At 40.5% G+C, this 288,358-nt stretch overlaps 1 protein-coding gene across 9 annotated transcripts; it reads right to left on the bottom strand.

Moving 5' to 3' along the window:
• Window positions 1-72,179: 72,179 nt before the first annotated feature.
• Window positions 72,180-229,444, bottom strand: RB1CC1 (RB1 inducible coiled-coil 1). 9 transcript variants are annotated; one of them, XM_037892625.2, is made up of 24 exons: window positions 229,101-229,444; window positions 214,604-214,721; window positions 209,347-209,476; window positions 203,255-203,381; window positions 202,732-202,902; window positions 172,594-172,796; window positions 171,822-172,257; window positions 166,132-166,302; window positions 152,511-152,695; window positions 151,392-151,578; window positions 151,215-151,296; window positions 149,738-149,799; window positions 148,344-148,447; window positions 145,665-145,791; window positions 132,881-134,781; window positions 115,517-115,676; window positions 112,829-112,937; window positions 112,440-112,680; window positions 105,484-105,538; window positions 102,880-102,927; window positions 83,317-83,375; window positions 79,970-80,106; window positions 74,111-74,181; window positions 72,180-73,163 (listed from the first exon to the last, which is right to left on the bottom strand). In XM_037892625.2, the coding sequence occupies exons 3-24, from the start codon at window positions 209,415-209,417 to the stop codon at window positions 73,086-73,088; spliced, it is 4,785 nt and encodes a 1,594-aa protein (XP_037748553.1). In that variant the 5' UTR covers window positions 209,418-209,476; window positions 214,604-214,721; window positions 229,101-229,444; the 3' UTR covers window positions 72,180-73,085. The 9 variants fall into 9 exon arrangements, 7 of the variants coding, with proteins under 7 accessions (XP_037748553.1, XP_037748555.1, XP_037748554.1 ...); XM_037892627.2 differs by having other exon boundaries at window positions 79,979-80,106; XM_037892626.2 differs by lacking the exon at window positions 229,101-229,444 and adding an exon at window positions 216,920-217,053.
• Between the last annotated feature and the right edge of the window lie 58,914 nt (window positions 229,445-288,358).

Below are 288,358 nucleotides of genomic sequence, written 5' to 3'. Positions count from 1 at the left end.
GAACCCCTTTCAGGTAGTTGAAAGCAGCTATCAAATCCCCCCTCATTCTTCTCTTCTGCAGACTAATCACAGTTCCCTCAGCCTCTCCTCATAAGTCATGTGCTCCAGCCCCCTAATCATTTTTGTTGTCTGCCGCTGGATTCTTTCCAATTTTTCTACATCCTTCTTGTAGTGTGGGGCCCAAAACTGGACACAGTACTCCAGATGAGGCCTCACCAATGCTGAATGTCCTTCGATCTGCTGGCAATGCTCCTACTTATACAGCCCAAATGCCATTAGCCTTCTTGGCAACAAGGGCAACAAGGGCACAATGTTGACTCATATCCAGCTTCTCGTCCACTGTAGCCCCTAGGTTCTTTTCTGCAGAACTGCTGCCTAGCCACTCGGTCCCTAGTCTGTAGCAGTGTATGGGATTCTTCCGTCCTAAGTGCAGGACTCTGCGCTTGTCCTTGTTGAACCTCATCAGATTTCTTTTGGCCCAATCCTCTAATTTGTCTAGGTCCCTCTGTATCCTATCCCTACCCTCCAGCATATCTACCACTCCTCCCAGTTTAGTGTCATCTGCAAACTTGCTGAGGGTGCAGTCCACGCCATCCCCGAGATCATTAATGAAGATATTGAACAAAACCGGCCCCAGGACTGATCCTTGGGGCACTCTGCTTGATACCCGGCTGCCAACTAGACATGGAGCCATTGATCGCTACCTGTTGAGCCTTATGATCTAGCCAGCTTTCTATCCACCTTATAGTCCATTCATCCAGCCCATACTTCTTTAACTTCAGTGCATGAAGCAAGGTGTAAATATATAAATGTCAAATCTGGAATGGATCCCTTAATATTTATTGGTTTTACAGGCAAAACTGATATTACCAAAATTTCTGCCCAAAGATTCAGCACATTATAAGATTTTGGTCAAAGCATAAATTTTTACTCCTTTTCATGCAGGGGGCTGTTTCATTTTACTGCTAGAGATTCTGCCTTCTGTTTCTAACTAGTATATTCAATTAAAGAGACTTACTCAGCAGCGCTTGACATTACAACTAAGATTGCAGCATGAGTTGTAATGGAACACTTAAATATGACAGCCAGAAGGTTGTAACCCAGTTATCGAAAATTCAGTTGTATTGCATAAAAGCAGATTTGATTGGCGGTGACTCATTTTAATAATTCCATCAAAGATAAACTCACTTGGTTCTGTCAGCAACATGCGGATACGGTGTCAAAGTTATACATAGAATCAAATAATGTAAACCAAATTATATTAAAAATATATTTTAAAAAATTGAAAGTATTAACATTGATGTCAATTACATAAAAGCAGTCTTATTTATGATGTTCCTCTTTTCTCTTGGTATATTGTCCAGGACAGACTGGCTGTTCACATGTTAGGTGGTGCTTCACACAGTGAGCTCATCACACCCTTGCTTTGCTACCTATCTGTTGATTCCTGGATGCAGTTTATTGTGCTAAAAGATTTAGGTCACAGCAGCTTAGCTACTGCATCACTCTGCATGTGGTTTCACAACAGTCCAGAACAGCTAAGGTGATCAAGCCAACATGACCTTGATTGAAATAGCGAATAGCTGAGTGAAGAGTTTAACTATGTCCTCCTCCTCATCTCCATTTGGATAGGAGCAGGAGGAATCTTCATCTGATTGGGTACCACTCCATTCCCAGCTCAAAATTACCTTTTGAAGCTGTTGTCCTTAAAGCGTATGTCTATGCTGCAATAAAAAAGACTCGCAGTACTGAGTCTCAAAGCCGGGGTCAATTGACTCAGGTTCATAGGGCTTGGGCTACAAGATTCAGGCTGGAGCCCAGGCTCTGAGACCCACCCATCCCACGGGGCTTCAGAGCCGAAACTCCAGCCTGAACCTGAATGTCTACCCAGCAATTTTTAGCCTCAGAGCCCAAGCCACACAAGCATGAGTCAGCTGATCTGAACTAGTTGCGGCTGTGCCACAAGTCCTTTACTGGAGTGTAGACATACTCATACTTAGTCTTCCTGGAATGGATAGAGCTATGGTATCCCAGTCTCCTCAGGGACCAAAAACCCAAGCCCAGTACATGTTATAATATCTGGGCATGTATGTGTGAACTACTATCTTACTGGGTAGAATATTTCAGTTCTATACTAGTGTATTGGTTTGTAGCTGACTGACCTGAAAAGAGAACATACACCCTTTCATCATAGTAATTACATCTAGCAGAGATTCTCTCTGCACTCAAGGAGAAAAGTCCTGATTTCTGGTGCATAAGGTCTTCAGAATTATTCCCTACTCCACATATATGTAGTTACTTGGCAATTTTGCTGTCTGTGTATAGGTACATCCATAACTAATGATCATTTTTATGCTTCACAAATACAACCACCATTCCCAGTCACAGGTGTACATCATTTAGGTCATCATCACTAAACCAGAAAGGATGGAAATGCTCCCAAAACAAAGTCCTAGATCTGAATGGCTTCAAATTTCAGGGTGTTCAGAATTGCAACAAGACCAAATTTAGCAGCACAGGTCCTCTATAGTAAGCAACATCTTTGTTGGTATATTCTGAAAGGAGTGTTAAATAATCAAGGGAAAATGTCCATATATTTTTCTGTTCTCACAGAGAAATATAACTATTGTGCTTATGATTCTAATCTAGTTTCTATGGTACTGTGAGGGTTTAAGCAAATAAAATATAAAACATTTATTATCCAGATTAAAAACACTTACTATAAAAAAGTGGATATAACAGAATAGAGAGATAAAAGTGTTTACTGATGGCTATCATCAGAAGATTTTACATGACATTGTGATCAGCCGTAGAGTTCATAAATTTGTATAGTGTGAAATGTTCTCATTGTTAAGATCCATTAAATTAAATAAGCAGCCTATTCTAATTCTAATAAAGACACATCTTTATATTCTCCTGTCATATTATTTTATCCCCCATTATCTGATGAGGAAATTGTTCATACCAAAGCAGGTTTCTGGTAAAATAATTGACCATTTAAATCTTCCTGTTTCCTTCATGCTGAATATTTTTACAGTGTGTTTTAACTGCACATTTGGGGCTAACTTCTTCTCCTTAGATTTCTATCCGCTTTCCTATCTCAAAGACAAGAGTTGGAAGAGCAGCATAAGAACTGAAGGAAAAGCTCTTCAGAGAATATACCAGAAACATTCTCAGACTAACTGCATGCAAAATGGCTTATCACAAAGAAATATAGGACACATTAGATCAAAAGAAATGCTAGATTTTCAATAGAGGAGGAATCACTTTGATATGAAATTAATTCCAGGTCTGATTTGGGGAAATAACAGAAGATAGAAAATAAAAACAAAACAAACGAGAATTGCTCTAGAAGTCAGCAGGAGCTGCAGATCTCTACGGTGCCAAACAAAATGGGTCCTAAGCTAGATGAGACCTCTAGTATAAATAATAAAAATAAGCCTTTCTATCTCTCAAGATGCCCAGGTGTCTTTGCCAAATTTTACCTCACTCACATTTGAAAACATGGGTCTATGAGTCCAGTGGGTTTAAGTGTTCCACTTCCAGTGCCTGGCTCACAGGTGCCACATTGAACTAGACACTTTTCCACAAAATGAGACAAAATAGACACCTGATTTTAGTTGTTTTGTATCCTTAGCTGTGCTACACTAGAGAAAAGAAAAAGAGCTGGCCTATCAACATTCTACTTTTTGACAGACATAAAAACATAAGAATGACCACACTCACTCCGACCAATGGTCCGTCTAGCCCAGTATCCTGTATTCCAATCATGGCCAGTGCCAGATGCTTCAGAAGGTGTGGCGGTTCAATGATGAGACAGAACACAGATTTATTCAAGCAAGCAAGCTGGTCAGCTGAAATGGGCTGCTGCCTGTCAGCTTTCCACCTTCCCTTTTATTATATTTCTCCCCCCTGCGCATTACCTACTTCCACCGCAAAGAGACACAACAAAGGAATGCATGACTTTGATTAATATTCTTATTTTTCAGCCTCTATCTACTACAATCCTAATTCTCAGGCCTTGAGGCCAGGCCAAGGAAGCTTCCCACGATTACTGTCCTTTAATTAACTTCCCAGGGTTCATATCTGGTCCTCGTCCTTGGACGGAGCAATGTGTTGCTCCTACACAACGGTCAGGGTGTGCCCTGACTGTTTCCAGGTGGATGGACTAAACATGAGCCCTTCAAGAAGGAATGAACAGAACAGAGCAATTTTGAGACATCCATCCTGTCACCCAGTCCCAGCTTCTGGCACTCCAAAGTTTAGGAAAACCCATAGCAAGTGGTTGCATCCTGATCATCTTTGCTAATAGCCATTGACAAACCTATCTTGCATGAACTTATCTAATTATTTTTTGAACACAGTTATACTTTTGGCCTTCACAACATCCCCTGGCAATGATTTCCACAGGTTGACTGTGTGAAGAAGTACTTTCTTATGTTGTTTTAAACCTACTGCCTAATAATTTCACAGGGTTACCCCGGTTCTTCTTTTATTGGAAAATATAAGTAACACTTCCTTATTCACTTTCTCCACACCATTCCTGATTTTATAGACCTCTATCATATTCCGCTTAGTCATCTCTTTTCTCAGATGAATAGCCCTAGGCTTTTAAACCTCTCCTCATATGGCAGTTGTTCCCATACCCCTAATAAATTTTGTTGCCCTTCTCTATACCTTTTCCAATTCCAGTACATCTTTTTCTGAGATGGGATAACCAGAACTGCATGCAGTAGTCAAGGTGTGGGCATACCATGGATTTATATACTGGCATTATGATATTTATTCTCTTATTATCTATCCCTTCTCTAATGGTTCCTAACATAGTTAGCTTTTTTGACTGCCACAGTATATTAAGCAGACATTTTCAGAGAACTATCCACAATGGCTCCAAGATCTCTTTCTTGAGTAGTAACAGTATAGTTGTAGCTGTGTCGGTCCCAAGATACTGGAAAGACAAGGTGGGTGAGGTACCATCTTTTATTTGACCAACCTCTGTTGGTGAGAGAGACAAGCTTTCAAGCCTCTCTTACCAACAGAAATTGATTCAATAAAAGATATTACCCCACCTACCTTGAGTGGTAACCACTAATTAGACCCCATAATTTTGTACATATAGTTGTGATTATGGTTTCCAACATGCATTACTTTGCTTTATCAACATTGAATTTCATCTGCCATTTTGTTGCCCAGTCTCCCAGTTTTGAGAAATCCCTTCATAACTCTTTTGCAGTCAGCTTTGGTCTTAACTTCTTGAGTAATTTTGTATCTGAAAAATTTGCCACCTCATTGTTTATCCTCTTTTCCAGATCATTTATGAATATGTTGAACAGCACTTGTCCCAGTACAGATCCTTCGGGGACCCACTATTTATGTCTCTCCACTGAGAAAACTGACCATTTATTCCTATCCTTGGTTTTCAATCTTTTCACCAGGTTAGTGATCCATGAGAGGACCTTCCCTCTTATTCCATGATGGCTTACTCTGCTTAAGAGCCTTTTTGGGGGATCTTATTAAAGGCTTTCTGAAAGACTTACTATTAACTAACAGATCTGTGCATTTGTGCACTACAGGCGTTGTTTTTGGAACCCTTGTGGCTATTGTATTAGGGCATGACATTTTCCAACAGGGTAAATTTTAGTTCCTGTGAAGAGTGCCATACTAAGAGCATTACTGCTCTGAAGACTGCGGGACAGACCCCATACTCAGCTTGTCAACATGAATATGAATTTGGCCACTCATATTACTAGTGGCTGGTCGAGTTATACACCAGTCTCCAGTCCATATGTGCTATTGCACACAGCTCCACCAGACCTTCAATGAGATGTCATTACTGATAAGTCTGCCTGGAGAGCTGTGCCAAATTAAACCAACCTATTATATCATTGGTTGACTGAAGCCCCATTCTCAGACAGGAAACAACATGTAGTGCTAACTCAAAGGTCTGGTCATATGCAGAGAGGAAACCCACTTCTGCAGACCAAGGTGTGACCTTTTGACCACTATAACCGCTCACACACTCTTGGACAAGAGCATGACTGACCCTTTACCATACACTGATGATCAGCGTGGACAGAGCTACTCTATGGCTCATCCAGATTTGCCTCAACTATGCACTATCTTAGCCTGGTTTCTTTCCCATGTTGTGATCGTAGAAAAGCATTTCAGACAATAACCTGCAGTGGACAGTGACCAACATGACACAACTCATAGCGTCCCTTGACACAGAGGCCATCCTCTGCTTATGGAACCTGGGCATTGACATTTGTTGTCCGTGTACAAATAAGGAGAAAAGGAACTGGAAAAAATGCCCTCCTTTTAAATCAATGAATAAAGAATGAGTTGCAGCAGTACACTATTCCTCACACTGTCTCACCACTGGAGGGACCACCTTTGAAAGCCACAAAGTAATATTCATTCTCCATTCATTTCTTGGCCTCTGTGTTGAGAGTTTTTGTTTGCCAATTGATAGTAGTTGTGAAGATGATTTTTATAGTATAGAGCCTGGCCACGGAGAACTATACTGAAATCACTGATTAGGTGACTAGAACCTGGCGGGGGGAGATGTCTGTGGTCCTGATGCTATCACATCACCACTGAAGGCTTAGGCTGAGCTCCCATGGAAGGACCCTGTGAGGCTGGGCCTGGCAGGAAGTACTACCCAGCAGGGCCTGAATGTGGTGGCTTCTTGCAGACCACTCATTGGCTGGTACCAGTGCTTAAACCAGGAAGCCGTGATGAGAAGCTGTCTGAGCAACAATGCAGATTGCCTGCCTGCCTGTCTTTGCTCCATACCCTGCTTGTGAAAATCCCTAGAATCTGGCTTCTGACCCTGATTTGTCCTTGGCTTTGCTCTTCAATTGCTGTAACCTGGTGCCTGACCCTGATCTCCTGGTAACCTGACCCTGCCTACCTCTTGATGCCTGAACCTTGGTACCTGTCTGAGACTGTGACCTCCTGATACCTGACTTGGCCTGGCTCCCAACTCCAGCTCTGGCCGCTAAGTCTGACTTGCCTTGTCCCGTTTGTGACAGTGGTTTTCATTACTACCTACCTGGGCTGAATTTAAATGAGAAACCCAAAGATGAAAGACTCTGTATTGAATTAACAATCCTCTCCCTGAGTTATTTTAATAGGTGTGGACAGAAAATAAAAGCTTGCAGTCATCACATAAGGATTAGTTAACTGCTATAAATTCATTAGGAACACTGGCCATGCAGATTGCCTTTTTCAGGTATGAATCACAAAGTGACTAAAATTTGATTATACTCTTGCTGTGAGTCAAGGACTTCTAGGAACCAAGTGAATCTCTGCAAAAGTATTTTCATGATTGATCTTAAAACAGATTACCACTAGTCTCTCTTACCAGGCAATTTACTGGCAGACTGGAGGCTCTGGGTGTTACTTGCCCATATTAACATTCCATGATAAAATGCAATTGTGGCCTATTCTGAGATACCCATAGATCAGTGGTCCCCAAACTTGTTCCGCCACTTGTGCAGGGAAAGCCTGTGGCGGGCCGGGCCGGTTTGTTTACCTGCCGCGTCCGCAGGTTCGGCTGATCGCAGCTCCCAGTGGCTGCGGTTTGCAGCTCCAGGCCAATGGGAGCTGCTGGAAGCGGCAGCCAGCACATCCCTCGGCCTGCGCCACTTCCAGCAGCTCCCTTTGGCTTGGAGCAGCGAACCGCGGACAGTGGGAGCCACGATCGGCCAAACCTGCAGACGCGGCAGGTAAACAAACTGGCCCGGCCCGGGAGGGGCTTTCCCTGCACAAGCGGCGGAACAAGTTTGGGAACCACTGCCATAGATTATCAGTTGCATCATTACATACATGTGATGTTTAATGACGTCTAAATACAAACTCATTTGTTGTCATCACACATTAGAAAAATCTACATGATGTCACCATGTATGAAAGCTCAGACAACTTTTCCTCTATAGTTTTTGTGTCAACTCATCACCACATCACACTCATCACAATTCCTAGCAAGTAATTTGTTGCACCAATACACAGCACCCCAAAGCCCTAAGACACCCTAATCCAGTGGTGTCTTAAAGAGCAGGCCATACCAAACCAGGCAATGCACCAAAAGGTCTGTAACTTTTCAGTAAGAGGCACCAAAAGATGTGCCCAGCTAATCACAGGCCGGTTGAGCTTCTTCAGAGTTCCCCATCTGGCGTGCCCCACTTCTCTTCAGGATGGGTGGCAATCTACATTCACAGAAAAACCTTTAGGAGGCAGGACAGGCAACAACAACCTACTCAAACCCAATTTTGCAACATGAAACTCAAAGTACTCTACTGGGTGATCCTACTACTATCACATTAAAACATTATATCAGTTCGGGGACTCATTTTGCTGGATGTGAAAGATCACTAGGAGTATTTTTTTAATGAAGAATGGTATATTCTTGGACTTTGTATGTCTTTGTATGTTTGTATGTTTAAATACCCTCAAATAGCAGCTGGGTAGTTTTAATATAAATGCCCTCATATAAATGATAGTAAAGACTTTAAAAATAAAGAACTGTGTAAGTTCCTGGCTACTATCTATCTATCTCAGCAGACGTTCAGACCCTGATCTTTACTGTGGAAGTTGAGATGACCCCCAACTTTTCAGCTTTTTGACGGACTCTGTGTGTTTCCTTTTGTTTAAAATAAAATTATTATTGGGTTGGGGTTCTGAATGGTGTCATTTAATGTTCACAGTTTTAGCCATCATTGGTGTACTGTGGGCAATATATAATGAACTTGAACATTTTAGCTACTTTGCCTTTGTCATCAAAAATCACTGTCATGTAATGTGATGTTATGTTTCCATCTGCATCAATACATTGCTTGCCAACTAGATTCATTTAAAAAGTAAATCCATGAAATTCCAGAGAATGGAGACCAGTTAATCATTATCTGCCTCCCAGGGAACAATTGATGATGCCTGAATGACCCAGATATGCTAACTACTCTGCTATCAGGCAACATTTTGGAAACAAGGTGGGGGTTGGGTGGAAGGGATGTACATGCAGTGTCAAAATAGGGAAAGAAGAATAAAGACTCAAAAAAACTACATTTTTGTCACTTTGCTAGCCAATTTCTTCCTTAGACCTGTACCTAGGGCAGATTTTTTTTTTTTGGTTTGGTGGCTTTGAACCAAAACTATTTTTTTGTGTTTTTTCTCACCAAAACAACCCAACTCCCCCCCCCCCCCCCCCAATGTGTTCAGGTCACACACAATGTTTTGAATGTCACTTTGAAATGACATTTCAATACAAAATGAAATGTTGATTCAAAGCACCATGTCAAAATGAAATGATTCATTGCTAAACAAAATGCAGAAATGGTATATCTCCAAAAGGTTGGGGGGGAGTTTAAACTTTAAAAAAAAAATCCTTATTTTTTTTATTTGGCCAAAACTGCATTTTCCAGTGAATGTGCTACTTGACTGAAAAAGTTTGTCCACTCTACCCATAACATTTTTTAAGGTTAGGTACATTTACCTTATGGGTTTGTGCCAGCACAACATTTAGGCCCTGATCTGCAAAGCACTTAAGCTTATGCTTAACTTGAAGCACATGAGCGGTCTCATTGACTTTAATGAACTACGCCCAGGCTTACAGTTAAGCACATTTTAAAGTCTTTTACCACAGCGGGTCTTCAAAAACAAAATATTTGTTTAGTCAAAAAAAGTTCTGAGAAAAAAAGACTACATTTTTTTAATCAAGATAGCTTTTTGATTTTTTAAGTGACATCAACTGTACACAGTTCAGCACTGAGTTAATATAAGCTTAAAAAATAAGAAATGAGTTCCAGACCAGGGGTTCAAATTCAGCCAGATCAGTATTGATCAAAACCCATTATGATCTGAGAAATGATGATGCCTGTTTGGTAACTTAATGGAATGTCAAATGACTTGGTGGTCTCACACCATTCCAAGAGACACATCCGAGAAAATGGGACAACAATTGGCACTAACTGTAGTCTCAGAGAGGCTCAGCAGGACATGTAGACTCCACATGGGTCTCTTCCCTAGAGCTCATAGCTCTAGGATAGGCTTGAGGCATATCACTGGTTGTGTGGGAGAGTTGTGCAATATTTCTGCCTGTGTTATACTTGTTCTGTGGATAAACAGAAGATTCTAGTCTTCAGGGCTGCCAAGTTGTTATCTTCATTAGCTCTAAAAATTCATTTAAAAAAACAAAATAGTAATCAGCTGACCCATTTTGGAAGTATTTAGATACAGGTGGACATAGGACTGATTTGGAGGCATGTGAGTAGGTCAGGCATTTTGTCACCTTCTGCCCTATCTACAGCTGTTAAGAAAAGATCAGATACTTCTAGACAGTTTCTCAGCACACGTCAGTTAAGGGATCCTACTCGTCGGTCTGCTGGCAGTCAGGTCAGGTATTGGGAGTATCTGCCCAAATCAACTCTGGAAGAACTTAACATGAGAGTTTGACTATGAATACTTCTCATTTTCCCACTGCACACATTCTTTGAACTCTATGTATCTCCCTCTGAATTGCAACCTCTAAACACAGTCATTCCCAAGCCAATTACATCATCGTGGATATTCTTTAAAAAATAACAATTGACTTTTTAAAAGTAAAATAAAGGGGTTACTGTTATTTCCCCAGCCAAAATAATTCCTTGATAAAGTGGCAAATACAGAAATTTGACAGAAAATTCAGTGTTTTCTAACAATATTATAAGTCATGACTCAGATGTTGTCAAGGTTCCTTCCCCATTCTGAACGCTAGGGTACAGAAGTGGGGACCTGCATGAAAACCTCCTAAGCTTATTTTTACCAGCTTAGGTTAAAACTTCCCCAAGGTACAAACTATTTTCCTTTTTCCCTTGGACTTTATCGCTGCCACCACCAAATGTCTAACAGATATATAAACGGCAAAGAGCCCGCTTGGAAACGTCTTTCCCCACAAAATCTTCCCAAACCCTACACCCCCTTTTCTGGGAAAAGTTTGATAAAAATCCTCACTAATTTGCATAGGTGAACACAGACCCCTTGGATCTTAAGAACAATGAAGAAGCAATCAGGTTCTTAAAAGAAGAATTTTAATAGAAGAAAAAGTAAAAGAATCACCTCTGTAAAATCAGGATGGTAAATACCTTACAGAGTAATTAGATTCAAAACATAGAGAATCCCGCTAGGCAAAACCTTAAGTTACAAAAAGACACAAAAACAGGAATATCCATTCCATTCAGCACAGCTTATTTTCTCAGCCATTTAAACAAACAGAATCTAACGCATATCTAGCTAGATAACTAACTAAGTTCTAAGACTCCATTCCTTTCTGTTCCCGACAAAAGCATCACACAGACGGACACAGACCCTTTGTTTTTCTCCCTCCTGCCAGCTTTTGAAAGTATCTTGTTTCCTCATTGGTCATTTTGGTCAGGTGCCAGCGAGGTTATCCTAGTTCTTAACCCTTTAGAGGTGAAAGGGTTTTTCCTCTGGCCAGGAGGGATTTTAAAGGTGTTTACCCTTCCCTTTATATTTATGATAGATGTATACCATAAACAGACTTCAGCAGTTTCCAGTCTAATTGCATTAAAAGCATAGAAATACAATTAAAGATTCCACCTCTTTCTTTTTAAATTGATACGGCAGAAATTGACTCTGTAACAGAAATACATGGTTTACTTTCCACACCTCTTACCACTTCACTTATTCCAGCACTCCAAATAAAGGTGTCAGAAGGATCTAATTGTGAGATACTCTGATAATAAATGATTTAATATCTCCTGTTCAGGGACCTGAGGTTAATTACTTTCTACATGTGGATTTAATCAATTCATCAACAAACCACAATTGTTGCAATTAACAGAGCACTGTACACTCATGGTAATTACAAGTTCTATACAAGAGTCTGATCCCAGGCAGAAGCATGAAATGAAATAAGTCCTACTTAGTTTGTTATGACCTACAAAGGAAATAAGGGAATTGAAATGTTGAAGTTTCTCCTGAAAAAAGAAGACCTCCTGATTAGGATATAAATGTGGTGTACAGAAATCTGCTAGAATCACTCCTACTAATTCTCTTTATCCACTCATTCTCTTTAAAAACATCGTGTGTGTATGGGATGATTTGCTGTTTATAAACTCCTTTCTGCTGGTTGCTTTGAAATAAAAGTAGAGCAGATACTTATGTCTTACAAGAACGCCATGTAATTGATCAGTGTTATGAAACTTTAAAATAAAGCTGATAAGAAAACACACATCTCTAAAAGTGACAGAGATCAAAAAAGAAACCCAGAAATCTGTAATAGTAAGTAGTCTCATGAAGGGAACTCATATTACACTAAAATATCCATATAACCCTAATGCCAATCAATTAATCAGTTCTCAAAATGTGTTTAAATAACTAATATATCACAACACAATAGTGGAAATGCTAGCATTATTTCAAAATGTGGGAAAGGACAGATCAAGTTTATTATCAGTAAAAATTAATCTCAGATCAGAATATATTAGTGAAACAAACAAAGAAAATATATAAACAAATAAAGAATATTTGTATATCTGGATATCTTTTAAATCTAATGCCTGATATTGCATACAATTTCACTTATTCCCTTGGAAATTTTATACTAGCAATAATTTTTATTGACTCCCAAGCTTTTATTGGCAACAAAGAGAGAAGCACAAGTGAATTTTAACTTGATCACTCTACCACTATTAAAACTGAAGAGTATCTCAATCTTGTCTAGCAATATAATTTACCACATGTATGTATGCATATTTAAAATCATTGTCTATACAAAGTTAAATGATACACAGGAAAGCTTCCTAAATACCAGTTGGGAAGCTCTTAAAATAGTAATTAAATTCAGTACACTTGTAAAACATGAGGCCCAACAAACAGAACCTACTAGATCAATGAAACAGCTTAAACAGACTCCGGCAGAACACAACATCACCACGTGCACATAGGTAACCAATAAATGATAGATGGAAATTAAACACCTAATTAATAGAATGCATCATGGGCTAAGAATAATTAGACACATTTTTTTGTGAGAAAGTAGACAGCAAAGCAGACAAGGTTGTTGGAGCCTATTAATTCTTTTCTAAAATTGACTCCAGGCAATAGGTTTCCGATACTGTGACCATAGTACGAGAGACTGAGAGTTTCTATAAAAATCTATACAGCTTCCAAGGCATTGATGACCTCCAATCCACAAACAATCCCCTAACAAATGTGGAGCTTTTATACTGTGTGTAAATGAGCCTACAAAATCTAGACAGGATTTGAAATGCATCTCTCTAATTAATCCCCAGGTCCAGATGGAGTCTCTGTAGAATTTCACAAAACCAAAACTAACTTACCAAACATTTGCCTAAAGCTTAAAATTATATCAATTGACCACCTAAATGCTTGAAACCCAAATTACAGTATTATTTAACTAACCAGCCCCCAAGTAATTTTGCAGTTTACAGACCTGCAGGACTACTGAATAGGGTGAGCAACATTATAGTTTAAATGTTAACCCACAGGTTTGAGGAACATTTCCATGTAATAGTTAAGGACTAGATTATTCCTGTTTGCCCCAGGCTCCTAAATAGGGTTGACAACCCTCCAGGATTGGCCTGGAGTCTCCAGGAATTAAAGATTAATTTTTAATTAAAGATGTCATGTGATTAAATCTCCAGGAATACATCCAACCAAAATTGGCAACCTTACTCCTAAAATGACCCATGTTAAACCAAATACGAACATGAATATTAGTAGGCAGGCAAAATAACTAAGTTCAGATTGGTTTAGTTGAGGTTAATTAAATTTGTTCCATGATTTAAATAGGACAGTTGGGAAGTTTTGACACACAGAAGAGGAATTTCTGCACAAAGATTCATGTTTTAGTGGCAGATCCTGTTTTAAAATTCTATAAGCCAAATAAAGCCTGCAGGAGAGAAAGATAGAACTCATAAAACTTTGTTAGGATTTCTTGCAGGTTTTTTTTTTTCCCCTGCCACAAGTTCCACCCATGTTAGTCTCACATGGTGGACAAGGGTCCTTCAGAACTCAAGTTTCTGGAGTAAAAGTGAACTGCAACCCTGCAAACCCCTAGGGCCTCCTCTCAGATGGATTTACCCTTTGAAGCTGATACCTACTCTGCCCCTCCTCCCAGCATCATGCTTCCTTCAGCTGCCAGGCTGCTGTCAGGTCCTTCAGTGACACCTATGCCTTAACTTCTCCTGCACTGCTGTCACTGAGCCCCACTTAATGATTCTCTCAACAGCATTAACTCTTATTGGCTTTTCAGGCAAAGATACCCCCTACGTATGAAGGGAGAATACCATGTGGAGTAGCTGCTCCTTAGCTCCATGCCTTCATGGCCAAATAAATTTCCTCCTATGTATCACTCTGAATCAGGAAGCCACAAGTGAGTGGTGAATTACTAATAGTATACAGTGAATAGCCAAAGCAAACAGTTTGCAAACATCCCAGAATCTAAATTCTGTTCAGATAATCTATCATTCGGGAAATACATTCACAGACATCAGAATAACATTTTCAAATGATTCACAGAGAGAAAAAGTCCTTTGTTAGATGATTTATTTGTAAAGAATAACACCTCAATGTAGTATATTTATAATGTATAGGTCTTTGTAAGGTATTTAAAAGGCACCTTTGTATAACAAGGATCAGAGTCTTGGTTGGGATATATGAAAGTGATTTCAAAGAGTTTTCATGTTAGAACTAAAAGCCTTACCTCAATAAGATGTTCTGCCTGATACGTGCAGTTCTTTTAATATATCGTTACATTTCCTTGCACACCTGAGCCTTCAGGGCAGTTTCTCTAATTACAGGAAGTCAAGAACCATCAGCTGTCTTTGAAGATTCTGGCAGAATTGTCAGTGCAACAGGAATTCATGGTTCCATCCGTCAAGGTTCTGAGAGAACCCCCAACTTCCACCAACCTCAGTGGGAGCGGTGGGGAGCTCAGCCCTGCACAGAAGCATCCGGTGCCTTGCAGGCTCACAAACCCAGTGTTCCTTTTAAAGAAAACCTTCAACATTGTGCTGTATGTTATACTGCTGCTCAGACTGCCCCAAGACTGCCCGTAAAGTGTAATATGTGGCAGCGATACATGCAGCTTATCCCCTGGAAACCGTAGATCTCACACCAAGATAATTTGAAAACCTCATGAATAGCAGCCGCTCAGAATAGGTCAAATGTTTGGAGTAGATTTAGTTTAAAGCAAATTAGTTTGTTCTTTTTTTTAAAGGGACATCAAAGAAAAAAATCATTTTAATCTTTGATGTGCTCTAGATGGTATTTGTTCCTCAGAGTTTCCTAATGTGTGACTGGGTGCCTGAGAAATAATAAAGAAGAATAGTAATAGCAATTCCTTTTAATTGCCAACTGCTGTCTCTATCATTTTAAAATGCTCAGACTTGAAAGCCATTTCAGACCCCAGAGATTTATTAAAGGTGCTGCTTTCTCATCAAAGGGCTAGGTTTCTCTTCCAGTAGCCTTGAGGAGGGTCTCAATAGTAGCACAACAAGAAGTAAGGTGCTGTATTCTTACAGGGATTTAGGTCTTGATGCACATGATCATTCCACCACAGTTTTCAAAGAGAAATTGCAGGGTGTCTATTTTGTTTTTTTGTTCTTTTACTTCCTGCAGTTGGAAAATCTGCCCCAGGGACCCATTTGGACCAGGATATTTAAAGAAGGCTGTTTGTATTAAAAGAACAGTTTAAAACAGTAGGAATAGCTAATCTTAAATCTTCTATTTAAGGCAGTAAAGAAGGACTAGCAATGGAAACTTTCTATTATCCACACACAAAACCTAAATTCATATGTTTTAAGGCCACATGAGACAATTATGATAATTAAGTCTCACTTCCTGCATAATCACAAGCCAAAGACCCCCACCCAGCCATTTCTGCATCAAGCCCAAAATATGTCTGAGCTATAACATGCCTTAAAGATCGCAAGTGATGGTGAGTGAGTCCACCACATTCCTCGGTAAGTTGTCTTATTGCCTGATTACCCTGCTGCACATTTAAATTCACAAAAATCTCAGGAAGTGCAAGTTAAAAATCTATACACCATGAACAAAGGCTGTTTAGATGCTTGGATATGTCATGAACATTATGCATTGTGTGACAAAGCTCCTGCTCTACCTTGGTGAGTCTTGTGCTTATTGGTGGATTTGCTCGCCTTGGAGCTTCACGGCAGCCCTCAGCTTGGCCTTTTTTCTAAACCCACAGTCCAGGTCGACTCCTCCTGTGTCTGACCAGGAGTTGGGAGGATTTGGGGGAACCCGGGCCCACCCTCTACTCCGGGTTCCAGCCCAGGGTCCTGTGGAATGCAGCTGTCTAGGGTGCCTCCTGGAACAGCTGTGCGACAGCTACAACTCCCTGGGCTACTTCCCCATGGCCTCCTCCCAACGCCTTCTTTATCCCCACCACAGGACCTTCCTCCTGGTGTCTGATAATGCTTGTACACCTCAGTCCTCCAACAGTCCGCATTCTCACTCTCAGCTCCTAGTGCCTCTTGCTCCCAGCTCCTTACACGCACCACAAACCGAAGTGAGCTCCTTTTTAAAACCCAGGTGCCCTGATTAGCCTGCCTTAATTAATTCTAGCAGCTTCTTGATTGGCTGAAGGTGTTCTAATCAGCCTGTCTTAATTGTCTCCAGAAGGTTCCTGATTGTTCTGGAACCTTCCCTGTTACCTTACCCAGGGAAAAGGGACCTACTTCGACTGGGGCTAATATATCTGCCTTCTATTACTCTCCTATAGTCATCTGGCCCGACCCTGTCACAATTGTCATAGACTTTCCAATGCCACCTACCTTCACACCTTCATACAAAAAAACCTAATACTATAGCTACATTCACCGCCCATACAAAGTCACCAGCAGAGTTGGCAATTTAGGAAAACAATGCAGAAGGACCTCATTTACCCAAAAGCAAGCAGGCCAGCCATCCTGATTTTAGCCCACAAGCAAGATTCAATGAGGCCAGCCATTTAACAGAAAACAGTGGTAGATATAATCCAGGACTTCAAGACAAACATTTATGCACTCTCGTCTGGCCGATACATAAAAGCAAATAGGCAATGAGGATGGGACATTAATTCAGATTCCTGATGAGAGGTCTAATATGTCTACACTTGTTTTTGTCGCATCCCTAAAACTGTCAATGGTGGTAGATGAAACAAAGAAGGAGAGTGTGGTGACAGTGATTATTTTGTTGCCAGAAAGCGCTGGTGGTGTTGGGCAGATTATAGAATTTTAGTACTGATGACCTTGTGGAGCTTCAATTTTGTAAAAGTGACCAGAGCATATTGGCTTTATTGTTTGATTGTAAACCAAACTCAAACTGAAGTGTGTGGATATACACATCACTTTGTTTTACAGCTGAAAAAGCTTGCTCTGATGCATACCCCCCAACAACTATGACCTTGTGCTTCTCAGGCTTATATCTCTAAATTTCAACAATTTAGATTTCTACATTTGCAACTGAAATCTAAGACATCATGTTCTTATGAACCCAAACAACCCCAGGACTGTTCCTTGTGATGTTCCAGACACCCTTGACCTCTTGATGCTTCCATTTAGTTACTGTTTACTGTTTGAGGCAGTTTTTCATCCAACGAGCTCTTCCATATACCACTCAGTACCCTAGTCAATGACGGTAGTATCTGATGTGAAACTTTGGAAATTGCTTACTGATACTCCAGATGTATTTTGTCTATTTATGGTTTCATTAACAGCAAGTTAAGGAAGTATGATCTCCCACTCATATCACCATGCTGACTGTTTCTAATCAAGTTATGCTTTTCTAATGTTCAGATTTGTGAAGCCCATACTGTGCTTTACTAATAATTTTCCTACAACTGATGTTAATGTAGCGGTTCAATTGCTATCTAACACTGTACATCTCATGGGCATTTTCAGAAATGACGTTCTGTTTCCCACTTTGAAATTCCTTGGAATCTGGATGGAAAGCAGGAAAATTTATAAAGATGTCAGCTGCTTCTTCTGTCACTTGCAAAGGAATACAAGAACCAGGCTTTCGCTGGTGGGATCCATGCAAAGACATTTACAGTTAAGGCCCAGATGGAAATTAGATTCAGAATAATCTCTAGATCAAAAATAAATCATTAATAAGAACACTTCTTGACTTCTCCTTACTGATTGAATGTGTATCTATAGTCAAAAAAGCTAACAAGATCTTAGGATGCATAAGGAACAGGATGGTGAATAACGCAAAAATATTATAATATCTTTATACAGATCAATGGTGTGGCATCATCTGTAATACTGTGTGCAGTCCTGGTCACCCCCTCTCAAAAAGTACACTGCAGAATTAGGGGGGTGGGGGGGGTCTGAAGTGCAGTGAAAATGACCAAGGGCATGGAAAAATTCTCATAGGAAGAGAGATTGAAAAGATTGGGATTGTTTTTATTAGAAAGGAGATGAATAAGAGGGGACATGCCAAAAAACTCAGTAACTTCTTCTCTTGTGGTCTGATAATACCAGCACATGGAAGCAATTCCATGAAATTAAAAGGTGGGAATTCAAAACTGATAAAAGGGAATATGCTTTCATACAACATGTAATTAAATGCGGAAAACTCATTGCCACAGGAAGTCACTAAGGACAAGATATTAACAAGATTCTAAAAGGGATTGGACATTTAGATGGATATCAAGAATATCCAGATTTGTCATAATGAACTGTAAATTTAGCATGAGGGATATTAACACTCATGCTGTAGGGCAGAGGTAGTCAATAAGCAGAACACGGACCAAATATGGACTTCTAGATGCTTTTGCTCAGACCCTGAAATCTTTTTATTTACTTTTAATTATTGTTATTAGTTTTTGATTTTTTGCTCTAAAGTCTGGACCTTGAGCATACCTTGACCAAGAAATTTGGATCTTGACAAAAAAAATAATTAAATAATATACTAGGGCTGTCAATTAATTGCAGTTAACTCAATCAATTGATGCAAAACAAATTAACTTGATTTAAAAAATTAGTTGTGATTAATCGCAGTTTTATAAACACAGTTAAACAATAATAGAATATCAATTTAACTGTATTATAAATATTTTGGATGTTTTTCTACATTTTCAAACTATTGATTTAAAGAAGAGAATACAAAGTGTACAGTGCTCACTTTATATTATTTTTATTACAAATATTTGCACTGTAAAAAGATAAAAGAAATAGTAGTTTTCAATTCACCTCAGACGAGTATGTAGTGCAATCTCTTAATCGTGAAAGTGCAACTTAAAAATGTAGAATTATATTTTTTTTTACATAACTGCCTCAAAAATAAAACAATGTAAAACTTTAGAACCTACATATCCACTCACTCCTACTTCTTATTCAGCCAATTGCTAAGACAAACAAGTTTGTTTACATTTACGGGAGATAATGCTGCCGGCTTCTTATTTACAGTGTGACCTGAAAGTGAGAAAAGGCATTCACGCAGCACTTTTGTAGCCAGCACTGCAAGTTATTTACATGCCAAATATCCTAAATATTTGTCTGCCCCTTCATACTTCAGCCACCATTCCAGAGGACATGCTTCCAAGCTGATGACACTCATTAAAAATATAATGCATTCATTAAGTTTGATTAACTCCTTGGGGAGAATGCTATGTCTCCTGCTCCGTGGTTTTACCCACATTACACCATATATTTCGTGTTTAGGCAGTCTCTGAAGACGAATCAGCATATGTTGATCGATTTAAGAACACTTTCATTACAGATTGAGATTTCTAAAGATAGCTACGACAGTCCACCCGTTTAAGAATCTGAAGTGACTTCCAAAATCTGAGAGGGACGAGGTGTGGAACATGCTTTCAGAAGTCTTAAAAGAGCAACCCTCCAATTTGGAAACTACGGAACCCAAACTTCCAAAAAAGAAAATCAACCTTTTGTTGGTGGCATCTGACTCAAATGTTGAAAATCAGTGTGCATTGGTCAACACTGCTTTGGATTGTTATTGAGCAGAACCTGTGATCAACATTGAAGCATGTCTTCTGGAATGGTGGTGGAAGCATGAAAAGGCATACAGATGTTTGTCATATCTGGCAGATAAATACTTTTCAACACTGGCTACAACAGTACCACGTGAACACATGTTCTCACTTTCAGGTGACACTGTAAGTAGGAAGTGGGAGCTCCAGCATGGACCAAAAGGGAGACACTGGATCTGATTGCTGTATGGGGTTAAGAATCTGTGCAGGCTGAACTCCAATCAAAAAGAAGACATGCTAATATATATGCCAAAATCGCACAGGGCATGGTGGAGAGAGGATACAACAGGGACACACTGCAGTGTCGCATGAAAGTTAAGGAGCTCAGGGAAGCCTACCAAAAGACAAAGGAGGCTAATGGTCACTCCAGGTCACAGCCCCATACATGCCACTTCTATGATCAGCTGCATGGCATTCTAGGGGGGGACCCTACCACTACCCCAACCCTGTCCGTGGACACCTGCAAGGGGGGGAGTCTCTCGCAACAGGGAGGAGGATTTTGTGGATGTGGAAGAGGAGGAGGAGAATGTGTAGCATGCAAGCGGTGAACCCGTTCTCCCTGGCAACCAGGACCTTTTCATCATCCAGGAGCCAATACCCTCTGAAGGCAGGATCCCCGACCCTGAAGCCGGAGAAGGCAGCTCTGGTGAGTGCACATTTGTAACTACAGTACAGGGTTTAAAAGCAATAGTGTTAAATGTTTGATTTGCCCTGAAGACTTGGGATGCCTTCGCGGCCAGTACAGCTACTGTAAAAGTCTGTTAAGGTGTCTGGGGATGAAGCGGGAATCCTCCAGGGACATCCCCATGAAGCTCTCCTGGAGGTACTCTGAAAGCCTTTGCAGGTTTCTGGGGAGGGCTGCCTTATTTTGTCCTCCATGGTAGGACACTTTACCATGCCAAGCCAGTTGCAAGTAGTCTGGAACCATTGCAGCACAAAGCATGGCAGTGAATGGTCCTGGGTTTTGGTCGCATTCAAGCAACACTTGGTCTTTATCTTTCTGTGTTAGCTTCAGGAAAGTGATATCATTCATGGTCACCAGATTGAAATACGGGAATTTTTGTAAGGGAACAATAAAATGACCCCGTTCGTGCTGGGTTGTTTGCGCTTGGCTAAAAGGGATCATCCCGGAGAATAGCCATGTGGCGGGTGGAGGGGTGAAGGGATCATGCCAGAGAATAGCCATGTGGTGGGGTGGGAGGAGGTATGTGCTGGCCATCCACCCGAAAATCAGAATCCCTCCTTTTAAATATGAAATCCAACCAGCATTGCTTGCTCTGGGAAAGGATGGCGCTGCAGTTTGAAACCATTCCCACATGTTATGAAGGCAACAGAAGCCAACCCTGTGTACCAAAAGGCTTACCATGGTTGCCTGGAAACCAAATTCTGTTGCCCCGCTGTGTATGATGTGTCACCATACCAGCAGGTGCTCAATATAAAAGGCAAAATGCAACCTTGTACTTAAAGCATGTGCTGTCTGCTGTGAATTGCTTGATTCACTGTGAAAGAGTCTCCCTTTTGTTCTCAGAAATGTATCATTTTAAATTTTATTCTCTCTTTTTATCTCCCCCCAGGTGCAAATGTTTCTACGCTCCCCATATCATCTCCATCCCTGAGGTTATCGCAGATTAGAAGGCCAAAAAAACACACTCGTGATGACGTGTTTTCCGAGCTCATGCAGTTGTCCCACACTGATAGGGCACAACTTAATGCATGGAGTCATTCAGTGGCAGAGGCCAGGAAAGCATTAAGTGAGCACGAAGAGCAGAGGCAGGAGGCGATGCTGAGGCTCATGGGGGAGCAAACGGACATGATGAAGCATCTGGTGGAGTTGCAGGAAAGCCAACAAGAGCACAGACCCCCGCTGCATCCATTGTATAACCACATGCCCTCCTCTCCAAGTTCCATATCCTCCTCACCCAAATGCCCAAGAATGCAGTGGAGGGGAGGCTCCGGGCACCCAGCAACTCCACTCCAGAGGACAGCCGAAGCAACAGAAGGCTGTCGTTCAAACAGTTTTGATTTGTAGTGTGGCTACAATAAGCAATTTGGCCTTGTCCTTCCTTCCTCCCACACCCCATCCCACCCGGGCTACCTTGTCAGTTATCTCACTTTTTTTTTTATTTAATAAAAAAAGAATGCATGGTTTCAAAACAATAGTTATTTTATTTCCTTTGCCAGCTGTGATCGAAGGGTGGAGGGTGGTTCGTTTACAGGGAATTAAAATCAACAAAGGGTGCAGGTTTGCAGCAAGGAGAAACACACACAACTGTCACACCGTAGCCTGGCCAGTCATGAAACTGGTTTTCAAAGCCTCTCTGATGCGCAGCATGCCTAGCTGTGCTCTTCTAATCACCCTGGTGTCTGGCTGCTCAAAATCGGCCACCAGGTGATTTGCCTCAACCTCCCACCCTGCCATAAATGTCTCCCCCTTACTCTCACAGATATTATGGAGCACACAGCAAGCAGCAATAACAATGGGAATGTTGGTTGCTCTGATGTCTGACCTAGTCAGCAAACAGCTCCAGCGAGCTTTTAAACGTCCAAAGGCACATTCTACCACCATTCTGCACTTGCTCAGCCTATAGGTGAACTGCTCCTTACTACTGTCCAGGCTGCCTGTGTATGGCTTCATAAACCATGGCATTAAGGGGTAGGCTGGGTCCCCAAGGATAACTATTGGCATTTCAACAGCCCCAACGGTAATTTTCGGGAAATAAGTCCCTTCTTGCAACTGCTCAAACAGCTGAGTTCCTAAAGATGCAAGCGTCATGCACCTTTCCCGGCCATCCCATGTTGATGTCGGTGAAATGTCTCTTGTGATCCACCAGTGCTTGCAGGACCGTTGAGAAGTACCCCTTGTGGTTTATATACTGGTTGGCAAGGTGGTCCGGTGCCAAGATAGGGATATGTGTTCTATCTATCACCTCACCTCAGTTAGGGAACCCCATTGCATCAAAGCCATCCAGTATGACCTGCACATTTCCCAGTCACTACCCTTGACAGCAGAACATCAGTGATTGCATTGGCTACTTCGATCACAGCAGTCCGCAATGTAGGCTTGTCCACTCCAAATTGATTCCTGACTGATTGGTAGCAGTCAGGTGATGCAAGCTTCCACAGGGCTATCGCCACTCGCTTCTCAACTGTCAGGGCAGCTCTCATCTTGGTATTCCTGCATTTCAGGGTGGGGGAAAGCAACTCACAAAGTTCAAGGAAAGTGGCCTTACGCATGCAAAAGTTTCGCAGCCACTGTGAATCATCCCATATCTGCAACACTGTGCGGTCCCACCAGTCTGTGCTTGTTTGCCAGGCCCAGAATTGGCATTCCACTGTATCAACCAGCCCCACTGCCTCCATGATGTCCCAATTGCCACAGCCCGTAGTTTCAAGAATGTCTGTGTCCATGTCCTCATCACAATCATCCTCGTGCTGGCATCTCTTAGCCTGGTTCTGCACATACTCCAGGATAATGCATGAGGTGTTTACAATGCTCACAACAGCAGTGGTGAGCTGAGTGGGCTCCATGCTTGCAGTGCTATGGCGTATGCAAGGGTAACCCAGGAAAAAAGGCGTGAAATGATTGTCTGCCATTGTTTACATGCAGGAAGGGAGGGGCAACTGACGACAGGTACCCAAAACTACCCTTGACAATGTTTTTGCCCCATCAGGCATTGGGAGCTTAACCCAGAATTCCAATGGGCAGCAGAGACTGCAGGAACTGTGGGATAGCTACCCTCAGTGCATTGTTCTGTAAGTCAATGCTAGCTACGGTATTGAGGACACACTCCACCGACTTAATGCGCTTAGTGGGGACAAACACAATGGACTGTATAAAATTGATTTCTAAAAATCGGCTTCTATAAATTCGACCTAATTTCATAGTGTAGACATACCCTTAGTGACTGGCTGAACAAGAAGACTGAGTGGACTTGTAAGCTCTGAACTTTGACATTGTTTTATTTTTGAGTGAAGCTATGTAAAAAAAAATATAATTCTACATTTGTAAATTGCACTTTCTCAGTTAAGAGATTGCACTACAGTACTTGTCTGAGGTGAACTGAAAACTACTATTTCGTTTGTTTCTTTTTTACAGGGCAAATATTTGTAATAAAAAATAATATAAAGTGAGCACTTTGTATTTTGTGTTGCAACTGAAATCAATATATTTTAAAATGTAGAAAACATTCAAAAATATTTAAATCAATGGTATTCAATTATTAACAGTGCGATTAAAACTGTGATTAATTGTGATTAATTTTTTTAATCATTTGACAGTCCTAGTTTAAACCAATTTCTAATAACTAGAGATCAGAATGACACCTAATATTTGAAGCAGATTATATCATAGCTACCTATTTTGGGGTATTTGCTCTTTCCTCCGAATCATCTGATATTGGCCACTCTCAGAGACAAGATAATGTATTAGATGGACTTTGGGTCTCATCCAGTATGACAATGACTGTGTTCCTGTCCTGTTCTAGCCGCAGCCTGTAGGATCCTCTTCCAACTCACCATAAATAAAGCAAATGGCATGTGCTGCCATCATCACATTTTCAACAGAACGCCCACCAGCTGTGCATCTTTGGCACACAAATGTTCTCCATTCTCTCCCTGCATCTGTCTTAATTTGCAAATCATTTACATCCATGGTTACAAGTTACACAAATAATCCTTCTTCATAAAAGAGTCAGGGAATGAGCTTTTCCCCTTAAGTATAAAAACATTAGCCAAAGATCCCTATTTTCTATGATCCTGACAAGAACTAAGGAATGGACAAGCTGGTGCAGGAAAAATATAGAACTGAGTCAAACTTTTTTAAGAATTCAAAAATGAACGGTTTTGTCTCCCTGTTTGACATTGCAAAAAGAAAAGGAGTACACGGCTGTTACTCTGAAACCTGTTTGACATTGTTTCTCAACTCTGCTTTTTCCATTTCTATGCTGGGCTCAGAGTGAAAGTGCAAAAACACTTTAGAAATGCTGCTCTTTGTGAGATTTCTAGCCAAGTTCTGCAAACACAAGAGCTTGGATTTTTCATATCATTTTTGATATTATGAAATTCACCAGCCTGTGAGGAACTAGTGAGATACCCAGTACTGGCAAACCCAAGCATTCAAACATCATGAATCAGCCCACCCCACTTGCCCCTCAAAATCATGACTTAAAAACGGGAGTATTTTTTTTAAATAATACATTTTAAGGTTGTGGTTTTTTTTTGCTGGAGGTGGGGGTCTTATGGTACATGACCCTTATGATTTATGTGGGTATACTCAGGCCACATTTTTCAAACTTTGCCCCACCCCCAACCATGAGAGCTAGACACTTTAAATATAAATAAATATATAAATAAAGAAAGTTGAGGTTTTTATGAGAACATATTAATTCTAGTTACTGGGGTTTAAGCAAAATACCAAAGAGCATGAGATTTGCCACAGAATGATGAGAATTTGCAACACTGGCCATCAATGACACTATCTGAACACCCAGAAGTGCCTATTTTTCTCCTCATTCTATTCTTTGCTGATCAAACTCTAAAAAGATCAAGACCCAGAGGAAAATCCTGGCCTCATTGAAGTCAGTGGCAAAACTCTCATTGGCGTCAATGAGATCAGGATTTTCATCCTGTGTTGTCATAAGATGATCAAGAATTACACCCCAAACCTATACAACCTTCAACCAAACCAGCACCCTGCCTGATGACAAGCTCAAGAGCCTCGATTTGGATAAGCAGGCAAAAGTCTGAAAAGACTCCTTGGAAATGAAAAGGTCACCAGCTCCATTATAAAGGATGAATGCAAAGAAGCTGAACTATCCTAGTTTTTCAAGTTGTGAACAGATTCACAGAACACTTCAATTTCCCCTTGCAGGGATATTACTTGATTTTGCTGAATAAAAAAATTTGCATGCTCTGTCTTCTCTCCTTTTTCCCTGGCCCTATCCTACAAGCACATATTGTATCAACCTCTAGTGCATGGGTAAGATGAGTAAAAGTCTGGGAGGGTTTGGACTGTTCCAGTTTTCTGGAGTATTCAGATTGATTATACTGAAACTGGCATTTTGTTCCAGCTTCAGTGTCTAATCATCTTCCCAGCCTAATCTCAATTCTCCTACTCAGCCTCTTCAATACAAGCTACCCATTGCCCTCTCCCTGGTGATAATATCAAGTGACACCAATTTTTAAAAGACCGCTCATGAGCACACATGCCCTGAAAAGCCAGGCTTTTTTGCTTTGCCTGTAAAAGACTTGTCAATACTAGTCTACGCTATTCTTGGTACTTGGAGAGAGAAGTCAGCAAGGTTAGATACATGGCCTCCAAAGAGACTGGAGACAAACTCCCAAGGATCATTCCAAAAAGACAGGAGGAAAAGGAATAATCCATTTCATTGGCTCCTTCCATTCCCCCTGCTATCTTGGTCACTGCTGAAGCCGCTCTGCATTTTTGTGATTTCTTGATTACTAGGGGACCTCACTCCTTTGCCTTTCTAGAGGCATCATGGGGAACAGCTGTTGTCATTTAACTAAAACGGTGGGCTCAGCGCTCCAAACCAGAACGTGTTTATGTTTGGGACAGAAAAAAGATAAAAGGTGGAGAACATTAACTAGAGTGTTGTTCCTTTTGTCAACAGATGTTTAAACTATATGTATTACTTTCTGTGTTTGCTATATATATACTTGCGGCTCATGAAGCAGGATGCATTTGTGTGGATCTGGACTGTAAACACTGACTAAGGTAGAAAGGGCACCTTTTTGGGTGGTGCATGCAATGGAGCTGTGGTTTAGGATTCCCAGTGATCATTTACCTTTACCCAGATGGCTGGTTGAGACTTAGGAATCCCCCCTGCCTGGGTTTGGGACATGCCATTAATACAAGTCACATAACTAGACTTGTACACTCTTTTATGTCCTGTTTTTAATTTGCATCTTGTTACTCACTAATATGTGCCACAACTTTGTGACAACATATTTCTAGGAGAACACAGAGATGGGTTATTTAACCAAGTTAGTGCTGTATCCAGCAGATGTATCTGGAGAGAACACACGTGCTGTGCTGCCACATGGGAATGTAACACATACGGCCTAACGTTCCATTCATTGAACAGGAATGTTAATGGACAATGGTAACTCTGTAGGTGCAATGGAGAACCACTAGCAAAAGGGTAATTTTGTGTGTGTGTGTGTGTGTGTGTGCGCGCATGCGCACGTAAATGTGTGGGTATGCTGTATAATTTTAATTAGAATTGGTGCTTTCTTTTATTGTCTTTCAGGAGATTTAATTTACCTGGCTGCTTTCATGTAAACACGGTATGTTAAATGGTCATGTTTCTCTTCCCCGAAGCCAATACAATTCAACCCTTTTCTTTTTACTTCATTTAACCCCATTTAGTAGCCTGTGCCCCTCTTACATAGCTTAGATAGCACTGGGCTGAAAAGGAGAGTTCTTAAGTTCGAGTTAATTGGCCGAGCTAAAATAGGATCTGACACAGGAACATAGGAATTGCCATACAGGATCAGACATGAGATACATCTAGTTTAATATCCCGTCTCTGATAGCTGCCGTTATCAGATGCTTCAGAGGAAAATGTAAGAAGCCCACAGCAGGCAGAAATGGGGTGATCTGCCCCCTACATTAGGTCTCATCCTGTTCTACAATAGCTAGCGATTGGTTCACGATTTGAAGCACAAGATTTAATACACCTTTAGGCAGGGAAGGAATGCCTGGCAGACGTATCGCCCCGAGCTCGCTGACATTTATATGGAGGGAGTGATCCTCCTGGGACCAGAGGCCCAGCATACTGAGGTTGCCAAGGTGGGCTCCCTACCCCAGTTCTAAGGTATTGGAGACCAGCATCACCAATGGGAGCGGGGCCACGAAGGGAACACCTGCCAACACCGATCGCAGATCTGTCCACCAAGTCAGGGAGAACAGCACGTTTAACAGAACCCTGACCTCTAAGTCCAACTGGTGTCTGCCAGGAGCGTAGACCATCACTGACCACATCTTCTGGGGTCTGAGGCACAGCCATGTATACCAGACTATGTAAGTGACCTAGAAGCCTGAGGCATACCCGGAGTGGGGTGGGGCAAGGATGAGCAGTTGAGCTCTGACATGTGCAATGTGCTCCAACATAGCTCGGAATCAGGTCTCTGCTAGGTAGAACTCGCTTGAGGAGTTCCTGGTGGGCCCTAAAATCGTCCCTAAAATCGGTGGCAGCAGGTTGGAAGGTCCCTCAAATACCTCATTGGAGGAAGACGAGGAGGAGGCTATCACTGCTGGTGTGGCTCGCTCTTATTCCACTGCTGATGTTGATTGTGCCAGAACTGCCAGAATTTTGGTACTGGGGCCTGGTTCTGAGTCAGTCTCCGGTGCTGATCATGTCAAAGGCCCATCCTTCAGAAATTACTGAGGATGCCTGCTGGGAATATGTTCCCAGGATGGGAGGGAACCCCCAAGCAATCCAATAAGGCCATTGGGCCAGCCATTGAGCTGGTGACAGATCTGCAGCAAAATCGGCCCATAAGATTCATGTCAGTGCTGTCTCGGAGGAGGACTGGGTTCACTCTCGGACTCTGAGGAGGACACCTCCCTCGGAAACCAAGGGGGAGCTGTCTCTGCCCTGGTGAGCAAGACAGTAGTGCCACACTGGGAAGCGGTGATGTGGGACTGGTGACCAGTGCCTCGATGTTGGAGACATGCAAGGCGGTGCTGGAGATCAGTGCCAGGCAAATGACGCAGTGGTAACGGGGAACATCGAGTGGGTAAGTCAAAACAGCAATCCACGCCACATCAAAGGACAACGAGGTGGCCTCATAGGTTTCCCCCTCGAGGGACCTGCCTTTGAGGACTCCCCCCAGAGCCAGGCCCAGGTCTCAAGGCGTGGGCTGCACTGAGAGAGACATCAGGTCCCTTGCCGCCTGAAAGCCCTCCACTGTCAAGACAGCTGGTAGATACAACAGGCCCTGACCACTCCTGGGAGTCGGTGGCAGGTCCCAAACCAAGTTCAGTGCCCTAGGTGTCATCACCACTGCCAATCACAGTTCTGGGACAGATGAGTGTCCTGGCATGGGTCTCAGCTCGTTTGGAGACTCCCACATGGCTCTCCACAGTACTAGAGAGCATCCCATGTCAGTCCGTAGCATCTTGTGCCTCTTCTTGTGCACAGGTGAAGGGAAGTGGTGCTGGGAAGGGCTTGGTGGAGCACTCTTCACTGAGGCAGTCATGCTCTGTGACAACTTGGAGTGGCACCGGTTCCTAAGCTGGGCTGAGGGCGGCTTCCATCAACAGGGCTTTCAGCCAAAGTCCCTGTCCTTGAGAGGGCATGTCCTTAAGCCCGTGCAGATGTTGCACTTCTCTTTAACATGTGCCTTCCCAGGGCACTTAGGCAGCTCGTGTGCTGGTCACTCATGGGCATAAGTTGTGACAGGCAGCACATGGCTTAACACTCAGGGACAGGGGCATGCCCCGTCCCTGGGACAATGTCCCAGATAGGACTCTTAACTATTTACAAGGGAAAGTCTAAAACAGTCGAAGAACTAAAGGTGAACCACTAGGGAACTTGCAATTGCAAGGACCATTCCTGCAACCATCACAGGTGATAAGAAGGAACTGAGAAGGTGCAGGGCCGGTGGCACCCCATATACCACCACATAAGCAAGGGGCTCCAGGGGAGCCACAACTGGTCCTAAGGATACCCCTGAGGGAAAAATGTCTGGAGAGCCATGCATGTGGGCACGCAACTCACCTAACATGGAATCGACATGAGCAAGCTCTCGAAGAACAAGACATAGTTCTCGATGCACGAAAGGACATGTAAGGTGGATGCCAAGGTTCGGTGAGTATAGTGACCAAGGAGGGAAGTAGAAAAATGGTCAACCTTAATTCTGGCATAACTCAACTTGGTTTTGATTGCTTGATTTTGCAAAACCTTAATATTTTTAGTTCAGGTTTGGGGTATGGATTGTTTATATAATGCCATAAAGTTACACAGCATTTTACAAAATTACATATGTTCACTTATCAGAACTAAAAATATATATTCTATGAAAGAAATTAATTTAAACCATAATTTGTTTTTAATAGCTGTTAAATAATTTCAATTTCTCTTTCACTGCACAACCATGTTAAAATTACACACGTACACTAATACTACAGTATAATATAGACAATTAGTGGGGCTGGTAATGTAATTATTTTTTTCCTCTTGTCTGTTTGCAAACGGCCCAGGAAGAGACTGTATTCATTGTTTACAATTATATACTGAATAATGTAGGCTGCAGCATGATCATGAGTGGTTCATTGCAAATATTTGAAATTTGAGCAGTTTGGATTAAGCATGTGCAGTAAGTATGTTTTTCTTCCCCTACTAGAGCAATATGGCTCAGGGTTTGCTTGTTCCTGGGGATTTGGGGGTTGTGTGTGCGTGCTTATTACAAAATTCACTTTTTTCAAATATTCACTTAAAATGTGCTGTTTCAGCAAACATTCCTGACTGTAAACTTGTTAGGTTAAGCATGAAAAATGACCACCAGGAGGCCATAGCCCAAATGAATTCATTACATAAAAAAGCAAATAGCTGTGGAAATTTATTGGAAGTGGTCAGCCAGCTATACTACCGCAATACTCTGCCAGAATAACAGAAGGTCTATGATTTAAGGAGTGCTGAGGGAACAAGCTTTGAGGAAAAGTTGGAAACCTATTTCTCTCAGTTATGTATATGGCCCCACTACTGTAGTATCTGAGCACCTCACAATCTTCCACGTATTTAGCCTTTCAACAAAGTAGGGAAGTTCTGGTATCCCCATTTTATAGATGGGGAACAGAGATAAAAAACAGGCTAAATGACTTGTCCAAGGTCACATAGAAAGTCTGTGGCAGAGCAGAGATTTCAGCATCAGGTCTCCCAAGTCCTACGCTGCCTCCCAAGCACTGGACCTTCCTTCCTCTCAGAAGGAAATCTACTGATAGATACATTGTCATTTGCTGATCGGTTATAATAAAATATGGGTTCTTTTCTCAGGCACAGTTCTTTGCCGAGGAAGAAGGCCAAAGGGGAGGGGAGGTTAAGAAAAGTAGTGGACAGATTTTGAAGGGTAGAATGCATTGGCCATGCAGGTGTTGAACATAGGCATTAGTCACTCCCATAGTAACAACTTGATACCTATCCTTACGGGGCACCAGGTGAGGAGAATGGATCCAATCGCAGGGGAGAAAAGCAGGTTAAGAGAAGAAGACATGCTTTTCTTAAGAGAGTGAATGATCTCAATAAAGTCCAGAGAGGAGGAGAAGGAAAGAATAAAGGTGGACAGAAGAGGAAGACATTGGGAGCAGCAGAATTGTCATCATGAATTAGGGCACCCTTAGACAAAAAAAGTGTCAAAGGGGTAGATAAAGCCAGAACAGCTTTCTTACTGAGGTGAGTAACAGGAGCCACTGGAGAGTGAGCCCTGGTATGTGACAGGAGATAAACTTGTCAAGTCACAGAGCCAGGAAATAAAGAGCAGTTGTTTACCAGCATGTCTGTGACCCACATCTTCATTGCAGGTAGGAAAGAAAGGAATGGCAAGTGGCCAGGAAAGTGTTTCAGAACGGGGAGCATTGCAGTAGAAGGAGTGTTTGGGGGAAGTGTGAATAAGATCTGATTTTGTTTCACTGAAATCAGTGAGAGTTTTGCCTTTGACTCCACTGGGTGCAGGATCAGGCCTCAAATGAAGAAGTCGTTTCCACATTCCCTGTATCGATATACCTCATTAGACATGGAGCTTGCTTCCTAAATCATATAAAATGCCAGATTTACCAATCCCAAAGGGCTCAAAGTAGATGCATGCCTAATTTGCTGGGCAGTACTTTGAAAATGTGCCCCAAAATATATGAAGTCAGAGGGATGCAATATTGCACTTCTTACCACAGTTATAGATTCAATGCAAAATATTGCCCTCAATTCACACAGCTAACTCCCACTGACATCAGTGGAAGTTATGAGCCTGACTTGAGTGCAGTATAAAGGTTGCAGTATAGTAAGCAATGCTCAGACTAAGCCTGTTTAATATGGGTATGAACACACAGCAGTTACGCAGTTGTCTCTAACATGACGAAAGTATCAAAGGTGAAAGGTTTTTTGTAGACATAGTTTATATTTTGTGACATACGCACGCTGACATTTTCCTGAATCTTAAGCATAACAGCTCTTTATTTGTGGGTTTAGAGCTCTCCTCTGTGAATGGAAACATTAGCTACTGGTAAAAATATTCATGTGCTCTTTGTCATGCTGTTTTTATGGATGGAAATTCCATCTATATCTTGATCATGAACTAACGAGTAAAATAATCTTTGGTCTTGTGTGTTAGTCACATTTTCCCTGACGCCTTTCACAGAACTAGTGGCATACATGTATTCGATTCTCTGTAAATGTTCTACTGTACCTTTATCAGATGCTATTATCTGGAGCAACCATAGGTGCTTATAACTTTTTAACGATGGGGCTAAAATTTCTCAGGCTTACTACATATGTACAATATGACTTTAATCAGAGCTTGTTTTAGGTATATTCACCTTAATGCTGATTTGAGCATAACTGTGACATTATCCATGGTACAATCTAGACTGATGGACAGCTGTGTTCTCTCAATTCACCAACCTGGGATGCCTTTTACTCTGCTTCTCTGTGAGAACAACCACTCGTGGCCTGATCACACACAGCCTCCAGCATGTAAATCACTCCCAGCTATACTGTATGAGTGCTATTGCTGGCCACTCATGAATTACACTGCAGGGCAATACCAGCAACTCCCAGTTCTAGACTTTCCCCCAGAAATGTGCGTCTTGTACTGCCCAGCACCCTCCTGGACAACACAAGCTCATATAAAGTCCATCATTTCATTAATAGACAATGATATGCGCAAATCCTCTAATCTCAAATGAAGTTTCCCAAGCACTTCAATCCAAACACACAGGTTTAGATAAAACAATAAAACAAGTTTATTAATTACAGAAAGATTTTAAGTGATTACAAGGAATGAGGCATAGAAGTCAGAATTGGTTGCACAGAAATAAAAGGCAAAATGCAACTAATACCTAACTTAACAAGCTAAGTGAATTCAAAGCAAAGGTCTCTCTCACCACAAGTTCCAACAGTCTTACTGGCTGAATCCTTCCATCAGGATCTCCCACCACTCCAATACTGCTTCTTCCTTCTTCAAGTGTTGTTAATGCTGTTGGTAGAGAGAAAGGGAGAGAAGATTTGGGGCCTTTGTTCTGTCCTTTTATAGCCTTTTCTCTTACCAAGAATCATCTCCAGTTGATGTTCAGGAGACAAAGTCTGTGTTTGGACAGCAACGTTAAGCTACTTCTTTGTCAAAACGTAGATTTTTTTGCTCACATCCTCTCTCCTGAGGATGAATGGTCACTTAATCAAGTGATTTGATCTTATTGACACCTGGCTGAGGCATTGTCTTTGGGGAACTAGTTTGTGACTGCCCTCCAGAACATGTTGGAGCATAGCCCAGTAATGTCATACAATAGAATCTTATAACTTTATATATAATGTTGCCACACATATTTTACCAGTACAATAATGATAAGCAATATTCATAAGTAATGATCATGAATACTCAAATGATACATATTTTGTACAAAATTTATTGTAATTCTATGAACATAAGAACAGCCATCCTGGATCAGGCCAATGGTCCATCTAGCCCAGTATTCTGTCTTCTGACAATGGCCATTGGCAGGTGCTTCAGAAGGAAGGAACAGAATAGGTAATTATCAAGTGATTATGAAAGGGGTGAATGTAGGAGTACAGACTGTCACAATAACAAATACACAGTTTGGATATGCTTTTAAGAAACAAACCTATAAAAATTAGGCTTTCCATTTTTAATTATTAAGTTACTGCATGAATATGTTTATTGCTTTGTGTGCCGATATTGTCTAATTTTCCTCCAATTAATGTTATTAGTGAAGTACAAATATTGCTCAGAGAAAAATTAAAGGAGATGATATATCTGATGCATTGAAATCACCAATGTGCATGCTTTTTTTCCTGTAAGACAATAAATGGTTGCTACTGTACATATTTATCACTTATGTATATTAGTTCTTCAAGGTTTTCAGACCACCTTTATGTGACATACAACAAAGCAATGATGTATATCAAAGCACTAAATCTGAATGGTTTAACATTTAGGGCTTGTCTACAGTATCCGCCGGATTGGCAGGCAGTGATCGATCCAGAGGTAGACGCAATAAATCGAACGCTGAGCGCTCTCCCGTTGACTCCGGTACGCCACCAGAATGCGAAGCGTTAGCGGAGTCGACAGGAGAGTGTCAGCTGTCGACTTACCACAGTGAAGACACCATGGTAAGTAGATCTAAGTACCTTGACTTCAGCTACGCTATTCACGTAGCTGAAGTTGCGTATCTTCGATCGACCTTGCGCTGTAGTGTAGATAAGACCTTACATAGTTTTACAGGATATTACAGTAACTATCTTATTAATTTTATGGAGAGTATCTATCGGTTAACAAGAATTGGAGGTGGTATATGTAGCTTTCCAAGATGATTGGTTGTTGTCACTCACTGAAGCCCTTTTAAAGTTTCCACATTTGTTTTTGTCCTTCTCTGCATTACAAAAACAATGTACCCACCACAGTCTTCATGCAACGGGGTCTTTTGTCCAGCTACCTAGAAGAAAAGCAGCATTGCCCCTTTAAGAGCTCCTTTTGGCGGCTATCAAGTGCAGGTACTCTGTGTGGAAAGGTGACAGTTATCAGATAAAATAAATTGGAAAAGGCTTTGAAAGAAAGCATCCTTAAAGGAGCTGAGGGAGGGGGATGGGGGCTCCTAGGACTTGTACAGCATGAAGCCCAGGGCTTGCCTTTTCCTAGCCATTTTCAAGGGAGTTGAGGAAGGGGGTTTAGGGCTCCTACATCTGGAACAATGGGGAGCTGCCCTCCTCCTTTTATAGTCCCCTTTCACCTCATGCAAGCTGGGCCCTGATTGGGGATTATTTGGAAATGATTAAGGAATGGATGATGACCTGCGCTATACTATTGGTTGCTGGGTACTCCCAGATATTTTAAGTGAATAAAGTTTCAGCCTAATTAAATCACATCCATTGCTTCCTGTCTTTCTTGTGGCATGGCCAGACAATATCAGTGAGGGCAATTCAGATATTCTTACCTGGAAAGACACGTTCAAATGTCACTCTATAAACCTTTCAGTTACCATTGAAGGTATTACATCATTCCGCTATTACATCACAATAGGTGTTCACACTGTCATTAAAGCTGATGATGTCTGAGTTCACTTTTCAACCTGGTATTATTCACATTGTAGAATTTCAGAAAATTCATCTCAGGTTTGTTCTGTTGAGATGGTATGGTTGGAATTACAGTTGAATGGGGGAGGGGAAAGAATGCTTATTTAAGCTGCACGATCTTTCTTCTAGGTGTTTTTATACCAGTGAAATTTGCTGTTAGATTCACCGGTGAGCCATTCAGTTTGGTAAAGTGTGGGTTCAGGCATTCCAGAGGTATGCTGGTAGGCAGTAGATGTCACTGATTACTACCCATTGTACCAATATGCCTTTATCAAGTGGAAAGGATTTTTCACTTGTTTTAATTCACTACAATACTGCTATTTCTCTCTTTCTCTCTCCCCTCTCTCTCTCTCACACACGTACACACAGGCTGGAATGTTTTGTCCGACTTTTTTATTAGTTATTACCCCGTACGTCTGTAATGCAGTTCTTCAAACAGTTTGTATTAGCTACAGCACTCTCATCTGTCTCTGTGGCAAATTCCATAATGTCTGGGACGTTTAGGAAAAAAGGGAAGTTTATACTTTGCTAAATAATGTCTCTGTTTTTTTTTTAAACACACGTTTATTAGCGTTTATGCACCTTGGGGAACATTTGGAGGTTAGCCTGTAAAGCAGAACCGTACTGGAAGCGTAACACCTACCACTGGGCTCGCTTCTAAGAGGATGTAAACCTAAACTGCATGCAAGTCTCATCACATCTGGCATTTGATTAATTAGTGCTGGTGCACACATGAAAGTAGTACAGTAGAGTAGACTTAATGGCATCATCCCAGTTGTTGGTCTTTCATCCTGTTTTAGCCAAATGTTTAAGATGAAATCCTGACCCCATTAAAGTTAATGGGAGCTTTGCCATTGACTTCATTAGGGCCAGGCTTTCACCTTTGGTTAGCAAAGGATGTCATTTGTACCTGAAATAACCTCTATAAGTCGGTGCATGTTTCCCATCAAACCTCTTGCCTCACCATACTGTTCACAATCACTGAAAAAAGGTTAAAAGTGATTTCCTCCCGCCCAGTTGAGCTGACATGCATTTGAAACACACAGGCCACCACGGCTCAAGAAGACATGTAATATTGTCAGCCTGAAGAGAGTTAAGGCTAAATAATATTTGACAGGTTCTGGAAGGAGGACACAAAAGACATTTTGGTTTGCTGAGCCAGCATTAGTAGATGCCTTTTAACAAGCATTAAAACACCAGAAATTGCAGCATATATACTTAAATGAGCACAAACAAATATCCCAATCAAAGAGCAGAACTTGCATTAATTTTAATGTAGTTTCCTGGTACATTATTCTTCTTATTAAGATACCGAAAGCTTACTTTATTTTAAAGTTGACTGTAGTCTGCAACTCCCTGTCGTACAGAGCCCTATCTTCCAAAATGGAGTCTGACCATTGATATCCATGGCCATGCCCATCATTCTTACTTAACAGGAGCTGCTATGACACTCAACCCTATTAAGTAGATTTCTCTGGCCCACGTAAGTCAGGGATGGGCCAGAATTGTGCTGTAAAGTAGTGCATTGTATATCTCATTAGGCACTTTTCAAAAAGAATAAGCAGAAGTTACAAAAATGATTTATTTACTGGAACACAAAAGCCTGAATTTGTCGAGCAATTTTGCAGTTTAAGTGTGTGCACATTTTTGCATAAAAATCCCCTCAAGTGCAGATCACAATTGCACTTTTGCACAGATTTATACATTCAGGTCCGGTTCATGCAAGTGTGCCTGCTCTTTGGTGAACATCTGGTGGGTACTTTGGACCAAAATGAAGTTGTGATAAGAATTATTGCACTGTGTTTTCTGTACATGAACAAGGGTGCCATAATTAATCACCCAAAATAAATAGCTAGGCTATTCCTACCGGCCATCTTAGAGCTTGAGACTAGAGCTAGGTGAAATTTTTTTTGGATTAAGCTATTTTTCACAGAAAAATGCAGATTCAGGTCACCCAGAACACTGAATGAATTTGTGTCAATTTCTGCAAATTGTTTCAGTCAAAACAAAAAAAGAAAAAACAAACAAATGTTGTCACACTTTGTTTTGACATTATCAAAATGAGACATTTTGATTTTGCAAGCTAGATTCGCAAGGGAATTTAGGCACCGTTCACAAAACCAGAAAGGAGGGGGGAGCACCTTTTTTCCCCATAATTAGGGCGCTCATCTGGGATGTTAGAAATCCAGCTTTGAATCCCTTCTCAGGTGGGATTAAACCTTTTAATTCAGAAATAATTAAAAATCTTTTAAAATGCCATACAGGGCTCCTTGTATTTCAAATTATCAGAGGGAAAATTTCAAGAACCATTTTTTTTCCCTTTCCAAAATTACCAACAGCCTCCTCACCATAGGTTAGCTAACTATGAGCCTGGAAATGTGTGCCATTTCTGTGGCAAGGTCTGCAGATGAGAGGAAAGATTGCAACCTCCTACCCAGATGCAGATGGGCCTTGGCTGCTTCTGCTCTCTGGACTGCCCTTCTCTGGAAATCAATTGATCCTTTCTTTCTGTGTGGCCTGTATAACATGAGAATCACATCCAAATTATAACAGCTGACTCCTGGTGACCTGAACTGAAACGTTTCAGATACTCATCGGTCACTTCTTCTGCTCTATAAGTTCTTGATCACCATAAGCAATATTTCTCCTTAGTTGAGTCACTCTGAAGAGTTTTGTAATGTCTGAGAATGCCAATCCCACATCACAGCCCTTCATAAAATCTTTGGGTGCAATCCTGACTCCTTTGACCTCAGAGGTAAAATTCCTACTGATGTTAATGGGACCAGAATTCCCCCCTTTATCTTCATAAAAATGATGGTTGCTGCCACATAACTTGAACTTTATAATGCCAAACATGACATGATTTTTGTTTCATGTTTACTTGATGTAAGCAGCCTATTTTGTGTTTATTTTTCATTGATCTTCTTAGTATGGGGTGCTTGCCAATGCAGTGTTAGCTCAGATGTCATGCTTCCAGTGTCCCTGCTTGTGAGGACTTTGAGAAAAAGGTCCAGTCATTGGCAGAACCAGGAGAAAATCCCCCTTTCATAGTGTTATGGATATGTGGGATGTTTTTGCTTGTTCAAATCAAAATTTTTGCTTTTTTCTTCTTCTTGGAACTGAGGGAAAACTGGGAAAAACTATCAGGATTCAGCTCCTGCCTGTTTCCCTGAAAAGAAAGAGACACTTTTTGGATTTTTGGGGGGTGGGGGCGGGGGGAAGGCCCCCCATGGACCATTACTTTCCTATCTTGGGAGCCAAAAGAGATGGGGAAAGAAGGAGACAGTGGAAGAGGGGAGACAAAAGTGAAATGTCATTGTTTACAGGTATGGAAAGTAGTCATATGGGCATGGTACCCAAAGGCCCTGGTGTGCATGTACTGCATAACCACTGGAAGACATAGTTCTTGCCTTGAGGATCTTATGGTCTAATTAAAGACAAAGAGTGAGAAGTAACTGTGACTAAGAATGGCTAGGGAGGAGCAGGGCATCATTGACAAGTTCATAAAGTTACATAGGGAAGCTGAGATTGAAAGACTCCCATTGACTTCAATGGTTTTTGCATCAGGTCCTAAGGGCATGACTTCATGTCTCCAAGGTGTTTTGATGGAGGTATTATTTCCCCCCCACATCTATCCATTTCAGTTTATATTTGTGTAGGTGTCACAGTAGAAATGGGCTACAGGAGGAACCTTTCTGTGGTTGGGTGTGACAGCACTGAGTACCTCTCTACAGGTTGGTGAAAGGCTATTATAGCTCCTAGATGGACCCTAAGAGAGCTTACAGATAATCCTGAGTTCTTAAGGTTCAAAGCATAGTCTATGTGGGAGAGTTGCGGATGTTGGGGAGATTTGTTGGGACGTGCACCAGATCTGAAACCTGTACCATTTCTGCAGTAGGTCCGTAGTGTGGCGGCCTTTCTATGTGTAATAGAACCTCTTGTACCTCCCTTGAAAAGGAGCTTTCTAGAGGTTGGAAGTAAGCAGGATCCATGCCTGGAAATGGAGAATCCTCAAGTTGAGATGTAGGATACTTCCTGTGTTCTGTGAAAGGAGGTGCGGAACGGTCAGGAGATGAGATCAGTGGGGACATTGCGAGCTGTGACAAGTAAGGTACCACATCTGTCTCAGTGAGGTAGGAGCACTCAGAAAGATGTGGGCTCCATCCCTCTTTATTTTTAGCAGGATCTTCAACAAAAGGGGAAACTGAGGGAAGGTGTAGAGAAGGTCCTTGTACCATGGGAGGTGGAGAGCATCGTCCACCGAGTGCTGTCCAATCCCTGCTATGGAGCGTTTCTTGTTTAGGTAAGTAGTGAACAAGTCTGTGGATGGTGTTCCCTATTGTATGAATAGGTTGTGAAGTACTGACAGGTGTATCTCCCACTCATGGTGGTGTGGTAATTTGAGACTAAGATGTTCACTATTGAGTTTTGTTTACTCAGGAGATAAGCCATGGGCAGTGTAACGTTGTGGGAGATGCACTAATTCCATAACCTCATCACCTCCGCACATAGGGAGAGTGACCTGCCTCCTCCCTGCTGATTGATGTAGTACATACAGGCTATGTTGTCTGTTAGGACCTTTGTGTGTGATGCTGTGATCAGAGGGAGGAAAAGGATGCAGGTTTTCCTAACAACTCCCAGATCAAGGAGATTGATATAAAGGGATATCTCCGCGGACAACCATTTGCCTTGCATCGTGAAGCCATTTAGATGCTCACCTCACCACATGAGTGGGGCATCGGTGGTGAGGAGCAACAACAGTGATGTTTGCAAGAAGGATATCCGTTTGCAAACATTGGTTGGGTTCTTCCACCAGTCTAAGGAGTTTTTGATCCTGGTGGGTAGTGATAGGTTTGTCCAACCTGTCCTTGTTTGGTCTGTAAATGGATCTCAACTACATATGGAGGCATTGTATGTGAAGTCTGGTATCATAGCCGTGCCCACTGCCATATGTCCCAAGAGTTGGAGGCAAAGCCCGGAAGGTATTTGTGGCCTGCTTTGAATGGTGTCTATGAGTGTGATTAAGGATAGGAACCTGTGTTGAGGTAGGAGCTTGCTGGCCTGTAGCGAGTCGAGATCGGCCCATATGTGTTCTGTGCTGGAAATGGGGATTAAATCAACTGGTGTAAAGATACCCAGTGACTGGAGGGTAGCTCTGGAGTCCTTCAAGGTGTGAAGGGAGGGATCAGTCGAGGGATCGGCAAAGAGCTTCATGCCCCTCAAAGAGAAGGTCCTCAACTGTGGACTGCATCTCTTTTGAGAATTCTGACAAATGAAGTCATGATGCTCGTCACATCACCACAGCCGTGGAGATGGATGTAGCTGCCATGTCAGGCACATCAAGGGCAGATTACAGCAATGTCTTTGCCACTAATTGGCTCTCCTGGATAATGGCCTTAAAGGAGTCACGATGTGCCTCGGGCAATTTTTCAATAAAGTCATTCAGTTTACAGTAATTTATATAGTGGCATTTCGCCATGAGGACCGGGTGGTTGGCGATACAGAATGGTAGAGTGGCCAAGGAGTATGCTTTTCTTCTGAAAAGATCAAGACGCTTCCAATCCCTGTCATAGGGAGTAGCCCTTGACTGGTGTTGTCGGCTTTGAGAGTTGACGGCATCCACCATGATGGAATTGGGTGGCAGCTGGGAAAAAAGGAATTCAGATTCCTTGGCAGGGACGCAGTATTTTTTGTCCACTCACTTGCAGATTGGCACCACTGATAGTGGGGTTTGCCACACAGTCTTTGCCGGGTCTAAAACATCCTCATTAATTGAAGTACAGATCTTTGAGAACAATGAGTGGAGGATATCAAAGAGCTGCTAGAGAGTGTCCTTGACATCCTCCAATGATATCTGGAGGATGTCTGCCACCCTTTTCACCAGTTCTAGGAAAACACAAAAGTTTCTGCCAAAGATGGCGGGGAGGCATGATGGCTTCATCCGGAGGAGGAGGAGGAGATGGTCCTCGGCGTCACTTCCTCCTCAGTACCAACTTCCTGTTCCTTTATGTCTTGAGGCAGTTCCAAAGCCCTGGATGCTGCTGCCAAGGGGATGTGTCTGGAGGATTCTCGAGCAAAGCTCCAAGCTCAAGAGGTATGTTGTCAGTGTGTGTCCCAAGGGTCCCTATATGGCCAGTGGTGTGACATATAGCCCATTGGTGGCACCGATGGGTAACCATACCAAGATGGTGGTAGTGGAGGGGCCATGTGTGGGTACATCCTTGGGTCCTGCTGGTAGTGAGAACCATATGGAGCTTGGGAGGAGTACTATGACTCTATTTCCTCTGGCTCACTGTCTGAATCCTTGCTAGAGAATGGAGGGGCATGGCATGGCAGCGGGGACACTTCTCGTGCTTGGAACAGAGGTCTTGATACCAAGAGGCAGGAACTCAGGTGCATCTGGCATGCAGAGGTCTCTGGAATGGCAGTATTCTGCTGGTACCAATCGTCCTGGCATTGGTAGCTGTGCCAGTGGGGACAGAGACTTTGTTCACACTGGTCTTTCAGGTACCGGGCAGAGTGTCGCTGGTGGTAAAAAAGTGGACTCATGTACCGAGAGCATCTTTTCAGAGTGTTTACTCTTGTCCTTCAGTACAGATGACTTGGTGCCCGTGCCCATTGAATCTGTGGGCCTGTCAGCGGTACCTATAGCGATTAGTCTTCATGAGGTACGGGTGCCAGACTGAGGTGATCTCAGTGCTGGCGGTGCTGGAGATACTGAGTGAGATGGTGATTGCTTATGGGTATCTCAGGGCTCACTAAGAGGACTCTCCACTCTCTTCTTAGATGATTTGTGAGAAGGATCTTCAGCCTTTTTCCTCAACCCACATCCCTTATATGTAGAAGACTCATGTCTACTAGACGACTGGAGCCGGAGAGCTGCCTCCATGAAGATGATCTTCTGGCAGAGCTCTCTGTCTTTGAGAATTTTGGCTGGAGTTGTTGGCAAAGACCACACTTCTGCTGGATGTGACCTTCCCCGAAGCAGCAAATGCACTGAGAGTGCATACCGCAACTGGGATCGACTCTTTACAGGTGCGGCATTTCTTGAAGGCCTCTGAACCAGGCATACCCTGTTGAGGATAAGGATTCTTGGTGGGGGGGGGGCAAGGGTGGGAAGAATATAAAGTATCTTTCTCTTTTTTTTTTCTTTTAAAGGTAAAATAAGAAAGGAGGTTTTAGAAACACATGAGATGAACACATAACAATAAAAATGCATCTGGCCTCAGTGTGCTTCTCATCATCAACTCTCAAGTATATTACTTAATGCAGTGGCCCTCAATGTTTCCAGACTACTGTACCCCTTTCAGGAGCCTGATTTCTCTTGTGTATCCCCAAGTTTCACCTCACTTAAAAACTACTTGCTTACAAAATCAGACATAAAAATACAAAGTGTCACAGCACACTGTTACTGAAAAATGGCTTACTTTCTCGTTTTACCATATAATTATAAAATAAATCAATTGGAATATATATATATATTATCCTTACATTTCAGTGTGTAGTATACTGAGCAGTATAAACAAGTGTGTAGTATACAGAGCAATATAAACAAGACATTGTCTGTATACAATTTTAGTTTGTACTGACTTTGCTAGTGCTTTTTATGTAGCCTGTTGTAAAACTAAGCAAATATCTAGATAAGTTGATGTACCCCCGGAAGACCTCTGTGTACCCCTGGGGATACGTGTACCCCTGGTCGAGAACCACTGACTCAGTGGGACTTATCTACCTCCTTGTTTTTCCAGGACTTTGTATATGATGGGGAGTAATTTTAAACATATGCTGTGTAAACCCATACTTACAAACATCTTGGACCAGATTATCCAGTGTTAGAAGGTAGCTTGTATCACTCAACCAATGTAAAGCTGACCTAAAGTTATCTTAGGGTGACACAGTTGGGACCTTCTCATGGTGAAGAGCTGGGTCAATGGAGGATTGCAACACCGCATTGCACATACATCTTGGAGCACATACCCTGTGCTACTCAGCTAGAGACGAGTATTAGGGCTATATTATTAAGCATTATTAATAGGTTTTTCCCAGCTTACCTTTGATTTAGGAATTAGCAGGAGTGATCTTCAGATCCACACTTTCGCAGGTAGTGGCACTAATAATTTCAGTGTCTTTCATGTGATCTGTTGCTGAAGATTCTCAACATGAAACAACTAACTAACCCATTTTGATTTTAAAGTGCCTGATTCTGCAAGCTTTACTCACATAAATAACTCTTATTCATGAGTGTTCCCCATTAACTACACTGGGGTTGCTTGCATCAGTAAGGGTTACAAGGTCAGCCCCTAAATATTGAGCTTTTGGGTGTTATATTGTAGCAATTATTTATTCATACTGAGTGCCTGGCATTTTACAGGCAATAGAGGTAATTACATTGTAATGAGCTGGATTGGAAATGGAGGATTGATATTGCCTACATAAGAGAATTAAGAAGAAAGTGTTGGTGCATTTCAACTGCTTGTGGAGGTATCTGGATGGCAAAGGTGTTTTGAGGGGTGGAGCTCTTGGGATGAGTGTGATGTGAGGTCAGGCGCATGATCAGATGTAGCTAATGAAGAAATTGTATGAATTTAAAATGGAGGTAGAGTACTGGGAGCTTCTTGCATAGTCACCTCCATGATTTCTTCTATTCAGCCCCCACAACGTATGGTCCAGCCTCCCTTAGGTCATCTGTAAGGCCCCTAGCTGTCCACATTTCTGTCCCTCTTTAAGACTCACTTCTGATGAGCTGCTTACAGTGAATCAAGCTGACTTGTATGTGAGTTGCCTATTATTATTACATTTCTCTTAACTGCTGTCTGTCCTCAGATGCCCTTTGAAGTAGGGACCATCCTTTCTTGAGTGTTCAGGAGGCATGTAGCAGATCATGGGCACTACCATAAATAAATAATGTGATTGTTTCTGAAGAAACCCAGAAGGGGGATAAATCTGCAGCTGAGATTAAAAAGTCTGGCAGCAGAGGGGCAAAGGAGCTAATTATCCCGGTTCAATGGGTAGTGATAATTCCAACTTTATAGGTCAACCAGTTTCTAGTCTGTAACAACTCTAGTAATATCAATAACTGACTGACTCTTGAATGGGCAATCAGTTTTTCAACATACCAATACTGGAATACTATGTCCAGGTCTGATGTTCACATTTTTAAAAGGATATTGGGGGAAAATGGAGAGAAGAGCTACAAAAATGATTCAACGGAGGACTGAAGAAAATGCCTTAAAGACATCTATCTGTTCAGCTTATCCCAAAGAAGACTGAGAGCTGAAGTGATTACAGTGTGTAATTAACTTCAGAGGGAGAAAACTCTAGATACTAAAGGGCTTTGTAATCTAGTGGAGAAAGATACAACAAGAACCAAAGGCTAGTAGCTGAAGCCAAACAAATTTAAATGAGGAATTAGGCACTTTTTGTTTTAACATTGAGAGTGATTAACCACTGGAACAAGTGGACAAGGGAGGGGTTGATTTTCCATCTCCTGATGTTTTCAATTGTCTTTCTGGAGGCTATGCTTTAGCCAAACACAAATTATCGGGTCCAATAAAGGGCTAACTGGGTGAAATATAACTGCCTGGGAAATACAGGAGGTTAGGCTGAATCATCTAATTGCCCCTTCTGGTCTTAAATTCTATGAAGAAATAAAAGCATGGAGAAAAATGTCAGTGTCCCCTTGGATACAAAGGTATCATTTTCAGAAAAAAATTCAAGGGTAGGAAGGAGGAGGCAAACTCGTGTCAGCATACAGAACAGTATATGTGATTATATTATAACCTGATAAATTGGGGGTGGAGACAAAAAGTGGAAGACAAACCTATGAAAAAGTCAGGAAGGGCGGGGGAGGCAAACCAAGGTTGGGGGTGAGGGATGGGGACCTGCCCTCCTTGCCTCAGAGCAAATGAGACCCCTGCTTGAGTAGCAGATTGAAAAACAGCTTCACTTATTGTAAAACTGTTACCCTATATCCTAAATAGCAGCTCAGGCAAAGATTAAATAAAACCTAAATAATTATATATTTCAATATAGAATGCTCACTGAATTATGTGAAACAAATCACTCCTCAATTCAGGTTAAGAGTAGTCCTTTTTCCATCACATGAATTCCAGCGATAATTCACTTCGGCCTTTAAATTCAGAGCTATTTGGGTCAGTGACTATTTCTGCAAAGTGCTGTAGATGAGCTAACCTTGTAGGAGAACACTCTTGCAAAGGACCAGATCCTGCCATCCTTACTTGAACTCAAAACTCCTACTGATTTCAGTACTCATTGCGCTTGAAGAAGATCTGCAGGATTTAGCCCCCTTTAAATAAAGTAATGTGTGTGCGCTTGGCCTCTGAGTACAATAACTGTAGGCTTTAAAGGTAAATAATTAATCCTCCCTGGGTAAAATAAAGCCAATTTCTGATGTGTTTTTAATTTTTACATTTCTTTTAGATTTGACTGGCTTTTTTTAGAACAAAAGCAGCCTTCTACAGACATCACAGACTTCAGCCGATTTTTAACGATACTTGGCATGAATGTAATCACCAAAGAATTATATTGAGTTTAGATTAGATTTCCTTTCCTTTTAGAAAGCAAGCCACGCAGTTGCAGAGATTGGTTATTGAAGGATTTTGTTTATAAAAGATAGATAAGAAAAGCAATCCTTCAATTTATTTTCATTGGACTCTTTGGAATTCCATGGATTCCATTTGCATTCCATATAAATGAATACTTGTCCATCAAAATTATATGTCTAAAATAAAATACCTGAAGACAGACTGCTCACTATGTACCATCGTATTTTGACTGGAAGAGTCAAAAGTTATTTCATTTACTTGTCTTCTTTTGGTTTGTGCCCTCTGCCATAGGTCATTTTCTAATTCAAGGAAAGGAGCTATTTTAAGACAATGGCGCAGAAATGTTTGTGATTCGCCTGGCTATCCCTTAGGCTTTTTCCTAGTATCCTAGCTACTGGAAAAGGAAAGAAGCACTTTACCTTTACTCTGGTAAGTGCAGTAGCCACTGGTTCATTTCTTTTTCTTTCAAAAACATTGTCTGTAGCCTATCTCCGTTCTCTCATTGTTCAGAGTTTCAGCACTGTGTACGGTATTGGGTATTCTCCAGCAGGAAGATGAACAAGCACTCTTTAAGAAAGAGGCATGCTGAGGACACTCTTTCCAGGGTATTGTTGCCACTTGAGCCTATGCACAAAGCTAAAGTGTGGAGCCTTGCAGGGTTCTTTCTGTTTGGATGAGAAATCAGCGAGAGGAGTCAGCTGTATTTTTGGCATAGTCTTTTTTATGCACAAAAAATGTGCACAGAGTCTGACTCCTGTTTCCCTGAACACAGTGGAAATAAACAACAGCAGGCAGTTTCCTTGCTTAGAAATCCCCTAGTCTGCTACTCTGGCTAGCTCTGTGCTCAAGGAGCTCTGTCTCATATCACATACACACCTTTACCAAGTAGGCCCACCTTTTAGTGTAGGTACACCTCACCTCACATACTGACTGCACCTGAAGTGCATGCAAATAATTGGTTACTGCCAGCTCCAAAAAAAAAAAAAGATAGAAGGTGGTACGGGCAACCTTTTTTCCCCATGTTTTTCCTTCAATAGTGTTAGATGGAATTCTGTGGGTGAGGTGAAGTGGGCTGTAAAAGTTGGTGAAGAGCTTATAAATGTCAGCAACCATGAAGCTGGCAGAGTAAAGGTGTGTCCGTTAACAGGGCATATTGGGGTATTGCTGAAAGAAGGTACAGTTAAGGTTGTATGGGCAATCTTAACTGTGCATTGCTTGGTTTTCAAAAGTAAGTTTGCTTTGCAACATACCACCGAGCAACCCGAACTCTGCATTAATGTCATTTTTTTCTCCTTGAATTTCCTAGTTTTTTTTAACAGGAAATGATATGTTGTTGATAAGAGTTATTTAGGCAGTTGCACATGTGTCCTGCAATTTGCATATCAAGCCAGTCAGTCCCCATCCCCATCCCTATCAGCTTGGCCCCATTAGCCCTGCTTCAGTACACTTCCCCAGCCACACCCCGGCTCCTTCACTGCATTCCCCTCTTTAATATGTCCTCCCTTCCCCCCGCTGAAAGCACAGAACAGGTCTCCCTGAATTTTTCACTCCCTGCTATAGTAATGTTTCTATTGCCATTAATTCCCCTACACTCTGCCCTGAATAATCTGACTCACATGCAGTACCTGGAGCATAGGACAATTGTGTAACAGTGGAATTGTGTTCCTGATCATGTTTCAGAATGGTTCTAGGGAGGCGTTTCTGGCAAGGCCAGCGAGAGAAATCACAGACAGTGTCTCTGTTCCTAAATACTGAGAGTTTTCTTTGAGAAAAAGATCCTCTGATCCTTGTCCAACAGATGTACCCCCTCTCCGAGAAACGGTGAGAGTTAGATCTTGTAATGTTTCTATCTATGCCATACAGTACCCATTTTCTGGTCAGCCACAAACCCTCCAATTTACTACTGATGTTCTTCCAACACTTACTAATAGCTTCCATATTGTCTCAATTGTAGCAATTTTCAGACGCTTAGCCAAATCAGGGGAAACTATCACAGCTCCTGGACACAAATCTCTGATGCAGGCCAAATCTGCTCTCATACACTGTATGAGGCATACACCAGGAATAAGGCCCAGATCATGTCCACCCAGCTGAATCACCACAATGTCTGCATAGCCTTGAATAGATTTGAGAGGGGGCAAAATTACACTAGTCACAAGTAACAGGTTCATCACTAAGGCTAAGATTATGTCACGGAGGTCACGGAATCTGTGACTTCCAGTGACCTTCATGACAGTGGGGGCCCAGCAGCTGATCAGCCACCGCAAGCACCCCCCCCCCCCCCCCCCGCACCCTGCAGCTCCCAGCCAGCGGTTGCAGAGGAAACCTGGAGCTGCTCCGTGCTGGCCGGGGGCCTCCTGCAGCTCCCAGCCCCTCAGGGCGGTGGGGGGACCTTCCCAGCTGTAGCCCTGCAGGGCGGCAGAGGGACCCCTCCTAGCCCCTGGACAACGGGGTCCCTGAGCTTCCAGCCACTGCAGGGGGGGGCAGGGTGCTGGACCCTCCTCCCTCCCCATTTTGTCAGGGATGTTTTTAGTGAAAGTCAGGGACAGGTCATGGTTTCCGTGATTTTTTGTTTATTGCCCGTGACCTGTCCAGACTTTTACTAAAAATATCCATGACAAAATCATAGCCTTATTCATCACTCAAACTGGCTACTTTAGAAATGTATTCAGGTTCAGTTTGAGATTGGTTAGACACACAGAGAGATCTAAACATCTTAATCAAGAGCCAATGCCATCCATAAATGAAAATTATCGAGCAATAAGTGGATATAAAGTACACTGCAATTCACAAAGTTGACATTTTTCCAACATCATGGACGGTTGAAAACAGAGATAGAACAGATCAGTCAGTGGAGGTCACTGTAATTGGTGATGATGGTTTTGGCTGTCACCTACTATGTCATTCCAATATTCCAACTGTAAACATGGATGTGCCCGTTTTTATAACTCTTTGTTTATACATTAACGTATCCGCAGCCATATTTTATTAAGTCTCTCCACATGTGGCTTTCCAGGTAACCGTAATTGAGTTTTCGATTGCTGACATAGCTACTTGCAAAGGAATCCGACTAAGCATGTCGATTTTAGAGGACTTAGAACAGTCAACGTTTAAACAGAAGTCATAATGCAACCTTAACTATAGTGGTGCTACAGTGCCACTGTAACAGAGACTGTCCCTGCCTCAAAGAGCTCACAGCCTAAGTGGATTGCGGGAAGGTGTGCGCATGGGTTGGGGTGCATTGGCAGAGCTGTGGGGTGCGGGAAGATTGGGGGCCCTTGGCAGCACAGGGAGTGCAGGGGGCTGTTGTGCACTGACAAAACTGTTGAGTGCAATAAAGTTGGGGTGTACTGGCAGACTTGTGGGATGTTAGAAGATTGGGGTGCATTGGCAGACCTGTGAGGGGAAGAGAAGTTGGGGTGCATTGGCAGAGCAGGTGGGTGCCAGTCTTTCCACACCTGAGCACCCAAACTCTCTCCCCTCCCCTACCACCCATCTCCATTTATCCCGCTCCCCTTTCTAGAGCCTTAAATCCCTCTCCCCACCATTCCCCAACTCCTCCACCCCCTAATACCTCCTCCTCTCCCAGGAAGCATTCACATGCTTAATTTCCCACCCCCAACCAGACACTTGCATTATATTGACCTCAATATAAAACTGCCACCCATGACTTCAAACTATAGAAACCTCCAGCCACTCAGTCCAAAACTTCTTTTGTCTTAGATGGGCATTTGTGATTAACTTATCCTTAGTAACATTAATTGAAGAGTGAACTCTCAACCATAAATCTCATTTTACTCTGTGATTCATCCAGTCATTAATACCTCTCAGAGTAGGTCTACACCGCAAAGGAAACAAACAAAAAAAAAACTTGGCTGGCCCATGCCAATCGACGGGGACTTGCAGGGCTGAGGCAACGGGGCGGTTTCATTGCTGTGTCGACTTCCAGGCTTAGGCTGGAACCCAAGCTCTGGGACCCTCCCACTCCGCAGGGTCCTAGAGTCAAGGCTCCAGCCTGAGCCTGGAATTCTACACAGCAATGAAACCATCCCGCAGCCCAAGGCATGAGTCAGCTGCGGGGGTCTAGCTGCTGTGCAGGCATATCTTCAGTTTAACAGTACAAGGCACTGGAAGGAAAGGGGTTGGGGAGGAGAGCCTGGAACTCAGGAACCCCTTGGTCAAATGACCCTGAATTCAGATCACTACATCTATCCTGCGGCCCCCAGGAGGCACGCCACATTTCAAAACACAACAAATAATGGGACTGTAGAAGATTTACAAGAGTCATGCTTTAAATCATATGAAGTGGTGAGAATGTAAACCATCTAAAAATGTACATTTCCTTAACTATCATTCTCAGTCTGGGTTCTGCAAAGATTTAGTGGGTGACATGCACTGCTTTAGATAAAACGTGACAGACTGAGACCATTTTGACCCACATCCCATCAATAGTTTGATCTCTAGCCTGTTTGAACTCAGATCTTCTATCACTGCAACCCCAAGCTCAAGTAATCCCAAATCTGGATCACTATCCCTACCCTGCACTCTACTGAATCACACCAAATTTCAACAGGCTCTGACTAAGCATGTCTACTTTAGAGCAGTGGTTCTCAAAGCCAGTCCGCCGCTTGTTCAGAGAAAGCCCCCAGTGGGCCAGACCGGTTTATTTACCTGCCGCGTCCGCAGGTTCGGCTGATCACAGCTCCCACTGGCCGTGGTTCGCCGCTCCAGGCTTTCCCTGAACAAGCAGAGGACCGGCTTTGAGAACCACTGCTTTAGAGGACTTAGAAAGGTTGACCTTTAAACAAAAGCCATGGTACACTCATAACTATCAGTGAGGCTGCCACGCCACTATAGTAAAGGGGAAAGCTTCCATCCACAGACGGAAATTAGAACTCTACACTGCTAGTATTAAAAAGCTATCCTATATATGTTTCAGAGTAACAGCCGTGTTAGTCTGTATTCGTAAAAAGAAAAGGAGTACTTGTGGCACCTTAGAGACTAACCAGTTTATTTGAGCATGAGCTTTCGTGAGCTACAGCTCACTTCATCGGATGCATAGCACCGTTCACAGAAATACTTGGGGGTGACATCGAAGAACAAACACCTGAAAAAGCAAAACCAAGGAGAAACCTGGTCCCCTACCACTGCTTTGTCCATCCCTTCTTCCAAATAAAACATAAAATAAAATACTTTATCATCTTTTACTCTGAAAAAAACACAACACACCAACTTTTTCACAACTCTACTGTAACAACAGAGAGGATCTATGGTGAGGCCTAAAAACAACAAGAAAAGTGTACTAAACCCCTGATCCTGCAACTAGGTCCACACTGACAAACCCTTAGCCATGCACAAAGTCCCACTGCAATCAGTGGGATTCCACATAGACACAAAGCCCTGGTCTACACTAGGAGTTGAGGTCAAATTTAGCAGCGTTAAATCGATTTAACCCTGCACCAGTTCACACAACGAAGCCCTTTTTTCGACTTAAAGGGCTCTTAAAATCAATTTCCTTACTCCCGACAAGGGGATTAGTGCTAAAATTGGCCTTGCTGGGTCGAATTTGGGGTACTGTGGATGCAATTGAATGGTATTGGCCTCCAGGAGCTATCCCAGAGTGCTCCATTGTGACTGCTCTGGACAGCACTCTCAACTCAGATGCACTGGCCAGGTAGACAGGAAAAGGCCTGCGAACTTTTGAATTTCAATTTCCTGTTTGGCCAGCGTGGCAAACTGCAGGTGACCATGCAGAGCTCATCAGCAGAGGTGACCATGATGGAGTCCCAGAATCGCAAAAAAGCTCCAGCATAAACCGAACAGGAGGTACGGGATCTAATCGCTATATGGGGAGAGGAATCCGTGCTATCAGAACTCAATTCCCGTTTTTGAAATGCCAAAACATTTGTCAAAATCTCCCAGGGCATGAAGGACAGAGGCCATAACAGGGACCCGAAGCAGTGCCGCATGAAACTTAAGGAGCTGAGGCAAGCCTACCTGAAAACCAGAGTGGTGAACGGCCGCTCCGGGTCCAAGCCCCAAACATGCCACTTCTATGATGAGCTTCATGCCATTTTAGGGGGTTCAGCCACCACTACCCCAGCATATTGTTTGACTCCTTCAATGGAGATGGAGGCAACACAGAAGCAGGTTTTGGGGATGATGATGATAATGAGGTTGTAGATAGCTCACAGCAAGCAAGCAGAGAAACCTGTTTTCCCAACAGCCAGGAACGGTTTCTCACCCTGGACCTGGAGCCAGTACCCCCCGAACTCACCCAAGGCTGCCTCCCGGACCTGCCAGGCGGAGAAGGGACCTCTGGTGAGTGTACCTTTTAAAATACTATACATGGTTTAAAAGCAAGCATGTTTAATGATTAATTTGCCCTGGGATTCGTGGGCTCTCCTGGATATACTCCCAAAGCCTTTGCAAAAGGTTTCTGGGGAGGGCAGCCTTATTCCATCCACCACGGTAGGACACTTTACCACTCCAGGCCAGTAGCACGTACTCGGGAATCATTGTAGAACAAAGCATTGCAGTGTATGTTTGCTGGCGTTCAAACAACATCAGTTCTTTATCTCTCTGTGTTATCCTCAGGAGAGTGATATCATTCATGGTCACCTGGTTGAAATAGGGTGCTTTTCTTAAGGGGACATTCAGAGGTGCCCATTCCTGCTGGGCTGTTTGCCTGTGGCTGAACAGAAATGTTCCCCGCTGTTAGCCACTGGGAGGGGGGAGGGGCTAGCCACACGCTGGGGGGAGGCAAAATGCGACCTTGTAACGAAAGCACGTGTGCTATGTATGTAATGTTAACAGCAAGGTTTACCGTGAAAGAGTGTACCCATTGTTCTATAAAATGTGTCTTTTTAAATACCACTGTCCCTTTTTTTTTTCTCCATCAGCTGCATGTGTTTCAAGGATCACAGGATCTTCTCCTTCCCAGAGGCTAGCGAAGATTAGGAGGCGAAAAAAACGCACTTGTGATTAAATGTTCTCTGCGCTCATGCTGTCCTCCCACACTGACAGAGCACACATGAATGCATGGAGGCAGACAATGTCAGAGTGCAGGAAAGCACAAAATGATCGGGAGGAGAGGTGGCGGGCTGAAGAGAGGGCTGAAGCTGAAAGGTGGTGGCAGCGTGATGAGAGGAGGCAGGATTCAATGCTGAGGCTGCTGGAGGATCAAACCAATATGCTCCAGCGTATGGTTGAGCTGTAGGAAAGGCAGCAGGAGCACAGACTGCCGCTACAGCCCCTGTGTAACCAACCACCCTCCTCCCCAAGTTCCATAGCCTCCTCACCCAGATGCCCAAGAATGCGGTGGGGCATCTCCAGCCACCCAGCCACTCCACCCCAGAGGATTGCCCAAGCCACAGAAGGCTGGCATTCAACAAGTTTTAAAGTTTTAAAGTGCTGTGTGGCCTTGTCCTTCCCTCCTCCACCACCCCTCCTGGTGCTTCTCTCCTCCACCACCCCTCCTGGGCTACCTTGGTAGTTATCCCCCTATTTGTGTGATGAATTAATAAAGAATGCATGAATGTGAAGCAACAATGACTCTATTGCCTCTGCATGTGGTGATCGAAGGGAAGTGGGGAGGGTAGTTAGCTTACAGGGAAGTAGAGTGAACCAAGGGGCGGGGGGTTTCACCAAGGAGAAACAAACATAACTTTCACACCGTAGCCTGGCCAGTCATGAAACTGGTTTTCAAAGCTTCTCTGATGCGCACCATGCCCTCCTGTGCTCTTCTAACCGCCCTGGTGTCTGGCTGTACATAACCAGCAGCCAGGCGATTTGCCTCAACCTCCCACCCTGCCATAAACGTCTCCCCCTTACTCTCACAGATATTGTGGAGCACGCAGTAATAACAGTGGGAATATTGGTTTCACTGAGGTCTAACCGAGTCAGTAAACTGCGCCAGCGCGCTTTTAAACATCCAAATGCACATTCTACCACCATTCAGCCCCTGCTCAGCCTGTAGTTGAACAGCTCCTGACTACTGTCCAGAGTGCCTGTGTATGGCTTCATGAGCCATGGCATTAAGGGGTAGGCTGGGTCCCCAAGGACAGCTATAGGCATTTCAACATCCCCAACGGTTATTTTCTGGTCTGGGAATAAAGTCCCTTCCTGCAGCTGTTGAAACAGACCAGAGTTCCTGAAGATGCGAGCTTCATGTACCTTTCCTGGCCACCCCACATTGATGTTGGTGAAACGTCCCTTGTGATCCACCAGTGCTTGCAGCACCATTGAAAAGTACCCCTTGCGGTTTATGTACTCGCCAGCTTGGTGCTCCGGTGCCAAGATAGGGATATGGGTTCCGTCTATGGCCCCACCACAGTTAGGGAATCCCATTGCAGCAAAGCCATCCACTATGACCTGCACATTTCCCAGGGCCACTACCCTTGATATCAGCAGATCTATGATTGTGTCGGCCACTTGCATCACAGCAGCCCCCACAGTAGATTTGCCCACTCCAAATTGATTCCCGACTGACCAGTAAGCTGTCTGGTGTTGCAAGCTTCCACAGGGCTATTGCCACTTGCTTCTCAACCGTGAGGGCTGCTCTCATCTTGGTAGTCTTGTGCCTCAGGGCAGGGAAAAGCAAGTCACAAAGTTCCATGAAAGTGCCCTTACGCATGCGAAAGTTTCGCAGCCACTGGGAATCGTCCCAGACCTGCAACACTATGCGGTCCCACCAGTCTGTGCTTGTTTCCCGAGCCCAGAATCGGCATTCCACCCCATGAACCTGCCCCATTAGCACCATGATGACCCCATTGCCAGGGCCCGTGCTTTGAGAGAAGTCTGTGTCCATGTCCTCATCCCTCACGTCACCGCGCTGATGTCGCCTACTCGCCCGGTATCGCTTTGCCAGGTTCTGGTGCTGCATATACTGCCGGATAATGCGTGTGGTGTTTAATGTGCTCCTAATTGCCAAAGTGATCTGAGCGGACTCCATGCTTGCCGTGGTATGGCGTCTGCACAGAAAAAAGGCGCGGAATGATTGTCTGCCGTTGCCCGGACGGAGGAAGGGGCGACTGATGACATGGCTTACAGGGTTGGCTTACAGGGAATTAAAATCAACAAAGGGGGTGGCTTTGCAAGAAACTGAATGGCCCCCTCAAGGATAGAACTCAAAACTGGGTTTAGCAGGCTGTTGATTTCACAGAGAGAGGGAGGGAGGAGAAAATGAATATAAAACAAATCTGGTCTATTTCTTGTTTTGAGCCACTTCATCTATCTTTATACACCTTGCTGGCAACAGACTGTGCAGTACGACCGCTAGCCATCATCATCTCCTGGGTGCTCGGCAGAAGACGGTGCAGTATGACAACTAGCCATCATCTTCTGCTAGCTGCAGGTTAAAAGACAGTGCACTGCCGGTAGGACTCAATCGCCACGAGATGAAACAAGGGAAATGACCTGGCTGAGTCACTCCCATGTTTGCCCAGGAGCCCGGTTAAAAGAGCACCCAAGACTACGTCGATGACGGCTACCAGTCATACTGCACTGTCTGCTGCCAAAAAGCAATAAACTGCTTATGTGTAGCAATGCAGTACCACTTCTGCCAACACCCAGGAGACATATTGTGACGGTTAGCTGAGCGGGCTCCATGCTTGCCGTGGTATGGCGTCTGCACAGGTATCTCAAGAAAAAAGGCGCAAAACGATGGTCTGCCCTTGCTTTCGTGGAGGGAGGGAGGGAACGGAGGCCTGACGATATGTACCCAGAACCACCTGGGACAATGTTTTAGCCCCATCAGGCACTGGGATTTCTACCCAGATTCAAATGGGCAGCGGAGACTGTTGGAATTGTGGGATAGCCACCCACAGTGCAACGCTCCGGAAGTCGACGGTTGCCTCGGTACTGTGGACACACTCCGCCGACTACATGCACTTAGAGCATTTGTGTAAGGACACACACAATCAACTGTATAAAAAGGCTTTCTACAAAACCGACTTCTATAAATTCGACCTAATTTCATAGTGTAGACATACCTAAAGATTCCAAACACACTAATTCATTTGCAGAAGGAGGGTCTTAGGAAATGAGCTAATCAATATAAATCTAACATCCTAAAAATCCTAATACTAACCCTATTGCAGGGGATGGATTAAGTTTTGCATCCACTCATGTCAGTGGAAAAAGAGGCCGTGACGGACATCTTTCCAGGGGTGCTGGAACTAGGGATGCTGGGGGGTGCTGCAGCACCCCCTGGCTTGAAATGGTTTCCATCATATACAGGGTTTACAGTTTGGTTCAATGGCTTTCAGCACCCCCACTCTAAAAATTGTTCCAACACCACTGCATTTGCTTAATCTGTTTCCCATTGTAGGAAGTACTTATACCATCTTGGATGTGATGTCACTTCTAACACCATGTAATGGTTAATAAGCTCTCAGGGGGCAGTTTGGCTAAGGAGAAGGCTCATGCAACTCATTAATTGCAGGAGTACTTAGATCAGACTGAGTCTGCTCAGGCTTCTGGAACCATATAATTTACATTAGGCATGCTCAAAAACATCACATATTCATTACTATAGTTATCTGCATATTAATGTTACACTGTCTGATTTGCCTAGTGACTCCCATACCATAACCTATATAACAAATGCATATACATAGCTGCACTGTGCCACACTTCTGAAATATATATTCTAATGCTGTCGCAGGTTTACCATCATTCAGTTATGATCATTTAGTTGTAGATTATAATGTGGCAAGAGATTCAGATGATTTACTGTAGGTTTTAGTTACTAGTATTTTGTTCTTCATCCACTTTTCTAAAACTTATGTCTGTATCTATTTTCATAATTCAGATGTAGTCTAATAATCCTCCACAAGAGTTATCATCAGCTGTGAAAAAAACACCTAAACCAATTGGCTTCTAATAGGACTTACTCTATAATTATACAATACATATCAAAACCCAACAGCCCAATTGGAGAAGGAAGCTCCTGTCCTTTAGAATATAAAACCACTAAACATAGTGAAAGGTGTTGCATATAAAAACAAACATTTATGTAATTAATACTGTAGTTTTGTTCTTTTCAGTAAAATAAGCAAAGAAATTCCTTTGGGATGTTATAAAAGATTCCTTCCAGGCGCTTTACATTTTTTAGCTGTTAAACTACTGAAGGAGCAGCTTATAAACAGCCATATAATTTATATAGTTCCTTTGCAACTCGAGTAATAACCCTCCTTTGGATCAGAGTTTCAGCACATTATTTTCACATATATTTGAGTTGTCTTATAGGAAATATGGACATGCAGCCAAATGTGTCAACTAAAAAAACCCCAAAACAAAAACATAAAACTGACATGAGGTTTCTGTAATATGTCAAATTAAACAAGCAAAAACAAATGTGCCGCTATTGTTTTTCCATGTGCCAGATACCTGTTGTCGGGGATTTAGGAAAATGTTTTCACATTAGCACCCAAAGGTTAGTATGTGGTGGTGATGGCTGAGATTGGCTCAGACTATTCATGTGTTTACAGTTTAAGGCTAACAATAAAATGGAAGACTAATTTTTTTTGGGGGGGGGAGGGAGGCATAATATACTGGTTGTATTAAAGACAAGAGTTATACATGTGAAGTTTGAATTGCTTGGGAAAGGGGACAGTGGGAAGTGATGGAGTAATAGGTTAGATTTAGCTCTTTGTGTGTGTGTGTACATAAGTATGTCACATTACATTCAATAATCTCTGTCAGTTGTTACTGGGTGTTCCTTATGCAACATAAGGACTATAGCCTTGACAGCAACACACCCTGTGGGAGAGACACCGTTCTCATGTAATGCTTGGATTTTAATTTCTCCAGGAATGGTAGGTGCGCAACTCTTGCAACAACTACTCTGTGCACTGTTGGTCTCTGCCTCAAGCATTGTTCAGGTACCGCACAGCACCATCCACAACCTCAGTACAGGGCCACTTTTCAAAAGCTCCAGTAGAAGCTTTTTTTCATGATGCTGAGCAAGGAGCAAAAGCTGAGCGTTCAGCCTGGCCTCCATTTTTAGAAAGGATTTGGAAATAGCACCTGTTTCTGGGGACTTACGGACTTAAGTGTTCCAGAGAGTTATGGCTACTCCCAGAAGGACTTTCTACATAACCCACAAGCCATTGCTTCTAGAAGCTGTGCCAGGAACTGTGGGATAGACACCCAGACATCAGTGCAACAGGGCAGTTCAGTGCAAACATGGGCATGGAGCAAAACGACATCCAAAGTACTTACATCACTACGGTCCCAGCTGTTGCTTCAGCACAGATTCAGCTCTCCAGCACAGACATAGCCCTACTGCACTTCATCACACTCCTTTTCACTGTGTAATTGAAACCCTAAAAATCATCCAATATCCAGTGCTCACAACACACAGAGACCAACTGAATGCCAGGGGAAGTGAGGAAGCAGCAGCTGCCCTGCCCATTTTAGGAGTGGGCTCTTACTGGTGAAGGACCGTATGGGGAATGATGCAGTTGGGTAGATAATTATTTTAGTGTGTAACAGAAAACCTCAATGTGCTACTAATGATCAGCAGTCAAAACATCTCACACAAATCACCAAAGCTGCAGAGCTCTGGCCATACAATGTGTGCGTGCGCATCGCTGTTATGGAATGTATGCCACTGACAAAACACGGACAATCACAGAACACTCTGTAACCCAGTCTGGAGCAGAAAGAACGTTGTGATTATTACGCTAATGCTTCTGTTACAATTCTGGGCCCAAACTAATGTGTTTGGTCTCTAGCTGAAGAGTGCTAACAGCTGATTTTGACACAAGTAATTTCAGCAATGTGCTGGCAAGAATCAACTGTATTTTAAAGGGGCTTTGCCATTGAAGTCTAGTGAACTTTGCCATTCAGATCAGCAGAAACAGGATCGCCCCCCCCCCCCCAAATATAATAGTCTGATTTGCATTTTGCAGCAACCAGCTAACTAATGGAAGCTGCACACAAATGCTATTTTCTTATTTTGACAACTTTGGGGTATAAAAAACAAAAAACTTTTACAGTATTTAATACTAATGCAGACAGTTGCTGTAGAAAAACAGAAGAACAAATATAATGTCCTTTTTAATACCTATCTCCTTTCAATTGCCCAGTAGTGCAACGATAAGAATGTGTTTAAAATTCTGTTTTACAACTCTAACCCACTGGTCAGTATGTATTGTGTCCCTCTCTGCCAGCTCCTTAAAGGATGAGGCTCTATTAGCTCTCAAGCAACAAGTCTAGTTCTTTAGCATAAAGTGTAAAGATTCATGCTTTTAATTCTGGAGGTCTTCAGTTCAATCCCTCATGTTGGCCAAAATGGCAAGCATCACATCTGATCCCAGAACATTAAAGGGCTTTCTACTATGCTGGTCGATATAATCAGACTCATAGGAACACAGCTAACGAAGCATAGTGGACCAATCTATTATCCTGTTGCTGATAGTGGCCAGTAATGCATGTCTTCCAAGGCAGATGCAAGAGCCCCAAATGGGCATTTGTGGAATAGCTTGGCCATAGTGGAAGTTTTTCCTTACCCCACTGAATTACAGATTCGTTTTTGCCCTAAACCATAATAGTTTCTCTCTCTTACAAACCTTTAATTTTTTAAAAAATAATCTTATCTAATGTAACTCTGGATGTTCTCATTATCCATATACATATTGTTTTATTGAAAGTTCAAGGCTGTAGGAAAGGGAAAATTGTAAGCGAACATTTATGTCTATAGGTTTTAGATCTAAAATTTAACCTCCTATACCATCGAAAGGAGTTGAGAGCACTCAGAGATTTGCTAGAATGGGCTCTAAAAGTGCAATTTAATAGGGAACATCCTACACACATCCACGATTATAAAAGCTGCGTTTTCTGCTCCCCTTACCCTCTGCCTATTTAGCTATGCAGCAGCCGTGACGTGACAAGCAGCATCTCCTAGAGTTACGCTGACATTAGATGACATCACTCCAAGATGTTTCTCCAGGATAAAATGTTATGTAAGTTTGTTGTTTAACAATAACAGCCATGTTAGTTTCAGCACTATGTAAAAAAAAAAAAAAAAAAAAAGTTAGTTTTTGCCAGATGGAAAAACACAAAATGAGTAAATGGGGAAAAGTTTCAAACTATTGAATACATCAGTTTCCTCACTGTTAAACATTTGAACCTTATTTCTAGTTTGAATTTGTCAAGCTTCAACTTCCAGCCATTGACTCTTGTCTGCCAGATCAGAGATTTATCAGAAATCTTCTCCCCATGTAGTTACTTAAAGACCATGATTGAATAACTGGCATTTTGGGGACCATCCAGACCAGAAAGGGGCTCTGTCACTGCCTGCCCTGTAACCTTGGATGCCCGGGTGCTGTGCAGCTGTGGGTCAGACCGACATGAGTAGCCTGCCCACAAGCATAAAGTCTCACCCTGACTCTCACCAGCCTACTTACTCCTTTCAGGGTGACACCAACACATTTTCAGTCCCGGGCCTTCCCAAATCCATCCTTCCCGAGTTCTTAACTACCTGACACTCGTACAAATCCGCTCTGGTTTGTCACCCCCTGAAGGCATGAACTCCGCGCCCCAGACACCAGCTTACTTTGGCACACCCACTCCACACAGTTTGCCCAACAGACACCTGCTTGGGATAAAAATAATCTAAAAAAATTATTTAATAGAAAAACCACAGATCCAAAGATGAAATAGCAAGGGAGAGCAAACACATGCAAGTTACACAGAAAAGAAACATAAATACACAACCTCAGCCTTTACACTTCTATATTAGATAAAATTGCTTTTCTAATTCCAGTTACATATTGCCTTTGAACAGTTTCCCAGTGTACTTGCCAGCTATGTGAGGGACCCAGCGTTCACGGACAGCTTGCTACCTAGAGGCTGTCCCTCAGTTTCTGCCTCTGTTCCAAGCCTCTTTTAAAAGTGTAGCAAAGATAATTGCATTATGCTTGTGAGACTCAGGCTCTCTCTTTAACACTGCAGCATTTCTAGTATTTTAATATATAATTAAATATGATTCATATTTAATTTTAAATATAATTTTTTAACGTAATTGGAATTTAACATATACCCACTGAAGTACTGTTTCTAGTTTGTAAAGGGCCTGGGACGTCTACATTAAAGTCACTATTTAAATGTACAATATACATTTTACTTAATTTGGAAAGCTTTAGAAGCTTGCTGGCTATTATTTGTCAAAGCTCAGTGGAAAAATATTCAATGCATGCATCATATTTCTCGTAAATCTTCAAGTGTGAGGACAAGAGGTTACTCAGAGATAACAGTAAACGTAAGAATTAGTAATACAATGAAAATTTAAAGAACTGACATTAAACAAAAGTATTTTAGTGCTTAAGCATTATGTTGATTGATTGCCTTTACAGCTGCATACTGTTCTCATTCACAAACTCTAATTCACTCTGTATAAAGGATGTTGGACAAAAACTAATTAACTAAACCGAATCCAAAATATAAAAGGCTGATGTGTGCTCTGAAGGATAGACTGTCAACCTGGAATCTCATTAAAATATATAGAACTGATTCTGTATTTCAGTGAAGTTTGTTCTGATTTACACTAATACTTTATTGTCTGTTGAGTTTTGAGTAGAATGCATATACTGTCTATACAAGATAATCCTCTTCTTGAATCTTTGAAAAAAACTTTGATAAATTATTAGTTTTCTAAAAAAGTATCAGGAAGTTTTTCTTGTGCAATTTGAAAGCAAATAAGCTTATAAGGGGAACAAAATCCACTTATGTTCTGAACATGAATTCCATCCACGTGCAAGAGATGTGGCATTCATAAAGAATATCACAGTAATCTGCATACCGGTGTTTGGCATAACTAAACACTATTTCCTAATTACGGTTTCAACAGGATTTTTGTTGACAAAATGTTTTTAAAACAGAAAATGCCAATTTGTCAGAAAGATCTCTTAGATCTAGAATGGAATTACTGGTCAAAATCACAGAAAGTCCAGAATAGCTCAGGGGCTAGGGAACTCACATGGGATGAGGGAGATCCAGGTTTAAGTCCCTACTTTGAATTTGATAGACTAGGGACTTGAAACCCAGGTTTCCCATATCCCAGATGAGTGCTCCAACCACTGGATTACTGGCTATTCTGGAGTGTGTCTTTTTTTCCACAAAAAAATCCAGAGGGTCTCCTTCCAATGTGGAATGGAAACAAATTCCAAAACCTCAAGATATTTTTGTGAAATTAAATTCTTGTATTCTGTTCAGCCACACTTCTGAATATATTAAATCCTTCTAATAATAGCCACAGAACACACTTCAATTTTTCTAATTAATTTTGGGATAGAAGTGGCATGAGAAACAGATATTCAACCATAGATTATTCACTTCCATTTAATGCTAACTGTCCTTTATAGTTAGTAAACTCTGATCTTTAATTTTTATGAGAAATGTAAATATTACATATAAATAAGACTTTCTAAACACTGATTTTTTAATTATTTCTTACTTGTTTGAGGTCTTTGATGCAGTGGATATTGCATTGGAGAGCTCAATAAAGTTTTGCTGTGTACAGAAATCCTTTGGTTACTGAAGTACGTGGATTGTGGTTCAATAGGTGATTTCCAGTTCAGGGAAATGACTTTATTTTCTTAATAGTCTTGCCCTAGCTCTTCCTAGGCTCATCTTTTGAAAGTATTGTGCAGGTTTCCTTTTAGGATGAGGACTGATAGGTCAGACAGACTGATTGCTTTGTGAAAAATGTTCACCCACAGGTGATAGGATGTTTTTGTCTTTTATCATTTTCCTGTGTGAATTCATTTCAGAGCATAGTGGATGCCTGGTTTCATCCATATCATTGTTTTTGGGGCATTTGTGTACTGGATAACCTACACCACACCACATGTTGTGATAGGCATGGCTAGTATCCGTAGAGCTTGAAAAGTGTGTTCTGGGGGTGTTGATCATTGTAGCAGTGGAGATCTGTCTGCAGGTTTTGCATCTGTTATTCTGGCAGGGTCTGGTGCCACTTTGAGTTGGTGTGTCCTGGTCTGTGGGGAGCTTGCTTCTGATGATGAGCGTAGATTCTCAAGTGGTCGTTCCTTTCATATGGAGACTGTGATAAGTCTAAAATACTTCAACTCTGTCCTCGGGGTCTGTTTATGTTGGCCACAGTCTCACCTCTCAGTTCTTGGATGGTCACTCTCTCCTGCCAGGTCAGGGCTGTTATTTTAAACAGTTCAAAGTCCTTTGTCTGCTAAGGACTTTGACCAATGTCAAATCAGTCAAACCAAAATTAATTTTTTTAATTTGGCTAATGAAAAAAAAAAATTTTTTTTGAGTCAAACTAAATACTTTGTTTAGTTTCCAAGGCTTAAAAAAACCCCTATTTCCCCCTCCCCCTCCTATAAAACTGAGATAAATTCCAAAATGAAACCTCTTTCCAAAATGAAAATTCAAAACATTTCATTTCAAAAATACCAAAACAAACCACTTAGACATTTAAGAACTTCCCCCCCCCTTACCAGAACAAGTCACTGAAGTCAACCTGAATTCATGAATTGTTTCAGTCAACCTGAATCTGTATTTTTTTTGATGAATAAATCATTTGCACACAAAAATTTGCCTTTGGTGGCTCTTTGTTATCTATGGCAGTGGTGGGCAAACTGCGGCCCATCAGGGTAATCTGCTGGCGGACCATGAGACGGTGTTTACATTCGCTGTCAGAAGGCAGGGTCCCCCGGAGCTCCCAGTAGCTGCGATTCGCCGTTCCCAGCCAATGGGAGCTGTGGGAAGCAGCATGAGCCGCAGGCTGCAGGTTGCCCACCACTGATGGATGGGTTTCAAACAGAGCAGTTTACTATGGGCAGTGTTCTTTTCATACTTTAATTTATATAACTTTAATCATGACACTATTTTGATGTATATATGAAAAATTAAAGCAATTAATATTAATTTTTGACCAATATCTACAAAACAGAACATTCCCACTCTGTCCTCACTGACAAATGCCCATCCAACTACTGACCCAAATCAACAAACCAGATTAAACAACCTGAATCTGAACATTCAGTGTGGAGGAACAGCTGACACAAGGATTTTCCCCAAAATAAATGAACAGAGACTATAAATTGATCCCAGGTGCGCACGCCAGATCCCACAGATGAGTCAACAACTTCAAAAGCAATGAAAGGGTTTATAAAATCAGCATGAACCTTACTTCTACAATTCCTCAAAAGGGGCTCATCAAATAAACAAATATTTAAAAGAATTGTATCAATGAAATATAATACTTATTGACTTTTGTATTTCAGTTGTGTCTAGAGGCCAAACATGTTAGGGCCCCTTTTGTTCTAGATGCTGCACAGTGTAAATGACAGTCCCTGCTCCAAACATACGGAACACTTTGCATTCACAGCTATCAGAACACATTATAAAGGAGAGTAAATCCTCACCCTTAGAAATGGGGTGAGAATCAGAGGATTAAGAGACAAAAAGGGCAGTCTGCTTTGGAAACAAGATCTGGAGATGAAAAGCCTTGCAATCCTTTGCGTGTGGAGCTACTGATTACTGTGTGCACGCACGTGCACACACAGCTGAGAATTTTGCAGAAGAATTTAAAAAGAGAAGATGTATTTTGGCTTTCCTATGCAAGAATTTTGGGACAAATCCAGATTAAACTTGAATCACAGGGAGCGTCATCTACTGAGAAAAGCATTTTGAGATAAATAGGTAAAAGGCAATTTAAGCAACGAGACAAGCAGCAGCTGGGGCATTACAGCAAGGCTGCCTTGGTTAGTTTCATAGGGCACAAGACAAAAATTATTGACCAAACACAATGTAGCATAATAATCTTCCATAAATGCAATGCCAGAGGGTTCTGGTGCTACTATGAAATGGAATTTGTCAGTGTGTGCAAATAATGAAAATAAACTCACTGTGATTTCTGGGAATAAATATGGTAATGACATCTCCTCCGGCAGCTAATCATAGTGATTCATTGTGTTTGAAGTTCAAAAGCCATTTCATGATGAGAATGTGCTAATACCTAACATAAATCAAAGGTAATGATGTGGTTTTGGGAAAAATATACAATCTAAACATTTTCTGTACCCACCACTTTTAACCTACTGTTCAAAGGAGGAAGCGTGTAGTTTTACATAATCAGAAGTCAAATTGCTGCAAAATTAAAAATTTGCAACAGAATTACTTCAATTTTACAATACCCAAATATGACATTGTTAAACTTGCTAGCATTGTTGAACTATTAAGCAGGTAAGTTCAACCTGAATTAAAATACTCAGAATGAACATTCATTTATGCGAAATTACAATAGAGTTAATAAATGGTTCCATATAGACGTTATTAATATGGCTGGAAAACAAGAATTCTGTTTCTCAAGAGAATGAAACTAAGACCTTTCCAAATTTTCTGTGGAAAAAAAATTAAACTCTGACTCAACACTAGTCAATAGCCTGGCAGTTGGGGCATTCACCTGGGATGTGGGAAACCAAGGTTTGAATCCCTGATCTGCCTGATTCAGAGCAGGGACTTGAGTCCGAGTCTCCCACGCTCCAGGTGTGTGCTCTGTCCCCTGTTCTTTTGGCTATACTAGGGTGGGTTTCCCTCTCTCTAACCAGAAATTCCTTCCAGGACCTGAGAAACCTTTCCTGTCAAAGTTTAGTCAAAACAATACATTTGCATGAAAAGTTTCAGTTTGGATGAATTGGCATTTTCCGACAAAAAAATATGTTGTCAAAAAAATCCTCACCAGCTCTATTAAAAGACATTAATAATTTTATTACAATGGATGCTAAAATAAGTCATAATCATTTGCCACTTACTGTAATTTATCATTATTACACTGGTACTGCAGACTGCTTGGAAAAGCATATAAGAGCTTCAAGGAATGCTAAATATGGAAATGTCATTGAAGTATAATATCCAAACAGGTGATATGTGATAAACTCCCTTATTACCAAAATTAAACATTTCAGTGTAAGAGCTGGGAATAATTAAAATGCCTCTTTTTAGCACTTAATTTTAAATGAATGAGCACTACATGGTGTATGCAGGCTCAGAATGATTATTCTATTATAACTAATACTCTGATATTTAACCACTCTCTCTTCCAACTAAACAATGCCTCCACCTGTATGGGAAGAGGGACACCTGGAGCACTTACCACTCCGTACGGCACAGACACATTCTGAAGAATATTAGGGGACAAGGGGCAGTCAGCTGCCAACACAGCTAGCAGCCACAGAAGGGGTATTGCTGGGTGAAACAGACAGGTCCTTGATCCTGCTTCCTACCCATGTGCACAAGGATGGCTATGTTTGAGGGAAAGCTAACTACACTGGCCGCATATATGAAGTCTCCCATACTCTGCCCTCAGAAATCATAGAATATTTGGGTTGGAAGAGACCTCAGGAGGTCATCTAGTCCAATCCCCTGCTCAAAGCAGGACCGACAACAACTAAATCATCCCAGCCAGGGCTTTATCAAGCTGGGCCTTAAAAACCTCTAAGGATGGAGATTCCACCACCTCCCTAGGTAACCCATTCCAGTGCTTCACCTCCCTCCTAGTAAAATAGTGTTTCCTAATATCCAACCTAGATTTCCCTCACTGCAACTTGAGACCATCACTACACTACACAAATCACTGCACTTTTCATAAGTAAACACACTTCTGCTCAGGTGGTTCCACCCCCATGCCATCCTACAACCATAGGAGCCATAACTGAACCGTAAGCACTGCCATATCCTGCCTTCTGCTACACTGGTTGAACCAAAGTGGTGCAAAGAACCTTAAACTTGCTCTAAATGGGCAGTTGAGTATTCCCCCAGCATGGAATAATCCTTTACTGGCATAAAGTAGACATATGGCTCTTGTGATCACCTTATTCTGGCCTACCTGGTGTAAAGAGTTTCACCTTTGACATAATGGCTCAAGAGGGAAAGAATTAAAACTGCCATAAATCTCCTTGAAATGGTTCCTATCGCCTCCTTTGATTGGAGGAAGGGCATAAAAGTGGCTTAAAACAAAGTGCTACTAACCCCAAAATCCTTTAGGTTATTGTATTTTGTTAAACTCTTTTAGTCTTGGAACAGGTATTTCATCTCTTTCAACTTAACTTTGTTTAATAGCATATAAGTCTTCTTCTGGATGTAGCCTCTTCAAGAACACAGAAAAGATCTTAAAAATAGCCCCCATTTGTGGTAAAGTATATAGAATTAAAACTTTATTTCAATCGTTTTTGTATTTTGTAACTCAAGACTGTTCATTCCTTTTTAGTTTATCATTCATTTCAAAACAGATCCACCACTGTTCAAAGGCGAGACTAGCTGATTAAAATTTGTTCAAGCAGCAGCATGACATTTTGCCTTAAAAAAAAAAAACAACCCGAAAAACCAGTGACTTCCAATAATGCAAGTGTATACAGAATCACATAAATCAGCAATGGAAAGTACCTATTAGAAAATCTAGGCCCTCCTCTACCCTGGGCAAACACAGCTTATGCAAAATATAAAGATATATACCAGGTTATATTGTTGTGGGGCAAGATGAAACATAAAGGTGGTGCATAACATTCATAGTTCCAGGAATTAGTAAGGCTGCACCATCTAAAAAGTATGTAAACTAAATATTTTTTAAATGACTGTTCAGAATCATTACCAAACATGTTACGGTTTTGTTTGACAGAATTTCCATTTTAAATATACATAAAGATTATAAAATGAAACACATGACAAATATTCCTAAAATATTCAAGCTATTGCTGGTTGTTTATAGTCTAGAAGTATGACTTCATGAAACAATTATAGTCCATATCCTGACATTCTTTTTAACGGTGAATATAAGCAAGGAAGGACTTTTCCTTTTCACAGTCTGCATTTATGATTAATAATTCCAGTGCTTTATTTCTTCAGGTGATTTATATATTTACTTTTCACACTCTGACTTCTGGTTCCAAGCTCGAAGAATTATCACAGATGTGATAGCTATTACTCTTATACTGTTCAACTACTATCATTTGCCTTGAGTAGGAAGAAAAGAGACATGATTTATATCTGTAAATATTAATAGAAGCTAAATCAAAGAAATCAAAAGGCAACTTCCACAATATTACATGTTCTCAGTTCCTCCCTCACTTTCCACATGTAAGATGACCTGGTTTTAGCAGATTTTATCAAACTATTGAGTCAATGACCTGTGGGAATATTTACAGTTAAGAGACTAGCTGCTTAGTTAATAACAGAAGATAAAAGGAACAGACAAACTTCTTGTTCTTACATAGGGGAGTGCTAATCCTGAGTCTGGCATGGTATCTGGTTTTAGGTATCTTGAGTTTTGTGAGCCCGCAAATAGGAGAAGTGTTGAGGCTGCAGTAACCCTCATGAAGTGTGGAAGTGTGTGGAAGTGATAGAGGAGCCAGGTATTCAAGGGGCTTAGATCACCAAGATAAGTTGCTTGGTCAAGTTAGGTTAAGGAGGTGTTCTCATGGGCCGTGCTACCCCTTCCACCACCGATTAGCCTGGAAAGCAGGTGTTTTTGAGTCAATGAGAGCTTTGTTTCAGAACTGTTAATGTGCTCCTGTGTCTCAGGGGCTGGGAGTCACTTGGTTGTCCTGTCCTTTTCCTGAAAGAGTTCCCCAGTCAGAGAGTTCCTTCCTTTTCCAGAAGAATCACTGGCGGAACTTTTACTTGTCTGCATTCTACCTGGGTTATAAAGCAATGGAGGTGGAGGAATCTGATTCCACATCTGGAAGAGACTAGGCTCCAGGCCTGCTGCTGTTGGGGGCCCTTTCCTTCCCAGAAATGCAAAAGCTCTGTGGGTATTGAACCTTGCTTAGGTTCCACGCCCAGTGAGCCTGCGGATAAGGGTGTTGCCAACTTCGATATTTTGTCACTAGATTTAGTGACTTTTTGGTTTCCCGAGCGAGAAAATAAGTGTTAAAGTGACCAGTGACAAATCTAGCAACTTTCATTGCCAATTACAGTGACATTCAGAGAAAAGAGTCACCAATATGTATAGTCACAAAATCATTCACAAGCGTTAATAAAATCCATTCCATGCTCTTCTTACTACACTCTGTTGCATACCAAGTCATTGTCATTACATCTCAATTGAGCATATCCTCAGAAGGAATCACATTCCAGGGTTTTTGGGGCTGAGATTGCTATAATCTGCAGGAGAGGAAAAGAAGTTGGTGGAGGCTAATTAAATGTTTTGCTAAAGCCAGGCACACTTTGGAGAGAGCAGCACATTAGCCAGGGCTTATTTTTACCCAAGTGTGTTTTCTCACTGCTTCGTAGTAGGTAGCGCATCCTGTGATGCAGGGAAAGAGGCTAATGAAGGGGGCTGGGCTGGGGAGGCAGGATAGCCAGTGTGAGGAGAGCTGCACAGATGGAACGTGGGGTGGGATGAGACTGGGCCGTGTGCCCTAATGGGGCGGCAGGCACTATGCCTCCAGGAATGAAGCCCTTATTACAGGATCAAAAGTGGAGCTATTTTGATTTCAGTTCCTCTTTACACCTTCCTCTGGCTTGGCCTGGGGTTAGCTGCCCAGAGGTTTTCAGAAATGAAACCCTGGAAGCGGGGGGAAGGGGTCTGCCTAGCAGACTTTTGTTTTTAAATCTACTGAGCTCCATGTGGCGCCGAGCTCAAGTCAGGTGAATGCCCTCTTCCCTCTGGTTCTGGGCTCTCCCTTTCACTAACCTGTCGGCAAGGAAGGGAGGCTCAGCTGAACTTAACCAACCCCAGCCAACCTGGGCTGCAGTTTCCTTCCCAATGAGCAGAGGGCGCCCTTCTGATGATGACAGCGTACTGTTGTAGTTGCTTCTCGTGTGCAACAGAATGCAGTAAGAAGAGCATGGAATGGATTTTATTAACACTATTGAGCTGCTTGTGAATGATTTTGTGACTATACTTGCCTGTGTGTGTGTGCGCGTATATTTCTATGTTGAATTCTTGGGAAATTTTGTTTGGTTTTTTGACTCCTTTTGAGTGCTTAAACAACTATATCTAGTGACTTTTCAGGGTTTGTCAGGTGACTTCCTGCTATGTGCCAAGAAATTAAATGAGAATAATTCATTAGTTAAAAAAAACCCTTTAATTTCACTTAAAGTAACAATTGTATAAACAGGCATGCAGAAGTAATGGTTAAGCTATTAAAACATGGCATATGTTGAGAAAAAAGACTAGTAGGTGCCAGGCCTTTTTACCACTCCATATGCTAAAAGGAAGAATTGTGGTATCCAGATATGTGCCAACACCATGTATAACCCAACTAACTAAGCAGACTAAAAATGCTATTGGGTAAATCTTTCAGACCTGGAATCTGACTAATTTGGAGGCAAAAGTCATTGGTCAATAGAAAAGTACCATTTTAGAAACTCAAAAAGAAACACCACCCATTTAACTGGCAATCAACACCTATCTCACTTTTGCAAGTATTCATAACCACTGAAATACTTTTGCTGAAAAAAAAACTATGTTTCCACTCAGAAGTCATCTAACTCATCAACTGGATTAGTTTTCCACAAGTTACACAAATTTGACATCCAGCAAGAAGTGTGCCTTGAAGCTGTCACAGTTTTAATTTACTCACTGATATCTATTGCAGTTTGGCAGATGGAAGATGAGAAGCAAACTAGATTTCTATGCAGGCCCTTCAAAAGTCTTCAAAGCTGTGATTTAAAAAACTACTTCTAATACTCAATAGGTGTTTGATATCAGAACATTTTAGATAAATAAAAAAGCATGTCCAGGAGCTTTTTAAAAGTAACGTGGATCAGCTGGATTGAAAAATTTCTTTGTGATTATGTTGACAGAGTCTCTGAGCTTTGTGTGTGTTTCTTTCTTACGTATAGCCCACCTCTGTGTAGAAACCCCAGGCTGTACTCTAAGGGGCAAACCCCAAGCCCAACTTACTTGCTAAATCCAGACCTCAAATTCCCCAGTGTTCACAAAAGCAAATGTTTTGGAACCAATGTTTTCATTTGCGCCCCATCTAATTATTTCTACAAAACATTAAGAAGAAAGTACTTTAGAAAACAAAGTGTCATTTGTTCATTACAGTTTAGTTAGAACAGTATACAAATTATCTTCCTTGACCTCAATAATTCATTTGAATAATATGTCCACTCATCGGATTTGCTGACAAAACATGGATTGCCATTTAATTAAATCCTATTTGTCAAGAGGAGCCCCATCTATCTACTGAAAATTACAGAATGGTATTATATGAAGTGGATGTTAGGGGGCTTATTCCTTCACCCACTTACTTCCCTGGTCCTTCTCGCATGAACAGAGAGCAACAATACCTGAAGTCCAAAGGTGCAAACAATTCAATGTTTATTGGGGTGAACTTCCAGCAAGCATGATTCCAGTTTCCTTCCTTAGTGTCCCCCTTCCCAGCTCTGACACCACAGAGCCTTACACCTGTGTCCCTGTTCCCATTCCTGCCCTTAGCCAAACATTATTCCAATTTCCTTACTCCCATTCCCTGTTCCCATTTCCTCTTTTAGCAAAACATGATTCCAATTTCCTTACTCCCATTCCCTGTTCCCATTTCCCCCACCCGCATGCCCACCCTCACACCCCTACTTCCTTGATTATCTGCAGACTATATAGTAAAACTTGAGTTCTGCTTTGCTATACCTTAACCAATCATGTTCCTGAAATTTAACTAACCAATCCTAACATATTGTAACATGATTATGTACCCAATTATATCCCACCACCTTAATTAGTTTACACCCAGCAAAATTAATTATACAGCAGACAGAAACAATCACAGAACCAGACAGAGATTATACAGACAAACAATAGCAAAGTGGGAACTATAATGATAAAACAGTACAGAAGTGAGGATTTCACATCCCAGCTATTGATAAGTGAGTTCTTGCCAGACAGGATGCTATCAAACTAAGTTTCCTTTTACATTTTCTAGGCACTTCCCTTTCTCTGGAGGTGACAGGCACTATCAGGACAGGATTGTATTCCTAACAGCCCAATAGCACCTTCTTTCAATGGGACTAGTTTGGAATGTGAGGATGTGACCGTTCACTTCCCAGTTTATGGCTGCCCCTGCTGCTTAGCCAAAGGCCTTAGCCTCAGCACAGGGCCTCAGACTGTCACAGTAAGAGAACGCTCTTACACCTGCAGACAGTGATTTTGATTCTTTCTTTTATACCTCTATAACTAGCCAAGTGATAAGAATACATCTAAATTCTTAGAGTACAGGCCTTTACAGACAGACCTTAATATCTATATCCTAACAGTGGACATTTAAAAAGGCACACACTATTCAGACATTTTCAGGTTCAAATCTTTATTGTTTTAAAAGTCTACATGTCTTTTACAATTACAATAATTTGTTACTTAAATGACTCTTGTATGGTTAATGTACAATGAGTTTTTTCCTGAAACTCAACCATGAAATACAATTTTCATCAATATGATTTTTCTAAATAGATTAATAAAAGAGTTCTGTGTTGTTGGGAAGGTTCAAGTGCTTCACTTTAAATCTAACAGCACAGGGATTCTTCCCTTCAGAATCTATGTGATCAATCCATCAAAAGTGCTTTTGAAGATTGCAGATTTATCTGTGACTGATTTTCAGATCAGCCCATCAAATTACAAGGTTGTTTTTTTAAACATTATAGGGCATTTTAATGTAATGAAAGAAGATGCAGCAGTTATCTTTATTCATCTACTGAGGCAAACTCATGTTGAAGAAAAATTATGATTATTGGCATGCAATGAACACTCCTTTTTAAATAGTTGATGAATTTATACATATTATAAAGAATCTGTTAAAGAGTGCAAGTATTTAAATGATTTCACAAAAGGACATATGCTGGTAATAATGGTAACTAACATTTAACATCTAAATACAAGCTAATTTATTTAACAGGCATTTAACATGGCTAATAATAAGCCATGATGCACAAGGTTTGCCCTTTGAGAAAATGAACTCCTTTGGTCCACACTCCTAAAGTTATCTGGGTAAAAAAATTAGAACAGTTATAGGACCAGGGATTTTAATGAAATTCTTGTTTCTAAAATGTAACCCATTAAAAATTAAAAGTAGTATATCTGTGAAGCATATTGTCACATGACCTCAGTATAAAAAGATGGCCTTCTACTTGGAGCGATGAATGAGCACTGAAGGACAATCCAGAAAAGAATGAGACAGAATGAACAGAGTTCCCACTGTGTTATACTTTTTTGTTCCACGGCACTGCTTTCACTCTGTAGAACTTTGTACCTAAAGGAACTTTAAATCTGTTTTGTGCCTAAGGAAAAAAACAAATACAAATACTTCAAATTACATCGCAAAAATGTTGTTCTATTTTATTCTGCTTTCACTAAGATTTTTTAGAGGAGGAAGTTATTTGCACCCCCAGCACTCTTAAAACTGGTACATGGAGGCAGACTAGACAACCCTATTTGTCTGAATTGACAGCTGAGACCAGCCAGTGATAGCTTACCATTAACAGGGAGATGTGCCAACTGGCTAGTAGAACTATTGACTGCTCTATGCTGCTGCAGGGGTTAGTCCTCTGGCCCTGTGATGCAGCGATGGCTCAGAGGTCAAAGCCTTTTAGAAATAAGTATTTTCCTCCTGATTTATGCAGTCTCTCCAAAATAGCTCATACAAAGCAGTGGCCCATGTACCAGGTAGGATGGCAAAATTATAGATAAACTACTTCCCCAAATTCATCTTAGGATTTGAATAGGACATTTCCAATTAATTCATCCAGGCAAGCATAAACACCCTCAGTTAAGAATCTATCAGTGTGAATATTTCTAATCACCAGTTAGAACTACTGGGTAGATTCTAGAGTAACAGCCGTGTTAGTCTGTATTCGCAAAAAGAAAAGGAGGAGTACTTGTGGCACCTTAGAAACTAACCAATTTATTTGAGCATAAGCTTTCGTGAGCTACAGCTCACTTCATCGGATGCAACATCCAATGAAGTTAGCTGTAGCTCACAAAAGCTTATGCTCAAATAAATTGGTTAGTCTCTAAGGTGCCACAAGTACTCCTTTTCTTTTTGGGTAGATTCTGCCATATTTACTCAAGCTGAGTAGAACTTACTCCACAAGCAGTCTCATACATTTCAGTGGTGCTACTTGAGGAGAAGATAGTACTGTACATGGTTAAGAGTAGCAGAATCTGGCCTCATTTTTCTTGTATACTGATTTTAATAATTACATATTTTTCAGTAGTATTCCCGTACCTTTTTTGCCTGGCAATATTCCTTTTCCATTACTTTTCCTAGCACCCAAGGTCTTCTAGATGCACCTGAAGCTAAACAGAATCAAAACAGAGCATACAAGGAAGACTGTGAATTTGTAGGTCTTTAGTAATTCATATTAAATAATACATTAGATGGCATATTATAGCTCTTAAAACTAGATGCAGTGTTTATTTTTATACATGCAGTTATTACTTATATAAATTGCAGTTTTCCTTTACATATAAAACAAAGAAACTAAGTAGTGCAATGAGATACAGATACTAAATCATTACTAAAGTATTTACTGTATATTATTACCACCACCTGAGACTAATACAACTGGAAGAGTTTAAAAATCACATTTATTTTTCAGCATTTATGCTGTTTTATTTTTTGAATTTCTCTCTGTTTAGTTAATGAAAACAGACTCACTCACTTCTGAGTTTTCATGAACTAGCTCAGTGCATCAATGTCTGGGCTGTGCACTTTATAGAGGAATATTTAAATAAAACAAAAACCTGTTTTCATTGACATTTCAAATAAAAATCAAAACACACTTGTAGTTAATACTACAGGTTTGTAAAACCTCAACTTCCACTACAAATATCCTGGACCTAACTGTTAACCACCTGACAAGTGTTTTTTAGCAAGAAGTAGCCTTCCATCTCTTCATACTGCCTGCTGCTCATAATCCAAAGTCCTCACCAAGGCGCTCATTCCTTACCCCTCCATGTTCCCATGACCCCTCATTATCACTTATCTGGCCCAAACATGAATAGTGGTGTACCATCTTTGCTGAGGGCCACCAGGCTTTGGTTCCATTGGGAAAAACTGGAGATGGTCTTTATTAGTAAAGACAAAAATAGTGAGAAAGCCCTAGCTTTCCCTGACACGAGTAGCTTAAAACATCTAAAACCTGAGATTTGCAAAAATATTGCAGAAATGGGCAACTCTGCAACCAGTTTCAGAGTTTATCTAATCCTATCTCTCAAAACAAGCAGAGGCAGATTAATGCAAGACTGAATAAATAATATTCAGCATAATAGGTGGACATGTGAGGGATTAATATTACTGTGAGAAGCAGATGTGCATGCCTGAGTGTCAAAGGGCAGACACAGACACAGCATTTTTGGGAGTCCTAAAACGGTAACTTCCTGTATTTGGATACATATTGATTAGTGTCCATCACAGCCATACCATTATGCTCATGGCTGATCTGGGAATATGGGAGAAGAATAGTGATATGGTTCTTTAGAATTTATCCCAAACTTAACTTGTTTCATGAGGAGGTGAATGAGTGATCTCTCCTTTCCCCAGCCTTTTGCTGCACAAGGGGAGCCCAAGTGCTTGTTTCTTTCAACCCTAGCACTCAAGTTTATATTTCTTTCAACTCAAGGACACAATGGTAGCACTCAGTTTACATTACCAAAGATGCCTTTTGTAAGGAAATGGGTTGGAAACATTTAGGAAAAGGAAAGTGAAATTCTACTTTATATTTCTAGTTCTTCCAAATTTTGGGCCCCCAAGACACAGGCTTTGCTGGTGCCCAAGTAGCAAGATCTGTAAGTGGTGGACAAAACTAAGTCGCTTTGGAGGTAGAAAGGGGCAATGAAATGGGAATGTAAATTACAAGGGGTTGACCTCACTGGTTGATGTTAAAGCGTGTGCAAGGAACATAGCAATGTTTTTAAGAGATTACTGTAAGTGTGAAGCAGTTGCAGTGTGCCTCTCTAGATCAGTAATATCTGCAAGAACCATACTCCATTCATTTTCTTTGTGAGATGCTTTATGTCTATTATTATGTCTGTCACCAATCTTCACAGCATTCCCAGCAGTTATTAAATTTATGACTAATAACTTAAAACCAAACTCTAAAAAAGTGGTTCTATGCACATCCTCCTCTCCACTTTGTAAGTCACAGTACTTTTATCTTGCCATCTTTATTTGCCAGATTCACATAGAAAACAGGGAGAGATCAATTTCCCAAAACCACTTTTAATAAAGTCTTATTATCCTGTACATCGTGTGTTTCATCCAGACCTTTAAAATTATCTCTGGCCTGAGAAAACCCGTAATAAATTTCAAATTGAGATGCTATATGTGGGAAGTTAAAGGACATTTGTGTATGCACCAAATTTGTTTTTTTGTTGGCGCCCTCCTTGTGATTAGCTGAGGATGGACACACCTTTCCCCATCACTGTGTCTCTTGCACCAAGTCCAAGTATAGCCTGTTTATCCTCCTTTCCTTTTTTCCGTCCATTCTCTCCCACACCTCCCTTTTCTGTTTCCTTCTTCTTTTCAACAACTTTTTTTTTGGCTTGCTTTTCTGAAAAAAATCTTTTAGTGAAGTCAGGGTTGGTGGGCTGCTGCTTGAATTCATTGTCCTGTATACGTAAGATACTACTTTGCCCACGTGCCCTGGAGACTGTTGAGGGAAAAGTTGGGGAAGATGGGCAGGACTAAAGGAGCTGCATGCCACTTCCCATCGGCTGTGTTTGTGTATGCGCACATATCCAGGGTTACGCAGCTTACCTTGCCCCACTACTCCTTTCTCCTGCCCTAGTCATACTAGACTACTCACATATGCCCCAAGGGGAACCACAACCAAAGCTGGGAAACACTAAATACCTGGTTTATAAAAACATGGCAGAAGTATGATTGGCTCAATGTGCACAATAGGGTCCTTTTTATGCAAAGTGTCTAGCAACCTTAATCATGAAGGGAGAGTACCATCTCTCCACAATTTAAACACGTAACATTATTGGGAATGGGGAACTTGTACATACCCTATAATTACACAAATAAAGTACCTTCAAATTTGAAAATATTAAACAATAAATTTGTGCTTATAGTTATACACTTCTTAACATTCTCTTTGCTGAGGATGTTCATGTAACCTCACATGTGTAAATCAATGGCTATCAAAATGAATTGGAGGGAAAAACATGTTGGTTTGGATACCTAGGTTCCATTAGCCTTATTTTATATTTCATAAAATTATGGCTGTGACACTGCGATGCCATTGTTAAGGTTGCATTCCGTTTTGTATTTGACGTGGGAGTTCAACCTGTTTTATAGGAAATGCATAGCGTATCAGTCCCAAATTTTTAGCACAGTCTCTGTACTCTGTAAGAGTTTGGTGGGCTATTGGGAACTATGTAATTATTTTGCTAACTAACAAGAAGTTACTGGCATTATTCATCATAATTCTCTTCAATGGTTTGCTAATGGAGAAAATGTTCTATGGTGGAAACTTTCCTTCTGATGCCTGTGGAAGCCTTTATGAACAGATTAGGAGAGGAATACAAAACTGTCTTTTGATACATGCCCTCACTAATCTTCACTGCATCCAAAACTGGTGGCACAGGGAACAGATTTTAAGAGGCCATGGCCTTTGTGTTGCAGAGAAGATTTTCAATGAACTCGCTACTTTAAAAGTTTAAATACTCATTTCATGCATTGCATATCATAACAGCAAACAAAACACCAGGAACATTGAAGTGAATAAACATAAATAGCAAACAGAAAGGAAGCTGCAGTTTCCTAAGCTTAATTGAGGGAAAACTGAAATAAGTACCCCACAAAAACCTTGAAACACTGAAAAACCACAGAAAAATCCTGCTGCGCTAAACTTGAGTGCAAAGGATTAACACTATCTAAAGCAGCAGTTCTCTGGCTGTGGACTGCGTCCCCAAATGGGGTTCCACCATCAGCAGATGGGGTTGCAGAGATTCCCAGCGCGCAGAAGATGTAATTTTGCTCTGCACAGTATGACTTAACCAGTGAGGAGCTGCCAAAATCTTAACAACGGGTTCCCTCCTCACCCCACGAGGGGGTCGTTGCCTACCCACGCCCCCCCCGGGACTCCTGCCCCATCCAACCCCCTCCCCTGTCCCCTGACTGCCCCCAGAACCAGGCAGGAGGGTCTCGTGGGCCACCGCAGTGGGTGCCCACCCCACCCCTAAGAAACAGAGGGACCTGCCAGGGGGCGAGGTGGGGAGTCCTGGAGGTGCTTACCTGGGGCAGCTCCCGGGAAGCATCCGGCAGGTCCCTCTGGCTCCTAGGGGCGGGGGAGCGTAGCTAGGGGGGAGCAGGGGGAGCGGCCGCTCCTGCACTGAACAAATCAAAAGTGACGCCTTAGGCGCCAACTCCCTGGATGCTCCGGGGCTGGAGCACCCACGGAAAAAATTTGGTGGGTGCAGAGCACCCACCGGCAGCTCCCCCACCCTGTGCCTGGCCCCAGCTCACCTCCGCTCCACATCCTCCCTTGAACGCGCTGCCCCGCTCTGCTTCTCTGCCCCTGCCCCTGGCTTCCCGCGAATCAGCTGTTTGGCAGGAAGCCTGGGAGGGCTGAGAAACAGGCCGCGGCTTCACGCTAAGGCTGAGGGTGGCGGAGGTGAGCTGGGGCGGGAAGCGGTTCCCCTGCGCCCCCCTCCCCACCGGGTTACCTGCTGTGGCGCAGGTGGCCCTCCTCGCACCTCACCTCCCTCCCCCCCGCCCCAGCTCACCTCCGCTCTGCCTCTGCCTCCCTGGGCCTGAGTGAAGCCGCCGCCTGTTTCTCAGCCTGCCCCAGCTTCCCACGCGAACAGCTGATTCGGGGCAGAGAAGCAGAGCAGGGCATTGCGTTCAGGAGAGGAGGCGGAGCGGAGGTGAGCTGGGGTCAGGCGTGGGGCGGGGAGCTGCCGGTGGGTGCTTTATATCCACTAAATTTTCCCCTGGGTGCTCCAGGGCTGGAGCACCCATGGAGTCGGCGCCTAAGGCGCCACTTTGGGCCTGTTAAATTTAGAAGCCCTTTTAGAACCGGTTGTCCCTTGCAGAACAACCGGTTCTAAAAGGGCTTCTAAATTTAAAAACTGCTTCTAGCGAACCGGTGCGAACCGGCTCCAGCTCACCACTGGACTTCACGTGTACGGTGTGTGCGAGGTCATAATGCTCTACAAAATGGCATCCTCTGCACAGCATGACCTCATCTACCATATGTACCAGGCATGCCGTGCTCTTCAAAATGGTGGCTTCCATGCTGTCTGAGGCCCACTAGGAAATAATTCACTAAAATGGGTCGTGCTGGCAAAAAGTTTGGGAACCCTTGCTCTAAAGCAAACATTTTCCTGTAAGAAAATTTGAGCCCTGCTGAACTTCATTTATGTAGGGTTGAGAAACAGCAGCAAAAGTAGGCATTTAAATCTCAGGAAATAAAAAGTTATGGTTTCCAGTTCTCTCACATTGAACATATAGATCCATAAAATTCCATCCATGCTACAGGGGATTTCTTTGCCTGGAGGGAAAATACCTTTAAAATAAAACTGAGTCCTTGTTTTTTTTTAAAAAGTCAATTCCTTCTACAGCACAGGTGGAAGTTCAAGCCTCTGCAATGGGCTCACACCTCAAATTTGTAAATGGCAGCACAAAAACAGACCTACGCAGCCATCATCAATACTTTGTAGTTATTTTAGAACCATAAATAGTAACATGACTAAGCCAAATGGTAATTTCATATGGTACATGTATCAAATGTGCATGTATGTATGAATAAATATAGTCTTGAATTTGTTTTACAGTATAAATCAAAAAATGATGAATGCATTTTGCTCTAACTGTCCAAAGTATTCACTTCTGGGACAAAACGTAATATGGAAAAGTTCTGCCTAAAAAAAAACCTTTCAGAAAATTACTGAATGAGGCTAAAATGAAAAACTCAATGTAAGATTAACTGCAACTTTTGCTACAAATATACATTATGTCTATAGCTAAAACATACATCTATATATGTAATTATTAAAGAGCTGTTAAAAAAAATAAGGGTATAAGATCATGTTAAGTGCCTCAGAACATTATGCCACAGAGTTATCTGACACTTACCACACTCACCTGGCTTCAGATCCAGCGCAGCAAGAGACTCTGAATGTAAGAAATATAATGTTGGACTGACAGTAAATAATACATAGTTGTCATGACGTTCGTCCAAGATAATGAGAACCAAATCGCCAACCTGAAAACTGGATAAAGTAAGAATACTTAACAGCAAAATATAAAAATATAGTATTGAATATTTACACTGATTACTGAAGCACTTTTTTCAAGCATTACACAGACCTACTTATCATTATCTGAAACACATTTTAGAATTTATGCATATCTGTACATTATGTAATGCCCAATAATTATTAGGTTTCCTATGAGGACAGTGTTAATTCCTCTTGGTTTTTTAAAAAAATGTTTTGGCGCCTCTTTTTTCTCCTAACAATGTGCTTCAAACAAGTTTTTCTGCATGAATTTACAAATAAGTAACTGTGATGCTTCCCAGGGCTACCCAGGGTTGTGAGGCACCTTGCCACCACCTGCTATAAGCATGACGGAGTCTTGTCTGTGCCTGCTGTGGATCAGCTCCTTAACTCCACCAGCCTCTGGCAACACAAGCACTACTTTCTGGGCTTCTGCAGGCCTCCTTCTTTCTAAACTGGTTAGCAATAGGCCCAAACCAACCTTTGACCATCCCTCTGGAGAGATCAGCCCCTGTTACACTGACCATGCACTGAACTCTCAGGTCATCCTCTACTCACAAAGGAATAGCACAAACCAGCTTACACAATTCAACTCAGGATCGCTACTCTGCTTAACACACAACATTTAGATATATTATAGTGAAGGCAAGAATAAGCTTATAATCAAATGATAGTAAGAAAGAATAATGGGAAAATGGTTACATATAAAACAAAATCATAACACGCTTTCTAGAGCTTAAACTTAACTCACAAGACCTACAGGATAGCTTATCTCAAGCCCTTTTCCCAGTTTTTTCAACCAGGATGACTGAGATCCCCCTTTCATAAAATCTAATCTGCTGGCAGCTTGTCTTCAAAGACTGAAGGATGCCAGGGTGTGTCTCTGCCCCTTCAGATATATCACAGCAGACCTTTGATCTTCACCTGAAAACAGGGTGTTCCACCTTTCTGCTGTTTATCTCTTCCTGTGAATTACTTCTGAAATCTCCAAAAACTCTTCATTAGCAGTTGATTCAGCGCTTGTCCACACCTAAAATGAAGCTGTGCCACTGTAGCACTTTACTGAAGACACTACCTAAACTGATGGGAGGGGTTCTCCTGTTGATATAGGTATTCCACCTCCCTGAGAAGCGGTAGCTAGGTCAGCGGGAGAATTCTACAGCGGGGGTCAGTTTAATTGCATCGCTCAGAGGTGTGGATTTTTCACATCCCTGTGTGATGCAGCTATACCAACCTAATTTCCTAGTATTGATCAGGCCTCAGTATGTTAATAAACTTCTGCTGTAGGACACACTGTATACAATAGTCCACCAGGGAGATAAGTATCTTCTACCTCTTGTCTGGAGAAGTTCAGCTCAAGGTGCACTACATTTGAGTGACCTGCCTTTAACTACAAGACTTAGAGAACATAATTCTCAGCACATACACATAATTCCTCACATATTGTCATACAAAGATTATGATGACTAGTGTAACACAGGCATTTATTAGAAACCTTACATGACATTCTTTTGGGGAACTGAGGGGATACTTATCATAGAATCATAGAATATCAGGGTTGGACGGGACCTCAGGAGATCATCTAGTCCAACCCCCTGCTCAAAGCAGGGCCAATCCCCAATTTTTGCCCCAGATCCCTAAATGGCCCCCTCACGGATTGAACTCACAACCCTGGGTTTAGCAGGCCAATGCTCAAACCACTGAGCTATCTCTCCCCCTTGAACCCTTATGTAGCCCTGTGCCCTCTGCCAGTTGGCATCAAGAGGTCCTTGGGTCACAGCAATACGTCGGGGGTGGGAAATATCTCTGAGCTGTAACAGCTAATTTAGACCTCATCGTTTTGTATGTGTAGTTGGGATTACGTTTTCCAGTGTGCATTACTTTGCATTTATCAACACTGAATTACATCTGTCATTTTGTTGCCCAGTCACCCATTTTTTTTTTTTTAAAGATCCCTTCGTATCTCTTCGCGGTCTGCTTTGGACTTAACTATCTTAAGCAATTTTGTATCATGTGCAAACTTTGCCACCTCACTGTTTACTCCCTTTTCCAGATGATTTATGTATATGTTGAGCAGCACTAGTCCCAGTACAGATCCTTGGGGGACCCTAATATTTACTTCTTTCCACTGCAAAAACTGACCACTTATTCCAAGTCTTTGTTATCTATCTTTTAATGAGATACTGATCCATGAGAGGATCTTCCCTCTTGTGTCATGACTCCTTTTGCTTAAGAGCCTTTGGTGAGGGACCTTGTCAACGCTTCCTGCAAGTCCCAAATACACTATATCCACTGGATAACCCTTGTCCTTTCACTGTTTTTTTTTTTTAAATTGGGGTATACATATAGTTTGAGCCTCTATTACAGTGTTTTTAAAAACTTTCCATGCAGCTTGCTTTTAATTTCCATTTAACTAATCTACTCATTTGCGTATAGTTCCCCTTTTTGAAGTTAAATGCTACTGTGGTAGGTTTCTCTGGTATCTTTCCCCCTACGAGCATGTTAAATTTTATTACATGATGGTTGCTATTACCAAGTGGTTCAGCTATATTCACCTCTTGGACCAGATCATGAGCACACCTTAGGACTAAATCAAGAATTGCCTCCCCCTTTGTGGGATCCAGGACAAGCTTGTTCAAGAAGCAGTCCTTAATGGATCAACAGTGAAATCTGAAGTCAACAGCAAAAAGCCCATTGGGTCCAGGATTTGCCCCCAACAAATTTTAATAGCGCCAAACCAGTTACCCATGATACACACCTCTTTGAAAAAAGGCATCTTCACAAGTAATCTTAGGAATTCACATGATATATTTTTAGCAGAGTTATTCTGAATGGAGTAATTATTTCTTGGACATAAAATCATAGCTGAAATCCCCAACTAGATTTATCATTATAGAAAAGCCATGAAATGAGAATGAATCCAAATTATGGTGATGATGTTATACAAATCATTTAAAAATACATTTGTAGCCTCGTGGACCATGTATTGAAAGCTTGATTGTAAAAGAATATAAAGAATCAAATTTAATAAAGATTTATTACTAAGGAAATTCACTGTAGTCTCAGATATGAATTTGAGGTTAAGATGCTGAAAAGAATTACTACACATTACCTCCACATACTTTACCTGTACATTTGTTATTGAAGACATAAAATGTATTGAGCCATATCAAGAACAAAATGTGAGAATAAAAATATACTTACTCTCGGATAGCTATTTTTTCAGAATGTCTTGAAGACACTGAAGACATGCTTTGGGACATCTAGAAAAATGATGAAAGAGCAAACAACTATAAAATATTGGCAGCATACATTGTAGATAGAGGACAATTAAGATTGATTTAATTTATATATGAACCATGACAAAAATATTAAAACTAACACATGTTCTTATTACCATCTTGACCATTTTGCTTGTGTGTATACTTTCCCCTTTCTTGTATTTTGCTTTGGTCGTTTTAAAATGTAAGCTTTTTGGGACAGGGATTGAAACACAGCACATTTCAGCTGCTTCCATAATTTAAAAATTATAGTAAGAATAATAATTACAATAAATGAAATTTTTATTTTGTATGGCCTCTCAACCTATAGCCCAAAACACTTTAAAGAGTTAATATCAGAGTGAAAGAAAACTTAAGCGGTAGAAAAAGAAGATATTTTTAGATGAGATAAAAATAAGCAGAGCATCACTAAGGCATAAGAAAACTACTGCATATGGGAGGCAGTTGAACAGACAGTTACTTTTATACTAACCGTGGTGGGACTGTGTGAAGGGTCAGAGAACTTGACAAAGCTAGACAAGAGAAAGGAGCAAGGAAGAGGATAAAGTTTATGGAAGGTTTTAAAAACAATCAGGACAATTTTGGAGTAGAACCTGCAATAATTAGTGAGCAAATGAAGTGTTTAATGATTGGGCACAATATAAATCAAACTACCTGTATGTGTGAGAAAGTGGGCGAAAGCATTTAACACATGCTGGTGCAGGTAGGATAAGACTGTGGAGACCAGGCTGAAAGGAGTTGAAGACAAGGATGAAAGTTTCAGCAGAGGTGCAAGTGATGCAGCAATGTTGCAGAAGAGGCGGAAGGCATATTAGCAAACAAAGGAGATGAAAAAGTTCAGGTTCAAGAATTTATACTCAGTCCTGTGGACAATGGAGGCAGATACCTCATTTGAGAAATTCTATGATGTTTTGTTTTTCAGGGTAACTCCTCTTGCCCAAAGGAGTATACCAAAAAGTACCTCACAGTATCACAATTTTACCTACAAGAAATTAAGGGCAATTCATTGCACTGCTTTTCAATATTTTTAAAAATAAATATAAATACATCAGCTTCAATCTCGCTGAATTTGAGCTCCTCTTTTGAAAATGTACTTTTTCACCTCAATGGCCACACTTCAAAAGGTATTTTTGCTCTGTTGTTTAACTGTGCAGTAGGTGTACTTTTAAATGCCATGTATTGAAAGTATTCAAGTGCATAAAAACGTTTTTCAATTAGATAGAGCTGCACACATGTTCAAATTGATTAACAAAAACACTGAAGATATGAAAATACTTAGGAAAAAAAAGAAAAGAAATGTGAAGGCCAGATTTAAATATGGCTATCTATAACTTTATGCAACCGGCATATACATTTTAAGCCAAAACCAATAATCACCTACTTTTGACAACAATCCTAGGACTAGGTTACTGTGAGAAGTAATCCTTAGTAGCTACATACCCCATTGAGGGGAAAAAGGATTAATCTCCTCAAATATTAACAGGTTTTCATAATTGTATTTATTCTCTGGGAAATAACTTCTGTGCTGCAGATTTGTGTCTTGATTCATTAGCACAAGTGCCAAACAAAAAGGTTGCTTCCTCTTTTCCCATCCTATATTTTGGAAAACTTCTAGGACAGTTTTACTTTGTGTAATGACCCATCCACTCCCAGTCTTTATTCAAGCCTAATTTAACGGCGTCCAGTTTGCAAATTAAACAGTAAAACTATTTCCCCATGTTTATTTTTCCCCCTACTGTTACTCACACCTTCTTGTCAACTGTTGGAAATGGGCCATCCTGATATCACTACAAAAGGTTTTTTTTGTTTTTGTCTGTTTTCTCCTGCTGATAATAGCTCATCTTAAGTGATCACTCTCATTATAGTGGGTATGGCAACACCCATTTTTTCATGTTCTCTGTGTGTGTATATATCTATCTATCTATCTATCTTCCTACTGTATTTTCCACTGCATGCATCCGATGAAGTGCGTTTTAGCCCACGAAAGCTTATGCTCAAATAAATTTGTTAGTCTCCAAGGTGCCACAAGTACTCCTCATTCTTTTTGCTGATACAGACTAACATGGCTACCACTCTGAAACCTGCATTGTGAATGACTTCTTTCCCAACTACTTATTCTCTTTCCTCATTCCCACCCGCAAAATAAAGAAAAGCCTTTCTGCCAAAGAAGTAAATTTCAGAGAAAAAACAAAAAGAAAGCCTTAGAAGAAACCATTTTCAACTATGCAAATGTACATAATGAAAACCTCAGATCTATGTACTTTAAAAACAACTTGTCTTAGAAAGATGTGTAACTGTCTTGTCGATGCAGGCACTTGCACACTACATTTAAGATACAATTTTCAAAGGTGCCTAAAGGTTTAAGTCTCCCAGTTCCTACTAATATTCAATGGGAGCTGGCTGCCTAACTCCTTTGCATCCCTCCCTTTTGCCCTGCCTCAAATGACAGCTAAACTCAACACCTTGGGGAGTGTTGTCAAATGGCTAGACACAGAGAACTGAGACTGGATGTAATAGTTCCCTATGACAGAGAGGTGTTCTAAAGTTTAATTAAGGTGAAACGTAATTGCAAATCATTATCACGGTTCCCCAGAGAACCACAGTAGTTAATTCTTACTAATACTTTTCTGTATTACCGAATAAACAAACTGTCTTGTACAGTTAAGTAACTGGTTGCAGGTTTATTTTAGAAAACTAAAGAAGAACAGACTTCTGAATACTGAGCCACACTCAATACTATGAGAAATGAAATATTTTAATCAATACTTTAAGTTCCATATTGCTCAGGTTAATAATAGTCCCTTTCAGAGTCAACCCAAAGTAAGCACTGATTATGGCTGAATAGCTTTAATATATTTCTCTTGCGGTGTGTATTTTATATTTAAAATGAAAGCAAATGGAAATACCCTACAGATTCTCAGATACATGCTTTCTTTAGTCTCAAGTATATATTGTAGAATCTGTCTGCCAGTATCATTGCATGAGATACTGCAAAACCTTAATAAGACCGTAACAAGCTAATGTTAGGTTCGGTTTTTTTACTAAGTAACTTTGCATGATATTTCATAATAATTAGGAGATGAAAAAGTCTATTATAGGATGCACATAGAACTCAACTAGCAAGTTTACACTTCTTTTTTCTAGACTGGTTTTGGTCTAAAAGAAAACATCATATTTCATAAAAAACATGATCTATAAAAACTCTACTTTTGTAAGCATCATAATCTTCTGCATTCTTGAAGACAGTAGATATTTCCCATTTCCTCTGCTAGAATAGCATTTCTAATTTCCTCTCACTCCACCTTTAGAGTCAACTGATGGGCTATTTCCTCACCATCCCCTATTCAATTGCATGCATAGGGAGTAGGAAGGAGAAACTTCAAGAAGTAGCTCTTCCCCTGGCCTTCACCTTGAACCATGGAACTTTCCACCCCTAGAACCTATGTGGGGAAGGATGGAGGTAAGGCTAAGGCTTAGGCTTTCCTGTGCACCAATAATTTAAGCAGAGAGGGGAAAGAAAAGGGTGCCAAGAACCCTTGAGGATAGAAGAATTCGCTAGTATGAGAAGAATCCTATAGGTATGCTCCCCTTGCAATCAAGAGTACTGGTACCGAGCAATCAACCCATAACTTTCTCCTACCTTCACGGTTTATTGATGAATGCTTGTGTGATAGAGGACTAGAAAGACTTAGAAGTATTGACCACAAAAAGGTGATCTGAGGGATGGGGAAGAGTCACACATCTTTGGGAATGTGAAATATAACCGAATGAATGAGAGCGAAGAACATGATTGGGGGTGCGGGGGTGTGTGGAAGTTGGGAGCAAATGCAGAGAGAAACAGAAAGAGATGCACCAGAATACTTGAAATGAAAAGAAAGCGTGATTGAAGGGAAAAGGATAGGGAGGAAGAAAAAAAGTCAATATAAAAGTTATATTAAAAATATTTAATGTAAAGTTGAATGACTGTTTAGTAAATTGTAAATAATGTCTGTCTGCATATATGAGGAATGGAGTGATCTTCCTGCCTCTGGTGGATATTACCCTCTACAGATTCTAGTGAAGCATACAAGCAAGGATGACTTAAGAGTATTTTTAATAATACCATCTCTTCAGGCATCGTCCTGCTTCTTCACTGGTGATTTCAATCTCTTTCAGAAACTCAGAAATGACAAAAACAGAGATGCGAATCCAAAGGGAAAGATAAGGCAAAGACTCTCAGAAAAAGAACCTTGAGTGAAAAACAAAGGAAGAGAGGAACTGGCTTTTTACTCCACAGACGTTCTCATGGGGGAAAAATCACACAGGTTCCTCAGGGGAAGCCTCTCTCACTGAGACCAGTCTGTAGTTAAGGACTTTTATGTCTATTTTTTCCACATTCACCCTCCTCAGTGATAACCCACCTCAAATGACGTTCTTGTACCTGGGTCCTGACCCAGTTCAACACAAATACTATTTATATTTTCCATTTCTGGTTGGCTACCTAACCCAACAAGCTTTGCTCACACACCTGCCAATGACAAAAGGGAGTCATTTCTCTGCAATTGGCAGATGCTTCACAAAGCCTGCTTGGCTGTAAATGCTGCATAAAAGATCTCCAGCTGCACAAAGCAGAGGTAGGATTTTTAAGGAAGCCTCAAACTTATTCTTCACAGGGAAGTCCACTAACATTCCATGACAAAGCTCTTATGGGCACTGGATTTTCACTTGCTTCAAGATACAACTTTTCATTTCCAACAAGAAAATAGACAAATACTAAATATTTAAACATTTTTATTATTTCACCCTAAGAAAAATTCATAAATACCGTAACTATCAGCTCTAAGAAGCACTTTTCAGCTTCTCTCTAGATTGCACAACCCAGGTTTTATTGACCTTCAAAGCAATCCAGGTTCCCTCTCTCTACTTTATGTTTTTCATACGTCAAGAGATAGATATATATATATATATTACAATAGCTGCACTAAATATGATACAATGTTTGTAGTTCACAGTACTATACATTATATAAGGCCAGGAAAATAAAATTATTTAACTGGTTCCCATTATTGAACAAAGGTGATAACCTCTTCACAGTTAAAGCTACATGAATAACTTTCCATTATAAGCCTGATTTTGACTCTCAGTTCACCAAAACTAAACGAATTCACAGTAAGTTTCTGAAATTTCCTTCTCAGAAGAAACTTTCTTCGGACAGCCTGGGGTGAATGTGGGAGGAGGGGTCAAGCCATTTGTCAAATGACAGATAAGTCAGTTTGCCAAATTGCCAAAAAACTGCCCCAAATTCTTAATGCTTTGGATCATAGCTCTTAAACACAGATTGGCTAGGGAACTCCCAATTATTTTATTAGTACATTCACAGCAAAAACATTTCAACCAATCTCAAGGAAGCAGGTATGGGAAGAATAAGTACTTTTACCAATGTTAAAGTTTGTCTCCAACTATTTTAGAACAGTCGTAGAAGCTCTGTAATTTGGAGGAGGAACCTGAAATCCCTAGGGTCAAAGAGATGTATTTTCTTGTTCCTCTCAAAAAAGTCAGCCAGATTTAGCCAAGTTCTAAACGTTACAGAAAATCGCCATTTGCACATATGCAAAAGAACCTCTTTTACACTTGCCCCTAAATTTTCCAGTCACACTACCAATCCCTCACCGCAGAACAGCCTTTTGGGCTAGGAACTAAACTTGGCTGATAGTGAATTTCTTTCCCCGAGTGGTATTTCTGTGCCCTTCTTAACACTTCCTGAACAAAGCCTTCTCTCTCTCTGCTAGGCCACAACATACTATTAGTGTCTGCATTTTGCACATGAGGTAACAAAGTCTTACGTCTTTTCTGGCAGAGGTGGGACTAGGACCCAGATCTTTCATAGGGCATGTCCATGTCAAATCAACTTAGCCAAACTCCCTTTGTGTTATATTTGTATTACCTAAAATCATCACTGATGAAGTTTGCAGATGAGTAGTAAATAATAGTGATCTGAAACACTCGGTAAGTGGGGTGCAAGTGAACAATATGCATGTTAATACAGACAAATGTAAGTTTCTACATCTAGGGACAAAGAATGTAGGCCATGCTTACATGATGGGAAGCAGTGACTCTGAAAAAAAACCTGTGGGAGAAGAGGGGGTCATGGTAGATAATCCGTGGAACATGAGCTTCCAATGTGAGGCTGTGGTCAAAACTGCAAATGCAATTCTTATAAACCAGGAAATCTCAATTAGGGGTAGGGAGTTTACTTTACTTCTGTATTTGGCACTGGTCTGACCACTATTGGAATAGTGTGTCCAGTTCTGGTGTCCACAATTCAAGAGGTTGTTGATAAACTGGACAAGTTCAGAGAAGAGCTAGGAGAATGATTAAAATACTCCTTACATAGTGAAAGACCCAATCTGTTTTGTTTAACAAAAAGAAGGGTAAGGAGTTACTTGGTTATAGTCAGGAAGGGTGCAGAAATTTGAAAATGGACTCTTCAATCTAGCAGACAAAGGCATAACAAGATCCAATGGTTGGAGGTTGAAGCTAGACAAATTCAGGCTAGAAACAAGGTACACATTTTTAACTGTGAAGGTAATTAACCACTGGAAGGATTTATCAATAGTTGAAGTGGATTCTCCTTGACTAGAAACTTTTCAATTAAGATTGGATGTTTTTCTAAAACGTATGCTCTAATTCAAATAGGAATTAATTCAGGGAAATCCTATGGCCTGTGTCATACATGAAGGCAGAGCAGATGATCACAGCGTTCTCTTCTGGCCTTATAAGCGACACTTTAACCACTACTGAACACTTCCTTTACTGAGTCAGAAACAGAACTTAGGAATGTTGAATCCCAACAGTACAATGCCATCTCGGAAAATTGTTCAAGACACTGGCAAAGTTTGTGACATTATCTATTACTGCTACCAGTTATTTCTTTAATTGCAGTGGTACTAGAGGTCTGTGCCATATATACTGGGGAACCATAACAACGGACTGCCTTTTTAAAAAAATTTAAATAGCTGTGTTCTAGTAAGGTTGTCCTAAGTAACTGATTCCTTTCCCTAGTGCTCATCCACCTTCTGGTTGGCACCAGAATTGCTCCGTATGCCTGCATAGGTGTTAAAACAGCTACTGTCTCCTTATTTGCCAAAACCACTTCTACAATGCAGTTATACATTCTAATACAAATATATATGGCATGTTGAAAATTTGGTGACACAATACAATAAGCTAAAATAAATTAAAAAACACTGTACTTATTGCATTAGATAGTTGCATAATTAAATTTATACCTTCCTTTTTAATGTATTCAAAGTAGTCACAATTCCCAGTTTACTGCAGTAACTAGAATTAGACACCTTCCAACAAAATTAGAGTCCAGCTTGCCACAGAGTAAACATGGTCTTGCTTATACTGTTATGTACATTTTTTATTATTTTATTATTAACATTTTATTATTTAAAATTTGCCTTTTAATTTGCCTAGGTGACCTTATTAAAGGTACAAGGGAGTGTCTAGAGCAGTGGTGGGCAACCTGCGGCCTACACGTGGCCTGTCAGGGTAATCCACTGGAGGGCTGCCAGACAGTTTGTTTACATTTGCACAGCTGCCTGCAGCTCCCAGTAGTCATGGTTCACTGCTCCTGGCCAATGGGGGCTGCAGAAAGTGGCGCAGGCTCCCATCGGCTGGGAACGGCAAACCTTGGCCACTGGGAGATGCGGCAGCCGTGCAAATGAAAACAAACTGTCTGGCAGCGCGCCAGTGGATTACCCTGACGGGTCACGTGTGGCCCGCGGGCCGCAGGTTGCCCACCACTGATCTAGAGGGTTTCTAAATGGCCTCTATCCTGCAAACATTTATATATGCAAGCAGTCCCACTGTGTTTACCAGTACTACTCACATGTTGTGTAAGTATTCACATGATAGGAACCTAACTCATTAGTCAGTAGACAAGTATGATGTATCCTATCAACAGCCTCCTCTTTAAAAAAGAACAAAACCTGGTATCCGTACTCTTTGCAAGTACGGAAGCCCCTTCATGACTAATTTCTCACATCACTCTTCTCCAAACTTTCTATTTCTGCACTTACTTTAAGATGAAGAGACCAAAGCTGAAAGCAGTGGAAAATACGCAAGCACTGAACTTTTAATAATGACATTTCCGGCATCATTCTCTTATACAGTCTAAAATCAGATTAATTTTGAGCACTGCTATACATGGGAGACAATGTCACCTATGAATCATCCACAATGCACAAATAAGTCTTTTTTCTCCCTGAAAGTTCACAACTAATTTGGAACCTATCAAATGTGTAAAAGTAGCTTAAATTGTTCTTCCCAGTTTGCCAAACTTGAAATATCTTGCAGAATTTGCAGTACTTGAGAAAGTTATCTAGTTATCTTCAGATTTGTAAAGCCAAAGCCTTACATTTCTTGGTCTTTTATATATGTAACATTTTATTCCTGTTTTAGTTTTAACATTTTCATATTTTAACAGTTTTCAGAAAATTTTAACCCTGTTAAGATAATTACTTAATTTTTGTTTTAAAACTGCTCAACATAGAGCAGGTTGACCACCACTGCTCTAGACACTCCACTGAACCTTTAATAAGGTCACCTGGTTTGGTTTAAAACTTCTTAATGCTGACAGACCCCAGTTGTCTGCAGGTGGGATTGAATCTGGGACCTCTGAAGCTTAGTGCATGAGCCTCTACTCCATGTTTAGCTAAGGCTGTAGCTCATTAATCTCTAAGTGGTCTAGGTGTCACTAGAGAGGGACAGAACACCACACCCAGCAGTCATGGATTACAACAGCACTTCTAATATATCCTTGTGAGTTTCATAATCTAGACAAACAATCTGACAACCTTTCAACAGAAAGAAAGAAAGAAACGTTTCTTATTGCCCAGTATTTCCAATTTTTTAAAATAACACTACCATTCTCTTTTGCCTTTATTGGTAATGTGAAAAATAATTAAAAATTACAATAGTACCATTTCTTAAAAGAAGCACCTTCAGGTATTTATTTTGCTGCTGCTAGAGTAGACCGATACATTAACTTTAGCGAAAAGTGAAGTATTTAGTGTGTACATTATCTATTATACATAATACCTTAAATGTATGAATTCTCTATCTTAATGCAACAGCATCCAAGCAAAGAGGAGCATTAAAACATTACTGCAAACTCAGGTTTTACAAACAGATCAAGAAAAACATACTTTCCAGGTTTGTGCCTCTTGCAATTCAGGCAGAGAAGAACAATGGGAGGCGAACATTGAAGTAATTATTTTGTAAGAAACTTGGTGGGAACATGCTTACATTTCAAACAGTAAACTCTGGGATAGTATCATATAGGCTCTCCAGTTTCTGTACCAGGGTGAAGCCGAGTAATAACATAACAGCCAGCATGATTTCCTAAAATAACAACTCTCAAATAAATCAACATGTCCTTTTTCAATATCTTTATATTTTTTTATCTGTAAATTGATACTTGTGCTTACATGCATTAACCTCGGTTTACTACTGAGTTACCATTAATTCACACAGCTCATTTTTTTGGCAGATGGCATAAAGGTTGGGAGCTATAGAGTTTCTACAGAGAAATTTCTGAAGTGGTGTACCAGGAATAGAACTAGTTGAAAAAATTTCCATCTAAATGATTGTCTGACAAAAATATCTTTTTCACAGAATTAAAATCTTCTGTGAAAAAAATTCAGTGTTGCTGAAAAATGTTGATTTTCCATCAGGAAAATCAAAGTAACAGCTGCCTGCCTGGAAGACTTTTATCAATTTCACTTTCTGCAAAGTAAAACTGACAAAAGCTTTCCCAGGTGCTCTGACTCCCCAGAAACTCCTCCCCTGCAGAGTACCCTTCCAGCATTCATGGCTCTGGGGCAACCCCACCATGCCAGAGGTTCCAGGCTCTCTGCCATGGTGCGTCTCACTACTATTGCATTTCAAATAAATAAATAAATAAAAACAGTCATTAGCTTTTCTTAATCACCATCTTTTTTTTTTTTTTCCAAATGTGGTTGGGCAAACAAGTTAAAGGAGACTTAAATACATCAAGTATGCATGGGTAGTGCCGCAGAGGAAGACAAAATGCAAGACAAAGTAATAATTTTCTGATCTGACTAATTTTTTAACTCAAAAAGTATTCTGTAACAAAAACAAGTTTGTAAAGTATGACGAACCTTTGTAACTCTCCTTTGTCCTCACAATAAATCTTGCAATTTTCAAATCAAACCAATTTTCCAAGACAAGGTTATAGTGAGATAAACCAGGGTTTTATAATTGAAAGGTGGTTGCAAACCAGTGGTGTATGCGGAAATTAAAATTTGACCCCTTTTGGAGGGACACATTCTGTTGTCCTCCACTCCAGGACCTTGCTCTCCCCACCTGCACCCGGTTTCAGGAAGAGCTCACTGCTCCCCACTGCCCCAGCCCTGAAAGGAGCTAGCTCACTCTTTCCCCTGCCCCGACCAAAACAGGAGATTGCTCCCGCCTCAATTGCAAACTTAACATGAAAAAGCTACCATTTCACCATAATGGTAAATTTCTGGCTCCTTTGCCCTCCAGAAGTTTTGATCAGAGTAATTGTTGGCTATTGATGATCCTGTCAGGTTAAAAAACATGTCTGCACTGCAAGTCATGGGTGAAATTCTGTGCTGGGCATCTATAAGACATCTCTGTCCACTTTCCTGATTCTGGGCTGCTCCAGGGCTAGAGTGGCCTGTGGCATAATTTACTATGAACAGCAGCACTGCCCACAATCTCTGCAGTTCTATATGCTATAGCCCTGTCCTGACATGCTCTTCCACTCCCAGAAACCCACTCCAGCAAGTCTCCCTATGCCAGGACTTGCAAGGAGGCCTTCAGAGAACACAGTCTGGCTGTATTACTCAAGCCTGGTTTACCCTTAAAAATTAGATTAACCTAGTTATGTTGCTTTTGGCTGTGAAAAATGTTGTGCCCTGAGCACAATAGTTAGGTAGACCTAACCTCTGGTGTAGAGGTGGCTAGACCAACTGAAATCTTCCGTTGACCTAGTTACCACTTCTCAGAGAAGTGGATTAACTACATCATTGGAAAAACCCCTTTCATCGATGTAGGAAACATCTACAGCTACAGTGCTCTAGAGGCACAGCTGCAGCACCGTAGTTATGCTGTTATAGTGTAGACATAGCCTCAGTTCCTGTACTGGGGGAATTCTCCTTTGGGGCTGGAACTAATGCCCGGTGGGCTTTTTTACCTGGCATACATGGACAGAAACAGGTGTGAGAATCTCACCCAAACCTTCCAAATCTTAGAATTCTTCCAGGCAGTTTAGTGTGAAATGGTAAACCATTAAATGCCTTCTCTTGGGTCTGGAATGAGTTGCAAATGTCCCATGAATGAACCAGCCCTGTTTTGGCAGTGAGAATAGGAGGTCTGTAGACACCTTGTACAACAGCAAGTATTTGTCAATCTATTTTTAATCTCTCCTAAGCACCAGGATTTAGTTCAGGCAAGCCCCTTACAGCATGCAATCAGTAAAAGAGAATTATATATTTATATTTTGCTTTTTTGGTTAGCCTATATTTGTTAGATTGGACCACTAGTTTGTTCCCTAGAAAAGGAAACGGTCTCCTCAGCTGTTCAATCCTTGTTCGAGAACATACTTCACAGCTTGCCCAGCCTTCATTCTCAGCCTCACCATTTGCAGGGCTATCACGGACAGGTTATAATGTGAAATTTAGACTTCCATAAATGACATGATTTCTCAGCAAACTGTGGGTCAATGTTTATGACAAGTTCTCCTAACATATACTTTTATTCATCTGAATTTATTTATATCCACAGATATACCTAAATCATCAAGAAACTTCTGGACTTCTCCACCTCACAAGCATACTTCATACTTACAACACTCTAGCTAGAAAGGCCAGGTAAATATGCAAGTTTTATTTATCTGGAAAAGTAGCTAAATGCAACAAAATATTCCTATTTTTGTAACTAATAGATATTACTCCTTAGTTCTTCCAGCACCTGTCTTGCAACTATTTTACTGCTACCAGTTCCTTAAACCAAGTGGATTCTCCCCCCCCCCCCCGACCCCCCCCAATAAAACTGTTAGCTCCAAGTGTTTGGTCACCTTTCCCAATTCCCAGACAGATATTTTTAACTTTATTGATGCACTGATGTAAAATTAGATTAATGCAGTGCTGATTCAGGCCCTTGTGTAATAACTTTTCATTGAAATGGTGCTCAAAATTGGACATAGGACTGAAAGTCATCTTGTTAACTAGCTCTAGAGTTCTAAGTCACAAGTAATAGGAATAAATTCAATGGGGTATGGATTGTCTTAAGGGATCTGTAATAAGATATGAGGCCTTTCACGAGACTGTAGGTTCCAAATCTGATTCAACTTACTAGTTACCAAAAATTATTACCCTCTGATGGCTGTTCAGTGACCCATGTGAAATATAACTCATACAGTAGAGCCTCAGAGTTACGAACACCAGAGTTATGAACTGACCAGTCAACGGTACACCTCATTTGGAACCAGAAGTACGCAATCAGGTGGCAGCAGAGATTCTTCCCCCCCACCCAAAAAACCCCCACCCCAACCAAGTACAGTACTGTTGTGACTGGGGTTCTAGTGGGGAGCCAGCTGTGGTCACTCAATTAGGGTGAACAGCAAAGAATGGGGCAGTCAATCCCCCAAAAGCTGGTGGATATTCCTGCTTCAACCACCATTACAGGGGACATGAGTCCATGCTGATGACAGATTCTGCTCAATAACAATCTAAAGCTGTGCGGACTGAGGCATGTTCATCTTCATTATCTGAATCAGATGCTACCAGCAGAAGGTTGACTGTTTCTTTTCTGATGATTCGGGTTCTGTAGTTTATGCATCGGAGTGTTGTTCTTTTAAGACCTCTGAAAGCATGCACCACACCTCGTCCCTCTCAGATTTTGGAAGGCACTTCAGATTCTTAAACCTTGGATCGAGTGCTGTAGCTATCTTTAGAAATCTCAAATTGGTACCTTCTTTGTGTTTTGTCAAATCTGCAGTGAAAGTGTTCTTAAAATGAACACCATAGTGCTGGGTCATCAACTGAGACTCCTATAACATGAAATACATGGCAGAATGCAGGTAAAACAGAGTAGGGGACACACAATTCTCTCCCAAGGAATTCAGTCACAAATTTAATTAATGCATTATTTTTTTTAACAAGCATCATCAACATGGAAGCATGTCCTCTGGAATGGAGGCTGAAGCATAAAGGGAAATACGAATATTTAGCATATCTGACATGTAAATACCTTGCAATGCCAGCTACAAAAGTGCCATGCAAATGCCTGTTCTTTCTGGTGACATTGTAAATAAGAAGAGGACAGCATTATCTCCTATAAATGTAAACAAACCTGTTTGTCTTAGTGACTGGCTGAACAAGAAGTAGGACTGAGTGGACTTGTAGGCTCTAAAGTTTTAGATTGTTTTGTTTTTGAGTACACTTATGTAACAAACAAACAAAAATCTACATTTGTAAGTTGCACTTTCACAACAAAGAGATTGTACTATAGTTCTTCTATGAGGTGAATTGAAAAATACTATTTTGTTTATCATTTTTACTGTGCAAATATTTGTAATAAAGATTAATATACTCTTTGATTCCAATTACAGATATTGTAACAGAATACAATATATATGAAAATGTAGAAAACATCCAAAATATTTCATAAATTTCAATTGGTATTCTATTGTTTAATAGTGTGATTAAAACTGTGATTAATCATGATTAATTTTTTTATCGCGATTAATTTTTTTTAATCGCGTGAGTTAACTGTGATTAACTGACAATCCCTAAATACAACATATCAACATTGTTATAAACTGGATAGATTCTATCCCCATCTTTGTTGTTGAGAGGAGCTGGCTTTCCAGTATGATACAGTTCCTGTGGTTCCTTCATTCGAGTTGGAGCTTAAGTCTGCACACTTTTGCCTTAGTTTCTAGTTCCTGCAATCTAACATATGCCATTTTTTGTTCATGTTCAAAACACAGGCGTTCTCTTTCAGCAGCTTCTCTTTCCATATCAGCTATTTTTTGTTCATGTTCAAACTGCTGGTTTCTCACTGCAAGCATTTTCGCTAGGTCTGCTTTCTTATCACTGGCAATTAACAGATTTTTCATTTCCTGCTCTGGAGCTTTTTTCTTAAAAGACAACCCCCCCCGTGAGCACAATTCTTCCAGGATTTTTCTGTTAGGATTTTGATCATGGACCACTCACTGTAACTGATTTTTAACCCTTAAACTCTCCAATATCAAAATTAATTTTTTAACAAGCGTGGGGTTCTGATCCAAAAACCCAATTAACCTGTGGTAATGTGTATCCTGCTGAGTACGCCTCTGAGACCGGGGTCCTAGTGGGGAGCCAGCTGTGGTCACTCAATTAGGGTGAACTGCAAAGAATGGGGCAGACAATCCCCAAAAAGCTGGTGGATATTCCAATACCTAGATTTACCAAGACAGCATAAAACAGCTTATTTATCACCTTACTGGTTACTCAGAAGTCCAAACAACACAGTTCCCTTAAAGTGATCCAGCCTCAGGCCTCCATCCAGTACCTAAGTCAAATATGATGATTTCTGAAAATCTTATTTCATCATATAAAAGAAAAGGTTCTACCAATCCCAAAGGACTGGACACATTACCTCCCAGAAAGAAAAGGAGTAGTTGTGGCACCTTAGAGACTAACAAATTTATTTGAGCATAAGCTTTCGTGAGCTACAGCTCACTTCATCAGAGGCATTCAGGCTTATGCTCAAATAAATTTGTTAGTCTCTAAGGTGCCACAAGTACTCCTTTTCTTTTTGCGAATACAGACTAACACGGCTGCTACTCTGAAACCTGTCATTACCTCCCAGGTTACTGAATATTCCAGATCTTACCACATACACGCTACAGCCAATTCTTATTAAACTAAAATTTATTAAAAAACAAAAGAGAGTATGGTTAAAAGATCAATATACATATAGACATGAGTTCAATTCACTGAGGTGCAGATTCATAGCAAAGATGGTGGGCTTTGTAGTTGCAAAGAGTTCTTTCAGAAATAGTTCACCGGTTACAGTCCAATGTCCAAATAACATATTCAAGTAGTACCAGCGTACCTGGGACCTCAGTCTTGCGACTCAAACTTCCCCAGATGAAGCTTAAGCAGATCCAAGATGACAGAATCAGGACCCAAGGATCTTTTATACAATTTCATGTCTTTTGACAAGTTGGGAGTTCAAAAGGAAATTAGCATGACTATGAAGGAGGTCCATCACCGGTACCTTAGCTACAGATTTAACATAAGGCAATTTGCTTGTTCCTCCACCATTCACAGATTATTTGCTATACATTTCAAAGAGAGATGAATACAGAGATAGCCCGTGTTTACAATTCATTTAAATGATAGGATGTTCTTTTGACCTCTGAATTATCAGAATACAGCATACAGGGACTGTTGATTACATTGTCTACCCTACTCATACATATGTAAAACACAAACATTATCTCCCCACATGTCTGTTGAGGGTTATTTATTTTGCAGGATCTTTAACCCTTTCTAGCCATGCTGTCACAACTGTGTTAAATGTAAACTACTAAAAAAACCAAAGGGAAAGTTTAAAAAAAGATTTGACAAGGTAAGGAAAGATTTGACAAGGTTTCTGTGCTTGTTTCATTTAAATTAAGATGGTTAAAAGCAGAATATTTTTCTGCATAGTAAGGTTTAAAGCTGTATTAAGCCAATGTTCAGTTGTAAACTTTTGAAAAAACAACGATAATGTTTTGTTCAGAGTTACAGACTATCTCTATTCCACTCTGAGGTTCTACTGTAGTCTCATTAATTCCTAGAAAACAACTGTCCACATAAAAAGCTTCCAAATTGGCATGAAGACTGGCAATCTCAACAGTGAGGCCAAAAAATGAATAGGTCATAAAGAACATTATCCCTTCTCATGTTCAGAGGAATTCTCTCCAGCTCACTGCTGAAGCATGCTGCTAAGAAGAATTTGTAGAGAAGCAAGCCTAGGTGCAATGGGGTCAGGAACCAAGGCTTTAACTTATGTACAGCTCTAACAAGAATTAATGAACTACCACTTCTTGATGTGACACTGGCATGACTAAATTTTGCCTAATCAGGGATCCGATCACTCATTAGTGAGTAACCCCTTATGAACAGTGGCTTTTTTTTTTTGTCCTTAGCACAGTGACTTCCAAATGACAATTTCCTCTGAAGCAAACAAATTTCATTATCTAATTATGTTTTTTTTAAAAAAAGAAATGAGGGGAACAATTAATAAATTGAAGAGATTCACCTGTACAAAACGGTTTATATATTGGGACATTGTTTTTAAATCTTTCCTTCCTGCCCCCAATACACACACACACACACACAGTTCTACATTAGTTAAGTCATACCAAAGTTTTATTAGCTATTTCACAGTAAGCTTTCTTTTTCTTGCCTGAGGATCTCTGCACTTGTGAAAGAGTCTTACATCTGCTATTTTATGCCGAAATGAACATTAGCAGATGAGAAGACTATTCTGAGTTTTGAGGTTTGGTTTACCAGAGTGTTCCTAGCATTAATTAAAACAAACTATTCAGATGGAAACGGTAATTTAATCATGACACAAGTAGGCATGACTTTGAAATCCAGACTTTACCAGACTGTTACAAAAGTGTTAAGAAGGTTCAGTTCTCAAACTACTGAAGACAACAAAAGACAGTGGTAGCAACTCTTGGCGGAATGTCCTCAGGTGTCATCCCATCACACAAAGCACCTCCATGTCTACATGAATATAATGCTGTTGAAGAGGAAAGGCAGTGAGATGCATTTTCCCCTCTCAAGAACGGAGCGTACTGCTATTTCATTGCTCCCTTCTGTTGTTCTGGGAGCTTCAGCATATGAACTTTGATCTCCCAATGTGTCCGCATGATGCAATAACCAACTTGCCAGCACAGCTTTAGGGTCCTGTACTTCCATCTCCTGTTTGGTCAGGAGGGGCAAACAAAACTATATAAAGGGACAGAAGCCCACAAGCCTGCAGAAGCAGGAAGAGGAGTCACTAGGATATACTCCCTGGATGCTTGAGCCCATGGAAAACCCACTGCTCCCTTTAAAGACAGGCTGGTAACTGAGTAGAGAGCTCCTGCACCCCTCCAGTAGGAACTGCTTTTCTATACAGTTCTGTAGTCAACTCCAGACGTGATCAATCCCATTAGTATACAGCGAGAATTTACAGAGGCCCCTGAAGAACCAACCATTGTTGCTATCCTAACAAGTCAATTTTAGTGTTTCAGTAACACAATAGGTAATACACATTAGGATGTATAATCAAGATTTTTTTTTAAAAGGGGGCAAAAATTAGAAAAAAATACTCTCTACAATGTGTGAGGAATTTAGATCTGCAAAGTATACCATAATTACCAACAATTGGTTACATCAGACCACAAAGGTGCATAGTACTTCACAAACCCAGAGTAATGTATTTCAGTTCATACATCATTTGTGAAGATATTCCCAATCTTGATGGCTGGATTGTGTCTTTAAACCACAGCCTTGCATTGGCAGGAGGCGGAGAGGCTGTGTAACAGTGGAGCAACAGCATCACTATCCTTTCAAAGAAGTGCAGCATCTACTCCTTTCTAGCCCAGCCAGCTGTGTCCTCACTCTGCACCTCTTTGTCCCACTAAGGAAGCTAGTTCCACTGATGGCATTAGCAAAGAGCAATGACTCCACTATTCAGCCACAGTTCTACCCTGTCTCCTGTCTGGTGCACCTATGCAGGTCCAGCTGTAATCTGGCTCCAATGACACATATTTATCCAGACTTCAAAATAAATTACACATTAATCTCTTCGGCCTTAAGGAAAGAAAAAGTAAATAACTGGACAAAGTAAATTAGAAAAGAAACTGAAGATATCCATTGTTTTATCAACCAGCTATATCACAGCTGCCTTTTTAAATGTAGATGTTTTTCCTGTACATTGTTTCTAGTTCTTGCCATATGCTATAATTAATATCAATTGAACTCACAAGAAAAAGAATGAGGTGTATTATGCAATTGCTTGCAACAAAAAAGTTTAAATATAGCTATACAAGAGAAATTTAAGTCATATAGAAACAAATATATGTCATCAAGTACAGACTGGGACATTTTTATTCTTGCGGAAGAACTCATGAACTTGAGTAAGCTCACCAGAATTAAAGAATTCAAGTTACCCAACCAAATTCTCCTCTCTCCCCCCTACAACTAAGATAAAATAATTTAAGAAACCGCAATTTAAGCTTCCACTTCACTATGGATATCTGAGCATGGTCCCCTGGGGACTGTCTTTCCCTCTCCAGTAGCCAGGAAATGAAAGATGTAGGTACAGGCAGATCCTCATTCTGCTTTGGAAGGGGAAATCACACAGTGGACTCTGAATGCTTGATATGAAGCAGATTTAAATATATATTCTGCAAACTCCAAAATTATGAAGATTTGTCTCAATTTGCACTGCTTTATTTTGTTGCCAGATAGTAACCAGGAAATTCAGAAAGACAATCTTCCTCCACGAGAAATCATGTACTTAAAATCTGTCTTGCTTCTTTAGGCCAATGTTCTCTAACCTTGTCAAGCACCCAAGACCAACCTCCCATCTTCTTGTGGTACTTACCCCAACTTGAGCACTTTTTTTCACCTACTCTCCTAAACTGAAATCTGAACAGTTGTTTGAATTGCATGCCCCCATTAGGGTGACCAGAGGTCCTGATTTTATAAGGACAATCACAATATTTGGGGCTTTGTCTTATATAGGTGCATATTACCCCTCACCTACGGTCCCGATTTTTCACCCTTGCTATCTGGTCACCTTAACCCCCATATAATTCATGTGGGTTGCAGTCTGACTTACCCACATGTTCCATCTGAATTATATGGCAAGCTGTTATGTCTCCTGTCTCATTTCCATTCCCTCACATGGCTCTAATCTCCCTTTTGAGTAAATTTATTTATTTTTTAAAAAGCTAATATAGTCCATAAGCCATCTGAATCATTTTTTTTCAAAAGGTAACTATTAAATGGCTATTAGTTGTACAAATGCCTGATGTGCACGTGTGCATGCATTTTTGCAAGTTTACCTTATTAAACATGTGACCCTTGGAATTAATGCTTTTGACTGTCTTTTCAAAAGACTGGTTTGGCTTGTATGCTTTGTGAGAGTAAAAGTCTCCCTTTGCTTTCCCCTCACCCCGCTGCCTCCAAGTTTTCTTCTATGGAAAAAACTGCCCTTGCCCCAACAACGAAATAACATCTTATATGGAATTAGATTACTCCTGATTGCCATTTTTTTCTTTTCCTTGCTTTGTTCTACTTTGCATGTAAAACTCTAAGGTGTGCAGAGAATTACTAGAGTTTACATTTTTAAAATTCTTGTTTATTTTTTAAAAAAGTATTTTATGGACAAGTGCACAAATATTTAATGTACTTACCAATCTTTGATTTAATCGCTTATTTTCCTCTTCTTTAAGTTGTAGTGTCTGTAGGAGACAGTAATCTAAAATGAATAACCAGTTTAATATTTATGTTCATTATATAGCATAAACCTGTAATAAATACCAAATAGTTGAACACTGCACTGTCCATGAACAAACTTTTTGTTGTAGGTTTCAGAATTTTAAGAAAACGTTTATAACAGGAGTGGCCAACTTGAGCCTGAGAAGGAGCCAGAATTTACCAATGTACCTTGCCAAAGAGCCACAGTAATACATCAGCAGCCCCCATCAGCTCCCCGCTCCCAGTGCCTTCGGCCCACTGGCAGCCCTGTCGATCAGCGCCTCTCCCTCCCTCCCCACACCTCCCAATCAGCTGTTTCATGGCATGCAGGAGGCTCTGGGGAGGGAGGGGGAGGAGCGAGGGCATGGCAGGCTCAGGGGAGGGGTGGGAGGGGTGGAGAGGGGGCAGGGCCTGTGGCAGAGCCAGGGGTTGAACAGTGAGCACCCCGCAGCACATTGGAAAGTTGGCGCCTGTAGCTCCAGCCCCGGAGCTGGTGCCTATACAAGGAGCAGCATATTAACTTCTGAAGAGCCACATGTGGCTCCGGAGCCACAGGTTGGCCACCCCTAGTTTATAATCTCCTCATAAACAAAAGGGTACAGACATTTAAAGTTAGAAAAAACCTGGCAACCACCATGATGCTGCTGAGCCCACTGTCAAGCTACTGGGGGAAGTGTCATCTCCCTGCTCTTACTACAGTTTAACCATGAAACAGAGATAATCTGATTGATTCTACTGAACTAGAAGCTGGTGTGAAGCTCAAAATAGAATTTTAAGTGAAGTAAAAACGAAGCCTGAAGAAGAGAAAGGAAGGCAGTCGGAATGGGACTGGAGACAAAAAAAGGAAATAGGAAGTGGGTTGTTAAACCTTTCAGACTTATACTTTAAAGAAAAAAAATCTAATCAATTAAAAACAGCAGATATTTTTGATGATGTTCCCAGTTCACCAGTGGGAGTAGCTACACAGTTGTGACTTCACCAACACAGTCCAATCAGTGAGAAATCAGTTCAAAGCAGTACTCGAATACAAAATACAACACACAGAAGAATGACTTACAAAGGGAAAATAGTCTAATTTCCTGATCTGTGAACTGAAATTCTAGACTAAAACACTGCATTTAAAAAAAACACACAAAATAATTGGACTGCATTATAAGAAACACTTACTGTTCTACTGTCAGTTTTTTTATTTTTGTTTTTTAAAGAACTGTCACACCAAGGTTATAGTACATTAGACTTTTAATTAAGATGATATAAATTAACACAGTGCTAGAGAAGTGGATGAAATCCTTTTACTTTGTTTCTTCTGAAATTAGTTTCAAGCATTTCTCGTACTTCATGTCTCAGTGTTTTAATTGCCTTGTTTTGAAAAGAGTAAATATGTCTTAGATTAATATGTGAAAAGAAAAATTGGTCTGCAATAACTTGCATGGAATTTATTTAATCTCTGAATTATTTCCTTTATTACTACTATAAAGATCCATTATTCTCTAGGAAACCCAGATGTTCCCACTGGTTAATTTCTTGGTTAATTTTCTGCTATCAAAACAAACAAAACAGTGAACATTCATACAAAGCCTGCTTTACATGTTACGTAAAGTGTAAGTGGTCCTTAAAGACGGAATAAATTATATATAGACTCACTTTCAGATCCTGTACACTAAGAGAATAGTGTGAATTAGTCTTAATGTAAATGAAAATCAATCCCATTATTCCATGGTGTGACAGGGTCAGGCCAGATGGCTATAGGAGAGTAATAGAAGGCAGATATATTAGCCCCAGGCTAAGTAGATCCCTTTTCCCTGGGTAAGGTAACAGGGAAGGTTCCAGAACAATCAGGAACCTTCTGGAGACAATTAAGACAGGCTGATTGGCTGCAGGTGTTCTAATCAAGAAGCTCTTAGAATCAATTAAGGCAGGCTAATCAGGGCACCTGGGTTTAAAAAGGAGCTCACTTCAGTTTGTGGTGCGTGTAAGGAGCTGGGAGCAAGAGGCACTAGGAGCTGAGAGTGAGAACGTGGACTGTTGGAGGACTGAGGTGTACAAGCATTATCAGACACCAGGAGGAAGGTCCTGTGGTGAGGATAAAGAAGGTGTTGGGAGGAGGCCATGGGGAAGTAGCCCAAGGAGTTGAAGCTGTTGCACAGCTGTTCCAGGAGGCACCCTAGACAGCTGCATTCCACAGGGCCCTGGGCTGGAACCCGGAGTAGAGGGTGGGCTCGGGTTCCCCCCAAATCCTCCCAACTCCTGGTTAGACACAAGAGGAGTCAACCTGGACTGTGGGTTCAGAAAAAAGGCCAAGCTGAGGGCTGCCGTGAAGCTCCAAGGTGAGCAAATTCGCCAATAAGCGCAAGACCCACCAAGGTAGAGCAGGAACTTTGTCACAATGGATAAAGCACTTTCCTTTGCAAATACTCATGTGCACCAGAATTTAATAATCATTTACTCCATCATAACTTTACGCATGTACTAGTCAGCTTCAAAGCACTTTACACACCATTAAGTTGCTGAATGAATATAATAGAAGAGAATCTACTCACTCTTTCTAACAACATTATCCTCTGTTTTTCTTCAGACAACATATGGATGTTTTCACTAAGGACAAAAGAAAAACATCTGAGAGGTTAAGAAAATATGAAATAATGCAGTTTTCTCTTTTCCAAAATGTTTATCTACTGAAAGTTACTGTTTTACGGCTGTATGTCCTGTTTTATTTGTGCTATTTAAAAAGAAATATATAACAAAAATCATATAAAATTTGAGGTTATTGTTTGAATTACTCAAATATACTTGAATGCAAAATTGTCCATTTTAATGGCAAATACCACATGCTGCTGTCCGTCTCATGATGCAAGAATCAATATAGCTACCTTGCTGTTTTTTCTTGGTATATGCACCAGCATTACCATTTCTTAGTTTTCCATTACCATTTCTTAGTTATTATGGTGTGTTCAAGTTAAATGGAAAATTTAGTACCCAGGAATTTCCTTTCTGGGTTTAACTTCTGTCAGTCACTAATGGGTAGTGTTGTCTCTTGGTCTATGTGGATCTCAAAGCCTTCTAAGAGATTTTAGAGAAGTCCAGCCCAAAGCAAAGCCCCTCATTTCTACATGCTAGAACTCATTTCTATATGCTATAACTCTTCCAGAGCTGTAGAAAGACAAATTAGTAAGAAATAAAACCAATTATAATTAAAACTAACATTTTCACCCATAAGGAGAGAGGATTGCTAGATAAAATCACTTCCTGGCTCCCAATATGAAGACAATATGGGCAGGTCAGATTGCGTGAGATGTTAACTTTCTTTCTGGAATTATCAGACACTAAATTTTAAGATTCTGAATCCTAACATAACCCAAGGTATGGAGAGTAATGAGCAATACAACACAGTAGCAAGAAGAGGGGAGGGGAAAAGTTAATACAGATTAGAAGTACCTTGATCTATACATTCATTGGGAACTGGTTCTGGCAGCATCTTCCTACCAAAAGGTATCAAGTAGTCCATTTTGCAGTCTTTGAAAAAGATCTTAATAAACACCTGAAAAGACATTTTTTCCCCCAAGATGGTATAATAGAAGATGTGGAATGAACTCTAAATCCCTCAGTAACTAGCATGTCAGATGGTTTACATGATTCGACGATATAATTTTTTTTTCTCCACCTGTCCAGAGTAGCTTTAGATGCTCAGAGGCCTGGGCGCATCTGGCAAAAAGAGATGACTATAGGGTTGACTTCAAGATTGATTCCATGTTCTTGGAATATACTTCGGAATGCTGCAAGCACATCTACATTTATGTTAAAGTCTGTACTCTGTGGAATGTTGAGTGTTTGAGTAGGTGGAAGAAAAGAATTTCCTGAGAAATACAGAAAGTAGAATCCAACTGTGTTAGGAATTATTCTGGCATCCTGATCATCATTTTTTCATCGAACAAACACAACAGCATCCCAGAATTTAGAGAATCACCAGTTTGAGACTAAGACTATAAAAGAGATGATAGAGACTAATTAACAAGTCTTTATAGACAGAGATTATGCTTCAAAAGGTGCTGTTGTGACAGCGTGTAAAACAAGAGGCTAATCCTATTTTTGAAAAACCAATCTTGCTGTTTTGAAAAGTCTTATTACTCTGGGCTATAAGATGATGTGGGTGTGCCTTCCATTCAGAGAGGCTTGTACCAGCACAGCACTCGAGGATTCGTTAGCTGAACTGGGGAGCCTGTCAATACATTCTACATCACTGTCCATCATTCTAATGCAGGATTACTTGAGGGATGAAACTTGATATCATGCCATACCTGGTGAGTGGTTCCAGATGCTCTGTAGCTCTCTTATATAGAGCTTCACCCAGGATGGGATGTCTTATGGACACCCACTAATTTTGTGTTGATGGAAGCAAGCCCCACTTGATCGGGATCACCATCTCTCTTGCAAAGGCAGCTACCATCACTCCAACCTCGGGTAAAAGTGTTGGGTTCCCTAACTTTGTAAAATGTTATGGTCCTTTTGCTAAGGGTTTCCCATTGTTAGGAGGGTTATTCCACTCCTCTTGAATAAAATCCTTGAATGAAGGGCCCTGTCTCATTTACATTTTGAAAGGAATTATTTAAGCAGTAGGGTACTTTTTTTGTTTCCTGCTTTTTTAACTTTTTTAAGTCAGTTGTGACTATCACATTGTAACATACTGTCTCAAACGGTCAAGAAGAACAAAATGTTTCCTAAGTTTCTTTGATGACCGTTCATGGCTAGATTGGAATCAGGGAAAGAGGATCAATGTTGACTTGGATATTCTATTTTCCTTTGCAGCCCGTTGGTCTCAGATTCTTGACTGAATTATTTGCACAAGGAAAAGAGAACCTCTTGTGTCCTCCGCTGTTCTGAGAAATTTGCTTGGGCCATGGGGATTCTCTCTCTCTCCACCTTAACATTTGGGACACGAAGCCCTACTGGAATTTTTTCTACCTACCCCCAAAAAACAAAATAACCCTCCTGAGATTAATTTGAGGGGCTAGAAGCCACTACGGGACCAGTGGAGGTGAGGAGGGAGAAAAAAATGAGACCTAGGATACTTTGAAAGATCCTCATTTCTGTGGTGTGTATGTGTTTGAGTGATTTATGCCCTGATTGGGCAGGGGAGATCTCTGCCTTGTAAATATATGGCTCCTGGTGGTCTATGTTCTTTCTGTTCCTGAAAGGGAGGAAGGGCTGGTCAGAGCCTGGATGCCTGGAGGCTGAAGCTCGGAGTCCTGAGCTTTTAGTTAAATGGTTTTCCAACTATTTAACAGTACCCACTGTGTACTAGTGGGTACTAATTTTTTTTTTTTTCCAAAATATAAGTCACTTAACTGCAGACTTTACTAAAATACTTTGCTGCGCAGTTTTGTTGGAGACTGAGAAAGCCAGTAAGTTTTTTGGGGTAAAATGATAAGTTATGCATATTAGTGAGGTTTTACTGCAGATTCATTTGCAATCGTATGGAAACCATTCATGGAACATATTCTTAGTAACACTACCAACACTAATTATTGGAAAAGGAAATATACTGGTTAATAAAACAATACTTACCTAACCAAAGGAAAGAAATGTCATTTCACAATCCCCCTTTAATGTGTTATTTATAATTAATTTGAATTTGTTTTAAGAGATAAATAAGGGGAAAAAACAGACTACCAAAAGTACCTGAAAGTAAGACTCAAAATCACTCCCAAGGTCACCGCAAAATTTCTTGGGAGTTTAGATTCCAATTTCCTGTAAACCTGGTGGTAAAAAGGGTACTTAAAAGGAATATGAGAGTCTAGTGGCTTTATAGATTAGTTTGAAGAAAACATTCCATCTATGAGAAGATGAAGAATGTACAAAGATGCTCATGGGAAGAGTGAACAAGTAGGTGGACAAGTCTGATATCACTGGTGGAGAGAGGAGGAATAGGCAACTTGATAAAAGACAAGCAAAGACAAGCAGGTACAGGTAGAGTTGTGAAGCACCTTAATGGGGAAGAACAAGAATTAGACATTATGGAAAAGGGAGAACCACAGAGAGCATTTAAAAAGTAGGGGGGAGACAATCGGAAGAATGGTTAAGAAAGATTATTTTAGCAGGGGTGGGAGAGGGAGAAGAGAAGAAATATGGATAGAAACACAATTACTTCCCTTCTTCAACTTCATAGTAGTTTCCCTCCCGGCATGCCCTCCCCCCGAACTTTGCATTAGACTTTAAAGAAAAAAAAAACTACTGACTGCTTAAAATGAATGCTTTTTCTGAGAAACACCAATACATTTTTCACTAAATTTGGACCCAACTTTTGGACACTATACTCATTTCTTATCTAACATAGGAACATGCTCTCCAATAATAATTTATTAGCTGTAGCCTCTGTCAGTGAAAGATAACTAAGGCAACCGTATGTTGACAGTGTCAAAGATCTACATAATAAAAACTGTGGTGTTTTGAAGTTTTTTTTAAATTACTACTCTCCCATTTTAATGCTAATTGTAATGTTTAGATAATTCAGAGGAAAACTAGTTGTTAGTGATGAACACTTTTTTTTCCACCTGTAAAAACAACTTACTTATTTTAATTACTAACAAAAACAAACTAGTCCTTTTTCCAGTGCTGCATATAAAAATAGATTACTTTGATTTTAATGAAGTATATAGGAAACTGATAAACCATATAGAAAGTGTTCAGGAAAGAATATTAGAAATCATTGTAAAATTCAGAAGAAACAGTAATTGTCAAAATGAGGAAGATGCAGGAAATCCAGATTCAAGATTGAACCTGTAACCCTAATTCACTCTGTGCTGAAAGAATCGCCCCACTGATGCTAGGGCCTTAGAGGGGACCACTACAACTGCAATTTTTAATAAAGAACATCAAAATTAAAACAGAATAATTAGTCGTGGAAATGAATGAAAGCTGAGAACTGTTATCATTTACTGAAATAGACTAACACCTCTATAGTTAGCATTTCTTCAGTTAACTGTGAAATAAGCTGCACTTAGGAGATTTTTCTTTCAAAGAAAATTTTAACCAGAGAGACCATAGAAGCTCATAACAATGTAAAAAACAATACATTTTAGAGATTGCAGAAACTATTTCAGAAAGGTTGTGGTCTCCAGGTTATGTGGCTTCTGCATAACGAACATTTGCTATGAATGGTTAAGAACTATCAAATTCTGAATATCTGAAGTTTGTAAGACTACTATAAATAGAAAAATGACAGGACTGAAAGGATTAAAAAGGGAAAACTGCTACAATTCCAGGTTCCTGAATTTTTTTCCAATAATGGGGATAAATCTTAAGAAGGAGGGTCTTGAACAGGCGCCTTCATCCATTTGCTATTGCTTGGCTTCACCATCTCTCCTAAACACCCAACATGCATGACCATCTCACCTACCACTGGTGATTCAATAACTTTCCTATGACAACTACAGCAATTGTTTTCATGGAAAAATAATGAGAGCAACATATACGTGTTTTACATTCTTTTAATGTTATTTAGCAGTTGCAAACAAGCAGCCAGCACCATATACTCAGCCAGTTCTCCACAGATCACCAGAATGCACCCGCTGGGGTTTTTGTCTGGACTGGCAGGAAAAATGGCTAATGGCTCCTTTCATGGTCTTTTCCCCCACTCAGGGCTAAGAGATGGGGGAGAAACACCTAAACTGATGGGGCTCAAGTAAGACAGTGGCCCCTGTGCATCTGGAGAAGAGTATATGAGCCCTGTTCCTTTGGCCAGAGACCCCTCTTGCATCCAGTTTAGTAGTTCCCACTACTGGGATTAAGGTAGGACCATGTTTTTTGGTTTGCTGTGTGCATTGCTTTATTTGGGATCAGGAAGGAATTTTTCCTTCACTGCCAGAGTGTCTGGTACAGGGCATGTTTTTTCCCTTCCTCAGAGCAGTTCAGGGACCTGACAGGCTAAGTCAGAATGTAAGAATCAAGATATCGCAACTTAACAGGTGGCAGATACTTGCCCCATAAGGGGTCCAGTTCCCTGATAAACCAGAATTATAAGTGGATTTAAGACTATGTCTACACTGGAGCTCGAGGTGTAATTTCTAGCTAGGGGAGACATACCTGCACTACCTTTCATCAAGCATAGCTGCAGTTTGTATGAGCAGGAGATGTACAAGTCTCCCTATATATGTACCTAGGGTTTCAGACTAACTGTACTGGAAATGTCTAGCTGTTTCTGCTGCCCATGCTACACTGCTATTGTAGAGTGCTAGTTCAATCAGACTTAGAGTGGGTATGTCTACCTGAGCTGCAGATTGCAGCTCCAGCATAGATGTACTCTTAGGGAAGGTGCTCCATAAAGAAACTGGAGAATAGGTTTTGGGTGCCTCAGATCTGTTACAGCAAGGAGACAACTCCCAGACAACTCCCTTTCCCCAGCATCTTAACCTTTGTATGAGGAGAGGGCAGTGGAGTCCCAGGAATGGGCTGGGACCAAGTGTGTAGGGGTGAGGGGATGACAGCAGCCCTCCAACTAGGTGGAAATAATTAAGGAAGGAGTGATGACCTGCCCATAAAAGTTACTGCCAAATAGTTCCCAGATGAATTAAAGATAGTGAGAGTTGCGGCCTAATTCAATCGCATCCCTTGCATCTTGTCTGTCTTCTTCGTGAGTGTGAAGGACAAAGTATATATTACTAGTTTTCTACTGCTCAGTTTTAAAACGTTCATTACTCACTGAAGCCTATTTCATCCTCACTTTACCATTTTTTAGCCTCTAACTCAGTGGTTCTCAACCTATTTACCACGGTGGGCTGCATATGCAGCTCTCTGTGTGTTGTGTGGGCTGCATTCACACAATATATATACTACCCGTACAACTACAAAAAAAGATTAGTATTTGTTATATGTCAGCAATACAATTCGACGCGATACAGTACCTTTCATTTCAACACTGGCAAATACCTACCAAGAGAATTTTAAACTAGCAAAGTAAGTCAAAAAATTAATCATTTACTGTAAGAGTGGCATGGCATGGTGTATTGCCACTTTGACTTCCACGCTGCTGCTGGTTGTGTGGAGGGGCCTGATCCTGCCCAGCTATGAGGATTTAGGGACACGGCTGATATCGCTGGGCCTGATCCTACTGGGGAGCTGACGCTAGGTCCGATTTTTACTCCCCCGCACCCTCCGCTCCCAACTGGTTCTGTGCCTGGGGCAAGTGCCCCTCCCATCCTGCCATAGTTACAGCCCTGAGGATGTCACATGGGCTGCAGCTGTGTGCTGATTGGGCTGTGGGTTGAGAACCACTGCTCTAACTTCTTTCTCTTCTAAGTCACCAGAAAACATACATTTCTGATAGCTGGTGACATCTGAACATTTTATACATGCATCTCAAAAAAGGCATTTTGAGCAAGAATATCAGATAAAAGGAGTTCATTGAACAGCTCATTGGTACACTGAAATATTCAACTATACTCTGGTGTAATGATCTAAATATAGTCTACATATTTTAATATAATGCCTCTTATATACTTACTGCACAGCCATCATGCTAGTTTCCATTGCTGAATCCAGCCTTCCTTCATCTGTAATCTCTGAAGCCACTCTCTCTGTTTCAGCTGGGAGATCAGGTGCACAGGCTCCACAAGATTCTGAAGATGTAGGTAAATATGCTGATGGAATAAAATTACTGCTTCTCATCTTATTCACATCTTCTTCAAGTTTTTTCTTCTCTTCCAGTAATCGAGCACGATCTTCAGAAAGTGTTTCAATCAAATCTAGATGATAATAGAAACATGTAAACACTTATCTAAAAAAAAAAGCAGCTCAGGATATTATAACAATTATTTGGATTTAAACTGAAAATACTAAACTGAAAATATTACTACTTCAAAATAGATCAGTGTTGACAGAATATTTACTTACCCTTATCCCTTTCTTGCTGTTGGGTTATTGTTTTTAATTTGTCACTAAGTTCGTTTATTATGTTTTCTTTCTTCATTTTTTCTCTTGTCAGCACGGTGTTAAAATTGGTCTGAAAAGTCAGAAATAGCATTAGGTAAAAGTAGTACACTGTAAATGAAAGCAACACATGTAAGACAGAAAAAAAGGAAGAACCCATGGTATTGCCATTTGCAGTTTTCCAAACTAAACTGAAAGGCAAGGAAATCAACTTAAATAAGTACATTTTTGATAAAGGGATACATACACTGGAAATGTTTCCCTGCTTGTTTTAATTAGAGTTCAATTATGAGGGCTTTTGGGTAAGGACTGGTTCTAATTTTGTTTTGTGAGGTGTGGTGTACATTTGTAGTCCTAATAAAATAATCACAAGAAATATATTAGCTGTGAATAAGGCCCTTTGTATTCACGAATACAATTAAATTAAAAACACTGAATCTGTACATTTCTGATTCTTGACAAATACAGTAACACACTGTTCTCAGAACCAGTTATTCTTTAAGAATAGAGTGGATGTTGTAGGATCTTGTACTAAACCAAGTTATTTACAATTAGAGATAAGCATAATGTGGTATTCATATTACCACATTAAAATATTAATACTTTGAATGAACTTGAAATAGATTTCAGGGCACTGCATGAGGTTTTAGAAGGCAGAATTTCCCAATGCCAAGCAGGTGTTCAGACTAATTAGCACAAATTTGTAAGAATCCTGGCTAATTAGCACAAACTAACAACTTTTAACAAAACAGCTGCTAGTCAGTATCATGCAATTATTTGCCTATGTCACCCTCCTCCATGAACCACTTCATTGGCTTTCCCTTTCTGCACTGTATCTAGTTCAAGCTTCTTGTCTTCACCTTACAGCTTCCCATTCAAATACCTTTTTAAGATCTACGTCTGCTGGAATACACAGAAGAACATCACCAACTAATAACCTAGTAGAGGGGCAACTGGAGGTAGTAATTTACACAATGAAAAGAATTAAGAAGTGAAACTAGACAGATGTGTGCCAGTCATCACCTTGACTTGTTTAGTAAGCTGCATCCCCTTCCTTCACAGCCATCTATTTGCACACCTTAAAGCTGTAAACATTTTGGGGCAATGAATGTGTCTTCCCTGTGTTCGCACAGTATATAGCACATTTTGGGTGCTACTATAGATATAATAAAGCAAACTTTATATAGTTCACTAACAACTAAAGCAACAAGTAATTTTCTAAAATACTGAACACAGAAGAATGAAAACTGCCTAAGAGGTCCAGTGATTGCTATACCAATCAGATACACTTTCAGCATTTTTTACTGCTACAATACATTTTAAACAGGTGGAATGATGTTACATCTTGTGGGATTTGCAGTATGTGAAAATAAACTTCCCCGGAAAAAAAATGAAGAGTGGAGATTTTAATAGAATGCCATCAGGGAGATCTTTCCTCAAATACTCTGCTGCTGATGGGGAAAATGGCATGCTATGTATCAATACATTAAGGTGAGAGAAATCTTACAAAAGTCAACTTATTGTACAAAACATTATTAATTATTATCTGTTCTGTGGCCATGAAATCTTAAAATCCTCTAAAAAGGACGCATGGATGGGCAGCTGCATTCTGCACTCCTTTCATAGCCTACAATCCTGAAAATGAATGTAGATATCAAAACACTTCTATATCAGTTATTGCTCAAATTATTTGCTGTGTAAGATCTGCTCTGGTTTCAGTATATTTTTAGAAAATTTTCATTTGTCCATGAAGATTCTACCCGCTTCTCTCTCTTTCTGCCCCTAGCAATTCATGACTCTTGTCCAAAAAGTTGGATGGCTCAAATGACTAGAAATAGTGCTGTGCCTCAGTCCTTGTCCCATACTGATGTTGCTGAAACCAGAAGAGGTACTAAAGTGGAGCTCCCTTTTCAGTCTATAAATGAGATGGAGCTGCAAGGCAGGCCATGCTCCACAAAGAGTCCTTGACTTTGTAACCCTCACTTTCACCCTTGGTCCACCAGAGCCCACATTTGTTCACTTTCTAACCATGCTGCAAAATCAATGGTTTTAAAATACTTTTGGGGATGGTATGAGTTGGAGGATATTTTTATGAGAACAATCTTTTTTTGGTGGTTTTGTACTTTTAATTTATTGACTAGACATTCATTAGCATAGGATGGGTGTCTAGAGAGATTTTTATAAATCTACAGTGAAATACAAAGTTGGGGGTTCGAATTGATTCTAAAACTCAGTGTCTACCTGAGCTGGCTGTTTGGGAACAGTCATGTGACAATGAACTGCTTGGTGTTGGAAAGAGAGAGTTTAATATTGCTCAGAGATACTAATCAGAAGTTATGTTTAACGGGGTTTACCTTGGAGCTCAAATTTAGCCCTCTTGGCTGTACAAGAGTTATGATAACACAAGCTTATAGAAAAACAATGACATAGTAAGACTTCCCCTAAACTGGACTCCTTTCTCCCAAGTCCCAGAGAACATGCTTATAAAAATTCAATATATTCCTGAACTGTGAAATTTAATATAATTTTATATAATATGTTGTCAGATGACAATGTGAATTTAGGAAGTACCAGATGGCAACCTAGAGATGGCAAAAATAAAAAATCTCTAAAATCCCAGAAAGAACATACCAAATTTGATGACTCCTTTACCTGCTGTTCTGCAGTCAGAGACATTCTAAAGTTTTGCATTTCTTCATTCTTTCTTTTCTCTTGCTCTTCAAGTTGCTCCAGAAATTTTATTTTCTCTTCCTCAAGTTTTTCTTGAAGCTCAATAACCAAGCTTGATGCAGCAGATAATTCAATGGAAGGACTTTAAAAGAAATTTTTTAGAGTTTAAATATGCATTACAGAAATACAGTTCAAGAACAGATAAACACAAGCAAAGAAAAACCTGATGAGTCCTTGCTCCTTCCTTACTCCAAAGATAGAGCAATGGATATGCTTGTCCATTACAGTAATTGTTTGGCTACATGAACATGGCCTGAAACCATGAAATATGAAGCAATAGCACTGAAACATGGACACCAAAACTAAGTGTTTAAGTCTGTAAGCATGAAAGCACTAAAAACAGGCATTATATTGCTGAAAAGTAACACTAAATAGCAAAGCAAGCTTTGAAGTATAGGAATTAGGTGACAAAACAAACAGCAAAGCATTGAGAAATAAGACTCAAGAGACTGAGGATAGTCACTGAAAGTCCTTAAAGTGCTGAAGTGAGCTCTTATTTATTAATAAGATAGACTGGCTGGAAGACTGGGACATAAAAGAAACAGCCCCTGAGCACATTTCATTGATGGTGCTCAAAAGAAACTGACTAAAAGGTTCCAAGGGCAGAAATTCAGCTTTGAGGATTGTGGGTAACTGCCAGTAAGCAGTCTGATTTACATTCCATAGGATTACTGCTGTCCTTAGGGGTGAAAAAACTTCAGAAGCTAGGGCAGTTCTGAGAAACTGAAATTCAGGAGTGAGAATCCTGGTGGATTGTATCTTTAGAGATACATGCCTTTCCCACTGCAATCACAGAATGTATCTTTTTAAAAATCTAACTTCCATTCTACAGCGACACCTGTCTTAAAAAAGCCATTTGAAAGAACCAACAAAAACTGACTGCTCAATGAAGATAGTCTTCTAACATAAAAATGAGTCAAAATTTCATCAAAATGGGGAGACTGAGGCACTCTCTTAAAACAGGTTTTCTAGTCAGGGTGATGGTCTCCTGCACAAGTTTCACAGACTATTTTTACATACTTTTTCAATGTTTGTGCTGCTGTCAAAACTTGGTGCTTAACTATCCTGTTAACAATGTACACAAACGTGTTAAAACATCTAAGGTAAACTTTCCCTCAAACAGTACAAGCCATGGATTCAATTCAAAAATTCCTGCCACTCCTAAATAAAGGGTTCGTTTATTAAACCCTATTTTTAGATTTCAAGCCAATCACATAACTGTAGGAGCAAAAAAATAGAATAGCAACAACTATGACTGGGATGAGGTAATAGTAATTTAAGCCTGAACGGAAGAGCTCACACTATGGGGATAAGTTTTGCAGAATTTATTCTTTTTAAAGACTTCTTAAAACAAAGAACACTAATATAAATGTCTTTTGGCATTGTAACTTAACAGCTGGCACTTTTAAATGTATGGAAATTGGTATGAATACCATCCAGCTCCTGTGAAAGGTTGATCTGTCAATCACGACTACTATAAAAGTGGTTGTTACAGCATGCTAGTGGAGCCTCTCTAGTCCCAGTTTTAGCAATTATTCATGCAAAGCATGGAAGAAGCTACTCATGGAGGAATTAATCTACACTAAATTATAAATGTTTTACAATTTGGCTGATTTTTTCTTAATATTACTGATTTAGGTTCCCAGGCAGACAGACTGTTTAACTCATTGTTTTTCACACCTTGCTGACCCACTGTATCACACTGAAAGTTATTTGGTTTTCCCTGTGTGACACAACTGAATATTCTTCCTCACTGTCACCTAATTAAAGCCCTATTTGAATCACAGGATGATTGTCAAATAATTGCAGCTGAGTTGCGGACAAGACATGGAAAATTGCAGAAAAGTTATAATGGACCTTTATTAATTGCAGTAATTTGGAAAAGCCAGGGAAGACTATTTGTTTAAGAAAAATTTGCTTGAACAATATAAGCACTCAAATATTATGCCTGCTAATTTTTTTTGATAACCACACATTTTGCTGCAACTGTATTCCAGTCATTAATGTGCAGGGCTGACAGCCTAAGCCTCAGCCACTGTCAGCTCAGATAAATGGGGATCTACTTTAATAATGGGGAAAAAGGTGTGTGTTGCATACCTCAAAATGTATGCAAAATTGTGGACTGTGAAAAGTAAGCTAATTAAAATCAAAACTGCGAAGGAAGCCTAATATTGCAGGATTCGCAATATCACAAATTAAGTAGGGCTTTATATATAAACTCTAAACTTCTCAATGTTCAGAAAATATAACTTAATTGTGACAGCCAGTGCAACTTTTGGAGAGCCCTTTCTTTTAAAAGAGTGGCTCATATGTGATTGTATTCTACTCTGTGAGGGAGGGATACCACAGCTCCTCCAGGAATTAAAACTGTGGGTGGAGATTATGGCAAATCAGCAAGATTATAAGTCCCACAGAGTTACCACCTCCTGTGGGGGCTTGCATATAATAGTTCAAATTGGATTCTCCAGATACCGACAAATAAAATAAAATAAAATAAATAAATAGCCAAAGTTTAAACTGACTCAGGGCTTTCTTTCTCATCCAGCAAATGGACAGGACCTTCCATCCAAAGGGGGTGGGAGGGAATAGAGAAAATCCTTGAGTGTTGGAGTGACTTGACCCACTGGGACCCCATAAAATTGATGGGTGACCTCCGGTAAGCTTTTAAAATATATGTAGGTTATTTTACAGCTTTTATGTTTTCTCTGTAATGCTTTTATCTTAAGAATAAATGTGCTTGCTTAGAAGGAGCTGTGTGGTAATTTATAACTGCGGGCAATACACTGGTCATATAGCCTTCGGAGAGAAAGCAAAATGTAGGAACTTGCCCGTTTAGGCAGTCCGGCTTGCTGGGGATATCACAGTGTAAAATCAGGGAGCTCTGCGGCCTTAAAACCCCAGTCAGGAATGAGAAAGATGCAGGTCTCTGCCCAAGAAAGGCGATGGCTGGGAATCAGAAACCCTTAAGCAGGTGCCCTTGGGAGACAGAGAGGGAAACAGAAGTATAGTCTATCGTGAAACTGTAATACTGATTTCTTATCTATTTTGTATGAGGTACTAAAATATACACAAATTTATAAAATGTTTTTTTACTTCCCTATAATAATTTCTAGTATCACTATGGGAGAGGAAAATTAAAATTGTAAATCAGTGTTAAATGGTAACAGTGTATTTACCTGCCTCTAACAAGTAGCTTGATAATCTTCTACTCCTTTTGAACCTTCCTCAAGGAAACTCCATTGAAATTTAGAAGAGTGAGCATTTGCAAAAACTAGTACAGATTCTCTATGCAAGTGTATTAATGCTGTGGATACCCTCAGCTGCACTGAAAACCAGTTACAAGATTCTAATGCTCACTGGACAATAGGTAAACAAACCTCTGGAGGAGAAACCTAATAGGGGAGAACTTTAGTCAAAGGGAAACTTTAACTTGAAATCTAATGAAGTTAAATGAGTTAAAAGGAGTTGCATAGATTACACAGTCCTATGTCATGCCAATTTTTGTGATTTTACAGTTGCACTTTACTACTTTTTAAGAACGTTTTTGTCTCCTCTGTTGCAGTGACCTTCACAAATGGAAAATCTAATTATACAAGAGACACAGTGAGATGCACTATTAAAAAAAAAATGCTGTCAAAACACACATAGCATAGATGCAGCTGAACTGCTGTAGTGCTTTAGTGAAGATGGCAGAGCTTCTCCAGTTAGCGTAGTTAATCCACCTCCCTGAGAGGTGGTAGCTTTATCAACAGGAGATGCTCTCCTATTGACAAAGCACTGTCTACACAGACAGTTAGGTCAGTATAACTATGTCACTCAGGGGAGTGGATTTGTCACACCCGAGCTACATAGTTATACTGATATAAATCTGTAGCATAGACCTCGCCTTACTTATTCTAGGTGCTCTTTCTACAATAGAAAGCAAAAAAATTACACTTATCTCTGAAAATTTTAAGATGTTATTTAAACTTTCCCCTCTGGATTTGGGGCTATCTCTAAATTTCCACTCTTGGAAGATTGCAAAATAGTGTATTTTCTGGGGGAAGAAGGGCTGGAAATTATGAAAAAAGATTTTGCTACATTCCATAATGAAAGTGGTCATCAACTTTTTAAACTTGAATACACGTAATAACATGTAAACTTTAAATATCAGTCTAATCAGTATGGGTCCACAAACACTAAAGTGCCTTCATCAAAAGTGAAAGTTTTGTATGGTGCCACTACAGGCCAGAGTTATGGTTTCCACTGAAGGAGAAAACTTTCAATTATGAAGAACAGGAAAAAGTGACCATTGATCCTAAAATAAGTTATTCTCATAAATTCTCAGAAAATTCATTTGGGGGAGCATATTTTTGTATGTTTCATATGTAACCAAGGGGTTGAATCCCTGCTTCCAGTGCAAAATTCAACTCAAACTTCTCTATCGAGTCACCACTAATGCCTCCCTAATGCTGATTATTTTTCATGTTGACAAAAACATTTAGCTGGCCAGCAGATAGAAAAATGCTGTGCATAGTTTGTTTTACGCCATCATAAACAAATTGCTCGTGAGCAATAAACAGAGGGTGATACAGCAAACTACAACTCGTGAACTGCAATTAAGCACCCAACCTGGAGCTTTTAGGGAACTAAAAGACAAAGCGACTTTCCAATAATTCTGAAATATGAAAGTACATTCAGGTAGCAAATATATGCCCTATGATTAAAGGGGCATTTGGCATCCTCCTTAAGAAGGAGACAAGGATGCTTTCTTAATTTCATATGTACTTTAAAATGAGACAATGAACAATAAATCATTCAATAGAGCTTACAACTCATTCCCCTAGTTGACTATATACCAAAATTATTAGAACACCTGGTCAAAAAAGTGAGGATGGGCTTTGTGCAACATATGAATGCCCGCATATACACAAGCGCTCCAAAATATTATTTAAATGTGAAAAGTGATCGTGCAAAATCACATAATCTGATTGTGTAATCTTTTTCTTGTCACACCTATGTATTTATTTCCATCATCATCAATTTTCACTTCCACCATTTGGTAAATGGATGCAGCAATAGGAAAGGAGGCAGGGGAGCATTTGGTATATTTCCCCTCATTTCTTTTTCACAGCCACTTTGTTTTGGGGAGGGTTTTCTGTTATTTTTAAAAAGTCAGAAAGAAGCAAAAAAAGGGCGTACAAATTCAATTTTTAAAAACTGTTTGGCAGATTGCTTTTAATGGCCCTTAAAACATATACACAACTTTACCCTTTGTTTCCCAGAAGTCTTTCACATTTCCTCATGAGTTTAAACAAATATAATGCATTATTTTGCTTAAATGTATTTGACAATAAGAAAATTTCCTGTATGCAAATTCAAAATGAAGTCATTTTTCCTATTCTTTGCAACCTATAAGTCTATATTTTCTCCACAGCCAAAAGCATCCAGTTTCCTGATCCTATTTTCATAGTCCCATAGTTCCTATACGATTTCGTATGATTTACTTTTGAAAACCTGTGCTTGCTCCTTGATCTGCATGGTTTTCCCAAATTTCTCTCCTTAAGCCTTTATCAACAGTCTCCTGTCCAGCAACTTACCCATAATTACAGTCTTCTAGTTCCTGAAAAAAACCCCAGATATTGCAGCATTGCTGGTTGCCTGGAAGCATGCCAATGTCTAACCTAAGTCATATTTTTCCAAAAAAACAACACCAATCTATTGTACGTAATTGATAAAACTAAAATAAGACCCCAGACCTTAGTTTAATTTCAAGGTATAAGGGTATACATACTATATCTTTCATACACCCTGTTGTTACATAACAATTATAATACAACATTTTATAGTCACAGACTGTCTTTGTCTTGCTTCTGTTAGGTTTGGTGTTCTGGCTCTGGGGAGTTTTTCTGAATTGGCTCCAGCATCACCAGTCTTACCTTGTGTCCAAATTCTTTGATAGCCTTATCGGTCCTTCAACTTTCCCTTTTTTCTGTTCTAATTCAGAAGTAGTAGGTCCAGGCATGTGGAGAACTGCTACATGTTATGGCCATGCACAGTTTCCCAAAGTTTCTTGTCCAATTACTGATTCTCTTCTCTTTATCTAGATCCTGTCTGAACATCTTTGGATTTATTCATCCTATTCTGACCCTGTTTTCGTTCCTATGCTGACCATGGGAGCAGAAAAGCATCCAACAGGGAGTCTGTCAATCCTCTGAATCGAGCAGAAAACATGGCATTTCCTGTTCTGCCTGGATGTGAACAGGTGCACCTGGGCAGTTCCCCACCTCTGGAAGATGAACCTGACCACTTCCGGATGGAGAGACCACTCGTGATGAGATGAGAAGGTCCTGCTGAGGTGATCTGCCAACGTGTTCCAGGCCCCAGGGAGGTGTGCGGCTATCAGATGGATGCCATGCTGTATGTCTACAGTAGTTCCAGAGCCTGAGGGTTTCCTGGCGAAGGGCAGACAACCTGGCTTTGCCCTGATTGTTGATATAGAACATAGCCGCTGTATTGTCATCAAGACCTGGACCACCCTGTTTTTCAAGTGAGGTAGGAAGGCTTGTCAGGCCAGGTGAACCATTCTGAGCTCCCTGACGTTGGAGGTGTAGGGAGCAATCATAACTCGACCAATGACCTTGCATGCTGAGATCGCCCAGGTGGGCTCCCCACCCTAGGTTCGAGGCATCAGAGACAAAGGTCACTGACGGAGACGGAGCCACAAAGGAAACTCCCTCCTACACTGATGCAGGACTCTGCCACCATGTGAGTGACAACAGTACATGATCTGTGACCCTGACCACGCAGTCCATGCTGTGTGTGTTGGAAGACGTAGACAGATGCCAGCCATGCCTGCAGAGGACTGTGGCGGAGCCTCACGTTCCAGACCACATAAGTGCAGGCTGCCATGTGGGCGAACAAATGCAGGCACGTGTGAGCGGTGGTAAGAGGGTGGGTTTGCATACACGAGATGAGATCTGCCATGGCTTGGACCCAAGCCTTGGACAGGAAGGCTCTGGCCTGAGTAGAGTTGAGGACTGCTCCAATGAATTCTATGCATTGTACTGGGATTAAGGTCAACTTTTTCTCATTTATTAACAGCCCCAGGTCGTGACAGGTAGAACAAACCAGATCAAGATGCTGCTGCACCTGATCCCAGGATCAACCCTTTATAAGCCAGTCATTGAGGAACGGGTAAATCTGAACAACACTGGTGCTACGCGCTTTGTGAACGCTATTGGGGCTGATGAGAGACCGAATGGCAATACCATGAACTGGAGATGGCGCTGGCCCACCATAAAATGAAGGAAGCACCTGTGCCCTGATAAAATTGAAATATGCATCCTTCAAGTCGAGTGTGGCAAACCAGTCTCCTGGAACCAGGGACAGGATGATGGAGGCCAGGGAGACCATGCAAAACGTCAACTTTTTGAGAGGCTTGTTGAGATGACGCAGGTCCAAAATGGGTCTGAGGCCCCCTTTTGCTTTCGGGATTAGGAAGCAGTGGGAGTAGAACCCCTTTCCTTTCATGTCTTGAGGGACCTCCTCCACTGCCCCTAGGCACAGGAGATTCTCGACTCTTGGGATGAGGAGTTGCTCGTGACAACAGTCCCTGAAGAGGGATGGGGAAGGGAAGTGGGTGGGAGGATCAGCCACGAACTGTAGGGTGTAACCTGAGGATATCACTTGGAGCACCCAACAGTCCAAGGTCAGCCGAGACCAGGATGAACAGAAGGGGCAGAGGCAGTTGAGGAAAGAGCGGGAGGGTGGATCCTGGGAGGTGACTGGGGTGTCGTCCTTGAGTGCACCCTCAAAACGACTGCTTCTGGCCTCCTTGGTTCCTGGAAGGGCCAGGCTGAGCAGACAAACGGGAAGATGATGGGTGTCACCGCTCAGACCCCTTGTCTCTATCCTTTCTGCTGTAGGTGCCCAGCTGGGGAGTCTCCCAGGACCTAAACTATGGAGGTGGTGGAGAGAGAGGGCAGAACGGCTTCCTGGCCTGTGAATATGGAGGCCCAAGGAGCGGAGAGTGGCACGGGAGCCTTTAAGGCCATGAAAAACAAGGAGTCCAGTGGCACCTTAAAAACTAACAGATGTTAGGCCATAGTGTCTCGAGTCTGTGAGCTGGGAGAAGAAACCCGCCCCTTCAAATGGTAGGCCCTTATAGTCGCCTGCATCTCCTGGGATAACCCAGAGGACTGCAAGAGCTGCGCCTCAAAGCCACTGAAGCCATCTGAAGGTCCCCCTTGCCACCACTGTGACTTCATCCACTAAAGCTGTGAATTCCTTTGCTTGGTCCTGCGGAAGGGCCTCCCTGAATTTGTTAAGGGTGTCCCACAGGTTAAAACTGTACCCGGCCTAACAGGGTTAGACACCCGAAATTGCATGGTTGCCATCAAATAAATCTTTCTGCCAAATAAGTCCAGTCTCTTGGCATCTTTACTTTTCTGTGTGCCACTGACTTGGCCCTGCCTGTCCCTAACAGCAGACATGGCCAGTGACGCCGCTGAAGAGTGTGTATAAAGATACTCGAACCCTTTTGCAGGGATGTAATATTTCTTTTCTGCCTTCTTAGAAGTAGGTGGCATCGAAGAGGGGGTCTGCCACTGCGATTTGGCAATCTTAAGGACTCCTGGGTGGACAGGCAGTGCGACCTGGGCCGGCCTAGAGGACGATATAATGTTAAAGATATCTTCAGACTCCTCTGCAGCCTCCTCAGTTTTTAAATTCAAGTTGGTAGCCACCCTTTTAAGGAGGGTCTGGTGCGCCTTGAAGTAATCAGGGTGGAGGGCTGCCCATTTGGGAAGGATCCGCCACCGCTTCATCTGGAAACGACGACGATGATTGCACCACTGGGGGAGGGGCACGTTCCCCTTCCTTCTCCAGGGATGGCTTCTTAGGTATTGGAGTTCGATGCACTGCCCCAGTGTCAAATTCGGTACCGTGTTCCGATTCTGGTGCCGGCGATGCCAGAGATGGTTTGTTCGAGGTGGCCAGGGAGGACTGGTGGGAATATGGGCACAGCCCATGGGTTCCAGTACAGCCATTGAGTGGGCTACTGTCCTGCTGCAATGCTGGTGGTGCAGGGGGCCGCACCAGCTTTGCTGGTCGGCAGCAAATCACCCCTCCTTGGTGAGGGGCTGAACTCCCAGTTCGAGACCAACCATTGCCCTTCTGGTGACAAGGGCGGAGACTTTGAGGCCTGAGTCTGCCGGATAACCCTGGCCGACAACAGGCGAGGATCTGTGCCTGCCCAACTAGTGGTACTGGGGGGATGGAGACCTGTGCTGAGACAGGGAGTGATCACGTCCCAATGGGGACCGACATCTGTGAGACCGTCTGGGTGAGGATGACATGTGCCGTGGAGATGTTTGATGGGAAACTCACCGGTACCGGTGGCACAGGGGAACAGTGCCTCAATTCCAGTATCCCATGTCTCATAGGGGGAGAGTGGGGCATCAGGGACCTGGGTCTTCTGACCGGAGTCGCGATGCCGGGGTCCTAGGGCACGGAGATAGGGACGTACGCCTGCGGTCTGGGGACTGAGGGCACTCCACTGCCCTATAGGGCAGGCCTATGATCAGTTTGCACTTAAGTGTTGGACCTTAGCCGAGTCTGGCACCTGGCAAGCTGTCTGCGGTGCTGGTCGGCCTGCTTGTTCTTTGGCGACCAGGAAAGCCTGCGTTGGGCACATGGCCTGACATACATAATTTGCCCAAGGCCCCTGTCCCTTCTGGTGCCGGGGTGGGATCCGAGTGGGAGCAATCCGACACCGGATGAAGTGCAGCCTCCATGAAGAGGGCCCTCAAGTGAATATCCCGCTCCTTCTGGGTTCTAGGGCGAAAGTTCTTATAGATTCTGCACTTGTCCTCTATATGGGACTCCTCCAAGCACTTCAAACAACTGTCGTGGGGTCACTCAGACATCAGCCTGTTGCATGATGAGCATGGTTTGAAGCCAGGAGAGCAGGGCATTCCCCGCTCCAGGGCGAAGTCCCAGCTGGGACTCTAACTATCAAACTAACCTAACACTTAACTTAATGGCTAAGTACCGACAAACTATATACAAAGACAGACAATGGGCTGTGAAGAACTGCTAACGCTCTTGCAATGCAAGACAAGGTGCTCCGACCAACCATCACAGGAGGTAAGAAGGAAGTGAGAGGGCACGGGGTCAGCAGCACCTAATATACCCACGCATGAGGGCGGCACTTTTTTTAGTCTGTATTGTTACAGACACACTTGCTGACATCTATTTTGAAATAAATTACCAAAATAACTGAAACTGATTATACTGTATTATTTTGACAAATAACATATACAGAATTTTAAAATACTATGTGCAGATTTTGGGGGGGTGGGGGAAATTGCCCCGCGTATAATCTATAATTATACTTTGCACTCAATTTTAAAATTGCCAAAAAAAGCTTATTTAATTCTTTAAAAAGTCTTAATGGAATCAAAATGTTCTACATATTAGAAAGACTGTTACAAGGAGGCCTGGAATCTGCCTGGATCAGCATGTGAAAGCAGAGAATTTTGGCAAGTTTTCCTAGTGGACAGTCCTAAACCTGGAAATATAACTGATGAAAAATGTCTGGTCTCTGTTTCCACCTCTGGAAGCAGATGAAAATCCAGTATGAGGATTGTTGAGTGAGGACAGGATAGAAAAGTAGATTTATACTTTTGATTAATAAAATCTGAAAACTTCTGCTCCATCCATAACTATATATAACACTGAATCATAATAATTAAGTCCCAAATCTCTCAAGATTTTATATATGTGAAGAACAGGCATCAGCTGTGGTAACACAACAATGAACTAAGATGATGTGTGCCTGTCATAAACAAAGTTTTCTTCAGAAAAAGGGCTTCTCAGGGATACTACTGAAAGCTTGCACAGTTCTATCTCAGAGACTTCAATTCTATCACCTGTAATATCATAAATTCTGACATCCACTCTTCAGAAACATGTCTATCACTGCTAGCCCTGGGCAGAAGCATGCATTGTAATTAAAAAGCTATTTTCAAATATTGTTACATTTTATTGATGATGATGAGTGCTTCAGATATTGATCTTTCAGACTGCTGTGTTTTGTAAAATGACTGGGTTTTATTTTAAGTATGTATTATACGCAATTTCTCTTTGGTTAAGTCCTGGGGTTTATGGTTCATTCTCCTCCTCTTCCGCCCCCTCCATATTCTTAAGTATCTTCATAATTTAGTAATTTGGCTTTCATGGCACTGTTCTTGTTCTCCTACTTGTCTGACTACCACTAAGAATCTCCCCTAGCAGTCCCTCGTATTCCCTTTGCCCCCTTCCTGATGGGGTCGAACAAGCCTCTGTTGTAAGTTGATACCTGTTCTTTGGGCATCTTAGTCCTATATGACAGTGCACAGACACAGATTTAACCATTATCTCTGCGCTGACCACTTCCAAATGTGCTTCACTCTTGGCCTCCCTCTTTTTGTCCAGTCCTATATATCATTATGTCTGAAACATACCAATGGAAGGTATGTCATCAGCTGTAACCGTAATATAAATAAAGAATTTGGGTTTAGTCATCGTTCTTCCTAAACACTCTTCACTTCCTCAATTCAAATCTACCCTCCATTGCCGATATTCACAATCTGGAGTCATTCTCCCTACACCTCTAGACCTTTCAAAATCTTCCTGCATCAATGTCCATATCTGGAAAATAATTACAGAAACTTGTCTCCTATTACATACCCTACCATGCTAGTCATGATGCTCAGTTTCTGTGCATCTCTCCAAGCACATCTGAGGTTACTTCTTCAACTCCCATCTCTGTGCCTAGCATATCTTTTATGCAAATTCCTTCTCATTCTCAAACTGCACTTGTGTTATTTTTTTTGCAACCAAAGCAATAGCTGCCGGTGAGCAGAAAAAGCTGATTAGTTGCGTTTCTCAGTTACTAATGCTGGAATCAACAAGAGAGTTCTTTTAGATTTACAACCTTTATTTAAGCAACTGATAACAGGAACCATTGAATTCATTTCCCCCCTTTCTCCTCCTTTCCTTACAGACCTATGACCTCATTCATTATCAACTATAATGGTATTTCAAATAAACCTGAGATTCGAAGTGTAACAACAAGCCTAAAACTAATGCAGTTTGAGAAAAAAAACTAGATTTGATTACCTTTATTTAAATCATCAAAATTACAAACTCTTTATATAAAACAGACAATATGCACTTTTAAAAATCATTGCAACTTTTGTACAAGACATTAAAAGTTTCAGACTTTACTAACTTGTAAATTCGCTTGCTCTTTCACTTTTGTTCTTGTACTTTACTCATTCTAAAAGAACTTTCCAATAAAAGGCTTCAACACAATGTATAAAAAAAACTTTACCCACTGAGTACATTTCTGTGTCTGAAAGATGAAGCAAGCCACCATTACTTATTTCCATTTTGCCATTGACTTTAATGGGATTGGAACTGGGCCTGAAGTTGAACATAGTTAATAAGTGTGAAAGCACACAACTCCTTTAATCTAAAAAGTATATACCTTTAAAAGTTGTACATTATTCTTTGAAAATATGGTGCTTAGATCAACATTTAAATATGCACTGTTTGCAAAGCTAGATTATTAAAAAAACATAACACTTTAGGCCCTACACAAAACAATGTACGTACAATATTATAGCAAATATTGCATACTCTGCTTTGTGTACATGCAGAAGCTTGTGTAAGTGTTGCTTTCCTCTTTTTTTCCCCATCACACATCTATGCAATTCAGAATGGATGGATTAATGAGCTAGAAACCGGATCTGAAATATCCAGACTTCCTTGAACAAGTTTAAATCATGCAACAATCAACTCAACTCTTCATTTGTGAAGGGAATTTATTTATTAAAGTGCAGTATACAACGTGGGCATATTTGGGATGAGACCTTACAAACAAGGACCTTTCTGTTTTACATGAACACAAAAGATTCCATTACACGATTCATAATGGGCAGGGAAACTGCTCTATTTGCAAAACTTTCCCCATCCTGGATATTTCTGCAGCATACTCTACACCAGAGGTGGGCAAACTACGGCCTGCGGGACCATCCTGCCCGGCTCCTGAGCTCCTGGCCCAGGAAGCTTGCCCCCAGCCCCTCCCCAGCTCTTCCCCCTCCCACGCAGTCACGTCACTATGCGGGCAGCAGGGCGCCGAGCTCCTGCTGCTCTGATCGGCATGGTAAGGGGGTGGCGGAGGCATGCATGGCAGTGTGTGTGTGTGGGGGGGGGGGGGGTGAGTAGAGGGTCCCGGGGTGGGGGGGCAGTCAGGGGCGGAGGGTCCAGGGGCAGTTGGATGGGGCAGAAGTTCTGGGGCGGTCAGGGAACAGGGGGGGTTGGATAGGGTGTGGGAGTCCCGGGAGGCCTGTCAGGGGTGTGGATAGATCGGGGCAGTCAGGGTACAGGGAGCGGGGGGGGGGGGGGGGGGGGGGGGTTGGATAGAGGGTGAGAAGTGGGAGGGGGCGGATAAGGGGCGGGGGCCAGACTGTTTGGAGGACACAGCCTTCCCTACCCGGCCCTCCATACAGTTTTGCACCCCGATGTGGCCCTCGGGCCAAAAAGTTTGCCCATCCCTGCTCTACACTATGTGTTGCTTTTTTATTCACGGACTAAGAAAACACAGAAAGGGAAAGGTTTACCATGCTGCCCTGTTAATGTGCTTCAATGATGTTCTATAGAGACCACCAATAGACATTTGAAGTTAGACTTGGTATGATGACTGAATTATCTTTCACCTTTCTAAGATGGCCAACATGGGTGCCAATTAGAGTTAAATTTTGGAGGAGTTAAATTTCTTGTGTGGAGAAAAACCCCTATCCAATAAGGACAGAATCATTTTACATATAGGCTTCTGTCCAGATATTAGTTGCTTTTGTCTATTTGTCATTACCCCACAGTCAAGAAATGAACTAGTGATCTTTTAATGAAATTTTCCATATCCTATTCATCTCCTGAGTCATCCAGTCACACAGAAGAATCCATTAAAAGAGCTCATATCAGTGTTTATGACTACATTAAGGGCTTGTCTATACAAGAAGTTAGTGCACAGCAAACTAAGGTGTGAATTTACTGTACACTTGCTAGTCTGATTAAGTCCCCATGTGGGCACACTGTGCATTAAAAGTGCCTTGAACAGTTTAGTTTATTACACTTTAAAGAGTATTTAGCTAAAGCACACAAAGGCACTTTTAGTGCATAGTAAGTGTACACATGGGGAATTAGTGTGAAATAGCTTGTGCACTGTAAATTTATATCTTATCTTGCTGCTCACCAACTTCTCCATGTAGACAAGACCTAACACTTCTGGGAAATTTCCCACTAGAGCAATTTTATTGGTGATATGAACAGGTGTACACATACCCCATAACTGCCAGAGAAAGCTTCCTATTTGTCATTGGTAATAGCTTTTTCAAGTCCCGTTTTAATGGAAACTTGTCTAATATAGATAGCTTGCAGTAAAGTTTGCCAAATAATTTCTATTATAAAGATCCTCCAACAAAAAAAACTTCAAAAACAGACTCCAACGAGAAACTGCAGAATTGGAATTAATCTGCAAACTGGACACCATTAAATTAGGCTTGAATAAAGACTGGGAGTGGATGGGTCATTACATCAAGTAAAAACTATTTCCCCATGCTTATTTTTTCCCCTGCTTGTCAACTGTTTGAAATGGGCCATCCTGATTATCACTACAATTTTTTTTTTTTCCTCCTGTTGGTAATAGCCCACCTTAATTGATTAGTCTCGTTACAGTTGTTATGGCAACACCCATTTTTTTCATGTTCTCTGTGTATATCTATCTTCCTACTGTATGTTCCACTGCATGCATCCGATGAAGTGGGTTTTAGCCCATGAAAGCTTATGCCCAAATAAATTTGTTAGTCTCTAAGATGCCACAAGTCCTCCTCAGTTTTTTTGTTTTTAATTGATTATATCTTTGCCCAACTAACTGCCTGGCTGAATTTTTCTATGCTGGGTGTCTGCCTCAGGCTGAATGTTTTTTTTGGAAAGTTTCAGTTCTCCTAGTTCAGCCATGTCCAAGCAAAATTAGGGATGACATTCTTTTGCTTATATTAATTCCTACAGCTATTTCACTAAGAAGCTCTACCAACTCCTTGCCTTGGGAGCAAGAATATGATATTTGGCAGAGTGTAACACTAATATCCAGGATGTTCCTTTTGCCACCCTCGTGAAAATGCACCCAAATTTGACAATGTTATAAGCATCTGGAAAACTGCTTGTTACTTAGTACTCAGCAGAGCAGTGGCTCTCAACCTTTCCAGACTACTGCACCTCTTTCAGGAGTCTGATTTGTCTTGCATACTCCAAAGTTATACCTCTCTTAAAAAGACCTTGCTTACAAAATCAGACATAAAAATACAGAAGTGTACACTATTACTGAAAAAACTGCTTACTTTCTCATTTTTACCATATAATTATAAAATGAATCAATCAATTGGAATATAAATATTTCACTTACATTTTACTGTATAGAATATAGAGCAGAACAAACAAGTCATTGTATGAAATTTTAATTTGTACTGACTTTGCTAGTGCTTTTTATGTAGCTTGTTGTAAAACTAGGCAAATATCTAGATGAACTGATGTACCCCTGGAAGACTTCTGTGTACTCTCAGCGGTACGCTTACTCCTGGTTGAGAACCACTGTAGTAGAGGATTGTTACCTCTTCAGTACACATCACCCATTCTGAGCACTGAATGAGGCAGGGGTGCTATGGAAAAAATAGTATGTGATCATGTAATTAAAGACTACCATAGTGTATAAACAGGCTGAATTAAAGTTGCATTGAATTAAAGAGTACATGACTGTATCAACTTAACCTTTTAATGTACATTTTTTGTATGTAGTACTGACAATAGCTAGAGATTTCACCATACAAATGATAGTGTCAAAATCAAACTGATGTGGATAAAACTAGTATTTAAATCAAATTTCACCTTTTTAAAATTTTGTACTGCAAACGTATAATATTTTTGAATTCTACATTTCGAGAAAAAACAGTAATTTTAGAACTCTATCACACTCACTGACATTTAAAAAGAAAAGAAAGATCTCATTTAAATTTGTATCCAGATCTTGGACCACATTGTTTTTCTGCTGAGCTCTGTCTATTTCATTGATATTTCATAATCTCAATTTACTCCCCAAGCCCATTTGTGTGTTTTATCTACCTACCATATCATCAAATCTAGACTGAAAACTCAGAGACTGCTTCTCTTACTCATCTGTACTATACCGAGCACAATGAGATCTTTTATTGGGGTTACTAAGTGCTAACAATATAAATAACAAAATATGCCCTCTGTTATATTTATGTGACTATGGAAGTAAATGACGTTTGCACGGCACTTAAAAACATTTGATCTCCTTTCTCTGTAAACATAATGAAATTCTGGTTGCCACACTCACACTTTCTTTCAGAGGCATAAGATGATATATTTCATGTAAGTTATCATGGAACAGTTGCTGGCAAGTGGCAGGTTTATCTGCTGCCAGCAAATGAATGGCTGGTTGCCAAAAAAGGAATATGGTTTCTTAAAGCAGCTTTTATGTACCATAACAATATACTCGCTTCTAAAATTTCCATTGTACCATGGACCAGCACCATAACTAGATATATGCAGAGTGTGTACCCTGAACTAATGTGGATGATGTACAATCTACATAGAACCAACCCTGAGTTACTTAGATTTTTTTTTAATAGATGTCTTTTTTTCGGACAAGATGGCGAGAAGATAATATTGCACACCCCAAGTGAAAGGATAAAAAGGTTTTATGTTAAAATAATGAATCTACCAAACTCTGCTTGTGCTTAGGATCTCTGTGTGATATTTTTCAGTAGTTTATGAAGTTGAAAATCAAAAGCCCTATTTTTTTAAAAACATTTAAAAATATGTTTCAAACCTTAAGATTAATTAGACACTGACTTTTTTAAAAGCTTGTATTAAACGTGGTTTTAAATCCACTACTCATTTTGAAGTTCTTTTCAGAGTGTTAAGGAACAGTAATGTAACTTAGCTCTACAAAATATTGAGTTAATTTATTAATTTAGAGTCCACTGATGCAAAAAAAGTTACCATCTATGAATCTTAACAGTTTGAAACTCTAAGTCAAAATAGTTAAACTACATCATAAATGTCTAGGAACCAAGGTGGTGTATTGTAGACTACCTTGTAAATGCAGTACACCACAAACATTGTTGAATTATCTTATTCTTAGATCACTAACAAAGTACAACTTAATTCTTACAGTACCTCTGATTTACTTGCATCTCAAGTAGTTGTATTTTTTCCAAGAGTTCTTTTTCAACAGCTTTCCTCTGTAATTCAAACTCCTTAAGGGTCATTCGTAATGCATCCTCTTTTTCAATATTGAGCCTTTGAACAAGTAGTTTTCTTTCCTGTTCTTGGTTAGTTATTAACAGTTCTTTTTCCTCCTCAAGATTATGAATAACACGTTCAAATTTGTCCTTCTGTTCAGACACAGCCAATTTTTCCTCTTTTTGCTTTTCTAGGGCATTCGCTTCCACTTCTAATTTACTCTGTAGTTCTATTATTTGTTCTTTGAGACTTTTTTCTACTTCAAAAGCTTTTTGATGTAAAGAAGTTACTTTGTTTAATTCAATTTTAAGTACATTTGTTTCTTCTTCATGTCTGTCCACTAATTCTGAAATGCACTGATCTTTCTCAATTGTCATTAAAGTTCTTAGCTCTACTAGGCCCACTTGATATTCATCATTATTAACTTGTATCTTATGGTTTAAGTTATCTAACTCCTTTTTTAAATTTTCAGTTTCCTTATCAATAAAGGACTTTAGGATCTCCTGTTGCTGAGTTCTGCTTTCTTCCAACAACATCTTCATTTCATCGGTTTCTGTTTCCTTCAGTGCAAGTTCAACTTCTAATTTGCACCTCAAGTCAAACAGATCAGAAACTTTGAGTTTTAACTCCTCTATCTGTTGCTCCTTATCTTGGACAACTGCTGCATGAGATTCCTGCATTTGTTCGAATCTCTGCTGGTTTTCTTTTTCTAACTTATCTAAACAATCCTTGTGCTCAGCTATTAGTTTCTCAAATTCCTGAGTATGCCTGATTTGTAGATTGTTTTCCAATTCTTTAAGGTGACTTTGCTCCAAACTCTGAAGCTCTGCCCTCAAAAGATGAATTTTTTCATCATTTTCAATACGAAGCTTTTTCAAATCTTCCAATACCATCTCACGTGACTGTCTCAGTTCTTTAATTTCACAATTCTGATTCTTCATTTGGCCTTCCAATGCAAGTAATTTTCGCTCTTTCTCATTCTGCAGACAAACAACGGCTTCTTTTTCATTCTTCACCATCGCGAATTCATTATCTTTATTTTGCAAAACTTCTTCAAGACCTATTAAGTCTCCCGTTAACTTTTTAATCTTTTTTTTGTTTTCTTCAACATCTCCTAGCAATGTATCAATTCTAGTTTCATACTCACTTTTCAAAGATTGCAATTCTTTTTGATGTTTATCTTTCAGTGTTTTTTCAAGTGAAAGTTTTACTTTTTGTATAATATTCCTTATTTCTACTGATGTACATTTTAAAGAATTTGAAAAGTCACACTGTTCTTTTTGTACAAATGTTCTAAAGTGACAAAGGTCTTCTTTTATGTTTCTTAAATTAAACTGTGATTCCTGGGCAACAACTCTACACTTCTCCATGCGAACATTTAGAGAGTCCTCCTTTACACAAATATTTGTGTCTTGCATACGTCTACTGTCTATTGCATTGATAACTGAAGAATAGAGGGATTCCACCATCATTTCTGGACTTTGTGGATCACTTACTATATGAGGAGATGATGGATTTTCCTCTATTACAAACTCATTCACTGCTGACATAAAGTCCGACTCTGGACTTTCTGCTAGTGAATCCAAGTCCAAAGACCCTTGCTTAAGGGCTTGCTCTAAGTTTGGATGAGCGATTGTTTCAAAATCAAATGTATGAGCATCAATGCTGTCTGGAGACAATTCATCTAATGGAGCTGGGGGACACACAGGAGGACACAAGGGACCCTGAAGACTGAGTGATGGAGGAGTTCTAGAAGAGGTAGCAATTGTGGTTCCTTTAGCACTTTCCATCCTTGGTGTAGTAGCAGATTGTGGTGATGCTTGACTATTGGAGATCTGCAAGTATAAAATTTAAACCAAAGCTTTACAAACTGAATGATAAGTACATTAATTTTAAGATTTAGCTAAAACTTGGCAATATCAGAACAAATAAAGTAACCCGAGCACTAGAAAGTGTCAGAATCATTATACATATAACTTTTCAAAAATGGACGCTAAAAAGTTAAGAAAATGTAAACTCAAATGGTTTTGACAATTTCAGCGTCTTCCTTGAAATCTTCAGTTAGCAAGTGTGTTGTGTGTGCAACATTAACTACATGTATACCAAAATTTACTATAATTAGTGTGATTGTGAAGTATATGTAGTGTAATTTAAGGACTGTAATGTAATTTTATATATTGTACAAACATCTGAAAGTGATAGCAGTTGCCAAAAAATGCTAGGAGCCAGGAAATTAAAGAAAACCATCACGTATTTGATATGAAAATTAATTATCTTTGCTACTGTGCTTTGTTTTCTAATACTGTCTGAACTTGCTTTTCTGAAAGTATTAATGAAAAAAGTTGACTTCTGATTTACACTATAATATGAATAATAGGATGCAAAATTAAGATCTAGATGAAGAGAAAAATATGTCTAATGAAGGCTTCTCTCTGCACACAATTCCCTTTCTTCTTTTTAATCAACTGTTAAAACATTTTATAATAAAGTACATTTTTAGTATTTCAACAAAAATATAAGATTTCCCAACATATTTATAAAATGTTCTTGATGCAGTAAAACTCATCCATAGTAATACAGACATTGAAGGCAAATCAGGTTTCTCCTCTTTTTCACAGACGCAGAAAGATGCAACAACAGGGGCCTTCAATAGATAGTACAGAGAAGGGCACAGAAAAATGAAAAATAGCCTACCTGATGATTTTCTTTCTCAAACTAACCCTCCCCCATTTGGGCCACACCTCTCTTCCTATAAATATTGGAGAAAGTTCAGACTTGGTTAGGGAGCTCCAGAACTTGGCCATACCCCTTCATTAAAACACTGAGGGCCAGATTAACCGGCCCATTAGATCCATGTTCTGCTGCCAGAATAGTACAAAGCAGACAAAGCTGGCTCACTCAACTTCCTGGAACTTTCCCTTGTGAAGTAAACTGAACCAAGGGGTCTTGGCAAATTTTCTATTTACTCCAGAGAATCCAAGGGCAGTCTCATTTCAAGTCTCAAGTGCTGGACAGAGTCTTGAATTAGAAAGTGAATCTTATCCCAGTGGGGTAGAATAAGCCACCCAGTCTTGAACCTTTCTCTGATAAAGCAAGGGTTAATGGGCTAGGATTATCTAGGTTATGTAATGTAAAGCAATTACTGATATTACTGTAAATAAATTTGCATGTCTCAGTGCAGTTTTCAGCTTCTGAATCACAAAATTCCCATCACTACTAGAGCTGAATGAATAATTGATTTGTTGGTTCACTAGCAATTCCGAAAAATTGTGGGGGGAATTGGATCAGGTTGAACCATAAAAAAAAAAAAAAATCCAATAAAAATGCAGTGAATTCAAAAAATCTGTTTTATTTACCCCACTACCTGTGATGTGGGAGACCAGAGTTCAGTTCCTCCCTCTGCCTGATGTGGAGAACGACTATGAACTGCTACTGTGAATGACAATGAAGTCATTGGGCCAGAGAGAGAGAGCGTGAGAATGACACTACAGCCTGCTGCTTAGGGTATTCTCCTAGGATGTGGGAGACCAAGTTCAAGTTCCTGATCCAATGACTAAATTATCCACAATGGAACAGCCTGATACATCAGAATATCCCAAAGCCCCGTGGCTAGGGCCAACTCCTGTAACATGGATGACCCAAGTTCAAATGCTTTCTCCACATCAAGCAGAAGGGGAAGTCAAACCTAGGTCTCCCACCTGCCAGGTGAGTGTTCTAATCACTGGGCTTAAAGTTATAAGGAAGGTTTCCTCCACCTCCTCATGCCACTCAAGGCCAAAAAAGAGTATTTTTTTTTTATTTTGGTCAAAACTATTTGGCAGATTCATGTCTAATTTGTGAACAGGTTTGGGTCAACCAAAAATGCATTTTTCGGAGAAGCTATTCATCTGATACATTTTGCCCAACTTAAAACATTACAATTAGCTATAACTAGCAAGCTTTTTTTCAGTCTCAGCAAAGCAGGCAAGGACTGAATGAACAGAGACTAAGTTAGCTCCCCCTAGGTCAAGGCTGAGCCACAATGGCAGAGTGTAGGCTTTTTCTTTTGTGGATACCTAGAGTACTTTATTCTCCAGGACTAGCAACTGTCAAACACTAAATTCATACTCATGATTTACTTGATTATTTAGAGGTTTTCCAGTGCTGTCACTCCAAGGACTATGTTACTTATCAGTCTATGTATATTCCAAAATAATTTTCTGGAATACACCTTTTATTTCCTCAATACTACCGACAGAAAGAGTGGTACAATTTTCAAGCAGGCCAAGTTTGAACCTCAGAATCACAAATAAAACTTAAAACATTCATTTAAACAAGCATAAAAATCAGGACAAATAAAATGTAGATGATTTTGCTCTGTACTGAGTCTGAATTTATGTTATGGTTAATATACGATTTTATTTCTAAATCAACATTCTGGAACAGAGGTTAAAACCCTACTTTAAAATGTGTATCTTATAGTTAATGTAGGAATCTCATCACAAAGAATCTTGTTCGTTAGTGCAGAATTGCAAAGCACTTCGAATTCTGCTTGATATTCTGCTGTAATCCCAATGAGTTGACGCACAACAATTAAAAAGACAAACCTGAGTAAGTTACTCATATTTCACCCACACAGACCCTCCAGATTCGCAAAAGAGCAGAAGTATAACTGAAATCTGTATATCCCAGGGAAATATACACATAGAAACCAAAATGAATTTAATTAAAGGCATATTTACAATATTTAGTGCAATTGCTGAAGGTCAACTGGTCAATCTGTATGCTGCCCCCACCCCGAGCACTAGTTCCGCAGCTCCCATTGGCCAATGGGAGCTGCAGGGGCAGCGCCTGTGGGCGGAAGCAGCACGCACAGCTGCTTAGCCGCACCTCTGCCTAGGAGCACTCAGATCCGGCACCCCGCACACCCCCTCCTCCATGCCCCAAGCCCCTTCCTGCACCCATACTCCCTCCCTGAGACTGCGCCCCAACCTGAGCCCCCTTCTGCACCCAAACTCCCTCCCTCTTAGTTAACTGGAATTTTTGACTTACCGGCACCCCTCATTCCTCCAACATGCTGGACACTGTACCTTTAATGTACAACAGGCATCCCATGACAAAGTAGAAATTTTTCAGAGACTGTTGCCCTTATGTTGTAACTAATTTTTTAGGCCTCACTGCTGCAAAGAGTTTCACGGAAGTGGATACTTATGCCTACACAGATATCTCTGCAGGATTAGGGCCTTAGTAAAGTTACCACTGCCTGCAGAATTGTTCAGTAGAAAAATGAAGCGAGGCAGTTAAAATTCCTCTATTGCTATTTTCTGCCCTCCACTGGTTTACTTTCAGAAAATTACCTTCAACTATAAATGCTAGAAACTAATGGAAATCTTGCACTCTGTAGAATATTATGATATGAGCGCTCTTAATTGTCAAACATAGGCAGTGCATATGACAACCTTGACTTATATGGAAAACAGCAATATCACTAGCACCAAACATAAAATTACCAGGTTTTCAAGCCTCAAAGCTTCAGGCAACATGGTACAATTCCAAGTGGAAATTAGAAAGAGTAATGCAATTAGGTATATTAAAGAGTTTTCATGCTTCTCTTTTGCAACTAGCCACTGTCTAGAAAAGGATGCTGCACTTGTCTGTCTCAGTAGGCATTTCCTGTGTTCGTATTCAATACGGCCTTTTTAGCTATGAAAAAATCAGGTGATTTAAATATTAAAAAAGGGGGAGAAGTCTCCAAGAAGAGACACGATTTTTCCTAAAGGGATTGTCTCATGTTTGATACTACTATCAAACATTTTTTCCTTTGGGGTTAAATTTCAATGTATGTAATTTCTTTCAGTAAAACCTGTAAAAAACATTGCAGGACCCCTGCTGTAGTGACAAGCATCTGGATTCACAACAGATGCTTTAAAAATATATACATCAGTGACGCTTAAATATATTTAATATTGGCCAAACCAGAAACATGTTTTGATTAACATGATCCAGTACTGATGTCAGGGTGAGCATACTAAATATTACTTAAAAAGACATGTAAGGTTAGGAGGTCCCAGGGATTTCAGAAATCCAAAATTTAAAGAATGCAGCAGTCTTAATACCATATTTTAGGAAAGACTGAAATCATCCGTTAAAGATTAGCTTAATTCAAAGGCGAATGATTATTATTCAGAATTTGTATGGGTGCATCCCAGACATGCATGACATTGTATAATAAATAGACGCATGGCCCCTTTTCCGAACTGATCACAAAAACATAGGGGTACTGGGGGAACCAGCAGGAGAGGAGGAAAAGCAGGAGAGAGCGAGGGAGGCAGAAGAGAATACATAATAAGTTTACAAGGTTGCTTGGATAGTAGTGTGCTTCATGTTAGTCATGCTATTTTTAAAAAAGTTTTATTTTACTGCAAAGGAATGTGTTTGAAGATTAAGGAATAGTTTGGTTTGAATCGGACCAGGACACTAGGGTAACACTTCTATTCTCACAAAAATGACACAAAAAAGGCTCTTTACTTAAAAGGTATCAAAGCATTACACATATCCATCCCATCTGAGAGCCAGCCTCGCTCATAATACAGAAGAACCTCAGAGTTACGAACACCAGAGAGTTACAAACTGACCAGTGAACATACCTCATTTGGAACCAGAAGTATGCAATCAGGCAGCAGAAGAGATTAAAAAAGGGAAATGAAGAGTGTGTTTTTAAAAACATAATTTGACAGGGTAAGGAAACTGTTTCTGTGCTTGTTTCATTAGCATTGTTAAAAGCAGCATTTTTCTTTGCATAGTAAAGTTTCAAAGCTGTATTAAGTCAATGGTCAATTGTAAACTTTTGAAAGAACTATAAGGCTTTGTTCAGTGTTACGAACATTTCTGTTATGAACAACCTCCATTCCCAAGGTGTTCTTAACTTTGAGGTTCTACTGTACAGTGATTTTTAACATCACACTGGCATAGCGATTATTTATCTATTCAGAGAGAATAATGTTACTTAATGATCAAAATCACTACCTGAAGCACCCTAAGATCTCTTTGGACATCTCTCACTCAAATATTGACCAGGCTTATCTTTGTTTATACAGAGAGTTGAGAAGGCACGACAATCACTTTGTGATAATTGCACAAAATAATTTAGAAGGCAGGGGGAGGGCAGGTCCAAAAAAAAAAAAAATCACAAAATAAAAATATAGAGTGACAAACCGTCAGTGTTCATTAATACTTCAATGCAGCATGAAAAATAGGATGCACCCTACAATGAAGGAAAAAGTAGGTAAAAAAATCAATATTACTTAATATCAGGAAATTAAGAGTTTAAAAGTTGAAATAATCAGCTTTGAGGATCTTTAGAAAATGATCAACATCTTCAAACAAGTCTGAAGAACACCAGCATCCTTAAATAAATACCATAACCTATGATACTGTATATGTTTCCAGGGTTATTTAAACTTGTACATCATGCCAATGGTATGTTGTTAAAAACATGTTAAAAGAATAAAACAGAGGTCCTATCAGGACATTTATCCACTGCATTTTGAATAGTATTTGAAGTTATTTATGCAGTTTGGGTATAAATGAGCCCCCATTTCCTTTCTTCTTCAATTTGTCTTGTCAATTTTGCCTTTGACCCTACAATTCACTGAGTGTAGATGGACTGCTGTGCCCACAATGCATCACAAGAATCACAAGGTAAAAACCTTCGGAGTAGTGGAGAGATTGGAAGATAATACATCCGTGGTTTGAACCCAGGAGATATTTATTTGAACCCAGTAGATATCCTTATAGGGATATGGAAATATGCTTCTCAGTTCAAGAGCAACAAACGAATCTAGAGTAGGCAGGGAGAGAATGATTAGAAACAGCTGAAATTTCCTGATGTATCTGGAGTAACGGGAGTAGAACTCTCTGTTTCTGGTGTTCAGAGGTACTCATTCTACAGCAGTGGTTCTCAAAGCCGGTCCATCGCTTGTTCAGGGAAAACCCCTGACGGGCCGAACCGGTTTGTTTACCTGCCGCTTTGGCATGTTCGGACGATCATGGCTCCCAGTGGCTGCGGTTTGCTGCTCCAGGCCAATGGGGGCTGCGGGAAGCGGCTCGGGCCAAGGGACATGCTGGCCACCCTTCCCGCAGCCCCCACTGGCCTGGAGCGGCGAACCGTGGCCACTGGGAGCCGCAATCGGCCGAACCTGTGGACGCGGCAGGTAAACAAAACCGGTCCAGCCGACAGGGGCTTTCCCTGAACAAGCAGCTGACCGGCTTTGAGAACAACTGTTCTACAGCACTAGTAATCAGAAGAGCCTGTACTTTTTTTGTTAATAGCCCTTTGTGGGAAGGGTCCCTCAAAAGGGACGAGATGAGGAGCGTGCATGAAGGCTTTGAATTGGGTTCCATAGCCTTCCTTTTCTGTATCTAAAATCCATCTGTCCAAGGTAATAGTTGTCTATGCATTGTAAAATTTGGACAGAAGTTCTCCAGAACCATAGATGGGATCCTCCAAGATTGGTTAGAAGCTCTCGATTAACATGTCAAACCCACGGCCTGACATTTGGCAAGGAAGATGTGACTAAGGAGTTCTTTGTCTTTACATGAGGTTTTAACATTTCTTCCTCTCCTGTGTCTGCAAAGATGTTTGCTGTCGAGGATGCTGTTGATAGTAAGGCCGCCTCCTCTGGTTATGGTACAAGAAGGATGAAAAATGTGGGCTATATTGCCAATGATACCTAGACATCCTCTTTCTATAAGGAGACAAATCCTAGACATCTTGCTATGGATCGAGAATCTTTCATTTTTTCCAGTATCTCATCCATTTTTGCACTAAATAGGTCAGCAATTCTCAATCAGGGTTCCGAAGCCTCCTGGGGGACTTCAGGGGTCCATCAAGCAGGGCCAACATTAGACTCTCTGGGGCCCAGGGCAGAAAGCTGAAACCCCATCGCATGCCACCCGGGGCTGAAGTCGAAGCCTGAGTAACTGTGGCATGGGGCCCCAGACAATTCCCCTGCTAGCTACCCCCTAATGCTGGCCCTGGCTTTTATATGCAGAAAACCAGTTATTGTGGCACAGGTGGGCTGTGCAGTTTTTATAGCATGTTGGGGGATGGCAAGGATCAGAAAGAAAAAGGGTGAGAACCCCTGAAACAGGCCACCCCGTTCAAAGGGTAGTCCTCCATTTTAGATTTCATATCAAATGGGAGAAAAGATGAATGTAACCAAGCATGTTTTTGTAGAGCTATTACAAATGTCCCTGATCTTGAGGTGGTAACAGAGCATGCCTGGCAATATTTTGGCCTTTCTTAATAAGGGCTGATGTTAATTTCCTCTGCTCTTCTGGTAAATGTTTAATAAAATTGGACATCTTCTCCCCTAACTGAAATCTAGCCATAACTGCTTGGTAGCTAGCTATGTGCATGTTTAAGGGTGTGGAAGAAAATGATTTTCTGCCCAGAAAATCCAATTCCACCCTGCCCTTTATCTATGGTGCTGGAAGGTTTTCCTTATCTAGACTTTTTCATTGTTGCTGTTGTAACTAAAGAGTTTGGTTGAGTATGCACAGGAGAACAAGAAAATCCCTCCTGTGGAATTTGATATAATAATTTGTCTGTCTTTTTAAAGACTGTTGACATGAAAATGACTATTGACAAGAAGGTTTGGACCAAAAGGGATTTTGCCAGTTGCCAAAGCCCTTCCAATATAGGCAAGGAGACTATAGCCTTGGCAGTAGATCCCAGAATATCATAAACTGGAGGTGAGATCCACAATTTTAAAATCTTATCAACCAATTCATAAAATTGAATTGCATCCTGAGGAAGATGATGCTATTGCTATCCCGACATTGTCATCAGGAGATGAGCTACTGTGTATCTTTGAAGCATTATGTTGAAAGTCAACCTGTGGAGGTCCTTCCTGGTCATCCTCTTCTGAGAAGACCTCCTGTTCTATATGGGGGCAAGGAGAATTCTGTAACTCTCAGATCTGTACCTCACAGGTCTGAATCTCTCAGATCCACAGATTGCATTGATGATGCTCTGGCACCCAAGAGTTTGACTTCTAGTCTGCTAAGAGAAGAGGGAAGGAGCTGGCTCGTACAGTCAGGATATCCAAGGAGGCATAGGTCAGTCCTGCCAATTTCCCCAGTCTGGTATCATATCCCCAAAGAATACACTGGGAATCTGGCATTACCTTGAGCATGAACACTTTGCTTGGGAAAAGCCTGTCTCTTTGGCATAATCATGGGATCTGGATCAGCCTCTGATTGTGGATCCGATCCCAGACCTGATATCAAAGCCATCGGTGAGATCCACAATGTAGGGATCCCACACCCGGAAGGTGGAGAAAAGTTCTTCACTGGTGACCCTGTAGAGGTTTGAAGTGGATGTGGTAATGATTCCAGAGACCTCTCTCTGTACTTCTCACCTTAATCTTTTGTCTGGCAGAAAATGCAATCTCTTTGGATCCAAAGAAGAGTGAAGATGTGGATGAATTTGAGATGTAACCTCCACTGCATGTTGTTGTCTTTGCCTTAATGGATCCGAAGGTCTCATCTTCAGATCTGTACTCTTGAATCCATGTTGAGGTCTTGAGTCTTTAGATTTCAGACACAACACATTCTGCGGATCCTTAGGATGCTTGTCCAGATATGGGGCCAGAGAGGAATGTACTGTGGCTAAAGTTGGATCTGATCAATGGGACACAGTTGATTTGGAAATAGCATGTGTCTCCGAAGCCAAATCTCTTGTCTTGAATCCGGACATAGCTGGTGCTGATTCTGGTCTCTTATTCTTCTTTTTGGATCCCTTAGAGCTATCGTATTCCAAAGGTTTAGCTGAGAAGGTCTCTTTTGTAAAAGAAGAGCCTGCGGTCTATTTTCTCTCATTCCTGGCACGGGGAGTGAATATGCTGCATATCTGACAGTATGCTGGTGAAAGATTTTCAGCCAAGCATTTTTGACACTGGACATGCCTAACTGAAGATGGGAGGACCACTGTGTTACCCTGGATTTTAGGGGCGGGTGTACACCAGAATGTGATTAAGTTAACTGCAACCATATTACGTTCATTCAGCCACCATGAAAAAGCTCACACCCTTCTTAGAGAAAATCTCAGGACAGCCTCTCATACAATGAAAAGGCTTTAAATCATAGTTAAGTGGTGAAACTTTTAAAAAGAGGACCTGGTCTGGTTCCACAATCATAGAATATCAGGTTTGGAAGGGACCTCAGGAGGTAATCTAGTCCAACCCCCTGCTCAAAGCAGGCCCAATCCCCAATTTTTGCCCCAAATCCCTAAATGGCCCCCTCAAGGATTGAACTCACAACCCTGGGTTTAGCAGGCCAATGCTCAAACCACTGAGCTAGCCCACAATCCTAAGAGAAGAAAGGGTAGGAGCCCTAAGATGGATGAACCTCAGGAGGGACACTATGCATACTGTCATTATGCAGTACTGAGACACATAAAAGAAGTGGTGTATAACAGTATACAATAGAGTCCCAGAACAAAATTCAAAGTCATGCATAAAGACTATATGAGACATTATCAGGTGGACAGAATCTCAGCTTGACTACCCTGAGAAACTAAGAATGTCGCTGTGGAAGCTGAGGCTGGAAGAGTTGCATCACAGATTCCCATTAGAACAGAAGCAAATGTCTCAGCCAGCAGAACCCACAGAAACAATGAACCGTCTTCAGGAACCCACTGGAAGCAGCCACTTCCTGGCTGGCTGAAAGGAAACCAGGTAGGAAAAGGCAACTCCAAGAAGATTTGAATGGAAGTAAAATTGATTTGGGTTGGTGATGTGAAAATATCCTCACAGAAAAATACTATATAAATTAGCAAAGAGTTAAACTTATATATATATTTTAATTTGTTAAAAGTATTTCTTTTCTTTCTATTTTGGATAAGTTATTCAGGGCATCAATGTTTTAAACTGCATTGGGATGTTGGGCAAAGCCTCAGCAGGGCTAAACCAAGTTGTCTGAGGGTTTCTCTGAAATTAGCTGCAAACACAGGAGCTAAGGATTCCTTGGCAAACAGAGTGCAGTAGAGGCAGAAAGTGAGAGTAGTCATGATAGTGCCTTGAGAGGGAGCAGAAGGACAGAGCTCCTTGAACTCACTCGAAAGGCAGTCTTGGAAATTGAGGAGGGAAATACCTGCTGTTTGTTTCTAGTGATTAAGGGAAACAAGACTTTGTGTATACTCTTTATGAATAAACAGGATTGCACCAAAGAAATTCCAGACTTATGCAATCAATTTATCCTAATGGAAACAACCCATCTAAGCCCCAAAGAGGCAACAATTAAAAAAAACCAGAGGAAAATAAAGAGATTTAAAACAAAAAATAAAACCATTTTAAATTAAATTTACATTTCAATTATCTAAATATGCAAATAAAAAGGCAAAAAGCAAAAACGTGCACATTTGCACATAGCAGTTTGATAATTTGGCCAAAAGTTAGGAAATGTTACCAGAATGATCCAAATATAAACTCTGGGGTGTTACGCTTCCTGTATTTTTTCAAAATGCCACCATTTTGCTTTCACTGAAGACTTTAGACTCCCAAAATCTTTGATAGTATATGATGAGACTTTCTCTTTAGGCCTATGCGAAAAACATATATGCCCACCACATTAATCTTTGGATTTTGGAGAAAAGATTATTTAATGAGCAACCTACTCAAAAATTTTATGAAAATATTCTTTTTTCTTAAAACCTTACCAAAGAAAAACAAAATACCTTTTGCTCATTCAGCAGGTCTGTAATGGTCTGCGACATTTCATCCAAACTTTGTGCTGCTTTTACCAGGTTATGTAGAGCAATTACATGCTGGTGAAGAGGTTCAAAGTCACAAAGTATGGGAACCCTTCAAAAACAAAGTATTTTTAAATTTTAATTTCTTCAATACTACAGTACCACAAATTCAATTTAAAATGTATAGATACAGTAAACAATCTAATCCTGATTTATTCATTTTCTTTATTTCAATTTTGCAGGCAATAAACTAGGGCAACAACTTTATTCCAGGTTCTTTACATTAGCAACTCTAAGCAGTTTCAGTGATAGCGTTCTTTCAAATGACAAAAGAAACAATTTAGATTTGAAGTACCATTTCTAAGAAGTTTTAGGTTAAACTCCAGGTTATGTTCTGCCTCCCTCCCACACCCCAAAGGAGAGGTTTATGAATTATACCTAGAGATACAATAACTCTAAGAAATGATGAAAACTATAACTAAAGGAAACTGAATTACAATGGATTTCTCAGCTGTTTTTAAAAAGAAACGGATTGGAAAGATTTACTGTATATCAAAGTTGACAGAATTTAATATAACATTGCTAACCCATAAACATTTTCCCCATAAATATTACAATAAGACTTTGGGAAAAGATATTAATTCTTAACAGCTGAACTCTCGATGCTGTGTATATAAAAAGACAGGATGATGAGTTTGTTGTGATCATGATGCAAGTGTCTCGTGCCAAGCCTCAATACTCCCCCCCCTCCTTCAAAACTGCAATCCCTTTAAATTACATATGAACAGGAAAAGTAACATTAATACTAATACAATTAAAGTTGAACTATGAATATAACAAAAAGGGATGCGGTTTATATTAAAAAATAGACCAGCATTAAACAAAATAAAATTATTCAAACCTCAATCAAGGTTTGTGTGTGCAAAATATCATATGTTAAACATTTTCACTGATTTTAGATTCATAATAAATGTAATATTAATTTAGCAATTCGACACCTCGTTGTCTGGTATTCTTATATAAGTAATTTATTGCAGTAACAAATGGTGATCTCAAAGGAAAAATATTGACTAAAATATTGATGGACACTATTAGAAAAGATATTTTAAAGAAAATTCTGTGAGTAGATGCCTTGTTATAAAGCATGGAAGCTTTTAAGAATTTCTAACCTACCACAAACAGTGAATGCACTTAAACTGTCCTAACTACTTTAATTAATTTATTCACCCAAACTTGATCAAAACACTGCTTCCAATTTTAAGGATGTACTCTCTTCCCACTGAGGGCTGGTCTACACTAAAAAATGAGATTGACAGTCATGTTGCTCAGGGGTGTAAAAAATCCACACAGCTAAGCAACATATTTAAGCCAACCTCAGTCTGCAGGCAGACAGAGGTAGATTGACGAAATAATTTTTCTGTTATCCTACCTACCGCCTCTCAGGGAGGTGGATTACATATGCCAACAACAGAACCCCTCCAGTTGACATAGGTAGTGTCTACACTCAAGCACTAGAGAAGCACAGCTGCAGCACGGCAGCTCTACTCATTGCAGCATTTTAAGTGTAGACAAGCCTTGGGATACAAACATGTAGAGACAATTTCAGCCTCAACTGGCCACCTAAACTCAACCCCTAGACCAGTGGTCCCAAAACTGTGGGGGGCCACAGAGGAATGTTCAGGGGGCGAAGGGGTGCAGCATGGCCTGGGCCAGCCCCCACGGAGGGGTAGGGAGGGAGCGCCACCCAGCCCTGCTCTGCCCCAAGCTGCAGCTCTGTTCTGTCCCCAGCCACAGTTCCGCCCCCAGCTCTGTCTTCAGCCCAAGTTTCACTGCTGAGCCAACTGTGCAGTAATGGTGGGGTGCGGGGGAGGGGTGGGGCATGGACAGTTTCCATTACTGGTAAGGAGATGGCCTTAGACTGACTGCCATAAATGACAATCAGGCCCTGAAGAATGTGGCTGGGGGATCCGATGATCACGTTTAATACATTTCCTATTGTCCTGTATGGGACGGAGCTGTTTATTGCTGTCTGACCAAAATCAGTCAGGCAGAAAAGATTTGTAAAGGAGTCATGTAATCCAATGTTGAACAATCCTCGTGATTGCTCCATAAGGGAGCTACAGTTGTGAGAGAAGAGAGGCCCCACAGGCCTGATTTGTCCTTTTCAACCACAAAAGCCAAATGCTAATTGCAGAGAAAAGAAGAGCTGGTCAAGGTAACCCTGTCAAGCAGCTCACTACTGCTCCAATTTCAAGCTATTGGCCCAGTGTTTTTATACATTTTGTACACTGTCTATGTATTAAAAGGTCTAATCTTTCTTTGACACAACAGGCATAGAACTCCTGTTAATACTATGTGAATTAAGGGGAGGAAAAAATATATATACAAACCTCTTTACACAGGACAGTTTCAATGCCATTATACAGAAACAATGATGAACTGCACTGTACCCTTTTATCTGTCAGGTACTCTCTCACATTTAGGAATAAAGCTGCACCCTACTTAAATGACATCCAGCATCTCCTCTCCATCTTCTGGCATAGCCAGACAATGCTACCAAAATATTTTTTTAAATGTTTTATCTCTGTTTTGCTTTTTCATAATGGAGGTTTTGTGTACGTGTTTGTTTTTTGTTCTGTATTTTCCATTCACTAAGCCACTTACCTGAGTAATGGTTGCACTTCTGAAGGACAAAAAGACTGCAGAAACTGCAAGTCAGTTAATGAGATATCTGGAAGTTCACTGTCAAACCTGCGAGGCTTTCGTGTCTGTATAAAAGAGAAAATCTACACTGTGATGAAATGATGAATACAGTCAAAATGACGAAGGTAAGATTAAGAAGGAAAATAGTGAACAACATATATTATGAGAACTGATTTTTTAAAAATCTGTAGGATCTCAAAAGTTTTTATTCTTCTTATAGAAAGCTCTAGTCTCAGTTTTATTAAAAAGTCTACATGCACATATATTCATTAACCCTCTCTATGATGTTGTGAGTAGCAATTCCTCCTTCTTACTAAGTTTTTTGAATCATAAATGTGATGTGGGGGGGAAGAGAAGGGAGAGCAGAGGCTTGAAAATTAGTGTGCTGCTAAACAAACAGCTAAATATTAGTTTAACTGAGGAGTTACAATATTAAAACAGGGGGAATCCTTTATCTGACTGTATGGTACTATTATAAAATGCCAAGGAGCAAAATACTGAAAAAGCACTTTATGGGACAGAAAGTCAGAAATATAATAACATGAGCAACATTTCATAATGATCAGAAACATGGAGACATGCCATCGTTAGAGTCAAACAAGTTGAATCAAATCAAAGCAGAAACCTGTCCAACCCACAATCATGTTATATTTGCTAGCCACTTCAGACAATTTAGGATGGTGAATATATTCCATTCCACCATCCAGTGAATGTGTGAAAAATATTCTGCTTGCTTTTATCACCTAATGAACTCTATGGCTGTATTATGCAGGTTAGAGTAGATCATCGTACTGATCTCTCCTGGCTTCAAAATCTTAAATCTTTTTTTTTTTTTTTTGCTCCCTGAAAATATCTGTACTTATAATCCCACAAAATTTTAACTTGACTTCAAAAAGAGAAGTACCAAGTTGACTCTGCCCCCAGTATCATATTGCCATCCATGAACAGTTCTGAATCAAAGTGTCATTATACAGGTTACATCCTTAATTTTTTATATCCTCTTCATAGCAAGAGACAGCACAGGTATTCTGAACTCAAGGCTTAGGGCAAAACTGGTTTAAAATGTGCCACTCAACAACAAAAATTCAGAAGTACTATCAACCAACCTCCCTAATCTCAGAGATTAGTATTACTTAGTTTAAAACAACTGAAAATTGATTTTTTTTTTGTTTAACTTCGCAAAAGAGTGTTCAAATTCAGGCAGCCAATTAACTGCTAGACTTGCAAAGTAACTTTGCCTTCACTAGTGTGTGAATATTCAGATATCGATTTTTTACAGAAACTATGATTATAAAAATACATTTAAAAGCCTCAAGTTTCTGAATGTAGGAGGAGATATAGCATGGAATACATACACAAAAGGATGGAGGCCAAGAGTCAAGTCCCCTAAACAAACGATTCCTTAAAAAAGACTTCCCTGTACAAAGAAACAAACTTTGGTTATTTAGCAGTCATGCACACAACATTCAAACACACCACAAAGATGGAACACAACAATCTATTGTACATGTAAGTGTTGCACTAACCCTGGCAGCTCACTACACATTTGCATTCTTCGACAGATAATAATGTCAAATGACTGCAGGATTTCAGACCAAAAAGCATGTCAGAATTCTGTCCCCCATTCAAGCCTTTTTGTTTTTTCATGATGGCCCTCATACCCAACCAATCATCCTCTTTATAGATCTCCAAGTATCTTCTCTTCTCTGTGAAGTTTCCCTCCAAAATCCCTTTTTATTGTTAATCTTTTTATCCAACACTATCTACTACTCTTTGTTTGCTTTGAATTTCACAAAGTAGGGCAAAAGAAATCAATAATAAGCTTTACAGCGGGCCGACATTAGAGAAAAAGGTGCCCTGGGCGAACTTATATTTTGGCACCGCTGGCCCCCGCTGTCTCCCCAGGTTCCCACCCCACCCTCCCCATTGCCCCTGCTGTCTCCCCGGGCTCCCCACTCATCCTCCCAATCTCCCCTGCTGCCTCCCTGGACTCCCTCCCACCTCCCCTGCCATTGTCCCCAGGCCCCTGCTGCCTCCCTGGGTTCCCCCCCAAATCACTCCCAGACCCTGCTGCCTCCCCACCACACTGTCTCGAGCTCCCTTCCATAGTCTTGCACCCCAGGCCTGCCCCACTCCTTGCTTCTTGACCACAGAGTCCCCGCCCCCCCGACCCTAGCACTCTGAGTGGTCGCCCACATTGCCCACCTGTAAGGCCGGCCCTGCTTCACAGAAAAAAAATAAGATTAATCACATTTTTTTTGTTTTTAACTTTGTCCTGCCTTTTTCTATTTCTTTTGCCTGTTATTTCAAGTGTTTGCCCAAATGCTCTTCAAGAAACGATTTTTTGTTGTTGTTTCTGTAAAGCACACCACAAGTTCTGCCACTGAATATTAAGCAGCAACATCAAAAAGTTACCTTAATAAGATTAATATAGACGTTTGTATAAATCAGTTTAAAGTTAGCTATTGCATTAAAGTATAAACATGTTAAATAACTGAAGTTTTTTAAACAAAGATTTTAAATTAACTGAGAATTTTTAACAATATTTTGAATAAAATATATGGCAGGGTTTACTAATTTGTTGGCATACTTCTTTGTTGGCACACTTTAGAAAAGTAACTCCTTATTTAATATATTTTGTATTGTATATATTTTGTACATATCAAATTGAAAGTTATTTTTATTCACATGAACATCACTTATAGTACATATCATTAATCTAGGTGTTCCAAACTAAGACAGCTCAACTATACAGCGTTCGTTGTTTGAAAACTACAGATACGCACTAAAATGGTAGTTGTGATTTAAGTTACAGAAGAGGAAAACACTTACTAAACAATTTCCCAAAAGATTCCCTTTTTGCCTTTTCAGCTTCATATAGATGTTTCCCATCTTTTATTAAAGCACCAGCCCACTACGAAAGGGAAAACATATACAGTCAGCATGGTAAGTCAGTTTCCATGATCACACAAAGGTAGAACCTTGAAATTATTCATTTAACTCGCTTACCTCCCTGTAGTGTTTTATAAACATTTTTCTCCTTACAACCTCAACAACAGCTAAACAGTACATTTGAGGAACAGTACTGAGAGCCTCTACAATCTTGACTCTTTCTAGCAGCTCTGTTACAAGGCGAAACAAGGCTTGCAGTTTCTCTCCATCTTGGTCCGCATGAAGCATCACAAAGCAACACCATCTACAGAGTAAAATATACCAGTAGTTGCAAGATCATCAGACTTTTAAAAGGAAAGCAAGGATGTTACACTAATGCACATTTATCACAATTAAGTTCACACCCTGGATTATTTCTTCCTTAGAGTCTCATTTTGCTTTTAAAAAGATAGCTGTTGATCAGTCACCTGTTTATTTGTTTATATTGCGGACAATATGTTTATTTCCTGAAAAAGACACTAACAATCCTTCCCAAACACGGTTTTTATTCATATTTTTCATGCTGACAATGCCCTGAAGCGTACAGGACAGCCGCAGAGTGGGCAAGACACTTTATTTTCCGTTGAGCAGGGCTGAATGTGATTACACTGATCACCATTTAGTGCTGGACAGCATCTGTCTCGTATCGCAAATGTTAGACAATACTTTCATTTTACTATGCTGTCATTGCATGAAATCTTTATATTAACATACTGTAAATAAATGACAAATTACTAACTAGTTTAACTTATTCTATCTCATCACAAACTGCTGAAAAGTATTCTGTTTAAAACATGTATTCTGAAAGCATTACTCCGCTTTTAAAGCACCAAAATCTACGTAATTGCTTATCATAGGTCACATGAGACATTTTGTCCATTTACTACCAATTCCTTGAACGTTTTCACCAATTTGGATTGTATTAAGGTACAGGAAAAACAGTTTTAGCTATTGTACAAAAACCACAAACTAAGCCATATTACTGTGCCTGATTTACATCACAGACATCATATGATATGCATAATTTCAACCTTCATCACATTTCTTCCCTCCAAAACCAAAAAACTATATGTATTAATCCAGAAAAAAATGAATCCAGTAAATACTGTATTTAAGATTTATTCATATGACACTTTATATGATAAATTCCAGTGACATAAACCAAAAAAAGCTTTAAAGAAAACTGACATCACTTACTTTAGTCTGACTTGTAGATTATTTGCAAGCTCTTGTTTGGCAGTGGTACATTTCTGCTTAATATCTAACAGTTTCCTGTGATTAGTTAACATAATCATCAGCTGATTTGCATGACTCAAACACAAATCAGGTAGCACAGAAGGATCTTTCAAGTTCTCAGCTCTCTTCTGATTAGCCAAAAATCCCTATAAGAAGAGCAATGCTTGTTAAGCGGATCTGTGTGACAAAATGAAGGATGTTCGCCCCTTAGTTGGTTCTATATCAGTGTCACTGTTTACTCATTTACATAGCACATTCTATCTGTAAGGAAGTGAAACAGCTTTAACAAACTTACCTGGCCTCACTCTGAGATATGATGTGATCACTGAACAAGGTGGTATTGTTCCAGGGTTTTATTCCTTAAATAAAATTCTATTAATTACTATCAACAAATAAAGAAAAAAAGAACCACTGTATATTTAAATATTATTAACAAAGACCGGTGCTATTTTGTAAATGGGCAAATTTAACATCCCACAGCAAGCAAGGCAGCATACAGGGCAGTCTATTTTGTTCTTAGAACTATAGTCATCGATATAATGTAGTGCAGATGGAATATTCTCACACATCAAGCGGAGAACTGTCACTTTAGTCCTTTTTAAATCTTAAACTGTTTTGTCAAGTCTTGCAACAAAACTATTTTTATAGGCTAAAATCATTCCAGTTATGTAGTTGCCTTAATCAGGCAACTTTTTCTTATTATTGCCTGCATCATAACAGAGCCTCTTTTAGACCATTTTTCCCACTCTCAATAACATGGACCACCTCCATACCTATTTGACATAATGTAAATATTTTTAAAATATACCGCCAATAATTCACATTTTAAAAATTCAAATAGTAAAAAAAATAATGCTCAGTTTGACAAAAACAATACATGAAAAATAAAATAATAGCTAAGCATAGATGGATTTATTTCAATGATTCTGCACAACAGAGTTGGCTTTGACATTTCTGTAAAAGTACTCTCATATTCTTATTATGTAATGCCACCTACTGACCATAACTATACATGCAACTCCCAACTTTCAAAGCTCGAAAATGTTCTTTAAAGTTATATTAACCCAGAGAGTAATGTTTACTTTTGACTTGTGCTTGAATACTTGTATTACCTGATTCCCACATGGAAAATAATTAAAATATTTTCCACCTGGGAATCAAAGTGCAGCCAAGTCAAGTGACTGTCTAATACTATTTTGACTTCCAACTAATATTTTGGCTTCATTTCATGTATTATTTGTATTCGTTACTATGGCATCTGGCATGTCATTTACTTCACAAATAAATATATATATAAAGCTAGAAGTTATTTACATTTTTTTCATGCAAGATTAAAACTATTTATATTATGTTTTACTACTATATATATATTTTTAATACATAGGCGTGCCCATCACCGTCTTGGGAACTGAACAGTATTACAACATTCCCACCATTTATATTTATAAATATAAATAAATATTTATATTTATATCGAGGTACTACTGGTTTGAATAAGCCAGATGAGGTTAATTGCCATGGTGCCACATAGGGAGTGAGGTATTTTCTCAGGTAGTCAGGACACAAACCAGACATAGTTGTAGTAATCCAAGTTAACACACTGAACTGCACCCAAACCAAAAAGAGAGCCCATTAATTCTCTGCAGAATTGGTGCTTCCTGAGGTTCACACCATGAAACAGGCGGGCAACTGCAAATCAGTCAATCATTTAAACTCAAACATTCAACAATTCAAAGGCGTAATACACAGAAACACATTACAATTTCCCTACAATTTCCAAAACAGTGTGCTGGAGGAGGAAGGACTACAGCAGGAACAGAACAAAGGTGGAGATTTTCAAATGCACAAATGACAGAGATACACTGATTTTCAGTAGGCGTTACCTGACATTTGGCTCTTTGAAAATCTCTACCAAAATGGCTAAAAAGTTAGTGTCTTGGAAGGTGTCAACAGTGAACTTATTACTGAAGTTTCCTGTAAGTTTTAACAATTGTTCCAAGTTAGTACTTTTTCATCAATTTTGTAACTTCTAAAAAACATAACGTGTTAAAAACAGATAGTCTGCAAAATGTTAAAGACTTGTTCAATTGCCCTAGTATTTTACCATGGTTATTCTCTGCTCTTGGAAGAGTGCAGTAGTAAACAGCAACTGCAACATCACTACGCTCTCTTCCTCTTCCTTTATTGGTTGGTAAACGTTTGAGAAAAAAATGTTTTCCCAGGATCTAATATTAATAGATTTCAGAAATTTCAATAACAGATCTTTTCGATTTTATCATTCCCTTTATGGCATTTTCAACCCAAACACTAATGTATTGCGCAAGAGCACGAAACTCGCTAGTCGAGTTTCAAAATCTGAACATAGTGAAGAGAAAAACTACACAACTGGCATAAAGGGGAAGAGTTAATTTTAGCAATGTAAGAAGTTTTAAGTAAAAGGTAGGGTTTTTTTTCCCCCTTTAGGTATAAAAGCTAATCAGAGTCATTTCTAAAAACAGTATTTCACAGAGCAGTTAGGCGTCTTCATATATTAATAAAGGCATTGTTTCATATTTTGAAGATTAACATATTATCCTTAATAAATGAACTGTGTCCTTTCACTTCTTGATATTAATTAGCTCTAATATACATATTCTACATTTTCCCATCAGATCATTAGACACCAAAAAGATGACCGTTGGTAGCTGGGGAGAAATGTTAAAGACTTCCTTACGTTAACTGCATGTTACTATGGTCATAAGGTGATGTAAATGCTAATGAGTTATAAGGAGAATTAGCCAATTGGCCTATCAGATTAAAAGCCCTCAGATAATATCAGGGGAACACTACAAAGATGGACAGGAGTTCAACCCTCATGTATGTTAATAAGTTTTGGTAGGTGTATGAGTAACTTATTGTAAATGATGTCAGACTGATGGCGGAAGGTCATCCCTTCCTGTCCCTCAACAGGAGCCAGCCACCTCCACTCTTCTTCAGGATTCCATATGGATATGTGAATATGAAAAACCTGGAAATACTGGTGCTGGACTCTCTGCCCTTTCTAACCATTGCAGTCTATGTGGCAGCTATATTTGTAATAAAGCTTTTAATAACAGTACAGTAGATGGGATTGTGCTTGCTGTTTCTCACGTTCCTCAAGTCTACAACCCCAACAGTGCTCCTAGCCTACATGGTGCTGTTAGCCCTAATGTTTTCAATAGTACAGTAGTCATGGAGATCAGACTTTTGCATAGGCATGGGAAGGTGCAGGGGGTACTGCAGTACCCCCAGGTTTTGCGCCCAGCATCCTGACTGCTGGCTCCGCTGCCATCCCAGGGTCCTTCTCAGCCACTGGCCCCAGGGGCTCTGCTGCCAGCCCAGGGTCCTGGTTGCCGGCCCCAACTCTAGGAGTTGGTGAGGGGCGTGGACAGGGTTAAGGGGAGGGCAGCTCAGCACCCGCACTCCAAAAATTGTTCTAGCGCCACTGGACTTTTGTCTAATACTAGAGTTTAAAGAGGTCATCAGTATTATGCAATACCATAATCAGCAAAGGCTACAATAGTGTGGCACATCTTTCACTGTGTTTTGTCCTATGCAAAGTCAACTATTACCTCTCCACAATGGAGGCCTTGGCAACCGTATGCCCTACCCCCCACAATGGAGGAAAAATGCACTGGTCATTTTGTTGACTGGAAAGTGTATGCTGTCCAGGCACTAACATAGCCCATGCCTGTGACAATAACCCAAGAGAGCATGAAACTGCCAAACACGTTCACACCTTCTCCCATGCCAGTCCTTACCTGTGGGAAAAGCTCCCAATCAAAATCCTCCTTCAAGTCTTTTTTTCAAAACTCACCTATTCTGTAATGCATACAGAAAAGTGCTGTTAATGGCTAGATAAGTAGAGAGCTGTGATTACTGGTTCTGATTTGCTAATAATTGCCTATATCCTCTTATTCCTGTTACTCCATGTTCCCCAATACCCAGATCTCAGCCTCTTGTTGGTCTGATCCACTTGGTATTTTAGATTAATGTTTTGTGAGCATTACCAGAAAAAGCAAGCTTAATCATCATAGCCATTGGTACCTGCAATGGTTTGAGGGAATTGTGATCTACCACAGTACCACTGCATCTGTTATTCTGATCCTGCAAGATGCCCTGCCCAAATCAAGCCAGAGGGAACCAGTTGATATCAAAGGCCCTACCAGCTTCAGCTGAATCTTTAATACCACCAGTCATGTGAACATAAGGTACTTGCCATCTCTGCCTGTCTCATATGAGTCATTTTTCCTCCCTTTGCCTATTTCCCCATTAACAGATTTATTCGGGCATAAGCTTTCGTGGGTAAAAACCCCACTTCTTCAGATGCATGGAGTGAAAATTACAGATACAGGCATAAATATATATTGGCACATGAAGGGAAGGGAGTTACCTTACAAGTGGAGAATCAATGTCGAAGGCCAGTTCAGTAAGGGGGGGATGTGCTCCACTCCTAATAATTGATGAGGAGGTGTCAATACCAAGAGAGGAAAAATTGCTTTTGTAGTGAGCCAGCCACTCTCAGTACTTATTCAAGCCCAAATTGTAGCTCAGCAGTTTAATTTTCAGTCCATGCATCTGAAGAAGTGGGTTTTTTACCCATGAAAGCTTATACCCAAATAAATCTGTTAGTCTTTAAGGTGATACCTCGTTGTTTTTGTGGATACAGACTTAACACGGCTACCTCTCTGATATTTCTCCATTCTCACTTCCTTCTTTCTGCCTTCTGTGTAATAAGAATTTTATTAACTTAACTGGCCAAGACAAATCCATCCCTGGTAATACTGAAGACTATAACCAAAACATCAAGCTGAAAGCAATGCTCTGACAGTCCACTGCTGACGAAAGGATGCCAAGTCTCAAAGACCATGTGCTTTTCCTACAATTTCACAGCAACTATGTTGCAAGTGAGAAAGTGTCAGAGACAGAAGCTGCACTTTTCCCCACATTGTGTAAGTTGTTTTTTGTTTGTCTGTTTTTGTATCCCAAAGGAAAAGAACTGAACAATAGCAGCTCAAGACAATCTAAACAAACTTTTGTTTTCCTCAAAAAGACAACAAATACAAACTTTAGTAATAAAGGACTGTTTAGAAGACCATATATACCTGAAGAGAAAGCAAATAAGCAAAATTGTTAACATGTAACTTTACTGAATTTTTTCCATTTCAAATGCTTTCACTGTTTTTCGTCTTTCTGTGCATTTAATAAAGCATTAAGAAAATCTGTAAAGATGGTTGTTCAAATGGGAGGAGGCCAGTTATAACTTGACACAAAACTCAAGACAACACTGGTTGAATGTTTTAACAATAAATAAGGGGTGTGGTTTGTTTTTGTTTTTTTAACACTTTAGACACCCTCTCATCAACACAACACTGTGCATGACATCTGGGTTAGTCAAGCAATGGCAAAACTGGTTAAAGGCTATACAGGAAATGTCCTATCTCCCTATGCAGACACTGCTTGCACTCCCTATATGCACGCACAGCACCAGTGTAGGTTTTAAGTGGTATAGAGAGGACTTTGGTGGCTCTGTCATTCTATGGTAAATCTCACCCTTTTTAAAATTTAACAGATGAGTGTTGAAGCAAGGTAACATACAAGTTTATGGTCTGACCTTTCAAATTTCAGTTTAAGAAATTGTTTTACTTCTGCATCTCAATCAAAAGGGTCTTTGGTTAAAATGAAAGAAATTTTGTGGAACTGTCATTTGACTGTTAAAGACTTCAAATACCATACATTGCAAAATGGACACACTTAGCTTGGGAACAGAAATGGAGTGAAACAGGAGCTGTATTTGGCTAGAGTAATGTGGGAGACAGCACTTGTACGTACCAGGATGGATTCTAATTTGACCTTGCTTTTCATGAACTCAGTTCTCTCAAACATTTTTTTCCCTCTTACTAAGGACTCCTAATTCGAATGAAAGAAACCTACATACATATCTGCATTTAAGGTGAGTGAGGTAAAAAACTATTACTCATCTTCTCGGAACTGTTGTTCTTCGAGATGTGTTGCTCAAGTCCATTGCAATTAGGTGTGTGCGTGCTGCGTGCACAGTCATCGGAAGTTTTTCCAGTAGCAGCACCCATCAGGTTGGCTATGGAGCCCCCTGGAGTGGCGCCTTCATGGCGGTGAATATAGGTGTCTGCTGACCCACCACCTCTTTAGTTCCTTCTTGCCAGCTACTCCGACAGAGGGGAAGGTGGGTGGGTTTGCAATGGACAGGGGATTGGTCCTGCTTTGAGCAGGGGGTTGGACTAGATGACCTCCTGAGGTCCCTTCCAACACTGATATTCTATGATTCTATGAACACATCTCGAAGAACAACAGTTAGGAGACGGTGAATAACCGCTTTTTCTTCTTCGAGTAATTGCTCATGTCAATTCCAATTAGGGGACTCCCAAGCCCTAACTAGGAGCTGGGGTCAGAGTTCATGGAACGCTGACTGGAGCACCACTCTGCTGAATGCCGTATCTCTGTTGAAGGGAGGAGAAACGCGTCTGCGAGAGAGCCCAGACTGATTCTGGAAGGAACAGAATCAAGAGCATTTTCTGATACTCTTCATGGCAAACAGGTCTATTTGGGGAACTCCCCACCTCTGGAAAATGTTGTGTACTATGTCCAGGTGAATAAATCATTCGTCATTGTGGAAGGATCTGCTGAGAGAGTCTGCAAACTTGTTCTGAGAACCTGGGATGTAAGATGCTTCCAGGTGAATAGAGTGGGTTATGCAGAAGTACCACAGCTTGAGGGCTGCCCAACATAGGGGAGAGGAATGAGCCCCACCTTGCTTGTTTATGTAGAACATCTCAGTTTTGTTGTCCGTCATGACCCCCACACACTTGCCTTGCAATTGGGTTTGGAAGGTTTGACATGCCTGTCGGACTACTCTCAACTCCTTGACATTGATGTGGACAGAGCTCGTCCTGCGATCAGAAACCTTAGGTCTGTAGTTCGCCCAGGTGAGCGCCCCATCCCAACGCTGATGCATCTGTCACCAGGGACAGAGAGGGCTGGGGCTTCTTGAGGGGGACTCCCCTGCATGCCTCCTGTGGGTTGAGCCACCAGTGTAGAGGCTTGAGAACTTGCACCGGAAGGGTAACAACCGTGTCCAGGCTGTCACGTCCCAGACAGTAGGCCAGCACCAGCCAAGCTTGGACAGGCCTGAGCCTCAGCCTCGTGTGCTTACAATATACGTACATGCTACCATGTGGCTGAGGAACCTCAAGCAGCCCCGTGCCGTGGTAGTAGGGTACCGTCTGAGGCTTTGCATGATGTCCATGATTGACCGAAAGCAAGTCTCCAGCAGGGATGCCCTGGCCTGGCCAGAGTCCAAGACTGCTCCGATAAACTCTATCCTCTGTGTTGGGCATAGGGTTAATTTGTGCTCGTTGAGTAGGAGACTGAACCTGTCGAAGGTGGACCTTACGAAGCTGACCTGTCTCTCCACTTGGTCCCTGTAATGTCCCCTGAGCAGCCAGTCGCAGGGGTACGGATATACCTGCACCTGCCTCTGGGGTAGGAAGGTGGCCATGACCAACATGCACTGGGTGAACACTTGTGGGGCCATTGCCAGGCCAAAGGGGACTGTGAATTGGTAATGGTTGTGGTTGATCACGAACCTGAGGAATCGTCTGTGGGCAGGAATTACCGAGATGTGAAAGTACGCATCCTTGAAGTCGAGGGCCGCACACCAGTCTCCCAGATCCAGAGAGTGAATAATTGCACTTAGGGAAACCATGAGGAATCTCAACTTTTTCATGAAGCTGTTGAGGCCTCACAGGTTGAGGATGGGTCTGAGACACCCCCCGCTTGGCTTTGGAGATTAGGAAATAATGAGAATAGAATCCCTTGCTCCTTAGCTCCTGAAGAACCTCCTCCACTGCTCCTGCGGTGAGGAGCGTTTGGACCTCCTGTATGAGGAGATGCTCGTGAGAAGTGTCCCTGAAGAGGGACAAGGAAGGGGGATGAGAGGGAGGGGAAGAGCAGAATTGGAGAGAATATCCCACTTCTACCATGCGAAGGACCCAGCGGTCTGATATTATCTGAGACGAAGCACAGTAAAAATGGGACAGACAGTTCAGGAAACAGGAATGAGGATCTGGTACGTTGACTGGTCTGCCGTCCTTGGGTGCACCTTCAAAAGGCCTGCTTAGGGCCTGACGATAGCCTCGCCGAGCCCTGGCCTTGGCTGGGTGGAGGCTGGGAAGGCTTATGCCTGCCATTCCTGCCACGCTTCTTTGAGAAGTCCTGCTGGGCCGGGGGGGGGAAGCGTTGCGTGGGCTGAGGCTAAAATGTTTTCTCTGGGTAGCAGGGGTATGCATGCCCAGTGATGTTAACGTAGCCCACAAATATTTTAGGCTGTGAAGCCTGGAGTCTGTTTGCTCCGCAAAAAGGCCTGTGCCATCAAAAGGCACATACTGAATTGTTTGTTGTACCTCCAGGGGGAAGCCTGGATGCTTGGAGCCATGAGCTCCTCTTCATTGCTATGCCCAAAGACAAGGTATGCACGGCCAAGCCCGCATCATCCAGTGAGGCCTCTAAAGAGGTCTGTGCCACTGCCTTGCCCTTATCCACTATGGCCCCAAACTCTGCGTTGGATTCAGTAGGTACCAGTTCTTTGAATTTCATCACGGGGTTCCATGAGTTGAAATTGTACCTTCTCAGGATTGTCTTTTCCTTGGCAATCCTGAGCTGGAATCCCTCGGTTGAGTAGACCTTCCAGCTGAAAAGGTCCAGCTTTTTGGAGTCTTTTGGGGTTGGTCCCTTGTGCCCCTGCTTCTCTCTCATTCACTGCGGCCACCACCAAGGAGCAGGGCTGTGGATGAACAGACAAGTACTCATACCCCTTAGAGGGGAAAAAGTATTTTCTCTCTACCACCTTTGCTGTCGGGGGAATGGAGGCAAGGGTTTGCCACAGGGTTTTAATGATGGCTTGGACAGTTTTGATGTGGGGCAAAGCCACCCCCGATGGCCACTGGGTCTTCCGATTCGACTAACTCCTTGGCCTACAGCCCCATATTGTGAGCCATCCTGCGCAGCAGGTCCTGGTGTACTCAACTGTTAATAGGGAGCGGCCCACAGGAAGAAGTCCCCGCCACCATTTCATCCAGAGGCGGCACTGGGCATTCCTGGCCCTCTGGCTCCCTGGGTATATCCTACTCAGTACCATGCTCCTCGGTGCCAACCTTGGGTTCAGCACTGGTGGCAGGCTCGCGATCTGGACGCGGTTGCGTAGCCCGTACCGATGTCATCTCAGAGTCCCGAGGGGTGGGACAACTCGTGGCTGGAAGGGGCACTCGTGGTTCTGACACCAGCAAGTGGGAACCTTTGTGAAGTGAGTGCCCTCAGACTGGTGGTAGGCCCATGGTGTCCAAAAGTGCCACTGAGCTGGCCCCTGCCACTGCACTTGCTATGCACTACTTCCATGTCCTGCCTTCTGCGGAAGGATGAATAATAGGACTCTGCCTCCGAGTCAGATGATGTGGATCTAGAGCATCAAGACTATGGCGGTTCCAAGAGGGGCGGTGCCAGGGATCGGTACCGCATGGCCAGTGCCATGGGGAGCAGTGCCATGGGGAGCGGCGACCTCCGCAACAGTGCAGGCAGTGTGAGCAGTGCTGGTCTGCCTCCACTGGCTTCGGTGCCAGGAAGCATCAGTGCCGAGGGTCTCTGTGGCCAGAGTCCTTCAGCGCCGCCCCACGCACAGAGGTTGGGCTACTCCGCACTGAGGTGCTTAGTGCCGGATCCTGCTCGGTGCTGGATTCCATCAGGATCTGCTTCAGCCTGAAGTCCTGCTCTTTCTTCGTCCTCGGGCAGAACCCTTTGCAAATATTGCACCATTCTGTTTGGTGAGCCTCCCCTAGACACTTGACACAAGAGTCATGGGGGTTGCCCGTTGGCATGAGCTTATGGCAGGTTCCACAGGGTTTAAACCCTTGGGATCGGGGCATGCCCTGAACCCCAAAGGAGGAAAGGGAACTTGTGGTGGGAAAAAGCCCCCACGCCTACTAAAACTAACAACTAAACACTAGCAACTTCAACTATTTACAAAACTAAACTATGACACTACAAAACTAAGGGAAAAACACTTGCGAGAGGAAGCAACTACAGTTCCAATGACTGTCACTGGCGGTAAGAAGGAACTGAAGAGGCGGCGGGTTGGCAGGGACCTATCTTCACCGCCATGAAGGCGTCACTCCAGGGTGCTCCATAGCCAATCCAAAGGGTGCTGCTACGGGTAAAACCTTCCGACAACTGTGCACGCGGCACGCACACACCTCACTGGAATCAACATGAGCAAGCACTCGAAGAATACCTTTTAGTAGACCAACTTCTGTTGGTGAGAGAGACAAGCTTTCAAATTTACACAGAGCTCTTCTTCAGGTCTAGGAAACTTATTCAGGGTCACAGTTAAATACAAGGTGGAACACTGTCACGCTGTATGGAGTTGCTCATGATCGTGAATGCCAACCTCAGAGCAGAATGTCAAAAAGCCGGGTAGACACTCCAAACTGGTGGTATGCTCTATAATTCAAACTTCACTAACCCAGTAACAAGTGTGTACTCCTAAAGCACTATAACAGTCTTACTACAGAATCACAGAAATTCCAGTCTATCTTGCCATCCATGGCAGCTGGACTTAGAGACAAATGGTCACTCACACCAAAGATCAAAAAATATCAAACCATTTATATCAAACCAGTTTCTGTAGAATATGAAACTGCAGATTTAAGAATAGAAATATGTCACTACATATTATATTCCTTCAAATTCTAACCATTTCTCCTTAGTTTTCTCAAATAGTAAGCAGTTTGATTTTTGCACACATTCAGAAAAGGAAGAATAAGATGTGTACTATTCCAGAAATTAAATCAGAATAAAGCTAATGTCTCTCAGAAGCAAGGGTTGGGACCCCAAGTATTGTTTATAGATTCCAAGGCCAGAAGTGACTATATTCATCCTCTCATCTGATCTCCTGTACATAACACAGGCCACAGAACTTCCCCAAATTAATTCCCAAAGCATATCTTTTAGAAAAGAATCCAATCTGGATAGGAGAATCCACCACTACCCTGGGTAAATTATTCCAATGATTACTCAAACCATTGAAAATTTACACCTTAGTTCTTTCCAGTCTGAATTTATCTAGTTTCAACTTGCCACTGGATCATGTTATATTTTTCTCTCCCAGACTGAAGAGCCCATTATCAAATACTTGTTCCCTATGCAGATACTTACAGATTAATCAACTCACCCTTAACCTTCTCTTTGTTAAACTAAATAGACTGAGCTCTTTGAGTATCTCACTATAAAGCATCTTTTAATAATTTAATCATTATTGTTGCACCTCTCTGAACTCGCTCCAATTTATCAACCTCCTTCTTGAACTGTGGGGTATTCCAGCAGCAGTCACACCAGTGCCAAATACAGAGGGTAACATAACCTCTCTACTCCTACTCAAAATTCTCTTGTTTATGCATCCCAGGATCACATTAGCTTTTTTGGCCAGAGCATCACACTGGGGGCTCACGTTTAGCTGATTTACCATGACCACCAAATCTTTCTCAGAGTCATTGCTTCTCAGGACGGAGTCCATCATCCCCTAACTACGGCCCACATTGTTCTCTTTGATATAATATTTACATGCCATATTAAAATGCATATTGTTTGTTTGCACCCATTTTACGAACTGATTCAGATAGGTCTGAATCAATATACTGTCGTCTTCATCATTTACCACTCCCCAATTTGTGTCATCTGCAAACAATGATGATTTTATGTTTTCTTCACTGATAAAACTATTACATAGCGTAGGGACATGAACCGATCCCTGCAGGACCACACTGGAAACACACTAATTGTATGACAATTCCCCATTTACAGTTACATTTTGAGACCTATCCAGTATCCAGTTTTTAATCAAATTTAATGTGTGCCATGTTAATTTTATATTGTTCTAGTTTTTTAATCAACATGCCATGCCGTACCAAGTCAAACATTTTACAGAAGTCTATTACATCAACACTATTGCCTTTTATCAACCAAATATGTAGTCTCATAAAAAAGAGATATTACGTTAGTTTGACATGACCTATTTTCTATAACCCATTTTCATTTGCATTAAATTACATTACTCTCCTTTCATTCTTAAATGAGTTCTGTATCAGCCATTATCTAGCCTGGGATCCATGTCAGGCTGACAGGCCTATAATTATCTGGGCCATCCCATCTGAGCATTTTGGTGAATTGGCACATTAGCTTTCTTCCAGAACTTTCCCAGGGCTTCAAGACTTATTAAAAATTAACATTAATGGTCCACTGAGCTCCTCCGCCAGTTCTTTTAAAACTCTTGCATGCAAGTCATCTGGATCTGCTGCTTTAAAAAAATCTAACTTTAGTAGCTTCTGTTTGACATCTTACAGAGATACTAGTGGAATGGAAAGAGTGTTATCGTCACCATATAATGAGACTACATCATTTATTTTCCCCCTCCAATAAAGAATACTTATGAACATTTCTGCCTTTTCTGCATTACAATTGATAATTCTGCCATTTCCATCCAGTAATGAACCAATACCATTGTCAGGATTCATTTTGTTCCTAATATATTTTTTAAAAAACACCCTCCTGCTGCTTATTTTCCTTATCTCTGCTGGCCATAGCCGCCTTCTCCTTGTGTCTTTTAGCTTCCCTTCAATAATTTACACTAACTTTTTCATGCCCAGGGTTGATTTTGTGTTTAGCATCTTACATGTCCAACTCATACCAAAATGCTCAGACATACAATCAGAAAAATAACCTTGATGGAAACAGAGGGGACAAGACTGGTCTACTTCATTAAATATATTTGTAATTTACTCAGCATTTGGGATTGTATGATGCAAAAAATGATAATCAAAATAGTTGAAAATTTAAATACAAAAAAGTGAGGACATTCAGAATTATGGTTCCCATAGAAATTTTAACATGATCACTTGGCCATATGTGCTATTTTGTATTATTATGCTGTTTGTCAGAGCTACAGTTACAGTGAGAAGTGTAATTTTGGATGTTCTCTCTGCATTTATTTGACCACTGTTTTATAGCTAAGGTTTACAGTTTCATTTGTTTTACTCTGTAGAGTGATGGGGGGAGTGGGTTAATGTGTACAGTATTTAAGAGTTTTGTACTGGCAACCACCACATCCAATGTTTTAAAACAACAAAAATCCTTAATTTTTTTTTGAATGAATGACCCAGTACTATGTCTACATCCGTGATAGCTTAAAACTACCAAACTAAATTATCAAATTTGCCCTATTGGACTGAAAATAAGGAGAAGACATTTCCGCCAAAAGGTTAATTTTTAGAACGTGAGAAATAACCCCCCCAAAAAAGAAGAATTATAAGGAAAATGCACCTTCTATCATAATAAAGCCACAGCTACCATGCTTTTGTAATACTCTTGTACATAAAGTTAAATGTGTTGGAAACTGTTTCACATAAAGAGATATGCTTATTTGTTTTATTAGAGTGTTGTGCTACATTAATCTATTTCCCCCACCCCAAGAAAAAATAATTACCTGAGCAAGGTCTTTTTGTTCATTTACTAGTCTGCTGCAGCTAGCTATCATCTGGTCCAACGCATAAAGCCTGTCCTCAAGCCCTTTAATCGCCTTCATGTTTTGATTATCTAGTTTGGCAATAGTTTGTCGACATTCTACCAAAAAGGGCTGAATGATCTTTGGATCAAGCTAAAAGATGGAAGAAAAAAGAGACTGTAATTATACATATATTTAGTGCCTTTTAAAAAAAATACTTCACGCTGTGTACAACAGATTGCAACTCATTAATAAAGAGACAATGACAACACTGACATTGAATGGTTGGTGCAGGAGCAAAAAAATAAAATAAAAAATAAAAAAAATGAAATGAATATGTTACAGAGAAAACAAAATATTAAAATTCATCCAAATTATTTTGCTCTCTTAGTGTAGGTCTACACTGAAGCCTAGAGAGGAGGTGGGCTTCAGAGCCCAAGCTCTAGCATGAGCCCCAACAGCCACACAGCTATTTTTAAAGCCACAGTACAAGCCTGAGTCTGTAGACCCAGACTCAGACTCACTACTGCAGGCTGCTGCTTACTGTGCTGATGTACCCACAGTTCCTTAATTTCTGATTTAGTTTTTCACTGGGAATTTCTTCTGTATCCCACATATTCTGTTTTGTTGTTATTATTTTACAATTTAGTCTTTGTTCTTACTTGTGGCATAAAATTAGAAATAGTTTGGGAACTATTAGACTATGCAATCCAGGTCCTTGAAAATGGAATCAAGATTAATTTTTAAAAAATGGAAAACTAAAGTGACAGCTCTTTATAAAATAGGCAGATACATTCACAAACAAATAACTGACTGATGTTACAGAGCTGTACCACCTCTGATTACGTTTAAAACTTTTACTACATTTAAACTAGTAACTAATTTTTTGCTGGAGGAAAAGTTTGACTCATCCACCCTTACAAACCCACTATCAACAACAGATGTTAAAAAAGTAAGAGGTTACATCACATCTACAGGGCTTTGGGGTGATTCCTCCAATTCAACATCAAAGTAGTGAAAAAAAGTAGAGCCCTTCAATACAAATCCTTTAGTTATAAGAGACTAGGGAAATTACTGTTTCAATGGAACACAGTTCTGAATAAACTAGTTAAGAGCATAGAGCATGTCATGCTTGGGTAGCGTGGCATAACAATTTATCTAAAAGAGCTACTGCAAACCTGGTGTTGCAAGAGAGTTCAGTAAAAATTATTTTTAGGGAACTACTCTAACATTCAGAGGGGTAGCCGTGTTAGTCTGGATCTGCATTAAGAGTCCTGTGGCACCTTATAGACTAACAGATGTATTTGGAGCATAAGCTTTAGTGGGTGAATACATGCATCCGACGAAGTGGGTATTCACCCACGAAAGCTTATGCTCCAATATGTCTGTTAGTCTGAAGGTGCCACAGGACTCTTTGCCGCTTTTACTCTCACATTTAGTCACATGAGAACTCTCACCCTGAAGTCTATGATACCATATAAATGAGTGAATGCCTACACGAAGAAAATGCCTACATAAAGGCCAGTAGTACATAATCTGGGACCTAAGATACTGTTGCAAATGGCAGTATTGCCGCAAATGTTGTGGGATGTAGCAATGTGAAACTTTGAAGGAGGGATACAACAACATACAGAGGTACTAGAGTTAAAGAGATCCCCATTTACTCCATAATAATAATAATAATAATAATAATAATAATAATAATAAAAAGGAAAGTGGGAAAAAGAAAGCAAATTGGAAAGTGATTCAACTTGGAAGAAAAAAATTAGAATTAGTCTTAATTTCCAGAAGAAAATATTAGTGCAAAACAGCTGAAGTTAAATGCCCACAGCGCATCTCAAATAATACAATACTTCAGGATTTTTTAAAAGCTTTTTGAGATGTCATGAAAGGCAGTTTTAAAACTGTCCTATCTTGTCATGTCTTTCTAAATGTACTATTTGTACTAAGGGTTCTCAAAGATTTTCAAATACTGGACAAACTCTTAACAGAGTCGTCAACTGGATCCTCCTCCCAATCACAATCCCATTCATGACTATATATTGTCCTTGTCGCAACTAGAACAGCTGTTTACATGGAAAAGTAATATTAGGGAAGTACATTATTTTTAACTAATGCAATTTGTGTTTTGACCTTTTGGAACAAAGAGGATCTCTGTTTCTCTCATTTCACTCTTCTCCACATACTACCCTGAGGTCTGATCTCCTCTTTGCTCACCCTGGAACTTCTCCTGCTGCCTTTGACTCTAGCCCCATTTGCAGGATCTGGCTCTTCCTTCACTGGTAGATAGCAGTTTCTATCTGTGGTAGTTTCTTTCCGTCCCCTCTTGATTACATATCAGTAGCCCCTAATAGAAGCTCCTTGTTGCTAACTACTTTTACAAGAAGCTACGCTTTTTGCATTAAGAGTCTGGATGTCTTTAGAAGCAATTGGAAGCAAGGAGCCAGCACCATGCAGAACATACTAGTTCTCCCTGGACCACCAATGGTCACAGAAGAGAACCTGGAAACTGCTGCTCTACAAAGAATTCAAACAACAGGAAGAATTCCATAAAGGAGGTTAGCAAGAAATGCCATCATAAATCAGTTGCCTGGTTCAAAACTCTAAATAGCAATGAAAATCAATAAATTAATGCTAGCCTATTCCAGTTTTACATGTCAAAATGTCAACTCAGGATAAATTTAATACCAAATAACCATTCTGCCACAGGATAGGTATTTAGATATTACGGCTGTCAAGAGATTAAAAAATTAATCATGATTAATTGCACTGTTAAACAATAACAGAATACCATTTATTTAAATATTTTTTGATATTTTCTAGATTTTCAAATATACTGATTTCAATTACAACACAGAATACAAGTGTACAGTGCTCACTTTATTTTTTATTACAAGTACTTTCACTGTAAAAAAACAAAACAGTATTTTCAATTCACCTAATACAAGTATAAGAGCAATCTCTATCATGAAAGTTGAACTTATAAATGTAGATGTAAAAAAAACCCACTGCTTTCAAAAATAAAACAATGTAAAATTTCAGAGCCTGCAAGCTCACTCAATCCTACTTCTGGTTTAGCCAATCGCTCAAACAAGTTTGTTTACATTTGCAGGAGATAAGGCTGCTCGCTTCTTGTTTACGTTACCTGAAAGTGAGAACAGGCGTTCTCATGGCACTGTTGTAGCCGTCATCGCAAAATATTTACGTGCCAGATGTGCTAAAGGTTCATATGTCTCTTCATGCTTCAACCACCATTCTAGAGGACATACGTTCAAAGCTGAGGACAGGTCAGGCTCGATAACAATCCAAAGCAGTGCAGACCGACGCATGTTCACTTTCATTATCTGAGTCAGATGCTACCAGCAGAAGGTTGATTTTCTTTTTTGGTGGTTCAGGTTCTGTAGTGTCCTCATCTGAGTGTTGCTCTTTTAAGACTTATGAAAGCATGTTCCACACCTCGTCCCTCTCAGATTTTGGAAGGCACTTCAGATTCTTAAACCTTGGGTCAAGTGCTGTAGCTATCTCACACCGGTACCTTCTTTGCATTTTGTGAAATCTGTAGTGAAAGTGTTCTTAAAATGAACAATTTGTGCTGGATGATCATCCGAGACTACTGTAACATGAAATATACGGCAGAATGCAGGTAAAACAGAGCAGGGGACATACAACTCTCCCCCAAGGAGTTCAGTCACAAATTTAATTAATGCAGGGTTTTTTTGTTTTTTTTTTTAAATCAAGCGTCATCAACAGGGAAGCATGTCCCCTGGAATGGCAGCCAAAGCATGAAGGGGCATACAAATGTTTAGCATATCTGGCACATAAATACCTTGCAATGCCGGCTACAAAAGTGCCATGCAAATGTCTGTTCTCACTTTCTGGTGACATTGTAAATAAGAAGAGGGCAGCACTATCTCCTGTAAATGTAAACACACTTGTCTTTCTTAGTGATTGGCTGAACAAGTAGGACTCAGTGAATTTGAAGGCTCTGAAGTTTTACATTGTTTTGTTTTTGAGTGCAGTTATGTAACAACAAAAATCTACATTTGTAAGTTGCACTTTCACAACAAAGAGATTGCACTACAGTACTTGTATGAGGTGAACTGAAAAATACTATTTCTTTTATCATTTTTACCATGCAAATATTTGTAATAAAAATATACACGTATTTCAATTACAACACAGAATACAATATATATGAAAATGTAGAAAAACATCCAAAGTATTTAGTAAATTTGAATTGGTATTCTATTAACAGTTCGATTAAAACTACAATTAATCGCGATTAATGTTTTTAATCACGATTACTTTTTTTAGTTAATCGCATGAGTTAACTGTGATTAATTGACAGCCCTATTAGATATCTTTTTTTCAGTTCCAGATTAGTTCTGATTTCACGGAAGCCTTCGAATCATTCTGAAAAGGTACCAGATTTTCTAAAAAAGCCAAACAAACAAATGGGGAGGGAGGCAACAACTTAAGTTCTTTGCAAATAAAATTTAGGAATCCTAATGAAATCTAAAATATGTCAAATCTTCACTGATATACCATCATTTGCATAACTGCATTGCTACTGTCAAGGGGAAACTGGGTAATTTAGCAGTTGGGTTGGTCTCTGCAATTACAGGTCGGGAGAAAGCTGGTTCCTTTGTAGTGACCAAACCAGATGATATGAAACTAGCTGTAGGCAGCTGGGACATAAACTTCTATTTAGAGAATCTTTAGCCTGTACTCCTTGAAGCTGACTCAAATATCAAGTGGACAAACTAACACAGGGAACACCTACTCACAGAATGCCCCTCGTTCCTCCTCATGACACCAGAGACTTTTGTTATGTTGGTTCACAGGGAGCATTTTACTGGAGTTGCACAACTATAATGAACACAAAACTAAGATCCCAAAATAAAGTATAAAATTTAAAAAATCTGTTTTAAACTAAGAATTACATATTACCACTAGTAAGTGAGAAATGAGAAAAGATTCATGAGGAAGAGGTTTTTAAATAGGCTACAAAGCTCACTAGTAAAAACCAAGAAAAAGATACGTCACTATCAAACAACCATCTAAAACTACTCAGAGCATGATGCTTCTCTATTGGAGACAGAAATGGAACACCCAGCTAGATATAAGCTACTCTGAGAAAGTGTGTATATCCATCTGCTGGTACAAAATATCAAAACCCATTTAATGGGCTCAATTTTTTTTCCTGTGTTTTTAATATGATAGAGGATTTAATCTTTTTTTAACATAAAGTATGTTATACATCTGTGGGACCAGGAACATCCTTGATTTCACACAGGTTTGGGTATATTTTGTTGGGTAAGTAACATCACAAAGTTAGCGAAGAAAACAAAAATGTGTTACCATGCTAGCCACAAAAATAAATGCTGCTTTTTTTTTTTTTTTTTTTTTAATAAAACGTTTTGGACAACTATTCACATGAAATTATAACAAATCTAAGGACGGTCAAATTTTCAAACTAAGCAGCCCTCTAATTTTTTCTTCTCCATTTTCTCCTTTGTTTAAATGCAGAAAGTTGCAGGAGAAAAAGTTAAAACAATTAAAGTCAGATCAACATTTACTTCAGTAACACCAGCATCTGGTAACCAAACAGAAAGATTAAATGGGAAATTCCTATTATTTCATTAAGACATCTTTTTTAAGTGTGAACTTACTCTGCTCATAGAATCAAAACATTTTCTGACTAATGATTCCACATCATTAGGTCTATCTTGAACATTTATCCAGTCCAACAGAGAGACATTGAAGGAAGGCAGATCATTCTCGTTAAGCTCCTCTGAAGTTTTACTCTCCTCAATAGTAGTGTTTTGACTGGATTCCCTATTTTCTTTGACATTTCCTGGATCTGTGCTGTCCAGGGCTGAATGCTCCACAGACTTGCAAAATGAGGCTAAAAGTGATTTATTGTGCACTCTAGGTATATCAGAAGAAAGCACCAGTTCAGCAGACTTCTCATCTTCAGTTTCTTCACTTTCTGCCCCTCCATGCCCAACAGAAGAATCCAATCTTCCTAAACACTCTCTGTAACTATGTCTGGTTAGGCACTCCAGCAGTGGGATCTTGGACATTACAGAAACAGCTGTCCCCAAGCTTTAAAATAAAGGACAAACAAAACATCTATCAAGGAACTAATCTTACAAAAAGTTTAAGGTAGGCAATTTTTTTTTGCAGAATTTTAAATTTTTTGGTTCAGAATTTCCCCAGGAGTAAGCTTTTAAGAAAACTATAAGGAGTGAATGTTCTAACATATTAAGTTACCTACTGTATGATACGAAATACAACAAAAGTAGTACAAATGTACAGAATTCAGAACTTCTACTGGTTTACTAAGAATTAATTGTGGAAATATAAAATCATAAAACTTATTTTTAAATGTACTGATTGTGTAGGGCACTTTCTTATTGAAGAGTCTAACAGCAAACCTACTGTGTGAGTTTCAGCTTAATATCATCTATGGACTGCAGATAGTTTGAATATGCATTTTCAAACTTGAAAAGCAGCTTTTGATAAGAATATGTGCAATCTTCCAAATTGGCCATTATGGCGGCCCAGCCTTGGTGCTGAAGATGTTCATCATGGACCAGACCTTCACAAAAGGAACAAAGCTTCTTTGCAACCTCATACATTTCCTATGCCAAAAAAAAAAAAAGAAAGAAAAAAAAAGTAAATTCACAGAATTAAATTATCAGTCTAAACCTGTACTCAATGCAGTAATGCATTCAATGCAGTACTCAAATGTTTATCATACTTCAGAAAAACTACTGACTGTGACACCTAACAGAAAATTAAACACTGAAAGTCTAAAAGGAAGTGTTTAAATATGAACAGTTGTTTGGCCCTCCCTAAAAACATTTACTGAAAGTAATACAAACTTCCTTTACCTTTTTTTATTTTTTAACAAAAATTGTATTAAATGACAAACTCAATTTACTCAGACTGTTTACTGAATGTCATATTAATCCAAAAGAAAGCAAGACAGTCCTGGCCCCAGAAACCTACAAATTAGCCAGTACTGTTCCAACAAGAAATCAGATCAAATATCAAAGCAGTGTACATTATCACTTTTTATGCACATATGTATTATGCTATATATTTTTTGGAGTATGGGGTTTACAGAAGAGGCATACTAAGGACAAAAAACATTTTGTTGAAGAAGTGGTCGTTTGGCTCATAACAAAGGGTAGGAGATCTAAATGTAAAGAGGCAGCTTGGAAAACAGCACAGCAAGAAGATAGTAGGAGGGCAGGTTGGGAGAAGTGTAGGAGGTGAGAAAATTAATCAAAGGAAGATTTAAATTAAGTCTTAACAAACCAGGTGCAATGTGAGTAGCAATGAAAAGTGCCCACAATGCAACCGGTGACCATCACAAATTTATTTCACATGTCATTTAACAGCCATCAAGAGTCAAGAGTTCTGCTATCATCAACCCAAGGTACAGATGAATCAGACACTAAAAGCTCTGCATCCTATTAACAACGTACTGAATTACTGCTCCTTTACAACTACTTTTGTTTTGCTTTTCAAGTTTAAAAACTGCAGATTTTCCTATTGTAACAACATAAACAGGAAATGTACTAATTTAGCTAACAGTTTAGAAAGAAAACTTTATTTAAATTTAGGAAGACAATTATATTAAAGAAGGAAAGATAACTAAAGGGAAGTCTTTTGGTTTACACCCCAATCTTTACATACCTTTGAAGTTGCATATTCTGTTAAGAAATGTCCTCCTGATTATACTTATGTGTTTGGTTTTAATATCAACCTCTCTACCTATGAAAAAAGAAAGGAAAGAAAACAGTGATACTTATTGTAGATTCCACACTTAACTAAGCTGTGACTGCACATCATCCATGGTCAACTGTACACATGTACAGCTTTGTGTGTGGAAGCTAGAATAAGATTGATTTTCCTTTTTTAAGTTATTCAAATATGGTGAGATCAATATTAAAACCCAAACACATAAGCATTCTGCAGAATACATTTGCTGCTGAGTGTGTGATGATGTAGTACATTAAATTCTGGGCCAAAATGTTAGGCAATTTATTCTAGAAAGATAATCTACCATTGTTTAACTCCCAGATTTTAAGTTACTTAGGCAATGCTGCGCTCAGTGTTGTAGCACCTTCTTTAGAAGCCTAATCTCATTTTCAAAAGGGAGCCTGACTCTCAGTGATGGTCAATCGGATTTTGTCTCCTGACTGCCTACATTCCTTTTGAAAATAACACAAGCCCATAAATCAGTCAGGTATTGCAACGATAAGAACAACAAGACCTAAACATTTTTAAACATGCAGACCTCTCAAAAAACGTTAGAATTGACTTTAAAACATCATGCAACTTTTCAGATCCTGCTTCAAGTCTCTAGCAACATGACAATATTCCACTACATCCAACTTAATAATGTTTTGGATATTGGTATCTTCCAGGCTATTGGAAAAATGAGTTATTGGGTAGCACCTGTGTTTATAAAGCTGTGTATTTATACAGTCTTCAGGAAAACCTGGAAAATTTCACAGTAAAGTCTCACAAACACTTAAAAGAAAACACTTCACCAGATATAAACAAAAAAAACTAAAACATATTTTGGGATACATTCTTAAATTTCAGAGTAACAGCTGTGTTAGTCTGTATTCGCAAAAAGAAAAGGAGTACTTGTGGCACCTTAGAGACTAACCAATTTATTTGAGCATAAGCTTTCGTGAGCTACAGCTCACTTCATCGGATGCATAGTGTGGAAAGCGTAGAAGATCTTTTTATATACACACAAAGCATGAAAAAATACCTCCTCCCACCCCACTCTCCTGCTGGTAATAGCTTATCTAAAGTGATCACTCTCCTTACAATGTGTATGATAATCAAGTTGGGCCATTTCCAGCACAAATCCAGGTTTTCTCACCACCCCCACCCCCACACACAAACCCACTCTCCTGCTGGTAATAGCTTATCTAAAGTGACCACTCTCCTTACATTGTGTATGATAATCAAGGTGGGCCATTTGCAGCATAAATCCAGGGTTTAACAAGAACCTCTGAGGGGGGGGGAGGGGGTAGGAAAAAACAAGGGGAAATAGGTTACCTTGCATAATGACTTAGCCACTCCCAGTCTCTATTCAAGCCTAAGTTAATTGTATCCAATTTGCAAATGAATTCCAATTCAACAGTTTCTCGCTGGAGTCTGGATTTGAAGTTTTTTTGTTGTAATATAGCAACTTTCATGTCTGTAATCGCGTGACCAGAGAGATTGAAGTGTTCTCCGACTGGTTTATGAATGTTATCATTCTTGACATCTGATTTGTGTCCATTTATTCTTTTACGTAGAGACTGTCCAGTTTGACCAATGTACATGGCAGAGGGGCATTGCTGGCACATGATGGCATATATCACATTGGTGGATGTGCAGGTGAACGAGCCTCTGATAATGTGGCTGATGTTATTAGGCCAAGAATAAATGGACACATCTGATGAAGTGAGCTGTAGCTCACGAAAGCTTATGCTCAAATAAATTGGTTAGTCTCTAAGGTGCCACAAGTACTCCTTTTCTTTTTGTGAATACAGACTAACACGGCTGTTACTCTGAAACCTATTTCCCCTTGTTTTTTCCTACCCCCCACCTCCTCAGACGTTCTTGTTAAACCCTGGATTTGTGCTGGAAATGGCCCACCTTGATTATCATACACATTGTAAGGAGAGTGATCACTTTAGATAAGCTATTACCAGCAGGAGAGTGGGGTGGGAGGAGGTATTTTTTCATGCTTTGTGTGTATATAAAAAGATCTTCTACACTTTCCACACTATGCATCCGATGAAGTGAGCTGTAGCTCACGAAAGCTTATGCTCAAATAAATTGGTTAGTCTCTAAGGTGCTACAAGTACTCCTATTCTTAAATTTGTTTCTGTATACCAGAAACTCTACGAGTTGTCCAATAGCTGGCTGAAGACTGGAAGTGCTGCTACTCTGTTGTCATATTAAGCCACTGGAAGAGGGGATAGTTTACCCCGTACTGTACATCAGTGGTTCTCAAAGCCGGTCTGCCACTTGTTCAGGGAAAGCCCCTTGCAGGATGGACCGGATTGTTTTCCTGCCGTATTCGCAGGTTCGGACAATCGCGGCTTCCACTGCCTGCGGTTCGCCGGTCCAGGCCAATGGGGGCTGCGGGAAGCGGCGCGAACCAAGGGACGTGCTGGACGCCCTTTCCACAGCCCCCATTGGCCCAGAGCAGCAAACCGCAGCCAGTGGGAGCCGTGATCGGCCGAAACTGCGGACACAGCAGGTAAACAAACCGGTTCGGCCCGCCACGGGGTTTCGCTGAACAAGCGGTGGACCGGCTTTGAGAACCACTGCTGTACATTACTCCTAGGGGAATTCTGTGCCACTGCACAATTCAGAATTTTGCAGAAATTGACATTGTGCGCACAGAATTTCCTTTCCCCCACAAAAATGAGATGCAGTGCTGCTCGGCACCACTAGGTGCCACTGGACTCTGCAGAGTCCAGTTTGCACATACAAGACACTGCTGGGGGGGAAGGAGAAGGAGCTGGAGGGTTCCCGGCAGCTGAAGTTTCCAACATGGTCTGAGGGAAGGAGAGGGCGCAGGAAACTCCACGCAAGCCTGGGACCAAGCATCAGGCTATTCTCCCTCTGGATCCCTAGGCTCTGGGGGAGGGGAGGGAATAGGCGTCTGGGGAAGGGGGAAGCAGCAGCTGGGCTCTGGGGGGGGATGGGGTGCACGTGTATTGGCTGGGAGGGGCTCCGCAGGTGTTCTCTGTGGGGGGGGGAGGGATTGTGAGTGTCTGTCCCCCTGGCTGGGCTCTGAGGGAGTGGGGTAGGAGGCAGATAAACAGGAACTGGGTTGTCATTTAACTGGGATTTCTTTAACTCTCTACTCCTGGGAAAATATGTGTGTGTGTGTGTGTGTGTGTCTCTGTATTATTAGAGACATACTTGCTGACAGGTATTTTGAAATACATTACCAAAATAATTGAAACTGAAGTGATTATGTAGTGTTATTTTGACAAATTACATTTGCAGAATTTTGAATTTTTTGGCGCAGAATGCCCCAAGGAGTATGTATATATGAAAGAGTGTAACGAGACTAAAAACAAGCTACCAAGACAGCAGAGTGCCCCACTGTGCTCACTGTAGGGTAAACAAGCATTTACCTTCTGACACCACTATTTCTAGTTCTAGTTCTATTCCTATCCACTAGTTCTATTCCTCTTTTCGCCACAAAAAGAATACCATAAAGATGTTTAATAAAGAAAAGTGAGAGCATGTACAAAGATCCAGAAGATTGCAAGTGTGCCTAAACAAAACAGATGCAAAATGAAAATTTGACATCCACAAACACAAACAGATTTATAGAGCAATTCCTTCAATTGAACACCATGGCATGGTACACTGAAGGTACATGCTGAGAAGTCTAAAATCGGTTAGACTATTTGCCAAGTGATTGGGTTTCCCCCATCTGCTTGATGACCATCTGAGCAATAAGACTTCTCCCTATTCAGGAAAAAAGACTGGATGCCTCCCACATTCCAGTACTCCAGGTATTCCTCTGTTTATAACAATAGTGGATAGTTCTTTTGCCCCATGGGAGATCAAAGACTATTCTAGCACTGTTGGACTTCAAAAAGGGGTTATCTACTGGAGATAATCTCTCTTTATGTTATGTGTTGGAGCTATGCCCTGAGTTCTGACATTTTGTTCCCCAGCTGGCTTTAACCTTTGCCAGAGCCCATGCACTGGAAGCATTACAGTCCTTCCCCCTCCATGAAAACCTTCATTTCCTTGTAGTGGATTACCATCCAAAAGGCTCTGTAAATAGAAAATTAATTGACGCAAAACTCCATCTCACCTACTCAGTATGTTTTGCTCCAAGAACTGAACTTTCTTATTGACTGTGTCTCCTTGCACCTGACTCACCATCCAACTCTGCTTCTTTCCCCCATCTTTCCTCTACTATTCAAAATTATTGTCCTCATCTTCTCCCCAATTCTTTCTTACAAGCCCTCCCATACTAAACATTAAAATAGAGATAAAGAAATTTAGTATGCAAAAGATAGAACAGATAAGTAAAGAAAAATCAGAATTTAACATCACAACATCCAGAACTGACAAGAAATCTACCTAACTGATACAACTCAATTTACATGATGTCTTCAGAGTCTTATATCAATTCCCTCCCCTTTTCTATCTATATACTGTGTCTTAGAAATTGTAAGACATTCAGAGCAGGGACCATGGTTTAGATGTCTGTATAGCGAGATGAATGTAAGGTGGTCAATGAATAATCTTGCCCCACCATCTCACATCTACATCTCTGCTGACAACTATTCTAGGCTCAAGATGATGTAAGTACATTCAAAAAACTCTTTAGAGGGACCCCACACTCCATACGTGATTTACAAAAGTTGAGATTCTTGATACAAGTATAGGTGTGGGAAAACATAAAGGGAAAAGATCCAGAAACAGTCCCACGACACAACAGAAATACCCCAAACAGATTTTGAGAAGGCAAGGAGCATGCATCATATTACTGTGTCACCCTGAGAGGACAATACATTGCACTGAAGTACTTTGAAATTATCTAATGTAAGACACACACACAAGTGAATATGTATATCCCAATTTTAGATACAAAACAGGTTCTGAGAAAAGTATCTAACCTAAATCCAAACACATTCAGTGGTACAGCACAGGAACAGAATCTCTGACTCCCAGTCTCCTGCTCTGTCCATTAGTGACTAGTGAGAGCTCCATGAAAGTCTGAGAACGAATATCCTCCACACATGTCATGAGCAATACATTTTTGTAGTGTTTCTGCAAAGGGCTCTAGACTTGGCCTAGACTTAGCCAACTGATTAGCTGGAGAAAAGTATAAGGAAGAGCCCTGAAAGAAGGGAGAGCTACCCAAAATCACTTCCTTCAGTCATCCTACTTTTTGTAATGAAGGTCCTGAGCTTGTGGTATGCTTCCCCTAGCATGGGTTTCCTTCAGAGATATGTCTGAGCATCTCTTACAAGTCAAGGAGAAAAGTCCTGCTAAAATTGGCTGTATGCTGGCCTGACAGCATGATCACCTGACATAGATATATCATGATGCTTCACATTCTGTTAGAAAGTCTCCTACATCTCTCATTTGTGAGCAAGCCACTCCATCTGCTGCAGACAGAAACCGCTCAAGTGAGAGTATGCAAACCTCTGAAACATGTGGGATGATATACAAGACAGTAGTACTAATTCCATCTGCTCATTGGATAAAGTTGTCCCAGAGTATCTCAAATTAGGGGGAAAAAATTAAAATAGTGGATTCATGTAAAAATGATTCTTGCCAGGTCTTAGTAAAATAAGGAATAGGAAATGCTTAGCGTGCTGGTAAGGAAAGAACACGATAGCTTATGCCTGACGAGGAAATGTGATGTAACCTTTATATACTTATCACTTCCTCTCTCATTACCAAGTCCACTATTCCTTCTATGACAGGTTTCAGAGTAGCAGCGGTGTTAGTCTGTATCCGTAAAAAGAAAAGGAGTACTTGTGGCACCTTAGAGACTAAGCAGACCTAGAAGCAAGACTCTCCAATCAGTAACTAGGATACTATATGGTTTCTCCCATCTTAGAACTCAGTGAGGTTTTTTTTCTTCCTCCAAGAATTCAGGTAACAGAGAATTCCTCAGTCCTATTCATTTGTCTGCAGATATAGTTTTCCCTCAGATCTCCTAATCTGCCTTAAAACTTACCTTTCCTATATCTGCCTTGTGCCTTTTCTGGGCCTTAAAATTGTGTTCTTCCCACCCCCTCCCGGTTAAACTCCTTTTACTTTTATATGCCACCTTGCAGTCAATTCTGCCATCTCATCCAACACACACAACTGTTCCCCAGTAAAAGAAATTTAACATTTATCTTGAGGGCTTTTTAATAGTGTTCATTTTAGTACACTAAAAATCCTCTACAAATTGGGGCAAAACCAGTCCCAAAGAAAGAGAAGTGAAAGGGAGCTTAATCTACCCTCTTTATTTGATACTGAAATATTCTAGTGGCATCACAGCAATTTTAGACATTAAAAGGCTCAAAAATTATTCAAAGTCAAAACTGAAGATGGAGACCATACATATCTGCTCCAATATCCCCCCCATAACTCTCCCTCCAGATCTCAGAAAAATCATGTCTCCACAGTCACTTTCAGTCATCACACAGGAGGTTCTGTTCCTTTTCCTAAAGCCAGGATAGTTACCAGAAAAGCACTCTCCCTCTGGTAACTGAGGAATCAAAGCTCAAGAAAGTCCAGATGACCTTATGCCATTTCAAACCATTTAGGACCAAGGTTGAGCACAGGACTTCATGGCCAAAAGAGCTGTGAAGCAACCTCTCTCTCCTAATCAAGTCCTCTCTCTACAGGTAACAGCAAAGCCCTAGTGCATAAATGCACAGCCCTGGTCAGCATTATGGGTGGTCTTTGACACCAACAAGATAGTAAGAACTTTTGCCTTGAAGCTAGACATGTGCAGGGTGTAGGGCTCCCAGTGAAACCAGGAGGCACAGAAGAATCTTGATTACTTACCCTGTACCAGAGAGTACTACCTTAGGTAAAACGGGAGGTTTCTTTATAAAGGAAAAGCAATTGACAGTCATGCTGCATTGCCTTGAGCCCCTTCCTTACTACAGAGGAAAATGAACAGATTTTAAAACAAGAAGGAAATATGATTATCTAATCTGACCTCCTGTATAATGCAGACAAAAGAGCAGCATCTAATAATTTCTCCATGAAGTCCCTAACTTCTGTTTGAGCTACAGAATATATTTTACAAAGATATCCAGCCTTGACTTAATGACAAAGTGATTGAGAATCCAACACATTCCCAGGTAAATTGTTCCAGTGGTTAAGCAAACTGTTAAAAGTGTTCCCTCTTTCTAATCTAAATTTGTCTTGCTTTAACTTCCAAACACTGGATCTTCTTGTTCCTTTTTCAGCAATGTTAAAAAATCATCTACTATCAGATCTCTTCCCCACATATATACTTGTAAACCATGATCAAATGAGCTCTTAACCTTCTCTTAGATAAACTAACTAGATGGGGCTTCTTTAGTCACTCTCTCTAAGGCATATTTTCTAGATAACAAATCATTCTTGTAGCTCTTTTCTGAATCATTTCTACATTGTCAGCATCCTTTTTGAAGTGAGAACACCAAAACTGGACACCATATCCCAATAGTGGATATGCCACATATAGAGGTAATGCAGAAGAAAAAGCTCCATTTGGAAATCCAGCTTTCATATCAGTGGTAAATTACAAGAGGCTGCCATGGATTACGGATGTTACTTTTGCACCTCAGAACCAACCCTATACTTTAGGGTTCTTTACAACAGTCAGGTTGAACCCTTAATTTTATTTACTAAGTGTGCACGAAAAAATGCAAGTTACAAAACCAACATTATTTAATCCCTTTCTTACACGAAGATGTTAGTGTTACAACATAAATATTTTCAGCTGATTTGAAAAGATGTGACATTTGTCAGATCAGTTTCTCCAAATACAGAAAAAACACAAACAGATAAGACTAGACATTTTTGGTCACCACAAGCTTAGCAGGAAAACAAGATGTCTGCACATAGACTAAATTTACCTGTAGTTTATTACTAAAAGTGGTCAAGAGGTCAGATAACAGTAGTTCAGATTTTCTTCCAGTGGAGAACGTCAGAATGTCTTCTTGTGACCATTGCTGAATAAGGCACTTAGGAGAGACCATGCTCACAAAAGCCACTTCTTCCTTCTCCTACGGAGAAAGAACCCTGGAATCCATTTCTACTAGTACTTCTGGTAGCAAAAGATCATGGTGAAACCGAGGAGATAGTCTGATATTCTGATGTCTAGGCAATTTGAATGTCCTGGCTAACATTTGTTCTTAGTTCTTCTACTGCAGTTGGCTAACATTGATGCCATCTGTCTGGGAGTCTGGCCCAAAATAACCACTTGCAACATCTCAACCTAGGAACTTTCTTAACAGGCCGGCTACTTGCAGAGTAAAGCTCTGTGGAAATGATGTTTCCAAGCAAGGTGACTCAAGACCTCTTCACCGTTTGCAAACCATATACCAGAATAATGTATGATTAAGTGGGAAAGGTATGACTGTAACGCAATCAGGTCCACCTGGACTCCAGTACAAAAATCATTTACTACTTTCTTCACCTTTTGGTTGTAACTTGAAGGCCAACTCCAACTGGGTTCATTTTAGCCTAGATCATGCTATCTAAAGGCAGACCAGGATCACTGCAGCTCTTTTTTGTCAGGTTCATGTGGGACTTGACAATTTAAAAAATCTCCAATAAAATCCCTGCATGTCATGGGTCATAAGCGTGATCCTATCACAGGCAATGAAAATTCCTTATGAGCAACTTGGTAACTCTGAGATCAAATTGCTTACATGGAAGGTTGTTTTCCTAGATGTAGTGAGTGCAGCTCACATTTAGTTAACTTCAAGCTCTAGTAACCAATCCATTTTATACCAAGTTATACAAGGATACGGTGATGCCACAGCTCTTCAAATTCCTATCCAAGATGGTATGACGTAATACCACCTCAAATGAAACTATTGACTCTGAATATTTTCCCCCTACTCCTGTGTTCCATTCCTTCCAAGCTCTTCTCTTTATAAACTCAATGTTCAAAGGTCTTTGGGGTTTAACTTAAACAACACTAAAACATAAGGCCCCTTCAACTTTTTATTTAATTTGACACCAACTCCTTAAATAATGATGTCAATAGAAAGATAGTATCTATTCTGCTGATCATATTTTACATTTCTATGACCTGACTAGCTTGAAGCTAGAAAGCATATCAGAGTTCAATCCATGACAGAGCAACTTTTTTTGCATTCTTTCTTAGCCATCCACTACCTTCAGAGGCTGGAGAGGATTCTTTCAATGTGGTGTTTTATCTTCCACTTTTCATGTTCCTTTGTTCCAACTTGAGGCATTTTTTCCCTTTTTTTTTTTTAAAAATTTTAAGATTGGTTACTGTGGAGCCTTTGCACCCTGATAAAGACAGAAACTGACTGGGAGGTTCCAATAATGGCAGTTAAGACATACCATAGCAGAAGTGGCTCACGCTTCCACTACTTCTGCCACCCTTTTGGACCACAAAACCTTAAAGAGATAAAGAGCTTGGAATATTCCTCTCTCATATATTAGGGAATTCAGAACCAGAAGTGAGAATCCTGAAGTCTAGTATTTTAACAAAAACTGAATAGCAGGGTAAGCAATTTTCCATTTCTGGGGGCTGGTATCTAAGTGGAAGAAGCAAGAGAGGACATAATAAGAACCTTGCACTACAACTTATGAGGCCAAAGCGGTGCTATTAGAGTATCTGTACTTTTTCCTATCTGATATTTTTCACTGCAGTGGAGATTAAAGGATTCAGTAAAGACGGAACAGAGAAGATCCATTCAGCCAAGATTTAGAAAGGTCCACTATGTTGTGATTTGTGTGTCTGGAAAAGAGTAGTTGTCGTGCCCTCTTTGGAAGCAAAAATAAGTCTGTAAAGCTAAATTATACCTGGCCATTTGAAAGTTTCAGTTTATGGTGCAGAGCTAAGCACATTAAACTCAGACTATGCCAGTATTTCTTAAATTGCCAGCATCCCACAGGATAACCTCTCACTGTACTTAAAAGAACACCATGTGCAAAAATATGTCTGCTACTTCTAGCACGGGAGGATGGACAAACCCAGGTTAATGTTCTGCATGCTGAGCAATTATTGAAGGCAACATCACTTAATTCCTCCAGAAATTCAGAGAGGCTCTTCAGAAACACAACCTAGTGCTGGATGCTTTAACAGAACCTCTATTTAAATTACCTCACTCTGACTTTCCTAATTGTGATCACCTCAGTTCAATAAATCTGAGCCTCACATGCTGTCAATGGAGCTGATGACAGCATATGGTGTTGTGTTACACAGAACTGGAATTCACTGCTAAAACTAACAGTTTTCCATAATTTTCAATGGATTTGCCTTCCATCCTATTGCCCCTACTAATCCCATTCGCTTGAAGGAAAAAAGTACGTCACACATTGTTTGCTTAGAGAGCTCTTCAAACTTACCTCAAAAGAACAAAAGTTTTCAGGAAACCCAGGGCTCTTTTCGTCCTCTACCATCCTGCGGTAAAAGGAAACAAGTCATCAAAGTCCTCTATTGCTAGGTGGCTGAAATTCTGTTTAAAGGACTTCAAAAGGTTTCAACATCCTAAATCCATTTTAGTCCACCAAACCAGGTCGGTCTTCACCTTATCATTGAAGTCATACACATGTAAGGTGGCTACTTCGTCTTCAGTCCATATGTTACAGTAAATTGGAGAGAGGCTGCCTTGCTTCTCTTGCTTGCTCGGACAGACGTTGCTTTCAGCAGACTACACACAGTAGCATCCCTAATTCACATAACTCAGTCTAAAATTTCAACAGTGTTACATAGCTCTGTAATCACTACTTTATATTTCAGTGCTGATTCTAAACCAGACAATAAATATAGCAAGCAACTCTGAGAAATTTCAATTTGTCTTGCAATTTCTCTTCTCTTGAATAGTTACATTCATTTTTCTTAACTAGTCTTAATTACGTTGGGTGATTATGTTCTGTATGATGTTTTCTATATACAGCAGAGGACCATTAGTATATACTTGCAAGTTATTGATTTCATTCTCATATTACAGGCTTGTAAGTATTCACGGGCTGATTTCTAAGATGCAAAGAACCAAGTCTTATCTCAGTGACTGGCAGGTCTGGTTCTGCCCTCTAGGGCAGCATTACTCAAAGTGGTGGTCCGCGGACCACGGCCAGTCCGCGAGCCATCAGCTGCCGGTCTGCGCGCACATTGGGAAAAAAAAATATCGGTCCTCCACAACAGATAGCTTGAGAAGCACTGCTCTAGGCTACACAGCTGAGGAAAACAGCATAGTATGAATAGTGAATCTTGCTAATACTATTCACATATAATGTAAGAACAAATTTATCTAGCACATACCATGCCAGCCAACACTTACAGTTGTCAAAACACAGAACTCAATAGTAACAATATTAAATGATCCTTGCATCACGTCCTTAACTTCACTAGCCTCTGGCTCTAATGGACTGTCAAGGGGAGGGAAGGCCAAGCAGGAAGTCATCAACTGAAAAAATCCTGACACTGGACATGATGTATGTAAATTTACATATGAAAAGGAAACACCTACTAGTCAATTTACTATTATAATGGAGTAAAGGGAAAGCTACAAAGCCATTTCAGTGAAGCCTTTTAGCGGATGGTCTAATAGTTCCACAAAATACATTTCCAGCTACAAAGGAGAAGCATCAGATTGTAATGAATGAATAAGTTCTCCTATTCTTGACCCACCAAACTAGGAATGTAGCCAAAGTAGTCATACTATGGATTGGCCCCAGACCCAGTCACACAAAGCATAAACATCAATTTATGGATGTGTCTGGACACAACTTTCTTAGACAGTGCTAAGAGCTCACCCAGCAATTCAACCAATAATTCAGCTACAGACAGAATGAATGGTAATGGCAACTTGGCCAAATATTCATAAGATTTTAAGAATGTCTTTTTTCTAAAAAAAAAAAAAAAAAAAAAAAAAAAAATAGTCCTTTCAAGAGGGTCTATAAGAGTGGCTTTCTAGTGACTGGAAAGGGAGGGTTTCCTAGAGCAGAGATTAGTGTGTCGACTTTAGAAGCCAAGGACCTGAGTATTGTCTTAACATTAGTGAGCCTTTATAGCTGAGCCAAGAGAGTAAATGGTATGAGTTTGGTCACCCAGATGTTATGTGGACAAATGAAACACTTGATTTCTCTTCCTCAGAAGGGAAAGTTGCCCTGAATTGATAGCGTGTTTATTTCGGACATAGTGGCAATATCTTGACATAGGAAAGGCAAATCTGTTAATAAGGGCAGTCCAGAGTAATATGAATCTTCTGGTGATCCTTCAGTCAAAGATTAAACCTCATCATTTCCAGTATCTGGGGAGGATTACCAGCGTGAGAGTGAAAGGGGTTCATGGTTCTTGTTTCAAAAATAGATCCGCACATTCAGACTTTATTATTCTTTCTTCACTGGAGTAAAAAGAACAATCTGGGTAATGGCTTGGGATTTGTGGCATACCTGTTCAACCCAGATAGGGAAGGCTACATCAGAGGCCTGCCTTACCTCTAGTCTCCACAAAAGCATTTGCAATTTCCAAAAGCAAAGAAGAGCCCCAAACTGAATGGTGAGAGGCAACAGCACAGGTGAGTTGAGGCTGAGTGTAAGTAGATCACTTAATTAGTTTTAGTAAATATATTTGATCCTTGAAATCAAATTAAATAAACCACTAAAAGCTTTACCTTAAACAAAGACTATGCGTAGAATAATCTACTAATCAGAGAGCTAAAACCCAGTTAAAGTATGGAGGTAGACGACCAGTAGCAGATTACTCAGGGTCAGAAATATCTCATTCACTGCACAGAGTGTATGACTGCTTGCCTTATGGTAGCACATGGATGCAACTGGTGCAAACAGTTTATGTCCCTCAGAGACCACATACTGAACCTTGAAGCCAGAGCTGCTGAATTGGAGCAGAGAGAATTATTTATAGAGTTGACAAACTGGGTCATTGTAGAGTGAGCCCATCTCAGAACTTTAATTAAAGGGGAACCTGACTTTTGGCACATAAACTGAATAAGGTTTTAAAAGACTGTTTAGACTAAAAGTTGGATGAGAGCTGATAGATGTCAAGGATCACTAAGTTGGACAAAGAGGTCTGCTAGAAATGTCAATAATACAAAAATATCTCTGTACTCATGATATGATAGAAATGGCAGTTTAACTGGTACAGGAAACAATTTCTGTTAAACTAGCAAATTGTTAAGCTAAGGAGTTTAACAACATTGGATAGTTTAGATACAATAAATCCTCTATCTTGGCAGGGGGCTAGATTAGATGACCCTTGCGGTACCTTCTAACCCTATGATTCTATGAGGCCCGCGGTTTAAAAAAAAAAAAAAAAGTGTATATACAAATGAGAGAAGCTTAAAAAACTAAAGCCTTAAAAAACTACAGCAATGAAACAGTACCTTGACATAAACAGGCATTACTGACCATCGTGTAATCACAAAAAAACAATGGGATACTGAACATGTGGCTATAAACTATGCACAAAGGACTTGGGTTAAAGGTGTAGAAAAGCAGTGCTAGATCTAGACTAAAAGATTCCACAGAATCCACTGAAATAGAAATTCTAAGCAGAGAAGATCAAACAGTTGAATCCATATGAATACAAATTACAAATTATAAGAATACAAATATTCTAATAGGCTTATACTACTGGCCTCAAATTCAGAAAAAGGATATTTACGAAAGTAACATGCGGGAGTTGGTTCAAGTAGTAGTTACATTTGAGCCACAAAGTGACAATGATTCACATATAATTAAGCTTAATATGCTTGAGGAAAGAAAGGTACCAAAAATTAGTGCAGGGACACTGAAATGTAAATAGGAGGGTTATATTTAAAAACGTAGCAAGACTAGTTGACATAAGGCATTTAGACTTTTTAAAAGCCTTTGACAAAATGCTTCAAAAGAAACTCAATAGTCATGGTGTGAAATGCAAGGTATTGTTATGTAGCCAGGCTCTGATTCAAGACTGACCAAGAAAGAATAAATGGTCAGTTTTCATCATAGCCAGAGGATAACAGTGAGGTGCCACATGGTTCTGTCAAATGCATTTATCAATGATCTGGAAGGGGTGAACATGGAGGTGGAAAAATTTGCAGATGGCTGAAAATTTAATCCATGTTGCAGCTTATCCGAATGGGCAACAATTACAGATAAAATTCAGTGTTGACAAATGCAAAGTAATTCACATTAAAGGGAATACTTTGAACTACTCATGCACCTTACTGGATTTTAAATTAACTGTGCAACAAACAGAAAAGAGACCTGGGCAGCACTGTAGTTAACTCATTGAAGACCTCTGCTCCATGTATGGCAGTGGTCAAACGCAGTCAATGTTAGGACACAAAGAATGAAATGGAAAACATCAAAAATATGTCAAATCTATGGTATACCCTCATCTACTATGGGGTATTCCGTTCTGGTCATGCCATCTCAAAAAGGATATAGCAGAAGAGAGAAGGTTCAGAGTTGGGGAATATGAAAGATTAGGGGCATGGAGAGACGCTCGTATCAAGAGAGACTGGAAGTATGTACCATAGAGAAGAGATGAACAAGAAGGGCCATGCTGGAGATATACAAAATGATGACTGGTGCCAAAAAAGGAAAACTGGAAACTTCTATTCATTTGATCTCATAATACAAAAAAACAAGGAGACATTCGATGAAATACAAATATGGAAAATGCAAAACGGATAAAGCAAAACTTTTTCCTAGAACATATGAGTATATTAGGGAACTGACTGCCACAATATCAATGAGGCTAAAAGCTTAGGAGGAGTCAAAATTTTGACATTTATAAAGGATAAGAAGGAGTACCCAGAATTAATAGTAAATACTTAAAAATTAGACCAGTTTTAGAAGGGACATAAAACTCTCATTACTCAGGACAACAGACAACCTCTATTGGCATTTAGGATAAAACTTCTCTAGTTTTCCCAAAACTAACTGCAGGGTTTTCTTGCACCTCTCTCGGTAGCATCTGGTTCTGACCACTGTTGGTGACTGGACACCAAATCAGAAATTAGTTTGATCCAGTACGGCAGTTCCTATGTTCCTGTGATAGTGGTAATACCATATCCCTTATAGAAACATATTACCTTGCTCTTCCAGATGTTTCTGTCCTCCTGGCACAGACTAAGAAGGTTCTATGCTAAATTGGTGATCAAGCAGCCACACTTGAAAAACAGACCCTGTTAGTTGCATGGTACTGCTCTCCAGGTGAAGTCTTCCTGTTTATTTGCTTAATCTGTTTATCTCTCATTCTGATTTTGATAGGACAAGGGTAGGAGACAGTTCAGTAAACAGGTTTAAGTGAAGCAGAATGAGAATTGGATGGGAAAAGGGAAAGGAAATGCTAGGAATCCTCCATATCAAAATCTCGAATACAAATTCGTAGCATTGTGGAATAGCAAGGGGTTGGACACCAGGTAATTTTTAAAGTAACATTACCAAAAGAAAACAAACAATTATTGAAATTGATAATTGGGAGAGAGTTAATCAGATGGAATTATTAATTGCTTCTCACAAAGTTAGTTCAGGAAAACCAAATCAAAATACTGAATTACTGATTATGGTTATTAATGAAAATGCACTCATGAGGTAATCCACATAAAATTTACCAAGGACTCTTTTTCCTACACATTAAGGTATGCCCATAAAATAAACAACTGAATTTGACTTTGAAATAAACAAAATGTTTAAGTAATTAAAAATGACAAAAGGAACTAACAATTAAACCAATAAGAATTATGCAAATGAGTTAAGTATATAAAAGAAAGGTACATAAAATGAGTGATGCAATGTAGCAATATTTTAAAGGTACATCTTAACTAAACATGAAATTCTAAAATACAAAGCAAGGCTGGTTAACTATATTGACTTGACTAGTACCATAAATTTGAGTGTAAAATTCAAAAAGCTATGTGCATCAAGCACAATTATTTCACTTAATTCCTTAGGACACTAACAGCATCAACAGGTTGTTTACCCTAATTAAGATTAATGAGTAGCTAAGCATTATTAACATAATTCAACACCTAATTTAAAGAAACAGTATCACACAACCAAGTATAACATCAGTTTAACTAATTTACAACAACAACTAGAATTCAACTTGACATCAAAACTTTTAAACTAACGAATGAATTTGGATGAAACTAGATAGGTCATATATGACAATGTAATTGAAAGCAGCATCAACTTAAAAGCTAGCAAAACCATTATTACGTCTCTTACTTCTGTCTTAAGGAAAAAGTATTCTGAGGGCTCAACATGATTTTTAGGACAAATCCACAGGCATATGACAACTACAGCTCCAAAATAAGCAGTATTCAGAGGACACACTCTTAGCTGAAGTGTGTTACATGACAACATGGAAAGCAAAGATATAATAACCACATACAGTGTGACTGTTAAAATAATAATACAGGGTAAATAAACTAGCTTTGGGTTTGGTGGAGTTACACAATTTTATAACCGGGAGAGTTCAGAAAGTAATTTGATTAACCAATTTGATAAAACTGAAGTTGAACCAACCAGGCTTGGGGAACAGTCTTTAGAGAATCGACAGGCAAACAGTGTATGGCAGGGAGATACTGGTGTTTGAGTTAATTAGCAAAAGAAAGAGCTCTCTGAGGGTACATCTACACTGAAAAAAAAAAAAAAAAACACACACACACACACAGAAACAAAACACACACACACCACAGTAGCAAGTCTCAGAGGTCAGGTCAATTGACCTGGGCACATGCTACAGGGCTAAAAACAGCAGTCAGAGCCTGGCTCCAGCTCAAGCAGCAATGTCTACAGAGCTATTTTTAGCCCAGTAGCGTGAGCCTTGCAAGCCCAAGTTAGTTGACCTGAGCTCTGAGACTTGCTGCCATAAGGCTTTTTTTATTTATTTTTGTAGTGTAGATGTAACCTGAGAGAGTATTGAAGGTAATGACATCTACCAACGGGTAAGCCCTGTAACAGAAACAGAAATATCAAGAAGTATATTGCTTTTGGTATTTGAAATAGACAAAAGGTAAAACAGTAACTATTTAAGTTACCACAAGAAGTATGGAGATAAGGCTAGTTTGGCATGCACAGTATTGACACATTATGTAACTCTAGTTAGAAACACACAACACAGTTAAAGTTAGTGTAAAAATATTCTAAAGTTTATAACACTCAAATAAGGGCAGAAGGGAGATTTTGAAATTACTCACTCACAGTGTAATGTTACAAGACAAAGGGATCTGAGGATGCTTCTCTCATGGGAAGGTAATTCTCACACATACAAAGACATCACAGTTGTGAGGGGTAAATGTGTAGGATATGGGGAAGAAAACAGGGTTTGTTTAAATCAAAGTAATTTAAATCAGCTATTTCAATCATGATTTAAATCAGCAAGTAGAAAACCTTGATTTAAATAACTGATTTTAACTGTATTTTGTGTTTGTAAATTTTAGATTTTTTTCCTAAATAAAGTTCAATTCTCATGGTTGGTAACCATTAAAACATGTTGATTTGCATACAGCCTTTACACTAAATTTGGTGCTTCTTTTTCCTAACTAGGAGGATACACTATAGCTATACACATTTATTTAAGCAGTTATATAGCTTAACCTACATGTAATCAGCATCTTAATTTTTTACATTTTTTAGTTTAGAAAATGCCAAAAGAGGATCTCTTATTTACTAGCTTATTTTTTACTTTTGATTTTTGTCAAGCTCTGTATAGACGGAAATTCAATTTAAATTAAAAATGCACAAAGACAGCATTTAAATTTTCTTTTTAATTAGAGAAAATTTCCTTAAATGTGCTGGAGACATAAGAAAAACACATTTATCAAAACATTTTGCATTTAAAACTGATTAAACAAAAATATTTCTGTAATCAGTGAATTGAACTGATTATTTCTGGTCACCATGCCTTCAAGATTTTAGAACTAAATGGATCTCACCTTGTTCACCTAGTTTTCATTCATAGATTTAAAGGCGGCTGGGGGGGAACAAACAAGCTTTCTTCGTTTTTCAATTCCCAGTGGGTTTCTGCATTTTGAATGACCTAGTCATTGAAATGAACTGGTTGAATAAACTGAAATTAAGAAAATATTCTCTCTGCACTTGCAGAAGAGGCTATTGCTGTAAAAAAATGATTTAGCACTTAAACTCTTGCTCCAGATGCTTAGCCAATGACTCCCAGCAGTTCAGTGGTTTGATTTTCCTTAAAAATTAGCAACAAGTATGTACTGCTGTTTATCTGGTATTTAATTTAAATGATTTTAACAGATAACTAGTTTAGACCTTAACATAAGTTGTCAATTTAAAATTAAGTTTGAAATAGGTTAAATTTAAATTTAAAAATTCAATTTAAACAAAAAAATCTGATTTTTTTTTTAAAAAGCATTGATTTTTATACACCCTTGCAGAGCAGAACAGTGATTTAAGAAAGTTGCTAGTTTTCGGTAGCCTTTGAAGTCAGGAACTGAGTTTAAACAAGACAACAAAGTTTAACCATCAAATACTGAATTTTCACAGAGATCTAACATACAGTACAGTTCCAGATTTTTAAATGTAGTTATGCTCTCAAGACTAGTTTTTTAAGCAACAGCAAAAAGTTTTAGTAATCTGGTAACTGTTAGATCACCCCGAAGACACAAAAATGCAAATATTATTTCCTTCTCACTACAGCGTTCTGCAGAGGAAGACCAAATTTTAGGCACAAGTACTTAGTTACAAGACATTACGTTTAAATCATGTAACTCAGTCCACTTGTGATTCTTAGGAAAATATTTAAAATATTAAGGTTGCTAAAGGCTTTATTTCTTTCTTGGTATTTAGTTTGAATCAGGATATCTTAAGTTTATTAATTTGGAATTTCAATTCAAGGATCCAGAACAATGGTCTGGATTTATAGAACAAGATTCTGAACTACAAGGGATTTAGAAAGGCAGTATTTTTGCTCTTCAAGGCCAAATTCTGGCTTCCCTCAGAAATTCCCTGGAATCTTAAATTCTGACTTTTAAATATTCCTATGCTTTAGAGCAAAGTGGGATTGATCTCACCCTTCAGTTGCCCAGGAAGTCTTCTGGTGTGGAGGTAATTTGTTCTTGGCATCTTTGATCTTCATGAAGGGACTATCTTTCTTGAGGCTGCTTATATTTGGGGACTTTGGACCTTTACACTTTCAAAACCCAGGTTAATGTCCATAAAGGACTTCTAGTTAAAGAAACCCTCTCTTGGGAGAGGAAAGTCACTTAACACTTCTTACATGAATAGGAGGGCTCTTCTTGGGTCAATATCAGGATGCCTCAGCATTCGGAACCTCAGGACCTGCACTGGATCTCTCAGGTGAAGAGAATTGCCTCTCAGAGGGGAGAGAGCAGTGAACTGACATTCTGTAACACTTTTCATACTGTTATTCTTCCCATTGTACTGCGGGGCTTGGTCACCCCTAAAGTATGTGTTTGGCATTTTCCCACTGACCTTTTTCAATTTTGGCGAGGTATTTCCTTTTATTTACGCTTGGTAGAATTCTATTTTATATATATATATATATAAAAATCTTAGGCAGATAATATCAGTGTTTAATTTTAAGCATTTTTCTATTTTTATCTGTTTACATTTTCACATTTTCAGGAAGTTATTCAAATCAGACACGGGTGGAGTCAGACAATTATGTAAGGACAGAAGATTTTGAGATTCAAGAAGTTAAAGCTTCATAACTTTAGCTTAACACACAAAATTGTATATCATTATCATGTCAAAAATAAATATCCTTAAACTCTAGTAAGTTTGGAGGCAGCATTTCTTTTACTTTGCCTCTATGTAAATTTTGATCATCATGAATAGTAGTATGTTTTCAGGTTTCAGAGTGGTAGCCGTGATAGTCTGTATCAAAAAAAACAACGAGGAGTCCTTGTGGCATCTTAGAGACTAACAAATTTATTTGGGCATAAGCTTTTGTGGGCTAGAACCCACTTCATCAGATGCATGGAGTGGAATATACAGGAACGGGTATAAATACATGAAAGGATGGGAGTTGCCTTACCAAGTGTGAGGTCAGTCTAACGAGACAATTCACTTAACTGCAGGATACCAAGGGAGGAAAAATAATTTTTAAGTGGTAATGACAGTGGTCCATTTCAGACAGTTGACAAGAAGGTGTGAGTAACAGTAGGGGGAAATTAGTATGGGGGAAATTAGGTTTAGGTTTTGTAATGACCCAACCCCTCCCAGGCTTTATTCAGGCCTAATCTGATGGTGTCCAGTTTATAAATTAATTCCAGTTCTGCAGTTTCACGTTGGAGTCTGTTTTTGAAGTGTTATTTTGTTGAAGAATTGCCACTTTTAGGTCTGTTATTGAGTGACCAGAGAGATTGAAGTGCTCTCCTACTGGTTTTTGAATGTTATGATTCCTGATGTCAGATTTGTGTCTATTTACTCTTTTGCGCAGAGACTATCCGGTTTGGCCAATGTACATGGCAGAGGGGCACTGCTGTGACATGATGGCATATATCACATTGGTAGATGTGCAAGTGAACAAGCCCCTGATGGTGTGGCTGATGTGGTTAGATCCTTGGTGGCGTCCCTTGAACAGATATGTGGACAGAGTTGGCATCGAGGTTTGTTGCAGGGTTTGGTTCCTGTGTTGGTGTTCCTGCGTGGTGTGTAGTTGCTGGTAAGTATTTACTTCAGGTTGGGGGGCTGTCTGTAAGCGAGGACTGGCCTACCTCCCAAGGTCTGTGAGAGTGAGGGATCATCCTTCAGGATAGGTTGTAGATCCTTGATGATGCACTGGAAACGTTTTAGTTTGGGGACTGTAGGTGACAGCTAGTGGCGTTCTGTTACTTTCTTTGTTGGGCCTGTCTTGTAGTAGGTGACTTTTGGGTACCCTTCTGGCTCTGTCAATCTGTTTCTGCACTTCACCAGGTGGGTACTGAAGTTTTAAAAACGCTTGATAGAGATTCTGTAGGTGTTAGTCTCTGTCTGAGGGATCGGAGAAAATGCGGTTGTATCTTAGAGCTTGGCTGTAGACAGTGGATCGTGTGATGTGGTCTGGATGAAAGCTGGAAGCACGTAGGTAAGTATAGCGGTCAGTAGGTTTCTGATATAGGGTGGTGTTTATGTGACCATCGCCTATTAGCACTGTAGTGTCTAGGAAGTGGACCTCTTGTGTGGACTGGTCCAGGCTGAGGTTGATGGTAGGGACCGCAGCTTCCCGCAGCCCCCATTGGCCTGGAGCAGCAAACTGCGACCAGTGGGAGCTGCAATTGGCCGAACCTGCGGACACGGCAGATAAACAAACCGGCGTGGCCCGCCAGGGGGCTTACCCTGGAGAGCCACGTGCCAAAGGTTGCTGATCCCTGCCATATAGTTATCCTATGTTAATGCATGCCTTTACTGTTTTTCTCATCCTCCTACTGTTTATCGTATCCTAATGTTATGTCTCGTCAAATTATGTATTGTGTGTTCTAGAGCAGGCATTATCCTATTCTGTTTGTACAATGGGCTCAAAGACTGAGGCTCATAGGTGATGCTGAAATCGAAGTAATAAATATCAGCCCCCTAGTTTAAACTGTTCCTTGAAACCACTGTTCATCATTGGTAACAGGAGATAATGTTTTCAGACATATACTATAAATCATATTGCATTTGGAAAACGGCATGTCATATGAAATATGACCTGCAAACTATTACAGACACAGCATGGGAACATGATTTCCACATTCCCCAAATAATTAGTATGGGGAAAATACTTAAGCAAATATTGGATCCTGGGTGTAGAATGCAGCAGCAGTCACAACTCTCCCACCATTGCAATATCAGGGGATTGTACAGTGACTAGTAACATTTCCACCCTCCCACCGCCCCGCATTTGTTCTGAATTCCTCTTCATATTGCTTCAAAACAGACACCATGAAAAACTACTCTATAGAGTACCAGGTTACAGAATCCTTCTTCACAATCTCTTGAGAGCTGTACTATCATGCAACAGAGCCACCATGGTTTTATTATACTTATGATCTTCCAATCACAGGAGGGGATTATAGAGATTTCCCAAAAGACAGATCTTGCTGACGTGTTTCATAAGCTGTCTAATAAACAAGCCTATAATATCCAAAGACAAACTGTAGGACAAAATTAACTGTGGAGAAGGCGTATGACAGTTTATTCATTTCTCCCTTAATAATAATACCACCTAGCTCTTATATAGTGCTTTTCGTCCCTAGATCTCAAAGCAGTTTACAAAGGAGGTATTATCTTCATATTACACATGGGGAAACTGAGGCACTGGGCAGTGAAATGACTTGCCCTAGGTTACCCACAAGGTTAGTGGCAGAGCTGAAAATACAAGACCCAGATTTTAAGGACCAGAACAGCGCTCTCTTTAAATGCTAATCTTTTCTTTATCTGGAATAATTTGAAGAAGAATTTGTTGCATTTTATGGATATGCTTCTTTTGCAAAGCAAAGCAGCAACATGGCATCAGATAAGTAACCACACCATTTTACCCCTTTATTGCTTACTAGCAGAAGACGGCCACAAAAAGGCACACCACACACAGCATATGCTCATCCTTCTGGGATCCTTAGTATAGGTGATCAAGACCCATAAGAGGCATTCTGAAATATGTGATTTCCTACAAGATAGTTACTGGTGGCAAGTATTCTAACACTTCTGAATAGGATCTACATTATGTGTTTATGGATAAAAATAAGAGATTCCAGTAAATAAAAAACTGCACACATTGTCACAGGTCATTAGTATCTCCTTCAGATTAAAGAAAAATTAATCTGACTGATTTGTATTAAAATTATAATCACATTTATTTTCTATACTCAACCCAGCAGACACTCGCAATGTAAGGCTCTGTCCAGAAGAAATAGAGCCTTAAGCACACACACTAACTATGTAGTTTGGTCCATTATCACAGCTAAAAACAGAAACCACAGCTCCAGACTGGAACTGAAAGAACTGCTTATAGAAGGGAGGAATCTTGGAGGAAGAGGAATGGGCAACTCAGCTCTCCACCTGCTACTCCATATCCTGGGTCCAGTTCCCTCCTGTGTGAGGCAAGGGCATGCAGACATCGTAATTATTACAGTCCTTGACCTGTATTACCCCTCTTACACAGTGGCAATCAAAAGTGGGGGAGAAAGTTGTATGGATGTCAGTCTGATTGTCTCCATAAATATTCAAATATCTTATATAGCCCTTATCATATTACTTGAGCACTTTACAATTCACAAATTTATCCTCACAACAACCCCGTGAGGTACAGAAGTATTATCTACTTTCTTATAGATGCGGGAACTGAGGTACAAGGTAGATTAAGTGACTTGCCCACAGTCACACTGGAAATTTGTGGCTGAACCAGGAATCCTCATTAATCCCAGGGTGTGGAGCACAGGTGCAACCATTCCATAACCTTCCCCACAGGGATACTGGGGTACACATTTTAATAGTCACATCCCCACTTTTCTCCACCCTTTTTTTCCAAATCCCCTCCATGCTGCTTCAAAGAACCATCATTGTCCTAGTCTAGTGCCCTATCCAGTAAACTAGGGTTTCTGGGTCACTAAAATGAATCAAAGGGTTACGGGGCTGACTGATGTCATCTCCCTGCTCTGGGCATTGAGACCTGATGCATAGGGTCACAGCACCATTGAGGTTTGGCTCAGCTGACCGTCCATCATGATGCAGGGGTGGGGAGGGAGGAGACGGTAGCTGCTCGGTAGATCTGGGTGAATGGCCTTGTGTGACTATATGCACCAGGTTGCAACACCATACACACATATTTGGCCCCGTCCGTCCCCTTGGGCCAAATATTTGTACATGGTGCTTGGGCTAGGCCACATCTGAGCAATGCTGAGACCCCAGAGTTTGCAATGCACAGAGTAGGGAGCCAACCCCAACCAGACACACAGGATATGAGATGTGAGGGAGAGGTTGGTGTCATATTCTCCAATAAGTAACCCCCACAGCTAGATGACACCTGCCTTCCATACCCTGCCCTGCCAACCCAGGCCTCCAAGGTTCCCTAGCCCACGGCCATGAACTCCCCCCATATCCCAACCACCCAAAAATCTTTCCCCACTGCACCCCAAATCCCACCTTATCCTGCCCCACATGGGCCATGAATGGGGTCTGTGTTTGGAGGGTGGGGTGAAGACTATCAGCTTGCCACCCCTCCTCGGACCCTTCTGCCCCACAAGTCCTTTCCCAAAACCTCCAAACTCTCAAATCCGACTGCATTACAACCCAAGACCCCCAAATCCCACCCCTCACACTCAGGCCCCCATGGACTGTGTGGGGAGCTGTGTGGGTTTTTTGGTGGTGTGTCAGCTCACCTCCGCCAGTTGCCAGTGGGGCATTCCATAGCTATTCATCTCTGTTCAGAGCATCTGTAATCTTAGTTCTGAGTCCTTCCCATCCCAATGGGCCACTGGAGGGCGGGGGGGAATTGGGTCAGGGGGCCTCTCTGAGGGGGGCGGGGGGTCTCTGGGTCGCAACAACCTACCAAGGTTTACAAGGGGGGGGTTGGGCTTATAAAAGGTTGGCGTAACACAGCATTAAACCACCTTCCCCCCACAGGGAGATGGGAAATCTCTCCAAAGTTAGGGTGAGAAAGTAATGTGCATGTGGGGGCAAGAACACTTTATTCTCTTCTCCACCCCCAAAATGTTAAAGATAAGTTTGATCCCATTAGACCAAAGATTTGTCCATGTCCTCTCTCTAAGGACATACGGAAGTCAGGTTATTAAAGCCAATTTAAAAAGTTCTTCCTTGGTTGACAAATTAGCAGGCAAGGGAAGAAACTGCCCTCCACACTGGGGAGTGCATCAAGCCCAGCACATTGCCAACAATTCCTATTAATACTTGTGGTGGGGCGGCTACCCCACACAGGGAGAAGAGAACCCACTAATCAGGAAAGGGCTTATTGAGCCCACTAATAGGAGGAAGCCACGCTGGAGCCGCAGATCAGTGCCAGCAAGGGCCATATATAAAAGGGCTGCTCAGCAGAGAAGAAGGGACTCTCTCCCTGTAGGGCAAGGGAGGAGGACTGGCTGCCTGAAGAAGTGCCATAGATAGAGGAGTGCTGGGCAGGGGCAGCAGAGTGCGAGGGTGAACTCCTGGCTGATGCCTTGCTATAAGGGCTGAGTGGGTGCAAGAGCTACCGGGGAAGTGGCCCAGGGAAAACAGGCAGCAGGTTGGAGGAGGGCAGTAGCTGGCTGCCAACTATAGGGTCCCTGGGTTGGAACCCAGAGTAGCGTGAGTGCCTGCCCCCCGCCTTTTGCGTCCCACTTGCCAATGAGGTAAGTGGTCAGTATCTAGACTGCAGAGTGCCCCTGAGGAGAGGGGCTGGACCTGGGATTGCAGTAGGCCGCTGAGGCTAGTGGCGGGTCTAGGGACTGCCGGTCCCCTGGCAGGGGGGAGATACAGGAGTGGGGGCACAGTCGGAGGACTGTGCCCAGAAGATGACGCTGCAGTCCAGGGAGTGATGCCAGGCCAAAGAATGGAGACAGCAGAGATGGCAGGCATGGCAAGCCAGACACCACCAGCTGAAGGCAGACTGGCAGGGCCGAGAGCTAATTCCCATGACAGCCAGCAGGAGGCGCCGAAATGCTGAGTCCCGCCCCGTCACAATACTGTTGTGTCATATTTTGCACTTTTATTTCAAAAACAGTTAACAAATTTTATTTTGGAGTGCACCAGACACATCAGTCACCAGAACTGAGAGAACATTTTAGTCCCAGGACAGATAGCCTATTAAAATACTATTGAAAGGAAGGATTTGTATTTCCATTATGAATCAAGTTGGACTTGCCTATTACATGTGGTACAAAACATCTTCCCATGTTTGGAGACATCAACAGTTACCTGTGTACAATGAAGATGATTAACATTTTTATCATTTAGCTCACTTCTCTATTGCCTTCATTTTCTTCATTAACCTCTATTAGTATGAAGAGACGCAATCAGTCCAGATATTGAATGCAGTGTTCCACATTCCTGAACCTGGTCTACATGGTTGTCAATTCCATGTACTTCATCTGTAGATGCCTTTATTGTAGGAAACACTCATTTCCTATCTGTACAAATACACTAATTTAGAGAGATTCAAATGGAACTCAGAGTGTTTTACTATCTAAGTGGAAAACTAGCACTCAAGGACAAGTAAGTGAAAAACCAAGATCTACACAAACTTTTGGGACATGAATCTTATTTTTGTAACCCCTCCAAAACTTAGACAGGAGATTGGAAAGGTACAATTTTTAAAACTGTATCCACCAAGATTCTATTTGGTTTAATAATATTTGAAAAACAACTGGTAAGTTTTCCTGTCTTCAAGCTGAGATAGACTTAAGCATGTTGAAAATAAAGCAAAAGGCATTAAAGCTCAAACAACCAGAGAAAAGTTATACTGTCCATATCAGCAGCGCACAATACATTTAGCAAATATCATGAATCCACAAAAATGTTTCCTGGAAGCTCTATTACTGTGACACATGCACCTCAAAATGGCATCCTGTAACCCCCATATTAATTATTCATATGTGGTTGTGCTATTTTATAATAAACATGACATGTAAGATATCATATAAAATGTCATGATCTGCTGAAGCCCACTGTTCTATGCAAATATGTACATCATCAATGACTATGAAGTTATGAGATTTTGTTGTATAGTTGTTACTGAAATATGCTGTAAATTTGCTAGGGACATACAAAAGGATCCACATACAGGAGGGTGTTCAATGACCATTAATTAGCAGAGGAGTTGCAATCAAGGGATTTACAATTCAATGACAGTTGCCCAAACACCACACAATGGGGACTGCTTAATTCTATGACTCAGTTGCACAAGACCACACCAGGAGGACTGCTCAACCTATTGATTCAGCAAAGCCCACCGGGACATGTGTGTCTTAGAATCACAGAATATCAGGGTTGGAAGGGACCTCAGGAGGTCATCTAAGTCCAACCCCCTGCTCAAAGCAGGACCAATCCCCAATTAAATCATCCCAGCCAGGGCTTTGTCAAGCCTGACCTTAAAAACCTCAAAGGAAGGAGATTCCACCACTTCCCTAGGTAACTCATTCCAGTGCTTCACCACCCTCCTAGTGAAAAAGTTTTTCCTAATATCCAACCTAAATCTCCCCCACTGCAATGTAAGACCACTACTCCTTGTTCTGTCATCTGCTACCACTGAGAACAGTCTAGATCCATCCTCTTTGGAACCCCCTTTCAGGTAGTTGAAAGCAGCTATCAAATCCCCCCTCATTCTTCTCTTCCGCAGACTAAACAATCCCAGTTCCCTCAGCTTCTCCTCATAAGTCATGTGTTTCAGTCCCCTAAGCATTTTTGTTGCCCTCCGCTGGATCCTTTCCAATTTTTCCACATTCTTCTTGTAGTGTGGGGCCCAAAACTGGACACAGTACTCCAGATGAGGCCTCACCAATGTCGAATAGAAGGGAACAATCACGTCCCTTGATCTGCTCGCAAAAATGCCCCTACTTATACAGCCCAAAATGCTGTTAGCCCTCTTGGCAACAAGGGCACACTGTTGAAACATATCCAGATTCTCGTCCACTGTAACCCCTAGGTCCTTTTCTGCAGAACTGCTGACTAGCCATTCGGTCCCTAGTCTGTAGTGGTGTATGGGATTCTTCCCTTCTAAGTGCAGGACTCTGCACTTGTTCTTGTTGAACCTCATCAGATTTCTTTTGGCCAAATCCTCTAGTTTGTCTAGGTTCCTCTGTATCCTATCCCTACCCTCCAGCATATCTACCACTCCTCCCAGTTTAGTGTCATCTGCAGACTTGCTGAGGGTGCAGTGCACGCCATCCTCCAGATCATTAATGAAGATATTGAACAAAACCGGCCCCTAGGCACATGGACTAAGGATATAAGAAACACTGGCATCTTGCCTTGGCCTTTCTCCTCCCCCCACTTATGCTCGAAGCAACAAGAACACTGAGAAGACAAAACCTTCAACTGAGGAAACTGGTCCAGGCTCAAGAGACACCTGTGTATTAAGAACTGTAACATGCAGTGGGGTGAGAAAACTGCTTGCTAAATACTACCTAGTGTCATAAAGTTTAAAATGTAGATTGTGTGCTTATCTCTTATTTTCTTTGGTAACTATCTCTGACCCCTTATGCCTACCACTTATCATTTAAAATCTCTCTTTCCATAATAAATCTGTTTTATATTTTATCTAAAACAGTGTGATTTGTTTGAAGTGCTTGGAAAATCTCACCTCAGGTACAAAGGCTGGTGCATGTCCTTTCCATATTGAGGGAGAGGGGCAGACAGGGTAATAAATTTACACTTTTCAGACTTCTGGCCAGGGTGAGATGGTATAGTCTGGGGGTGCAAGGCTGGGAAGCTGGGGGGAATTGGCTGGTGCCTTTCTCTATGTGATTCATGAGTGGCTTTGGGAGCATTCATACAATATAGCTGGGTGTGGGGCTCCACACGCTGTTGTGCTGAGTGATAGCAGTTCCTGGAGAGGTTTGCTGCTTGTCACTAGCAAAGCATTGTGAGAGACAGACCAGGTGGAAGAGTTAAGGGGGTATAGTGGTACCCCAGTTTCAGGCTGCACCAAGGGGATGCCATCACAATTACAATTTATGTTGAGATGCTCTGAAGATTCTTCAAGCGACATCAAGATACAGAAGACCTTAGCACACTTCAATACATCCAAACATGAAACTCAGGCATCCGAAAAACTGCCAACACTTATATGATGCATTTACCGCTTTTTGAATCAACTCATATTGATGACTAGCCTGGAGTTATTATTGATGTGACACAGAGTTATTCTAATTAGTTTTAAATCCACTAAATTCTCAGGATTCAAATATAACTTACCACAGCAAGCTGTGTCCGCGAAGCTACCGTGTGAAAAACTGCAGGCATCATGAGAGATTCTTCAACTTTTAATTCCATCTCATTCTCTGCTGAAAATGTGGTTTTGGGAATAGCTGGTGGGCGTTCACATAAGATCATCTCTTTGTTGAACAGGAAAATTGGGTTTGTGTCCTATATTAAAATTAAAATATCCTCATAAAGAACTTTGAGAAATAAAACATGCATGCAATCCAATCAACTAATTGCACTAGCATGTTTTGGAAACAGCATAACTTACGTAACTATTCATGGAAAATTACTTATATGAGTATTGCATCCAAGAGAATTATACGTAAAACCACTAATTTCCTGATATTAAAAACAAGAATGAACAAAAAAAAGGTCTCCAGAAAAAAAAAAAAAAAAAGACAACCCTCACCCCCCTCCAAAAAACCCACACACCATTAGGAAGCTGTAACTCTTACTTCTCTTCAACACCTTGTTTTGTAAGGGGAAAAAGAGAGAGACTATAGTGTACACTTACTGTTCCAGCACTGTAACTACAGACTCTTCTGTCTGCTGCCATACACTCCCCTCCATTGACAACCAGTACCTGGTGCTGAATGGCAATCTTATACTTGGTTTGGATTGCATGTTTAAGGTCGGACACACTAAAAGGGAAAAACAGAAACTTCAGTATCAATATCTTATTTAAGCAACTGATCTTCTCTCATGCAAAATATTCCTGTCATATACAAAATAATCTTTAAGTCTAACAGCAGTAGAGTAAAAACTAATTGTGAATAAGGGCAAAATGCTTGGTTGTGTAAATACTGAAATCCGCTGTATTCTGGCTACCCAATTCATAGACTAAGAGGAAAACATGACCCATCCTCAGAGAAGTTTGTTTACAAAATGATACATCTCAGCTATTTACACAAGAAGCACATCTGCAACTGTAATGTTGGAGTCCAGGATTAACATGCATTTCTGGCAATTACAGCCGAAGTTATATTAAACTCTCTGAACATGAGCCAACTATTGACAACTACCACAGTCCAAACACTTAATATTATGTTAGGGGACGTTATAAGAACATAAGAACAGTCATATTGGGTCAGACTAATGGTCCACCTAGCCCAGGATCCTGACACTTCCAACAGTGGCCAATATCAGATGATTCAGAAGGAATGAACAGAACAAAGCAATTATGGAGAGATCCATCCCATGTCATACCAGTGTACCAGTGTACCAGTCATACCAGCTTTGGGCAGTAAGAGGCTAGGGACACCCAGAGCATGGGATTGCATCCCTGACTATCTTGGCTAATAGCCACTGATGGAGCTATCTTCCCTGACCTTAATCAATTCTTTTTTAAACCCTGTTATAGTTTTAGCCTTCACAACATGCCCTGTCAACAAGTTCCCCAGGTTGACTGTGCACTGTGCAAAAAAGTACTTCCTATTGTTTGTTTTAAACCTGCTGCCTATTAATTTCATTGAGTGACCCTTTGTTCTTGTGTTATCTTAAGGGGTAAATAATACTTCCTTATTCACTTTTTACACACCATCCATGGTTTTGTAGATCTCTACAGTATCCCCCCGTTGTCTCTTTTCCAAGATGAAATGTCCCAGTCTTTTTAATCTCGCCTCATATGTAAGCTGTTCCATACCCTTAATCATTTTGTTGCCCTTCTATGTACTTTTTCCAATACTAACATATCTTTTTTGAGATGAACTGACCAGAATTACATGCAGTATTCAAGATATGGGTGTACCATGGGCTTATAATATTTTCTATCTTATTAGCTAACCCTTTCCTAGCTTTTTTGACTGCCGCTGAGCACTGAGCAGATGTTTTCAGAGAACTATTCACAGTGATGACAGGATCTTTCTTGAGAGGCAGCAACTAATTTACACCACAGCATTTTGTATGTATAGTTGAGATTTTTTTTTCTAATACGCATTACTTGCATTTAGAAACATTGAATTTCATCTGCCATTTTCTTGCCCTGTCATCCAGTTTATGAAATCCCTTCGTAACTAGTGGCAATCTGCTTTAGACATTATCTTGAGTAATTTTGTATCATCTGCAAACTTTGCCACCATACTGTTTACCCCCTTTTCCAGATCATTTATGAATTTATGAAACCTGGACCAAGTACACATCCTTGAGGGACTCTGCTATTTACCTCTCTCCCTTCTGAAAACTCATCATTTATTCCTACCCTTTGTTTTCTGTCTTTTAAGCAGTCCATGAGAGGACCATCCTTCTTATCACATCTGCTTACTTTGCTGAAGAGCCTTTGATGAGGGACCTTGTCAAAAAGTCCATATACACTAAATCAACTGGATCACTCTTTCCCACATTTGTTGACCCTTTCAAAAAAGTCTAGTAGATTGGTGAGGCATGATTTCCCTTCACAAAAGCCATGTTGATTTGAACACGATTTGTTGGTCCTCTACATGTCTGATAATTCTGCTCTTCACTAGAATTTCAACAAATTTCCTGTTACTGAAATTAGGCTTACTGGCCTGCAATTGCCATAATCACCGCTGGAGCCTTTTTAAAAAAAAATTGGTGTCACATTAGCTATCCTTCAGCCATCTGATTCAGAGGATGATTTAAGTGATAGGTTACATACCACAGTTAATAGTTCTGCAGTTTCATATTTGAGTTCCTTCAGAACTCTTGGGAGAATACCATCTGGTCCTGGGGACTTACTGTGTTTAATTTATCAATTTGTTTCAAAACCACCTCTATTGACACCTCAGTTTGGGACAGTTCTTCAGCTTTGTCACCCAGAAACAATAGCTCAGGTGTGGGAATGAATCTGCTGTAAAGATTGATGCAAGAATTAATTGAGGTTCTCCGCAATGACCTTATCTTCCTTTAGTGCTCCGTTAGAACCTTAATTGTCCAGTGGCCCCACTGATGATTTAGCAGGCTTCCTGCTTCTGACGTATGTAAAAAAAAAAAAAAAAAAATTCTCTTAGTTTTTGTGTCTCTTGCCAGTTACTCTTCAAATTCTTGTTTGGCTTGCCTGATTTTACTTTTACTCTTGACTTGCCAGAGTCTATGCTCCTTTCTATCTTCCTCAGTAGGATCTGATTTCCAATTTTAAAGGATGTCTTTATCTCTAACTCCTCTTTCACTCTGTTTAGCCATGGTGGCATTTTTTGATCCTTCTCTCCGCCCCTCCCTTTTTTTTTTTTTTTTTTAAATTTGAGATATACATATAGCTTGAGCCTCTATAATGGTGTTTTTAAAAAAAGTTTGCATGCAGCTTGCTGGTATGTCACTCCTGAGACTGTTCCTTTTCATTTCCATTTAACTAATCTACTCATTTTTGTGCAGTTCTCCTTTTTTGAAGTTAAATGCTACTGCGATGGGCTTCTTTGGTACCTTCCCTCCGACAAGGATGTTAAATTACATCACATTATGGTCACTATTACCAAGCGTTCAGCTGTCGTCACCTGTTGACCAGATCCTGTGTGCTACTTCGGACTAAATCAAGAACTGCATCCCCCCCTTGTGGCTTCCAGGACTAGCTGCTCAAAGAAGCAGTCATTAATGCTATCTAGAAATTTTACTTCTGCATCCCGTTCTGAAGTGACATATACCCAGTCTATATGGGGATAGTTGAAATCCCCCATTATTATCGAGTTTTCTATTTTTTATATACTCTCTAATCTCCCTGAGCATTTCATAATCACCATAGTGGTCAGATGGTCAGTAATATATTCCTACTGTTAGACTCTTATTCTTCAAGCATGGAATTTCTATCCATAAAGATTCTATGGTACAGTCTGACTGATTTAATATTACATTTGATTCTATGCTTTCTTTCACATATAGTGCCATTCTCTCACCAATACGATCTACTTGGTCATTCCTATAGATTTTGTATTCTGGTGTTATCATGTCCTATTGATTATCACAGTTCCACCAAGTTTCTGTGATGGTTATTATATCAATATCCTCATTTAATACCAGGCACTGAATTTCATCCATCTTAACATTTAGACTTTGTGCTCTTATATAGAAGCACTTATAAAATTTGTCAATATTAGCTATCTTCCTTCACGTGACTGGTGCTCTGCTGTCTCTGACAGACATATTACAGTTACAGATATTTTTGGGACTTATCACAGAATAAATGAATGCGACTTTTCCATTTGACTGTTTCTCTTCAGCTCCTACCTGTACTTTATCAACTTCTATCCTCGCCTCTTTACTAGGGTATAGAGAATATCCATTAACTGATTCCGCCCCCCGCCAAGAGACGTGTCTGTCCGAACTGTGAGCTCCTCCGCAACTGTTGGCTTTCCCCCAGACCTTAGTTTAAAAACTCCTCTACAACATTTTTAATTTTACATGCCAGCAATCTGGTTCTGCTTTGGTTTAGGTACAACCCATCCTTCTTGTACAGTAGCTCCTAGCTTAACGTTCTAGTTATGTTCCTGAAAACTGCTATTTTAAGTGAAACAATGTTAAGTGAATCCAATTTCCCCATAAGAATTAATGTAAAGGGGGGGGGGGTAATTTTTTTTTCCACCAGACAAAAAAATAAATATATATATATACACACACACAGACACACAGCGTAAGTGTTAATACTGTACACAGCAATGATGATTGTGAAGCTTGGTTGAGGTGGTGGAGTCAGAGGGTGGAAGAGGGTGGGATATTTCCCAGGGAATGCCTTATTGCTAAATGATGAACTAGAACTTCGCTGAGCCCCCAAGGGTTAACACGTTGTTGTTAATGTAGCTTCACACTACAAGGCAGCAGGAATGGAGAGAGGAGACACAGCATGGCAGAGAGAGACAGAGACACACACCGTGTGTGTGTGTGAGAGCGTGTGTGTGTGAGAGAGAGAGACTTGTGCTTAGCCCCTTTAAGTACGCTGACCCCACTCTAAGTACACTGCCTTTTTAAGTAGATCAGCAAGTTGAGACAGGCGCTGCTGCCAGCAAGCTCCCTCCATCCTAAGCCCTGTCATGCCTCCCCCGCTCTGTGGAGATAGAGTGCAGGAGCAGGGGGAGGGGGACACCCTGACATTAGCACCCCTATTTCCCTCCACACATCCCTCTGCACAGCAAGTAGGAGGCTTCCAGGAGCAGCTCCAAGGCAGAGGGCAGGAGCAGCACACGGCAGGGGGGGGAGGGACACCTGAACTGCCCAGCCATTGATAGCCTGCTGGGTGGCTGCAGCGCAGGGAATTTAGGGGAGCTGATAGGGGGCTGCTGGTCCACCATGGTTCCAAGCCCCCACCAGCTAGTTCCAAAGGGCTGCTCTTTCTGCAAGCAGTGGACAAAGCAGGTGGCTGCCTCACAGCAGTTATAAGGGAGCACTGTGCAACTTTAAACGAGTATATTCTCTAATTGATCAGCAGCGTAACAAGGAAACAATGGTAACTGGGATGACGTTAAGTGAGGAGTTACTGGATAGACTCCTTCTTTCCTAACAAACATAAAACCCTTCCCACACTATCCATACATTGAGACCCCACAGTTCTGCGTGTCTACCTGGTCCTGCATATGGAACTGGAAGCATTTCAGAGAATGCTACCATGGAGGTCCTGTCACTGGTACCTACATCTACCACGACCACCAGCTCCTCTGGCTTCTCCCCAGCACGGCATGTAAGTCTGTCTAGATGTCTTAAGAGATCCACAACCTTTGCACCCAGCAGGGAATTTACCATGTGGTTCTCCTGGTCAACACAAACCCAACTAAATACATTTCTAATAACTGAATACCTATTACTAACTGTCACTTCTTAGTAACTGGGGTCCCCTCCCCCTCATTGTAAAAGGATACCATGACATCTGGAAGGAGTTTCAACTACAGGACTTTTTTTGTTTTTAATATTTTGTGTATTTTTACCACCTTGTATTGACTGGTCCATTATACATCCAGTAAATGCTAGAACGCTTTAGAAAATTACATTTTAACTTCAGCAGGAAATATACAGTCAAATCACGATGTTGCATTGGAACATGTCAAGAATATTGTCTTCAGTATGGATTGTCTAATGTAACACTACATTAGACAATCCATACTGAAGACAATATTCCAAATGTAGCCAGACACAAAAGCTTATGTCAGCAAGGCACTGTTGCCTGTCATGTGCACCATCCCAGCAGCCTTTTATTTTTTCTTCCTGATGCTACACTATGCCCACAAACACCACATCAGGCATCTTTCTTCCACAGTTTCCCTTCTCCCTTTCTGGGCATATTTCCTCAATGATTAAGAAAATACTTCAGAGCAAATTAGAAATTTTATTTTAGTTTTATCATTTTAAATACTAGTAAATTCCTGGCTGCTTCAGATCAAAAGAATGACATTTTATGTATAAAAGTAATGCATTGTATATCACCTAGTGACTATGCGGGATAGTACATTTTGGCTACAGCTGCATATGAATATTAAAAATTGTATGGCTCCACATTCATAGAAACAGGTAGATTTTGCCGGTAGTTGATAATTAAAATGAGTACTAGTTGCAGAGACTGTAATGTTGCTGCTTACACATATGGTGGATAATTTCAGTATTCTGTCTAGCGTGCGTACACACACACACTTTATTTTAAAGAAAAAACACACAGCAGTTCACTCATTTTCTTACTTCTGTACCGCAAGTTCTGTGTCAAAGGTGAGGGTAGTTCCAGTGTTGACCACAAATACATATAACTTCATGATGATTTCTTTGTGTTCCTGAAGTTTATACCTTCCACTTTGGTAGTATCATTTAGAAACTGCAAAGAAACCGAAGCACAGCATATCACTTACAGTTAACTCACTTTTTAAAGAAAAAGCTAGGAAGGTAGCTAAACCACAAAAGCAGCTTATTAGATCTTAAATCTTTCAACTGAGAACATACTGGAAGGGCCCATGACGGGTTATTCCAGTCAGTATACCTGCATTGTGGCAGAACTGATGTAATTGCTTCCAAATCATCGCCAGTAGATGGTGAGGCATTGTCAGGTATTGCCATTTATTATTCAGGACTATTTTGTGGCTATTTGTTTCAGTAGTATGAAATAAAACTATACAATTATTGTATAATGAACATAAAAGTACATCACACAAACCAATATTTGCTTACATCTTTAGTATGTATATTTGTAGTTTATCATCTACTATGTGTTTTAATCATGTCCTCTTTCACCACACAAAATCCTTAACAACAAACTTGGACTAGCTACCAACCTTTTGAAGGGCTTTATCTTTGTCCCCAGTTTTTGTCAGTCAGAATTTGTTTGATTTAAAATCCATTTTAAATATATGGACAGAAAGGTCACAGCAGTAGTTACCACTCTTATTTTTGTTGGTGTTCATCTTACAGTGGATTGGCTGACTGGTGTCCCCAAGTTCCCTCCCCAGTACCCAGCAGTATGACCTGATATAGGGTATGTCTACACAGCAAAAGCTGTGCACAGGCTTGCCTACCTGAGCTAGCTTGAGTCAAAATATAACAGCAGTAACAACAGTAAGGAAAAAGAAAAGGAGTACTTGTGGCACCTTAGAGACTAACCAATTTATTCAACCAAATTGGTTAGTCTCTAAGGTGTCACAAGTACTCCTTTTCTTTTTGCGAATACAGACTAACACGGCTGTTACTCTGACACAGTAAGGAAGTATGAGTGAGTAATACAAGCCTGGCACACACTCTGAGTACGTACTCAGCTCATTAGCCTACTACCGTTACCCATACTAGCAAGATTCAATCCAATACAAGGGTAGGTTAACCCAGGCACAATTTTTGCTGTGTGGACATACCTATAATTGGCACCTTTTGTCCTTTATAATGACCCCTCTCCCTCCTGGTCTATTGTCTGTTCTTGTTTTTCTTTCGTTTTACCTTTCCATCTATACTGGTCCCCCTTCTCACTCCTCTACCCACTAGAAGGCTAAATGCTACTTAGAGTTACTCCTGGTGGGAATTCTGTGCCAGAATATTACAAATTCTGCAACAAAAAATTAAAAATTATGTGCACAATATTTTAAAAGTCTGCAAAATTCTGAATAGTTTGTCACCAGTTTCAATTATTTTTGGTCATTTATTTCAAAATACCTGTCAGCAAGTATGCCCGTAACAATACGGACAACAAAAAAGATTCAGGAAATGTTTTTTGACAAATAGATTCCTTACTAGGCATATTAATACAGAACTGTGAGATAATAATTCAATTAAACTACAATACAGAATCATATTTCCTGCACCCCTCAGAAGCAGTGCAAAGGCTTGGGGGAGTCAGGGATAATGGAGGACCTGAAGGAGAGGGAAGTAATTGCTGGGAAGGAGTCTGGGTGTGAACTTGGAGGGTTGTTGGATATGGGTCGGAAAAGTATGGAACAGGATTTTTTCGGGGACGGGGAGGGATTGTTAGGCAGCTTTCCCCATGCAGACCCTGGCTGACCCTTAGCCTCTCCCATTCAGTCAGGCACCTCTGCCCCTGTCCCCATGTGTCTCTGCACTACCGCAAAAGGTAGAACTACAGCAACTTCTGGCAAAAGCTTTTTTCTGCACAAAAAATTAAAAATATGCATAGCTCATGAAATACGCACACACAATTCCCCCAGAAGTATTAGAGTGGGAATATGTCCACTGCAATTGAATCCTGGGTTTTTCCATAGACTCAACCCATGCTTCCCTGACCAAACACAGCCATTGAAAAATTAGATGCTTAGAGTTGGAGAAGCAGCAACCTACTATCTAAGAGAAGGCAAGCTCTTTGGGGCAGGGACTATCTTTTTGTTCTGTGTCTGTACAACCACCAGCACAATGGGATCCCTGTCCACAACTAGGGCTTTTAGGCACTACAGTAATACAAAAAATAAGAATTTGCTTTTGAGCAGCTGCACACCACTTTGTGACGCCAGAAGACCACACTTGCAACATGGATACAGAACACAAGGGATTTATGCCATTTGAACTTCCATGCTGTTTCTTTTTCTCTGCCTTGTACAAGGAGGGAACACGTCTCCTCACAACTTTTCAGACTGAGGAACACTCAGCTGAAGGGAAACATTTCGATCCACAGCATCACCTCAGAGTACTAAATCAGTGAGTGTGCATATCCACACTGCAATCACACCACTTTCCTCTTACAGCAGTTAAACTAAGTCAGGCACATAATCCAACATAGCATCTAGTGTACTGGCCCTATGCATCAGAAAAGCCGCAGTTTATGGAGTTTTATGGAGCAGTTTGTTTTGTTCTAATAAGTAGTTTCTCGCATCCTTCAATGTCTACCTCATGCAAAGCAAAAGGTATCTCCTGTTCTTTAAGAGGAAAATAGTGCACGTAGTTGGCACAATGTGACCAATCTGATCTGACCTACCTACAGGAAAGAGATTCATGTGTTTAAAGCCTATGGACAATTAAATCCTTCCCCTTCAATGCTGAAAAAAGGCTTAAACACACAAGCAAAGCAATACTAACAAGAACCAAATACACGCTGGGAACTTTTGTTTTTGAAAGCTGGATTTGTTATCTTCCTAAACTGTCTCAAGGTTGTTCTGTTTACAGACTAAGAGTGTTTGAGTTAAAGACAACTACTAGAAATGACTGCTATTGAATCCTGGGTCTTTCCAAAGACTCAACAATTATAAAAGCCTAAGAATATTCTGAAGAGGAAGTGTGGTTATTTAATTTGGTGAGTTCAATATCTATTCCTTTTCTTCCCCCCCCGCCTCCATTCTGAATTAGGTTCTAATGGGTGTTACCATTCTACTGGACTATGGCACATGGCATTTTTCAAGTCTGACAACATAGGTTAATAGCCCCAGATCCCTGCACTAGTCTGCTTACCAGATGCTGTACCTACTATATCTGACAATAGGAAAGAGGTGAAATCTGCCATCTGAGAAGGGGTCCTCGTGTTCTGATGCCATCTTTCTGACCTCACTCTTGTCCAGATACACTGCCAAAATTCAGGCCCATAATTTTCCACCAAGGCAGATGGAAGCATTAGTATACAAAAGGCTCAATCATTTTTACTACCACGTTATCCAATCTTGCACTAGTGAGGAATTAAGGGTATGAATTTTACTAACATAGATACACTCAGAGAAACCAGAGATCCTCCCTGCTTGAGAAAGGAGACACAAATTTTGTCAGAGCCGAAAACAATTACTACTACCCCACTATCTGAACAAAAATGAGCACTCTTTCCCTCTTTCTTCTCCTGTCTTCAGTTGCATGCTTGTGTTTGGCCCTGGAGAAGCAGAATGTGACAAAACTGAAAGCTTGTGAGCAACCTCTTCCAAATTAGTAGCAATTCTGAGCCAGTAAACAGCTGTAGGAGAAATTTCAAAATGTATTTCAAACACAGTGAAAAAAGCTCTTCTGCTGCTGGAGGAATTCTGGAAAGTTAGGTCTTGTCTACTTGGAAGAATTTTATTAGTTATAAGAATATGTAACCCCATTTGGACATACTTATTGCAGCATAGTAATGGCTTTTTTCAGTTTAGCTTAAATTCTTTTCCAAGTGATGTAAGCTAAACCTAAAAAAGCCATTACTATGCTGCAATAAGTATGTTCAAATGGGGTTACATATTCTTATAACTAGTAAAATAAGTGTGTCCAAACAGAGGTATATGGCAGTATAACTATTGATTTAAATTCAAATTTCAGGTTATTCCAAAGCAAAATGCACTTTCCTTTGTATACAGACACTGACAACAAAATACAAGGGGCAGAAGGAGCCAAACAAAAATGGAAGTGTGGGAAAGGCACCAGACTAAATAGAAATTGAAATGGAGGGCGGGGGAGACAAATGGGTAAATAAAATAGCTACCAACTCAAAAGGCTACCTCCAGAAAAGTTCAGAAAAATCTTCCCTTCTAAATTCTGGAGCTGTGCTCTCTCCCCAGCTTTTCAAACATATGTTATAGGAAATACACAAACTAGTCAAGATCTCTATTTTTACCTCTGGGGTTCAGAGACTAAAACATTGTTTTTTAGGTAGAAAGCAACACAACAGTGTTATATACAGTGCACCCAATTCTCCTCTTACTTCCACTAATTTAATCCCAGGTAAAACATTGAATTTAGTGCTAATTTACACTGGTGAGAGAGGAGTACAGTCTCAACAAAACTGTTAGACTGTGGAATGATCTGGTGGATTCTGAAGAATGGACTAGCAATCATTGCTATAATTCCAAATCTTAAAAATACAACTTAATTATAGGTTTAGTAGCAGCCGTGTTAGTCTGTATTCGCAAAAAGAAAAGTACTTGTGGCACCTTAGAGACTAACCAATTTATTTGAGCATAAGCTTTCATGAGCTACAGCTCACTTCATCGGATGCATCTTAATTATAAATCAGTGTCCATAAACAAATTATCACAATAAGTTGTTTCCACCATAACCATACTTGAATCTCAGTGATGAAAAATATAAAACTGTTTCTATAAATCACACAAACTTGCTAGACAAAACAGTCAAACAAAGCTCAGCAGGAATTAAGTATGATTTGTTATCCTCTGGTGTTTCGGTATGGAAAAAGCTAATGGTGCTAATCATCATCTGTTCTCTCAGGATGAAATTCATCCCTATGCAGAGGACTGGAACAAGGCTTCTTCAACGCCTGTGGAAAAAAAAGTCCTATTTTGCAGATTTAAGTGGCACTCACTTGGTAAGTGGGCCAAAAGCTTTGTGCTGCCCCTGTACACAGGGGCTAATTAATCCTCAGAATTCTTTCATAATCCTTAATGATGAAGCTAGTATTGCCATTTTTTACATTTACAAAAAAACCAAAATCATTGCCAAGATCAAACCAAACATAAGCCAATCTATAGGATAACTGTCACACATCACCATGTAATAGACTTAACTTAAAAAAAAAAGTTACAACTTCAAGGGAAAAAAGGATTACCTTCAGGAGCTATACAGAGCTACCACCTTCTTTAAAACACAGCAGGATAATAAGGTGCACATTTGCTTCAGTTGATTTGGCAACAGAATGGAATGAGTGTTCAAAATGAGTAAAAGACCTGCAAACAAAAGATACAGAATGTAATTAGGAATATCCATAGAATGTTTGGTTAAAACTGAACAATGAAGAAGTTTTTATTGCCAGTGCTGCACCTCAGAGGAGCAAATTGATGTATCTATGTTACAAACATTTAATTACTCTAATTTTGTGACATTTTGCTTAATATTTGTTTTAAGTATTACACTTTCAACAAACTTTTTCAGTAACTACAAAAAGAGTTAGACTAATTTAAGATTAGTCAATTGCTGTAAAAACAAAAATTTAGTTACATATGCTAGACCTACTCAATTAAACTTGAGACAAAAAACACCACCAAATTATAGTTTAGATACAGAAGGAGCAGAGAACTCAATATCCAGGGGATTCTTCCACAAATTAGAATATTTTCCCATTTCCTTAAGAAACTGAGAACCAGTAGTTAAATTTTAAATATAAACTGTAAGTGTTTCTTCACACACTTCCAATACTACGCTTCACTAGATTGTCCTAAAATACTTAAATGGGAACTCAGGTTAAAAAAAAATAAACATAAAAATCAAATCACTACACAGACTAAAAACAAAAAGAACAGGAGTACTTGTGGACCTTAGAGACTAACAAATGTATTAGAGTATAAGCTTTCGTGGGCTACAGCTCACTTCATCGGCTGCACAGAATGGAACATATAGTAAGAAGATACACATACACACACACACAGAGAAGGTGGAAGTTGGCATACAAACTGCAAGAGGCTAGTTAATTAAGATGAGCTATTATCAGCAGGAGAAAAAAAAACTTTTGTAGTGATAATCAAGATGGCCCATTTAGACAGTTGACAGGAAGGTGTGAGGATACTTAACACGGGGAAATAGATTCAGTATGTGAAATGACCCAGCCACTCCCAGTCTCTATTCAAACCCAAGTTAAGGGTATCTAGTTTGCATATTAATTCAAGCTCAGCAGTTTCTCCTTGGAGTCTGTTTTTGAAGCTTTTCTGTTGCAGAATTGCCACCCTTAAGTCTTTTACTGAGTGGCCAGAGAGGTTGAAGTGTTCTCCTACCGGTTTTTGAATGTTATGATTCCTGATGTCAGATTTGTGTCCATTTATTCTTTGACTAAAAACAGCGTTTTTAAAAATCTAATTCAACTTTTCCTATTAGTGCTGATTGCTTAACTTTTTCCTTTACAGTGGCACTCCTGTGACAAGAAGAGATATCACAGGTGTGACAGAGAGAAGAGAGAGACAGAAAAGGAAGAAATGGAAGGGACAAACACGAAGTGGAAAGACAAAAACACAACAGGGGCTAGGACCAGATACTGAAGGCGCAGCATAGTCACGACCTAACTTGTGATCAGGGGAGTTCTATAAATGAGATCTTTAAGACACAAGATAGGAATTTGTATTACCAGACAAAATACAATAATTATAAATCATGCCATTCAGCTTAATGGCTAAGCTATTATTTAAACATAATACTTGCTACAGCAGACAGATGATAGAAAAACATGAATACAAGAAAAATGCAAAGATTAAAAAAAAATGAAAAAGCTACCCAAATCAATACAAGTAAAAGAATACAGCATCTAACAGAAAAAAAAAATCAAACACAAATTAACCATGTTGTATTTAGATCTCCTGCAAAACGTTTTCACTATTTTGTGTGGTGAATTTGCAGTCAAAGTCCAATTATTAAATCGGTATAGCTTCTCAAAATATTACAAGATGCAGGGTTTTTTTTCAGGTTAGTGGCAACTCTGAAAAGCTGAGTTAATTTTAGAGATGATTCATGAGGTGCAGTTAATTGTTTTGTCACAGAGTACTTTAAAGCTTATTAATTTCATTTAGCACATTTAGAAAGTTAATTCACTTAGCTCAACACTGCTTATTGAAAACAAAACAAAACCACCCACCCAACAAGTGCTTAATTTGTAATGAAAAAGGTGATGGGGCTCAAGCAATTTTTTTACATTCATAACTGATGCACCAAGCCCAGAGGTGCCAGGGATATGAACTGCCAAGCCTAGAGGTGCCTCCAGGCCTCAGTCCTGGCAAAAATTAAGCACTGCACCCAACCAACAAAACCCTCTGTTACATCCATAAAAACTGGCTGATGCAAAAGCCTCCTTAAAGGCATACAATACCAACTCTTCTGTAACAACGCTATAACACTATGGCTTTCATAACATTCCAAGCTTGATGCAACGTGTAAATGGTACCGAAGTAACTTTTTGGTCCATTTGTGCTATATGTGCAGAATCTCCATGTTCCATTGTTTGATTTTGCTTGAACAATCCTTTCAGACTACAAATCATTTCCATGCTCATGAGTCGAAACTGGATTACTGCACTTCTGGATAATGGAGAGAGAAACAAATACGAGTTCCACAGTTCAGCTTTAAAGGCGCACTGCCAATTTGATTTTATTTTTTAGTTGATAAATTTCAAATAATTTAAGTTTCTTATAGCACCATGTACAAATTTTCTTTTTAAAAACAAAATGGTGTTTCTGATCCCCTGTTGATTTCCATAAGGGTCCTTTGTAGACAGGAAAGGTGAATGGGCAGACCCAAGCATGACAAAAAACAAACAAAATATTCTCATACTTAGATCCATCCTTCCTTCCCTTTCCTCTGCCAATGTACTAATGGTAAAGAACAATGAGTATAATCAGTTTACAGGACATTATAAACATAAAAATTAAATGTAAGTTAAGAATTTTATGTTGCTAAAACCTTAGTTTATTTAAAGTGAAAATTCAGAAATGCACTGTGTCACTTTATGTTTTCTTTACTCTGTTATCTAAGCTAGAGCAGGGGCGGGCAAACTTTTTGGCCAGAGGGCCACATCGGGTTTCCAAAATTGTATGGAGGGCTGGTTAGGGGAGGCTGCGTCTCCCCAAACAGCCAGGCGTGGCCCAGCCCCCGCTTCCTATCCGAGCCCCCTGCTTCTCGCCCCCTGACGGCTCCCCCGGGACTCCTGCCCCATCTACCACCCCTTGCTCCCTGTCCCCTGACCATCCCCCAGACACCCCACCCAACTGCTTCCTGCCGCCCCATCCAACCCCTCATTTCTGACTGCCCCCCCCCGGACATCTGCCCCATCCAACCCCCCTGTTCCCCGCCTTCTGACTGCCCCGACCCCTATCCACACCCCCAATCTCTGATCACACCCTGAACTCCCCTGACCTCTATCCAACCCCCCCTCCCCCCCCAACCACACTGCCTGGAGCACCGGTGGCTGGTGGCGCTACAGCCGCGCCACCCAGAGCACCAGGTCAGGCCACGGCTCTGCAACTGCGCTGCCCGGCCGCCCAGAGGGTTGCACCGGCAGCGCGGCGCACTGAGGCTGCAGGGGAGGGGGAACAGCAAGGGAGGGGCCGGGGACGAGCCTCCAGGGCCAGGAGCTATGGGGCCGGGCAGGAGGGTCCCGCGGGCCGTAGTTTGCCCACCTTTGAGCTAGAGGCCCTTAATACACCAAAATTTGAATTTCAAATTCTGTAGGGAGTAAGCCTGTTTAAATACAACTATTTAAACTGGATTTTGATTAGTTCTAGGCTTTTTAGGAGCTTTTTAAAAATATATTTAAGCTAAAACTCAAGTTGTCAGGGGTCCTTTAAGGCTGAGATTTTAATTTAAATTTATTAAATTTAAAGTTAGATGTTGCCATAGCAACTCTAACTCTGCTTTTGTGCCTATTCATTTCAGGGTGGACACAAATTTATTAAAAACAGATTTTTTTAAAATTTAAATTAAATACAGGGTTTTTAAAATAAACCTATTTTAAAATATTAAATTATGACAATTACAATCATTTTAATTAATTTAATAAAATATTAAGCAGTACATGTTTGCTGCCAAGTTTTAAAGGAGCACAGAATCTGGTGCAAGAAGTGGAATATAGCTGAACCGGTTGATAATAGCAACCGTACTATAATTTAATTGAATAGCCTTGTGGAGAGAGGACAGGATGACACCAAAGAAGCCCAACACGGTAGCAATGAACTTCAGAAAGGGAACACACAAAAATGAGGAAGCTAGTTAAACGGAAATTAAGTGAAAAAGTCACAACAGTAAAATGCCTGCAAACTGCATGGAAACTTTTTAAAAACACCATAATAGAGGTTCAAATTAAATGTATACCCAAAATGAAAAACATAGTAAGAGGACCAAAAAAGTGCCACCACGGCTAAAAAAAGTAAAAAAAAAGAGTGGTTAGAAGCAAAAAGGCATCTTTAAAATTTGCAAGTCAAATCCTACTGAGGAACACAGATAGGAGCATAAACTCTGGCAAATCAAGTGTAAAAATATAATTAGGCAAGCCAAAAAAGAATGTGAAGAGCAACAAGCCAAAACCTCAAAAATTAACAGCAAAAAAAGTTTAAGTATATTAGAAGCAGGAAGCCTGCCAAATGATCAGAGGGGCCAGTGGACGACCAAGGTGATAAAGGAGCACTTAAGGAAGATACTGCCATTGTGGAGAAGTTAAGTGAATTCTTGGCCTTGGTCTTCATTGCAGAAGATGTGAGGGAGATTCCCATATGTGAGCTATTCTTTTTAGGTGACAAATCTGAGGAACTGTCGCAGATTGAGATGTCAATAGAAGAGCTTTTGTAACAAAATGCATGACTTAAGCAATAATAAGCCCCAGACCTCAGAAAACGTCAAAGAACGATATTTAATAAATTTCACTTGATTACCCAAGAATGGAAGCACTGCAGATGGCAGAGAAAGTAAAGGAACAAGATTTAAAAATACTATCAGGATGTATGAATCCCATGGAGACTCATGAACCCTTAGTATACACATCAAGCTAAGCAACACCCACAGCTCTTTACAGAAGTACATTATTCCATACCATATACCTCAAGTTTATCACACATATTGGCTTGCATGATAGCAGCAATCTATGGAGACACCTAAAAATTCATGCAAGGAATTTAGTATTCTTGAACCTCACTGGACCTCAAAACATACAAAAGTTTGCAAGTGTTTTTTTATTATTATTATTGTTTTTTCATTTTTATTTTAAGGTACATCTAGTTTCACGTAGCTTAAAAATAGCTAAGGAGCTACTGACATCCATTACAGGGACACTGCCAACAATATCTAGTCAATTTCAGCTGCAGATACTACACTTGTCCCTGATTCTTCACAAGGAAAGTTTTGGTTTGGTTTTATAGTCATATTGTCCCTTTTTAGAAAATGTTATTTTCCTCCACCGTTGCTGTGTGAAAGACCCACAAAATCAAAAGCAACTAACTATACAAGGGAAACAGCGAAAGTGATAATAAAAAGTGATGTTAAATGCAGAAAGTAAACCATTTTTGTTCTGTGTTTGTAAAGCACTTAGCACAATGGGGTCCTGGTCTATGACAGTACAAATTCAGTAAAAAATAAATATGACAAAAAAAATCGGATAGCTTCCATTTCAGAGTATACCTTGGTGTTAACTGAACATCAGTAGGTAAAAAAATTCAAACTGGAATGAGAATTTTTAGCTGACAGTGTCCCTGTTTTGACCAAAATTGCCATTTACTTCCCTAAATTAACAAATCCCCTTCAATCAGAATGTATCACATCTGAAGTACCCAATCCAACTATCTATTACAATAACCAAACAAATCTGAGTTTATGAGCAGAACAGTGATTAGACTGGCAATTAAGCATTACAAATGTAAGAGAAGATTGAAAATTAGATTGTGACACTATAAAAATGAACACAACAAAATTAAGGAGACATACAGATTAAGTAAAACAAAACTGAAATTGTGACTTCTGTACACAATAGCAATCTGGTACTCCAATTCATTAAATGTGCCAATATTTTTTTTGAATAATATGAAAATAAAGAAGCTCATGTTCACTTACAACTGTCTTTTTTGTAAAGCATTAAGCATAACAAGGAATTATGCCTTTTAGGCTTTGTCTACACCCATGTTAGGATGACCGACAGTCACTGCAATAATTACTGTAGTTTTTCATGTTCACACTACCCTTCTTCCGCCGGTGGTGTGTGTTCTCACCAGTAGAGCTTCTAAGGATTTAAGTGGGTGGCTGACAGCCCGAGCTGTCAGCACCCAGCAGTGGGGCTTACAGCTGTGAGCTCTGTGCAGTGCTGACAGGCAATGTAAGTAATGCAGTGTTTACACAGACACTGCGTCGCCCTAACTACATTGACCCATGCGCTACACCTCTTGTGGAGGTGGAGTCATTAGGTCGGTCTAATGGAGGACTGACATCAATAGGAGAAACCCAGTAGTGTAAACCTGGCCTTAATGTCCTCCACCTAAAAGTGAGGCATTTCATTCTACTGTATCAATGTTTTTATGTAGGTACCCACCACCCATTTCCACAGTATCTCAGGACTGATGTTAGCTAACAATACAAAAGAAATATACAAATATAAGTAGTTTAAAGACCTAAACAAGGTTTAATTAACTGAAAATCTATTTTTAAAATGTACACTAACATCATCAAGATGAATAGTTGCCATGACAGAAAAGGAGAACTGTTTAAATATTTTTCTTTCTCCAAAATAAATAGGGATGGCAATTTAAGATGGTATATGTATAGTGTTCCACACCTCAAGTATTTATCCATGGCACGATCAGTATATATATCATTGGACTGCACACTATAATACAACAGAGACAGTGGCAGGAACCACACAGTTTCACAGTTGAGCAGAAGTGTTTTGGCTGCACAGTGAATTGACAAAGATGACAAAAAAATTGTACTCAGTTTTACATGGCCATATCATTTCTGCAAGACCTGTGTCGCTTCCAAAAAGACAGGAAGGAAGTTAAAAGGTTGCTTAAAGATCAGGTTCATTGTGGGAGAAAAGTGAAGAAGATACTAATATTAGTACGCCACATTTCCCGTCCCCTCCTCCCCCCCTCTGCCTCACACAAGAGATTGAAGCTTACCGAAAGTATACAAAGGAGCTACTTTTCTGGTAGTCAATAAATTACACTAAAATCAACAAGTCTGCATCCAGCTAATTTAACAGATATATCAAGAGTTGAGAAAGTAGTAACACTATGTTCACAAAGGATAATATGGAGAAACTTCATCTTGAACCACCTCCTAATATTTAGGGCCACTGGCAGACAGGTGACATGCTTCACAATCAATACCAAGAAAAGTCATCTCATGTGGATGAAAACTCCTATAGGGTGCATACATAATCTATGAAAAACAAAATGAAACCTTACATAAGTGCTGGATGACATGAACAAACAAATTATGTAAGCATATAAAGTGTTATACCATTACTTTCATAAAACTAACAATTCAAACAGAACTGAGGGACAATTTCATATGCTGAACTCTAGAATAGCTGCCTCAAATTCTTGTTGAGATAAGCTATCGGAATATAGTATTGTCAATTCTGAGCTAAGTTTGTATTTTAGCTGTACTATAAAAGCCTTTACTTTGATATACTTTAGTCAAGGACCGGGAAATCAAATGTTCATTTCATTTGTTTCTTTAAACTTTGCTGATTGCTACTTAAAACATATTTCTTCAGTTTGATTTGATGTATTTATTTCAATTTATATAAAATAAAGGATGGTACCTATTGCTTCATACTAAGCACCCTTTAAAAACACAATGACAAAAATTCCCTCCTCATAACAGCAGGAGTTTCATCTAACCACACCAGAAAGAAAAAGAAAAAAAAAGGGCAGAAGCAGTTTAAAGACTGAAACAATATTCTTTGTCCATCATCAGCCCCTGTCATAACTTCTCCCTGCATCCTTCTGTAAACTAAGAAAGAGATATCGCTTTGCAGAACGCTAAAAATCACCACATTTGCATTATTTTCATGTGACGGGGTGAACTCACCCTGCACTGGACAGGGAAAGGCTAAGTCACATCCCCACAACTCTACTGGGCATGCTCAAGGTGAAGCACTTCTATAAAAGAGAGCAGCCCAGCTCAGTCTAGGCTGACTACTGAGGAGGAAGGACGTTCCCTGCTAGCTCCAGCACAGGAACAGCTGGAACCCAATTGCAGAAGCCAGAGGTGCCAAAACCCAGACAGATGCCCAAGTGCACGCGGACACCCGAGAGGGACCAGTGGCACCCAGTAGAAGCCTGGAGACCCTGATGATGCCTCAACGAGGACCCCCCAAAGACATGGTAAGAAGTGGCCTGGGGGGGACTAGTTACAGTCCTGTGGGAAGCCGGTGTGTTTAGGTCAGAGTCCTGCTACCTTGGTGGTGGAACGCTCAGCCACTGCTAGGGCCCTGGGCCAAGACCCAATGGAGAAGGGAAGGCCCAGGTCCTCCTAGGTGACAGCCCACTGGCCTCTAGGTCTTACAGCCTTAAGTGCTGGGGCAACTCTGTTGACTCTGGCCATTAGGCCTTAGAGCCCCGAGGCCAAGAACAGTCAAACGGACTTATTCACAGAGTAAACTTACCCCGCACTGGACAGGGTACCCCAACCCTGTCACTTTTCAGAAGAGTAAAAAACCAGTTCCAAAGTCAAAGGGCCCTCAGAAAACTCTCTCCAAACAACCTCCTTCCTTCCCCCACATTTTTTTTTTTTTTTAATACCAGCTCCTGCATCTCTACTTAACACAACTGTAGAACTATGACCTAAGACCACCTCTCCCTGTATGCAAGTAGGTCTAAGACCATTGAGGGCTTTATAGGTCAATACCAGAAACCTTGCATTCTACACAGAATCCGGAGTCCGTGAAGATCACAAAGCCACAACCCATGCCAATGGCAGGATACTCCACTAACAATCAGGCTATTGCATTTTGCAACAATTTAAGTTTCCCAATATATTTCAGATAAAGTCTTCTATAGAATTCACTGTAGTAACCTAACCCTCAATTGACAAAGGTGTGGATGACAGCTGCAATAACTGCACCCAAAAGAATGGGCATAAATAAAAGGAAGACAGATAATCTGATCACTAGAGCTCCACATTAAGGAAAAGCGTGAACAGCATAATATAAAAACAAGATAAACTTATACCACAGTGGCAACTCCTGTCCCCACTCCAGATGTTGTGGTCTGGTGTACAGTGTTGCAGTGCTGCTCAGTCAAATTTGGCCTGTCTGCCCCTCTGTCATGATGGGACGAGTGGACAGGCCAAATTTGAGTGAGTGGCACTGCGACACCATGTGCCAGGTTGCAATGCCTGGAGCAGGGTGTCAGTCCCAGCCCCACAGGACTGGAGCTGCTGCTGTGGTGTGCTTGCTTTGCCAACCACCCCCAGGGTTTCCTACCCTTCCCGCTGCCCCTGCGTGGCAAGACCCCACCCCCATGTCTCCTGTGATTAAAATAAATAAATAAATATAAAAAAAATTTAATGGGATTCCACTGATCATCTAATAGGACCAGGAAATCCTACCAGAATCCTACACTGCAAACTTGAACAAAAGGCAAACATACACTTTCATTCAAAGGGGAAAGAGACAATACTTGCGTTATTTCCTAGTTGCTCTCCCAATCAACCCAGCATCACTTAAATTCTATCTGGATTGAGCCTCAGTTTACAAGCTGCCTATTACCCCGACCCCCCCAAAAAACCCTACCTCAGATCATGGCCTTTATACTTTCTTTTTGCCTCTCCCATACCCAAGCTATTAAGACTTACAACAAAAGAAACCCGCCATCTCACAATCAGTTTCAGCTCAAGACTTCTGCACTAGTGATCTAGCCATCTTCCCATCTGCTTCATTTGTCAAAAGCAGACTCGCTGTAAATGCGGATGACCTGTGAAGCTGAACCCAGGGAGGATGGTACCTAGGAATCACTTCTTCAATGGTTGAGTACAGTATTCCAAACCACTGACTACATGGTTTGTCAGGGGGACAGTATTGTCCCTCAGAGTCCTCTAGATATGCTTAGGTCACTTTAGACTTAGAGGGTAGATCATGAGAGTAGGACCTGCCCTGATAAAAAGCTGTGCTCAACCTCAAATTAGAGAGAGTAACCTATGCTGACGTAAATGTCAATGAGTACTATCATTGCACCAGCACTTCATGGAGACTCCACTATACCATGGGGAAACAGATACACTAAAACCAATCTCATTTTAACTCCATCTCAGAACTCTTATATACAAGATGGACACACTTAGAATTGGATCCAATTATCTTGGGTATATTATATTCTCACCTAGCAGGCACCAAATGCACTGAAACAAGTCCTGCAACATTACACAGATGCATATACTGTGAGAGGCCTCATCCCTTATCAAATAACTTATCTTATTGACTACTAGCCACACACTGAATAACAAGAAACAAAGGCCAGGATTCTTCTCCACGGACACCTTCCTTTACAGAGTTAAATTTACAAACAAAAACCAAAGGAAGCAGGAATACAATTTTCAATTCTACTATATGCCTTAAGTTCTCATCTTGCCTCATCTCTCCTTGCCACCCATGAACAAACCCAAGTTCTGGAAACAGAATCCAATCTCCAGTTTATGGCACCATTGTTCCTTACATTCCTTCCACCACTCCTTACAGTGGCCAAGAGTTCGTGCAAAAGATCACCATCCAAATAAGCACCTTGCAGCTTGTCCTGGAGAAACATCCTGATAATATCACTATTCACCCAACAGAGAAGTCCTCAATACTTCCACAAAAATTCCCACTCTCATAGACTTTAAGGTCAGAAGGGACCATCATGATCATCTATTCTGATCTCCTGCACACTTAATTACAAATGTGAGTATTTCTAATGAGGCAAACATTGTCCATATTTCATCTCTCCACTGGTTTCCCCCATTACAAGGAAAAGTAGTAACAATTCACATTATATGAATTGATTCCCTCTCCATACATATTTAACAATAACCTCCAGCAATTACAAATAAAAGTTAAACAGTTTTAAACCTGTGTGCTTTTTCCCCAAATGTGAAATCTTCCAAGCATGTACAATCTTGTTTACTCCACTGTGTGGCCAGGTACAACACTAATAAACTTCTAATATAGCCAATAAGTCTTCAGAAAATGTTTTCCAAGGACAAATCATTTTTTCCCCTTTTAAATTCCAAAGAGGCCCAGTTCACTAAGTAGATCTCAGGCATTTAAGACTTTATAAAGTTGCTGGTATTGATCCATATTCCACACAGAATTCAACAGGTAGTCAGTGCAGATCAGAGTCAGACTAGCGTAATATGCTCAGGGTGTGATACTGTACTTCAAAATGTAGTAGATACGGCATCCTAATCCTGGCTTTACCACTGGCTTCCTATGTTCTCTTGGACAAGTCACTTAACTCCCCTTTGCCACAATTTCCCTCAACATCCCTGATATTAGGAGAGTAAAATGTTTTGAAATCTACAGATAGCACTTAGAAAACTAAGTATAAATGTAGCTACCTTCCATTTATGCCAAGTATGGTGACTGGATGAAAAACTATGCATTGTCCTCCTTCTAAATGTCTCATTTCCTTCCTGTTTAATTAGTGCATGTTCTTTTTGAGCATATGTAATTACCACTAACTTAAATACATGACATGCCTTCAACAGCGGGGACTTGCACAAAGTGCTCAAAGCGTCTGATATTTTATCTAAAAACTTAGTAACTTCACAGTGGGGAAAAATGTTTTTACTTTGATTTTTCCAAGATAATGGAAGACTTCTCAATTATCCAGTTAATCAAATAAGAACACTATCTAACAACTCTGGAAAGAATCTCCATTCCTATCCCATATTGTTTTCTAGTGAAATAGTGTTTCTAGTGTTTTCTATTCCAGTTTATTCATAGACTGGCAGAAAAAAGTGTTTAACATGTACCAAAGAAAGTTTTAAATATGTATAACATTGAAAAAATGCCTCACCCCCTCATCTAAAGTGAAAACCAAAATGGCATAACAAAAATGTACACATTTCCAAGAAGACTGAGTTCAACCTGCCCATTTTCAAATTCATTTGAACAGCTGAATTTTATTAATACAGTTTTAGTTCTAGATCACAGGTCTGACCACCATTTGGTAGGAACCAAGAGTATATGATGGCTGTTTGGAAACATGTATGAGTAAACACTACCCACTCATTTAACTTTTAAGTGTCCACATCTCAATTTACCCATTTAATGACAATTGCAGTAAACAAGCTAAACACTGAATTGACATGCAGAACAGTCTTATCTCGAGAGGCAGCCCCTCCAGACCAGCACTGAAAACTGAAAAGATTTATGCTCTAACTCTTCTATGCATTGTTATTGTTTAAGAGCGGACAATATATTTGTCAAGAGCAGTCCCTGCCCTGGAAAGCTTATGATCTAGAAGATGTACATAGAAAGACACAGTATGCACCGTGAGATGGGGAGAAAGGAGCTATATTTATTAAATATTCTTAATTGATCTTCAGGGTTTGTTACCTGGTACATGCAGGCAGGCTGAACCAGCAAGGGTAATAACCTGGTGAGAAGCCCAGCCCATCTGCTACACATGTGCTGGTGGGAAAGAAGAGGGCAGTACCAGGGTGCTATTCTTTTTTCATATCAGCTTCTGGCTGACAGCTGTCAGATAAATGTGATGCTCCCGCACCCACTTCTAGCTAATGAAAGGAAGAAGTGCATTTTTATCCCTTCTCCAGCCTCCTTACTGCCCCCCTTCCTTCTCTTAAAGTTTCCTGGCTGCTCTGTGTGCATGTATGTGTAGTGGTAGGGAAGTGTCTGTTACTCTGCTCTTCTCAGCTAGCTTCTATAGATCTTCCTCCTCCTTTATTAAGAACTCCATGGCCAGGTTCTGCTCTACTTCTCCCAAGCAGCCACATGAAAAGCAGGAAATGCACTGGCACAGTTTGTCTACAGATTGACAAAAGTCACACTAAATCAGTTTTCAGAGCACCAGCCGTGTTAGTCTGTATTCGCAAAAAGAAAAGGAGTACTTCATCCGATGAAGTGAGCCGTAGCTCACGAAAGCTTATGCTCAAATAAATTTGTTAGTCTCTAAGGTGCCACAAGTACTCCTTTTCTTTTTACTAAATCAGTTTATAATTGATTCATATTTGGAAGGTTAGCAGCAAGGATTGTAAAGCTTTTTAAATGAATGCTTACATTCTGCATAAATAGCATATTTAGGCACACACGTGCCTCAAGGAAAACATCCTAACCTGCCACTGGGAGCAGATTTTAAAGTCTTAACATATATCATTGATCTGTGTTGTAACTACATTCCTGCACAGTGCAGGGAGAGAAGGTGCTTTCAGGTCAGACATCAGTATGAAAATCCAATATACAAACAACTGTATTACATTAAAGAGGAGCAGATTGCTGGTGTAAAGAGTAATCTGTTCAGTCTCTCCTGATAATGCAATTACTTAAGCATATGCTTAATTTTACGAACAGAGTACACTACTTACATTAGTAAAGTTCAGTGTGTACATAAGTGTTCATGGGATTAGGGCCTTTACTGGCAATAAGCAATGACTATATCCTACATTTTAGCAATGAGTTTATAGCAGGGTGCTATGAGAAAGTCTAATGTAAAGACGTGTTTTACAAAATATAGCACTTTAACATATTTTGAAATAGGACTAATTTGTACAATTGTCAATGTAAAAAAGTACATTTGACATTATTCCTTTTTAACTTTAAATGTGCTCAACTACTAACTAAAAAATAAATTACTCTGCAAAATCTGTTCCCAATCATTTGTACTAACAGTCACAAGAAAGAGCAGATGAACCCTAAACAAGATAAAAAGAAAATTCAACTTGAGTGTACACTGTGTAGTTCATAGTTTGAAAGTATTATTCTTAAGAAGTAATGACAAGGAGAATCCAATGTGAAAAAGAGCAGTAGATAACATGTGATTCCTAGAAACTGGAACACAGCAGAAACTGAAGATACAGCATGCTCGCAGACCTAACACTTCTTACAGGGTTTGACTGTTGTCAAAGGCGGGCACAGAAGCATGGACAGGCTGAGTCATTCCCTGTAGTAACTTCAGGGCGAATCCCCTTCCCGATAGCGGTGGGAAGGGAACACAGAGCACAGTGTTCCCGCAGTGCACGCCCGGCCAGCCCCGCTCCCTCGCGCGCTGTTTACAAACAGCCTCTGCCAAGGTACGGGGCGGCCCCAGCCCTCCCCAAGGAGACACTACTCCTCGGGTCACTCTGAGGGCAGCCCCCCGTCCACCTTCACAGTGACCCCCCGAGGCAGGGGAGGGATCCCACCTCCACCCCCACTTGCTCTTTCTCTGCTGCACCCAGCGGGTGTCAGCCGGCGCGCTGCTGGGGACAGGCCCACGCAGCCCAGTGAGCCACTCACCCCCGCGCCCCACGAGCCTGCGGGGAGGGGGAGCCGCCACCCCGGGGGCAGGGCCTCGCCAGGCTCCCCCCACTAGCTCCTGCCTGGCTCCCCCGCCCCTCAGCGGTCAGGAGGGGGCTCCGGGGTCCCGCTCCCCCCGGGCGAGACTCACCCACAGCGACGAGGCGGCCCCGCGCACCATCCTGCGGTGACCGGCAACAGCGGCTCCTCACTGCGGCTGGGTCCGGCCCATGGGCTCCGGACGCACCCAGAAGAGCGCGGTCGGGGGCTCCCTGAGGGGGCCTGGGAAAGCGCCAGACCCGAGGGAGGCGGTTGAGGGACTCTGGGCACCGCTCGAGCCCCGCCACCGTCCTCCTGGCGCAGCCGCTGCCGCTGTTTGTTGTTGTCGTCACTCTCTTCCGGCGCAGTGCACGCTGGGTAAAGGAAAGCCGGGAGCGGGAGGGGAACCATAGAGAGGAGGCGGGCGCCGAACAGAGCGGAGCCGGAAGGAAGGAGAAGGCTGAGGGGAGGGGTCCCGGAGGATGCTGAAGAGCAGGCGGCCGGGCTCGGAGAAGCTGAGGGGGGAGCGTGGCATGCGCGTGCAATGGAGCGCCGCGCAGAGGGGGCAGCTGGGCTTGTGAGCGAGGTTAGGGGGCGGTGGCAAGAGGCTGGTTGTGGGACTGGGGGGCTGTGGGGTGTGGGACTGAGGCCCAGTGAGGGGGGGCTGTGGGGTGGGACTGAGGCCCACGCACAGGGGGCTGCTGGGTATGTGAGTGAGGCGCCGGGGGGGGAGAGAGACGAGAGTGGGTGTGTGTCTGGGGTCCGAGCCCCAGCCACTCCTACCCCATTTTGCGTGCTCAGGTAGCATTACCTCATGTGACACCAGTTCTTTTTTCTGCTGGCCTCCATAGCTACCCTACGTGATTGGGACTAAGTGGTATGTCTACAGTTGGAGCTGGGCACGTGATTACCAGCTTGTGTAGACATAAATAATAGCTGGCACAGGCAGCAGCTAGTGGCCTCACAGGCTAGCCATGGCAAGTAACCTGCCTGAAGCCAGTGGGTACGTGGTAAGGGCAGCTAGCCCAATCTGCCACCCAGCACTGTCCCTTCTACCCCAGCTGTGCCAGGGGTGCAATTTAAGGGGAGGCGGGGTGGGAGACACCCTTGAGCTTCATACAGGAGGTGTGGGATCTCCCACAGCATTAGTGTGAAATGTAAGTTCTGCAGGGGAGATGTGCCCCTGGGGCAGGGAGTCAGTATTTTGTTTATAAACAGTGGCAGGGTGATTAAGATAGAAAAGGGTTGGTGATTAAATTAAGTGTCTGGAAGTCTAGCCTGTAAAACAGGAATACCTGGGGGGGGGGGGAGGGGGAGGAGGAGGTGTATTTTTGAGAGAGCATAGGGGACTCTGAAAGAATACAGACAAGCTCTCTGAGCCATGGTTACATTCAGAAAAGGAGGCAATTTGGGGGTGTAGGTGAAAAGAAGGGGCCAAAACCAAGGGAAAGGATAGCAGTAGTACAGAGAAGTTCCCGTGCTACCTGTGGTACTTATGTAGCCCCATCACCGTAGTATTTGGGTCCTCACAAGGTCTAAAAAACAGGAGTATTTGTGGCACCTTAGAGACTAACAAATTTATTTGAACATAAGCTTCTCTAAGGTGCCGCAAGTACTCCTGTTCTTTTTGCGAATACAGACTAACATGGCTGCTACTCTGAAACAAGGTCTAAACTATTTCTCCTCACAGCCTCTCTGTGAGGTGAAGCAGTGCTGTTATCCCCATTGCATGGGTGGGGCACTGCAGCACACACAGACTAAAGGCCAGATTTTCAAAAGTATTTAGATAGCTAGTGGGATTTTCAAAAGCACCTAGAAGGTTAGGTTTCAGAGTGGTAGCCGTGTTAGTCTGTATCAGCAATTGATGAGGTGGGTTCTAGCCCATGAAAGTTTATGCCCAAATAAATTTGTTAGTCTCTAAGGTGCCACAAGGACGACTCATTGTTTTAGAAGGTTAGGTGCTTTGTAAATGCCATTAGATGCCTATCTGCATCTTTGGGCACAGGTGCCAACTTTTGGTGCCAGTTGGTGCTCGCGCCCCTGGCCCTGCACCCACCCCTGCCCCAAATCTGCCCCTCCCTGCCCCTATTGGATCCCTCCCCAAATCTCTGCCCCAGCCCCACCTCCTCCCCCCTCCCTCCCAGGCTTGCCTCAAGAAACAGCTGTTTCGCAGCACAAGCGTTGGGAGGGAGGGGGGAGAAGCAGGACCCAGCGGCGCGCTCAGGGGAGGAGGCGGAGGTGAGCTGTAGCGGGGCGGGAAGGTGCTGGTGGGTGCAGACCATGCACCAATTTTTTCCCATGGGAGCTCAAGCCGTGGAGCACCCAGGGGGTCGGCGCCTATGTCTTTGGGTGCCTAAAAGGTTTTGAAATTCTGTCCTTAAGGTATTGGCCTGAACTCGTACAAGAAGTCCATGGAGGGAGTAGAACCCAGGTTCTCAGGGCTAGCTCCCTATCCAGCAGACCAGCCTCTCTCTCTCCTGCATGTTGCAACAAAAGAGGATTCTGATAGATGGGAGCAAAACCAAGGTGGCCAGTTCTCTGAGACTCCAGCGAACGGTCCAAGGAGGTTGGGATGGATGTCATGATTGAGATCATGAAAAGCAGCACAGAGGTCAGGAAGGCTGGAGAATGAGAGTCAGATGAGAGGAGATCACTTAAGTCCCCAAGGGAGGCAGGTTCTGTCCCATGCTTGGTTGTAGAGCTATGGTGCTGTGCAGTTTTACATTTTAACTGAAAACCATTTTGTCGTCATTTTTTGTTCTGAGTTCGAGAAAAGGAGGGAATCAGAAAGTGTCATAAAAGTCTCAGATGTGTTTATGCCTCAAATTTTTAGGGTTTCAGCTGTATCCAGGCCAATTCCAGAACAAAGAACAGAAATTTTATCCACAGAGTCCATAAAGTCGATGATTATTGTCCTTATATGTATTATTCACTGGGCACCCTCTGATTGCTCAGCACTGTTCAGAATATGCCAGAAAATGTAGCATATTGTGTATGCTAATGTGTATAAAATGTGTATTCCTGGATAAGATGGGGCTCAAATATTTAAGTATGAAGTATATAGTTATTAAGCATATGTTAATATTTATGAGTGGAGGCACTGATGGCAATAAGAATTTTACTGGATTAGGGACTAGAAGATTTGATCCTACAACTTTCTTTCAAGGGGAAGAGCTGCCCAGAGCTCGTGTGCCTGTTAATTTTCCTTTCCTGCCTGCAGTGGCCCTGATATACCTCAGTTTTTTTCTCAATTTTAAAATGTTGAATTATCTTGGTCTTTGGTTTTAAATATTCTCCTGTGAGAACTGCAACTCCATCACTGTAGTGTTGTGTTTAAGAGCCTTTTTGAAAATAACTAGCCTTTAAATCAGTGGTAGGAACCTGCGGCCCATCAGGCTAATCTGCTGGCAGGCTGCAAGACAGTGTTTACTTTGGCCGTCCGCAGGCACGGCTGCTCGCAGTTCCCAGTGGCCGCGGTTCGCTGTTCCTGGCCAATGGGAGCTGTGGAAAGCAGCGCAGGCTGCAGGGACGTGCTGGCGCTGCTTCCCACAGCTCCCATTGGCTGTGAACAGCGAACGGCGGCCACTGGAAGCTGCAGGCAGCCGTGCCTGCGGATGGCCACTGTAAACACTGTCTCACGGCCTGCCAGCAGATTACCCTGATGGGCCACAGGTTCCCACCACTGATTTAAATAGAAGTAAAAGCAGTGTTGCCAACTCATGATTTTGTCATGAGTCTCATGATAATTATTGTTTTCCTTAAAGCCCCAGCTCCTGGAGTCAAGTGAAGGCTGAAATCATCACATATCCATTTTTAAAGAAAAAAAAAGTTTCTAGCCCTTGTGGAGAAAGCTTCAAAATATGACCCCAGTGCACCCTAAAGGCTCAAAAAGCAGAAGGCAAATTAAAAAAAACCCAAATCTATTATTTTTACATAATCTCATGAGTTAAAATCAATCTTATGATTTTTGGTGAGACTGATTCATGGTTTTTGAACACTTGGGATTGGCAATACTGTGAAAGTGACTTGAAAGTGACTTGTCACTTTCACTCCTATTTAGTGTCAGTTTCTAGTCTATTATTTGTAGTGGGGTAGGAAACCCTACAGCCCTAGACAGGGCCTTGCTCTAGTAGGATGTTTCCAAAGTTATATGATCTATTCCAAGCTTGGTGAATTGCAAATAAGTGATAGAAAGTCATCTAGATTTTTCTACAAGTATTTCATTTTTTGTATTCAAGAGTTAGTAAAAAAGTAAGAATATATATTAAAATTTTAAGTCTAACCAGTATCCGTTAAGTCACTTGACACAAGATGTGAGAACATGTTAGTATTAGAGCTGAGTGGGTCTAACATTTATTTAATTCTCTTTTTTTAATATAGGAATTAGAGACAGTGCTCCTATCAGCTAATTTCTAAATTTTTATCTTCAAGAAAACCTAGCATTTTCAAGTGTCTAAGCAGCCTCTGGAATCATGGTTAAAGTTGCCCCCTCCCCTCCCCCCCCCCCCCCCCCCCCCCCCCCCCCCCCCCCCCCCAAAATCTGAAATGGCGCCCCTGTGGTGCGCTACTGTTTTTAATCCTCTGGCTCAGTGAGAGATAGCACCTGTATGACTACACAAGCTGGGAATTGCATCCGCAGCTCCACATGAAGCTACAGCCTTAGACTCACGGCCCCACTCCAACTCAACAAGAGCCAATCCTGCTGTGTTCAATATTTCTCACCATTCCTCCTTTTGGTTATCTTTGTCCCTACCCAGTTCTCTGCTGTAGCACTGCTTTCCCTCTCTATTTCCTCCTCTTACCTTTTCCTTTGCTTTATAAAAACTACACTATTCTACTGAAGTAACCCAGTTCAATACAGTATCAGTATAGTAATTAGGTCTATTACCACAGCATAATGTAGCCTTTTCCCAAACCTTCCGCTGCTCTCTGTCTAGCACTCCTTTTCCAAAGCCTCCACCCTATAAATCTAGTCTTTTTCTCCTCCTGCATCTCTAGTTATTCTATACCTTATTAACAGTGTTATTGTACACATATATGGGTTTTGTACCACTTCCCACAAACTAATCTTTAGGCCAGGCATAGCCTAATGCTGCTGGGTGTTCTGAAGCTTTAAGAGTTTCATGGCTGGATAGCTATTACTGCTTGGCAAAAGGCTTCCTTCCGTTCTCTCCACAGTCCAGCTATTTCTAGGCAGGGAAGAAAAAGAAAGCTGCAGTGGTTGACACTATCAACTGGCAGGGTGTAGGAGGCACTCCTGGAAGCAGTGATGGCTTCTGGAAAGCACAGGTATTAGTGCCTACATTGCCTCTTGCTGCTCACAAGCCTGTCCAGGTGTACATATGACCACAAAGACAGGTGTCCTTAAGAGTAGCTTCTGGATTTTTGGATCCAGTTCATGATACAGTCAGCTCTAGGTTATGAGAACGTTACATTGACTACTGGTGGAATATCAAATCAGGTGAATTACAGCACGCCTAACATCTAGCTAGTGAAAAAACTTCACCCTTGAGTTGACGGTCAGCAATAATGGGGTCAAGATTAACAACCTAAACAAAACAAATTATAAAGCTCTTGATTAATTTAAGAGGCAGAGTTCCAGCCCTATCACATTTTAATTTCCTGCTTGTGATTGATGTTTTCATTCATTAGTATCCTTGCTGTGGCCCTGATCCATGAGGTCAGTGGGGCTTTACTTGGTCACAGGAGTCCACCTGCCTAGAGTCACTTGCAAAACTGGGGCCTGCTGTAGCTCCAGATATCGTTCCAAGACAGAACAGAATTCAGACTAACCACTCTTCTTCCAGTGAGTGAACTAATCCTTGCTGTATTACACACATCATGCCAGACAGTAAGCCAGTAATATGATACCTATGGTAGACGTATAACATCTTCCTCAATGTTTTTAGCCAGTGCTCTGAACCTGAATCAGAGAACTCTATAAATACTACACAGTTCTCTAATGTTGTAAAACTGGCTGCCTACATAAACATGAGTATATTTTGGAAACTGATACCCTGGATATATGGTACCTCTGCAAGAAATGGCTGGATTCAGTGAGGATTAAGACATCTGTTTTTCAGTTTTATAAAGCATATCATACCTTTTCTCTCACAGAAGCACAAATGGAAAACTACTAACTAATAAACACTCATGGGAATACGTGCTGTGGTAACAGCTTCCCTCCCCATCCAATTTTTTCACATTTACTCTGTTTGCTCCCCCACCACACCATGGAAAACAGGGTAGCATTTGGCCCTTTATAGGTAGCAAGCAAACACTCACTCACTTTCTCATGTCAATATAGTGCTTGAACAGTGAGAAATGCTGACAATTCCAAAACCTGAAAGTGAAGATTTCATTAATGTCTGTCTTGTTCTCTCAGATTAAATCTAGCTCAGAAACTTCCTGTCCTGCCAGTAGTGTCATGTGTCAAGATGGGAGAAAGAGGCATTGATAGAACTGTAACGTAGACAATATGAAGAATATTTAATCAAGCACGTACTGTATGTGGGGACTTGTGATAATGGCATCGTGCAATTCTGAAAAAACAGAACATTCTTATGTAAAAAGTTCATGATAAAGCATGTTGAGCTGGTTTATTCTTGGATCATTTCTTCATCTTGCTCAGGGTGTGGTGGCTTATGACTGGTTGGCACAGAAGCATCTAATTAGACTCTTTTTTCTTTTAAGATCCTGTCTCAAAAAGTTTGTTGTAAACTTGTACCACTTCTTGTATTAAAGGCAATGGTTACTGGTATTTATACTAATTTATACTGGCATATTTGTAAAACAGGATTAAACAGATTGGAGGTATGGGATACCTACAGCTATGGGAAGAGTTGTAGTGCTATATTAATATTAAATGTATCATTGATTAAACCAGTGGCTCTCAACATTTCCAGACTCCTGAAAGGGGTACAATAGTCTTTGTCTTGCGTACCCCCTCAAGTTACACCTCACTTAAAAACTGCTTGCTTACAAAATCAGGCATAAAAATTAGGGCTGTCAATTAATGGCAGTTAGCGCAAGCAATTAACTCAAAACAAATTAACTTGATTAAAAAAATTTATTGTGATTAATCACAGTTTTAATCATATTGTTAAACAATAATAGAACAATTTAAATTTACTGAAAAAAGTGCTTACTTTCTCATTTTACCATATAAAATCAATTAGAATATAAACATTGTACTTCAGTGTATAGTATCTAGAGTAGTATAAACAAGTCATTGTGTGAAACTTTAATTTGTACTGACTTCACTAGTGCTTTTTATGTAGCCTATTGTAAAACTAAGCAAATATCTAGATGAGTTGATGTACCCCCTGGAAGGCATGCGTAACCCCAGGGGTATGCATATCCCTAGTCGAGAACCACTGGATTAAATCTTCATGCTCCTCTCCCCTCAACATTAGTGAAGGGGAACAGAGCCCTATGCAAGGGTGTGTGGATATGAGGAGTAAGTGGATCTGCTGCATGTTGCCTCTTCCCACCTGAAACCTCTTCTCTAAGTCTGTAAGGTTATGACTCTGTGTTGGCAAGCAGCAGGCTAAAGAAGAAGCCAGACTCATCAACATGCTCCTCTCAGAAACCCACAGAATCAGAATAGCAGTTTAGACTGGTGTTAACACCACTTCAAGGAATATTGACTCCTGCTCCACAATGTTATCCCCATCATGTTGTGATGGTGTTGATAGCTTCCTCATGAGTAATGGTGCTATGTTAGCCAAGGAAGAGTCAGCCAATACTGCTAACTGTCCTGCTGTACCGAAAGGACAGAAGACACTTGATACGGTTTTAATCAGGCCACAACTGTATTATTAGATGTCTAGGACTACCTAGCAGATAAGTGTTCAGTAACTCCATGTTCACTCAATAACCAACGAGGGGGCTTTTGCCAGCCCCACTTCTTTTTCCATCTAGGTCCTTACCTGGGACCTTACCAAACACGCCCTCCCCTAGTACGAGGGTTAAGATGGGCTATAAGCAAAAGGTGTTAGCTCCCTGCTGAACCATTCACAGGAGCCCCAAATGCCATCACTCCCTCTGCCCCCCGTTCTCTTCCTTTAACCAACACCTCCCTTTTAAGTCCTTTACCAAGCCATGCCTTCCCTCTGAAGTACCTGCACTGGACATCCGCCACATGGAGGAGCCAGTTAGCTTGGCTGCCTTCCACACAACCCCAACCCAGTCTGGTTCCCAGATATCTCCCACTGCCCCCTTTTATATTGGCCAACCACGTGTCTGCTCCCCAAATCTGACAGGTGAACCTCATCCCCCCCAAATAACTCCATCGCCCGTATGCTATGCCAAGATCTTTGAGGATGCCAGTTGCTAATGACACCATGTACTGCAGCACAAGCTCTTCTGTAATGGGCCATATTGGTGACCAGCTTTCTAGATCTTGAAACCTCCCTCATAGCTCAGCCATGTGCCTAGAGCCACTGATCTCCGCACCACAAACAACATCATACACCAAGACTCCATAGCGCTAGCAGCATCTGCTCAGGTTCCTCGCTGGCTCCTGGTGCAAGCTCTCGAAATTTGTCACACTGAAGACAAGGCATCTGCTATGCCATTAATCAACCACAGGCCCGTGCTTGGAAGAAAACCAGATGTTAAGATGTAAACATTATAGCACAAATGCCCTCACTAACCTCAGAATCCTGTGTGATCTGGAAGTTTGGCTATTGTTGTCGCACCAGAAATGCACCCTTTTATTAGCCAATTCTGGTTGCCAAATAACCATTGCAACCAAAATTGGAAAAAATCCAGGAAAATCATGTCACACGCTACCCCATTTTGCTTCCAGAGAGCAGGCCATTTTTGAGCACATCACCTGGCCTGGTAAAGCAGCCCAAAGCCCATACCCTCAAAGCATCCAAATGGATTTTCAAACCAGCCTCTAATATCCCTTCCTCTCTCAGTAAAGACACCCCATTAAATTGGGTCAGAAACTTCCCACACCTTCAAGTCCTCCTTTATCTCTCTAGTAACTCATATAAAATGGTGCAGCCTTGCTAGGTGTGCTGTGGCTGCCACCAGCGGAGCACAGAATGTCCACCCCAAGGCAACAACCCTTCAGGCAAAGTTAAGGTGCCACGTAATAGACTGCAGCTCTTGGAGCGTGAGTTTCTTGGCTCCTACAGCTCTCTGAAACTTATCCTAAGGGAGCCACAATATGCCTGCCCTTGTGTCTAACTCAGTCCCTGGGTAAGTCAACGTCATGGAAGGGCCCTCTGGTTTTTTCCTGGTATAGGGGTACTGCCAACTGTTTAGCTAGGGCCTGAAATGTGTTCAACAGGTGAACATAATCTTCCAACCCTGCCTGTCCTGCAAACAAAAAATCATATAAATAATGCACTATATTACCTAGACCAGCTGCCTGCATCACTGTCCAGTGCAACATTGTACTACATTTTTCAAATATTAAACAGGATACTGCACAGCCCTTGGGCGTCGCTGTGTCAAAATATAATTGTCCCTCAAAAGAAAAACCCAAAAGGTTGAAGTCCAACAGATGCACTGGCAGTAGCTGAAAAGTAGACTTGATATCACACGTAGCCATTAGTGCCCCGAGCCACATGACCTAACCATACGCACGGCTTCATCAATGGATGAAGAATGCATGGAACACAGAACCACCGGTCTTCATGGTTAACAGAGCTACCTCATGAGAATGAAAGGTGATGAATTAATTGGTATTCTCCTGGAGCCTTCTTGGGGACCAAGCCCAGGCAGGAAACCCACAAGTTCTCCATAGGTAATTGCTTGAATGGCCCTACTACTCTATCCTCATTTAATTCCTGTGTAATCTTTTTCTGTACAATATGGCTTATCCCTGCCACTAACTTCAAATTTTTTTGACATCACATTAGTCCTAGTCCCCATAAAGGGGATCTGAAATCCCACAGTAAACCACTCCCACAAATATGACCCATCTGCTTTGTTAGGGTAATCTCCCAGGAGCTCCTTTAACACCTCCATTTTAACTGGCCTTTGTGCCCTTGCCCATCGCACTGCTTTCAGCTCCCCTGCTCCCTGCCCCCCTTCCCCTGCTCATGTTCTGTCCCCCAAAACTGTGGCTGGCACTTGACCCTCCCGCAACCTTGTTTACCCCGCGTGACCTTCCTCTACCTCTCAGGCAAGAATGGGCTGAATGGGGCCCAGAACATATTTTGCAAGCATGCCTGAATGTACAGATGCTGTGAAAACAACCACAGTCATGAAATGCCCAGTAAATATCATTGTGTGACTCAGGCCCTTGCCAGACTTGCTGTGAAATGAACAGGCCACTATCTATGTGGGCTCCCAGTCTGCATAGCATCATCCACTCCAACCACAGCATAATGGTGTGGTATGTCCCACCAGACCTCCATTTGTGCTGCCACCCTCAATCTAAACTGCTTGTCATAATTAAACCAAGACATGCCCCAGAACGTGTCTTTCTGCCCACTTTAACATTTCCAGTCTGTTCAGTGGGGCCCAGGGAGTCACTCTGCCTCTCCGCTCGAGCCAGTACTCTACTCAGCACACTATTCTTAGAGTGCCCATGTTGGTTCATCCTTCTGGTTCCTTCTCCTGGTAACAGTAGCTCCTCCCCACCCTACAATCTCCCTGCCCTATGCATGGTCCTCCTATTTGTGATTTCCCCCCCCCCCCCCATGCATGCTCCTCCTTCCCCCATTAGTGATCCCTCTCCTCACTGATGCTCCCCTTCCCCAGTCTGTGATCCCCCATCCCCAGCTGTGATACCCCTCCGTTATGCACACTTCTCCCCGTCTCTCTCCCTGCATGCTCCCTCCCGTGTTTGTTATTTTCATGCCCCCACCCCTTCCCTGTGGTCGATAAGGGGCCAACAGTCCCCTTACATTCCCCCTTCCTAAAATTCTGCAAAAGCCAGACACCAGCATATCCAGGTTCCATATTAACAACATTTACCAGCATCATGTTATATATAAAAAACATTAACAAAAGAACATTTAACATATTTAATATTCCAAATCCACTTCTTTGTACTATACTTGATAATATTCATTAAAACACTACACAGAACCAATAATATAACCACTCTTACTTCTCTGCTGCTGCTGCTGGCAGCAGCACTGCCTTCAGAACTGGGTGCTCAGCCAGCAGCCACCACTCTCTCCTCTCTGCCTTCAGAACTGGGCAGCTGGAGAGTAGCGACTGCTGGCCAGGTGCCCAGCTCTAAAGACAATGCCGCTACCAGCAGCACAGAAGTAAGGGTGGCAATGGCATACCGTGCATCCTTACTTCTGCGTAATGGTTGACCTTTGTGCTGGAAAGGGTGACTACAGGGGTCTAAGACAAATTTGGGGTGGCCATAGCCCCCGCAAGTCCCCCATACCACTGTCTCTGATCCTGCTTCCGTCCCACCCTGAAATACCCACTCTATTTTTATCCTGCTATTATGGCAGTAGTTTCTTCACACACACCCAGAGAACCTCTTGCACCCCCCCAGGGAAGCATGACCACAGTTTGCATATTACTGACATAGTCAATTTAGGCACATCCAAATTGGTAGCAGCACTGGCAGGGGGTATCTAATACCAGTCTCTCCTGTGGTAAGACATGTTCCAGAGGACTGGGAAGGGGCAAAAATAGTGCCCATCTATAAAAAGGGAAATAAGGACTGTGATACAGTATGGAATATGTGGAACACTTTGTGATATTATTGATACCAATATAAAATTGCAATGAATCTGACCAGATATGCTGTGTAAAGTATTTGCGAAAATGTTATAATTTGCCAAGTGTGATAATCATGTTTATATGTTTGTATCATCTTTGTATTGTGAGTTATAGACATATATTGTATATCTGTATTTCCAAACTTGTGCTGTGTTTCTAGTGACACCCCCAGACAGATATGTATGAGCACTATCTAGTCTATTTGATGGCCCATCCAGGGTCATCAGCTGTACAAAGAATCAATTGAAAGAAGCCAGGAGCTACACCTTCTGAGTCAGCAGGACTTATAGGGGCATGCCTATGGACAGGAGACTCCAAGGTTTGTCCATGCCATGTGCCATGAGTTTGTGTTTGGGACAAAGGAAGTACAAGCCACATAGCAAAGGATATAAAAAGGCAGCTGCATCATCTCCATTTTGTCTTCATTCCTGCTTCCCACCTCTGGAGTAACTTCTCTACAAACTGAAGCACTGAACAAGCTGTGGATGTGTTCCAGAGGGACTTTCAAGCCAGCAAACTCACCAACACTGTTAAGAACCTGATATAATGACTTTGTAATCTTGTCTGTGTATCTGATTGCTTGACCATTTAACAACTGTCTTCTTGTTCTTTCTTTCATAATAAACCTTTAGTTTTAGATGCTAAGGGTTTGGCTGGCAGCGTGGTATTTTGGGTAAGATCCAAACTAATATTGATCTGGTAATGTGGCTGGCCCTTTGGGGTCAAAAGAACATTTTTTATAGTGAGCAGAGTTTTTAAATAACTTCTCACTGTACTGGACCTATGTGCTGATTGGGAGCCAGAGAACTGAAATGCAATAAAGGGGGTTGTGTGATTTCTTTTTTAGCTTCTTGATAAGCAGTATGGGGGGATCAGTAGCATGGTTTGTGACTGACTGGTAAGTCTAACTTGAGTTTTAACCACCAGTTTGGGGAGAATCTGCTCGCCCTTTTGCAACGCTGGCATTTTCAGTCAGGGGTACCCTAGGTCAGCGTTTCTCAAATGCAGCCACCGTGGCCACATGCAGCTACCAGGAGCTTTTCTTGTGGCCACAACCTCCTGCGGGGGAGTAGTGGACCCTCCCCCAGAGCCACCAGCAGGGGTTGGACCCTGACCACTTGTAGAGCCACAAACACGGGAGGAGCAGGCAGCCAGTGAGTTCCCACCTTCCTAGGAGCAGTGAGGCTCCAGCTTCGGGCTTCAACCCTGGGGTGGCAGGTGGCAGGCTTCAGTCAAGGGGCTTTGGGCTCCAGCCCTGGACCCCAGCTATGTGGCAACGGGTAATGGCCCTTGGCTCACCACCACCCCTTCATCATCCCTGGCCCCTGCTGTCTCCCTACCCACTTCCCCATCGAGGGCTTAATTTGTCCTCTGGCTTGCCAGGGTTGTGTAAGTCTGTTCTGAAAATCAATATTTGTATGTTTGTTAATATCACTTTTCACATCTTCCCAACTAACTAGTAAGTCTGCTGTGAAAAGTGATATTAACAAATATTACTTTTCACAGCAGCAGACTTACTAGATAGCAAGTCTTTTTAAAAAAGCAACCAAAAAAGCAAAAGAGACAACAACAAAAAGACAAGAATGTTCAAAGCACCTTATTTCTGTTTCTATTCTGTTTAGAACAAGTAAAAAATAGAGACAATTGTACATTATTGAGTCTGCAAAAAGAAACTCTACATAAATAAATTATGATGATTTGTACATGTATATTCATTTGTTCTTCCTAAAGTTAATTAAATATTTTAGGAAAAATTTGTCTGAGTGAAAAGTTAGTGGCCGGACTCTGAGGCTACCAAAAAATGTGTTGTGAGAACCCCTGTCCTATGCAGTCTGGGTCACAAGGACATCCTGGGGAATTACAGACCAGTCAGCTTAACTTCAGTACTTGGAAAGATAATGGAGCAAATAATTAAGCAATCAGTTTGCAAATACCTAGGAGATAATAAGGTTATAAGTAACTGTCAGCATGGATTTGTCAAGAACAAATCATGTCAAATCAACCTAGTAGCTTTCTTTGACAGGGTAACAAGCCTTGTGAATAGGGGGAAGTGGTAAATGTGGTATATCTTGACTTTCGTAAGGCTTTTGATACTGTCTTGTATTACATCATAAAAAAACTAGGGAAATACAACCCAGAGGGAGTACCTATAAGGTGGGTGCATAAGTAATTGGAAAATCATTCCCAAAGAGTAATTATTAGTGGTTCACAGTCAAGCTGGAAGGGCATATTGAGTGAGTTCCCGCAGGGATCAGTTCTGAGTGTGATTCTGATCAATATCTTCATCAATTATTTAGATAACAGCATAAAAAGTATACCGATAAAGTCTGCAGACAATACCAAGCTGGGAGGGGTTGCAAGTGCTTTGGAGAATAGGATTAAAATTCAAAATGATCTGGACAAACTGGAGAAATGGTTCGAAGAAAATAGGATGAAATTCAATAAGGGCAAATGCAAGGTACTCCACTTAGAAAGGGAATAATCAGTTGCACACATACAAAATGGGAAATGACTGCCTAGAAAGCAGCACTGCAGAAAGGAATCTGGGGATCATAGTGGATCACAAGCTAAATATGATTCAACAGTGTAAGGCTGTTGCAAAAAAAGCAAACATCATTCTGGGATGTATTAGCAGGAATGTTGTAAGCAAGACACGAGAAGTAATTCTTCTGCTCTATTCTGTGCTGATTAGGCCTCAACTGGAGTATTGTGTTCAGTTCTGGACGCCACATTTCAGAAAAGATGTGGACAAACTAGAGAAAGTCCAGAGAATAGCAACAAACATGATTAAAGGTCTAGAAAATATGACTCATGAGGGAAGATTAAAAAAACTGGGTTTGTTTAGTCTATAAAAGAGAAGACTGAGAGGGGACATGATAATAGTTTTCAAGTACATAAAAGACTGTTACAAGGAGGAGGGAGAAAAAAATTCTCCTTAACCTCTGAGGATAGGATAAGAAGCAATGGGCTTAAATTGCAGCAAGGGCAGTTTAGGTTGGAGATGAGGAAAAACTTCCTAACTGTCAGGGTGGTTAAGCCCTGGAAAAAATTGCCTAGGGAAGTTGTGGAATCTCCATCACTGGAGATTTTTAAGGGAAGGTTAGACAAACACCCGTCAGGAATGATCTAGCTAATTCTTAGTCCTGCCATGAGTGCAGGGGACTGGACTAGATGACCTCTCGAGGTCCCTTCCAGTCCTGAGATTCTATGACTCCACATAACTGCTGTGGAAGACAAAAACAACTATTAAAATCAGCGGCATGCAAATTGCATACAATGTGGTCATGGTTGCTTAAATCAATCTGCTACTCGCGTGACTACAGCACAGCCTGGCAAACAGTCTTCCACTCATGGAGTAAACAAATCTGAAAGCATACAATGGATTCCCTGTTTCCAGTGGGAAAATTATGTCTCACTGACACAGGGAACAAGCCTGCATCTCTGTGTTGTGGCTTGAGATTAATACAGTAAAAGTCTGTTTATATTTCTTACTGTTATATTTCTGTTTTCTATTTAAGAAACTGCGAGTCGATATCCGGTTAATAATGAAAAATATGAGCTAGTAAAGCATTACATGTTTAACGAAAAGTAAACTTTATGTTTGTTAAATGTACCTAACATGTAAAACTTTTAAACAGTATTACATCCTAAAAACCATTACATCCTGACCTTCATAGTTTAAGCATGTACTCCCAGTCCTAAGAAGCCTGATTATATTTTTCCAAATAAAGCTCACACGCCCTATATTAAAATAGAGAACATAGTTTCTACTATGAGGCTATATTGTTGGAGCTTATTCTCCATTACTATTACTTGTATGTTATCAGATTACACACATCAGTAGTACAGACATTTCCGATGACTCAGAGGTGAAAGCATTAAAAAAGAACTCATTCTGTTTAGTCAGATAGGTAGATGCTTATACAAATGATTGCTCTCCGAGGTCACAGCTTCTGGAAATAATCAGAAATGTCATCAATACCTTTAGATAGAATAGTTTTTAGACGACTGCATGCTTTCTCTTACAAATGTTATTAAAATTGCAATTGATCTATTTGTGACTCTAGCAGACCACATGCCAAGGCCCCTAGGCCTCAGTGAGCACTGGCAAATGCATAGCTGGAAATCAGTCTGGCTCATCTGTGTGTTAGCATTGTTAAAATAGGTGTTAAGTTGATAAGAATGTGTTTAGACTTGATAAAATGCTTGTAGGATGCTGCATGTATTGATCTCACTTATAACATCTGTAGCCCATAGTACAACATTATAAGTAAAAAGAAAAGGAGGACTTGTGGCTCCTTAGAGACTAACAAATTTATTTGAGCAGCTACAGCTCACTTCATCGGATGCACTTAAGCTTATGCTCAAATAAATTTGTTAGTCTCTAGGTGCCACAAGTCCTCCTTTTCTTTTTGCGAATACAGACTAACACGGCTGCTACTTTGAAAAGTTATAAGTGTTTGCATTGTAAACCTCTGTGACTCAAACAGGAATGAAGCGTTAATTAATGTAAAGTGCTGGTCCTGCACACAAGAATGCCCACTGAAACCAAATGAGTCATTGTGAAACATCAAAGGACAAAGACTTTGTTGATTGCCTCCTAACCCCATCCATGGAGAGGAGACTAACACTTATGCCATCAGTTTGAACTCAGTGGGGAAGGAAATAAAAATGCCTGACCAGAAGGAACTGTATCTCTATCCTGCTTGGAATTTGGAGAGAGAAATGTTTCTAAGCTTAAGCTTAAGCAAGGTATCCCCAAGCTGCTTAGCTTGAGTTATCCCTAATGGATATATAGAGCGTACATATTACAGCAGTTTCTATTACCTTTTGGAACTTAAGACTAACTCATTTGTATGTATGTTTACATGCTTTAACCTTGTAAATAATTCATTTCTTTTTCTCTGTTAATAAATCTTTAGTTAATGTACTATAGGATTGGCTACAAGCATTGTCTTTGGTGAGGGATCTAAGGTGCAATTGACCTGGTGTAAGTGACTGGTCCTTTGGGATTGGGAGTAACCTGTATATTGCTGTGATTTTCGGTGTAAGGGACCATCTATGTGGAAAGATAGACCAGAGTACCCAAGGGAACTGTTGTGACTCCATGTTAAGGCTTGTTGTAGTGCTTGAGGAGTTCACACTTGGTTGGTGAAATTTAAGTGTAGAATACACAACCAGTTTGGGGTTTGTACCCTGGTTCTTAACAGTCTGCCCTGAGGTTGGCACTTACGGTCATGAGGCACTCCAGACAGCTTGACAGTATTAATCAATTTTATCCCAAAGTATGTTTGTAGCTCCTGATAGTAAATTCACACAAAATCAATCAAGTTGATAAACTTTCACTGAAAATAGTAAAACTTTATAGTCTTGTGAATCTTATATTTTATTTAGAGTTGAATTTTGCCTGCACTGGCAAAGTGCTTTACATATGGCAAACTATGCATTTTTGTGCAAGTTATGGATAGCCTCTTATATGTTTATTCCCACACAGTCAAATTGTCAGAAAGTTTGGCAGTATACAGATGCACACTTTTCCTTATTTATGTTCCTCCTCTCACATCCATCTTTCATGTCCCACTGTGTCAAACTTACAGTCTGGTTTCTTGATGCTCTCAAATCCTACATTTGCAATTTTGCCTTTTCTGCCACTTTGCAAATATTATGGATTTTTCTAATTCACTACAGGTTAGCAGCACCCCGTTTTTAATTAAAAAAATATCTTAAGGGGCCAACATTACAAGATGGGATCTTGAACTTCAAGTCTAACTCGTCCCTTAGTATTTCTTGTGCCCTTTGCACTTGTGAGAAAAAAGTCATAGGATTCATTCTTTCTAATCATACAATAAACTTCCAACTGTACTGTGAGCCTTTCAAAATTGGGACAGGTTTCAGAGTGGTAGCCGTGTTAGTTTGTATCAGCAAAAAGAATGAGGAGTACTTGTGGCACCTTAGAAACTAACAAATTCATTTGGGCATAAGCTTTCATGGGCTAAAACCCACTTTATCAGATGCATGGAGTGGAACATACAGTAGGAAGATATATATATACACAGAGAACATGAAAAGATGGGGGTTGCCTTACCAATTCTAATGAGACAAATCAATTAAAGTGGGCTATTATCAGCAGGAGGAAAAATCACTTTTGTAGTGGTAATCAGGATGGCCCATTTCAAACAGTTGACAAGAAGGTGTGAGTAACAATAGGGGGGAAAATTAGCATGGGGAAATAGTTTTTAGTTTGTGTAATGACCTATCCACTCCCAGTCTTTATTCAGGCCGAATTTAATGGTATCCAGTTTGCAAATTAATTCCAGTTCTGCAGTCTGGGAGTGTCCATAGAGTTGAGCTGGAAACTAAGGCCTTGTCTACATGGTCCAGCAAAGCACATTAGAAGTGTGTGATTTGTAAAATACTACTGTGTTGCGTTCTAAGTGCCCTGCTAGTCTGCTCTAAAAGGGAGCTAACTCATGTTAACCGAGTCCTTTGGACTATGTTATCATTGTTTCCTGTACTTTTCAAACTGGACTATGTTAATGCAAACTAGATGCCTTTCAGAGTACACCAACAAGGGTAGTTGGAATGCTGCATGCTAAAGCAGTTTGCAAATCATATCCCTCTAATGTGCTTGGCTGATAGCATGTAGACAAGGCCTTAGTTTTCCACGGTTGCTACTACCAGTTCAGCTGTCAGTGGGAGCAACAGCAGGAGTGCTAGTGTGTAGACAAAATATAACAGATGGACAGCATTTCAATTACCTTGTTATCATGGTGACATGGCATTTTAACCACTGTATCAGAACAGGGCTAGATGACACAGTGGTTAAAATATTGGTAGTTGCCAGCCTCTTAAGTACACTAGAGTTCCTACCATTGCTGCCGCTGAACTGGGGATAGCAATGGCAGGACATTTTAGGGAAGAAAAGTTAGTATAGATAAGGCCTCTTACAAACAACAGGTTGATTGCATGACTTAGTGCTGTTATGTTTGTAAAGTAGTTTGAGATCCTCAGAGGAAGAGCGCTGAAGTTTCACAAACTATTGCTGTAGCTTTATGCAAGATTGTTTAAGCATCAAGTCGTGCCAACTTATATCCTTGAACAAACATAACTTTCCAATTATATCAAAAACTTCTGAAACTTTTAGCATGTATTCTTTTTTTAAAATTACTCTATGAGGGGATATCCATTTTATTTCCTAGAATAGTAGTGCCTGTAAAAGTAGATGTTTGTTGATGTAGAAAAAATAATCAATTTTCCTATAATGTAACATTTATTTTTTTCTACATCAACAAAGATTTACTTTTATTTGCATTAATAGCTATATATAATTTAAATCTCCACTTAGGCTATATCTATATTAGAGACCTCTACCGCTCCAGCTGCGCTGCTGTAAGGTCTCCCAGGTAGCTGCTCTAGGCCGATGGGAGAAAGTTCTCCGGCTGGCATAATTAAACCACCCCCAATGAGTGGCAGTAGCGTCTCCCAATGAGTGGAAGTAGCGTCTCCCACTGACGTAGCGCTATCCACACTGGCGTTCTGTCGATGAAACTTAAGTAGATCAGGGGTGTGGTTTTTTCACACCCCTGACCAACAAATGTTTTACTAACAAAAGTGCTAATGTAGACATAGATTTAGTGTTCTCTGTCAGAATATATATTCCCCAATATGAAACTTTGTTTGGCCCTCTTAGCTTAAGGAGTTATCTCAGAGATTCTTGGCCTATTTGTGATATTCCTATTGGTACTATTTATTATGTTTTTTCAAACCTACATGTTCACTGATGCAAAGGGAATTCAGATCCTAATAGTCTCTATTCTGGCCAGATCTATATGCATGGCCTGGATACTGCTTAAGATCATTGCTGATAAGGTCACCAATCGGTGGCATAGAGACTGTAAGCTGTGCAGGTTGCTGAAATGACCTCATCCATAGGGGGTATGCTAGAGAGCACTATTATATTTTGCTGGGTAGATGGCCTATAGTGGGCTGTTACATCCATAGGATAAAAAAATAACACCCCAGAGAGTGCTCTGACTTCTGCTATGGGTGTGACAGCTCCGCAGCTGCTCCAAGAATACCAAGAGGGCAAAGGTGGCTTACATAAACCTGGAACACTCTTCCACAATCCTTGTTCCTGTCTCAAGAACAAGAATGGAGGAACAGAAAATTGAAAAGTAGGAGCTACACTATCCAAACTACTTTGTGTTTAAGAGTTTTGATAACACTATTTATTTCTGCTAGCTGCTAAAGTTAACAGTGGAAATCACATACTTTTTGTCTGTCTCTTTTTCTATAGTTAAATGCCTGAACTATTCATCTGTCTCTTAGTTGCTTCATATTTTATAGTATGCCATATAATCTATAACACATTTCCTCACCATTTTACAGCTGGTCTTTGTGGTTTATCAATTGCATATTGCAGTTTTTTTAAGTCAACACTAGAGGTCATTATAAACCTATAACTTGAATTTTGAACTTCAAATCCCTTTCAAGATTACATCTAGCAATTTGTTGTGAGACTATACAGGAAAATTGCAGTATCCTTTCATGTAAGCTAAAAACTCTGGGGTCTTTTGTTTATTTGTTGTGGTTACATGTTTGCTTGGATGAAGAGAAAAGAATTCTTGGATATGGTGAAGTCTAAATGAAAAAATCTTCAAGCAGAGAAAAAAACCACTGTGCAATGTTCATTTAAGGACTGAATACACTACAAGGGGTCTATAGAACCTGTATTTCACTCCTTTTCTTCAGTCTATTACTTATCCTCTCTAGACCATTTGTTTTCCTGATTTTTTTTTTTTTTTTGAGTTAGAAAGGATGAGTTTATCATACTGGAATTTTTATAAAACATTGTGAATTACTGTATAGAACTGACATTTTTGGTAAGGTGAGGCCATTCTTTATAAATACATTTCTTACATGTATTTATATTACAGTGATGCCCAGACCCCCCCTGCAAGGAGTAGGGTCCCCACTGTGCTCTGTCATGGGTCTTGCATTTCAAATTACCTTTACAGTCAAGGATCTCTAACTTGTCTGTTCTCTCTTTATCTATCTGTCTATCTACAAATAGACCCAAGAGCAGCACTACTATTCTCACTGTATATTTATAATGTTCCAAAGGTGGGGAGACTGAATTTAGAGGTCTGGGAAAACTTGACATTTGGGAAGCCAATTAGATTAGAGTTCTGACTAGAATTAGACAGAGGATGGAAATGTTATTTCACAAAAGACTTGAGTTTTCAAAATTTGGCTTAGTTCTTTATCAGAAGGAACCCAAAAATTTCAAAATTCTCTGTGAAAGAAAATTAAAAGTGAATAATACTATATAATATTTTGACAAAGTAGAAACAGTACATTTTGACGTTTAAAAATCTGTTATAATTAAAGCTGTCTAAAACACAGGATTTCCACTTCATAGGAAATTATGTTTTCAAAATTTGTTTTTGTTCTGAATCAGAACATATCAACATTTTTCAAAATTTCCATGAACCAGAAATCCTGAAAAAAATGGTGTATTAGAGAAACCAAATCTGCTCCATGGAAACCTGGCAGCTGTTGAGTAAAAATGACAAAAATGTCACTTTCACTCTGCTGCGACTCCTAAGGTCTGTGGGTCTGGGATGTCAGCTGCCCCTTGGAGTCTAGCAGTCAGCATGGCAGGGCTGTCCCAAAACTGAAAACCTTAGAAGACCAAAAAAAGAAAAAAAGGAGTACTTGTGGCACCTTAGAGACTAACAAATCTATTTGAGCATAAGCTTTCATGAGCTACAGCTCGCAGACATGCATCCGATGAAGTGAGCTGTAGATCACGAAAGCTTATGCTCAAATAAATTTGTTAGTCTCTAAGATGCCAGAAGTACTCCTTTTCTTTTTGTGGATACAGACTAACACGGCTGCTACTCTGAAACCTTCGAAGACCAGGCTCTCCTGCAGCCCAGTGAGCGGATAGGTTTCCCATGGATTTGCTTTGATTCGCCGAAAGTTCATTGAACAAGAGCTGCTTCCGTGAAACGTTTTGGATTCAGCAAGTCAGCATTTTCCAGCAACATTGTTTTACTGGAAGTTTCCAACCAACTCTAATTATAATATATGATATAATACAAAATAAAAATATCAGAATGAAAAATTGTTAAGAATAGCACATTTATATGCATGACTAAAATAGATTGAGTAAAATGGATGTAACCAGGATCTATAGAATTTGTACCATTTAAAATAATTCAAGGTATGGAAATGCACAGTGAAGGCACCAAACAATCTTGGGAGGATATGAAAATTATGGATGTGTCTTTAAATATCAATGTTGTCTAATCTGAAGCCACAAACACTAAAATTCCCTAGTCATAATTATATTATTACACAATGTCACTATACACAATGTCACTTATCTTATATACAGAGATAAGGTTGTATGCCTTAATTGTGTATCTATATATCTTGAAGTATTTGGATTTCTTTTAAGTGCAATCTTAACACTGAATTTCCTGAGTTTGTCACACTTGGTTTTAGGATCATTACAACTTCCCTATAATGTTTTGACTTTAAGTTACTAGTATTCACTTTAACACAGTTTTTAACTTGAATATATTATGGCTTTGGAAAACGAATGTGCAGTGTGGTGGCAAAGTGTTAGACATTGCTCCACACTGCCTTTCAGAGTGAATAAATCATTTTGGGTAATCTTATCTTTAACTACTACTATAAAGCAAATCCTTTCCTAGGATCAGAAATGAACTCCAGGATCCCTTATCACCAGTATTCTACTGCTGCTTAAGAGTTGTGTAACCCACTGGGAAAGTGTATGTCAAGACTTCTTCCCATGACTGGTTAGTAAAGGAACTAGCACTTACTGCTGCAGCTCAAATAGTATGAGTCTAAACTAGGGATCTGAAGGTCAAGATGATGTGTGTCAAATAATACTGCTGATCTATGTGGGGGGATAGCATGATCGTATATGATTCACAGTCCAAAGGTGTCTACAGAACAGATTTTTGTGCTTGGAAACTATAATAATCTGTAAACTCTGATGTGACTCACCAAAATACCCATTTCACTGGTAGGATTTTGTATTAGAATTCAAGTTTGATAAAGATGGGGTACCAATGCTTTTTAGTATCTGCTGAAGATGGACGTGACAGCCTTACGGAGTGCTGGAGTTTGTTTTTAATAGCACTGTAGGCAATATGAAGTTGGAGAAAAACTTCAACTGCCACTAACTGTGGTTTTTGTTTGCTAATATAACCCAGGTATCTTGATTCCTAGTCCTATACTTTAGCCACAAGAACATCCTTTCACTTTCAGATATTGTTTTAGTTTCTATGAGCAGAGTTAGTATTTGTTCATCCTTTTTTATTACATCAGAAAGTAATTATCTTTGACAGATTAACTTGCTCTGTCTTCTGTACATTGTCTTTGTTCTGATCTTATGTATATGGACTTTGGCTCTGAACAGGCTTCAGGCTGTAATATAACTCAAGAAAGTTTCAGTCCTATATGGATGTCAGCTGCCTAGAGGCAAACATTTTCACAAGATGGTTCAGCTCAAAATCTATTAGACTCCAAATAAGAAAAGAATATACAAATTGAGGGTTTTGATTCATTAATGTGTTACTCCAGTTTTATTTCATCATCAATTTCAATGGAATGACAAGCATTAAATTGGAGTAATTCCCCCGGTGCATCAGGCCCTGAATCGTTTCAATACAAATCCAAGCTATTGGCAAACTGAATGGACGCTGATAATCTGGAGTATTTAACACTGGCTACAGCTGAATTCTGAGTCATGTGCGGAACGTGTGTTTCACAAATTTGTTTTTAGTAAGATATCTGACTTTTCTTCAGTTTACATATTTTTACTGTGGGAGTTGAGCACATGTTTAAGTGCTGACCTGAATAGAAATGGACCTAAATACAAAAGATATCAGGGCCAGGGTAGAAATGCAATGGTCATTCACTCTGAGGTCTCTTTATGAACCAATTCATAACAATCCTTCTAGGTAAAGCGAAGATAAGCTGTTGTGAAAGCTGCTGATGTATCAAAAGGGAGCAGAGGAAATAATGGGATAGAAAGGCATTACAAATGAAGAGGTGGGAGGGTAACTTTGGTGCTTGGACTGACTTAGCCTTGGACTCAGTTACTTCATAGTCCAACTAATTGGCACTGTAAGAATTATGATGAACAATTTATACCCATAAACTTTAGCTCTTAGATTATATAATTTTAATTTTAGATCGTATTTACACTGAAAAGGTAAATTTGATATAAGAAAGTAAACTTGAGAATTAAACAATAAAGAAATGTGTGATCAATTGCTTTCACAGTTTTCCTTAATTATTGCTATGAGGGTGCTCAGGAATGTATTGCACATCTTGCATATATATTTCTAAATTGCATCTAAATCTGTAACAGCTTTTAAATCAGGCGCAGAGCATGTATTTAAGCCAATAGTAGCTACCCTCATATGAATTTAACAAACCTATTAATCCAGGGTTTTTTAAAATATGGTTCTATAAAGTATCTCTCTAGGTCAGGCGTTGGCAACCTGCGGTACACGTGCCAAAGGCGGCATGCAAGCCGATTTTTACTGGCACGCTGCTGCCAGCCGGGGTCCCGGCCGTTGGCTCCACTCAGCCTGCTGCCGGCCTGGGATACCAGCCACTGGCCCCGCTCACCTCGCTGCTGGTCTGGGGTTCCAGCCGCCCGGCCCCCTGCCAGATGGGCTCCTGGCCACTGGCCCTGCTCAGCCCACTGTCAGTCTGGGACTCCGTCGGGGGGCCCCTGTAAATGTAAAATTTATTACAAATTATGCAAAACCTTAAATTAATGAAGACTTGGCACGCCACTTCTCAAAGGTTGCCGACCCCTGCTCTAGGTCATTATTTATTTCGTATTATTCAAACTTCTCCAGCCAAAAGTTCCTTGTCTTACAGTGTGCTGGCAGCTTTTTAAAGAATAAGTTACCTTCTTTTCAGAAAATGTATTAGGGCACTTCCAAATGCACGTGGTGCTGATACATGATTATGTGCTAGGTGAGGCAGGAGACAGGATAATAAAAAATATTTTAAAAATGCATGTGTTATATAGTTGTGTTCCAAGTGTCATCTGCATTTACCATATGTATACCTCTAGATCATTTATGGGGACAGTGATTGTCACATTCCCACTCATCTCATTATAATACTCAACAGAAGTTAAACAGAAATCTATAACAAGATATCACAAAAGTATAACATTTTTGTAATGTTAAATGGAATTAAAAAGATTTGGGATCTTCCTAGCACAGAGGGAGAATTGGTAAAATGTTTCCTATTGCATAGCTTAAATATCGAATGTTACTGGAAGAATCAAAAGCTATGAAAAAATCTCACTAAGAGGGTCAGAACTCCCAGTTTCACTACCAGTTGCATTCAATATTGACAATTTTAAGAACATGTTTATTCTTTATTCTCATTAATTATGTAATTAATATATTTAACATCAAACTATTAGTCTTTATTTTTATCCATTTTTATGTTTAGTTAAAATCTAAATTCCCTTATAAAGACTATAGGCCCCCAATAACTTCAGTTCCCTAGAGAATAGTGCCTTACACATTTGAATAGTTTGCAATCCTTCATAATAACATTACAAGAATTGCTACAGTTAACACACTTCTCTGGTCCTTATTGCTATTCTGCTTTCATTTATAAGTTCAGTTGAATGTCCAGAATTCCCCAAAGATATATTCAAAGTAAATTTCAATCTCATCAGTTCTTTGTGTTGCCAGGAGAAGTTGAACTCAGATTTTGTTTTGCATTTTATTTAGCACCTGCCATTGGGAAAATGGAGATAGCTTTTTGAGCAGGGCCGTCATTTATTATGTGGTTTGTACAGCATCTAGCACAATGTGGCCTAACCTGGTTACGCCTCTTAGGTTCTACCATAATACAATTGTTAATAATACCCTATTCCAGAGATATTTAAATAGCTAATGACTATGATCTGTTCTTTCCATACCTGTATGAACTTCAAAACAATGTAATACTTCGCTGAAAAAAAATGTTTTCTTTCTTCCCTTATTATTATACATATAATAACAATGAAATTCTAGATAAGGGATTTTAGTGTTTGTAGTCCTAGATGATTTTTTAGATGATTTTAGAAAAAATAATATTTCCCCCAGCTGGAGGTCACAACAGAGTAGAGTTAAGGTTGTTAGGTGCTTTAACTATGCTTTCCCATACCTTAACAAGTTTGGATTGTATTTATTTATTTATAAGATAAACATATAGGCAATTCAGAGTTAGTTAAATAGTTGTTTTGGGAATAAGGCTTGTGATGTTAATAGCATGTACTCTCAACCCTACCTGGCCCAGATGGGGAATTTGTGTCCACTGTAATTTATACAAGCAAGCCTATTGTATGTGGCCTGTATAAATTACAGGGGACACCTAAGGCACTGCATACAAATGTTTAACAAATAGGCATTGCACTTATGGTGGTAGAATTTAGGTCCAAGCACTGACTTTATTTTGTTGCTTAATAGAGATGGTGAGCCATATTCATCCCTGAAGAACTCCACAGATGTTAGTGGAGTGGCACCTGCAATGAATGTGGCCATGCATGTCTATATCTATTTCCTGTTTACCTGATTTTTTTCTCCTTGATATGTAAATATAACTCTCTTTGAGTGTTCATTTGCTTACTTTTCTTCCTTTACTCCTCTCACAATTTGGAAGGGCCAAAAGGGGTCACACAAGAATGAGGTGACATGTTTATTTCTCCTAGGATTAAGCCTATATTTTTCATACATCTTTCATCTTCTACCAGCCTAATAGAGTGAAGGACTGAGCTTTGTCCTGAATTTGTATGTTCATGTAGGTGTGGAAAATGCAAATAGAATAAACAAAGCTATACATGATCACATATCTACTAAGGGTAATAGCAATGAATATGACGGCAATATCCTAATATTTACTCTATTTATATTCCCCTTGATATTTAATTATTTATTTATTCTGGACACTACCATTTTTCCTATTCATTATTTCTTTGTCCAAGTCAGTTACTAGTAGATTATGAAGCAAAGTTTGTTTCTTCATATCGTAAGCCAATTGCAAAGGACTGGTATTGACTGGTTCATTTCTGACAAACATTTCCAAAAATGATCTAAATAGAGTGAAATATGAAATCTTTTAGAAACATTGACTAATTCATCCACTGCTTGTATAAACTTCTCTGGCCGCTAGGTGACAGTGGAGGTTAAGTAACTGCAGCAAGAAGGACTTTAAGGTAAAGTAAATAGGAAACATGGAATCAGCAAGATAAAATAATACTGGAGGAAGATATTTTACATGTACTAAAGAATATTATTGTTTTTGCTAGAGCTTAATAGCTCTACACCAAAGTGTTTCTTTCCCAAATTACAGTAGTTATTTAGCAATGGTTAAACTGACTGTCTAACAGCAGGAGTGATCTGGAATAGAATGCTAGAACACAAAGTTGTATTCTAGCTTCAGAGACAACAGGTGGGATTATCAAAAGCACTTAAGTGTAGAATTGATTGAAATTGCCCATTCAGAATACCTTTTCAATGGAAAATGGCTTTCCAACTAAATGGAATTTTTTGCAGAACCATTTCTGAAGAATAATTTAACTGAAAACAAAAATTGTTTCACAAGAAAAAAAAATATTTCCAAAGCAGCTCCACCTGAGAGATTTAGATGAATAAATCCCATGGAAAAACAATGGGACTTATTCTCTCAAGGAATTCAGGAGCTTTTGAAAAATCTCACCCAGTAAATGTATTGGTTTATAGATTCACAGGTTCCAAGGTCAGAAGGGAGCACTGTGATTGTCCAGTCTGAACTCCTATATAACCCAGGCCACAGAGCTTCCCAAAAATAATTCCTAGAACAGAGCTTTTATAAAAAAAAATCCCATCTTGATTTTAAAATGGCCAGTGATGGAGACTCCACCACAACTTTGGTAAAGTGTTCCAATGGTCAGTTACCCTCACTTAATAATTTACACCTTATTTCCAGTCTGAATTTCCCTTGCTTCAATTTCCAGCCCTTGGATCACGTTATACCTTTCTCTGTTAGATTGAAGAGCCCAAATCAAATATTTGTTCCTGAGGTGGGTATTTGCAGACTGTAATCAAATCACCCACTAACCATCTCTTTATTAAACTACATAGATTCAGCTTGTTGAGTCTCTCACTATTGCTTGTACCCAGTTTACCAAGCGATCCACATCACTCTATATCAGTGACCTGTCCTCTTCATTATTCACCCCTCTCCTAATTTTTGTGTCCTCTACAAACTGTCATGATGATTGTAGGTTTTCTTACAGGTCATAGATAAAAATATTACATCGCATAGGACCAAGAACAGATCCCTGAGGGACCCACTAGAAACACACCTGCTCCATTGTGATTCCCTGTTGATAATTACATTTGAGACCTATCAGTTAGCCAGCTTTTAATTAATTTAACATGTGCCATGGTGATTCTGGATTGTTCTAGTTTGTTGATAAAAATGTCATGTGGTACGAAGCCAACATCTTATAAACATGTAATTATATTACATTAGCACTACTATCTTTGTCAACTAAACTGTTAATCTCAAAAAATTAAAAGCAGGTAAATTTGACAGGATCTGTTTTCCATAAACCCATGATGATTGGCATTAATTATATTACCCTCCTTGAATTATTTATTAATTGAGTCCCATATCATCCACTGAATTATCTTACCTGGGATCAGCGTCAGACTGACAGGCCTATAATACCTTGGTCATCTCATTTGCTCAGCTATAACAGTGATAGATGCAGTATAAAAGCCTAAACAGAACAGGAAAGGGGTGTGAACAGACATAAGATGTTTAAAAATTCAAATAGTAGCAGAAAATGTTTTCTAGTAGTCACCCAACTAGAATACACTTCCTTTCCTTTGTGTATGTTTGGTCTACATTTGTGGTAGGTAGTATTTGTAAAATATTATCCTCATGATTAAGTCATCATGAAATAATCTTTTGAAGTAAATATTGGGACCCAATTATTTCAGCATAAACATACGTTTCATATAATGCTGTCTAGTATGGGGAAGAATCAGTGTACTTCTGAACGCAGGAGCCTGTGTTGTGGTTTGCAGCCAGAAAAAAGCTGTTTATGGGGCAATCTAGTTCTAGGTATAGTACTAGGTCAGGTCTAAAGTAAGAGCACTTTACCAGTATAGGAATACCAGAATATTATACTAGCAAACCACTTGCAACATGGATGCCCCTGACACCAGCAAAGGCAGGAGCCTTGACCGGGCTCTAAAAGGGAAGCTGGAAGCAATGTTTTATTGGTCTTACATAATCTGCAAAATGGTTTTGGGAGATGTTTGAGTATAGAAGTCTCATAATCCCATATTATATCCATAGCTGCAGCTACAGTAATCTAAGAAGAAAAGCATTGCCAACAAAACATGTTCAGTGTAGAAAGTAGAATGTTCTAAGGCTGAAAAAGTCTAACAAAAGACTAAGGTAGTGTATTGCCTACTCAGGAAACAAAATAATTCTCCTCAATACAGGTTGCAAACTGAAATCGACATCTGGACTACTGAAAACAGAAATTTAATTCACAGAGAGATGGCATTTGACCCTGAGTCACTTTTCAGGTAGGGAATGGTGAGAAGGCTTGTCATACTCTAGCAATGGAATTTTTGACATTAGTAAGAGGGCTGCTGCTAAAACCGATTTCTAACTCTCCCAGTAGAAAATGTGACAGTCAGAAGATATATATTGTACTCTCAAAGAGAGTCTGGAGGCAACATTTTGTACAAGTCTAATTTAGAAAATAAAAATTCTCAGAGACAATTGGAATAAAGAGAAGTAACGTATTTAAGAAAAAATGCATATAAAATACACAGGATATGAAATTCGAAGTGAACAGGATTATAAAATACCTGAGGTTGAATATGTATCCGTAGTACTAATTTGATCAAAAGTTATAACCAAATTACCATTTTTGCTTAGTTTTGATTGATTTTATCTTCAATATAGGATTTCCTTGTGGAATGAGACTTTATTGAGCTTTATATTTAGTAGTTGTTGTTTTACATTGATTTCACTCATTTTAGCTTGACATTTGGACTGTGTTCCTAATAACATGTCTGGCGTGTGATACGAAACAAGGGCAGAAATGTAAGGCAGATTGGATTTGTGTAAGGTTTTGGGTATGAGGCAATGGGGTTTAAATTTAATATAGTGGAAAAAGTAGAATTTGTACCTTCAGATAGCTTTTTATGTTCTAGACTGTTAATCTTTTTATTACAAGCCTTTTTCATATGTGTAGGTGAATTTTTCAATATTTGTGATCAGTGGTGCATTTTAAAAAAAATACACAATCTGATGTTGCTCCATCACAGAGGAATTAACTTTTTCTTTCTCAGCCATAGTGCTTTATATTTATTCTTTTCTGTACATTTAGCACCCCCATTTGTCTTGTTGCTGAAATTTGTCTCTCACACATGAGTAATTTTATTTTGTTGCATTTACCTAATTGTTGTATCAGAGACTCCTGAAAACAAATAAAAAGACAGATAGATTTCTGGCTCTGTTCAAAATAAAGAAGACATTATAAGCTCTCTGTCATAAAAATAAAGGGAAGGGTAACCACCTTTCTGTATACAGTGCTATAAAATCCCTCCTGGCCAGAGGCAAAACCCTTTCACTTGTAAAATGTTAAGAAGCTAAGATAACCTCGCTGGCACCTGACCCAAAATGACCAATGAGGGGACAAGATACTTTCAAATCGGGAAGGGGGGAGGAAACAAAGGGTCTTTTTGTCTGTGTGATGCTTTTGCTGGGAACAGATCAGGAATGCAGTCTCAGAACTTCTGTAAGTTAGTAAGTAATCTAGCTAGATATGCGTTAGATTTCCTTTTGTTTAATGGATGGTAAAATAAGCTGTGCTGGAGGGAATGTATATTCCTGTTTTTGTGTCTTTTTGTAACTTAAGGTTTTGCCTAGAGGGCTTCTCTATGTTTTGAATCTGATTACCCTGTAAGGTATTTACCATCCTGATTTTACAGAGGTGATTCTTTTACCTTTTCTTTAATTAAAAGTCTTCTTTTAAGAACCTGATTGCTTTTTCATTGTTCTTAAGATCCAAGGGTTTGGGTCTGTGTTCAACTGTACAAATTGGTGAGGATTTTTATCAAGCCTTCCCCAGGAAAGGGGGTGTAAGGCTTGGGGGGATATTTTGAGGGAAGACGTCTCCAAGTGGGCTCTTTCCCTGTTCTTTGTTTAACACGCTTGGTGGTGGCAGCATAGGGTTCAAGGACAAGGCAAAGTTTGTACCTTGGGGAAGTTTTAACCTAAGCTGGTAAGAATAAGCTTAGCGGGTCTTTCATGCAGGTCCCCACATCTGTACCCTAGAGTTCAGAGTGCGGAAGGAACCTTGACACTCTCATTGTACAAAACACTGATGGGGTGTGAAAATTAGTTTCAGACTAAGGCTATGCAACGCTGGCAATTGAACAACAAAACTTTTGTCTTTTCAGTCTTTTTTTGTGTGTTAACTAGCCCCTCTTCCCCCCCCCCCGAAAAACAAAAGTTTTGCCATGACAAGGACCAGTGTGAACAGCGCGTTGTTGAGAGGAGCACTCTCCTGTCAACAATACAAACACCACTTGTTGGGGGTGGAAGTTTTTTGTCAACAGGAGAGCTGACAAACAGTGGCTACGCTGCACGACTTTTACTGGCACGGCTGTAAGAACATAAGAATGGCCATACTGGGTCAGACCAAAGGTCCATCCAGCCCAGTATCCTGTCTGCCATCAGTGGTCAATGCCAGGTGCCCCAGAAGGAGTGAATCTAACAGGTAATGCTCAAGTGATGTCTCCTGCCATCCATCTCCACCCTCTGACAAACAGAGGCTAGGGACACCATTCCTTACCCAACCTGGCTAATAGCCATTAATGGACTTAACCTCCATGAATTTATCCAGTTCTCTTTTAAACCCTGTTATAGTCCTAGCCTTCACAACCTCCTCAGGCAAGGAGTTCCACAGGTTGACTGTGCTCTGAGTGAAGAACTTCCTTTTATTTGTTTTAAACCTGCTGCCCATTAATTTCAATTGGTGCCCCCTAGTTCTTATATTATGGGAACAACTAAATAACTTTTCCTTATTCACTTTCTCCACACCACTCATGATTTTATATAGCTTTATCATATCCCCCCTTAGTCTCCTCTTTTCCAAGCTGAAAAGTCCTAGCCTCTTTAAGTTCTCTTCATATGGGACCCCTTCCAAACCCCTAATCATTTTAGTTGCCCTTTTCTGAACCTTTTCTAATGCCAGTATATCTTTTTTGAGATGAGAGGACCACATCTGTTTGCAGTATTCAAGATGTGGGCGTACCATGATTTATATAAGGGCAATAAGATATTCTCCGTCTTATTCTCTATCCCTTTTTAAATGATTCCTAACATCCCGTTTGCTTTTTTGACTGCCACTGCACACTGCATGGACGTCTTCAGAGAACTATCCACGATGACGCCAAGATCTTTCTCCTGATTAGTTGTAGCTAAACTAGCCCCCATCATATTGTATGTATAGTTGGGGTTATTTTTTCCAATGTGCATTACTTTACATTTATCCACATTAAATTTCATTTGCCATTTTGTTGCCCAATCACTTAGTTTTGTGAGATCTTTTTGAAGTTCTTCACAGTCTGCTTTGGACTTAACTATCTTGAGCAGTTTAGTATCATCTGCAAACTTTGCCACCTCACTGTTTACCCCTTTCTCCAGATCATGTATAATAAGTTGAATAGGATTGGTCCTAGGACTGACCCATTGGGGAACATCACTAGTTACCCCTCTCCATTCTGAAAATTTACCATTTATTCCTACCCTTTGTTCCCTATCTTTTAACCAGTTCTCAATCCATGAAAGGATCTTCCCTCTTATCCCATGACAGGAGTTGACTTCCACTTTCTAAAAGATGCCTTTTCATCTCTCACTGCTTCTTTTACATGGTTGTTAAGCCACGGTGGCTCTTTTTTAGTTCTTTTACTGTGTTTTTTTTAATTTGAGGTATACATTTAAGTTGAGCCTCTATTATGGTGTCTTTGAAAAGTGTCCATGCATCTTGGACTTTCGTCACTGTACCTTTTAATTTCTGTTTAACTAACCTCCTCATTTTTGCATAGTTCCCCTTTCTGAAATTAAATGCCACGGTGTTGGGCTGTTGAGGTGTTAAATGTTGTTATATTATGGTCACTATTTCCAAGCGGTCCTGTTATAGTTACCTCTTGGACCAGATCCTGTGCTACACTCAGGACTAGATCGAGAATTGCCTCTCCCCTTGTGGGTTCCTGTACCAGCTGCTCCAAGAAGCAGTCATTTAAAGTATCGAGAAATTTTGTCTCTGCATTTCGTTCTGAGGTGACATGTACCCAGTCAATATGAGGATAATTGAAATCCCCACTGTTATTGAGTTCTTTATTTTGATAGCCTCTCTAATCTCCCTTAGCATTTCATCGTCACTATCACTGTCCTGGTCAGGTGGTCGATAATAGATCCCTACTGTTATATTCTTCTTAGAGCATGGAATTACTATCCATAGAGATTCTATGGAACATGTGGATTCATTTAAGATTTTTATTTCATTTGATTCTACATTTTCTTTCACATATAGTGCCACTCCCTCCCCCCCTGCATGACCTGTTCTGTCCTTCCGATATATTTTGTACAATACATATTTTGTATTGTATCTTGTACAATATATTTTGTGTTTTGATTGTCCTCACTCCACCAGGTTTCTGCGATGCCTATTATATCAATATCCTCCTTTAACACGAGGCACTCTAGTTCACCTATCTTATTATTTAGACTTCTAGCATTTGTGTACAAGCACTTTAAAAACTTGTCACTGTTTATTTGTCTGCCCTTTTCTGATGTGTCAGATCCTTTATGTGAATGTTTCTCATCTGATCTGGCCCATACTTTATCCTCTTCTGTAGTGACATGGCCATGTCACTAAAAGCTGTGTAGTGTAGACAAGCCCTAAGAGATAAATTCTGTGGCTCTTATGCAAGTACTCCACTGATGTCAGTGGGACCACTTATGAAAAAGGGCAGCATGGGCATATGTGGAAAATACCCTGCCCCTGTATATATAGAGAATGAGAGTATGAACATGCATAGAAGGTCCTGCTAAAATCATCTGTAAGTGTGTTTGATTGCAGGCATTTAATTAGCAGGAAACAGTTCCAAGAACAGCAATATTAAAAAAATATCTAGATTAATGCTTAGGCTCATGTCTGTAGAGCTGATTACATGGAGGTCAGTAAGTTATGGGCTGTGTGCTTCAAAGCATGACTATGAATGATATAGTTTTCATTTTGTCCACATAATATAATAGAAGAAAAACCTGGCAAGCATTATGTTTTCGAGCATTTAGGACAAAAATTTTAATCTGATTACTCTCACCTGCTCAATGTAATGCTCTTGGCAAGTCTTTTCTTTGAGCTCTGTAAATTAATGTGTTATAAAATTCTAGCATTTTCCTCAGAGAATTGTCTAAAGCTTGTTGCATTTTAATACACTCATACTTTTACTAAATGTTTATGAAGTTTAAACTTGCTAATAGTCAAACAAAATATTCAGCCATGAATTTAAATATCTATAGAATAAACTGCAAAAATTAGCATCACACAAGAAAATTACTTCTTGGGGTTTTTTTTTCCAAGCACAAACAGCATACAAACAATTTATTATGAATCTGGCTAACACAAAATAAATTTCAGAATGTTCAGATATCAGGATAGTTCAGGTATCACAGATACAATGAAAATGGGTGCATAGCATTTTTGCTTACCACTACATTTAAATATTTTGCTTGTTAAGGTTCATTTATTGAGGGCAATATTTCTCAAATTCTGCAGCTACAATCTCTTCCAAGGTAGGCAGATTCTACTCAGTGAAAATTAAAAGAAATTTTTTCTTGCTTGCTTGATCATTTTATGTGGGTCTAAGCCAAAGTAGACCTGTGCAGTAAGGTACTGAATATAGTCTGAGTCTGAAGTACAAGTGATCTAGGAAGAAGAACAAAATGAGGGGCTGCCCCGTCCACACTTCCAAACACAGATTAATCCTTTTAGGAGAATAGGGCAAGTGATGATTCCCTTGACGCACCTTCTTAAATGGTATGTACTAGTGTTACCTGAGGTGCTCTCAACCCAAAGGTCGGGGTAACTGTACTCTTTGCGAAGTGGTGTCAGGAACAAATCAAAGGGGGATACAGCACATCTGTCTGATTAAAGATTGGCAGAAACCCAATCCAAACATACTATTTTATTAGATCTCAAGCACACACAAATATGCAAAAGGGTTAGAACGCTCCCAAACAATAATTCCCCATGGTCTTGAGTGGTCAAACAACAAAGTTCAAGTTCAGCTATCCGCATGTCTCTGGGGATTTGTGGGGATTTCAAGAGATGTCCAGAAGGTCAAATCCAAATCACTCAGACCTCTTTCCCTTTTTATGCTCAAAATGTCACATAGCTTGGCAATCACCAATAACTGCTGAGCAAGCAGTTTGTTAAGCAAGAAGTTTCAAGCCGCTAGTTATAGAGATGTGGTTTTGCAGAGACTGTAGTCTCCTGGGCCCCCACACACACACACCAGAAGTCAAATATAGATAGACTTCCTGTCTTTCCAAAACCGCATACTTCAGCAGTTTGAAAGAAGTAAAACAAGATGGTGCAGGATCATGCTCAATTCTCATGGTCACTCCCCCTCCTCTCCTGGCTGGCCGAGTTATGCTAATGCTGCTACAAAGGCCTTACAGGTGCTTTTGGCAATAGGTATAATAATCAGTATTCCAGTACTGGCAATGGCGTAGGCATTCTACTGCACTGCCAATGTCTCCCCTAACACCAGGGGAGGCCTAAATATTTTAACTGAGCCTTATAGACGAATACTGTAACAGTATTTAAGAATTCCTGGCACAGGGGAAAGTTCTTGATTTAATTTATTTTTGCTCTGGTTGATCTTCTAATAGCCAAATATTTCATTTTGTAAATGCTATTTGGCACTTATGTAACACCTTCATGGACTGTTATTCCTATGTATTTCCTAGGTAACTCTTATTGTATCTGTTTTATACATAGGTAAAATGTGGTATGAAGGTTAAGTATTTATGAAAGGTCACAATAATTCAGTGGCAGAAATGGAAAAATAACCCAGATCTCCTGACTCCTCAGTTCTTTACTCAAATCACAACAGCACATTGCTTTCCCAATAGATTAGATATATAAAGAAAAAAGGTAGCACATGAGCATGGTTATTTTTAGTTAGAGCTCTTTTGTAGTATTAAAAGTCACCCCATCTCAAAATCAAAAGCACAGAATCAAATAAAGAATGAAACCACAAGGCCTTGCTCATCAGGGCACAGGCTCTGAGAGCCTGGTTGATGTTGAGCTATTATTTAGTTTGTTAGCCATCACTGCATTCTGAGAAACAAGATTAGTGCAGGCATTCTTTTCAGTTACTAGCTCTCTAGATTATTAACCTGTGGAGAGATGTCCTTTGTTTTCTCCCACTAGCAAACCTACAAATGCTTTTAGAAACATTTCCCCACATAATTATTTTGAGATGAGCAATGGTAGAAGGGGGAGGAGGGTTCTGGTTTTATTGCCTATCATCTGGTTGCCAATTTGCAAGCTGATAACCATTAGCCACTCAGGGGCCACCACAGATGATCTGAGGTGAAATCAGATGCACAGTTCAGACATTAGGCTTTACAAATACCAAGTTCTGGTAAGCCTAGTAAACTTTCTTAAACAGGTAAAACATAACATAAAAGCCCAGAGAAACCTAATAAGGAAAGATAAGGACAATGAATAGGGCCTCCACACTTCTTACAAAGAGAAAAAGATGCTGCTTTGCACAGAAGTTCATGGTAGCTTGCAAAATGATTACTTTCTAAGTGAAAGAAGCAGCTTCCCTCTAGAATTTAAAGGGCCACTAGTAAGTAGAGGCACATGCTGGGAATGATTCCTATCTATACAATGAGTAGGTTTGTTAGGAAGAAGGTGATTATGGGCTATGTCCCTGATTCTGTAAGCACTTATGTATGCAAGTAGTTCTATTTATTTCAATAGCACTATTCATGCGCTCAGATAGTAATGTGTAAGTGTCTTTTAAGACTGAGTTGTAAGTATGTGAAAAAAACATACAAACAATTTAAGACTAAACCTGTTTGCATTGAAATAAATGCAGAAGCAAGTCGTCTGCTGGAATATTAAGATAAGTGAACTAGATTGAGATTTCAGGTTTCCTTTAGTGGTCTCTCAAGCTTAAAATGAAGCTCTACTCTGGAAAAATAACTACAAAATAGTACTATTTTATTCAACACATGTATATTTTGTTTGTAGTCAGGGTAATATCTATGAGAGTGACAAATGTTTTCCTTCTGTTAGAAATACAGATGTAGTATTGCTCCAGGAGAGAGAGCATTACATATAATTACATGAACTAAATTCTAACTGTGGGCCTAATTCTGCTATAAGCTGCAACTTTGCAACCCAGAGAAGACAATGGAGGTTTCACAGGTATGTCTGAGGTCAGATTTTTAAAGGATTATACTTTATTATTGTTGGACCAGAAAGAATACAACTTGAATTTCAGATCCCAAACAGTGTTTGCAGGGCTGACAGTTGTCAAAAAGTGTTTTTGTTTTTTGTGGAGGTGGTGTTTGTGTGTGTGTGTGTGTGTGTGTGTGTGTGTGTGTAAGCTAAGTATGGTTTATCTGAATTCTGAGTGATTATAAACAGATTTTCCTCAAGGTAACTTCCACAAAGGTAGTTTTCAGAGAGGTGGTGCACTTCCATTTATGTTCTCCTTTTAGTATGTCTACATTTTTAATTAGTTTTCTTAAATTACTTCATCTTGTGTCTTAAGCCTCCACCAAACCCTCATGTATGTTTTGTGGATTTAACATCAGCTGCAGGGAATTATCTGTAGGAAATTTTGTTTAATCAAAGATGCATAAATCCACCAGGTCCTTAAAATTCTTTTACCTACCAGTCAATCCAAATGAGAGCCTGTGGTGATGGTCAATCACAATCTTTTGGGATCTCTTTGAAAGGAATGCTTGGAGAGTTGGTTGAAAAATTTGCAATGGAATAGTTTTCCATTAGAAAATGATGATTCAATGGAATAGAAACATATTGTGGGAATATGCAGATTCTGTCAAAACTTTTCATGGAAACCAGGCAGGCTATCTGGCTGCCTGGCTGGTGGGCAGGCAGATTACCTGACTTCCTCACTGGTTTGCCCCCTGACTGCCAAGATCTTTAGCTAGCCATCAGGCTCCTTGGCTGCCGGGCCAGCTGGCAGGTGGACACTAAAACAGAGTGTTTTCTTTCATCAGAAATTTGTAGTGTTAACATTTTGTTCTGATGTGAAATGAAACAAAAGAAATATTAGTTAAGCAGTGGAATAGGCTTCCAAGGGGAGTTGTGGAGTTCCTGTTATTGGAAGTTTTTAAACACCTGTCTGGTATACTTGGTCCTGTCTCAGTGCAGAGGGCTGGACTAGATGATCTCTTGAGGGTCCTTCCAGCCCCACATTTCTATGATTCTATAAAATGTCAACAACCCAGAATTTCCCACAAAATGGAAATTCTTTTCTGGCCAGCTCTGAAGGAGTGTAGTCATTTTAAAATGACCAGGCATTCCACCAGGCCAGGTCTTGTAGTTGACTTAGCAGCACCTCATGAACAACTGTTCTGGAGGCCACTAACAGAAATAACAGGAAATAAGTATGTCAGGACAGATGTCTGATCTCTTTTCAATTTTTCTGAGGAGATCAATAGACTAACACTGTGTCTGTATCATATTCTGATTTGAAGTTTGATTGCTTTAGGAACTAACAAATGGGGGATAGTAGATGCTACTGTTATCAATTAACTAGCAGCTTCTAAATTCTCTTCCCCAGTAAGGGGCGATTAGAGAATGAGTGATAACGAATATCTTGCAATAGTTTCTTGAGGAATGACTGTGTAGTCCAGAGCAGAAGGACATGGCCCCATGTCTTAGATTTCCATACTGAACATAAAGCAAGAGAGTTGTAGTGAAAGTAGGCTTTTCACCCCACATACTGTATAATTTAAACTACTGGTCCAGTCTCAGTCTAGTGGAAGTATAGAAGAGTAATATGAGTTGTCTTATCAGGAGTAAAAAGATCTTCATATCCTAGATTCTAAGACCAGACTGGATGATCACAATGGTGCCTTCTGATCTTCTATGTAATACGGACCCCAAAGTAATTCCTACAGCATTTCTTAAAATATATATCTAATCTTGATTTTAAAAAATTGCCACTGATGGAGAATTCAGCATAACCCTTGCTAAATTGTTCCAATGGTTAAATGCTGTCGTGTTCCTGTTGCAGCACACTATATAATCCAAAAGTTATTGCTGAATTAATAAGTCAAAGTCATATCTTGTTGTGTTTAATGGTGAGCTGTCTATACTAAAAGTGACAGTTTATGAAATACTGTTAAGAGAAGAATTGAGGAAGGGAAATGCTTTTTTAAAAAATGTGAAGATTAATGAAATTTACTCTAAAAGCAGAAAGGAATCTGTAAAACTAATGCCCATACACAGTTCAGACTGTCTTTAAAACATTTCTATGCTACAAAAATCTACAAATAAAAATTTATTTGGGGAGAGAATGCAACCCCTGAAAGAACCAGTGTGTATCTTTTCAAACCATCTGAGGTTGGAATGATTGACATCACTCCTAAAATGAGTATTCTCGGAGAGTGGCTTTATTAGCCTCTCATTTAAACAGGTGGTATGCTGGTGTCAATCCACTGTGGCAACTGAGTTACTGCTGACTTACATCTGTTTAAGTAAGAGGAGAATCAGGCTCAGTATGTTGTCAATTGGACTCTAGCGTTGCCAAGCAATGTGTGGGTGGTTTGAACAAAAATCTCATTACTAGCTACATTTTGTGTATGAAATGCACCTCCCACACACTGCTTTGAAAATGTAACCTTATGAATTCTTATTGTGTATCCATGGAAAAATAATTTCATTTTAAGCTCCCAGTCTGTGACCAGCTGTCCTACTAGTGGATCTATGTGATTGATTTTTTTTCCTTAGCCTCTCAGAAACGACACTTTTTTTCACATGTAGATTGTAAGACTTGATTTCAGATTAAATGGTACAGCCTCGGGGATCGGCATGTTACTATTGCATGATGGATCTGAGTTTTGATCTCATGACAGGAACTACACATGAGGAAAAAACAAGGTTGCTTTCGGGCAATGTTCAGCCACTGTCACCAGAATTGTGAACAAGCATCTCAAAGCTTGGGGGCTCTAGCTCAGTAGTTTACCATCATTTGCCCAATAGCATCCCTCTCAATTGAAAGCTTGAATGTATTTCTTAGTCTTAAAGATCAAGCCTAAAAAATCCATCGAAGGTCATGCTGTTAGGCAGGATAAAAATTCACACTTCCCTCTATAAGTGAAAGGGAAGTCTTAAATTTTTGATCAGTTGGAGTAAGTTGCAGTAATGTTCTTCCTGACATAACAATGTTATAGGTGTAATAATATGTTAATTAGTAAGGGAAAAGGTGCATAGTGCTTTTCATTCATGGATCTTAAAGCACTTCACAGAAGAAGGGAAATATTTATCACACCCGTTTCACAGAAGGGGAAACTGAGGAGCTCAGTATTGACACACAAATTCCACAATCTTTAAGAGGGGTTTTTGTTTCATTTTGGTTTAAGGAAATGAATCAACACTTTACATTTGCATTTGCAGCATAGTATAGGTAGCACATTCTTCAATGTCACTGGCTTCTAAATCTTCTGTTTTCTGAAGCATCTACAGCTGTTGCTGTCTGTGCTGATTTAACTGCAGTTTCTGTAAAAGCTTTGTTTTTGAAAAGCATCATTTGTGGATTCCTTTTGGATTTTGGGAACTCTTTCTTGTGGCCCTTCCTTCCACGCACTTTCATGAAAAGGCATGAAGAAATCCCCATGTAGTTTACAACAAAGCTAATTTTGCATAAGAAGCCAGATGCATTTGACCTTGTTTCCTTTCATTTATGGGTAATCATGTTTGTTTTTATGATTAATCACATTTTATACATAAAGCTGTGATCTATTTTTTCTTGATATATGAATTCCTCTATAATATGGTCTATAACTTGAACTTAGATGTCTCAATGATGGGAGAATTTTAAATACCTAGACAGATGGATTAGATAAACAGAGCTTTGTTTTGCTTCTCTTTTATTTTATTAGTCTCCACTGCTGCTGTCAGAGGCTGCTGTTTGGATGTTAGAATTAATAAGGAATCTGGACTGAGCAGCACTGACACATGCTTATGAAACAGAACTATAATGTCAATCCCACGTTTCTAGTTTCAACACCGACACTATATATATATTCAGTTATGTGATCATGGTAACAGATTTGCCAAGAAGCCATCATCATGTTTCATACCAGAACCTTGAACCTCTTCACCTGGGTAAAGCATGAAGGAAGACTCTAATAAATATTGACTTTAGCTACTGCACAAACTTACCACCTACTTTTCAAACATACCTCTTCATTTAATCTTCTCTTTTCCCCCCCTCTCTGAGCTAAAATCCTCTGTGATGGATCCATCCTAATGGGAGCTGAAGCTGGGACCTGTCCGCCCACTTGTGAAAGCATCATTGACTTCACCACTTGAATGGAAGAAGAATAGTCTGTATCTGTCAGTTGTAGTTCAAGTATCATATTTTTTTAGAATTCCCAGCATGGGATCCAGTTACATTTTTCTCAGGAATCTATTGCTGACCATAGAAAGATTTAAATGACTAATCTTATTCACAGATCATCATTCACTCCCTCTTGGTGCAATGGTATATATCTCCAATGGATCATGGTTAAGGCTATGTTTATGTAATGGAGGTCATGGAAGTCACTGAATCCGTGATTTCCAGAGACCTCCGTGACATTTTCTGCTTCCATCCCTGGAGCTGCAGGACTGGAGCTGGCAGCCAGCAGGGCCCTGGCAGGGTTCCAGCAACAGGCGACAGCCTCCTCAGGGTCTCCCTGCAGGGTTCCTGTGACCAGGGATAGCTTCCTCAGGGGGCCGGCCTCAGGGTTCCAGCAACTGAAGACAGCCTCACGAGGGGGGGGGAGGGAGAGAACCCTGTAGCTCCCAGCCACGGTGGCAGGGGAAACCATGGAGCCGCAGCACCAAAAGTCATGGACAGGTCACAGCTTCCGTGAATTTTTGTTTATTGCCTGTGACTGGTCCGTGACTGTTATTAAAAATAACAATGACAAAAGTAAAAATGACCCTGTCTGTCATTTCCCTCAGGGTGTTGTTGTATCTAATTAATGCATGCATTGTTAAGAAACACAAGGTAATGCACAAGAGGAGAAATAATTTCAACTACTCCTAAGCATTGCTTGATTCTAAATCAAGTCTAGTCACTCAGGAAATAGCCCTGTGGAGTCACTGTGGATAGCTTAATGGAAAAAATCTGCTAAATATGTGACAGTGTTAAAAAAAAAAAAAAAGTCAAGATGCATAAAGAATGAAAGAGGAAACAAAGAGACTGTTATAATTAATGTCACTAAACAAATAGATGGTATGGACTCGTTTGGACCCTCCCCTTTTCAAAAAGATATAGCAGAATGGGTCCAAAGACAGGCAGCAAGAGTGATTGTGGCACAAAAGGCTTCCATATGAGAAGATATTGAAAAGATTTGGGCTGTTTAGTTTTGTCTGTCCCCTACTGTGTGGAAAACAGAACTCCCTGTGGTCTCCAGCCCAGGAAATTATAAGGCATTGCTTTCTTTGAAGCCATCTATACAAAGTGGAAATTTTAATCAATTCAACGCAATAGTTTTATAAGAACTGTTTCTTTAAAAGATCCATCACAAAGGAGAGAAATAAAAAAATTGCTGAAATAACAGCTTATGAAAGATATTGCAGCACCTCTAACTGATGCCATTTGTTTTTCATATTTCTGTCCTGCATTCTTTATTTCAGGAGCCCTAATTAGAAACTCATAGCTTTAAGTGATAAGTCAGAACTTGCGATCAAAGAACAATGCATAAGCCTGGTTTTATACCCAGCTCTTCCCCATTATCTTTTTTGTTTGTTTACATTTCCCCCCCTTTTCTCCTTCTCTTATGTCTTCTGTCATGCTGGGATACGATTTCCAAAAGTATCTAAATCCCATTTTCAAAAGTGACTTAGGAGCCTAAATCCCATTGACTTTCAGTGAGCCTTAGGGTAGGTCTACACTTAAAAAGCTGCACCAGTGCCACTGTAGCACTTTAATGAAGATGTTACTATGCCAATGGGAGAGCTTCTCCTGTCGATGCAGTTAATCCACCTCTGCGAGAGATGGTAGCTCTGTTGATGGGAGAAACTCTCCCACAGATATAGCACTGTCTACACCAGGAGTCAGGTCAGTATAACTGCATCATTCGGTGTGGATTTTTCACATCCCTGAGTAACTTAATTATACCGATGTAAGTTAATAATATAGAACTGGCCTTAAGCTCCTAAGTGCTGTCATTTTTGAAAATGGACGTAAGCACTTCTGAAAAAATTTACCCATTCTCTCTACCTTTATTTATGTATCACAGGATAACACAAAAACTTTTTGGGTTAATGACACCACCAATAATGACATTCATTATAATTTACTCCATTTTCTACAGCAAGATTCAATATTTGAGACCAGAATTCTATGATCTAGTTTGTGGTTTGCAAGAGAGAATGATATTGACCATGTAATAAGACACAAATGAATCTTTAGTTCAGAGTTCAAAACTGCTGGGACATTTGAACAATACAGAGTAAGTTGAGTCCATCCAAAGTTTTTGGGAGCCCTCTATGAAGAATCCCCAGTTTCTTAAGAAGGGCCCAGGCAGACTTACATCCCAGATAGCCAAAACTGTCCCTAAGAAAGCTCATAATGGAGAAGGTCTGTTGAAATCTCATTTAACATCTTAAAAACAAAACATAGACTTTATAATTTGCAGGGTTGGGAATTTCTCCTTTAAAGAGGGAAGATCCCTCTGCTATAATTTAGACTTTGCAAACCACTTTTCAGTAAGCAATATCTTATAGGATTTGATCCAATAGCATTTCAATGGGCACTTAATCAGGCCTTTGCTGAATTTCGTAACATGTACACAGCTTACAATTTAAACACCAGCTAGTATCTAAGAAACATTTTTTTTCCTCCCAACTAATAAATTCTTGTATGGACAGGAGTATATTTTTTCAGTAAGTGTTTTTGACTACAATGTGAAGGGACCAATTCCACATTTATATGGAGAACTTACATTGGTAAACTCCATGTATTTTGATGGAATACTCCTATTTGCACTGGTATCAGTGAGGAGAGAAAGAGACCTGTTATGCAGACTGAAGCTAACTTGAATATGAAAATATTACATTGGAAAGGTGAAACATCTAAGTATAATTATATAATGACAGTGTGATATGTTCTGAAATCTAATTTGTTTCTGCTTCAGTTGCTTCATTTACAAGTAAATCTAGTAAACGGTCTGTGAATCTATAATCCACATATATCCCCTTTATGTTATATTATTCTGGTTCTTGACTGAAAGCACTGCAGAGAATGTCTGTGAATTATAGATAATAATGAAGGAGTTGTTGGCTCTAATAAACATTAAATTCAGTCAAAGTAAATATATTCAATGATTAAAAGCCACTGAAAATCATGTCCTCTTGATCTTGAAACAAATGGAATTAGCATGATTAAAAGTATGTAGATTTATTTTGTAGGCACAGAGTATACTTTTAAGAGAACTATTTATATTTACATATCACTGAACTCTGAAGGAGGCCATGCTGGTCAAGAAGTGAGTCATAATAGCCCCTTGAGTAGATATGCGGACGGAGTTGACGATGGGGTTTGTTGTAGGGGTTGGTTCCTGGGTTAGCGTTTCTGTTGTGTGGTGAGTATTTGCTACAGGTTGGGGGGGCTGTCTGTAAGCAAGAACTGGCCTGTCTCCCAAGGTCTGTGAGAGTGAGGGATCGTCCTTCAGGGATGATCAAGGATCTACAACCTACCCTGAAGGATGATCTCTTACACTTACAGACCAACTCTGTCCGCATATCTATTCAAGAGACACCATCATAGGACCCAACCACATCAGCCACGCCATCAAGGGGTCATTCACCTGCACAGCTACCTACTGTGATATATGTCATCATGTGCCATCAATGCCCCTTGCTATGTACATTAGCCAAACCGGACAGTCTCTACACAAAATAATAAATGGACACAAATCAGACATCAAGAATTGTAACATTCAAAAACCAGTAGGAGAGCACTTCAATCTCCCTGGACGCTCAATAACAGGCTTAAAACTCTCCATTCTTCAACAAAAAAACAGACTTCAACAAGAAATTGCAGAACTGGAATTAATTTGCAAACTTGATACTATCAAATTAGGCCTGAATAAAGACTGGGCATAGCTGGATCACTACAAAAAATAATTTCCCTCTGTTGATACTCACACCTTCTTGTCAACTGCTGAGAATGGGTGAAATCCACTTTGATTGAATTGGCCTCGTTAGCACTTCTCTGTTGATATTCACCCCTTCTTGTCAATGGGCCACATCCACCCTAATTGAATTGGCTTCGTTAGCACTGACCCCCCCACTTGGTAAGGCAACTCCCATCTTTTCATGTGCTGTATATTTATTCCTGCTTACTGTATTTTCCACTCCATGCATCTGATAAAGTGGGTTATATCCCACAAAATCTTATGCCCAAATAAATGTGTTAGTCTCTAAGGTGCCACAAGGACTCCTCATTGTTTTTAAATTTCACAGTTTTAGATATTAAAATCTTAAATTTCATGGTGGTGTAACAGTATGGGTCCTGACCCAAAAGAAGATAGCCTTACGATCCCCACACCCTATTATAAGGAGGTCGCAGTATTGCCATCCTTACTTCTGCGCTGCCTTCAGAGCTGGGTGGTCGGAAAGCAGCGGCTGTTGGCCAGACACCCAGCTCTGAAGGCAGCACTGCCGCCAGCAGCTGCTGTGAAGGAAGGGTGGCAATACCATACCATGCCACCCTTACTTCTGGGTTGCTGCTGGAGGTGGCAGTGCCTTCAGAGCTAGGCAGCCAGGGCAGTGCCTTCAAAGCTGGGCACCCAGCCAGCAGCTGCTGCTTTCTGGCTGCCCAGCTCTGAAGGCAATGCAGAAGAAAGGGTGGCAATACTGAAAACCCCCTACAATAGACAGATTTCATGGGGTAGACCAGATTTCACAGTCTGTGAATCTTTTTCACGGCTGTGTGTGATGGGTTGCCCCCCTTTAAGGTGCCACCTGGTGTACTGGGATGCCACTGAGCCTGCCTATTCCACCAGCCTGTGCCCCTTTTATCCTGTCTTGCTGAGCCAGGCTCTTCAGCCTCCTCTAGCCCACACCCAGCTGCAGAAAGACACAGACACTGAAATCAGCACTGAGAAGACTCAGCTTAAGGGACTTGCCCCAGCACTCAGGTGCCCACCTCCCTTTGCATGCAGACCCGAAGATATATTGTCTTGCACTGTATAGAAAAATCTGCGCAGCCTAAGGTCATAAAAATCCACCCTCTTCCTCAATGTGAAGAGAGATATGCATAGCTTCTTGCCCCACCTCAAATATGGATTGCACAAACTGAGTTATGTTTTAAACAAGAAATTAGTTTATTAACTACAAAAAGACAGATTTTAAGTGATTATAAGGGATAGCAAACAGAACAAAGCAGATTACTAAGCAAATAAAACAAAACACACAATTGATTCACTAAAGGAACAGGTTACAAAATGTAATTTCACACCCTAAATGTTGAATTAGGCAGGATGCAGAGTTTCTGTAGCTCAGAGTTCCAGTTATTTCTTTCTACAGACTGGACCCCTGTCTCAGTCTGGACTCCCCCCGCCTTTCCCTTCAGGTTAGTTCCTTTATCCCTTCAGGTTCTTTCAGCAGTCCTCCTTGGGTAGGCAATGGAGAAGAGTCCAGATCAACCCCCTTACCAGCCCTTAAAAAGGATTTACCTAAGGCAGGAATCCTTTGTTTGATCCCCGTTCCCTTAGTGGAAAAGTACCAGCAGTGACCAAGGTAGTATTTTGTATCAGGTGACAGGGCCACCTGACCGGGTAGTGTCACAGCTACATCCCAAAATGCCTCTCAGGAAGGAGAGAGATTAGTATCTTCACAGCTTGTTGTTTCTTCCTAATGGGTTATTCAGGAGGATCGCATACTATCTGGTGGGCATTCCTTCTAAATATACACACAATTGCAATTGTTACATAGTCAGTATTCCTAACTTTAGATACAGAAATGATATGTGCATACAAATTGGATAATCACATTCAGTAAATCATAACCTTTCCAATGATAACTTACATGAGCCATCTTGCATGAAGTATCTTAGTTATGCCATATTCATATCATAACCATATTTATAAGAAAAATATGGGGTGTAATGTCAAACCATGCATTTGATAGGGCCCTATCTATAATGGAGTTAAGGCCAACAGACTAGTAAGAACAAGATACTCCAGCAGCAGGAGGAGTGTAGAAGCAGCCAAAGTAAGGACTGCTGCATTGCGGGTTGTAAAGTAGAGTCCAGCCAAAGCCACCTCTTCCCACCAACCCCACTGGACACAGAATTGAGTAGGGGAGAGACTCTCCCCACAAGTTGGGGGCACTAGGACCCAGGTGATGCCTTCCCCCCCCGCCCCCAACCATGTGGCCCTTGAGGAAAGACTGCAGAGAGGAGCCAGCCAGAGACTCCAGCTGGTAGGGGCAGAAGCAGCCTGAGCAGGGACTGCTGGACATTGAGAACTTCCTACACTTTTGTTTGGGCTTTCTCTGTCCTGTGCTGAATGGTTGTTTGTTCCAACCCTTCCTCTCCCTCACAGTCTCTTCTTCTCAGCTTCACTCCACGTCTGCCTTTTCCTCTATACCCTGCCTCACTCCCCTTCCCATTTCTTTCCATTTAGCTGATTCCCTCCTTCCTAGCAATGAAATATCATGTAACTAATATGGCATTTGCTGCCATCAAATTGTTCATGCTGCTTGTGTGTTCTACCCCTCCCTGTATCCTCTGTCTGCCATGTTTGTTTAGATTTTCAGCTCTTTGAGGCAGGCATCATCTATTAATTTGTGTTTGCACAGCATCTGGCACCATTGGGCCACATTCTTGGTTGGCCCTTAGTTACTACTGTAAGGAACATGATTAGTAATACTAATTACCCTGAAATGCTGGGAAAGACCTAAAACCACTTAACCTAACCTATGTAAGGGTACCCCATGCATGCTAGGAACCTTTTCTTCAGCCTCTTGGTGATATGTTCTGAGACTGTTCAAGGTTACCTTGTTTGTTTTTCTAAAACTAGTAGAGCGTTTTGGAGAGGAGTGCTATAAATGTTTCATGGATTAAGAAAGTACAAAATTTAGGGTAAAACTTGCAGGGGCTTCTTCATTATTTATTGGTCGGATTGTCTTTGCTTTCCTTCCTGCTTCACTCCAAATTATCTAACAATGAGTGTGAAACCTGCTGAACCCCAGGCCATGGTGTTTCTTGGATTTAACAATGTTCCTTAAACATTTTGATTAAAAAAACCTAGAAGATAAAATTAACATAGCACACATTAAATGGATTAAAATTTGGCTAAACTGTAGGTCTCAAAATATAATTGCAAATGGGGGAATCATCGTTGAGTGGATGTGTTTCCAGTGGGTTCCCCAAGAAGCAGTTCTTGGCTTTACACTATCTAACATCTTTATCAATGAGCTGGAAGAAGACATAAAATCATCATTGACAAAGATAGCAGATGACACAAAAAGTGGGAGAGCGGTAAATAATGAAGATGTTGCCAAAAGCGTTAATGTGATCCTGGAAGGTTTAAACAGGGGACTCTTAAGTAGGAGTGGAGCAGGTATTTTATCTTGGTATTTGGGACTGGTGTGACTGCTCCTGGAATTCTGTGTCTAGTTCTGGTGTCCACAATTCAACAAGGATGTTGATAATTGGTTAGGGTTCAAAGAAAAGCCATTACTCCAAGGCAGTAATGTGTTGTCAGTATAAAAATCTATAACTGTACTGGAACTACAATGTGGGAAGGATGTAAAGTGTATTGAACTTAATATCAGGAGACAGCTATAATGCCCATGGAGGCAGGACCTGCGTACTAGTGGCATATTCCAAAGGGATTGTGGCCAACTCCTTGTGCATAGGCACAAGTGTAGACAGGAGTTCTCTGGCTCTCTCCCACATGATATTGTGCTCCCATGCAGGAAATTACCAAAATCTGGTTCTTTGATTACAAGCTGTTTGGTCAGGGATGCCCTTTTTTATTTGTCTGGGAAATGCCACACATGCTGCAAAAAATAAACAAGAAGCAACATGATGGTTTGAGCATTGGCCTGCTAAACCCAGGGTTGTAAGTTCAATCCTTGAGGGGGCCATTTAGGGACCTGGGGCAAAAATTGGGGATTGGTCCTGCTTCAAGCAGGGGGTTGGACTAGATGACCTCCTGAGGTCCCTTCCAACCCTAACCTTCTATGATTCTATGATGCCATTAACCTTGCATATGAGCCACTGGCCATTGAATACAACTTTGCAGATATAATCAAAGTTGATATTTCATTAAATCTGAAAGGAGCCAAATTAAGAAGCTCATGGATTCTGTAAGAAAAAGACTGAAGAAATACCAGGGCTTGTTCATCTGAAGTACAGAAAAGTCAACATATTGGCAGTAATCCTTGATCTTCAATAATGACAGGTTTCAGAGTAACAGCCGTGTTAGTCTGTATTCGCAAAAAGAAAAAGGAGTACTTGTGGCACTTTAGAGACTAACCAATTTATTTGAGCATAAGCTTTTGTGAGCTACACGAAAGCTTATGCTCAAATAAATTGGTTAGTCTCTAAGGTGCCACAAGTACTCCTTTTCTTTTTGATCTTCAGTGATATTTTAAGAGGCATTGGCCTGTGAAATACTTATTTAGCTGTACAAAAAGTAATTGCTACTGGAATTAGTAAAAATGTAGTCTTGTTTTCCCACTTATTCATTGATCACATTTGAATTAAACTGAAATTTTAATCAAAAATTGCATTAATATTTTGCTGATATTGCAGAAACGAATGATTGATACACAAATCGTTTTTTTCAGTATGCATGTTAAATAGACTCTAGAATTGGTGTTGTCTATCTCTTACTTCTAAATATAAAATTATTGTGCATGAAGTCTGATTGAATAGATGCCAACCAGATCTTGACTTTCAATGAACATGTTAATCTAATGCCACACTAAACATAGCAGGTTTTGTATTTCTCTAATCCAGCGGTTCTCAAAGTGTGGGTCAAACCTGAAAGTGGTTTGCAACCCCTTTTTGATGGGGTCACCAGTGCAGAAAGCCCCAGCCTGCAGCCACAGGGGTGGTGATGGGACCCAGCCCTCAGGTCTAAGGTGACAGTTGGGTGCTGAAGACCGAGCCTGGAGCTTTGCAGGAGGCGGTGGAGCTGAAGAACAGGCTAATTATCATGTGATCCATCCCCTGTCATCCAGTCCCAGCATCTGGCGGTCAAAGGCTTAGGGACACTCAGAGCATGGGGTTGCATCTTTGACCATCTTGGTCAATAGCCATTGATGGACCTATCCTCCATGAACTTATCTAATGTTTTTTTGAACCCCCTTCTAGTTTTGGCCTTCACAACATTCCCTGGCAATGGGTTCCACAGGTTGACTTTTAATCTCTCCTCAGATGGAAGCTATTCCATACCTTTAAACATTTGTTGCCCATCTCTGTACCTTTCCCAGTTCTACAACATCTTTTTTGGGATGAAGTGACCAGAACTGCATGGTGTGCAGTCCATGGTGTGGGTGTACCATGGATTAATATAGTGGGATTATGGTATTTTCTGTCTTATTTATCCCTTTCTTAATGGTTGCTAACCTTGTTAGCTTTTCTGACTACTGCTACACATTGAGTGGATATTTTCAGAGAACGAGGTGACTCCAAGGTCTCTTCCTTGAGTGGTAACAGCTAATTTAGACCCCATCACTTTGTATGTATAGTTGGGATGTTTTCCAATAAGCATTACTTGCATTTATCAACATTGAATTTCATCTGCCATTTTGTTGCCCGGTCACCCAGTTTTGTGAGATCCCTTCGTAACTCTTTGCAGTCTGTTTTAGACAACTATCTTGAGTAATTTTATATCGTCTGCAAATTTGCCACCTCACTATTTACCCCTTTTTCCAAACATTCATGAATATGTTGAACACCACTGGTCCCAGTACAGATCTCTGGGGGATACCACTATTTATCTTTCTCCATTCTGAAAACTGACCACTTATTCCTAACCTTTGTTTCCAGTCTTTTAACCAGTTATTGATCCATGAGAGGACCATCCTTCTTATCCCAAGACTGCCTACCTTGCTTAAGAGCCATTGGTGAGGGACCTTGTAAAAAGCTTACTGATAATCCAAATACACTGGATCACTGTTTACCCATGTTTGTTTGACGCCCTCAAAGAATTTTAGTAGATTGGTCAGGGATAATTTCTCTTCACGAAAGCTTCCCTTCATGTTGACTCTTCCCCAACAAATCTGTGTTCATCTATGTGTCTGGTAATCCTGTTTTTTACTATAGTCTATTCCTAAATGTAGAGCTGGCTACATTGGAGAGGGGGGCTAAAAATTCATACTTCTGAGACATAGTTAAGCCAACCTAAGCCCCGATATAGATACCACTAGGTCAATGGAAGAATTCTTTGGTCAGCCCAGCTAACCCCTTTGGAGGCAGAGAGGGATTAACTACAGGAATGGAAAAATCCCTTCTGTCACTGCAGCAACTGTCTATACTATGGTGCTATAGTAGCAGAGCTGCAATACCGTAGCTGTGCTGATGTTATTCCTGTAGCTGAGACAAGCCCAAAGGATATTCAGGATATAGCTGAAGTTGGTGGAAGTAGCAATATTGGCTGGCTTCCCCATTATGGTTAGGACATCTTTCAGGATTAGGAACAATAGCCATCTGGAGTAGCCAATTTATTCCTAACCTTTGTTTCCTGTCTTTTTACCAGTTACTGATCCACGAGAGGACCTTCCATCTTATCCCATTACTCCTTACTTTGGATAAGAACCTTTGGTGAGGGACAATTTCAAAAGGCTTTTGAAAGTTTAAGAACACCCCATCCACTGGATCACCCTTATCCTCATGTTTATTGATCACCTCAAAGAATTCTAAAACACTGAGGGGGCATGATTTCCCTTCACAAAAGTCATATTGATTCTTCCCCAACAAATTGGGTTCATCTGTGTGTCTGGTGATTCTGCTCTTTACAGTACTTTCAACCAATTTGCCTGGTACTGAAGTTAGGCTTACCAGCCTGTAATTGCCCAGATGTTGTTTGGAGCCTTTTTTAAAAATTGGCATCACAGTAGCTATCCACCAGTCATCTGGTACAGAATCTGACTTAAAATGACAGGTTATATACCAGTTAAATATGAAATTGCAAAACTGAGTTCCTTCAGAACTCTTGGGTGAATACCATCTGGTCCTGGGTATTTATTACTGTTCAATTTATCAATTGTTCCAAAATCTCCTCTACTGACAGCTCAGTGTGGGACAGTTCTCAGATTTGTCACCTAAAAACAATGGCACAAGTGTGGGAATCTCCTCACATCCTCTGTAGTGATGACAATGCAAAAAATTCTCTGCAACAGCTTTGTCTTCCTTGAGTGCTCCTTTAGCACCTTGATCATCCAGTGGCCTCACTGATGGTTTGGCAGGCTTCCTGCTTCTGATGTACTTAAACACTTTTAATGTTAGTTTGAATCTTTTGCTAGTTGCTCTTCAAATTCTTTTTTGGCCTATATAATTATACTTTTACACTTGACTTGCCAGAGTTTATGCTCCTTTCTATCTTCATCAGTAGGATCTGACTTCCAATTTTTTAAAGGATGCCTTTTTGCCTCTAGCTGCCTCTTTTACTCTGCTGTAACCATGGCAGCTTTTTTGGTTTTACTATTACTGTTTTTTAAAGTGGAGTATACATTTAATTTGAGCCTCTATTGAAGTGTTTTCAATTTTTTTCTTGCCGCTTGCAGACATTTCACTTGTGACTGTTTCTGTTAGACATAAATTAACTAGCTTCCTCATTTTCATGTAGTTCCCCTTTCTGAAGTCAAATGCTACTCTGGTGGGCTTCTCAGGTATTCCCGCCCCCACCCCACACATGGATATTAAATTTAATTATATTATGGTTGCTATTACTGAGTGGTTCAACTATATTCACCTCTTATATCAGCTCCTGTGCTCCACTTGGGACTAAATCAAGAATTGCTTCTCCCCTTGTGGGTTCCAGGATTAGCTGCTCTAAGAAGCAGTTAATGGTGTCTAAAAACTTTCTCTCTTCATCCCTTCCTGAGGGGATATGTAACCAGTCAATATGGGGATAGCTGAAATCCCCCATTATTATTGGGTTGTCTGTTTTTGTAGGGTCTCTAATCTCCCTGTGCATTTCACAATCACCATCACCATCTTGGTCAGGTGATCAGTAGTCTACTGCTATACTCTTTTTCTTGATGCACAGAATCTTTATGGATAGAAATTCCATGGTACAATTTGATTCATTTAAAATTTTTACTATATTTTACTTTGTTTTCTTTCACATATAGTGCCACTCCCACTCCAGCACGACCTACACAGTCATTTCTATCTATTTTATATTCTGGTATTATAGTGTCCCATTGATTGTCATCATTCCACCAAGTTCCTGTGATCCCTGTTATATCAATATTTTCATTTAATACCAGGCACTCAAGTTCACCCATCATCATCAGACTTCTAGCATTTGTACACAAGCACTTATAAAATTTGCCTCTTTTTATTTGTCTGTCTTCGTGCGATGTAATTGAATGGGACTCTCATTTGACTGTTTCTCTTCAGTTTCCACCTGTACTTTATCAACTTCTATCCTCTTCTCTTCACTAGGATATAGACACACCCCATTAATAGATCCTCCCCTACAGGATGCCTCTGTCCGAACCACATGCTACTCTGCAGCCCTTAGTTTAAAAACTCCTCTATGACCTTTTTAATTTTACATGCCAGCAATCCGGTTCCATTTTGGTTTAGGTGGAGCCCATCCTTCCTGTATAGGCTCCTCCTTTCTGAAGAGGTTCCCCATTTCCTAAGACTTAAATCCCTCCTTCTTACTCCATTGTCTCATCCACACATTGAGACACTGCAGTTCGGCCTGTCTACCTGGCCCTACACACGCAACTGGAAGAATTTCAGAGAATGCAACCATGGAGGTCCTGGATTTTAATCTCTTACCTAGAAGCCTAAATTTGTCCATTGGGACCTCACTCCTACGTCAATGGTTCCTTCATCTACCATGACAAATGGCTCCTCCCCAGGACTGCACATAAGTCTGTCTAGATGTCTCAAGAGATCTGCAACCTTTGCACCAAGCAGGCAATTCACAATGCAGTTTTCCTGGTCATCGCAAACCACCCAGCTATCTATATTTCTAATGATCGAATCCCCCATTACTATCAAAAGCGCCAACTTTCCCTAGTGCCGGTGGGTGCTCATGCCCCCCCCAGCCCCTGGCCCCGCCCCGACTCCACCCTTTCCCCACCCCTGCCCTGCCCCCATTCCAACCCCTTCCCCAAAGTCCCCGCCCCAACTCAGCCTCCTCCCTGCCCCTATTGGACCCCTTCTGCAAATCCCGTTCCCAGCCCTGCCTCCTCCCTGAGCATGCCGCGTTCCCCCTCCTCCTCCCTCCCACCGCTTGCCACGTGAAACGGCTGTTTCGCAGCTTAAGCGCTGGGAGCTAGGGGGAAAAAGCGGGCACACACTGGGGAGGAGGCAGAGCAGAGGTTAGCTGGGGTGGGGGGGCAGGGAGCTGCTAGTGGGTGCAGAGCACCCACCAATTTTTCCCTGTGGGTGCTCCAGCCCCAGAGCACCCATGGAGTCGGCGCCTATTATTACTATTATTTTTCTCTTCCTAATAACTAGGATTCCCTCCCCCAGCAAGGTATCTTCAGTGTGAGAGGATACCATGACATCGTCTGGAAGGAGGTTCCCAACTATCTAAGTGCTGGCCGCCGCTTCCCGCAGCTCCCATTGGCTGGGAACTGCAAACCGTGGCCACTGATTCATTTCAGTTTGCCAGTCCAAAACATTTCATTTGGATTTTCCAAAGGGAAAATTTTGTTGATATAGATCTTTTCCCACAGAAAAGATCCACGAAACCCAATTTTTAGCCAAGGAAATATTTAGCTGGTTTGGGGGGTTAGTAAAGAATGATCCCATTAGACTTCATATGGATTTTTTTAAAAAAATGTTTATATACTAAATTTTCCACACACTGTACTAAAGGGCTATCAGTACTAAAGGAGGAGGCTGTCTGAAATCATTTTTCAAACCACTTCATTCATGGATCGCTGGGGGGAAAAGAACATTTATGTTGATGTAATATCTAAAATTCACTGCACTACTTTGTTGCCTTCCTGCTGAGCACCTGGCAACATGTGAAGCACAGACCCAGATGTTACTACAGAGAAAAGCTTATTCTATATTTTGGCATCCAGTAATCCTGCAGCAGCCAAATGTGTTCCCAAAGAAGCCATAGCTATTAACTCTTGCTTGAAATGTCAAAGAAGAAACCAGAAGAATGTTAGAAAGTGATGAAGTTATAAGCAAGCATATGCTAGTTTTCTTGACAGCTGTTAGTGTTTTAAAAATGTAAGTTGTATCACACAGTTGATGTTCATATTAAAATATTTTGCTTTGAATTTGACTCATGGATTTGCCTTGGCCTGTCTGCCTTAAAGACACAAGGTGAGACGGGACAAGACCAAAAGCATGAGACACTAATATTTTAGCTTGTTCGGATCAGCTAGAAGTTTTTTCTGAATCAGTTCCTTAAAAATCAGTCTTATTGAAACATTTCTGTACTTAGTGACAGATAGTCTTTCTTATCGGGCTAGTGCATTGGAAACTCATTCACCCTTGGAATTCTATGCTAACATCTTGATTATTTCAGTGCTAATTACTTTATTTTCTATTTCGTGCTTGCATCCTCCCCTCAGTAGAACTATTAAAAAAATACCAGTTGGCTGGTTCATGAGAGCAAGGTCATATTAAGAAGTGAGACTTGCAGTTGCTGCAGTGAGACGCTGGCAGAGCTGTAGTTGACAATGTGCTATCCTGCCAATCATATCGAATGACTGCCACATCTACCCTGCCAATTGCATCTAATGCTACCCTGTCAACACCTACCTCAGGGAGGATAGGCTGCTGTGGTAGTCAAGCCTCTGCTTGCTTGACTCTGGCAATCTCATTAATAATTGCCTGGTCTCAAATCTTCCTGTTTAACAGAGGTGTTAGGAAACTTGTGGAAAGGCAATTTTCAATATGTGGGATTTGTGTGTGTAGCTATAACAGCATTTAATAACTGCTCTTTGACAGAACACCTAAAGAGGAGAAGGACCTGCTCTTACTGACAACCAATCAAGGTCTCAAGTGGATGACGTCTATGTTCTTGGACTCAAAGTTCCTGGGCTCTAGTCAACACAACATATGTGCAGATAGGCTTAAAACCAATAGTTCTGCAGCACACAGATCTGTTACAAGCTCGAGCAACATTGGAGCATTCTGACTCCCTGTACCTACTTATCTGATTTCAGACCCATCTGCTAAAGCAGGAATCGGCAACCTTTGACACACAGCCCATAAGGGAAATCCGCTGGTGGGCCAGGACGGTTTGTTTACCTGCAGCGTCCTCAGGTTCAGCAACTGCAGCTCCCACTGGCTGTGGTTCACCATTCCCATGTGCTAGCTGCCGCTTCCCGCAGCCCCCATTGGCCTGGAACGGCAAACCTCGGCCAGTGGGAGAGTGGGAGCTGCGATTGGCTGAACCTGCGGACGCTGCAAGTAAACACACCGTCCAGGCCTGCCAGCGGATTTACCTGATGGGCCGCATGCCAAAGGTTGCCGATTCCTGTGCTAAAGGGACTATACTACTTTTGTTGACCACAATAATCTCCCTGCATTGCTGGTGGAAAGTCTGCTGATAATCAAAATGCATTTTGATTGTTATTAAATTAAATGTGGAAATGAAAAGTGGAATCAGTATAGTCATCCCTGTGTTATTTATTTGATATTAAATCAGTAACAAAACAATCTCTTCCACAAACTCTTCCTGCTCTGTATCATAAGAGGAAACTTGGCTACTTACGTACACTATCAAAGACAGCAGTAGGTAGCTGGTTGATTCAGTGGTACTTTGAGATCATCAGATTAGATGCTTTAATGTATTTACAAAGGACAAGCAGGAGTTATAACAATTAAGGGCCAGAACCTGAAAACATGTATTAGCAAGCTTACTGTTTGCAGCCATGATTAATCACATTGTAAGGGTGTGGTTCAGACTCAGATAGCAACACACAACACTGTATCTTGCTGCTTTAAGTTATTCACCTCTCTGCACGGAGCATTCCTCCAACCTGGACAAGACAGAGAGAGTCAGGACCAACGGCTGCCTTCCTGGCCAACAGAGATCAAAATGGCAAACCAAGAAGAGTTTGCTTCAGCCTAGGGTTGTGGGACAAGTCCCTCAGCAACTACTCACACCAAATCTACTATGTGCCCCCTTCCTTCTGAATCTAGCAGGCAGATTGAATAACTTCAAAGTGGGAAAGACCCTCCATCTGGTTCCCTTTTGAAGCAGTTCACCCCTTCCCTGCCTACTTAGTGGGGGGGGCATGTACACTATCACAGCCATCAGTGGAACTTCCCACAGGAATAAGCACGACATTTGGTGCAAGTTTTCACAGGAACACACCACAACTTTTTTCCACGTAGAATGGGTGACCGGTCTCTGGTGCATCTTGCAAAACTGTCTGGTCAAAGTATGGTCATTGTTATTACCTTTACTAAAATAGCACAAAAAGCCCTACCTGAGATTGAGGCTCCATTCTTCTATGTGCTATGAGAGAGACAGGCCCTTCACTGAATTGTTCACAATCTAAGTGACCAAGACAGACAAAAGGAGGAAGGAGGAAAGAGGAAGAGAGAGGTCACTGGCAGACCAGAGATATAATCAGATCTCCTGTACTCCCAGTCCAATACTGTGTACACTAGATTATGTTGCTTCTCACATTATATTTACAGAACAGAGGGGCACAGAAGGAAGTGGAAAAATAACTGTTCAATCAAAATCAGAATGATGTACACATTACTAGATGTACCTACTTTTGGAAAAACGTTCAGTAAATGATGATAGGGATGTTTAATGTATTTTCTGTGGTAAACAAAAAATGCACAAACAGGTTTATTTGAAAAATGATGTGTCCTTGGAGCAAATGAACGTGAAGTAGACAAGACAGTAATTTAGCAATTGCTAAACAATGTTGCATAAGGTACAATTGTGCATGGCTGACAATTTACTCAAATAGATAAATCCATCAAAGCACAGATCCACAACATTTTTGGCTTTTACCTTCTTCAAGAAGTAAAGCTGTGGCACTATCCATGACACCAATGCTGTTGAATCCGTTTTAAAAACAGAACACAGCATTGTATGTGAATACACACACCTTTCACTTCTGATGTGCATGTATCTTTCTTTGATGCCACAATTGCCTTGTACTGTAATTTAAAATATAGACATCGCTAGACAGCTAGGAATACAGTTCATAAAACTACATTCATGTGGTACTGAACTTTTAGCACAAAGTACTAACCCGGAAACATATTCGACAAAAATATATGCCAACATGGGACTTGATTCCAGAATCAAAAATTCCTTCAGTCTTCAGTGGGAGTTGTGGCTAAATCCAAACATAGGACAGGACCCGAAAGGCAGGAGTATAGGTTGTAAGTAAACAATATCTCCAATAAAGAGCAAAATACCCTGCTTTTCCATACAGCAGTAGTGGAAGAGGCAGAGTGATCTAGTGGATCAGGCATAGGACTGGGAGTCAGGAAAGCTGGGGGCAGATCCTAAGCCGGTGTAAAAATTGTCATAGGCCTTTTGAAGTCAATGGCGCTATGGCCATTTACTTCATCTGAGAATCTGCTCCCTAAGAGTTCCATTCTCAACTCCACCATGGACCTACTATGTGACCTTGGGCAAGTAACTTCACCTGTCTGGGTCTCTGTTTCCTTCCCACTGTGTGTCTGCCTTCTCTCTTCAGGGTTAGAAGCTGCAAACTGAAATTAATGGGGCTTTGTACAAGATCAGGGTTGTGCTTGGGCAAATTTACATGTAGGATTCAGTTCTTGGATTGTAAATTCCACCACTCTGTTCATGGAGGGCCCTTACTGTGCTCAGCCCTGGTTTCTACCGTAATACAAGTAATAAATAATAATGTCGAATTGAAATTTAAATGGGCCCAAAGATATAAAGTTGCGTAATCACAGTTTAGCCTCATTTGTCCTTTGCAGATCTCATTGTTTCTTTCCATAAACATATAAACGCCCTTTTCTTTACCTTAAATGTAATACCTCCAACAGAAAATGTAGATAAAGAAAACAACCCAAATTGGGTCATACTTAGCTGTGCAACAGCGAACAACAGAATGGGGAAATATCA

Source organism: Chelonia mydas, chromosome 2, assembly GCF_015237465.2.
Source record: "Chelonia mydas isolate rCheMyd1 chromosome 2, rCheMyd1.pri.v2, whole genome shotgun sequence".
NCBI lineage: Eukaryota > Metazoa > Chordata > Testudines > Cheloniidae > Chelonia > Chelonia mydas.
Note: the sequence above shows the minus strand (reverse complement) of the source record. Positions and strands in the feature narration are given on the sequence as shown.

Excerpts from the sequence above, each read along its gene's own strand:
- RB1CC1 (XM_037892625.2), bottom strand. The coding sequence starts at position 209,417 with ATGAAGTTATATGTATTTGTGGTCAACACTGGAACTACCCTCACCTTT. Across the intron at positions 166,303-171,821 it reads GTTTTGATTCTATGAGCAGA|CTTGATCCAAAGATCATTCA; the intron begins GTAAGTTCACAC and ends TCCATCTTTTAG. Across the intron at positions 152,696-166,131 it reads AACAAAAAGACCTTGCTCAG|GGATTTTTGGCTAATCAGAA; the intron begins GTAATTATTTTT and ends CTCTTCTTATAG.